General features: G+C 28.3%; 14 protein-coding genes and 1 pseudogene across 18 annotated transcripts in view; 10 read left to right on the forward strand and 5 right to left on the reverse strand.

Moving 5' to 3' along the window:
• The window catches only part of LOC111040720 (mitogen-activated protein kinase-binding protein 1), a 16,434-nt gene extending 9,213 nt beyond the window's left edge, over positions 1–7,221 (forward strand). The window contains exons 9-29 of the mRNA XM_022324726.1: positions 1–172; positions 238–413; positions 803–956; positions 1,048–1,182; positions 1,267–1,473; positions 1,540–1,796; positions 1,910–2,002; positions 2,062–2,341; positions 2,470–2,529; positions 2,986–3,081; positions 3,146–3,264; positions 3,332–3,547; positions 3,607–3,716; positions 3,787–3,923; positions 3,981–4,083; positions 5,349–5,462; positions 5,538–5,632; positions 5,697–5,856; positions 5,914–6,031; positions 6,125–6,276; positions 6,331–7,221. The exon at positions 1–172 is cut by the window's left edge and continues 26 nt beyond it. Of these exons, the coding sequence (XP_022180418.1) occupies positions 1–172; positions 238–413; positions 803–956; positions 1,048–1,182; positions 1,267–1,473; positions 1,540–1,796; positions 1,910–2,002; positions 2,062–2,341; positions 2,470–2,529; positions 2,986–3,081; positions 3,146–3,264; positions 3,332–3,547; positions 3,607–3,716; positions 3,787–3,923; positions 3,981–4,083; positions 5,349–5,462; positions 5,538–5,632; positions 5,697–5,856; positions 5,914–6,031; positions 6,125–6,276; positions 6,331–6,587 (3,211 nt within the window). The 3' untranslated portion in view covers positions 6,588–7,221. The remainder of the gene's footprint in view (positions 173–237; positions 414–802; positions 957–1,047; positions 1,183–1,266; positions 1,474–1,539; positions 1,797–1,909; positions 2,003–2,061; positions 2,342–2,469; positions 2,530–2,985; positions 3,082–3,145; positions 3,265–3,331; positions 3,548–3,606; positions 3,717–3,786; positions 3,924–3,980; positions 4,084–5,348; positions 5,463–5,537; positions 5,633–5,696; positions 5,857–5,913; positions 6,032–6,124; positions 6,277–6,330) is intronic.
• Positions 7,222–11,287: 4,066 nt separating this feature from the next.
• Positions 11,288–16,895, forward strand: LOC111040725 (zinc finger and BTB domain-containing protein 41-like). The gene is made up of 2 exons (XM_022324734.1): positions 11,288–12,644; positions 14,038–16,895. The coding sequence occupies exons 1-2, from the start codon at positions 12,632–12,634 to the stop codon at positions 15,705–15,707; spliced, it is 1,683 nt and encodes a 560-aa protein (XP_022180426.1). The 5' UTR covers positions 11,288–12,631; the 3' UTR covers positions 15,708–16,895.
• A 15,524-nt stretch (positions 16,896–32,419) lies between these two features.
• Positions 32,420–38,034, forward strand: LOC111040738 (zinc finger MYM-type protein 1-like). 3 transcript variants are annotated; one of them, XM_022324745.1, is made up of 6 exons: positions 32,420–33,406; positions 34,307–34,381; positions 34,463–34,537; positions 34,621–34,695; positions 35,051–35,234; positions 35,741–38,034. In XM_022324745.1, exons 1-6 carry the CDS (start codon positions 33,199–33,201, stop codon positions 37,971–37,973), a joined length of 2,850 nt encoding a protein of 949 aa, XP_022180437.1. In that variant the 5' UTR covers positions 32,420–33,198; the 3' UTR covers positions 37,974–38,034. The 3 variants fall into 3 exon arrangements, with proteins under 3 accessions (XP_022180437.1, XP_022180439.1, XP_022180438.1); XM_022324747.1 differs by having other exon boundaries at positions 35,144–35,234; XM_022324746.1 differs by having other exon boundaries at positions 34,466–34,537.
• A 1,629-nt stretch (positions 38,035–39,663) lies between these two features.
• On the forward strand, positions 39,664–41,809 carry LOC111040724. 2 transcript variants are annotated; one of them, XM_022324732.1, is made up of 2 exons: positions 39,664–40,620; positions 41,050–41,809. In XM_022324732.1, the coding sequence occupies exons 1-2, from the start codon at positions 40,309–40,311 to the stop codon at positions 41,377–41,379; spliced, it is 642 nt and encodes a 213-aa protein (XP_022180424.1). In that variant the 5' UTR covers positions 39,664–40,308; the 3' UTR covers positions 41,380–41,809. The 2 variants fall into 2 exon arrangements, with proteins under 2 accessions (XP_022180424.1, XP_022180425.1); XM_022324733.1 differs by having other exon boundaries at positions 39,664–40,542.
• Positions 41,810–49,961: 8,152 nt separating this feature from the next.
• On the forward strand, positions 49,962–65,512 carry LOC111040739 (aromatic-L-amino-acid decarboxylase). Its single transcript, XM_022324749.1, has 10 exons — positions 49,962–50,088; positions 57,203–57,302; positions 58,000–58,120; positions 58,207–58,320; positions 58,872–58,991; positions 60,898–61,288; positions 62,416–62,531; positions 62,868–62,960; positions 63,109–63,309; positions 64,199–65,512. Exons 2-10 carry the CDS (start codon positions 57,223–57,225, stop codon positions 64,391–64,393), a joined length of 1,431 nt encoding a protein of 476 aa, XP_022180441.1. The 5' UTR covers positions 49,962–50,088; positions 57,203–57,222; the 3' UTR covers positions 64,394–65,512.
• Positions 65,513–69,175: 3,663 nt separating this feature from the next.
• On the reverse strand, positions 69,176–73,966 carry LOC111040715. Of its 2 annotated transcripts, none has more exons than XM_022324717.1 (4): positions 73,792–73,966; positions 73,226–73,719; positions 71,530–72,064; positions 69,176–69,839 (listed from the first exon to the last, which is right to left on the reverse strand). In XM_022324717.1, the coding sequence occupies exons 1-4, from the start codon at positions 73,964–73,966 to the stop codon at positions 69,184–69,186; spliced, it is 1,860 nt and encodes a 619-aa protein (XP_022180409.1). In that variant the 3' UTR covers positions 69,176–69,183. The 2 variants fall into 2 exon arrangements, with proteins under 2 accessions (XP_022180409.1, XP_022180410.1); XM_022324718.1 differs by lacking the exon at positions 73,792–73,966 and having other exon boundaries at positions 73,226–73,530; positions 73,614–73,720.
• A 2,558-nt stretch (positions 73,967–76,524) lies between these two features.
• Positions 76,525–85,571, reverse strand: LOC111040714. The gene is made up of 17 exons (XM_022324716.1): positions 84,968–85,571; positions 84,449–84,522; positions 84,238–84,353; positions 83,971–84,178; positions 83,795–83,884; positions 83,561–83,687; positions 83,420–83,499; positions 81,525–81,729; positions 81,202–81,463; positions 80,895–81,134; positions 80,029–80,823; positions 79,780–79,952; positions 78,825–78,959; positions 78,458–78,710; positions 77,615–77,798; positions 77,395–77,538; positions 76,525–76,997 (listed from the first exon to the last, which is right to left on the reverse strand). Exons 1-17 carry the CDS (start codon positions 85,263–85,265, stop codon positions 76,989–76,991), a joined length of 3,393 nt encoding a protein of 1,130 aa, XP_022180408.1. The 5' UTR covers positions 85,266–85,571; the 3' UTR covers positions 76,525–76,988.
• An 11,448-nt stretch (positions 85,572–97,019) lies between these two features.
• Positions 97,020–105,222, reverse strand: LOC111040730 (scm-like with four MBT domains protein 1). The gene is made up of 17 exons (XM_022324737.1): positions 104,867–105,222; positions 104,356–104,429; positions 104,161–104,276; positions 103,899–104,106; positions 103,723–103,812; positions 103,489–103,615; positions 103,348–103,427; positions 102,909–103,113; positions 102,586–102,847; positions 102,279–102,518; positions 101,440–102,207; positions 101,191–101,363; positions 99,943–100,083; positions 99,574–99,826; positions 99,327–99,510; positions 99,107–99,250; positions 97,020–97,160 (listed from the first exon to the last, which is right to left on the reverse strand). Exons 1-17 carry the CDS (start codon positions 104,913–104,915, stop codon positions 97,020–97,022), a joined length of 3,255 nt encoding a protein of 1,084 aa, XP_022180429.1. The 5' UTR covers positions 104,916–105,222.
• Positions 105,223–121,782: 16,560 nt separating this feature from the next.
• LOC111040736 (twist-related protein 2-like) lies at positions 121,783–136,683 on the reverse strand. Its single transcript, XM_022324744.1, has 4 exons — positions 136,351–136,683; positions 130,003–130,342; positions 122,435–122,567; positions 121,783–122,033 (listed from the first exon to the last, which is right to left on the reverse strand). Exons 1-4 carry the CDS (start codon positions 136,402–136,404, stop codon positions 121,841–121,843), a joined length of 720 nt encoding a protein of 239 aa, XP_022180436.1. The 5' UTR covers positions 136,405–136,683; the 3' UTR covers positions 121,783–121,840.
• Positions 136,684–138,891: 2,208 nt separating this feature from the next.
• Positions 138,892–140,522, forward strand: LOC111040723 (52 kDa repressor of the inhibitor of the protein kinase-like). The gene is made up of 5 exons (XM_022324731.1): positions 138,892–139,409; positions 139,472–139,630; positions 139,688–139,880; positions 139,956–140,260; positions 140,344–140,522. Exons 1-5 carry the CDS (start codon positions 139,134–139,136, stop codon positions 140,455–140,457), a joined length of 1,047 nt encoding a protein of 348 aa, XP_022180423.1. The 5' UTR covers positions 138,892–139,133; the 3' UTR covers positions 140,458–140,522.
• A 4,950-nt stretch (positions 140,523–145,472) lies between these two features.
• Positions 145,473–146,153, forward strand: LOC111040731 (putative ATP synthase subunit f, mitochondrial; the record flags this gene model as incomplete). The annotated part of the gene is made up of 1 exon (XM_022324739.1): positions 145,473–146,153. A coding segment is annotated over one exon (453 nt), but the record flags the coding sequence as incomplete, so codon positions are not given.
• A 10,122-nt stretch (positions 146,154–156,275) lies between these two features.
• LOC111040721 (voltage-dependent L-type calcium channel subunit beta-1-like) lies at positions 156,276–221,395 on the reverse strand. The gene is made up of 9 exons (XM_022324728.1): positions 221,093–221,395; positions 177,661–177,777; positions 176,802–176,921; positions 173,051–173,210; positions 166,392–166,629; positions 166,086–166,260; positions 165,927–166,025; positions 164,078–164,381; positions 156,276–159,227 (listed from the first exon to the last, which is right to left on the reverse strand). Exons 1-9 carry the CDS (start codon positions 221,150–221,152, stop codon positions 158,581–158,583), a joined length of 1,920 nt encoding a protein of 639 aa, XP_022180420.1. The 5' UTR covers positions 221,153–221,395; the 3' UTR covers positions 156,276–158,580.
• A 42,636-nt stretch (positions 221,396–264,031) lies between these two features.
• LOC111040732 (craniofacial development protein 2-like) lies at positions 264,032–265,309 on the forward strand. The gene is made up of 2 exons (XM_022324740.1): positions 264,032–264,077; positions 264,591–265,309. The coding sequence occupies exons 1-2, from the start codon at positions 264,032–264,034 to the stop codon at positions 265,307–265,309; spliced, it is 765 nt and encodes a 254-aa protein (XP_022180432.1).
• Positions 265,310–270,281: 4,972 nt separating this feature from the next.
• On the forward strand, positions 270,282–274,648 carry LOC111040741 (annotated as a pseudogene).
• Positions 274,649–278,065: 3,417 nt separating this feature from the next.
• LOC111040729 (chitobiosyldiphosphodolichol beta-mannosyltransferase-like) lies at positions 278,066–280,411 on the forward strand. The gene is made up of 6 exons (XM_022324736.1): positions 278,066–278,511; positions 278,669–279,011; positions 279,089–279,303; positions 279,533–279,694; positions 279,749–279,863; positions 279,966–280,411. Exons 1-6 carry the CDS (start codon positions 278,316–278,318, stop codon positions 280,180–280,182), a joined length of 1,248 nt encoding a protein of 415 aa, XP_022180428.1. The 5' UTR covers positions 278,066–278,315; the 3' UTR covers positions 280,183–280,411.
• The last annotated feature ends 7,947 nt before the right edge of the window (positions 280,412–288,358 follow it).

The following is a 288,358-nucleotide window of genomic DNA, read 5'->3' on the forward strand; positions in this document are numbered from 1 at the left end:
TCATTCGGCGTGTATTTGGGGAGTAGAAATGTATCCTGCATTAGAGCATGATTTACAAATTCCTAAAAACTCATTTATAACCTGCTCAAGTGATGATACCATTAGAGTTTGGAACCTAGACAGAATAGAATATGATAGAAAATCTCTTTATCAAAAGAATATTTACAGTAATGTAAGCATAAATAATTCATTTAACTTTAATGATATAACTAAAATTGTCAATTTTCCTCTTTCTAGGAACTTCTTAAAATAATTTACATTGATCCTGAGCTAAATTTTATCAAGAATACAGAATTAAATTTAGTTGAGAAGAATGATTCATCATCATACGATGGCAGAAATGGGGTTCGAGCTATAAGAATTAGTCCTGATGGTGTACATCTTGCTTCTGGTGATCGTTCTGGTAACATAAGGTAATATTTTGAAAGTTGAAATTCAATTAACTTTATTCAAATATTAAAATTTTTTCTGCCTCCATCATTAATTGTTTCTAATATTAGGTTCATAGGGATGCTGCTAAAGAGGCATTTTCTTGTCTTAAATCACATTTCATTATTGTTTGTTGTATTATAGTATTTACAAACTTACATACAAAAAGTAAATTTACTGTCTCACTAATAAAAAAAAAAATTTATTTGGTTCTGATTTTAACAAAATTCATTTTTTTTTCAATTTAAAAAGGATGTATATTTTACTTGATAATAATGTTATGAAAAGAAATTTCAACTTAAAATGTTTGTACTATATGATTAAATATTTCTTTAACATATGACATCAGTTTTAATTTTTGTACATTTAATAGGGTTCATGATTTGAAGACTTTACGGCAGGATTGTTTAATTGAGGCCCACGATGCTGAAGTATTGTATTTAGATTATACCAAGTACAGTGACAAAATCAAGTTATTTGCTTCAGCTTCAAGAGATAGATTGATACATGTATTTAATGTTAATAAAGTAAGTAATTACTAATGTGTTAAGTAGTTTATTACAACAATGGTTCTTTTGAACAAACTTTATTAATAAAAACAATGTATGTTTTTTGCAGGGATATGATTTTACACAAACACTAGATGATCATTCATCATCAATAACAGCTGTTCGTTTTATAAACTCTCACAATAAACTTCAAATGGTTTCTTGTGGAGCAGACAAATCAATTATATTTCGAAATTACAATGAAGTTAGTTAAACATATAATTGATTATTGTGTACATTACCCTGTTATAATAATTGTAATATGATATGTATTAATCACTTATTTCAGTCAAATGATAATAAAAACCAAGGTAGTTTTGCACATGATCATTATGTATCAGGAAAAACCACATTTTATGATATGGAAGTGGACCCTAAACAGAAACACATTATGACTGCATGTCAAGATCGAAATATTAGAGTGTACAACACAACATCTGGAAAACACACAAAAACATTTAAAGGTTCTGTAGGGGATGAAGGCTCACTTATCAAAGTAATCATTGTATTTTTGTTTCTTAAACTTTAAAAAAATGTTTTATTTAAAATTTGTGTTGAGCAGGTAGTTTTAGACAGAAGTGGATCATTTATTGCTACTAGTTGCACCGACAAAACTCTGTGTGTATATGATTTTGTTGCTGGAGAATGTTTGGCTACTATGTATGGTCATTCAGAACTAGTTACTGGATTAAGATTTACTAATGATAGTAAACATTTAATATCAGCTAGTGGTGATGGTTGTATATTTGTATGGCGAATGCCATCCGACATGATAAAACATGCTAATTCCAATAAAAAACAAATATCTAAAATTGAAAGGTAAATTATGTTAAATTATAATTATGTTAAAAAAGTGCTGTTGAGTTAATTAGTAATAAGAAATAATAATTGACACAAATATTATAATGATTAATTTATTATTTTCATTTTAGACCTGTTCCAGTTTCAATTATTGAAAATGAAACTACATCATTTGCACATAAAATAGTTGAAGAAAATGAAACAAATACGTTTAGTATTCCTGCGTAAGTGGCAATTTTTCATTTAGTGTATTACTTAGTATATAATCATTTTTGTATAATAGAGATGGCCACCAATTACCATTATGGGCCAAGAACCAAGTCTCCGATGATATTCCAACTGATACATTGTTAAGTACTTCTCAAAATCAAATAAACGCCCCTAAAGGACAATGGGCTCAACGAGCAACTAGTTCATCAGAACCTAGTAGTATTTTGCAATTACCTATTAATAAAGATGACTCTGATTGTTTTAAAGATGATAGTTCTGTAGACAGTGGTACTGAAACTAGTAGATCAATTTATCCTGAAAGTCAAAAAGAGTCATTAATAGTACCAAAAAAGGTAAATCAACTATACCAAGTTTTTAATATATTCACTGTAATTTATTTCCCATATTTAAAATACATTCAGTACTCATTTCCATAAAATCAAATGTATTTGTATTTACAAATTCAATATTATTTTTTTAGACAATGCGTATGCCTCCTGTATTTGTTCCACATGATTTTGAAGAAAATACCTTAGCTCATGTAAGTATAAACGAAACAATAATATTGTGAGGATATGTTTTAGGGTTTTAGTGAGAATATATATCTATTAGGAGTTTCAGATAAAATTAATTTTAATTGATAATATTAAGATCTTTCATTGTACCTACCCATTAATGTACCGAAGTAATCAATTTCAAGTATAAATGATTATATTTGACCAATATTCATTTACATTTTTAATACTGTTCATTTAATATATAATATTAAACCAACTTTTTATAGATTTATTTTATTTATTTTTGTACTTAGATTTATACATTAATCACACAATTAATATTTTTTCAACTAGTTCTACTTTTTATTGTTTAAAAAACAAATATTTTAGTCATGTGACAACAATTTTAATATTGATTTTGAAACACTCTTCCCAAAAACATATCCAATAATAAGTATTTTATTTGTTATTATCTTATAATCATTTATACAATTATATAGTTAACATCTGAAAAGACAAATTCTCAAACCATGTCAGATATTCAGCGTATTCGTAATTTAACCGATGACAGTTCATTAGGCAGCTTTAAAAATGAAGTAATTATGAGTTTTATTTAAATGTTAACTGTACAAAAATAACGTGCATGTTAAAAATGTTTAGGAATTGGAAAGTAATGATCACGATGGTGATATTGAAGATTCTGAAGGTGAATGGATTGGTAATGCAAAAATAAAAAATACTGTTTTGTATTACCCATCCAATAATGATGACCTTGTCAAGTAAATTATTAAATAATTTATCTTTACAACAGTTAATAAATAGAAAACCTTTTTTTATTTTATTTAGTGATTATACTATTACAAAATTGGATTCTGATGCTCTTAGAATGTCTCAAAGAAAGTCTAAAGCCATTAAACAAAAAGATCGTTTATTATCATCTGGGCTCACTGATTTATCTAGTCATTCCATGTCTGGCAGCCAGGGAAGTGACGATGATGATGATGATACTTCAACTCCAAGTGTTGACCATTCAGATAAAAATTCAACAATGTTTTCAACTAGGTAAGAAAACTAAAATTGTTTAAATATTATTAGCTTGTTTAATTATTTATTTATTTTAGTACTGAAAGATTAGACATGATTGAAAAACGCGAACAATTCTTAAAGAATACTTTTGAATCACTTGGTGGAACTGAATCTGATTTTCAAGACAATCAATACCATTTCCCTAGTAATTTTTAACTTAAATTATTTAAATAATTACTTGCATAATTATCTAAAATTATTTGTTAAACTTGTAGGTAAGAGAAGTTTATCTTCACAATACAAAGGAAATAATAACGGTTCCACTGTACAACAGAATTCAAACATTGAATCTCATAGTAAAAGAGAAGAACTTCAGCAAAGGATTGAAGAAACTCGAAGAACTTTACAAAACGTCTGTAGAATACATTATTTTGTAACTGAAGGATTATATTTTATTATTTTATTTTAGTTGGGAGCGCATTCCAACTTAAAAGCTAGTCAAAGTATTTGTGATTTAAGTAGAAATTATGGGAAATCTCCATCAAAATTACCAGTTCGCAACCATTTATCAGGTATGAACATTTACTTGTTAAGGATATTTCATCACAGCTGCGTTTTTTTTCTAAATTGATTTTTTTCTAATCTATTTATATTTTACCAATTGTACTGACTATCCTAGGTTTCTTCTGCAGTCAATACAATTGGTAACAAATTTAGGCTTATATTCATAAAAATAATATATGTTATTCATACGACGGCACACCTTACCAACTTGGTGTGCACATGTTGAATTAACCCTCGCTTTTAATTGAACATATAATCACACACACACTAATGATAATTAACTATTCGTCAACACCTATATGTCATGGATGAATTTTACCTAATTGTCTATAGTTATGTCCATAAAAATTAACGGTTTTGAATCATCTTAAGGGGCCACCTTACTAACATTTGTTTTCTGTTTATCTTCGGCACAATAAAGAATATTCTGTACTTTCACGTTTACAATTCTCTAATTCAGTTTAAGGAAAGGGTTATTGTAAATTATAAGTATGGTAACTTTTAACTTAAAAAAATATATTTCTTGTGTTTTGGCCGCATTGTTTTATAATTTTTTCATTTTATAGAAAAAAGAAGTTATTAATGGTTAAAAATAAAATAAATTAAGTTAAAGTAAAACATGCTTATCTAGATAAAAGAAAAAAATATCTGATCAATGCACAATAAATATATATGGCGTTTCATAAAGAACACAGTTTTTTAAATGCTGAATAATTTGTTGCTGTTAGGTTGGTGGCATTTTTCTTATAATTTCTGTTACCTATGGATGTTGAGGTTTTTAGTAATTGTTCAATAAATTATGCATTTTGTTTATTTCTCTTTATGGAGTGGTACATAATCGAGCAACTTGTTCATTAAACTTTGTACCATCCTCTGACACCGTGAAGCACTGACCTCAACAACAATAGCAAAGCTAGTCAGCAAATTTGAAGAGATAGAATCACCTGAAAAATAAAAGAGAAAAATTAAAAATGGTGTTCTCTATGAAACACCCTATACTTAAACAACATATGAAGGAACCTCCTTTTTAACGAAACTAAACCAGATAGTCATAATAGAACAATTTTCTTTGAAGTTTAATAGATCAATAAGGTATTAACAATAACATTTGTTTTGCTAAGCCCAAATTTGCTGTTTTGTATTTTTAAACAGAACATCAGTACAGTACAATATTCAATTTTAGTGTTCTTTTAATAATCCTAAGATTAAATACCTGTATATTATAATATTACAATCTTGATTAATATTTTTTATTTTGTGTTCATATTTTTAGTTGATAAACAAACTAATGGAGTGGGGTCTATACGTAGAGTATGTTCTTTAGTAGATTTGTCTTCGAGTACGCCAATTAAAGACGGTCAACTGTATAATACATTCAATGGAAGTGGTAAGTGTATTCAAACTAGTTTTGACTTTATAATGTATTATTTAACAAAGCTAATTAATATTTTGTTTATACTAGGTTCAGATAATTCAAAAACAAATTCTAAAAGTTTTTCAAAAAAAATAGTTGCCAGCAATATGCATAGAAGTAGTTCTGTCAGCGTTTTGGATCAAGTATATTAATTAAACATGTTATGTCCCAACATAAATATATGAATTTATTAAATATAATATTTAGAGTGATTCTGAGAGTGATGCCAGTCAATCTACCAATGGTGGGAAGAAAAGCACAACAGCTATACGAGTTATGAGACCAACAATATCGTCACAAAATAAAATTATTATGAACAAATCAAATCTTTTACGTAGAAGAAGCACAAATTCTTCACAATCTACAAGTAAAAAAGTACCATATTCTATAAAAACATTATTTATTAATTCTAAATAATTTTCAGCTGCTCTTAATATTATTGGACATAATGAAGATTCTAGTTCAGAAGAATTTTTCACATCTTTACATAATAATAAAACAAATCAAACCATGCATTCCAGAATAAATCCTATTGTACCTAGGTATACATTTACTATCCCTATTTTTTTTATCTATATTGAAAATTATTAATAAATTAGTATTAAACTATTTAATATTTATTTAATTATTTACAGTCGTAACAATTCTTCTTTAACCAGAAGTGTGAGTGAAATGAATCTAAAGAGTCCATCAAGTAAACCATTTGAAAAGTCTAGAATTCGTAGTAATGATTTGACTATGAAAACAAAAAGTAGTGGAACAATAGGCCAACAAAAGAACTTAAAGAGTAAATTTTTAAATACTTTTAGTTTCCATAAAATTATACTTACTGAATTTTTAGATTATTTATCTTTGATGGCTGATCAACTGTTTCAAACAACCGATAAAATTTTGGAACATACAAATTGTGTCAATGTCAATGATAGACGTATAACTAAAGCAGATGTTACCGATGTAATGACAAAACTAGAACAAATTGTTAGTAGTGGCGGTATGTTTGCTCATCAAAATTCAAGAGCAGCACTTAACAGTACTCAACAATATTTAGATGTTCTGATTGATTTGATAAAAAAACGTTTATCACTTGAAGTCATTTAAATCACCAATTGTCAATATTTTTAGCCTTAAATTCTATTATTTGCTATATTTAATTAACCTTTAAGAAAGAATGGCCATCTAATAACTAACATTATATTTACACACAGAATAATTTTAACACTAATTAGATTTTCGGGGTGTAAATGCACATTTTAGAATATGTATTATTATACAAGAATATTGTATGAATTTGTTAGAAATGAAACAATAGCTCTCTAAGTTTTCTTATTGTTTTTTTGTTTCATTTTTTTAAATGATGGAATGATAGACCATTCTTATTTTTATATAATATTAAATAACTAACAATAAATTAGGTCATTTAAAAAAGTTAGTCTTTATTTTTCTTCTGAAAAATTGGAACGTTTTACCAAAGAAAAACATAGAAATGATTTTTCACATTTTATTATTGTTTGACTAGTTTTATTAGCTCGAGTTCCTGATTGTTCTTTATCTGTATCAGTCGATATTTTTGATGTGCATGGGGTTCTGAATACTTTTTTTTGTAGATAACATGTTATTTTAATTGTTTACATCAGAGTCCACAATGTAAATGGTTATATGTCGTCCCAACTAGCTACGATCAAACTGTGTATACATACATTTTTATAATATCATAGTTATTAAACGATGTTGGAACTAATAGACTAATTTATATAATCCGTCCAAATATATGTATATGATATGTCTGTTGAAGGTTTACTAATTTATAGTGGTTTAGTGATGACGCTTACATTACCCCTCACCAATCTTCATGGACACTATATGTAATGAATTATAATCCTGTAATAATTTATTTTATATTAGAGTAATTGTATTGTTGTTAAATAGTTTAGTTAAGCTGAAAGTATACGTTTATTTTAAAAATTATATTCTTGTCTTGTTAATCTTTCTTTCTTATTGTTATTTAGATAATTATATTAGCTTAATAATTGTATGTTTCATTTCTAATTCTGAACGTATTAATTCTACATGTATTACAAACTACAGTATTACAATATATTATGTGCCTTTTATTACAATATATTACTAGTCATGTTAAGTAATAAGGTTTAGTTAAGATAGTTAATGCAATACATGCAAGTACTTACCCTTCCATTATGTATTAGTTATTGTTAAAGGTGGAAAAATAATGAGAAGTTTTGATATATTTTGTTTATTGAAATATTCAATATTTTATATAAAAATATTTAATTATTATTATAGCTATTTTTAACTAATTCCGTCCAAATATCTTTAAATACAATTTTCAAAAAGACGCTCATTATTTTTATTGCATCTTGACTGACCTTATTAGTTATAATCAACAGTATTTATGATATTTATTTATTATTGTCAAATAAAATATTAAAATACATACATTATTAAATTGGTTGTATACGTTATTATATAAATTCTATTAATCTTTTGTTGTATTTATTTAATTTTTCTAAATAACTTTTGTTTTATATTTTTATCCCTGTATTCTTTTATAATCACACATTATTATTGTGCTTGATGAATATGGAAAATCAGTAAAATATTTCACATTTAGTTTGAATAACTGCAGTTAACATAATTTTTTATTTGATTATGTTTCAAGATTATTCATTTCAAACATGCTAACTTTTAATTTAAATTACGATTAATTATGAAATGTTTAAAAAACAGGTATTTTTTTTGATTTAATAACTTCCAAATAGTATATTATAAGAAAATATTATTGTCATTTATAAAAAATTTAAAAAATGTTGTTAACAAAAAAAAAAAATAGTAACAACTAACCGTGATATGAATAAAAAGACTATTAATAAAAAAAGATATTATGTGTTATTTCTTAGGTATTCTATATAATAAGTAAATATATGTAATTTAAATAATATGACATAATGTACTAAAACTCTGAATAAAACTGTAATGCACCTCAAAATGAGTGAATTGTATTTTTTGATGCCTAATTGTGACCTATACATGTGTAATGCTTAGTCCCGATACTCACTACTTCACAATCAGTAGGAAGATTGTAACCAACCAAGTAAGTCTGTCAAGTGTCACTAAATGAGTTGTAATGCTAGAAGAACTATTAATCAACTATAAACTTTTATCGATATTGATATATCCGTTGTATTATTATTTAAAATAAAGACAGTGAATTGAATACACTAAATTACCATGTAACTATACATGCATTTAGGCATTCAAAAATACTAATAAATATGCTGAAAGGTAGTTAATACATTATTATGTACATGGATAATGTGGGTGCTTGAAATAAAAAACTTCAATTTAAATAAAAGTATATAGACTTCATTAAAAAATTTATTTTTTGGAAGAATTTATGTTAAATAAACTTAGTATCTATAAAATATCATACTCAAATACCTACACTTTGTGTATTCAAAATTCTATTTTCATAAAGCTTCATTTGAAATTGTTCTATTACCTAAATAGCACTATTTGAATGTTTAATTAAAAATATTATTCTAACTTATTTTATGTATTTATAAATAACAAAACTCTAAAAATGTTTGTTAAAAAATGAGATTTCTACATGTCTACTTAATGTTACAATTAATTCAGTGAGAAGTGGATAATCAAATGTTAGAAAAGATGGGCAAGTGTGCAGCACTATACTATACAGTTTAGGTCATAAGTGGATCACTGTAATAGATGATGTTAAATTTGAATTTAGTGATTCATCATTGTACAAGAAAAAAATGATTCAGAAAAAAGAACCTGTCAGCTATTATGTCAAGTAAATTTCATAGTATGTTTTTGATATTCCTATTAAAATTAAAGTAACTCAGTAATTATTATTATTTAGGTAAGTTGATTTAATATTTGACAAAAATGGTATAAATTATAATTATCTAATCATATACTGTATATTTATAGTATATTATAATATTATTGTTATTAACTTTTGAGTAATTACCACCTTTAGATTAGTGTGAATAGGTTCATGGTAGTTATGGATTATAGATACGTAATAGCAAATAGCTAAAAACTAATCTAAATACTGGAAAATGTCATCGCGTAGTTAAAGTGAAATGTAAATTATATGTAAAACTGTAAAAGTTTTAAATACCATTAATAATATTTTTGAATAACAACAAAATAATTTTTCAAATTTTAGAGATTTGGAAGAATTTTGTCAACATTTTAACTTAAAATGCTTTTATAAAAAGAAAAATTGTACCTATATGCATCTTTAATATTTTTAAGCTACTGTCAGAACAACTAGAACAAGTAACAATTTATGAGGAACATTGTATTTTATATTTTAGCTTTTTTTTTATTGATATTTATAGAAAAAAAAATTAAACTCATTAGAAAATTTAATCGTGTATACCTATAAGTGATAAAATAAATTGTCGGTGATCATTTCAAGTATCTACGGATTTCAGTATTTGAATTATAACGAAATAGTAACATCGCTCGATAAGAATTCATTAATTTATGCGTAAATATGCAATTTCAAAAAAATTTGACTTTATGTGCTTATTAAAATTAATATAACTTTCCAATAAACATTTTTTTTTTGTTATTGGTAGAAATAAGACTTAAGAGGAATCTTGTATTTAATTTTGAAATCTTAGATAGGGGTAAAAAGAAATTTTTTATGAAATTCTACCTAAAAATAATGTGCAACTAATTTATGATTGTGATGAATCTTGTTAACGTTTTAACTTTAAACTCTCATAAAAAATTATTGCGGATATACAGTAATTATTTTATTATTTACACTAAGAACAACTTATGAAAATTCTTATTATCAATTTTCAAATATTTTACCCAAGAAAGATTATTTATAGACACTAAAAAAATTTAAAAAAAACAAAAATTATGTTTTATGAAATCCATGATTACGACTTATAGAAATGATGATATGTTTAGGATTTTGTAAATTGTACCTACCTACCTACAGGGGTCGAAGTAGCTCAAAATAAGTCGAATGATGCTTTTTATAATTTATATACGTAGTTCTTATATACTGCTTAAACAGCCGTACAAAATAGGTGGGATGGAAAATATGAATTATAAAAAGTGGAGGAATTTCTCCACCGTTTGGCTCCATCCCACCTTATCCCCCTCCCCCAATTTAATTTAAAATATTTTTTTCTTTATGTGTATATTGCCAATCAGTGATCGGGATCGAGTATAGAATTATAAAATATAGAAGTCAATGGTAAAATATAAAATTAATTTATACCGTTTAGAAAAAATAATAAATTTAGATGAATAAAAGAAAACAAATATATATTCAATGTTATGTAAAGATTATCTATAAAATTATAGATATAAGTACTTGTGAGTTGTGGGTATGAAAAATAAAAGTTAAGTACCTTAGGGCTTAGTTTAAAAATGAAAAAAAAACATTGATGATTAAATAAGAATTTTCTTTTATTTGTAACTAAAAAAGGAAATCGTTTGTTTTCTAAAGGAACGACAAGGAAAGATTTTTTTTCAAGGAATGAGAAACGAATTCCTTTTTAAAAAGAACTTGCCAAACCCTAATAGTTATCGATACTCCATGCTCGACTGTATTATTACTACCTAATAATAGTTATTAGGTAATAAACTAATAACTAATAAGAGTAATACGTAATATAATTGTTTATGTACCATTATTACGATACAACATTGAACATACACGACACATTATCAGATACATAAAATATATGTACATATAATCAATGTAAAAAATTCATTACTCCCACAAAGAAGTGTTACTCATTAAAAATAAAAACGCATTTACATAAAATAGGTATAGTTATTAAATAATTCATTGAATTGAGTCTTTTATACTGAAATAATTTCAGGATAAAGTGAAATTATCCATTTGTTGGTTTAATGTTTTGATATTTTATTTCTAGGAACAGTCGAATAGGGATTTGTTTTAGCCTATTACTCGTAGAACATCACTATGTTATGATATATTGATTATTGATATCAATATGTCTATGGTTGTCGTCGACAGGTCTCGTGGTGGAGGGGGTAGAGGAGAGGATGTGAGACAATGTGTTGGTAAATGGTAGGTCCTTGTGCCGTTCTTATTTTTTGTGTTCAGATTTTAAAAGCTGTTCGATTCTTTTGCTCGGCGATTTGTGCTGTTGCCGGTTATTCAAAGTAGAACGTCTACAGTAGTCCATAGACGTCTCGTCGTGGCAACGGAGAATGTGCTAGTATCACCCCGACTGTCCCGACTCCCGAGTGCCATCGAGCGGGAAGGAGACGAAAAAAATCTATCTTGAAATTATTGACGACTGGCCGAGTACAGCGAAACAAAATAGCCGCGAGTCGCGCCGATAACGAACAATAGCCGATAAGCGGCGACAGCCGACAAGTGGCGATCAGGCATCAGCTGACAGCCTGCTGCTGCTGCTGCGGACGGAACGTGCGCGCGGTCTCGATCCGAACGTTATCTGCCGATTCGCAGTATGAGTAGAAGAGAGGAAAAAAAATAACGACGGAACAAAACAAAAACAATGCACCACCGCTTGCCGCCGCCGCCGCCGCCGCCGCCGCCGCTGCTGCCTGTTACTCAAGGGCGCATTTGATAACAATGCGAAATCGTCTGTGTTTCTCTCGCACGGTTCCGTCGTCGGCGAATCACACGGTGCCAGTCGGAGAATCGTTTGCCGCGGACCAAAGCCACGACCGTCGCCGCCGACGGCCATCGAGAGGTGCAAACTGAGGTGTCCGAAACGTGAGACAGAAACCGGAGACGGACACGCGGGTGTTACCGGTTGCCGCCGCGGCCACAGCAACAGCAACAACAACTGCTACAGCAGCAACAGACTTACGGCACGGCGCCCGTGTGGTGGTCGCGAGCTCCTCCGCCGCCACACCCGTCCGACGGTGATATCAGGTCACACATTGTTCGTACAACCTAACCTAACCTACCCTCGGTGGTCCGGGTACACGTTTTCCACTCATATCGTTTGATCGCCTGTTGTTCCGATCGCACGGAACCGTTTGGATACCACATCCATCTACACAACGTCCATCGGTCCACAAGCCGACAGGGAAACGCACTGCCAAAACACAAGGAATATGCCTTCGGTATGGGATCCAAAGGTGTGTAGTGCAAGCTTGCCGACCGTTACTTTAAAAATGTTTTGTTTTTGTCACAGTTAGCAAAGTCTGTAATGCTAGTTAACATAGTCACACAAATCGCTATCACTTCTTAAAGTTGTGTTTTATCTTGGATTAAAAGATTAAATGCTTTACATAGCCAGTGACATAGTTATAGTCGAATCCAATCAAGGCACCTAAATATTTATTATAATGAGATAACATATCATTAGCTATTATATTGATTAAAGCATTTCTTAAATATTGTTAAATTTATTTAAGGACGTATTAACTGGAGATATTTATGACCTAATTATTATTATGATATATTTTCTATATTATGCGTCCAAAGTTTTGATCATTTTATTGTTTTATTGTGTTGAAGGTAAATCCAATAACTTTTGAAAGATATCTAATTATCCACGATAGTTTGAATATGGATTAAACATGTTTTTATAAATAAAGCATTGAATAAACACGATTTTACCATCCTAAATTTCTATGAAATAACTTAGTATTATGGTAATAATTATATGAATGCACTAAAAATTGATCTTTTATAAGTCACAAACATACGATTTTCCATATTACCTACTTAACCTATTTTCTGTTGATTATTAAGCTTGTGAATTTATGCTTAAATGTTTTTGATTGTTGGACGTACATTATGTCTTACCAGAGATATAATTAAGTATCCCTACAGAGCATGTTTTGTTTGTTGTTTGATTTTTAAATTTAGATAGGCACTGTGAGGTATGTAAATGAGCTTTGTACATTTACCAAAATGTCATTGGTTTCTTATTTAATTTCTATTAAATAGAATTAGAATAATTGACTTTATTTTGAATACAGTTTTGTTATGAGCAACTTATTATTTCTTTATGAAAATAAAGTAAATTTTTCGTGTAATAATATAAAATAAATTGATATAAATCTATTATTCCGACTAATATGTACTAGAATGAAACATTTGTTTGTAATATTAATAATCTGAATTTGTATTCTGTCTAAACATTATAGAGGTTTTTATTTTTAAAATGACCTAATAACTGCTAATTAATATGAAGAAGTGTTCTTAACGACAGTCATAAAAAGAGATTACAATCAAAAATAATTAGTATTTAACCATGATAAAAATTGTTAGTGTTATTTAAATTATGATGGCTGAAGATTTTTGGGTTATGTTCTTTATTTTTTAATAATTGTATATGTGAATAACTTTTATATTTTCCTAGTAAACAATTATAAAATAGTAAAGCATAAGTAATAAACTTATCTTTTTTTTTTACAGATTGTAAAGTTGAAACTGTAATAAATTAGTCTGTAACATATTTAAGATTATTTCATTCGTTTATAGAGGACCACATAAGTTGACAGTTTATTTTTTTTTTTACAGATTGTCAATGGCCAAAAAATGAATCCAATGTCCAGATATCACCAGGTCGCCAATTGCGATCACATGTTCTTCAATTATGTCCGAATTGTAATCAACCCATTCAAGGTAAGACTGGGCAGCAAAATGTTTGTATGTGTTTGTCTTCCACCCCAGCTACAACTAGCGATCCTACTTTTTCTAACCAATCAAAAAAAAGGAACAGAAAAACTTTACAATTACCAGCCACATGTAAACGTCAGCTGTTCGATGAATGTTATGAACAGCCCGAAAGTACGGTGAGTATATCTGATACTCAAAAACCAACAGTGGCTGAAAGTACAGAAAGTGGTGAAAGTTCAAGTACTTCTATACAACCATCGCAACAACAACAACCTGGAGTCAATCAGATGTTGAGAGGTCGACACATATGTCAAGTGTGTTTTAAGTCGTTTACAAGTCCATGTAAATTGACACAACATTCTTATTCACATACTGGTGAAAAACCATTTGTGTGCAAACATTGTTCAAAAGCATTTTCGTCAAAATTTAAACTAGTTCGTCATGTATTAATACATTCTGACCAACGTCAATATCATTGTACAATTTGTGATCGAACATTTCATAGGAAAGACCATTTAAAAAATCATGCCAAAGTACATAATCCTATTAAACGGACTTTACAATGTGATCGCCCTGGTTGCTCAAAAGAGTACAGTTCAGTGCTTAGTTACCGTAAACACATAGCTGTACATTCTGTAGAAGAAGGATTCCTTGATTGTAAGATTTGTAGTAAAGTATTTGAATCCAAAGATGAACTCATGTACCATTTGAAAATACATTCAGGATCGAGGGTAATTAAGACTCCAGCTGATAAGAAATATCGATGCAACTTTTGCGATCGTAGTTTTTACACTGGTAAGGATGTTCGTCGACATATGGTTGTACACACTGGTCTGCGTGATTTCCTATGTCAATTTTGTCCTCAACGATTTGGTCGTAAAGATCATCTTACTCGACACATAAAAAAAAGTCACAACATCAATGCGAGTAAGAAATCCAAACCAAAAAAACCAACTGAACTGTACAAAAGTAAATCGGTTGAAGCAATTTATCTTGAAACATGTGGTCAGCCATATAAGTTAGAAAGGAATGTAGCAGAAACAGTTACTAGTGGAGATTTCATAAAACAAGAAAATTCTTCTACAATGTCAGAAATAGAAATGTTCCATTCATCTAATATAACTAGTTTTAATTACAGTGAAAATAATAGTGAGACAGTTATTCAAACTGTTGGATCAACCAGTGAAGTCAATTTACCAGTTATAAGCTATGAACCTCAAGCGTCATATCCAGTTGATGAACTGAAAGTATTTGATACAACCTTAACCAATCAGCTAGCAGACAATTACGAAGAGTCAACCAACCCTGAAATGCCTGGATTATCTCAATTAATTACTTTGATACCATCTTCAACCCTAACTAATATAGAGCCTAATCTCTCAGTACTGACAAGTCATGAACCATCTATTTTGCCTACTCAGCATGTAGTTGGACATGAGCCAACACAGCTTCAAGTTGGTGAATACCTTACATCTTCATCAGAAATACTGTCTGCTCTTTTACGACAAACTTCTGAAACAGGCACTACACCTTTACCAGGGTTCAATCAAGTTTTTCATCAACAACAATAATAGTTCCATTAAAAAAACATTATGTATATAAATATACATTTTATCTAGTCAGTCATCCATAGTAGTTCATATATATTTACCTTTTCAGATTATATATTTATTTTAGGTATACAAACCTTACAAAAAATAAATTATTTTTGACTTAATATATAACAATAAAATTGCGCTTTATACCTTTACTGGCTCACTACAGTAACATATATATATATATATTTTTACATTTATATATACTTAACATATATGTATGCATATTATATTCCTTCATGTCAGATATTTTTGTAGATTAAATAATAACACTGTAATTTGTTAATACGCTTTCTACATCCAATACGTAGTGCAAGTCAAAAAATATATATTATATATAATCTAGTCTTCAAACAGTGCATACTATGTTAGTGTTATGTTTCAATAGTTTCAGAGTGTTATTTTTTTTTCAGCAAATTGTTAAAATTATTTTATTACATATTATATATATATATATATATATATATATAAATATTTAAGTGGTTTGTTAAATAATTTTATGTTTATTTTATCTTTTGTAAATCATGTTTATTTTATTTTACGGATATAAGATTAAGATTGCCGTTGTCAATATTACACCAAACCATGTTCTGAAGAAGAATGACCTGGCCAATAAACCATTTTAGTTTTTTAAATATCGCTTTTATGGGCATGTTATTATTATTATTATTTTTTTTTTTTTTTGGGGGATGATAATATTAAAAAGGAAATATTATGTTTTTGTTTTCAGATCGTAAATTTGATTTTATATTTTGTATGTATGTTATAATGGGGACCAAAACCAGTACTCATAAGTTCCTAGTGCTACACATCTAATTGTTGTAAATAACATATAAATAGTAGTGGTATAATGTATGTTATTGCACAATGCTTAAATAAACTTGTTACAACTGTGACTGTAAGTGTTTGTAAACATACAGAATATATAAACATGTATTTTTTTATGTATTAATATTTAATAGTGTACCTGCTATATGTTAATTAAGACAGAACCATAAGATAGTTTTTAATTTAATTTGTTTAATCCGTTTGCTAATATTGATTTAGCCGTATATTTTCTTGCCGTGTTAAGAGATCTAAATCATGTAATTGATATAAGAGTTTCAAAAGTTTTTTTTACTATTTTGTCTAATGTTTTTATACCAAGTTTTTATTAATTTGATACAAAAATAGCAATTTATTTTTATACTATGTATTATAAATCTGTTATTGGAATTTGTCCTACAGATTATTTGACGTTTAAAAACTAATTTGGTATTGCTGTGAAAGAAATGACCTGTAATTTTGAGCTGTGTCAAATTTTTTAATTAATTTCATGTGTTCATTAACGCTTACAAAACAATATATAAACCATTATTATTTATAATATTTAATGTTTACCTAACCTTTATGTTGTTCATAAGAGTACAACCGTTACCGTTGTTACCAAAACTATTTTTATATGTCTACAAATATAATGTTTATGAGTGTTTAATAATAATGTAATAATAATAGTTGGTTAAGAATTGTATTCTCTAATATTTTTCTATGTTTTATTTGTTATTACTTACAAGTTGTGGTAAATCATAGAGCTTATTCATTTTTAAGGCAGTTATTATTATTATTTTTTTGTTATTTATAGATATTATACTATTAGATGTGTCTTTTTGTTTTCAATCATTAGGCGCGGCCTGTATAACAATATTTTTTTGACAATAATCACTTAATATTGAAGTTTTGATTTAGTAATTCTGTTCATAAAATATTTGAATTTTCATTTAAACACTTGTATCAAAGTCTTAATTTTTTAAATAGGTATTGGTACTTACATTGTAATTTAGAACATTGCAAAATTATTACCAAAATTGTGACAATATTTATTATCTTGAAATATTGTAAATTTATATTGTTGAACTATTTGTAACAGTTATTCATTTTTTAAATACATAAAAGACATGTTACCTTATTTTATACATTAATTTGTCTGTAAGATTTATTTAATTAATACAATAAATTTTAATTTGTTTTTTTTTTGTAAGTTTAAGGAAAGCGTTTCTGTGATATTATTGTTACAATAGTTAAGTACAAATATTATAATTTGTTATGTTTAATGGTTAACAGCTTTGGTTAGAGTTTGATGGTTCATTTATTATTATTATTATTATTATTATCATTATTTTATCAATATGTATTTTTATTTGATTTATATACACATATATACTTATGTTTTTTTTGTAAATATAAACAGAAATTGGTTAAACATTTTATTATTCACAGGGAACTTGTGCAATGCAATCAATACTTTAACGTTCTTTACAGAAAATATAGTTGTATAATTCCATTGACTGTCATTGCTTTTTACTTAAATTTAATGTAAATATATTTTTATGTTTATTAAATTTAAATCACTTTTATACACTTTTAAGATGACCCAATTTTTAGATTTACCTTCTCCTAAATTTAAGTATATCACTGACTGTAGGTATAATATATAGGTACAGTACTTACCAAAAATTCAATATCGCTTTAGTTTAAATATTACTTTAACCAAAAGTAAAAAAATGTATATACTATGTACGTTGTATAATTTTTTACCATGTAACTATGTGACTTTTTTCAGTCATTTTAAAATAAAATGCTAATTTACCAGTTTTTAAATTTTTTAAAGTAGCTATTATTTTAATAATAGTTTTAAAACAATAGACATTATTCTTCAAACTTAAAACTGAGTGCAAATTGACCAAGATATTTAGAAAAAAATAGTTTAGTTAGCAATACAATACTAAAATAAATCACGTTTGTGATTTGTCTAAACCTACTAATTAATCTTGATAGTAAGTATTTCGAGTAATTGATGATAGTAAAAAAATACATACCTATTGGTAGAGTTTTTAGTGCTACCTACTTTACCTATAAGTTAATTTTTGTAAACAAATAGTTAGTCAGTAATACACTATTCTACATTTTTCCCTATTTATTAGGTAAAAAAAAGTTTTTAGATTCTAAGTGTAGGTAGCAAAAGACTAGATTTTACAATGATGAGTTTTTTTCTATCCCATAAACTTTTAGGATAGTAAAAATGCTCCAATTTTCTACATCAGCATCTTTTCTAATAGGAATGTTGTTGGTGCATAAAAGAGGACAAAATTGAAAATTGATAGTAGTTTGAACCTCCCCCTAGATACGGCCTTGGTTACTCGTGTGATATTCTGTACCACCAATAGTTACCTATCACCAGTTACTATACAATTAATTGTATGCCAATTATCTTTACCTATTTATTGTTTAAATCATTAAAATTACTTTTTATTAATGTGTATGTATACTTTGAAACAATATACTCAATTTATATTACATTTACAGTTAAAATATTTTTACTAATTATTTTTTTAATTTAATAATACATAATACATAATACATCATACATCTATGAAAAACATAATAAATATTTAAGAAACAACCCAAAAAGTTTAATTTTAAAACACTTCATATTATTATCAACTATTATTTAATAGTAAGGTTAAGACGTATAAAAACAAGGTGAAATAACTTTTTAGATAAAATCTATTGAGATTAAAAAATATATAAATTATAAGGTTCCTTCCTACTTAATGTTTAAGCATCATGTTTAAGTTAAAATTCCATTATTATGAAGATTGGCATAAAAAGTTATCTGATGTCATGGCGGTTAGTCGATTGGGGTACATATTTTGTCACTCAGTCAATTAAGGCACAAATATACTTGGAACCACCTCGGTGCACACAGTAGTGCAGTACTTACTCAACAGACAATTACTCCCAGCACACCTCTGAAACTTGTATATCATGTAAATAATATAGGCAACTGAAATACAGATAAACCTAACTAAAAAAGTGAAAAATTCTTAGTTGTTTGAAAATTTTTAGGGAAAACCAAAAAAAAAATTAAGAAAAACTGATCCAGTTACTAATAATTCAGTTGAATTTTGTGCACAGCCATATATTCATATATCTTATTATCCCCCGCAGTCACTATTAGCATTATAGACTAAAGACTTATATAGACAGGTACATTTATAATATTATTTTAACGTAGAGCCGTTATAATATAATCTCAAAGATTGATTTGAAGATTAACATTAAATAACAAGTTGTGCATAGTTATTAACATATTATATTAAGTAGAGATATAGGACATGGGTAGATATTGTTTCGGAAACAAACTGGATTTTTTTATTATTTATTTAAACTAGAATATTACAATCTATCAAAATATAATTTAAAAAATAAAAATAGAAGTGTTATGGAATTATTCCCATTAATTCAATATTCAAAATACCTAACTTTCGGTCTTTCTGCACTTAAGAAAATAATAAGTATAGGTATAAGTTTACCCGATCATTGTAGATTGGTGTCCTCTACTAACTTAACTGTGGGTAACAATAAATTATAATACATGCACAATGTTGAGTCTCTAGTCCCTACGACCCTACCTACATTTTGTTAATATTATTTATATACGACACTTACACTTTTACCCTGCTATAAAATATATGGATAAGGAACTGACGCTGGCACGCTTCTCTTACCGTCTAGTTTATCGTGTACCCATAATTTATATTGTATCTTAATTTGTTTTAGCCCAATACCTAACTGGAATTTGAAAATAGGTATCTCGTAGGCAATGATAAATTATATACTACTTATTATATCTAACGTTTAAAAAAAACAATGTTTTTATTTACCTGTACGGCTGTACCTAACAATATCTTAAATGAGTTAGTTAGGCGTAACAAGGAATTTATAGTAAACATATTTATTTTATTTATCTCTAGGTACATAAATAAAATAAAATTAGCGGTTTTTTTGTGAACTGCCTATTTGTGATATGAATCGTTTTATAATTTAATAACAACCTGTTTATATAAATTTAAAATTGATATTTTATATAAAACGGTTGTCTAGTGGATACCTACCGTTCTGCTTTACAGTAGGTGTCGAAATGTCTGCGTGGTGGGTCTATTATAATGGATGTTTTAAACTTGAATTTAATGATACATCATTATATACCCAATATGAAAAACGATTCTGAGTGGAGGCAGTCTGTAGTCAGCTTGTTTTTTGTTATTGCTTTAATACTATTAAACATTAAAGTGATTTTTGAAACTAGTATTATTAGGTATTTATTACGTTGGTTGCTTTAACTTTTGCAGATAGTTTTTAGCATTTATTACATTGTAATTATTTAATAACTATAATTGAGTATATTTATATCATATTATATTATTGTTATTCACTTTTAAGGCAATATCACCTTACCGCAGGTCCGTAGAACAGTGTACCTAATAAGTTCATGTCATTAATAGGTAATAGTTTAAAAGTAGGTAAGTAATCTAAATATTTTGAAAATGTAATTTTATACAGTAGAAAAAAAATGTCTTTATAAAAATGTTAAGTAAAAATGTCTATAAAAAGCTCAAAAATAGTGAAAATATTTTAAAAATTATACCATATATAGAAAATGATAGTATACATATTCAGTGGAAACGTCAAGTAGGTAGGTACCTACCTATCTACGGATATTTGTTTTTGAATTACAACAAAGTACAAAAAAATGTAAAAAACATTTACGGAAAAATATTTATGTTTTCAATGGGTGAACACTGAACAATGAGCATCCATTGCAGTTAAAAATTGAACTACAAACGCTTATTAAAATAAATAAATGTGACCGGTGAATCATTTTTTTATTATAAGTAGAAAAACTAGATTGACACAAAAGTGACACAACGCATATTATTCATTGATTAGAATGTTATACTAACGACATAAGTATAAAGTATCTAAAGGTTATTATTTTATTTATAGAACACTTATTTTTTACTATTTTAGAAAAACTATACTTAATTATACATTTACACTTATTTTAACACTACACTTTTTTTTTGGTTAAGTGCAAAATCATGTTTTACTCTACGTCATGCACCTATCACAGATACGTGTTTTCAGTTTTTCACCCGAGAGAAATACAATATATTATATTCTGCTTGAAAAGGGCAGTACAACTCTACAACACCTCAATCATCCAATATTATTGACCAATAGTTAGTTAGGTACTTATAGACTATAGTAGGTACATAAATTCTAAATATATTTATTTTCTTCATTAAGGTGTTGCAGTTATTGATTACAATTTTAAGACCTTATTTTAGTATTTCTCGTATTATATTAAAATTAAAATATTTAGAATTTATAAACACATAAAGCGTTTAAAACTTTAAGCTTGTGAGAATCGTTTTACGCAATTTTAGTGCAACAACAATTTCCACAGTCCATAGGAAAAATTCTCACACTACTTTCAATAGTCAGATTTCGAATTTTTTTATATTTTTAAAACGAAGACACGATGCACGCCACATTGGAATCAGATTTTAAAAACCAAAAATAATACTTAATAAAATATTACTAGCTGTTATTAACTTACAAGAAAATATAGACTTAACACTCGTATGAAACGACGTGAATAGGTCGTATAAGCTTAAAATTAACTTTCATTGCGTTGTGTAGGTAAATAATAACAAACGTAGTTGTGAATAGTTTCAAGTATTTACGAATAATATTCATGAATTTTTTGAAATTATCTTTATAATTTATATTGTATAACCTCGATTGTTGATGAAAAATCGCAATTTTTCGATTTGTATTATATCCAATTTTATCAAAATTTAAATTAAAAATGGCCTACCTATTAAAAAAAAATTTTCACATGATTTTTCAATATTTTTAATTTATTATGGGTGCATTATATATGATGATTACAAAAAAATGATGACTGTTTACTTTCATTATTTTCCAACCGCTGTAAGAACAACTTATTATAGGAACCTTGTATTAAATTATCAAGCTATTGACCTACAAAACAAAATTAAGTCAAAATATATCGAAAAAAACTAAAATCGTGTGGCCTATAACTGGCTATAAGACAGATGGCTAAAAAAGTTCCAAAATATTTTCAAAGTTTTATTATTTATAGAAATTCCTTACAAAAATATTTAGTAAACATCTAATGGTAAAGTTAAGTACCTATAATAGTTATTATATAGTATAGTGGCGTTTTTCTTTTATGATTTACGGCTATAAAACAAAATCGAATCTAGCTGTGAGGACGTATTATCCGAGTTTCTGCTGTTTAATTTTAATTTTTCCCAATTATTTTGAAAACAGTGACATATTGCAGCAGGTAATATACTAATATGTGTCATGTGAATGAAACCATATTATAGATACTCACCTAAATTATAATGAACATACATAAGGCCTTGATCGCTTGGCTCACCAACCCCCCTTCAATTTTTTTTTCGAGCTAAGATCTCATGACTCTTATATGAAACATTTGATTGAAAAATAATGCAACATTATAACTTATTAACATTTTAAATTTATAACTCTTCAAATTTTCCCTCAGTTCTGATACTCCGATAACTTTTATATAAATACAACTTACATAATGTATTATTCTACGTATATAATATATGTATATTCATATGTTGGTTGCCATGGTAAATATTATACGGACAAATTTTTCAAAAATTTTTTTGTTTACCTAATAGGAATATATAATATAATATACCTAAATTAAGCAAAGCTATAACATTTAACTGTGGGTGCCAATTGCCAGTATTATTACAATTTACAATTATATGTAGGTACGTGTACCTAATTTTTGTTTATTGATCTTTCATGTATAATTATACTCTAGCCACTAAGTATAGGCAATTAAAATACTGTTAGTAAGAAGAAATTCCATAAATCAGAAAAATCATTAATTTGTTTTCTTTATAAAAAGTATATTATATCTATTATTTCAATTTCATTTTCAGCGTTTTAAGCTGTATGATATATAAGTGGTTTAATTTCATCAACTGCGCGTGATATCATTATAGAAGTCTGGAAATCATGCCGTTGCCTTGGATACGCGAAAGTATACCGAGTAGGCTGTTACATAATGAAAGAAATGGTTCGTGAAAAATTGTTAAGTAAATGAAAAATAAACCCAAGTCAACCTACGCTAAAACATTCATTGAATAATGTATGAGTTGGGTAAAATAAATGTAGAATATTTTATTCATTCTGCAAAAGGAGTATAATATATGTAATAAACAGCTGAAGTGTATACATATAAATATAGAATATATAGGATTCCATTAGCTCTATCGTATACTATAACAATTGATACTCAATGTATACTCAATGCTCAGTTTTTAGATCAAAATCCATTGACATATATTAAATGTTTTATAATTTTATTCGGTAGTTCGATATAAGTGTATCCATTATATTATGTGTAATCTAAATATTTATAATATAATCATGTTAACCTGAATTTAACCCTTCCATATCCCTTCAAAAATTATTTACAAAATGATCCTCTAAGGGATGATGTCACTCGCCAACGAGGACCCCTCATTTGATGATAATTGGTTTTAGTGTACCTACTGTTTAAAATACTGTTAAAATAAACTATTTATAATATTAATAATAATAATAATAATAATAATAATAATTTATAATAGATATAACTGTAATAACTTTAAACTGCTTTATTATTTTACTTCTGTTATTATTGTATTACATATTTACGTGTAATATTTAAGTTATATAATACCTTACTATTATTTTTATTGTTGTCCTGTAACTTTAATGCAAACGGGAAGCCCGTATATTTCTAATAAATAAATAAATAAAATATTTTATTACAACAAATCAGTGACATTTATAAATATAATGTAGAAACAAAAATGTAATTCTTATCCATCGAATTTTTCATTTTTGTAATGTAAGACTTACGAATACATTTTCCGATCATTTAATCAATGATGAAATGTTACATTACTTGACATTTTAGACGCTCATCATAGTTCAAGTCCCAAATATCACGTGAGCTATAAGTTTTTAATATTTATTATTATTTAAAGGTAGATAGGTATTACGTTGGTCATTTTATTGGTGCCAAACAATATTGCCTTTGTTAGTATAGGTAGGTAATCAATTTTTTTTTTATTTAAACTTTGTTATTTACAAAGGTCATCAATTAAAATGTGAATTTAATTTATAACAGTTTGTGCTTTATATACTTAAACTTTTTGAATTATAAATTACTAATTAGTTATTAGCTATAATAAATTAATAGCCTACTGCTTGTTTTTCAAGGCCAATTATTAATACATATTATGAAATGTGTGGGTATTTAACGAATGTCCGGATTTAAATGTATTCAGATTACCATACCTTGAGGCATGTATGATATAATGTAAACACGTATTTGGTATGTAAGTGATATAATTGAAATTAATATACCTACCAATTAATTATGTCCTCTGATAAAAATTGCTATTAAAAACCAAAAAAAAACTTTGCTATTAAATTTCGGAAGCAGCCCTAGGTAGGTACAATATGCACATTAATTAATATCGATTACTTATATTGTGCAATATTTAATACCTATTTTGTGTGCATTTATCTTTACTGAATGTGGCATAGCATAGAATAGCATAGGATATTGACAATGCATACAGTTTATAAAAGATGAAATAAAAACATTTTCTTTCGTTTGCCAGATTTTTGAAACGATTAAAACGTTTGGTAAACGATATGTTTTAAATATTTATTGTGTCAACTATAAATTATTTTATTATTGACAAGTTTTTTCAAAAATTAGATTGTGCCTATAAATTAGTCAAGGTTGTTTTTCATAAATAAAACAATATCTGAGTTTTGGCAAGCAACATGTTTTACTGTGTATTGTGTAAAATGATTGATACCAGTGTATCTATGTGTAAAATCAACCATTTTACATATAGGTACACAATGGGACATCATTATTTTATTATCAAACGAACATACTAATGTTACTTTCTTAATTTTCATTTTGTGATTACTGATTACACATTTATCATTATCTATGCCTGAGGTTACACGTCACGTCTCATATTCTATAAAAGGCGTGGATTCGTAATGAAACAAATAAAAGCTTTCATGCCTATTACTGTTAATATTGTTTTTAAGTGTTTCATATGTTGGTGAATGTATAGTAAAATTAATTGTTAGAAAGATTAATGTATAAAAATGTGAAGTTTTTTCTTTTCATGATAGATGATCTTTTCTTAAAATAATTATTAAGCCATACGCATATATATATTAATTTTACTGTTTAAAAGATTTTTAAAAATAAAACATAATTTTACTTGAAAAATCAATAAATACCTGGGTAGGTATTTGTGATACTTTATGTGAGAATTGATATTTCGATTAATTATTTTTAAAAATAATAGTATTACGAGTTCACTTTCTCATATAATTTAATTATTAATTTAGTCGAGTTTGATAAAAAATTAAAAAGAATAAAAAATAAATGAATCCATTATTTTTCTGTTGAACGTTCGTCAATATTTTTAATTATATTTTCTGAAATTAAAAAAATATTCCGATTATTAATATATGTTTGTATTCTATTAAATTCATAGAATGATTTTTAATAATTTACTGTTAGTTTCAGTTTATTACTTATAAAATATAACATAATATAATTAGTTTATTATAGGACCAAATTGTGTTTTGAATAGTACCTACATTATAAAATATTGTCAAGGTATTTTCATTTTCATTTATATGCATTAAACTTGTTGGTTTATCACTACTACATTTCTAGTTTAAATCACGTTATCTCGGAGTGCCCTTTATGAAATGCTAATTTTCCGACCCGTTTATTCCTGTCTCTTGCCTCAATGGTTTAAAGTAAGGGATGACTTCCACTCCCGGATTGAGCTTGTTAACCTTATTTACCCGTCTCGTAATTTATATGCATCGCCTCATATCTACTCGTATAAATGGATTCTAAACTCAATTAATATTGTAAACCCTTTTATGTACAAAATTGATTTTGAATACGATAACAATTGCACACAATTATGTGTTTATTAACTGTGACATGATAGGAGCCAATACATATATTTTTTTTGAAGAGATATTTTATTTTAAAATATTCAAATATTTCAAATACCTATTCGATATTGTTACTTTGAATATTTTCTTGAGAATTAAATTAAAATTATTACAAGATATAATATAAAATAAGAACCGTGGGAACCTAACATAAACATTAATAATAGTACCTGCCTACATAATATAACCTTTATACTGAAAAAATGTACTTTAATAACTATTTTAAACTGAAATATAATATATTATATATTTTATATGTATTATAATAATAAACTGTACGTTATTAATTTAAGTCAATTATTACTATTAAAGACTATAATGTGTGATAGGTACGGATTTGGTAAATAAATACTATAAATGTACCAGCTATTGAAAATAATTAACATTTTGTGTAAAAATTACTTAATGTAGTAAGATATTGTATTTAATTTTTTTTCATTAAAATCCACAATATGTATGAAAAATAAAAAATAATATTCGTTTGTCCATTTTATAAACTGCCAACTGCATTATTAATTGGTCATTTAATCATTGGTACCTATATGTTGTATTAAATACGATTTTATTATTTTAATATTATTTAACGAAGTTAATATTTTGAAGTTAATCTTACATACGTCATAATGTATACCATTATGTACATCGTGTTATTGTACCATAATTACTAATTATTGATTATAATTTAAAATTAACAATATTATTGTTACCATATTATGTTTATATGGCATGTAGGTACCTACAAGCTACAGTAGGTTCATATAATATACTAAAAACTTGTAGCAAAGTAAGTAAGCTAAAAAGTTATTGTTTTCGCTAAACTAAGTAGGTAAGTACATAAACATTTAGTGAAAACAAATAAAAACTATTATGACATCATGCATCAATCATTTTATACGTATGAATTTTAATAATTGAATCGTTTTTAATATTTAGACCTTTAGGGATTTCTGAATATCTCTCATATTTTACTGATTTTTTATGTGCCAAAAATTAAACCATGCAGTCTGAGATTTATGGTGGCAAGGTGTAGGTACACTGTAATTTTGTTCTTCTTGTAATAACTAATAATACATTTAATCCTGATCACGTCTAAGTGTCGTATGACACAACTATATAATGATTAACAACACATACAACTAAACAACTTAGAAGAAAAACTATAAATCCAATAGTTATTATGTTTTTAATGCAAAATTTAAACTCATTATAGTGATAATAACAATCGTAGAATATTTTAATTACAATAATTAAGAAGATACGATCAAAAACTACAGTGATTATAATTTGTATTTAATATAATAATTATGTGATGCGAGAAAAAGGATGACACTATATAGTTAACATAGTGCTTTTAAGACAATACGAGGTCTAATTATTCATTGTAACCTTGAAATATTCTTTTAAAAATTAGATTACATGAGATAAGACTTTGACTCCATATGAGAATATATAAATACTCTTTGGTTACATTTTTCAAATTTTAAAACTAAATAAAAAATATCTACGATATTAGTCTGATTCTAAATTAGTTATTCAGGCATTGATAAAAATATATTTAAAAATTAAATATTATTTTTACTGTACTATTATAGTATTATACTATTATATACCTATATTTGTGTAATTTATATAGGTACCTATACTAAGCTTCTTTCTGTTGGTCGAATGCATTTTAAATGGCACACATCTTGTGATGTTATTCCCCTACGCTTTAGATTGGAAATGATACTAGATATATAGAATATACATTTATTTAGATTTAAAAAGTTGACTCTTATTAAAAGTTTGAGAAAGTAGTCGGTTTATACTATTATATCTTATTAACGATCATCGATTTTTAAAATATATTTTAAATAATTTATATCTGTACTATTGGTGTTATTGTGTTAAGTAGTAAAAAATATTTAAATATGTAGGGCGTATAGGTGTTAATAAAGCTATTGTAGCATAAGATTTACGATTTAAGTATTTACGATTTCTTCCAATTTAAAGACGGATCGATATTCTGGGATAAAGTAACTGCACAAAATTATATATTTTTTATATTATCAAGTAAAAATATATTTATATTAAATCTTAGTTCTAGGGCCCAGTCCGTAGCCTAAATTTTCCTCTCAAATAATATGTAGTTACTGATAGTTTGTGGATCATAATGTCGCAACCTGCAGTCGCGGTATAATTAAGTATAACATCTCATCTTCTTAACTACGTACACACAATGGACTTGCTTTTAACACTTCCTATATACCTCAACATTTATTCCTCTAACTATTTTTACTCAGTTTGAGCTATTTTTAGACATCAGAAATGTTTGATTTTTACTAGTTTTTTAAAATAATAATGAGATAAAAAAATTGTTGATCGGTCATAAACTTTTTTTTTACTTTTACAAGTACGCAGTACTCCCTCGTTAACACGAACTCGGTTAACACAAATTATTGGATAATGTGAACCGGTTTTTCAGTCCCAAGAAAGGCTCTATATTATAAGAAAGGGTTTTTTTTTATTTCCTCGGTTTAAACGAATTATTTTGGCTGACAAGAAACTCGAACAAATTTTAGGTACCATATTGTCGTTTTGTTGATTAACACGAATAGAAAAATATCAATATGTACATATGTATCTATTTTTTATACAAATGGATAATGATCTCGAGGTCTGCGATGAAAATGCTGGAGAAGATGAAAACCCCGAAATCTCAGATCAAGAAATTGAACCTACCGAACATACAGTGAATAAACCCTCTCGGGCTGATGCGTTGGCAGCCTTTGATACCCTCGTCAAATTTTTCCAAACTAGTACAGAGTTAGATTGAAAATTTGATGACCAGTTGAACAGCATCAGAAAACAGTGCCTAGAAAACTATGAAGTTACATTCACCCAGAAACCTATCACTGACTTTTGTAAACCTACGTGAGTTTTAAATTAATTTTTTTTGAAAAAAATGTATTAAAAATATTTCTTTATATATGATGTAGCGTTGTAATTAATTAATTAAAAATATTTGTTTATATGTAGTATGTATGTACCAAAGTAATGTACATTTATATTTTGAAGATTACATAAAAAAAAATTTATTTGAATGTAAAATAACCTATCGGCTTACACAAATTTTTTTAACACGAACAGGTTATTTTGTGGTCCCGTCGTGTTCGTGTTAACGAGGGAGTACTGTAATATACAATCTGTATCATTGATACAATAAGAATATATGCTAAAAGTACATTCACAGGAAAATAATTTGATAAAAGGAGCCACCCATTGATGACACTTTTTATGGTTATTAATTATTTACTTTAATTATTTATTTATTTATTTAATCTTTTTATATTTTATTGTAACAAATCACGACACCACTTGCGATTTAGGCGTCTTGGGGGATTACCTGGTATGGTAGCGGAGCTCAATTTTTTGATAAGTGGATTCGAATGAGTGCTTAGAAGATGGTTGTAGAATCTTTTATAGAAACATTTGGATTCCTCAGCTATTGTTTTTAATTTTAGATCTGAATGAAGGGAACAATTTGAGACGTAAGGAGGTGCATTTGTTAATTTCCTTAGAGCAATGTTTTGGAATCCTTGAATTTTGTTAAGGTTTGTCTTTTTTGCGCTACCCCATAACTGCAAACCGTACGTCCACATTGGTTTGAGTAGACTTTTATATATAATAAGTTTGGTGTGCGTGGAGGTATATTTATTATTGCATAATACCGTTTTTAGCATGCGTAGGCGATTATTTAGAGCTAGTCTTTAGGTTCTCATATGGCGGGCCCAAGTAAGTCTTTGATCAAGTGTTAGATCAAGATATTTAATAGTAGGGGTCATAAGCTTAAAAATCTAATACAAGATTCCTCAAAGTTCGTCTTTCTTTAACAAACAAAAAATGTGTACCCGAAAGTTAAATTAAATTAAACAATTTTACGACATTAGATACTCACTCGATTTCTCATATAACGATTTTCTTAACTTGTTGTAATTTAAAAACGAATAACGGTATGTATACTTGAAATTAACACTAAATGTTTATTTTATCATTTTCTATATTTGATAATATGTTCAAAATATGTTGACTCGTTTTGAGCTAATTATAGACATTTGAATTGCTCTGAGTACTCGGAATATAGGTAGGTACTATGATATTTCAACATAAATTGTTTTAAACACTGATTAGCAACAATTATAACATATTATAAAAAGTTGTTTTATTATAACTCTATTAGGTTTAGTTGTAAGCATTAAATTAGTTATTTATTTAAAAGTCAAAAACATTCAATTTGGTTATCTATTTTTTTTTTTTACTAATATTTTACCTACATTTCTTTATTTGTATACGCTGTTTAATGTTTTATTTTATGAAATAAATCTAAATTACTAAAATAATATACTCCAATACTACAGACTAATTCTAAACAAATAAGCTTTTCATTTGTTCCAAGTGCTGTTGAAATATTGTCCCTGTTCTTGGGGTAGGTACAATGAAGTAATAATTTTTTCTGATTTCATTCAATTAGGTATTTGCGACAGTTGAGATTCGATAAACAGTAAGCAGTAAGCACAATATTATATTATATCAGTACTGTAATACGTCTATATAGGTAGGTAGGTACTATTGTGGTACTTTAGTCTGTAGACTGTATTGATTAAAAGTATGATATAATTAAACAGTTTAAATTTGGTCAGAAATGAATTGCAAAATGAAAAATGTTACCACCGTGCCATAGTTTAGAAATATATAATCATACTTATAAGTTATAGGTAGGTGGATTGTTAAGTTTTTTCACACATATATACTATGTGTCTATGTAGTGCAACTTGTGCTAGTTTACAGTAGATACCTACCTGGCTTCTTATTATTTTATAGTATACAAATAGTATATAATATCTAATGATGCGAGAGCATAATACATAAATATGTGCCACGCTATACTTAACTGCATAAATATGCGAGTGTAAATAGTTGGGGTATTAGATTGCATTTTTATTATTTTTCCATTACAATTAGTTGGAAATAGACCACGCATATAATAGTTCGACCTTCGTCTCATTATCGAACACGATAATCACCATCACGAATATTACGATAGTTGCGTGTGATATACCTTCTCGTGTAATAAAACGAATATTATAGGTCTGTAGCAATTTTCATCCGCGCAGCACCTAGTATTTTAGTATATGTCGAGCCTAAACAAATTATATAGGTACATGATAATATTATAGATAATAATACTTATTAATACCTATTTTCGAACACACAAAAAATTGTTATTACTTATTACATCTGAAAGGTAATATTATAATGATATATAAAGAAAAAATGGGACTTGATTATCACCCACTGAGAAGTTCATGTTGTTGTTAGTGGATCGCTATTATAATTGCTGAAATTTCAGTAACTACCGCTATACGTCACATTAATGGTTATTTAATTTTCAAATATGCTAAAAGCATTTCGCATTAATGAACTGTCTCCGCAATGAAAGCAATGATTAAATTCGATATACAAAGGTTATATCTTGTTTACACAAGACGTTACCAAAATCATTATGGATAAATTGTTATATAATTATTTGTTGTTAATTCCTTTAGAATGTGGTTAGACAGGAATAGATATCGTACTTTATCTTTGAATAACACCGTAATGCATATTAAACTCGATTATACGTAGGCATGTATATCAGCTTACAATTTTATTAATTCAAATGATTTATTTAAGGCCATATACCAGTGGCGCCGAACTAGGGGTTCAAGTCTGGTCATGACCAGACCAAATTTTTAGGGGTGGTGGGTCGTGGGTGTGGACGTATGGTATACCAATATACTGTATACAAGTAATGAAGAGAAATATTAAGGAAATATAGACGAAATAATATTATACTGTATATTTCATTGGCATACTAGGCGTATATAGGTTTACCGTATACACGCAAATATGTAACTGTGTAACAAATAATACTGTGTATGCTACCATACTGACGCAGTAAGCAGAACGCTGTACGCGATTGCCATTAGGTACCTACTAGGAACTACACTGTCACTGTGTAGTGACTATAGCATGCGCAGTGCGGGCCGCGGGGTGCCGTGCTATTTTTAAATATGTACATTCTATTATACGAAATTAGGAAAATACTTATTTTTAGAATACTGATAAGTGATAATGTTAAATTGTAAAAATGAAAACATCATGTCGTCAATAATCTATATTATTATTAATTATTATTACAACTTTTCATTATTACAATTTGCCTAGTGCCTACAACAGTCTACACAGAACTACAGAAGTGACTAGTTGTTGTTGTTGACTACATAGTGTGATAGTATACCGTATAATGTGTTCATTTTAATGTTTTTAAACTGCCTATGCTCTAACAGTCTAACGTGTATGATATTTTATCAATTCATTTTAGTCTTAACTGTATGGACAAATATAAACTGCTGCAGTAATTTGTGAATTACTAATTAGTGTTTCATATTTGGTAAATTGTTCATAAATTTCATAGGTTGTTTATATCATGAATTTTGCCAACTCTAAAATTATTTGTGCTGTGTGTGGTAGAAAAAAAGAAAAACTAAATAGCACTAATTGGTCTAGGCACATAGAAAAATGTAAAAACAAAAAAATAAAGTTAACACCAAGTTGCTCCAAATTTGCGAGTAACAATTCATTTATTTCCAAATTTTTTAAAACTACTTCAACAGAACTTTCAGTTGGAAGTACAGGTAACTATATTAAATATTAATTTTTACTTAATTTTACTAACCAAAAAATATGTCCAATGAATTGAATTCTTATAATTCTATATGGAACTGTTTAAATGTTTAATTGAAAAACTTACTTAGTTATTATTATGTTTGTTAGTTTTTATTTTTGTTATTTAATGTTGAAGCAACTAAGTGCAAAAGAAAATTTAATTTATGTTTCTATTTAAATATTTATAATTGTTTTATTTTAAAATAGCTCTTTATTAATTAATGTTAAATTGAAATTCATACATTCATATAAACATATAGGATATAATTATATAGGCAATTATATAAGCATATAGGATATTATATAGATACCTTATAGCCTATAGGTTAAGTGTGATTTTATAAGCATGCTCATCCCACCATGCGTAGAATTTTAATTTTATCTTGTACAATTTAAAGCACTAAAATCCCTACATTTTTATGATATAAATATTTTTTGTCTGGTTGATTTCTTTAGCTTTCTTAAAAGAAAACCACTACTTACAACTTAATATTATGAGAAAAAAACATTAATTATTCTTAAAATGTAGTATTATTTGTGATTTAAATTATTCATGAAATAAATTACAAATTTGAACATTATTCAGGGTTAAAAGTGGGATGAGTATGTTACACAATCACTGTTTATAAATTACATGTACCTAGTACCTACTATATGTCTATATGCATTAGACATTATACATATAACGATATATGGAACGCTTAAAACTATATGGAGACGTTAGTCCCCCCCAGGAATTTTTTCCCACTTAAAGCCCTGTCTATAATTAATATAGAACTGGAAGCTGTTAAAAATAAATATAATAATATAATTTGCATTTTATTTGTTATTTATTGAAAAACATCATTAATTTTTTTTAAATGGAATAGCAGATAATCAATTGAATGAAGTAGCTACAGTGGAAACACATAAAGAACCTGTAGAAAAGTTAAAGTTTGATATAGGTAGATACTTTATAATTATATATTTTTACATTTTATTTGTTATTTATTGAAAAACATAATTAATTTTTTTTTATGGAATAGCAGATAATCAATTGAATGAAGTAGCTACAGTGGAAACACATCAAGAACCTGTAGAAAAGTTAAAGTTTGATATAGGTAGATATAGATACTTTATAATTATATATTTTTACATTTTATTTGTTATTTATTGAAAAAAATCATTATTTTTTTTTTTAAAGAAATAGCAGATGAAGAATTGAATGAAGTAGGTATAGTGGGAATACAGCAAGAACCGGTGGAACAGTTACACATAGGTAGGTACTTGGTAGTACTAGGTACTTAATAATTATTTATATTTTTATTATACTCAGTGAGAATAATTTATAAATTTTCAAAAAGCTTAGTTTGGTGAAGAATTTATTAAAGCTTTGAAATATAATATTGTTTTCTAAAATCACTAATCAGAGAAACTTTTACATATTAATTTATTAGACTTTTAGTAGGATTTTAATTGATTTGCAATCAAAAAATAACAAAATTATTTTATATTAATTTTTCTCTATAATTTTGCCTTATTTAAAATTTCTAATTTTAAGATAACATATTATTATGATATATTTTTATTTATTTCATTTAATAGAAATACGTGTTTTTTTTTTTAATTTACAGTAAGAAATCTGAATAATAGAGTCTATGAGTTAAGTACTAATTCAAAATGGAAAAATGATCCAGCAATATTTAAAGCTATTCATTTTACTCCAGATATGATTAATTTAGTACTGAGTTGGGGACCATGTCAGCCGAATCATAACGAAATGCCTGATAGAGAATTTCCAAAAAATGAAATGAAGAAGTTAGTATGATTTTAATTAATTAGTCACTTTTTTGTGTTGTACTTAGAATTTATATAATTATCAAGTTCTTTCATATTTTAATTTAGTTGTTTTTATAGTAATTTTTGTTGAAAGGCTTATAAAATGTTACTCAAAATATTTTGAGTGTAGATCATTATGTATTATTAAATAATTGATTGAAATACCTACTTTATAACTTAATTGGATAACTAATTTTAAATTTATAAAATAAGATTCCTATTTCATAGACGTAGCATAATAGGACAAGTGTCAACCAATATAAATTGATATTTAATAATATAATAAAACCAAATTATATTAAATTATAAATTGATCAAATTAGCATTTCTATAAATCACCTATTCAATTTACAATTTTCCGTATAAATTTAAAAGTAATGAGTATGTAAAAAAAACATAACATATACAACCTCTTAAAGTGGTATTTGATGTTTAAGAAATTGTATTAATATACTAATGTACCTAATTAAAAATGTCAATTTTAGGAGTTTTCATGAAAATTGGTTTCATAAAAAACTTGGTGATGGAACAATGGTACACAGAGACTGGTTAACATACTCTCCATCAGAAAACAGGGTATATTGTTTACACTGCATGTTATTTGGCAAACACCCTCAAAAAGCATGGGTACATGATGGATTCCAGCAATTTAAAAATGGAACAATAGCCTTGTTGGCACATGAAACTAGTTCAGTTCACGTGGATGCCACTCTTCAAGTCAAATTGAAAAAATCTGTTTTGCCATTAATACCTTCTATAATAGAAGAACAAAGAAAGCAAGTAGCTTTTAATAGAGAAATTGTGAGTCAACTAGTAGAAGTCACAAAGTTCCTTGGACAACATTCGCTTGCATTTAGAGGTCATCGAGAAAATTGGTCAAGAATCATCAAAGGCAATTTTAAAGACTTGCTATTGCTTCTGAGCAATCATTCTCCTGCGATTTCGGTCCACATTGCTAATATCAAAACACATTCGAGAAAAGAATTATCTTTCATTAGTTGGGATCGTCAAAATTTGTTAATTAATGCAATATCTCAAGAAATAGTTTCTTTTATTAAATCAGAATTGAATAATGCACGATTTTTTAGCATAAGTATTGATTCAACATTTGATATCTCTAGACGAGAACAAGTATCGTTCATTGTACGTTATGTTGAAGACTCAGGAAAAATAAATGAACGATTACTTGCAATGAAGGATTCAGCAGAAACCACTGGACAAGCTCTATTCAATTTATTTTCAAAAGTAATGGATAGTCACAATATTGATTGGAAATCATATCTTATCGGACAATCATATGATGGTGCAGCAAGCATGCAGGGGAAATATAATGGGTTACAAACAAAAGTTAAAGAATTATGTCCTCAAGCTACTTTTGTGTGGTGTCATGCTCATCGTCTTGATTTGATTGTGGTTTCAAGTGTCGGATCTTGTTTAGCTGCTATGAATCTATTTGGTAATCTTGAAAAGGTGTTTGTGTTTATTAGCTGTAGTAAAAAGCGAAACTTTCTATACCGCGAAAAACAAAAAATCTTGTACCCCAAAGCAAGAATACGAGCAATAAAAAAAGTAGAAACTACGAGATGGATGTCACAGTCATATGCACTTACCACTGTCCTTAAGACACTTGATGCCATTTTAGATACATTAGATGAAATAAAAAATGTAGAAGGTCAAGTTGATTTCAAAACTGGTGCTGAATGCAATGGCTTAACTGAATATTTACAGTCTTTTAATTTTTTGCTTACTGCAAATATCTTTAGTAAAATTTTTGATTATATAGAACCTGTGAGTAGAGCACTTCAAGCCCACAGTATTGATATAATCATGGCCATGGATATGTTAGCAAAAGCACAAAAAAATATTGAATCACTTCGAAATGATGATACATTCCAAAATATTTATGATTCTACTAAAAAAAATGGAAAGGTATTTAACTTTGATTTACAACTAACTACTAATTCCAATAGACGAAGACGAGTCCCTTGCCAATATGATGAAAAATCAAGAGATCAAGCATTAGAAGACCCTGTAGTATCCTACAAAGTAAATACATACTTTGTGATTTTGGATATTATCTCTGCAGATTTGAAAAAAAGATTTAATGATAATTACATTGAAGTAGCAAAAGATTTATACTTGTTAACCCCAAAATGTGTTTCAAATATAATGGAAAAATCAAGTTTTCCATTAGATGCTTTTGTTTCAATCTGTAAAGTTTACAGCAAATATTTAGTCCGAGAAGATGTTATTCGAGAATATAGTCAATTTATTAAATCTAAAATTAATTTAAATTCTGGGATTGTACCTGATTTTGTACATCCTATACCCGAAGAAAACTCTGATTTCTCTGATAATGAATCTAATGATGAATCTGAATATATTTCTGAAATTATTAATAGTGATAACCACGAGAGTATGAGCATTATAAAGATGTACGCATTATTTGTAAACACTGGACTTATTACAGTATTTCCAAATTTGTTTACAATATTAAAAATAGGAGTAACACTGCCAATTTCCAGTGCTTCTCATGAACGTTCCTTCTCAAAACTTAAAATCGTCAAAACCAGACTTAGATCAACTATGTCACAAAATCGACTTGAAGACCTTATGTTGATTTCCTGTGAGACTGATGTTGTAATTAACACTGAAAATGTCATTAACAATTTTGCAAGAAGATCATCCATTTTAACTAAATCATTAATGTATCGGTAGGTATTAATTTCTATGACTTTTTATATAAAATAAATTTAGTGATGGAAATATTTATAACTGAGTATTGTGTCCTTTAAGTAATATAATAAATACTAATAATATATATTTTTGTATAGTTTTATTTACTATGAGTCATGACAAGTGAAATCATTTAATATATTATATAATATTAAGTATAGTTTTACTGCTCATTTGAAGTATAAATATTTTTAAAGTCAATATGATACTAATGGAAAAAAAAAATAATAGTATTTATATTTTATGTATATACAAATAGAGTAATATAGAGTGATAAAATAAATTGCATACAAGTTGTGACACAGAATGACAAAATTAAATAATTTATATTAAAAAAAGTAATTTTTGTAAAATAATTAGTGGTTGTGACTTATAAAGGATTACTAATATTGGGGTGGGGTGGGGTGGGTGGTAAAATTTTAATAGGGTGGTTGTTGACCAGACCATTCAAAATGTGGTTCGGCGCCACTGCCATATACAATATAAGTTCGTGCTCTATTTTTACTTTATAGTTTTTACCTTTTATTCTATATTTGATACAAATATAATAGAACCAATACCTATTTTTTTCGTGGTATCGAGAACCAGAGGGGGGACTGCGTTAGCATTACTTCTCCTCAATACCTATCACTCAGTATATATGTAGGTAATCCAGTAATCGTTATTTTTTTACTTTAACTCTCACGAAAGGAGTTCGCGCATAATAGTCCATGTTAATTTACATAGTCAATAATATATTAATAGTTTTGAGTTATAACTTATAACAACGAAGCTGTGAAACTGCAGTATAAAATGGACCCAGGTCCCAGGATACCGCTGATATATAATCTCGTATACCTCTAACTTGGAAACATAGTTTAGTTTACACAAAACTAACCTTTGATTGTGGGAACGAAAACTTTTTATTTTGCAATTTGTAGAACATGGTATTATTTTAATATCACTGATCACCTCCAAAATTTCGTTGTAAATTCTTAAATAAATGTAATAGAAAACTATCATAGAATCAATTTATAATGCAAAATACCTAATACATTTATAAGAATATAATATTTTGTAATGTTGTAGATAAAACTTATCAAACTTGATCGAAGAATTTGGTTTAAGAGTATGTAAAATAACCATTTTAATCGTATTATTTTTTTTTTAAATGTATCAAACCCATATCATTAAATATGTAGGCTTGTATAAAAATTGTTGAATTGAATGTATTTTATTGTGCAGTAGAATATTTTTCCTACGACCCTGAATAAAACGTAAACCTGTATAAAATTGAAAAAATACCAAGTTATAATCGTTACACATTATACAGGTTTCATTGTACCTACCCACATAAAATATAACTCAAGGAGGTTATCCAGTCACCCAAAACACTCACCCTGATTGCGCTATACTGAATTACAATCTTAAATTTCTAACAAATATATAGTGGCTACATGTATCTTTTAAGAATATTTAATAGTAAAAAGTGTTTTCTCAGAGTGAAAGAATCACTTTGATTGTAAGAAAGAGAATGTTCTGCCATTTTTTGACAAATAACTACTGAACTAATTTTGATACTTTATTATTCCTATATATATGTACATGAAAATATTGTATCATAATATTGTACAACCAACAACTTTATATTAATATACAGTGTGTCCCGTTTTAAATGTACCACTAAATATCTCAGCCCGATAATCTTAGATTGAAATACGGTTTGCTACAATAGCTAAGGGGTACTGAAGTACACATTTAAGGACAAATTTCAAATTTTTAACTCTTGTAGTATGCGCATGCGCAATACAAATTTTTTTTTTTAAATTGCAACACCTATTTTTCTCACCGGATATGGATAGATTATTTTATTCTAAGTAATTTTGATCCATTGACCATAGTTCTAAACCTAAAATTGAATGTGTTACAGCTTTTTGAAATTTTAAAATAATTAAATTTTTTCGATTTTACCAAAAACATTACACGCTTGAATTTGATACAAAAGTAAATCATTTTTGAACTAAAATGAAATGCATTTAAATAATTGAATACAAAATCACCTAAAACAAAATGCCTAGCTAATTTAAATTTAATTAATTTAAAAATAAATGTACCAATTAAATTGACACTGACGTTGTAATTTGCGTTATTATTGTGCGATAAAAGTTATTGAATTATTTCCAGTTTTATTATTAGTACTTCGATAATATTATTGTAGATATTGTTTGATTATCAAAAATGAACTAATGCACGTTCCCTCAGTATTGTACGTTCATCGATGACACTTATAACTTTTAACATAATACTTTGAAAGATTTTTCTTTTTTTCTTCTTTAAAATGTTAAACAATAGTGAAAAAGTTGATATGATTTTAATTTATGGTGAGTGTAATAAACATTGTCGGGAGGCTGCAAGGGTTTATGCAAATCGATATCCCGAAAGATATCATCCACCGCATAATTTTTTTTTAAGATTAGTTAATAATTTACGAACTTACGGGACTTTTTCGATAAGAGATTCACAGAGACAACCACTACGCAATATGGAACCAAATGATGATCAGGAAAATGAAGTAATTGCGTACATTCAATTAAATCCTCACTCATCTTTAAGACATGTTGCTAGAGAATTTGGCTTTTCAAAAACAAAGGTACACAAAATATTCAAAAAATACAAGTTACATCCTTATAGGGCTGATCTAGTTCAGCATTTACGCCAAGGTGATGACGAACGTAGATTAACATTTATTGCATGGATAACAACATGTATAAATAACGACCCATTATTTTTAAATTACATTTTGTGGACCGACGAATCAAAGTTTACCAATAATGGTGTTTTAAATAAGCAGAATAACCGTTATTGGTCAAACGGAAATCCACATTGGGCAGTTGATACAAATTATCAAACAGTATGGGGCACAAATGTGTGGTGCGGATTATTAGGAGGACATTTAATAGGTCCACATTTTTATGACGGTACTCTTAATGGAAGACGTTATTCAGATTTCTTAACTTTGCTACCGATCATGTTGGAAGATGTCCCTTTATTACTTCGTCAAAACTTATTTTTTCAACAGGATGGAGCACCCGCTCATAATGCCATTATTGTAAGACAACAATTAAATGAAATGTTTGGAAATCGATGGATGGGAACTCACGGGCCAGTGGAATGGCCCCCACGGTCACCTGATCTAACACCATTAGACTTTTTTTTATGGGGCCATTTAAAGACTGTTATTTATGCAGATCCACCAGCAAACTTACAGGATTTAAAAAATAAAATAACGGTAGCGTGCAGACAATTAACAAAAGAACAAATTTTGGCAGCACCCTATAGAGAAGTGAGTCGTCGACTGGAATTGTGTTTAGAAAAAAATGGAGGAAATTTTGAACATTTTATTAGATAAAAAAAATAAACATAAGTCAAATCAATGTAACGGAGTAATTTTAATTTAATTCCTACTTCACATTCTTAATTAAAATCTATGAAAAAATCACTCAATTCAAGCGTGTAATGTTTTTGGTAAAATCGAAAAAATTTAATTATTTTAAAATTTCAAAAAGCTGTAACACATTCAATTTTAGGTTTAGAACTATGGTCAATGGATCAAAATTACTTAGAATAAAATAATCTATCCATATCCGGTGAGAAAAATAGGTGTTGCAATTTAAAAAAAAAAAATTTGTATTGCGCATGCGCATACTACAAGAGTTAAAAATTTGAAATTTGTCCTTAAATGTGTACTTCAGTACCCCTTAGCTATTGCAGCAAATCGTATTTCAATCTAAGATTATCGGGCTGAGATATTTAGTGGTACATTTAAAACGGGACACACTGTATACTTGTCACTTGAAATAAAAATTGATCAAATCCAAGAAAGTAGAAATTATAAGTACTGCCGTTAGTATACTATTTATTTTCTATTGTCAAAAATTATCTTCTTAAATTAAAAACATGTATACGGGTAAATTTAGGCTTTAGAAAATAAAAGGCATAAATTGTATGACAATAGCAGTATAGCACAAGCTATATTACACATGATATATTATATTTTTAATTAGGTTTAGCCGATTTTATAAGGTCTTTATGTACTCTAAAAAATCTCTAAATAATATGTAAAATGTATTAATGCACTATTTTTTTAAATTTTATTAAATACTAGTTGACCCGGCAATGCTTCGCTTTTACAAGATTTCTCAGATATTAATTTGCTATTTATTTTCTGGATGTTAAATAATTATTTTTATTTTAGACCACTTTGAGTCACTTCTCCGTATTAATATGTAGTCGTATAAATTTGGCGTCACCACCGCGGATTCTTCATAATGTTGAAAAAAAAATGATATCGCCTGTGTCACCTGCATCGCCTATTTTTTACTTATATTAGTACCTACCATACATTTATTGATTATTCATATAAATTACTAATAAATTAACTATGTTGAATTTTTATTAAATTGAAATTTATTCTATAGAAGTTCTTTTGCCGAAAATAATTATTCTGTTGTATCAGAAAAAATAAGGTCTTTTTTTAATTATTAGATTAAAAATGTGTATTATTACTATTTCAAAATGATCTTATCGAAAAATAAATGTTAACAGCTTAAATAATAATTTATTATAATTATCGTTAATTGCGCTTTGAATAAAAAATGAGTCAAGTTCCTATATAATTATTACAAAGTGGAACTCTAAATAAATATGACATAAAAACATTTATTGTAGTCTTATCAATTATGATAAATTATGTTAACAACTATTATATAAAAATAGTATGCTATCTTCCAGAAGTCCATATTTCTAATCATAGTTTACGAATTTCAATATCTTTACTAAATATTTTAAAAAAATACGTTGTTCAAACCAATCATAAATATACGGTTTATTCAAGCAATGAATGTGAACAATATTAATTATACTTCGTAAAGCTGGTTATAAATATGAATTGAATGTCAGCTGTCAAAAACAATGTCTGTCAGATTAAATAAGGTACTTACCCCGGTTTATTATGAAATTCAATCACAACCTTTTGTTTAAAACATCATGTTTTTCATTTGCTATATAAAGGTTATACTGATTATTATAATACGACTTTTATGTTATAAATTTACCTATATGAATGAACGATTTAATATTTTGTACTGTCCTACGTTTTTACCGATTTATATAGAAAGAAAAATAATTTTAGAAACTATAGTTGGTATGGCTACAATATTCATAAAAAAAAATTGAAAATTTAGTTTGTTGATATTAAATGAACTACCAAATCAGTACCAATTTAATGAAATTATAAGTGTGTATAATTGAATTTATTTATATATTTAAAAAAAATATTGGATATGCAAATAGAATATTTATCATACAATTTTAATTTACCTATACCTATACATCCTACACACTATTATTTTACTCGAATCCAGCCTGGGCGTACAGTGTATAGAATTATTATCTTTCAGTGGGTATTTGTGTTAACGGTATACTTAAAGTATTGAAAAACAAATTCTGAAATAAAAATTATTTATCCATCATTGATGAAAAGTTGTTTACACAATATGTATTCATTAGTACCTACGTATGTAATTGAATCCACACAAAATGTAAGTTAATTACGTTTTCGTTTATAATTAATAATAATCTTGTATTATAAAGTATGAATAAGAGTATTAATTACTATATATTTGCGGTTTTTATTCAAATATGTTGCTAAAGCAGTTAATTAAATTCATATACAGACAATTTACATAGTATGTATTTAATTTGAATGTTATGGACTATAAATCAGTTCAATAATATTTTAAAGTATTAAAATAAATTTAATTTTTAATACTTAATCTTGAGTTGTTTTAAAAAAAGGTTAAATAAATAACATATTATATTTCAACAAACAAATTCAATTGATGTATAATAAATACATAATGGCTATACCTATGTAATATGTATAGACAGCCCAAGCTATACAATAATATCTATAACAGACTTATAAATTATAATTAACAGTCTAGTATTTTACTTGACATAATGTGTTATTTTATTATATAATATGAATTGAAATAATTATGTGACTAATTGGTAGAAATATATTAAGACATAAAAATATATTTTACGAAGTTTGTTATGTGCTATATTAGATAACACGCTTTTTGTCGCTTGTCCCATAAACGTGATACATAAAATAGACTTTCAAATAAGATTATAACCTTCATAATCATAGGAAGTAAAACCTATATGTTATCATCAGTAATCACTAATCACATTATTTTTTTGTTACTACATAGGTAGTAGGTAGGTACTCAATATAGACAGCATCATTTTTTTTTATAGGTACATCTATATTTACCTATATTTACAAGTGTATATCTACGTAGATCTATCTTTAGTAGATTTATACAAAATGACCTTTTACTTTCTAAAGATATCATGTGAGTAGGTAACAATAGTATAATTGTTTTATAAGTATATAAGTTACCTCCCTTTCACTATTACAGTACCTACCTGTCCTACCAACAATGTCAGTCTTTAAACAACAATAATATGAAGAACAAATTACTGCACAAATAAATGATTCAATTATTGATTTAAACATGTGTTTTTAATTTTAATTTGTTGATCTTGAACAAGATTTCATTATTTGAAATATAATATTACGAAATTACCAACTACCAATTTGTTTTTGACGTTGCTATAATGAAATTATTACGATACGAAGGAGCTTAAACTTTTAATCAAAATACTTGTTCTCTATAGTTCATTCGTATATTCGTTGAAAATAATAAAATATTTTTGAAACTGCATGTTAATTAATCTTTATTAATTTATTATTAACAACATTATCATACTAAATGACTGTGATTATACTTTCTTCCCATACTTCAATTTTTAGCACAGACTGGAGAGAGACCAAATATATACCATTTATATTTTACTATTTGGAAGAAACAATAATAATGGTGTAAATTAAATACCATTTATGCAGAATCTTCGTTTCAACTATTCCGTGATCGTCGTCGCTCCCGTAAATACCTAATATTTGTACTACATACTTACAACAATAAACCTCGAACAAAAAAAAAAATAGATTTAAAAAATAATCTGAAAATAGGTAAAATGGAATCTAATTTATTTAAATGTTGACCAAATAAACAAAAATGACTTGCTTGTATATGTGCTTAAAAGCTTGCGGTACTCGTTTGCGCACAGTGCACAATTTTTTACCCTGAAACTGACAACTCGTTTGCGTACAACGAAAAACTTGAAAACCCGCTAATGCAAATTTGACCTGAAAATAACTTTCGGTACTTAATAATGATACTATTTATTTTAAGAAGACACTACAACCTAAATTAATCATATATAATCAAAATAAAACTTGTATTTTATCGAAATATTTAAGAGGACGCTACACTCGCATGTGTCGTTTCCGTCTCATAAATGTATAACATAGCAAAAACTGTTAAAAATAAAAACAACGTTGCACAGTAAATGTTTTCATATTTATAGTTTATATAGTACATTTTGTTACCTCATCTTGGTAGGTACAGCCTGAGACCTGAGTGGTTCTATCCCGTGCAAAACACTTTTTGATAGCTTTACATTTGTAAGATGGAGAAAATAAATTTGGGTGTAGAGTTTAGCGTTCTCTTAAACATTTCGATAAGATACACGAAATCCCTAGTTTTATTTTGATTAAATATGATTAACTGGTGTGTGCTTCTAAACTTCTAGCCAGCGAACCTTTTTATACCAGCGTGTCAAATAAAAATGTTGGTTAGATTTTGTTTTCCCTGCGTGTCAACTAGTTCGATAACCGTTCAATTTTTTTTTCAAAATTTTTACACATTCGTATGTATCACTAAAATAGTGCACGCGTGTCACTCTGACACTCTGTGACACGCGTGTCGTAGGTTCGCCATCTCTGTTCTAAGCGATAATGCGTTTTTAGATAAATGTGTGGGTTATTGACGACCACCGGATAATTTAGCTACGTTTTGAGTCATATACGTGTAGTTCACTACTGTCTATTTGCCTATGGTTTAGTTGAACCACACGTATAAAGCATTTAAACATTGTTTTTGTAAGTTCTTTTGAGTTTTGGTAGACGTTGGCTATAGTTTATGTACTCAAACGTCAAACGAGTCTTACGTTTGGGTCATTTATCGCAGGTATTAAAAATGCGTGAATGTAATTGAGTCGCGCATCATTTGTATTCAAACGAATCGCAAAAAAGCGTAAATGTACACAACGGATATCGCCCTTGGCTTTAGCCTTCCACCAAAACCACTAACTTCAAATATCTTATAGGGGGCCATCCCACCCCCTACATACAATCACAACATATTTTAGATTCTGAACCAAGAGAAGAACATGTTGAATTTATAACAATTTGTTTTATTTTATGTTTATAAGTTTATAATACTATCATGAGTAATATAAGCCACTCATGAAAATAGTTTACTCTATAATATTTTAATATCTTAACGGTATTTTTCTATCTTTAGCACTTGCAAACTTATTTAAAATATTGTAAATATGTACACTTTTCTTGAATCACAGTTGACCGTAACCATGTTTCATCGCAGAAAATGACCTTCCACTGCAAGTTCCACTACTTATTGGCAAAGTAAATGCAAGTATGTAACACACAGGAGCTTGTATAAATTTGGAAAAGTAACCTCAATTGTTATACTCGTAGTATATTTATCTACTCTATATTTATTTATTTTTTCCAAGAGAAAATATACAATTTGACATGTATTATTTTAAATCAATAAAGGATATTTTTTTGAGGGGGAGGTAAATCTTAGTCAAGGGGGCTAAGCCCCCCCCTCCATAGTTACGCCACTGATAAAGACAGGGGTGTAGCTAGAATAATAACGGATGACACGCATATTAAATACTATACCTAATCATAGTTGATCGCGTTCATAATAATTAATATTAAAATAATTACCTATGTAATTACTAATTTGTTTTATATTTTATAAAGCTTATACAATGTTTAAACATAACAAATGACAATACTATTTATTAACAGCATTTATTCAACTTACTCAATTTTTATCTGAAGTGGCTACTTTTAACAAGTCTATCACGCCTGAAAATTCATAGATACAATATTCTTATTGTACATGTAGACACATATTTTCATGATAAAACAAAAAGTTACTAAATTTGAACGAGTATGATGATCGATTTAGAGTGATACAAAAGCGTTTTCAGTTTTTATGCTCGAGCTCATTTGCTTGAAAATATCATCGCCGTATTTTGCAGTTTATCACCTATCTAAACAATTTTAAATTTTAAAAACTTCTAAAAATAATGTCCAATGTGAATTGGTGTAGGCACAAGTCTAGTAGGCAATTTTTAGAATTTGTTCATACCTCAGGAAAGTGATATGTACCTATATATATATATACATAAATTATTATCCTTAACCGAAAAAAGAAATCAGACTGGTAGGTATGTTTATATAATAATCAATCATGTTTTTCCTACTTATTAGATAATAGAAAATCAAAACATTTACATTTTTAAAGTGTATAATTGTCAATAAATAAAGGAGGGAAGTAGGTAACTATGCTCTATTGTACATTAGGTGTCGAATGATTCTTGTCATTGAGTAGGTCACTGTTATAGATGTATTAAATTTGAATTCAATAATAAATCATTGCATACGAATAACGATTCTGAGAAAAGATGGTTAATATATTGAGATTGAAGTCTACTAGATTATATTCAAATATCATCATGTATTTTCGTCAAAAATATAAGTACCTATAGGTACGACGACGGTAAATAATATAATAATAATAGTAATTAATAGTAATACCTACCTATAATAGTAGTATAATAATATTGGATCATCATAGAGTAGGTTGTACTCTTCGATGGTCTACGAATCTAATGTTATTGTTCCTAACACCTGACGAAAACATTGTTTTATTCTAAAATTAATGACGATGGGTAAAGAACCCAGTAATATAACTTATATAACATAACTAAGTAATGAACTACCCGTTCACAAAAATATTCTGTTTTAGCATTTAAAAAATAATGTACGAGTATAATATGCTTCACTGCTTCATCCAAAAAATTAAAAACTTAAAATAATAAAGACGATAAAAACATAATTTTTTTTCGAAAATGTATTTTGTTATACATTTAGTTGAAGTAGGTTTTTCAGATAAGTTTAAAAAATATTTACAATATTTAAATGGCACTTTTTTGTTAATGCTCTTTGAGAAAATGTGCTTACTATTAAAAGAATCACCTTGAATAATATAATAATTTTATATGCTATACCTTACGATTGTACGAATGAAAACACAGATATGTACTTTAGGGACTTTTCTTCGTGTTTTCGAGAAATCGATTACGAAGACTGATTCTCTGTGACGTAAAAGCCAAAAGGACTAATGTCAGAAGTAGGTACCTACTAAACAATAGTAATAATAATAAAAGTGTTTGCACTTTGCAATGGGTATACAAAACCGTTATTGACATAATACCGCAAGTACTTTTATTGTTTATCCGTTATCGCGATGAATTGTGTCTGGAAATAAATTCTTCTATTTCTAATTGAACGTGTGCGTCAAAGTTTCGCTTAGCGTAGTTTAGTACAATAGTACCTATATATTATTTTATAAAAGTTATTTTCAGTGAGGCTCTTGGGCGGTCCGTGGGTGTTTCACCATATCCCTGTAGGATGTAATGGAGATGTCAAATGTAGTGTTAAGTCTACATTTTGTAATTTTAAATACCTATTCGGTTTCTTGTGGGCTGTTTTGTCCAAAATCCAATGAATATTTTCAATGATATAAGGTGAGAACATGAGCCTATTATTGTGTCTGAGTATACATTTATTTTGTAGTACATCTGAAATTTGAATGGTGTACACTGACGTTTACCATAGATGATAGTTTTTTTTTTATTAATTGTTTAATTTTTTTTTTTAACTACATTTTATAAACAGTTTTTTGACCAATAACAGTTGGTGATTTCTTGGTATTATCTTCATAATATGTTTAATGTAATATATTATATATTTATATTCATTGAACAATTTTCTATATTTTATTGTATTATCGATGTTTCTGTGTTTACTGTTGTGATAAATTTCACTGATATTATTCATAATGTTTAAGATAAGAAGGTATTAAATATATATATTAATATATTGCAGGTATAAAGAGTAGGATTTTGTTTTTATGCACCTCTCTCCACCCCATAAAATAGAGTAATTATAGGATGGTAAAAGCTTAAACGCTATAGGCACTTTAAAACATTATTTTGCGATTTTCAATGTTGTAATTTTTTTTGTTCCGTTCTTTGTACGAAAACTGAAATTATTTACTATATAATATTGTTCAGTGGGACGAGCTCGGTCTCGGAGGAATCACTGCAGACCCAGTACCCACAGACAGGGAGTGAGAATGAGAATAATTATTGTTGATATACGAATTATAGTCATATTCTACCCATTAAACCTATACATATATACTTGTATTGTATATAAGTGAGTACTCTGATGGAAAGACGAGCGAAAAAAAATCGCTGTGTAACACACAGAAATCTGTACGAGCGGGAGTCCCGAATCGATATCGGCCGATTACCACGGATCCGACAGAGAAAGGGTCGACGGAGACTGCAGGCAGTTAATAATCACAGTAAAAGGCTCTCCGGCCGGTAAAAGACGCGTATACTTCATACAGACGCACACACACACACACGCACACACACACACACACACACACACACACACACACACACACACACACTCACGCACATATAATATATATGAAGAAGGCCGTTCGGCGACATATATATCATTATTATACATTTATACGAATAAGACCCACATTACGCGCTCGCTTCTCCCTACCACGGCGGCGCAGACACACGGCCGCCACCCCGTCCACGGTCAAATCGTCAAATCGTGTCGGTCGCGCCCGACTGGAGTGCACACGGCGGCGCGCGTATTATTATAATATATATATGCAGTTACGCACTTGTAGCTTTAAGCCCGCCGCCGAACTCGACGCTCACTTCTGTCCAAGTCGCTAACCCGCAATCACGGTCCGTCGCAGCAGTGTTTCGCCCGGAGTACCTACCCATATAAGTAAGTAATTAATAATGATAATAATAACAACAACAACAACAATAATATTGTGCCAATAATATATTATTATATCGCGTCCGTCGTTATTGTATATTATTTTATTTTCACTCGTTGGCAAATTGTTTTTCCGACGCCTTTCTCCTCTATTTTTGTATTTGAAATAACAATTTACATTTTTTTCCGGACATTTCATAAGTAGGTACCTATAGGCCATAGGTAGTATATTTATATTTTTGTATTTTTTTTTTAAATCGGTTTACACATCTCGAGGCACTTAAAAAAATAATTTATAATAATATTATATAGGCGGTAGGAACAGTATGTACCTACTCTCCGATCTGCAATTTTGCATCAGCGTGATTGATAAATAAATATCATTTTTTTCTTTTATTCGTTATACTAAATAGTATATTTTGTAAAAATATATAAGATAGATTTAAAACAATTGTGTTTCTTATAAAACTGCATTTCGTTGGGGGATTGTACATTTTTGAAATTATATTTAGAAATTAATTTGTTTTATCTTTTTTTTTTTAAATAAATACATAATTTATTAAATGTATTATGTTAACACATAGCTTATAATTTTTAATAGAAACAAATAACCAGTGCTAAATTTCGAGTTTCAGCTGAAAATAAAATGCTACACTATTTTAAAAGTTAATTTTAATAATAATAAAATATAGAATTCATAAATCATTATAATATACCGAAATATAGTATATATTACCTTCTTAAAACTAACCAATCTTGTTGATAAAATATAATTGTAATTGTAACTGTTAAGATAATGTAAACTACACAAAAATTGTAAAAACTGTGATTAGCATTTAAGAAATTCACTAATGGCCTTTGCTGCTGTGTTATAAAAAAAGATCAATAAAAAAAAATTATATTTTATATAATTCAGAACGGTTATTTAAGAATACCTATTTATCTGACATGGAAATATACCTGCGTGAGATCAAGATCATTTTCGACTTTTTGATTCTTCTCATTTGTGTTAAAATATTTTCTTGTATTAATCAATTATGTACTTTTTTCCTTTACTACCTTTATCTTATTAATGTGACCACAATTATTACGAATTACGAACATGTACAAAATGGCATTTGGATCAATTAAAATGTTCTACTCACATAGTTGTAGGTAATTGTTAGGCACTATGTACTACCTAATAGTCTGTGTACTAATGCGATTATAACCTGGTTTGTGTAACAGACATTTTAACAATATTTAATTGGTTCTAATAGTCTTATGTTCTTATAGGCGATCGTAGATGAACAAAACAATGCGAATAGTGTTATATCATATATTATGTATTACATTATTACTTAAATAAATGTTAAAATGTATAATATAATCGACAGTCTAACGGAGAAAACAATTTAATGTTGTCAAAAGCTTCGCATGTCTTATAAATTATCGTTAAATGATTATTGGCATAGTACATACTGCTACATAATAGTAAATAAAAATTGTTCATCAATTTCGGTCATTCACGTTCGTCATAATTTTGTTTTAAGTGGACGTCGCACATCGTTGTATAATGAATTATAATATATGCCCAAGAGAAGCATAAAAATAAAATATCAGATTTTGTATTTAAAATATTGTGGATTATTTGGGGGACTTTTTTGTATATGATACCTTTGATAGAAATTAACAAGAATATAGCGCACATTGTGTTTCTATGGAATTAATTTTCTTCTCATTACAATTGAAAAAGCATTCTATTATATCTATGTTTATAATAAAATATTACGATATATGTAGGTAATTATTAAATTGTACGTACATTGCTTAAAGAATATAATTCCTAGAAAACATTAGCTATATTATTACGTTGTCCGCATTAATGATTATAATTTATAATACCTTACATCCAAACATCTATGAACTAAAACTTTAAATATATTTTTTTAATTGTTGTCGCGTAGAAATTTATTTTTAATGCTACATGGCCTACATGCGAAAAGCATAAACATAAATATATAGGTACATAAGTTTAACTAAGATTTATAATTTAGGATTTGTAGTTACAGCCTTAGAAGAGCTAGAGTCCTAGTAATCAAACTTCAAAATAAGCTGTACAGTTAAAATGAAATTAAAAAAAAATTTCGATAATCAAATTTATGTAAAATACCTTATTTAGATACCTAAAAATTAATACAAGAAAAAGAACCAATCCTATTCTATATTTTCGTGCATTAGGTACTTCGATTTTTTCTGTACAGACTGGAATAACCAATGACTAAACATTAAAAACATTTATATTTCATATATAGTATACTATTAATATAATTATTAATTATTATACACAATGAACGTGTTACACCATTTTTTTGGCAATGACTTGGCTTATATGTCAAAAGGGGGATAAAAACGCATATTGGTGGGCACTCTCCTTCCCTAGATACACCGACGTGTATGTACATAGTATATTATGGTGCATACAGTTAAAAGTTTATAAAATGCGTCATATACAAATAAAATCTAATTAAAGTAATAACCGATGTAAATATACTTTTATCAAAAATCAATTGCATCGGGTAGGTATGTCATTCGTTGAATTTAGCATAAAAGTTATTTTTGTTATATGGTTAATTTTTAAAACATATTGTAAATGACCTAAAAGTATGTATAACTAACGAAATAGTAATTAATTATTACGATGGAGTACCTAGCTATGTTATATTTTCTATATTAAAATGTGTTTGAAACTAAAAAATGTTTCTTTGATACAAGAAAAATATAATTTTCGTTCTGTATCATAAATTTGGTTGTGAAATTCGATAACACCATGATGCAGATTGGGATACCGATTATGAATATTGTAGTTTGAAGTTAGTGAGGCAGCCAAATTACGAAATAAATTTCCTTGTAAAACGATGAAAAAAATGTCCTTAACCCGTTTATAAGAAGGTATACTTACTCGATCCAGTTGAGTACAATTGTGTTCTATAGAGATAATGGTATTATTTAACCATTTAGTGAAAGGACTTAAGCATAGTTCATTTTTTAAATGGGTGAAAATTCCGTAAATTAAACCCTATAGCGAATGATTGTTTGGACAAGTTTTTTTATTTTCTTAAGTCAGCCTTCGTGTATTTCCCCAGTGTTTCATATTATGCATAATAACGTCATCCAGGGAAGTACACTCCTATGCCATAAAATATATTATAAATATACCAAGGCCATTTACGGATGTAAATCGGTATTAAGGTACTGCACTTATACTTAGGTACTCTGCACTGTCTTATTACGATAAAATAATTGCGAAAATACAATTCAAAATATTTTTAATACCTTTCAAAGGTGGGTTACGAAAAAAAAATTAAAAGCGTGATTTGAAACTTAATTAAAAACTGTCTTACCTTAATCGGTTATCAACTAGACTTCTGAGTATTGTTTAACTGTAAAATTAATTACCTACGAGTTTAGTTTACTGCTTCGATATAATGCAATCAATTAGATAATTGTTATGAATCGTCCATATAAGCTATACAGGTTGAACCACCTAGGTACCTACTATTTACTATCTACAAATTTAAATCGATCTCGGTTTATAGGTAAGTACTTACCTAAAATTATGTCCTGATGTAAAAATTATTAATAGGTACTTATTACAATATCGTTTAATGTTAATCAGACACCACTTTTATATGCATATAAAATATAAATGCATGCAATCTTTATATTATCTAACTAACAATTATCATTATATTACATATTACTTAAATCGATTCCACATATTTACTGTCGTTTAATATAATACAATATTTTATTATTATTATTATTATTATTAGATATCAAAAGATGTTATTTTGCCGGGTCAACTATAGTGTGTTATTTCATAAAGTTATGAATTGATTGGTATTTACAGTATTATACCTGTGTAATAATTAATATTTACGTTAAACAGTTATTGTGAGTTATGTTTGTTTTATTTTCGATTGAATGTCATGATAACAAATACGTAGAAAATATTCATTTGTTTATACGAATGGACCCTGACACAGAGGCTGTTCACTTCCGGGGCACAGGTGAAGGGGTCTTGCAATTGCTTATGATTTAGGCATAAAAAATAAAGATATTTTGATCAAGCGATTGTATTTTCGATTGTGATAACTCTTGGTGCACATACGACCTCACTTGCCCAGTAAATGTAGTCCAAGGCATTCGGAACTGGTTTTAAGATCTACTTTGGTTTTTCTTACTTACTAATAATATAAATTATCTATAATTCAAATACTTCGATATTCATAATATTGAATTTTTTTTTTGTGAAATAATAGGCAGTTGAGTTGTGTTCAATTATATAATTCACAATCAACCAATAATCATATAATAAAGTATTCATTGGATTTAGACACATTCCAATATTTCAATTATAATTTATAACATTTTTAATTTTATACCATCCGATTTCTACTAAGTTATAATATTTTTTTTATTACTTACGTTTCTTATGTTTACTTGGATTATGATTTATTATATTACATGATTCAACTATGGTGTAATTGTTGTGTGTAAGGTGTAATACATAATATCTCCTTCGAGGCTTAACCACTCCGATTAAAGACGACAGAGTTATTCTAAATTTTTTTATTCGTTAATTTATTTCGTGAAGAGCTGATCGCAGTAAATTATTGATTAGAAAATTATAATGATAATTAACCCAATTAATAAATTTATTATGATTACAAAACATTGAAATATAATAATATGCTTATCATTATACTAATATGTAAAATCAAATATTCATAAAAACAACGTTCAATATAAGTTTTTAATTTTCAGGATTGATATACACTATACAGTGTGTTCACGCTAAGAGCTAGGTATCACTAAATATTTCAGTTCGATGAACTTGTACTGAAATGGGGTTTACGTTGAATGACGGATAGTACTTAAATACACATTTTTAGATAAATTTTAAATTTTTAACACTTTCAATACGCGCATGCGCGATACAACTTACTTTTTTTTAAACGGTAACCAAATTTTTTTACATATTTGGATAGAGTATTTTTTTCTTAACAATTTATGTATAAAAAGTTTTGTTCTAATTACTAAATTGGCATATGAAATTTAATATTTACGATTAATTTGTTTTTGACGAAATTTAAAACTAAATTCAACTTATTGTTACTTATTAGGTACTAGTTATTACTTATTAGTATCCAATATTGTTAAATACCTTTTTGCACACAGATAAGATGGAATCATTTTTGGAACATCAAGGTGGAAACTTCGAACAATTTATCAGATAGAACTATAGAACTTAATTGCAAATAAATAAACCTTGATTTCAAATTCAAAATGTGTACAATTTTATAGTTTTCATTACCTTCAATAGCTATCTTATTTCAGAAGAATGAATGAAAAAAATGAGAGTAAATTATTTTTTTTTTAATCTAGAGAAATTGTACAATCTGTAAAATAATCTTTTACAATAAGAACAAATGGTTTAAGAATTTTAGAAAAGATAAAATAACAAAACAACAAACAATAGGTTAATTAAATTAAATTATTTACATCAGTTCAGACAGCGGGCTTGGTGAAGAGGGCAAGCGGCCATCCGTTGATGGAACTTCTTGAGTAAATTAAGATAAAAAAGTGTTTATTTATATCTTATCTGTGTGCAAATAGGTATTTAATAATATTGGATACTAATAACTAGTAATAAGTAACAATAAGTTGAATTTAGTTTTAAATTTCGTCAAAAACAAATTAATCGTAAATATTAAATTTCATATGCCAATTTAGTAATTAGAACAAAACTTTTTATACATAAATTGTTAAGAACAAAATACTCTATCCAAATATGTGAAAAAAATTGGTTACCGTTTTAAAAAAAAGTAAGTTGTATTGCGCATGCGCGTATTAAAAGTGTTAAAAATTTAAAATTTATCTAAAAATGTGTATTTAAGTACTATCCGTCATTCAACGTAAACCCCATTTCAGTACAAGTTCATCGAACTGTAATATTTAGTGGTACCTCTTAGCGTGAACACACTGTATTGTAGTGAATTTGAAATTATGTGTTTTTGTTTAAACTAGGATTACCACAAATACAAATAATTAAAATGTATCTATATGTTATTACTTGTTTGTAGTTATTACATTATTAGATAGACTTTACATCATGCCAAAAATATAAAAGTTAATAGTTATGATTTATATTGGCTCATAGTACCTATATATTATGTGTGACGTGTGTATGCATAATATTATTAATATATACCTATACATTGGCCAATCATCAATTGACCACAACTCAGTAGCACAATAGACATACGCATAACATTTGGATATAATATGTTTATATAAATCCTATGATGTTATAAAGTTGTATAATGTTTTTTAGTATTTATAAATTATAAGAGAATGTGTCGTAGATTATTAAATTGTATTATTGTCTATACGAGAGTGACAAGCATGAAGCAATATAGCAGTACGCCGTGCCTTCAATTAATTCGAAAACAAAGATAATTGTTTCCATTAATATTTTCAACAGTTCAAATTTATGCGTGTAATAGTAGTAATTACATTATATTGTGCTCATTATTTTACTGAACTCGTTTGATTCATATTTGTAGTATCCCTATGTATAAAATACTTGGATATCTATACCTAGGTATAAATGTTTAATCTTTTATAAAAACTTATTACCTATTACTTTAAGTTTATACAATATTGGTATTATAAATTATAATTACCTTTTTTTTATGGTTAAAAGAACACCTTTTACTATAGGTATATTGAACTATATCTATTTAAAATGCAATGATTGCCATTTGCCACCATCAAATTTGATGTGAATTATGTTAATCGATAGCCGATAGGTAAGGTAATAGGGATATACATTAATATAATAAATATATATGCGTTTTGTGGGCTGTAGCAGTGTGGCCTACCCAATCCCAATATGCTAATAATATCAGCTTTTTAACTATCTATGTTGGGTCTTGTAGATATTACAAGTTATACCATTTTTAAGTAAAAACGGTTCAATTATAGTTGTATATTTTCATATTTAACATACTGAGTGTAAGTTTACTTCTAAATGCTTATAGATAGCTCTAATTAAAGGATTTTTTATTTTCAGATAAAAAAAAAGCATTTACAATGGAGTTCAAACAGTTTAAAGAATTTTCGACTGACATGATCGATTACGTGGGAAATTATTTAGAAAACATTCGAGATCGGTAAGCAATAGTAACAGATATTATATAAAGTACTTCTTAAGTAATATATTCACAACAATATATATTTTTTTAATTTTTCTTGTGTGAAAAATAAATAAATTTACAATAAAATACAATTATTAAGCCTATTGTTATTGTTATTTGTGTTATTAATTATTATTATTCATTATAAGAGTGTGTTTAATTTGGGCAAAACTAGGTGTGTAGGCAAATAGAAAAATATAATTATTATTATAATTTACATTCGATTTAGACAGGGTTATTTAATTACTTATATAGTATTGTATATATTTTGTATGTAACTAAACAATATTTTAATATTAATTTAATTTGCTCGTTAAAAATATTAACATAATATTAAATATATTATAATGATGGTAAGTATACCTACGTATTTGGTTTTCTACATATATTATTAGATATCTATTTTAAGAAAACATACATACTAAAATACTAAATGGACTTCGTGGAATTTATTAGCACATTATAATGTTATGTTAAATATTATCAAACAACAATAGTTGGTGGTTTCACATTTATACCAATAAAATACTTGTCTTAAATTTTAATACGTTCAGTACCATAGAATAGGTACGAGTAGTGTTTCAGTGTTTTTAATATTAGGGAATTGTATGATGACTAATTCTTGTCGACATAATACTACAATATTATTTTATTGAATTAATTAATATTACAGGAAAGTATTGTCATCGGTAAAACCTGGTTACTTAAGACCACTTTTACCGACCGAGGCGCCTAATGATCCCGAAAACTGGAAAGATGTGATGTCTGACGTCGAAAAGCTGATTATGCCTGGGGTAAACCATATATATTTATCAATAATTCATATTATTGCGATAATTAGATTTATATTAATTAAATTGTATGTTGTCTGTTTTTATAGGTTACTCATTGGCATTCTCCAAGATTTCACGCTTATTTCCCTACGGCAAACAGCTACCCGGCCATTGTAGCTGACATACTGAGCGATTCAATTGCTTGCATAGGATTTTCATGGGTAAATCATTAATTAAACGTTGACAATTAACCAGCATTATTAATAATTTTTGTAAAAAAAAAAATTATTGCGAGTATACAGTGACATCATCATTTTAAATTAATAATTGATGAGAGCTATTATGGACTGTAAGTGTTAAATAAACCCACTATCAGTGTAGGTATTCAAAATGAAATCCATTCAATTTTCAATAGATTTGCATTCAATTTGCATTCACATTCATGAAAAATTGAATGAAGTTTTACAATCAAACTGATAGTTTTTAAATAATAGACAACAGTAGGTTCCTATGTAAATATGACCTCGGCCACATTATTATTAGGTATTTAAATCTCTAATAGTACTGTCATCACTGTAATAGTTATCTAAACAGTATACATATCATTAAATTCGTATAAACACGCATATTATGAGGTTTTTAATACAATTTGAGTATTTTTGAATAAAACATGAGAGTAAATTCTTGTTTTTAGAATTAAAATTTCAAACACTGTTTATTAGCTTGTAACTAAATTAATTCATATTATATACATTTATACTATGTGTTTCAGATATCAAGCCCCGCGTGTACTGAATTGGAAGTGGTCATGATGGATTGGTTGGCTAAAATGATAGGCTTACCAGAAGTCTTTTTAGCCTCTGCTGGTCAGGGAGGAGGCGGAGTAATTCAGGTGAGCATGTTGTGATGTATTAGTTTATTTCAAAACGGGCAGTTTCCTTCAAACTGAAATTTTAAATCCTATAAATATATACCCACTGTCTTATAAATATTATACTATTATATACTTTCCCAGTTACTCTTATATGTGTTAAAAAATAACTAGTGGTATTATTCTGAGTAAAAATAAATTAATATTTTTTGTCTTTAGTTTTTTTATAATTTCCAAAATGTGTTACTTATATCAATACTAAATACAGATGGTATTTTATTTAAAAAATGCAAATGCAAATTTTAATCCAAAAATGTTTAGGCTAGTACCTAATTGCCGAGCCTTGAAAATTATACTGTGGAATTTAAACATTATTTCATAAATTTCAAAATATGCTGTTCTAAAAACCTGTTTAGTTAGAATCTTCACACTTTTACTGAATAAGCTACTACTTCTTATACCTATCAATGCAACTATAATAATAATAATAATAATACAATTAGGTATTTTATTTTATTGATGTCATGATGGACATTAATTATTCAGGTATCAGCTGATTAAAAATTTTAATGAATACCCAATATATTAGGTAGGTACATAATGTTCGACAAAGGGAAAGTGATTATTGACATTTTAAAAACTAAATATATAGTAAACACTTAATGTATTATATTTTCAAATTTTCTTTTTTTGATTTTGGTGTTTATTTAAATGGTACAGTAGGGTGTTTCGTGATAATGATCTTGACCTGGAGACCCACCAAATATAATAAATAGTCGTACTTAGGTAAAATAATATTAAATGTTTATTAAAATGAATATTCGAATACTTGTCTGAATGATTATAAAATATGTTTTTCCTAAATGCATTCTGAATACTTTTAATATACATTACCTAATTCAATATAAAAATAATTATGGGCTCTCAAATAATATCCAATATAATATATTCATTTGTTTTGATGGAAATTGGAATATACCTTTGGTGGAAAACGGTGATGCCCCGCAAGGTAGAAAGCGCATACCTCGCGATTTGCACAACTATGATATCCTAAGAAATATTGGCTGACCCGCCATCCTCATTCAAAATCGTTTATCGTTTTTTATATTGAATTATTATTGAATTCTGATTTAAGTGATTTAACACATTCGTTGCGTAACTGAGCGCCATAGGTAGGTACTCAATGATAAAGTATTTACACTCAAAACCTATATACCTACTAATTACTATAAGACGATACAAAGCAATTTTCCCGTTTTTTACTTTTCAATCTTATAAAGTTTTTAATATACAGGCACTTCAAATTCCGCGGTTGCATTTATCCACGTTTGGTTTATGATGCAGTAACTGTTGTTACTCGAAATTGTTCTTTAAATATTTAGCCATTCAAGCGTTACACTGCTATATGAAGTTCAAATACATCATGATCTTATGGAAACTAATAAAAATGAATGAATATTTTAAACAATATTGATGATGAATTAATTTTGTTCAGTACTTGTGAGTTGTGATTGTGTCGGTCAAACTATATAGTCATAACGCAGTTATTACAAAAAGATAATCCGAATCAATATTCTGTTGCAATTCCTAATCACCGATAGTATCAAAAGTCAGTCGATTTTACTAGTTAACCTTTACCACGAACTTCAGTATAAAAAAATCTAATTATAATTTTTTTTAATACATAACGCATATTATACTTTTAATGATAAATAGCTGGTATTACATCCAATCGAATATTCTGTCCATAAATTTGTCTCGTTAGGTCTGCATTATCTAGTCCGTTATATACTGCACAGTGTATACATTTATATTTGTCTTCGTGCAATTTTTTTTTTTTTTTTTTGGTGAACGCTCCAATCCCAATCTCAATTCAAACACCAATAACCTTGCAGTTAAATAATCATAAAATGTATGACGAATATAGGGCACTGCTAGCGAAGCCACTTTGGTGGCGTTGCTGGGCGCTAAGGCGCGGATGCTGCAGATAATGAAACAGGCGGACCCAACAGTCGTGGACGCGGACATCGTTCCCAAGCTGGTCGCGTACTCGTCCGCGCTGTCCCACTCGTCCGTGGAGCGCGCTGGTCTGCTGGGCGGCGTGTTGCTCCGCGCCCTGGACACGGATGGCGAGCACAAACTCCGCGGCGACACCCTGCGAGATGCCATCGCCAAGGACCGCGCGGACGGCCTGATCCCGTTCTTTGTGGTGGCGACGCTGGGCACCACCAGCTGCTGTTCGTTCGACCGCCTGGACGAGATCGCCGAGGTGGGCAGCGCCGAGAGCATTTGGGTGCACGTGGACGCTGCGTACGCTGGTAATGATGATATTATATTGTTGTTGTTGTTGTTGTTGTTGCTGTAAGCATAGCAGAGAGGAAGTCCCGTGTATATTGTTTTTCTAGGGGGGGGGGGGGAGGGGTTACAACTCACCGGGTCGTGTCGTGTCCTTATATTAAATACATAATTAACGTGTGGGTGCGTGACCAACATTTTGTTACCTATATGTATTAAATAGACGGAACACGACACGATACGGTGAGTCGTAAACTCCGCTTTAGCCTGTGCGTCCATCCCCATAGGTGGACTGGCCAAGGGAGTTAGAGAGATATAGCCGTCCTATATAGGTATCTCATCCCTGCAGAGCTGGCTCATTTTTTGAGTGACATTTAACTAGTAGTTACCTACAGCAAGTTAAGTTTTTCATCATTAATCTTAAAACTAAAAATTTGTCTACAAGGCGATCTATTTATGTGCCCACACTCATTGCGTTGACAAATATTTTTATTTTAAATAATTTTGTGTAATCAAAAGCAACATTTCTGAAAGAAACTCTATATTTTTACTTTTTGTTGTCCATGTTATTATTTTTATTATTTTTACTTTTTTGTATGACGCCTTACACTTTTGTTTTTATATTTTGAACTTTTGAAGCAGTATATTTTTTGAGTAATTCGATGTATTATAATCAAATTTCGAAAGAGTAGTTATTTAGTTATAAATAATTTATAGTGACGTGGTTTTTTTAGGAGGCCTGCTGAACTTTTGAAAGACTAAAGTCTAAAATTATCCCCGATTCACACTAGTCGTTAATGATCAAATACAGTTATTGTTGGGTCTCTATTTTTAAAAAATGTTGTGAGACTTTCAAGTCTGCGTTTCAAATTAAAGCATAAATACGAATACGTATATTAAAAAAATACTTGAGCTGCTAGATTTTTCGAATTTCCCCACATGGCCGATCCGTCTTCGGTCCGCCTTTGATCATCCCCCAATTGTTACATGGTAAGTTATTAAACGTTATTATCGAGATCTACCTGCCTAGTTCATACAGAAAAACAGCACGCGAATCAATAAGTTAAAAATAATTATGAATTATAAAAGTTATATACTTATATACGTTTTAATATGATAAATTAATTATTTATTGTCTTTAATATTGCAGGATCTTCATTTGTTTGCCCGGAATATCGTCATTATATGAAAGGAGTAGAATCAGTCGATTCATTCAATTTCAATCCTCATAAGTGGCTTCAAGTTACTTTTGATTGTTCAGCAATGGTAATTAAAAATTAAAATTAAAAAAAATTCTGTACCTATGGCTAATGAATAGGATATTATTATAAAAAATTTTCTTTATTCTATTTAGGCTTTAATGATAATACAACTGATATAAATATTCTACAATTTTTTTTTTAATACGATAGAGCATGTAAGGTAGGTACAGCCGTATATTGGCATAGGTAGGTACCTATACTCCATTATTCCTAAAAAATGATGTAATGTCTAATATTTCTGTTATGAACAATTATTTGTATGTCATAGAATATTGGTCGTCAACTATAATATTATAAGTTATATATTATTAATAGCTATTAATTATTATTTTTTATATAGTGGCTAAGAAATCCAAATTACGTGATAAATGCTTTCAACGTAGATCCACTCTATTTGAAACATGAACTTGAAGGACAAATGCCGGATTACAGAGTAAGTAGTATTCCAACAAATCGCTGTGGTCTTGTAATAAAAATCAAGAGGACATAGGACACATAATTATTTGATAACTTTATTATACATGTGTAGTTTAGATAATTTGTATGAATACATAACATTATAATTTTTTAACTTTGATTAGCATTGGCAAATACCGTTGGGCCGCCGTTTTCGTTCATTAAAAATGTGGTTCGTATTCCGTTTGATTGGTGTTGCAAACCTCCAAAAGTCCATCAGAAAAGATATAAATCTCGCCCTTGAATTTGCCAAACGATTGGAAAACGACCCAAAGTATGAACTTTTCAATGAAGTCACCATGGGGTTGGTGTGTTTTAGACTTAAGGTGAGTACTTAAGGGCTAAAACATATAAATTAAAATGAATATGGCTGGATGAAAATGATCTAACTATGATTTTTAAATTATCCTATATTTTAAATAATATTCATGAGTACCCATTGACTATTGTACATTTTTAATTAAAGACCTATAAAGTTAAAATGCATAAATATGTAGTACGTACATTGTATACTACTACCGTTATGGCCTTGTACAAAATCAAACTATAATTTTTATTCGTAGGTATAACACCGTGTTATACATTAACACCTATTATTTTTATTCTTTAAGAAAATAATTGGTCCAACTGTTCATGTTTATGTGGGGTCCATATAATACCCACCTATATAATTATACCATAGAAATTAAGTAACAAAAGTCACAAAAATCAAATTTTACAGGAGACGCTAATCAAAGTTTTTGTCACAAACGGACTTACGATTGTATATATAATACTGAAATAATAATATTATTTTGTATTATTATTCTAAATTATCAGTTATTTAATTTTCTGAACATATGTTTCATTACTCCCAATATAGTTTAGGACTTACGACTGCATAATATACTCCTTACAATCTATGGATTTATTGTGACTTGTGAGTTAGATGTACGTTTAAATATCTTTAAATAGATCACAAAAAGGATATTCTATTATAGAACTAATTCCATTATATATCAAAGAAATTTACTTGCGTTACTTGACTTCTGTGGCATTATAATGTCTTTAAAAATATTTTATACTATATACATACCTCGAACAAATACTTGAATAATTAGATTTAAAGATGAGATAAAAATATCAATGTGTCATGTACTCATTTGTCCAGCCCATATAATAATTAATATGTATAAGCACAACTAAATTTATTTTATACAAAATATAATTGTGCAGGGATCCAACGAACTCAATGAAGTGTTGTTGAAAGAGATAAATGAACGAGGCACCGTGTATATGGTCCCATCGAAAGTCAAAGGAACCTTTTTCTTGCGTATGGCTATTTGCTCGAGGTACACACAGATTGAAGATATTGACGTTACATGGAACGAAGTGAATGAAGCCGGTAAAACCGTATTGAGTAAACAATGAAATCGGAATATTATAGACCAAGATTAAAGTTTGCAGCTAAAATGAGCTCTGTTCAATATTAAGCGTTGAACATGAATGATTCTTAAAACTATAGTATCGGAAAATATAAAATAATTATCAATAAAATGAACACTAATAATACAAAATCAAATATAATTGTACTCGTACAAAGGAAAACTAGATTTTACTCTATCGTTATAGAGACTTTATTAACAAAACGTATTAATCAATAATGTTACAATACTTTTTTTGAGGTCATAATATTACGTAGTTCTCTTATTTTTATTAATTTAATAACTACTTATCTATATCTTTATCCCTTGAAGTGTAGAAAGATAAAACTATTGTATTATTCTAGCATATATAACGAATACAATTTTAGGTTAGGTATTATTTATTTATTACGAGAAATATTCCACTTAGGCAGGTAGTAGGTACATATTATATTACAATAAAAAATACATTGTAAACTTTTAAGATTCATCTCTCCGGTTTACTTTTTAAGATATATGTATTTCATACAGTAAGATTGTTACATTTATATTATTATTTATTTGTTTTAGAGTTATACTTCAGAACAAAATTATAATATTTATACTATTGTTATTAATTATTATTATTCCATATCTATATATTTAGGACGGCAATAGTTTAAAAAACATCCGAACTTAGACCATAATAATATGATGGTACAAAATAATTATATCTCTAATGTATGTTAAACGTGTTTGTAAACACTATTCAGTGTTATAACTTATTTAATTAACTAATTTTAGTGCTTTTATATACTGTAATGAAATTACCTTATAACTATTATAAATTCCAATAGATTTCAATATTATCCATTAGATTAAATCATATTCTTAGTTAAACATAATCAAATATGTATTATAATTTAGATATAACATATATATTTAAATAATTTAGTGTTATTAAAAATTATCAGTATTATCACTTCACTTGTTTATTATTCACCAATATATTTAAATATAAAGGCTGTGTAGCTATGTGACATAAGTCCCAAAGATCCCCACAGAAATATAATTCACACCAATATTAATATTTTTTATGTATTTCAAATTATTCAAAATCGTCAATAAACCATTATGTGTAATCGTACAAATCTATGTTTTTGTTCATTAAATAAAATGGACGAAACGCCTTTATTCGTAATAATAATTATAGATAAGTAGGTATAGATTATGATTTATGGGAATGTTTACTTCGTAGGTACCTAAGTATGGACACTTACAATTTAATGTTATAACACTAAAATAACTCAGACGCTCGTCGTAATCTGATGATACATTATATTTTATCGATAATGAGAAAGTTTAGAGTTTTTGAACTTTACAGATGACAGGTAGAATTCAATACCTATCTAGAATGAAGGCATGAAGCATACTGTAGATACTTATCTGGGATTTCGGCACCTAGGTCTTCCACCGCCTTATAAGGTACATTAGGTGAGTTAGGTGTTTATAATTAGAATATTACCTAGGTACTTAATGTGATTTATTTCAATATACTATAGAAAAATAACTATAGAATTAAATAATAAAGTAAAAAATAATAAGTATAATATAAGTAAATAATGGAAATATTAATATTAAGTTTAGTGAAAAGAACGAGATTTTACTATTATAGGCAATTAAAGTTTAGTGTATAAGGTACCAACAAAACAAAGAATAAAAATGAATTAGCTAGGTATAGGTAGGTATCTGAAATGACTCAGTACAATAATAATGAGCGTAAAAACTAAGTTCATTCTGGGAGTGACAGCACTGTGCACTGAAAATCTAAAGAAGATCTAAAGAAGTCTGAAAAAAGGTAATTAAAAGGTATTCTTATTTGGATACTAGGTAGTAGGTAGTATGGTACGCGCCACATCCGCATGTGTTATCTCCGTCTTACAAACGTACAACATAGCAAAAACTGTTTTGCGCGAAATAAAATCACTCGAGCTATAGTTAAAACTAAGCGCCGAAATGTTCATACTATTAAGAAGAGAACATTTACTGTGCAACATTGTTTTTATTTTTTCGATATCACAAATACAAAAACAAGTTATTTAAGTTTGAAATAATGAATTATTAAACAATAAGAACTTTTCTTGTATTTGTGATATGTAGGCAAAATTAGCCATAGGTAATTATGGAACGGATTTGAACCACTTATTTGAGAAACGACTCAAGCCCATAAAAGGTAATTATTCTGAGAAAACAAGAAAAAACTGCGAAATATGATTATTTCTCTTTCATACTGATTATTTACAGTGGTAAAAGAAAATATTTTTTTTTTGCAAATGTTTATTCATGATTCGTCTATCGTTTGATAGCACATTACACTCAATATCTCAATTAGTGATATTTTGTGACCTACGTCATTTTTCAAATAGGTGGTTCATTTTATTGTAAATACATACTGAGTTATTTCTAATCTGCGAAAAAAATGTAAATTTATTTGTTATATTTTTGTAAAAATACATATTTTTACGTATTTGGTAAATAAGTGCATAATTTTTGATTTTTTCATTGAATTTTGACTAACATTAGGTATTTTAGTATTTAGGTATCTGCTTTATCTACATTACATCCACTATGAAAAACTCCGTAAATAAGATGTTTAATAAGTAATAGGTAATGACAGACTAAAATAACAAAATAATTAGTAAACCTATTATATACCCTAATCAGGCAGTTAGGCACTATTCAATTTAAATACCGAATTATTAGGTTCTTAAAAGTTTATATGATTTTAAAATGCTCAAAAAAAAGTAAAAACCTTAAAATATTCTTTTAATAATCCCCAAACTGGTAAAATATGCTTTTTTGCTTTAAGTTGGTATCTAGGTGGATAAGAATTAGAAAATCCATAGTAGGAACTATTTAAAATAATACTAAAATTGATATTTTTTGTTTAAATTTTATTCAAATTTGAATTTCAAATGTCAATAAAAACAAATAATGTATACCTATATATTTTTCAGATTTTTTGATTTCAGTATCAACTACTTATGAGGCACAACGCATTACATTTTTAAACCCAAGTTATAAATAATTAACAAATTAATTTATAAAATATGTTCGTCATTTTGAGCTACAAGCTATTATAATAAAAAAGAGTGAATGTGTATTTGCAATATTTTATTTTAAATTAAAATTACTTACTTCAAATTGTGAAAAGAGTAACTCATAACTAATACAAGGTATTGTAATATATTTTTTTATTTTTCGACAGGGCTAACATTTTTATCAACACCATAAAAATAAAAATCAAACATTTTAAACGTCTATATTAAATAGGTAGTGTTAATTGGGTAAAATAGTAAGTATTATGATAATTTTATTGAGCATAGAAAGTTATAATTTTTCAGGTTTATTTCATTTTTATAGTTTTTATATGTAATTTCCTCAAAATTTGTACTTGAAATAATACTCTTAAAAATAACCGTGTTTACATATATATATTTTTGGGTACAGAATGAACTACTTACTTGAAATCTTGTTCAAATTTTTTAATTCTCAGCTACAAAAATTGAACATCTCATAAATTGTTGACTACAAAATAATTTGTATATTTTCAATTTAAGAAATTTTGTCAAAATTTGAACTTTAAATGCTTATAAATTTATTTTTTTAACTGATATTGAAACAACGTGTGAGTCAGGGGCGTCATTTCAACTTTTCAATAGGGATGCAAACATTTGAATCAGGCCAATTGTTCCCTCCACCAGGCCATTTATATATCCTGTTTATTTAGCGGAACTTAAAAAAATTTCCAATCGCTTCGCTCACTCATATCCCCACATTTTAATATTCAAATACTCATTAATACTTTTTTTTCAAACATATTTAACCAATTTCATATATATAAAAAAAGATATATTTAATAATATTCATTGCCTAATCATTGTCACCAACATAAAAATAAAAATAATAGATAATATTAATAACTATTAAGTATACACCAGATTCAACGACGCGAAGCGAGACGGCGCAATAATAACATTTCATACGGGCCAACCAAACATTTAAAAAAATAGGGCTGCCAATGTATAGTCTGAATCCCCCAAATGACGCCCCTGGTGTGAGTTGTATTAAATTTTCAAGCTTCTAGAGCTAGACTCAACAAATAAAATATTAAAAATATATAATATGTATGACTTAATTTGTTAAATTAAATTTTTTTTTAACACTTGTGTACTAAAAATTTTTTTAAGACTTTTTCTTACACAAAAAACTATTATTAACTATAAAATTAAAGTAGAATACAAAATTATTGCAGAAAAGTTACAATAGTAAAATTATTTTATTTCATTAGTAAATGAATAATTAAAAATTAAAATAAGAAATATTTTAAGATTTAAACATGTATAAAGCACAAATATACGATTAACATGTATTTTAAATTATAATATCAAGTCTTGGAATACTTAAATTTAACAATTTATGAAAATCTCTAGCCTAATAATATTAAGTATAATAGTTCAAAAGTTATAAGATATTACCAAAAGATTTTCTTAATAAGGAAATGAAACTTTTGCATAATAAAGTACATTTTTTGTAGTCATGTATATTATGTTCATGAACAAACACTGGATAAATTAATAATTTCATTAAATTTAATTTAATTTAAAAAATATACATAATCTTATCTTAGCACAAAATTAAATTTGTATTTAATTTGTGTTTCTTACCCATTAATCTGTATTCAAAACTTAATTCTAAAAAAACTATCATAAGTTTTTATAAAAATGAATAGTAGATATAAGTTTATTGGATTGTATTCTATAGTATTGCCGGGTATGGGGGTGGCGTGCTTGAAGACGCCAAAAAATATGGATCAGTAGGTGCCCATTTTTTATTATATCGAGTCAATACTGGTGTTAACACATCTTTACGTAATTTCCGCATGCCATTTATGGTTGCAATTTTAATAATGTTGGCCAACTCACTATAATATTTCACAAAGTTTTTATCTGTTTCGATTAAATCATCAACATCAATATTCAAGTAATTATCGCTATTTTCATCATCATAAACAGAACGTAATGATACAACAGGAACGGATTCTTTAACTGTAGATTGATTAGTGTTTTCTAAATCTGTTGAAGTTTGTAATTTTTCATAGAGTTTCTTGTTATACTCAATAGTTAATATGTATTTAAGTTGTGTAGTTTCAGTGACTATGTCATCATCAATCAACAAAAAACGAAAATAACTTGTGGTTTTCTTAGTAGATGTTTCATTATTGTTTATTTGATAATCTAATAGGCAATTATCATTAGAAGAATTATCACAAAACGCTTCATGAAGTGCTTCAAGTAGTAATTTAATTGAATTGTTATCACTAACATCAGATGATGGTTTATCTTCTTGGCTATTACTGGCGTCATAGTTATAAGCTTGAACTGCGGCCAGCTGCACTCGACGTACATATGTTACTGTATAATAACAAAGAATTCATATTTATACAATTTTCAAAACTTAAATGTTAAAAATTAAGAAGACGCCACACCCGCATGTGTTGTCTCCATCTTACAAACGCTTAACATACCAAATTTACGCTCAGCAGTTCACGTTTTATGCCGTTAGCTTAAAAATTAGAGTAAATCAATAATATGAAACTTGATGATAAGAACTTTATCTGTGTTTTGTTGGAAGTTTTTTTACGACAATTCAGTTTTTAAGAGAGTTATGCTTGTATAATAAATGTAAATTAAAAATGCTCATAACTCACTTAAAAACTGAATTATTGTAAAAAAACTTCCAACAAAATATAGATAAAGTTCTTAACATAAAGTTTCATAATAGGTCGATTCACTCTAATTTTTAAGCTAACGGCATAAAACTTGAACTGCTGAGAGTAAATTTGGTTTGTTACTCGTTTGTAAGACTGCGAAAACACATGCAGGTGTGGCGTCCTCTTATGAATTTGTGTTGGATGACAACTAAAATAATAGTTAGTAAAAATTAAATCAAGATTGAAACTTAATTTAAAAAATAAGTTGTTAGTTAAATATAATTACAATTTTAATCAATGATGTATAATATACTACAGTTACTCTTATTGTCGGTAATTCTGACAACGACTCTAATAGCTAGGTAATGTCACTAATGCCGGTACAGAACAGTTATTGCGGAGAATGGATGTATAATTTTTGTACTTGGCTGCTAAGTTTAGTTAATGTAATTTATCGATATTTCCTAAGCTGGTTATCAATTATTAATTATCTTGATTTATCAAATTACCCTTTCTCTTTAACACAATATTTGTTTACTATTTAGCTTTCTACACACTTTGAGCCATGTTGCAGTATCGATGTGAAGTATGTGATCTTTACAGTTATTAATAATGGAATATGGGTAAAAAGTTAAGTAAATCCATTCATTTTTTATTGCTTAAAAAACATGGAGACAAATCATTTTGCAAAGACAGCTAGTAGAAGTAAAAAATTCAAAGATTATTTTAAATACAACAGGTTAATAGTAAATTCCTAAAAATTATAAAACCGTTTATAAGTATGATATAATAACAATAATTGGGAAAGATCACCTTATTAAAAGCTTAAAAGTTTATGCATGAAATGTCCTTTACTATGTAACTAACAGGGATTTGAATAAGGAAGAAAAGGAAACTATTATAAACGGTCAAATAATTCTGACAATGACATAGACCTAGGTATATTTTTAATTAATAGTATTATTAAAAAAATTGAATCCTTTTTAGTAATTATGTCTTGTACTCAATAAATCAATAACAAGAAAAAAATGATAAAAACATCGAATAAGAAACTAAAAGTTACAAATGTTGGAACTACTGTTCGAATACTGATCTAAGATGTTGACAAGGCTAGAAGATCACCTAGGAATTTATTGGCTGTTGTCACCGATGTTTAAGATGGCACATACAAATGATGTAAGTGATTAAATTTAAAAATGAGAAAATGTATACATTTTTTAAGTTGTATAGATAAGACCCACGAGTTTGTTTGGGATACAAAAATCTATCAGTTCTAAGAATTGAGCTAAAAAGTGTGTATCCTAATCACTAATCATATATATTTTAGACCCTATACTATAATATAATATGTATAAAAGTAAATAATTATAGTAATACTCTTAATTGCTCACCATAATCCATCATTGTCGTGTCAAAACATTGATCTGTTATAGCATTTAACATCATTGCCATCATAGCTCCTTGTGGTGTGGTACGGCTTAATTTTGAACTTAGAATTCTTACTACAAACTTTTTGTTTAAAGCAACATTGGTATCACTTGGTTTGGTGGTATTTTTATTACCAGTTGGGAGGAAGATTCCAGTTACTGAAGCCAGTTGTGACAATATTTTGGTGTCATCCTTACAGTCAGTTGACTCAGTAGTTATTGATGCTGTTTGTTCAGATGAAATTAAACTGATTATAGCACGCATGCGCACTGTAGCAGATGAAGTTATTTGATTACGGCGATCATCATAATTATTAATGCCATTTTCCAAATCGATAAAAAGCTCAACACTGATATCGTTAGTCACATTACCAACTTCTGCCATGTTTAATTTTGACAGTTTAGTTAGTTGCTTGTATTGAGTATATGCTAGGACCAGATGTGGAGGTGGGTGTAACATTGTTGGCGTAGATTTCAACGAAATCTTGAGTTTGTAAAGCTAGATAAATAAAAAATTTATTTAAAAAAAATTAGAAAAAAAAAATTAAAAAAAAATTAGAGTTTATAGCTAAGGGCTTATTCTAAAGCGCATTTGGGAATATTTTGCACAAGTAGTTGAAAAAATTAGACACATACTTGAAAAATATGTTTTGTATATTTTATATTTTCATCATTTATGAATTATTTTCAAAATAATGGATAAAAGTAGTATTATAATGAATTGCTATTATTTTGTATTATGCATGCAGATTAAAATGATTTTTCGCAGCCAAATACTCTACAGGTTGGAATTAATCAACCATAATGTATGAATTATTATAATATTTTTAGTGCCATATTAAGACTTGACTATGTCACACCCACATGTGTTATCTCGGCTTACAAACATACAACATAGCAAATTTGCATTTAATAGAAGTAACTCTGTGACCTTTGATAAACGAGTGAACCAGTTATCAAACTTATAGGTAAGAATATAATTTGAGTTATCTCGTGGATTGTTTGAAATATTTAAGTTTACAAGCAAGTTATGAGCATTTTTAAATTGTTATATTTTTCTTTTCATTCATTTTTAAATTATGTATTATTTTTTCTCCATGTTATACACATTTAATATAGTTGAAACCATTCAACACAATTAATGAAAATACCTACTTAAATATTATGCGGCTGTTTATTGGTTTATAATTTATTTTTATCATTTATATTTATTTTGTGGGCCACAATCATGTAAACAATTTAAAATACGTCCAGAATCACTGATTTGCGTTAATTCAGCCAGAATTAATTTTTATTGAGAGAATTTGATAATGACCATTTTTTTAATTTGTCCGCCGCATCAATAAAACTATTAATGCAATGAGAAATTTGAAAATATATTTAGTTTCTTATAAAGTTATACTGAGATCAATCATCCCACTTTATCATTTTGACTCTCTCAGATTCAATTTAAAATTTGAAGAATGTTAAAACAGTGATTGACAAAAAGTATATACGTTTTAGTGAAACATTCTAGTTGTTGTTTTTCATATTATTGGTGAGCATGAGGGTGTGCTCCGCGATCTCATTAACATTACATTCACTTAACTGTCATTTACTTATCTTGTGCAGTTGAAAAAAATGCTAAGAATAAACCCTAGCTATTCTATATATACCATACCTGAAAGTTAACATAACATTCATATAATTGATCTGCTAACAAACAGTATTGCAATATAGATGAACTGTTATTATTAATTTTATCCCACTTAGTTAAACATTGTATGTAAAATGCATCACTGGCCACATATTGTTGCCAATAACGTTCTTGAATAATTTGATTGGTTTGATACTGACGACGTTGTAATTGTTGAGGGCGTTGTTGTGTCCTACGTAATGTTGTTTCACCGTATCCTGAATTCATGGATGAATTATCTTGTTCCAGTAAAATAACTTCGGGTGCTTTATCTGGACGGCTACACTGTGCTATTATTGACCACCGAACCATAAAATTATTTCTAGACACTGGTAAATTGTCTTCATATAAATATGGTAAGGCGAGGACAAACTTGTCATTCCGAGGAAGCTGTACATTTGAACTCAAATCATCAGTGGGTAAAGAAGTTAAGGTAGAACTCTGAAAGTCTGATAGTTGCACGCGTTGTTGTAATGGACCTTAGAAAAAATAATGAAACAATATTAAAGAATGATACTTAACTACCTAAATAAAATTGTAGCCCAACACACCAACTGTATGACGTGAAAGAGAGCTTATGGCTTGTCGCAGTCGAGGACAAAAGTTTGCTATAGCTAAATCGTTAACGGCGTCTTGATCTGGCAATAATTGCTGACTTATATCATCATTCTGGTCGTAGTCATTACGACTGATGCGATCGTGGCTTGAGTAGTCAACCACCACCATTATTACACTGGTGAGTGGTGAATTCGTAGTATGACTATAACAAATTACAATATTGGTACGGGAACCCACTCATATGGTTGTCGAACTTTCAATAACTGAGGAAATTGACAGTTGATAAATTATTAAAAACGTACATTGTTCGTAGACTGTAGAGAAATAGAAATATAAAAAATCACGTTATGCGCATATTACAATGGTTTTTATCAGTATAAATAACTAATAACCCATTATCAATAAACATGCCTCGAAATTGATAAAAACTGTTATCAATAATCTGACACCAGACGACCGAACACGATCATTTAATATTAAATTTTGGCTTCGGGCATCGAACATATTAAATTACATACAGTACAACTTGCCTTCAAAACACAAAACCAACGAACTGAGCATAAATGTTTGAAATTCAAAGATTCAAATTTTTTTGATCCATCAACTAGATTCTATTAAATAATAATGTATTATAGACTATTGTCTATACTTTTATAGTGTACGGTACACTGTGTACCTACTCATAGACTACCCATAGTGATTAAAGTCCAAAACGGAAATAATATTTGAACGTCGTTGATAAAAATACTAATTTAATACTATTTATTCTAATACATACTATTTTGATTTTAATTTAAAATATTTTTTGAATTGAATACAATATGCATATTTTTATGAAGTATAATTATTATAATTTTTATTGCGAATAATCCTTACATAAAATGACTGATTAAAACTGTTGAAACAAAATAAGGGTTCTAATTGTCAAGCTGTAATAACTCATTGTTGAAAGTTAAAGAACAAAGTTAAGAAGCTAAAAAAAAGTAGGGGATCCACGATAAAAGTAGATATAAAACAGGATTGCAAGGATGAAAAAAGTATAAGAAACACTGAACTATAACAATATGGTACATGCTTCACAAATTCTTAAGCATTAAAGTTTTGTTGAAAATGTTATTTTATCGTTGTCAGTTTTGAGATCTCCAAAGCAGGACATGATATTGAATGACCTATTTCTTTAATATTTTTAAATTTTGATTGTATTTATTTTTAACGCTTATAGAAATACTTAAATTAAAAAATGTTCTTATTATGTATTGATTTTTTACTTACTATATTATATACTATACCTACTTTTCACTTGAATGCATTTTCTTCAATATAATTTTATCAGCATTATTAATTTTTTGTAAATGTTTTAATATTAAATAATACAATATTAAATGTTATTTTCTTTCAGTTTCCATTGGCCGTGAGCGATATAAGAAGCCCTTAGATCATATACTAGTATTTGTATTTCCATACTTATTAAATATTATATAAATGTTAACAAATACAGAGTTTTTTTATACCTACTTTTGCAATATTATTTTGTCTAACTTTTATATAACAAAATTATGGATGGGAGAATAAAATAATATTAATACCTTAAGTAATACCATTGATTTTATAATGTACTACTACTGTGATGGTATTTACTAAGACATTTAACTGTTGATAATATGTACCATGTTTGATTATTGTATTACAGGAGATATTATTATTATTATTATTATTATTATTATTATTATTATATGGTATATTATATGATTTTGGGATTGTACTTTTTGATAATGGTTGATTTATAACAATAAATAATAAAATAATAATAAATAATACAAATAATTATAAACAAACCCATGTACAATTATTTCTTTCATCCACACAAGTTTGAAAGCCATAGCATTAGAATATAATTAAATTTTATTTATGAATTAAAAAAATAAATTAATATTATCTTTTTTACATTTACTAGTTTTTATTGTATAATTAAAGGTTTTTAGTGTATATTTGAAAATTTTTAAGCCAATATAAAGCAAACTGTGTAAGCCCAAACGTTTTTAAATGTTCCAAAAACCCATTCAAATTGTTTTTTTTTTGTCAATGGTCTAATAATTTGATACACTTGTGTTTTAGGAATTCTTGATAAAATAATAAAATTCATATTTGAACACTTTTTTTAGTTTGAGTAATTACTAATTAGTATAATTCAGATTTTAAGGCAAATACGTTTTTGGTCTTGGATAGATATAAAAACAATAATTCTACATAATAAGACATGAAGCAGTTTGCCTACACTTAAACGTAACACAGCAACAAGCCTGAGACGTATTAGTCAACTACAATAATATGGCCTGAGTCCTGAATGATAATGTACAAAATTCTGTTATAGACGACTTATTAATAAATAATCATTATTTTTTTATTTCAACAGATTTCATAAGAAAAAAGTTATAATTAGAAAAAAATATTTGACCCTGACATTATATTTTTCGGACATTCTCATATTTCAAAAATTATATTTTATATTTTAACAGATAATTTTTATTCTTCAAAACTGCATTTAATTTGAAAATAATCCATGGTTCAGTTGGTAGGGCATTCACTAAACTATCCAAGTTATTGATTATAAAGGGTTTGATTCCTCTCAAATAATATTCGTTTATTCTGTTTACTTAATTTTTATTTCTAGTTATATAAAAATGACAAAAAAGAAAAAAAAGAATCTATAAATGTAATCTTTTTTTTTTAAATAAGTAAATTAAAATATACAGTTTCTGCAGTTATTTGATTTTATGATAACATAGTTTGACTTAATTTATGCAATACTAATAAATAAATAATAAGTTACATTTTAACATTTTGAGTTCAATATTAGTGTATATTAAAATGGTTGATTTGATTTAAAAACTATTTAAAACTAAATTCTAATGTTATACAATTGTGCAATTTTAAGTAATGAGCTAATTAATTAAATGTATAAAAAGCATTAAATATTAAAACAATTAGCGTAAAAAAAAATACAATGAATTATAATTTATATAATAAATTTATCAGTCTAATAATGAACATAATAATTATTATTTATCTCAAAAAACTGTATACAAAAAGAAACATTAATAATTATTATCAATAAGTCTTAATTTAGATAAAACACATTTAATGAACACAAAATAAAAGATGGTAAGACTGGAAAATGTTTGAAGAGAATTTAATCAACCTGTAAAAAAATCAAATATATATATATATATTAGTACATGAGTATATGTTTTCTGATTTTCATATCCAACAAAAGAAATAACAACATAACATAAAATATTTTATTTTATGAATAAATATGAAATATAGAAAATCATATGTAGTCATACAACTACATTATAATCACATCTGTTTTCTTACTTTTTAGTTTTTATATATTCATGTCTCATTATTAATTATAAAATAAATAAGTTATTAAGATATTTGAACAGGAAGTATAAATAAATAAACATTGCAACCTCATGTATGTGACCTATCATTGGAGTATTTTTTAAATTAAATACATTTATTTAGGAAATTATATTATTTAAGATTGGTATTGATACATCTAAACATTTAAACACAATTTAAATACTTACTGGTACATTACAATATTTTGTTAAACAAACATATTTCACTTCAGCTACATGACACATGATTCTTATTGCTAAATTTATTGTACATCGTAACCGCAATAAAAGTTGTTCTTCATTTAATAGCATAAATGCTACACCATCCACTTCCTGATATATTGATTAAATATTACATTTTATAAGGTTCAATGATGACTGTTGATAGATTTAATTCAATATTATTTACCTCAGCAAATAGCTTCAGTCCAACATCTTTACAAAACAAATCATTAGTCAAATATTTATAAACATCCTCAGGAGACCAATATTTTGGATTTGACGTGACCTTTATATATTCTATTTGTCCAATATCAATTTTAAATTTCTTAAATCGTGGATTTTGGCGATAATAGTTTTCAAAAGTTTTTTTCCTAGAAATAAATTTCAAATCGTTGTTACTATTGTTTGGGACTTGTTACATTTGCATATTGTTTAATAATGATTGCAGAATAGTCTAAATGAGATATAAATTTGTTTTAAGTTGTAAAGGATTAACATATTACAATTTTAATTGTATATTTTCATATATTTTACTGTATTCCAAGCAAAAACATATATTTAACACATTTTGGCAATTCAATTGTTATTTGTGGCATATTAACGTTTTCGTTCTATATTTTTTTTTACTTTCATGCGTTGGTCAATATAACTTATCATAGAACCTGGAAGGGCAGGGCAACTACGGAAATACCTAATTGTTCCTCCGTTTAACAAGGTTTATTAATGAAGATGAGATAATAATATTAATAGCTGGATTTGGTAACATGAGAAATACTTAATTATTCCTCCGTATCCTATAAGTTATCGACTTAGCGTTTATAGTATTGTTGTTGTCAAAAATTTTTCTAAATTAAAATGAATAATCAAATTTTTTAATTGCCATTAAAAAATATTCAGTTGCATATTTCGGTTATTTCAAGAGCATTTGTGCATGCATATTTTGTATAATGTATGTGCAATAAGTCCCAAACTACTACAAAACTATTACCATGTTGAATATATTAAAGTATGTTAATAATAAACAATATACCAATCCTCTAAAACGACGAATCGTTTTTCTTCAATGGTTTCAACTTCAGATTTAGTATTGCTAAAAATCTCCATACTATCCATCCTCCTAAGATTATTTTTTCTTGCTATAATTTCAGTTACAAGTGCTGATTCCAGTTCAGTAGGACATTGGTTCAATCGAAATATGTGTGCATCTAAATCCAATATACTTCCCATATAATGCTTATACCTTGCAACTAAAGGTTTATTTGACCAATCTAATACTTTGTTAGCTATAAATAGATTATAAAAGAACAATTTTAAATACTTCCTTTATTTAATATTGATTAGTTTAAGTTGAAAAAAAAAGTTATTTGTGACAGAAACAACAATGATCTAATACTTACCAACTCTAGCAATTTCTGAGTGTGTAATTTTACGGCGCACAATATTACATCTTAAGTTACCATCAATTTGATGCTTTTTTGTTTTTGATTTTGACCTAATGGGCACAGTATTCATTTTGAGTTTTGAGGGCGGTACTGTTAACACGTAGAAAAAAATTATTTTTTTAATATACCAAAAAACTATAAAAATATATTTATATCTAATAGATTCTCAATAACTCAAAGTTTATTAGGATACATACAACAACCATACACCATAACAAATTTGTTCAGTAACACCGATTTTGTGATGTTAGCTTTAATTTTAGAGTGAACTGTTTTATTAATAAACTTCAAGGCAAGAACATTATCTTTGCATTAGGTTTGTATAAAGATTGTTTGTATATATCTTTAATATTTATGAAATCCATGAGTATGTTGAGTATTAAAATGTATTAATGCTCATAACTGCACAATACAATAATACTGCATAATAACGTTAACAGATAATAATCATAAATAATCATAATTACTAATGGCCTAGTAGGTAATGTTGAAAAGATCAACAGCACAAAAAAAAAATAAGAAGTCTATAGTAGGTGTGTATCCATACCCCATGTATTAAACTTGAGGGACATATTAAAGGTACTACCACATGTATTCTATTGATTTTTATAGAACTATTTTTATAGTTGTGTAATTTTTGTATACAATAAGTAGTATTATACCCATGGCTGATGTCTTTTGACTGTAGATTCTATATAAACAAATAATAGCCATGGTTTGCTAAAAACATTCAAAATTTGAATTATTGAGATATTTATTCGTTTTACTGTAAAGTTTTTTTTAATTGCTTTATACTTTATTATAAAGTTAGGCATTTGAAAAATTTAACAATGACTATTATAAAATATCAATATAAATATGTTTTTAAATGTAAAATATACACTAACTATTACAAATAATATACACTCACTTTTATCTTGTGTTATATTACAACCATGAGGACACTCTGTATCTTCAGTGGTCATAAAGAATTCACACATGCCAGATAGATTACAAAGAGCAGAACAATATGTTTTAGCCATCTTCTTAGATTCAGGAAGAAGAAGACACTCGGTGGAACTACTGCGAGTTTTTTTCATTACACTTAAATAAAATAGGTTCATATAATTTCATTCTATTTTGTTCTTATCATAATGTGATCAAAAATTGAAATACTTACGAGGTGGTAATCCACATTTCAACACCGCCAGGCCCGTTGAATAACATGTTTTGAATTTTTTTTATTTTTTTTAATGCACTACAAGGAAAATAATCTAAATCAACAAATAGGGTTAATGCTTCCCGTAGTATTGAGGATACAGGACCAGGACCAATACTATCTGGTAATTGTGGAATTTTCTTCTTTACTACATGTCCGCCAGGATAACAATCTTTGTTAAAGTAAATACACATTTTATAGGAATTTTTAGAAAACATATTCGAAGAATTTCTAACTACATTTTCTATTGTTTTTTCAATATGATTAACTTTTTTATTTTTTTTTGGGTTAACCACTTTTGCACTTTTCATTTTTTCTGGTTTATTATGAACTTCTCCTAGTTGAATATCAGCTTCTTCTGTTTTAAAATCAACTTCTTCTGGTTTAATATCATCTTCTTCTGGTTTAATATCAACTTCTTCTGGTTTAATCTCAACTTCTTCTGGTTTAACATCAACTTCTTCTGGTTTAATATCAACTTCTTCTGGTTTAATATCATTTTTTTCATCAATGAATAATGCATCATGAAATTCTTCATCTAATTCAGGTTCACTTTTAGTGTCTAAAATTAAACCATCATCACATTCATCATCACTATCTTGTTTAATCTCTATTTCTGAAGTTGTAGGTACATAATTATCGGAATCAGAATTAGAACCAGGATCAGAATTAGAAGCAGAATCTTCAGACTTAATATCATCTTCATTAATTTCTTCTTCTTTTTCTTCAAAACCATCATCAAAACTTTTTTTCTCTCTAAAACAATATTAAAATTAATAAAATAGACAAAATCAACAAAAAATATAAGCACCTTCTAAAATTTTTACCTTTTGCTGAAGTGATAAAAGATTTCTCCTTTTAAATAATCTGGATATTTTGTTAAATTATCTTGGTCTGACTGACTGAAGTCTATATCAATATCCGATGAATAATAACAATGTTCAAAATCTTTAGAATTATTGTACGGAAGCTTTGGAACGCTCAAAGAATAATTGTGTTTGTTACACCAACCAGCTGGAAAAACTTCATCTGAATAAACTGAACGTAGATGGAGTAATTCTTGACAACTAATTTCATAGAACATATAATTCATCAGTTAATTTCTACTAAATTTTTATTTTTCAAATGCATTACCAACTCGTCCGATCAAAAGACAACAACATCCAATGGTCAGCAAATCCTTTAACTGTAGCGACACGAATACAATCAGTATTCAAAGGATCAACAGCTTCTAATTTCATACCCATATGAACATTGGTAATCTTTTTTCTGCATAAATTATTTACAGCAGCAAAGTTGGCTTTTTTTCTTAACAAATATTTTGACCAAGAAAATTTGTACGGCTTATTCCAATCTGTCGGAGTTTTTAACAAAAATTTGTGTTTGCTTGCCCAACCTGAAATTATATTATGACAAATATGCATAAAGCTAACTACAAAGAAATCTATTTTTCAAACCGGCATGAAATAAATAAGGATTTTCTTTTGTAGCCACAAAACTGATACGTTTGTTTTCATCAATTTCATTATCCACTTCAACTTTAAAATAACGGTTATCATAAATCTTAACAATTGTAGCAACATAAAATACCATCATTGAATAAGGATTTATTACTTCCAACATTTCTCCAACCTTATAACTGTGCTGTTCAGGTGTTTTTGGCTAAAACAGAAAAATAAATCTAAACATTGTTCCTCAAATATATATTATGACAAATAGAAGGCGCGAGAGGAATGATACATAGAACCAAATAAAAAGGCTTTTTTTTTCTAAAAACATTACCTACTGGCTTAGGAAAACAATGGGGGACAGAATGGACAAGTGTACTAAGGCGTCGGTTGCAACTTGTACCGTCGCCGGTTCGAATCTCAGTAACTGGCGGTATTTTTCTCCGAGCAGACACCTCTGTCTGGAGGGAGTGGCACCGCCATCCCATAACCGGGCATGGCAGAAACCTACGGGTGCCTAATCAAAATTCTGCCAAATGGGCGTCCGAACTAGATCTTCGGGCTTACGAAAAATAAATAAAAATAAATGAAAACAATTTAATATAGCTGACAGGAGAAAGAAGATTAATATCCATAAAAATACGTAATCTTAAGAAATATGAATTTTTTAAATTAAAAGGATGCCAGAAGGACTTACACCTGTTGATTTAATTAATTTTTTTTGGTGGTGGGTGTTGAGTGGTTGTTGCCATGGATACATGATGTATGGGTACTAAGTTGTACAATACTTTTGGGAATTGGGTATTTACCTACCTATAATATGTTATCAATTTTAGCATGAATAAACACTACACTTGAGTTCACTATACTTCAAATAAGATAGTATAGAACTGTACTTAAATTAAATGCTTTAAGAAATTTTCTGATTGCAATTTACATTTATATACAATGCCATGTTAATACTCTATATTGATAAATGATATTAAAACCCGTCAGCTGTCAGCAGTCTACTCGGAGAGCAGATGAATTTTTTCAATATATTTTTAAGTTGGTTTTAGATTTAATAATTATTCAGATAAATAAATGTATAGACAATAGTTTAGAAGTTATGAAATATTTAGCTTTCCTTTTTATTGAAATAATCAATGAAATAAAAATAAAACCTAACAGCATTTCAAAGAATGCCCAAAGCATTAACAATCATATATTTATTCTTTATTTAAATATTTAATGTCGTCTAAATTTGAACTTTAAATAGCAATAAAAAAAAACTATGTTTATACATTTTTTGATGACAGTATGAACTATTGATGAGATACCTTGTTTTACATTTAGTATCCTTACTTAAAAAAAATCGATAAATTTGTATCTACAAAATAATTTACATGTTTTCAAGTTTTTGAAGAATTTAGTAACTTTTAACTTCAAAAGCTTAAAAAAATTACAGTGAAATTTTTATCTTATCTTCTATTTATAGATAATTTTAACTATCAATATTTTTTGTTTTTTTGTATGAATATCTATAAAAAATGAGTACTGAATCAAAATGATTGAAAATTAAATATAAGGTTTCTCATAAGTTGTTATGATAACAGCTCAAAAATATTGATAACAACAACTCTTTTTATAATCATTAGGAGTTCAAATTTTCACAAAATCATCAATTCATCAAATTCGTGAAAATCTTCAAATTATTTTCTCTGTATAATATATAGATTTTTTAGAGGTATGTGGTGCCATATGTATGTTTTTACCTAGTTTGGCCAAGTATTTGTAAGTTACATTGGTGCCACTGCTTTTGAAGTATAATTTATGTTAAATTTATTGCGATTTAATATTAAAAGTATTACTAGGAATATTTTTATTAATATAAAGATAGTTAACTTAAATATATAATTTAATACCTTTAACACATTCAGTAATACACAAGAATCGATAGAATTTTCTAAACTAGCATCGAAATTCATTACTCTCCATGGAAGTCCTAAACATAAATCAATACCGATTATTCAATAAAGTACGAACACTGTATTTTAGTGAAATACCTTTTTGTTCTGCCCATCCGAATGGAAAAACACGTTCATTTAAATAAAATAACCAAAATGGTTTCTCTTCAGGGCTATTTATTCCTTGCATTTGTAAAAATAACCTTCCTCCCACATTTCTAAGCACCTAAATATTAATAAATATTCAATTAAAAATAATAAATTACTCAATATTGGCAATGTTTAGTGCCATAGAAGGCGGTAATAATATTAATATTATGGAATGAATTGTACTTTTGAAATCCAAACACGATAAGGGTATTCTCTATCTTGAACTTCTACAAACATGCCACACTTGAATATATTATGAATTGGAGCACCTCCCTGAAATATAAATATTTGTTATTTTGGTATTGACATTTTGAAAGCTGTTTTGAACGTTATACAATTAATAAAATATAAAAATATACCATTTGTAATACAGCACTTGATACAACATGCTCACAATCTTGAACTTTTTCTTTAATAACTTCTGGTTTGTAGCGCGAAAATCTATCAGGATAAGGAGGTATCAGTTTTTTATTATTTTCGCTTCCCCAGTTTAAAGAATGAATGCGTGGTGACTTAACTTCTAACCAAAAGGAGTGTTGATCATTGTCATCACCAAAATAATGCAAACTGGAACAAAAGACTGTTAATTATGTATTCAATAAGATGAAAGTTTTTTTTTTACATACTTCAATAAAACGCCCTTTGATGAACATACACTAGCAAACCAATATCCACTTTGATCTTCATGTTCAATTTCCACCACCGAGCCAATTTCTATTCCATTCAGTTCACTTTTACAAATCTGTTGATAAAATTGAATTTGATACGTAAGTAATTTTTGATTACAAAATACCTATACAACTTCCTATTTCTTACATATCATAGATTACAACTTACATGATAAAAAAAATCTTCAGGCACTTCTTCTGAATTTCTGGCAGTGAGATATTTATTCCAATCAAATATTTTTTCTACAAACAATTAATATTTAAATAATGATTTGTAAAGTATAAAAATAAAATTTAAGCTACTTATAAAATGTATATAAAAATACTTTGTTTTTCAATATTATGCGATTTACCTAGAACAAAATTAATTGCAAAATAATGTTATTTTGATGATCGGACTTACACAAAACAGAAAATAGAATGTACCTAGGTAAACATGAAATTAATATTTATTTTTATATTTTGGTTGATTCAATTTTATACTCTTACAGAATAGTATTTAAAAAATGTATATAATAATTTGTTCTAAAGTCCTTAATTGGTTTGAAGTACCTATATAAACATTCAATTTGTTAAGCTCGTTATTTGATACCCAAATTGCACAATTATTCATTGTGTTCCTACTTCTTAAAATCAATAATAGTACAAAAAACGACTGTCATTCAAAGCCAATGCTTGGTATACTCACCCTCGAGCAAATCATCAGGTGAACTTGATGGACGCTCAGGCAAATCTTCAGGTGAAATTGACTGACCCACAGGTGAATCTTTAGGCAAACCTGACTGATTTTCGAGCAAATCATCAGGTGAACTTGACTGAACCTCAGGCAAAACTCCAGGTGAACTTGACTGAACCTCAGGCAAAACTTCAGGTGAACTTGACTGAACCCCAGCCAAAACTTCAGGTGAACTTGACTGATTCTCAGGTAATGCGTTTGGTGAACTTGACTGCTCCTTAATCAAATCGTCTGGTGTAAACCCACTCATGATATTGAGAAAAGAGGATAACTTATAAGATACAATAGAACACAAATCTAACGTTGTTTTGTAGGAACAATAATGGCTACTAACGCTCAAAATTATAGTACATTGTACATTCACACGATAAACTGAATAATTTTTTAATTTATATTTTCAGTGTTCCGCACCGACATGCAGAAAATAAAAACTACGTATTTTGTATCATTTTCATTATTGTTAACACGGATTTCCGAAGTCAAATAAAGTATGCATGCGGATCTAGTATCTATTATCTAAGCGTCGTATCGAGATATCGGGTAATGGAGGGAAGGAAACAACAGACTTCCGACGCTACGCTCTCTTTTCCCTCCCCTCATCAATATCAATAAACTGTTATCATTGTAAAACGTTTATGCAAACGGCTTGCATCGACTCATCGGCGCATCTAGTTAGGTTTTTGTTATCAATATGAAGACTGATAATTAATATTAAATACGCAAACTGAAATAATTAATAAATTAAAAGTAAAAAATATGATAATATTATGTGTAAATGTATAATAACTTTTCGTTAGCGTTTGAAGTTACGTTGTTACGGACATCGTCAAAATCTCCAACATTTGTAAATTATTTTGTAGTTAAAAATTAATGTAAGGTTATTTCTAATATGCATACCTGATGTTGGAACATTTAACGCAAGGTTCCTTACTTCCTGTTATAACCAGTGGCGCCGAACTACTTTTTGGTAGGTGGTGCAAACACAAATTTTAACCACCCACCCACCACTCACTAGACACCCACAAAAATAGGAAATTAGGTTCAAAGTCAACATTTTCAATAAAACTTTAATAAAATATTGTTTTATACATTAATCTATACATCTATGATCGATCTATATAATACATGTATATATAAGTATATAATTATTACATTTTAAGTTTCAACCAATAAGTTTTTTGCTTAGTACTGTACTGCATTTTGCAAATATATCAACCACTTCATCATTATCTATGGGCACATCGGACTCACATGATATTATTAATAATGACTCAAGACGATCTTGTTTCATAGTGCTCCTTAACCGATTTTTGATAATTTTTAATTTAGAAAAAGTTCTTTCAGTGGTTACACTACATACTGGCAATGTACAAGCAATACGAAGGGCCATAAATAATGTAGGGAATAAACTATGAAGTCCAGCTGAATAGCATATTTGTAGTAATGTTAATAAGCTTCCTGTATTCATAATATCTTTTTGTGTTTGATCATTGTTTAATTCTTCATCTGATGTTGAAATCTCCACGTTACATTCAATGTCAGAAGTGTTGATATTGGAAGTAAAGGGATAAATATTTTTTGGCAGTTTAGTTACTTTTTCAAAGTCAGAATACAAGTTTGCAAACTGAATATATTCATTACACAACTCATTCCGATCTATAAACTGTTGATACAAATTACAAAATGTACAGAACACATCTGTCGGTAGTCTTCCATTTTTAACTTGATTTAAACGATTTTTTGAGAAGAATGATATATCCCTTAAAAGATTTTGTGCAGTTGAGTGAAATCGGTTTTCTATAGCCATTATTGCTGCATCAAGTGCGCCAAAATAAGTATCAATTTTAAATTTCAGCTTAGGATCTACTACCGGTTCATCACTAGAATTTTCATCAAATTGTTTTTTTTTAGTTCTACTTCTATTTATGACCAATTGAGTGAATTCAAATTATAACTTATAACTATACTTAAAAAAAAAAGTTGAGTGAAAATCCAAAAAAATATAGTTTATGAACGTCTTAAGTTTAGATTTTGATAAAATTGAATATTTAAGCATAAAAAACTGATTTTCTTATTTTGTTATTATTCAAAAAAAATTAACATAAGTTGGCAGTTGCGTCATAATTTATTTGTTTAGAGTAATTATTCTTGACAATTTTCTGTCTATGACTAATTTTGTTTGGGTGCACAAATGTTTTTATATTAAGCTATAACGGGCCCACTATCAACCAATTGCTGTCACTGTTAGCTGTTGCAGTTGTAACGTTTTTACACAACGTAGACAATTAAATTAATATTATCTACATAGTGACTTTTTACTATTCAACTCTATATGATAACTAGAATGCTCACCAAGCACTGTTGCCCAAGAGAGAATGTTAGAACAAGATGGCCCATACTAATGGTGTTATTTTCTTTGTCTTGCTCATGGTGCTAATATCTTATATTTATTTACCGTGGTATTATTTTAGTTTGGTTCTTAAAATTTTGTATCCCACTATTTTTTTTTAACTTCCACAAAATATTTTTGATTAATTTAATAAAATATAAATAATTTAATGATAAATAAATATTTTACTAGTAAATAATTATAATTTATTATTATTATTATTTCGTATGGCTGACATTTATATAATCCTAAAAATCACAATTTATAATAATATTACAAGTATTGAAATATGCATTACTTGTGGACTTCTACAATTATCATATAAATGTAAAGGAAGTTGTAGGGAAATAGGAAATTGTATGTTGGAAAAAATTAAGTCGTCAATTTAAAGTTAGAAGGCTTTAAAATTAATTAAACTTTTTAATTGAAATTCATCACTGCGAGGGTATAAAATAACAACTTTATTTTTAGTAAAATAATATTTATTAAAATAGAAACATAGTAGGTATATATAATATTATTCATAACACTACTTTCCCGAAACTGCATCTACTACCTACTTACCTAACTTAACTTAATATTGTAGATTTATGATGTAGCAAATATTAATACTGGAAATATCCAATAAACAAAATCTTCAAAACACTTTTGTTATACTTCATGGGGAAAATTTCCCAAAATAAATAATTATTTAAAAATACTATGAGACATTGTAGATACTTTAAATATATTCATAACCTTTGAGTTGACTTCAGCCAGACATTTTTCCTGTAATGACAATAAAGCTAAAAATTAATAAAAAAAGGTATTCCATTTAAAATAAACTATTACAATATTCAACTATAAGAGAAAGCATTGTTAAATATGATATTTGATTTATTACATTTAAAAGCATTCATACTACCCTTCCATCATATTAAAGTATACGTTTTTTAAACTTTTTTGTTTGAAAAAAATAAGTGCATAAATAAGCGGTAGTGTTGAAATAAAAGCATATAATGAAAATATGTATTAATTATAAAATAAATCAAGCTCAATCAAAAGTATTTTACATGTACAACTTTCCATGACAAGAGTGCTAAAGTCCTAGTATTATAAATAAAATATAAATATTTAAAAATTAGTTATAAATGAACAACATATTATTTCAAATTTATTGGTAAGCAATCATAATTCATATAATTATGTGGGATGAAAAAAGATAGCAGCATCATTTTTATCTGCCATCTTTTTCTAACACTCTATTTAGGTTATGTTTACATTGGTCTTAATATGGCTGATGAGTATTCCAGTTTAAATATCGAGTCAATGGTTTTTACAAAGAAATAATAATTGGTTATAACCAAATGGCAAATACTATATATAATGATACAGAACACTGTACTATAGTACATTTTATCGTACAAATTGCTGTCATTGCCCGCCAAGATTGTTATAATAGTTGCCCATTTTACTCCATAACCTAGTATAAGCTACCGTGTTTTTATTATTATTAATTATTACTATATTAAAATATAATATTTTTTATTGTTTATCATAGATATTATTTAGTTTCTTAGTCCATAATATTGGCAATACTTACAGTACCTAGTGTTAATACTAATGTTAGAAATAAAAATTAAAATAGTGAGCTACAGTAATAATGGTATTAAAAAAAGTTTGGGCAGTGACCAACTGCAATAGTTATGGTATATTTATGACTTGTTTGATGTTTTTAATACAACAAAATTAAATTAACCAATTATTCTTAAAAGATCATGACATCAAAATTCTTTACATCTGGATTTTTTTAAAGTAGCTTTCACATTTTTATCAGAACTGAAAATAAACAATAAACCACCTTGTATAATAGGGTGGCAAGAAATTATTATTTGTGTACAAATTTTATTCAAAGTGTTGAATGAAAAGTATGGTATGAATGTTTGTTAATAAGATGCTTGACCTAAGATCGTCTTGAATCTCTATTTCAGTTTTAAAAGCTAGAGGAGGTAGCAACTCAATACCAGATACGGCAGATACATAAAAAATGTAATCAGCAATCCATATGAATATGTGTAGCACCTATGCTTATTAGTCCTGCAAATTATGCAACTGGGAAAAAGATGCTTCTAAAACTTCAATTATTACACTAGACAGCTCAAATAATGAGTCAGAAGAAAATAGAAAATCTTGATGATTATTATAGTTCAATAAATATTGAATATATTTTAATGAAAGATGAAACTGCAAATAGTGTGGCATATGTAACAGGTTGGGTTTGTAGTCAATTGGATCATAAATCATGTATTGAAAAACTGGTCACAAAAAAATAAGGATGATAAAAACAAATTAAATCTTGACAATACACACTTTGATATAAAATAATATGAAGACTGTAGATTAATTAATCCTTTTACCAAAACGTTGGAGTTCACTAAACATGTGTTGGCACTCTTTCATGCAAACATTGAAAACCTTATTCTGAAAAAAAAATGTAATTTTAAAAAAGATTTTAAACAAATAATGAGCCATGTCTGTAAAAGATAGGTAGGTACATTTTTAGATATATTTTTAAACGTCAGTATTGCTATGTCAAAAAGTCAAGAAGTTCAATGATTCATTCAACTAGTAGGTATACATTTTCAAAAGATAAAACGCTTAAAAAAGTAGTTCTTGTTCTGAGTATAATGTTTAATAAAAATGATAAATTATTATTATTATATATTATTATTGTGTTACATTATTATTATGAAAAGTAAAATATATAGGTAATATGTTTTGAATTACAGCTACCTATTTATCAATAGATACCCACTATAAAATGTGCGCATATTGCTTATTACATTTGCCAATAGGATTTAAGATCTTTGTAGGTGTGTGCAAATATCCAATGGGCAATATTACTTAATAATTTGTGATGCTATTTTTAATTCTTATTCACAATTTTTCTATGGGCCCACCCTCTTCAAAAATTTTATATGTAAGGCAGCGGCTGTCATACATAAACGCGAACTTCAGCACCGCTGATTAATTTATTGGTACCTATGTGCCATAAATGAATGTGTTATTCATTAGTTAATTTATAAAAATTAGAAGGAGTAAAATAGGCAACTACTTTGCCAAGTTCGAGAGGCAATGATAAGAAATTCATCAGTTTTTAGATGACATGTCTTACAATTGTCCTATGACCTATATTATCGTATAATATAGTATTTGTTACAGCTTGTAATTGTAATGATCGGCTGGGTTATACCCTATATTAAAGTCACTAGTTAGATAAAATTAGACATAATACCACAGAACAAACAAAAAATAAACACAAAATAAATAAATAAATTTTTTTTAAATAAACTTTTCCAAGTTTATTCCCACATAAATACATACAAAAAAAATCATTTATAACACCTTAGGCTAGGATTTATACGCAATAAAAATTTTTAAAATATGCATTATGTTTACCACAATATGCAAACTTATTCAAAAACCATTTTTTTTTTATTTCTGCATAACATTTAATGTTTTTACATAAAAATCAGTAGCTAATCGAAACAAAACCTACCTACTATTTAGTAACAAGTTATTATTTGATACAATTATTATTGATGTAGAATAATGATTTAGTATAATTAGCTATTAATACATTGACAATTGCTGTAAGTAATGAATAATGATGCCTCCTATCAAATTTCGAAACACGAATAACCGGTGATTAGAATTATTTATATTGACTAAAATTTGTCTTACTAATGAATACTACCTATGTATTATGATTTGGGGGGTTCTGAAACCTCTTCTATCGTTATTCGTATGCCGCCGCCCACTATCTTACGTAATATATACATATTACAATTACATAATATTATATTATATTTACTCCAACCACTACCACATCCACCATCAACCACCGCCGCCGCCCGATCTGCAATAGGTACATTTTTTTTTTGCGCCAGCGCATGGGAAAAAGTATGCACATTGCACGCTGCACGCACAGGCATGCGATAGGTGAGTACCATAGACTGTTAACACAAGCATTATATTGGTTTTTATAAAGCAGACAAAGTGAATGGCGAAACCATTTCATATTTATTAAAAAGTACTTTGCAATCTTTAAACTGAAAACATGGGAGGACAATGATACCATGGAGCTGCCTCAATGCGTGGTTCTTATTTTGGAGTAGCTAAATGAATTCAAGATGAAAATAAACTATAGTTTTGTATGTTGACGGATTTTTATGCCAAATACTTAATTTGTGCGTAGTTAATGTGGGAAAGTAGCTATAATTCAAAATATGTTTGGTACATTAAATACAATTTATACATTTATAGGCGTCTCTTCAAAAAGAAACTAAGTATTTGAGAGAGTTCAAAAAGAGTTAAATGTGTCAAATATCCAGTGTTGGGTAAGTTACGTTGCGAGTTACAAAATAAAATAGGTAACTAGATTACTTGTTAGTTACTCAAGTACAAAAGTAATGAAGAACATTATATTTTTACTCAAAAGTAACTAGTTACAATGACGTTACTCTTATGTTAAATGAGTGATAATATAATTATGAATTGTTGAAAAAAGATCCGGCCTACCAATAGTTATTAGCAGTAATTAGTACGACTGTCTGTCAGTATGTCGATGTACATATTTTATCAGGTGATCAAAAAATAAATAAGTTAATAACTAATAAACTATTAGAGTTGCTGCTTGTATAGGCTGTAATCGATGTTTATAATCAGTTAAATTGAAAATAATATTAACACAAAATTATTAAATTTATATAATTATATTAGATTATACTGGAAAAATGTTGTAATTTGATACTATTTAAAATATTAGTATAATTATAATTAGATTATAGTCAAATTCATGTAGTTAGCACAATGTTATAATCATCAGACCTAGACCTCTTAGCTATCGTATCAATTGTTGAAGCACTAAAGAAATCTTTAACTGACTTAAGAACTGATGAAGAAAACTATTCAACATTATTTGACAAAATTCTGGACATTTGAAGCTTACAAAAAATAAAAAATACCAAACGTAAAACAAAGAAAAGTGTCTAGTCGAATTGACAGCAATAATACTTAAAATTTTACCTCTGAATAAAAAAACTGAAATGAAATGTTATGTGTACTACACATTTTTAGATGACTTTTTAAACGGACTAGAAGAACGTTTTAGTCATGAAGTAAGAAGTTATAAATTAATGAATAATTTTATAATTATTTATAATTATAAATTACACTAAGAAGTGGAATTTTACGTTTATTACAGTTTAGCCTACATAAACATGACTTAAATTTACTTTCCAATAGGTTTAACTTCAGTGACAGTAAACTTCAAGTAGAACTCAGGTTGTTGAAACTGTTACCGGAATTTGAAATTGGTAAAACTAACAAGAATATATATATATTTTATATACTTTATCAGTGGTTAAATAATGTGTCAGTTCAGTAAAATATTCCTTCCATCTTTCGGCTTTTTCTCCAGAAATAATGCACCATGACGATTCTTATGGTTTCGTTGTATAGTGTCGTTGTAGTATGAATAAAATAAAGTACGATGTTAATAATTTTTTTAATTACTTTTTTTATTTTCTTAAAACTTAATAATCGACCATCAAGCAGTTTTTGACTCCTACATTATAATGTATATAAATTTATAGTTTGGTTTGTTAGTTTGTAACTGTTGAATGTCTTAACTGTTTAATGTTTGTTAAGTTTTTACTAGTAAGTAGTTACTAAGGCCACTAATCACTATGAATAATCTGAAGAGAAAAGCACTCACGCAAGAACAAGGACAACCAAAATCTATTTTACAGTTTTTTAAAAAAAAAGTTCCTGAATCATTAGAAAATTTGGCAGAAAAGTATAGTGAAGATCTTCAATGTAGTTCAATTTCAGTAATTGGAGAAGTATTGACATGGACACAAAAGTTTGTTGGAGCAGAGAAACCAAAAAATGCATTAGAAGCTTTTATAGCACGTAACCCACTCATTTTTCCATCTACTTATAAGCTTCTCCAAATACTAGCTACACTTCCCGTGACTACAGCAAGCAGTGAAAGGTCATTTTCTACATTAAAAAAAACTTAAAACATACCTTCAAAATTCTATTGGAGAAAATAGATTAAATAGTTTAGCACTACTAAATATTCATCGCGAAATTATTTTAACAACAGATGAGGTTCTTAATGACTTTGCAAAAGACTCAAGAAAAATAAGATTGCCATAGTTTGTAACTTATAATGTGAAAAAATATATTAAGACTAATATTACAATTTTAAGTTTCTTTTATTTTATATTTTTACTTGTTTATAAAAAGTCAATAAAAGTGTTCTGCGTGTCTGCGTGTTTAATATTAACATTCAAAAATATCATTATTCAGCTAATCAAAAATGTATTATTCAATTAGCGTACAACTCAGTATATTTTAACGCATTTAGTTTTACCACTCCTCAAAAATATATTTTAGAGGTGAACAAAAAAAAGTCATTAACCCCCCCCCCCCTAGCTTCAGCTTAAACTTTTACATTACTAAGAAGTGATCTGTGTCACAGTCAGCTCCTCTGAAGCTTCGTATTTCTTTTATACATGAGTGAAATCTCCTTTGTATAAGTATATGATCTATTTGGTTGGCTGTTGTTCCACCCGGTGACTTCCCTGTGACTTTGTGAATGTACTTGTGTAGGAACGCTGCGCTGTGCTGCTTAAGTCTATTTCCGTTGCATGTCTCATGTTAACTTTCGTTTTCTATAGTTAGTCGAAATTGTGTCCCCCTTACGCATTTGGTATTTAGGTCACCCAACACTAATTTAATTACGTTCCCCGGCAATTTATCATAAGCGTGTGCCATTTCCTCGTAGAACGCATCCTTAATGGCCTCATTCCGTTTCCGTTGGTGCATGTGAATACAATAGTACTATTTTTTTAGGTTTTGTGTCAACTCGTGGTACTGATATTCTTCCTGAGATAGGATTGAACTCTTTTATTTATGGTTCCAGCGTTTCGTGCACAGCAAAACCACTCCCAAAACTATATTTTTCTTCCATCCCAAAGAAACAGATTATATATTTCCCCATTTTAAGCTGTCCATTCCTTGACCATCTTTTCTGAGTGGATTGTTTCCCACGATGGCTTAAGTGACTGAAATGGTCAAGTCAGTATTAAATAGCCTTTATTAGCGGGCATAGAAAAGCCCAATTGTCAGCTGTTAGACTTAGAAATATTACTATTTACTAAATTGTTTTCGTTTCGAATTTTACTTAATTAATTAGTTATTAACTTTATTGTACTCGAATCCAATTTTGTTATACTTGTCGTTTACATTAGGAATAGAATTTTAAAAAAATGATTGGAAACAAATCTAATATATTTTTTACTCGTTGACGAAAACTGGTTAAGTAGAAACATAACTATAGTGGGGCGGAACCAATTACTATCTAACCAAATACTGAACCAAATGCAACGGGGTACGAATCGCCTTCAGATACACTTTTACCATTCAGGATATGTCAGCACCAAGCAATACCTAAATTTACCTTACTGGATACGGCGAATGAGGGGTTGGCTAGGGCCAGATTTTTATATTTTTCAGCTACCTGTTTGGATTGAAATATTACAAAAGGCAGAAAGAAATTGTTAGCTGGGAAATGTTAGAAATATCTTCTGGACCATGGGGCAATACGGATCGTTGAATCTTAACCTGAAAACATTAGAAACCATAAGAATCGTCATGGTGCATTATTTCTGGAGAAAAAGCCGAAAGATGGAAGGAATATTTTACTGAACTGACACATTATTTAACCACTGATAAAGTATATAAAATATATATATATTCTTGTTAGTTTTACCAATTTCAAATTCCGGTAACAGTTTCAACAACCTGAGTTCTACTTGAAGTTTACTGTCACTGAAGTTAAACCTATTGGAAAGTAAATTTAAGTCATGTTTATGTAGGCTAAACTGTAATAAACGTAAAATTCCACTTCTTAGTGTAATTTATAATTATAAATAATTAAAAAATTATTCATTAATTTATAACTTCTTACTTCATGACTAAAACGTTCTTCTAGTCCGTTTAAAAAGTCATCTAAAAATGTGTAGTACACATAACATTTCATTTCAGTTTTTTTATTCAGAGGTAAAATTTTAAGTATTATTGCTGTCAATTCGACTAGACACTTTTCTTTGTTTTACGTTTGGTATTTTTTATTTTTTGTAAGCTTCAAATGTCCAGAATTTTGTCAAATAATGTTGAATAGTTTTCTTCATCAGTTCTTAAGTCAACAGTGCTAATGACGTAATCTACTCTATTTTAGACAGTCATTACTTCGACTGTACTGTGGAAATGCGTCGTTTGTCTTAGCTCGTTGTTATTGAAATAGGTGATAGACACTACATTATTGAATAAGGAGACGACCGTTTGGGCAAGTGTGTATTCCACAAAAAACACCGTTTGAGTGAATAAGTATGAATATTCTTGTTGGTTAATTAGTTTTTTTTTTTATTAAATAAATAATCTTGGCAACTATAGCCATTGACATATACAGGGTAAAGATTCTTAAGATATAGTATTTACATAAACAATTAACAGATTTATACAGTATTTATAAGATTGGTTTTGATTAAAAAATGCATCATGAGATTTGTGTTGTCTGGGCGGAGGGCTTCCAACAGGATATTTGATACCCCAGCTTCTCATTAATTCGTGTATACATTGTAATATTGTGCAGTAATGTACACATAGTAAATTGAAAAACCAGGCTATGTGCAAAATATGTATATAATAAATAATTAATTATAAACACTTGACTTTAAGAAGGGTAAGTAAAGGTGAACAAGTTGATGAAAATAATTAACTCAAGTTAAGTAAAGTTAAATTAATACAAAAGCGATAAGTTAGAAGTTAATTTAGAAAATAATATATACCATAACTCTGTTTAAAAAGAGTTGATCTACTTTTTTCATTAGTATTTGAATCATTTAAAGAGTGACTGCATTCTTTCTAATTTCCTAAATTATAAAACAATTTTATTGAACTTTTTTCATAATGAATAAAAAATGTATTGAGGAATCACATTTTGCAATTGATAGTTTTCAAAAAGCAGAATTTAAAATTTAAAGCTCTTTAGAACATTTTCCTATGTAGACCACAAAACTTTAAGAATATTATGTAAAAGAGATTTAGATTGATAGAGATTTAAAAGTCATTCAGGGATAGGTTGTAACAAGTTAGTCATGCTATAGAAAAATACCAGACAATTTAAAAGCTTATTGGAATGTGTGTAAAATAGGATTTAGTAAAGGGCTGTTGACAATTAAATAGTGGTACCATTATCTTTGTAAAAATAAGTTGTAAATAAAATGTTTTTCAATTACCAAGATACACAAAAGTTTAAATTGAGATCTAGGAGAGCAATGTATTGGTCAATCATAAATAAAGACATTGAGTTAAAGGTGAAAAGTTATGATCTATGTAAAAAATATCAATCCGCAAAGAGTAAAGAGCTAATGACTCCAAGTGAAACCCTAGATGGTAGGCCTAGATATTTTTCATTAATAACTAGAATGCTCTATTGCTGGCAGGCTATTTTTCCAAGTATGTAGATAAAAACTGATTTTAAACACATCATATCAGAATTGGTTAGTATATTTGCAAGATTTGGAATTCCATGTGTTTTGAAATCGGATAACGGCAGACAATTAACATCAATTCAAATAGTTTACTAAAGATATTGAAGTAGAATTGGTCAACGCCTTCTCCAATCTTCTCCGCCTTCTCAATCTAATGGAATGATAGAAAGGTTTCACAATATAAATGGTGAAAAATGTTAAGCAAAGCTTTAGAAGCTGGTACAGGTTGGAGTATAATGTCTGATGGAGTATAGAAACACTCCAATTAGTGAAGTCATTCCTACTTCAGCTAAGTAATCAAGAGAAAAAGTGAGATAATTAATTCTCTACGCTAAAAATTCTTAGATTGAAGATTGAAATCAAGTAAAAAAAGAATTAATTAAGAGGTCAAATAAGTAAAAATAATGGTATGATGGAACAGCCATACAGAGTGAACATTTTGAAGAAGGTAATGAAGTTTGAATTCAAATTAGGAATATAAACAATTTCTAGGTTAATAGTAGAGAAAGGAGCTATGTTACAGAGTTCGAAGGTAAGGCCTATAATGGGGGAACACTGTTAAATGGATGGTTTTTAACATACAGAATGATATTAAATCTTGTAGAAAAAAAGGGAAAATGAGAATCATTTAAAAGAAATGAATATATTGATGAAAAAGTTTGAAAGAATAAAAAAGACCCCTGGTTATCCTAAGGATAATTTTTGGTTTTTGCATCTAGGCAGAAATCTCTAAAATACTTAAATATCTTTAAATGTAAACTAACATTAACAACTAAATTTTAGAGATTTTCTATCAAGTGTGGATTACTCTTGGGGAATAGTTTCTCAGCAGGTCAAAGCCTTGTTCATGCCTCGTATATTATTATTATTTAAATTTGATGTTCTATTTATATCTTATAATATTTAAATAGCGACAAATTTGATTAGAAAATATTATGTATGCAAATTAATTGGTGAACAATATTACACCCCAACCTTATTTTTTTCAATGACATCCCATACTGCATAAAAACAATATATTACATTTTAACAGATAATAATTTATCCAAACTGCATTTAATTTTAAAATAATCTATGGTTCATTTCTTAGGACAGTGAATAAAAAAAAATACACTTCTCACAAATAATATTAATTTTTTCTGTTTATTAACTTAAATTCATTTTAAAGTTACATAAAAATGACAAAAAAAAAAATACAAATTTGATCACCTTTTTTTACTTTAATCCTAGTCTTTAGATGTAACTTAAATATACTGTTTCTAAAACTATTTCAGGAAAACATAGTTTGACTTAATTTATTAATAACAATTATGTGACATTTCAACATTTGTATTAAATAGTTCTAGTATCGAGTTGAGTTCAATACTACTAAGTCTATACTAAAATGGTTGATTTGATTTCAATAGTATTTAAAACTAATGTCTAAAAATAAACAGTTGTGTGTTTTAAAATAATACACTAACTAAATGTATAAAAAAAAGTTAAATATTAATGGAATGATATGTACAAAAAAAATACAATTAATAATAATAATTACAATGAATTTATCAGTAGAATAATAAACTTTATTACTATTATATATCTCAAATATATATACATTTTTTTTTACACAAAACATTCATAATTATTGCCAATAAATCTTAACTGAAATAAACCACATTTTTTCTTATCAAAATAAAAGACGTAAAACTAGAAAATGTTTGTAGAGTATTTAATTAAACTATAAGAAAACACATACATATATATTAATACATTAGTATATATATTTTTAATTTTCATATCCAAAAAAAAAAAATTACCTTATTTAAAATATTTGATTTTATGAATGATATGTGAAATATGGAAGACATTGTCTAGTATATGTATTATTATATATTATTATTATTATTATACTGCATTATTATCATATCCCAATTTATTATAAAAAAGTTGAGTTATTAAGATGTTTGAATAGAAAGTATAAATAAATTAAACATTGCATGTACCTATCATTAGATGATTTTATTAATTAAATAATAAAATTTAGGAAATTATAATTATACCATTTAAGATTGGTTAAAACTAATCTAAACAATGAGACACAATTTAAATATTTACTGTTTCTTTACAATATTCTGTCAAACAAACGTATTTCACCTCAGCTATGTGACACAATACTCTTATTGCTAAATTTATTGTACATCGTAACCGCAATAGAAGTTGTTCTTCATTTAACATCATAAATGCTATACCATCAACTTCCTAATATATTAAATAAAAATTACAGTTAATAAAGTTAAATGATGACTTTAGATAGGTTTAATTCAATATTATTTACCTCAGTATATAGCACTAGTCCAATATCACGACAATACAAATCATTAGACAAATATTTATAAACATCCCTAGGAGACCAAGATTTTGGATTGGACGTGACCTTAATATGTTCTAATCGTCCGATATCAATTTTAAACTTCTTAAATCGTGGATTTTGGCGATAATAGTTTTCAAAACTTGTTTTCCTAGAAATAATTTTTAAATCATTGTTACTTAATATCAAAATATGTTAATAATAAACAATATACCAATCATCTTTAAAGACGAATAGTTTTTCTTCAATGGTTTCAACTTTGGATTTAGTATTGCTGAACACTTCCATTTTATCCATAATCTTAAGCCTATTTTTTTTTGCTATAATTTCAGTTATAATTGATGATTCCAGTTCAGTTGGGCACTTGTTTAATCGTAATACATGTGTTTCTAAATCCATTATACTCCCCATATAATGCTTATACCTTGCAACTAAAGGTTTATTTGACCGATCTAATAGTTTGTTAGCTATAAATATTTAAAAATATATCAATTTAAAATACTACCTTTATTTAATATTGATTGGTAAAAGTTGAAAATAAAAAAGTTATTTACAACGGATACAACAATAATCTAATACTTACCAACTCTAGAAATTTTTGAGTGAGTTGTTTTATCGTGTGAGATATTGTTAGATCTTACAGCACCAACACCAATTCGATGCTTATTTTTTTTTGTTTTCTTACTTAAAGGCACAGTATTGATTTCAAGTTTTGACGGTGGTACTATAAACATGGAAGATTTGATTATTTTTAATAATAACACAATAACAATGTAAATATATTTATATTCTAATAGATAAAATACAAGAAATATACATCATAACAAAGTAGTTCAGTAGAACCTATTTTGTAATTTTAGCTTTAATGTCAGAGCGAAATGTTTTATTATTAAACTTTAAAGCAAGATCTATGCATAAGGTTTGTTTAAAGATATTTTTATTTTATGAAATTCATAAATATTAATGTTTAAAAATGCTCAAAACTAGCTTACAATAAAATACCGCAAATAAAAACCTACAAAAATGTATAGTCAAAGTTTTTACATATATGTTTCATGTTGAACTCTAATATCATTTAAACATGATTGTATTAAAACTAACAACACAAAATTGGTACTGCTGACAAAAAAAACATGTTAAGAAGTAGACAGCATATACGAGGTTGGTGTCTAATTGACCTCTTGAGAAATAAAAATAAATAAAAGATAATTTAGTATGTACTTAATAAAAGAGTGTTACAATTATTAGAATTATAAGAACTCCTAATCACAATGTAAATATTATTCTTATGGAATTAACTAAATTACAGTAGTCAGCACTGTAGTTAATAAACAATTTCTAGTTATTTGTTAGCTAAGACATGCAAAGTTAGAGTTAAACAGAAATGTATTAGTTTTACCTTTATTTTATTTTTATTTATAAAATTTGGAATTTGAAAAATATTAAAGGTACTACCACATGTATTCTATTGATTTTTATAGTTGTGTAATTTTTGTATACAATATGTAGTATTATACCCATGGCTGATGTCTTTTGACTGCAGATTCTACATAAAATTAACTTACTAATGATTCAATATAAATTATAACTTATAAGTAATAACAGTACTGTAGCTTATAAACAAATAATAGCCATGGTTTGCTAAAAACATTCAAAATTTGAATTATTGAGATATTTATTCGTTTTACTGTAAAGTTTTTTTTAATTGCTTTATACTTTATTATAAAGTTAGGCATTTGAAAAATTTAACAATGACTATTATAAAATATCAATATAAATATGTTTTTAAATGTAAAATATACACTAACTATTACAAATAATATACACTCACTTTTATCTTGTGTTATATTACAACCATGAGGACACTCTGTATCTTCAGTGGTCATAAAGAATTCACACATGCCAGATAGATTACAAAGAGCAGAACAATATTTTTTAGCCTTCTTCTTAGATTCAGGAAGAAGAAGACACTCGGTGGAACTACTGCGAGTTTTTTTCATTACACTTAAATAAAATAGGTTCATATAATTTCATTCTATTTTGTTCTTATCATAATGTGATCAAAAATTGAAATACTTACGAGGTGGTAATCCACATTTCAACACCGCCAGGCCCGTTGAATAACATGTTTTGAATTTTTTTTATTTTTTTTAATGCACTACAAGGAAAATAATCTAAATCAACAAATAGGGTTATTGCTTCCCGTAGTATTGAGGATACAGGACCAGGACCAATACTATCTGGTAATTGTGGAATTTTCTTCTTTACTACATGTCCGCCAGAATAACAATCTTTGTTAAAATAAATTTTAATTTCATATTTATTTTTAGAAAACATATTTGAAGAATTTCTAACTACATTTTCTATTGTTTTTTCAATATGATTAACTTTTTTATTTTTTTTTGGGTTAACCACTTTTGCACTTTTCTTTTTTTCAGGTTTATTATGAACTTCTCCTAGTTGAATATCATCTTCTTCTGTTTTAAAATCTACTTCTTCTGGTTTAATATCATCTTCTTCTGGTTTAATATCATCTTTTGGTTTAATCTCAACTTCTTCTGGTTTAATATCAACTTCTTTTGGTTTAATATCAACTTCCTCTGTTTTAGTATTATTTTTTTCATCAATGTATAATGCATCATGAAATTCTTCATCTAATTCAGGTTCACTTTTAGTGTCTAAAATTAAACCATCATCACATTCATCATCACTATCTTGTTTAATCTCTATTTCTGAAGTTATAGGTACATTATCATTGGAATCAAAATCAGAATCTTCAGACTTAATTTCATCTTCATTATTTTCTTCTTCTTTTTCTTCAAAACCATCATCAAAACTTTTTTTCTCTCTAAAACAATATTAAAATTAATAAAATAGACAAAATCAACAAAAAATATAAGCACCTTCTAAAATTTTTACCTTTTGCAGAAGTGATAAAAGATTTCTCCTTTTAAATAATCTGGATATTTTGTTAAATTATCTTGGTCTGACTGACTGAAGTCTATATCAATATCCGATGAATAATAACAATGTTCAAAATCTTTAGAATCATTGTACGGAAGCTTTGGAACGCTCAAAGAATAATTGTGTTTGTTACACCAACCAGCTGGAAAAACTTCATCTGAATAAACTGAACGTAGATGGAGTAATTCTTGACAACTAATTTCATAGAACATATAATTCATCAGTTAATTTCTACTAAATTTTTATTTTTCAAATGCATTACCAACTCGTCCGATCAAAAGACAACAACATCCAATGGTCAGCAAATCCTTTAACTGTAGCGACACGAATACAATCAGTATTCAAAGGATCAACAGCTTCTAATTTCATACCCCTATGAACATTGGTAATCTTTTTCCTGCATAAATTATTTACAGCAGCAAAGTTGGCTTTCTTTTCTATCAAATATTTTGACCAAGAAAATTTGAATGGTTTATTCCAATCAGTCGGAGTTTTTAGCAAAAATTTGTGTTCGCTTGCCCAACCTGAAATCATATTATGATAAATATGCATAAAGCTAACTACAAATAAATCTATTTTTCAAACCTGCATGAAATAAATAAGGATTTCCTTTTGTAGCCACAAAACAGATACGTTTGTCTTTTTCAATTTCATTATCCACTTCAACTTTAAAATAACGGTTATCATAAATTTTAACAATTGTAGCAACATAAAATACCATCATTGAATAAGGGTTTATTACTTCCAACATTTCTCCAACTTTAAAACTGTGTTGTTCTGGTGTCTTTGGCTGATAACAGAAAAATAATTTAAAAAATAATGTAAAAATCAAAACAATAAATCTTACAATTTAATAGAGGTGACATGAGAAAGAAGATTGAAATCTATAAAAATAAATAATTGTTATAAATCTTTAAATAAAGTAATTATAAATTTTACTTTTGTAGTATAATTAATTTTATATTAATTGCACTTGAATATTAAATGTATTTTAATCAAACATTTTATAAATACAATTAAATACCTTTAACACATTCAGTAATACACTAGAATCGATAGAATTTTCTAAACTAGCATCGAAATTCATTACTCTCCATGGAAGTCCTAAACATAAAACAATGTTGATTATGCAATAAATTAAGAACACATTATTTTGGTGAAATACCTTTTTGTTCTGCCCATCCGAATGGAAAAACACGTTCATTTAAATAAAATAACCAAAATGGTTTCTCTTCAGGGCTATTTATTCCTTGCATTTGTAAAAATAACCTTCCTCCCACATTTCTAAGCACCTAAATATTAATAAATATTCAATTAAAAATAATAAATTACTCAATATTGGCAATGTTTAGTGCCATAGAAGGCGGTAATAATATTAATATTATGGAATGAATTGTACTTTTGAAATCCAAACACGATAAGGGTATTCTCTATCTTGAACTTCTACAAACATGCCACACTTGAATATATTATGAATTGGAGCACCTCCCTGAAATATAAATATTTGTTATTTTGGTATTGACATTTTGAAAGCTGTTTTGAACGTTATACAATTAATAAAATATAAAAATATACCATTTGTAATACAGCACTTGATACAACAAGCTCACAATCTTGAACTTTTTCTTTAACAACTTCTGGTTTATAAAGTGAAAATCTATCAGGATAAGGAGGTATCAGTTTTTTATTATTTTCGCTTCCCCAGTTTAACGAATGAATGCGTGGGGACGTTACTTTTAACGAAAAGGAGTGTTGATCATTGTTATCACCAAAATAACGCAAACTGAAACAAAATATTGTTGATTATGTATTCAATTAGATAATGTTTTTTACATACTTTATTGAAATGCCCTCTGTTGAACACACACTAGCAAACCAATATCCACTTTGATCTTCATTTTCAATTTCCACCACCGAGCCAATTTCAATTCCATTCAGTTCACTCTTACAAATCTGTAGATAAAATTTTATTTTTTTTTGATTATAAAATATACAAGTTCCTATTTTGTACATATCATAGATTATAACTTACATGATGAAAAAAATCTTGAGGCACCTCTTTTGCATTTCTTGCAGCAAGATATTTATTCCAATCAAACATGTTTACTAAAAGCAATTTATATTTAAAAATAATAAGTAAATATTGAAAATAACTTTTAAGCTACTTTTACATAAAATACTTTGTTTTCATATATTATGAACTTTATATACAACGTATTGAAATGCAAATTCATGTTATTTTGATGATAGCACCTACACAAATCGGAAAATAGAATGTAACTACGCAAGCATGAAATTAATAGTTATTTTTATATTATGGTTGATTCAATTTTATTCTCCTACAGAAAAGTATCTAAAAAATGCACATAATCATGTGTTATAAACTTCTTAATTGGTTTGACATACCTATTTAAACATTAAATATGTGAATCTAGTTATTTGATACCGAAATTGTACAAACATTCATTGTGTTCCTACTGCTTAAAATCAATAATAGTATAAAAAATCGATTATCATTTAGAGCCAATGCTTGGTATACTTACCATCAATTTTAAGGGACTGGTCGTCCACCAAATCTTCTGGTATTGCCATCTATATTGAGAAAATAGGATAATTTATAAGATAAAATAAAACACAAATCTAATGTAGTTTTGTTGGAACAATATTGCCTATCAAAGCACAAAACTGCTGTAGAAATAACGCGATACGCTGAACAAGTTAATTTTTATTTAAAGTGTTTCACACACGCACGTGGAAACTGGAAAACGACCTTTTTTGTATTATTCCGATTGTTATTTACGCGACTTTCGATGCGAACTTCTCATTCGTGAGTCGTATCGAATAATGGCGGAAAGGAAGAGCCGGAGCGTCGGATCCAGACGTTTTATTGTATTGTTCCGATCCTTGCTTACACGAATTTGGATGCTAACCTCTCATCTATGAGTCGTATGGAGTAATGGCGGCAAGGCGAGGTGCCGGACCCAGACATCCGACACAACGCTTTCTGTTATCTCAATCTCCTCTCCCCTCTCCAAAATAAATAAAATGTCATCATCATTATAAAACACAATATGGCTAAATACTTAGGTATGACAGCAATAATACGAAAATCCATTCTACAAGCGCATTCATGGAATAATGAACAAATCTTAATTTATTCCATGATAAAATGACGTCAGCCGGCAAGAATTTTTATCGACTAAATCTTAAAAATTAAGCGGGAAAATTACCAAACTCCCGACTACCGTAAAGTTTTTTCTGCCAACAATTATTATCTACTTATGAATAATTATGATAATTAATAAAATTTATATTATTTACCGTTATTAAGTTAAATAATTACAGAAATATCATATAGCGAAAATATTATGATAAAAACTTAATATTTCTATAACTCTATGTCTATAATATATATTATTCGTTTATTAAATGTTTGATATACTGCAATAAAAATAATTTTTGTTCAAGTATTCAACTTGTTATTCTTTTTCCTGTGTTCGTCCATCAATCCTAGTGTAAGACTCTTAGTAAAAATGTCGTGGTGTGTTATTAAGAATTGTAAGACAAACAAACATCATTCAAAAGAGGCCTCTGATTTAGGTTCTTAATATAGGTTTCAGAGATTTCCAAGAAGTCCATTTTATTCAAACCTTTGGGTTATAGCTACTGGTAAACATAACATAAACGTACAGTCTGGTAAGTATCCCAACAATATTCAAGTCTGGGAATAATACTGACTGCATAACGCACAGTATAATTATAATAATCAATGAAAAAATCTTAATAATACTAAATACAAAACAATTAATATATTTGTTAAAACTAACGAAAATGTTGATACACAGAAACATAAAATTAAAAACTGTACAAAATGTATTATTAAATCTTATATATATATAACATTTTAGCTAGGATTTGTTCCGCCCACTTTGAAGATGATTTCTATGTAAAGCCTATGATAGAAACTTTTCTAAATTATTCCCCTCGTAATAAAAGGAAGTTAAAAGAAACTGCTATTCCTACTATAAATATATATATAGTCCACCCACAACATTTGAAGAGTTTCAACATGAATTAGAAACATAAGTACCCACTAGTTATTGTTTAGTTTTATTTTGCTCAGCAGTATATAATATATATATATTGTTTTTATAGAGATTGAAGTGATAGAAATATCTTCTAATGACTTCGAAGATATTAGGTAAGAATTAATTAAAAAAATTATTTAGTTTTTTGTTTTTTAATAAGAAAAATTGTTGAAAATTAAATGATATATTAAGTTTTGTTTTTAATAATTTAGGAAGAATGATGCGAAATCTGAAATTGTAAAGTATAATATTATAAACCAAAAACATATTATTTACTCTGTGTGTTTATATAATCATAGTCGGCATTTATAAAATATTTACTGTAGTATACTAGAAGTGTGTGTGTAGTATGTAGTGTATACTAACTAATTAAAACAGTATAATATATATAAATGTATTAGGCTAATTATTATTTACTAATAGGTAAATAGGTATTGTGATACTAATTTAAAATTAAAATTTTATATTAATTATTAATTAATTGGATATTTTATGTAAAGTATTTAATATTTTTTATTGTTTTTCTATTTTAATTAGAATTCATTAAGAAGTAGGTATTTTTATTAATTACAATAATAATAGCTGAAAGTAATTAAATAAAAATAAAAATAATTTCAATTATTAGTATTTAGCCATGATAAAACGTACGTTAACATTTCACATCGACGTAACGAATCACGACCAAACTAATAAACTTACTATCTCGAAGCCCCTCCAAGTACTCTACAAATTGTGTCCATGGTCGGTCTTCAATATAATTGTATTAAATATTTATATAGAATAGGTGATTATATATTATAGCAACTAATTAATTAAGATAGGTGAGACAAGCGGAACAATGTGTGCAGAAGATACATTAAAATTTGCTATAATATAACATCTCTGAATGGGCGCACTTTCGTTACAGTCGTGAAACTCGGCAAGAGCAAATAATGGTAAATTATTTTGTTATACATATATTTTGGAAAAATTTTCAGGGGCATCGAAAATCGGTGATGTTTAGGTATAATTATAGGCTAAAATATTTGTTATCACATACAAATATCGGGAAATATTGTTATATTATTATGATCATTTTATATAAACATCTATCTAAAATCAATGATGATCAGAAAGTTATTCCTATTTAAGCCGTAGTATTAATGCTTCACCCTTAATTTATTGTCATGATTATGTTTTTTTTGGTAACCTTAAATTATGATACCAGGTTTATAACTGATAAGTGATAACACTTACATTGAAACTCATAGATATCAAAGAATAATAATAATATTATGTATGGATGAACACAAACTGTGAAATGGCTGCCACAATTGACTAATTCATGGTGGAAGAAAATACAATCTCTTGGTTTATCAAATTAATACAAAGAAAAATATTCAGAAATCTGCAAGTCCGAAAATGGTTACAATACACATTTGGTCTTTTGTTATTTATTGTTGTGCAGGAAGTATCAGACTGCTTTTCATATGATTTTATGAGCGATCGTTCTGTTAATGAACTATTAACAAAATACTCGACTACTTTTTAGATAACATCCACTGATTTAATAGTTGTAGATTGTTTATAAAATTAAATGGTTTTAAGTAATAAATAAATAACAACCAAGCTACATACACCTTTTTGAAATCAACGTAATAATAGTTCTAATTTTCATTGCATCTTCTATCACTAAGTAAAAAATATTTTTTTTGTAATATTTTAAATTACAAAACGATTATGATAATTGATCCAGAAAATAATACCAAATTTGAACTGCCACTACTAGCCCCTCCCCTGCGTTAGCCTAGTACTTTCTCCATTTTTCCTTTTTTTCCGAATTTATCACTGCGTTAATTATACATCCGTGGGCCATATTTTCTAAAAGATTAGTGTTGAGTAGGTACTGAAAAGACATTTACAAGTTAAAAAGTTAAAGTTAAGTTACTTAACGAGTTACTGTTATTTTCATAATTAACTTCTAACTTAAAGATTTTTTAGTAACTTGAACTTCCCAAGTTAATTAATTTATTTTTCTTAATGTAAATTATATAGGTTTAAAATTATATTTTGATTTTTATACATATAAAAAAAAAATTGTCTGAAAAATCAAATAAGTATTATTTATATATTTTATTCTGTATTCTAAATAAGTTCTAAATTGTAAACTGCCACAAGTTTTTTGTATTATTAATAATTAATTAGTACAACTATCTATCTAAATAATGTATGAAACGATTTAGGAATAAATAACTTGTATCAAAAATTCATGAAAATAATTTATTGGTTTTGTTGAATTTTTTAATTAATTGAAGTATGTACTGTAAGTAAGTACCTACTGTAATTAATACAATTAAATACAATTTTTTAAATAGTAAGACCTCCTATATTATGTTATTTGTTAAGCTTTAATGAAAAGGTATGATCATTAATTTTACATGAAAAAATAACTTTTTTTACTTGTTATGTAAAAAACAAAAATAACTTTTAACTTTAAATTTAACTTCACTTTGTCTATAGTAACTTGACTAAACAAGTTAAGAAAAATAGTTAACTTGCTCAACCTTGGGTACTGCAAGAGTCATAATATGCCCGGGTTGATCTTGCAGTGTTAAGATCACTTCTGTTGGTAAACGTATTGATCCACAAGCAGTGTTAGGATTAGATAAGTACATTTTTATCTAGATAAAAAAAGATAATTTTTTTAACACCTAATTTAAAGTCTAAATTTTGAGAGTACACCTTAGGTACTACTTAGAACTTCAATATTATATGAAACCGACTAGACGTTTAAATTAATGTTAGCAGTACACATTATTATTAATCAATAACTAAGGCATAACTGAAAAAACATTTTCAAAATTAAAGAAAAAACTAATTTACACGACTCGTCACAGTAAATTTCAATTATGTATTATGAACAATTTTAGTATGTATTTAAATTTTTCTTAGTAGATATGCAGTTATTGTTATTACTTATTAGGTAAAATACATCTAATTTAATTTATATTATGCAATAAATAAAAGAACAATTTCTTTGATGTCATGATAATATAATTTATACACAGGTATATTTATAACATTAATGATACAACAAAGATTAATATACATTTTAGAACATTAATGTATTATTTATTCAAACATCTACAACACAACAGCATTTCGAACGTTTTATCATTAACACGGTTTCTCTTTGGAGTCAATATTTGGGAACCGCTACTAAACAATCTTTCAACCGAGGCGGATGAGGGTAGCGTTGTGTTGTATTTAAGGAAAACATTTTTAACAATGGGTAACATATTTAAAATATTTAAATCTTTTTTTTTGTATCAAAATAAGAAAAGGCTTGCACACTTGCTAGATTTGTACTTTTAGCATTACTTTTAAATGGTCTAGCATTTTGAACAAAATAATCTCCACTAAGAATGTCATAAAATTCATGATCACTACATTCATTATCATCAGATTCATTACTCACATCAAAATTATTTTCAGTTATATTTAATAAATTACATTCTGACAAAAATAATATTTTGGACATTTCTAAATGTCTAACTGGTACCACCCAACTAAGTTTAAATTTAGGGAGACTAATGGCCGATAAAACAAATGGTTTGCTTTTAGGAAGCTCTAAATCAAACAAATAGTGGAATCTTTTTTCAAGATTACGGACAATTGAAAATGCTAATGGCTTACAATAAACTAAATGCGTTGACTGAATTAATTTCAATCTTAAAGCAATTATAGTGTGTGCTACATACCCTAAAAAACATGTTTTTTCACCTTGCAGTAGATCAAGTGATGTTGCTAAAGGCTCCATCACAAAACAATATTCTTCAAGAAAACTCCACTCCAAAGTTTTGATGTTTTTTAATTTTAGATTATCAAAAGCAACATCCAATTTGTCCTTATTAGCCACAATTTTTCTGCTTGCATGAAACATTGAGTTCCACCTAGTTATAATTGGTACAGGAAACTTACAATTGCATATCTCATATACTTTATCCGACGCAACTGAGCTTCTACTTAAGAGGTTCCAAAATAAATTTAATTTTGCAAATATAGACTTGGAGATTTTATTATATGACTGTCTCCAATTTTTGCCATATCAGTAGTGGCGATTAAACTTAAAGTATGAGCAGAGCAGGTCAAATGGTTTGGCAAAGTTATGTCATCTTCAAAATCGTTTGAATTGGTCACCATAAAATCAGAAATTAATTCAGTTACATCAACAACTTCAACTTCAGCACTCGTATCATCAACCTCATCATCAGTATCACTTTTTTCGCCACTTGATGATTCATCACTAGTGCCATTAAACCAGTTGCTATTAGTAGTACTATCCTGATTTTTATTTTCAATTATAGGGATGGAAAACATTCTGAATGCATTTCCAAAATTTGTAGAATTGTCAGTCACAGTATGTGAAATTTTAGAATTATTATTTTTATTTGAAATGATTGGGCAATTGTATTAAAAATTTGAAGAGCCCATAGAAGGGCTATGGAAAAAGCGATGGGACACAATAGCAGAAACTCGTAACAAAACCCTTGTTACTGACCCAACTATAAAAGTACCTGGTTGGGATCTTACACGGGCCCAATGGACAACTCTCAACCGCATCAGGGTGGAGCAGGGAAGATGCAATTACTTACTCCATAAATGGGGAATGTCCGACTCTCAACTATGCGAATGCGGCAATATACAAATTATCAATCACATTGTCCAGACATGCCCTAACACGAAGTTTGAAGGAGGATTAGCCAAATTGCACGAGGGCAGCTCGGCAGCCGCCAAATGGTGCGATGGACTCGCTATACGTTTGTAATACCTTCCTACTTGTTACCCATTCACTATAGTTACCATTATTTATGTTGTTACCATTATTATCACCACTATTACTTATTTAACTTTTAATTATTTTGATTATTTTGACTATTGTTTTGTTGTTACATATTTTATTCTTTATACTTTATTTATTTTACTAGCTATTTTATATTGTAATTAACGCTACTATTTGAATTATTGTTAAGCCGAAAGTGTCATATGAATAAATAAATAATTAAAAACTTGAGCTATATTTATATATGTATGACTACCTTTTATTCGCCGACAACCTAGAATGTATGAGTGTCTGCTAAAAGTATACTCATCAAGAAAATGGCAAGTCATTCCTAGTTAGCTTTTGTTGTTACAGGACCATATATCAGCTGTTGTGTATATATATGTTTGTTTTGATATTAAGCCTGTTAACAATGTAACATAAGAATTATACCTTAAATGTAGTTCTTTACTTATAACTTTTGTGCTGGGAAGTAAAGCAGAATCTGTTATTCCAGATAGGCCCATGATAAATGTTCTGAAGGATGGTTTTTGGAAGGTTACACGTGGTCTCATCTCTTGTACTATGTATTCGAAGACTAGATTAGTAATCTACAACCAAAAATTAATTAATATATAACTATATAAGTAATCAACATAAACCAACATTTTATAAATTGAATGTTACAACTAAATTTCTGAAAACAGTAATATAAGAAAAAACACCTTCAAACGTTGTAAATTCTTAAGTTGATAACTTTCAGAAATACAAAATAATTATTTAAAAAAAAATTGTACTCAAAATTGTTTTATTTACTTTTGTAATAACTGTTTCTTAGAGCTTTACTATTTTAATAGTAAGTAACTAATGTATTGCTGAGCTATTAATTATTATTATGTAAGTATTCTCATAATATAGTATACACAACATTAAATCATACCTATTTAATATTTTACTTATATGTATAATGAACCTACACAATACTCATGTTAAATAATAGGTATATCAACTGAACATAATAAATTAAAATACCTATATCCTTGACTTAAATGAAATTAAAGTTTTAAAACAATTTACTAATATTTATTATTAAACGCTCAACACTAATAAACTCACTTTATCTTTAGATATTTGCTTTGACTGGCACAATTGTAATTTAATTTGTGACTGTTGATTTGATGATGCTGATTATGTTATGCCGCTTACATCTACAAATACTAATATGTTATTAATTATTATGTGGCTAATATAAAGATAAATAAATTATTATGGTTAGGATATAGGAAATTTACTCACTTGAATCAGATATGGTAATGTTGGATTTTTTTTTCTTTGTTCTTTTGTAATTTTATCAATAATGATGAATGCTTATACTGAAACAGCCAACAGGTATAATAAGTATTTTATTGAATGAATATTAAGTATTATCTGGTACTACTATCAGTATTCAGTACTAATGAATATAAACTAGGTATTATTTTATGTTTTGTTCAGTTTAAGGTACCTTAATATGACTTAAAAAATTCCCCGTAGAATGTATTTGACCCTGTATGGTTTTGGAACATGCTTGACATTCAGCTGCTAGTCTTTTTTCATCAACTTGTAAAACTTTATAAAACTGTCCATCAAATAAATAATGTTTTGAAAATAATACATCAGCATTAGTTTTCGTTTGATCAATCTTGATGATATCAGTAGTTTTAGACGTTGTAGCTGATGTAGGATCGTCAATAATTTTGTTGTCCGGTACAACAGTGGCACTCGAACTTGATAGATTATAATTTTTCTTTTTTGGATAATTCACTGAACTTATTAGAAATCGTTTCATAATATTGTAACGGACTAACGCGTGATTTACAGACAGTGTAAAAAAAATTACTGGAAATAATAAAAATTTATAAAATGTTAAACTTAAAATGCACAAAGAAAAAGTGTCATTAATTATCGACGGAGTATCTAGATTCTAGAGTTCGGGTTTTTACTGATTCGGCTGTAGGATGTCGACTGCTCTCGCTACAGACTGCGGTTATATTATTATTTATATCTTTGTTTATACACTTAGGTATACGTTAAAGCTATATAAACTCCAATCAATTTTGTAAATAACAACAATATTTTACTATTTATAGATTTTTTATCCCACCTGTTGTGGATAGGTTTGATAAATGACAAAATGTGCAGAATTCCGGGTAAACGATATACATATATACAAACGGTTACAAATAAAATGTTATTAGTTATTAGTTTATCACTGATAAATAATAATTATCTAAAGATTATTATGGCTTCGATTACTTAAAATACCAATCGTACCCAAACCCAATTCAAAATTCAAAACCCATTGCAGTCGGTTGACGCAGTTGACCCGTATTTGTTCAATACGCGTCGGAACTAGACAACACAATTAAATAGGCGGTATATTATAGCTCTGACTAAAAAATAGCTTACTGTTAGTAAAAATAACTTATAATTATTTTCCCATTAATTTACTGTTGACGAGTCCCTAACCAACACAAAATAACAATAAAATGTAGGTATATTTTAACACCGGGTCCGAGCCTCTAACGAAAAGATCAATAGTAAATAATATTATTATGAACATACGATTTTTTTACCTACATCTCTTGACAATTCAAATTTAAAGTATTAATTATCAAAAAAATAAAGTAACAATAATAATGGGTTTTTCATTTTTTGCATAGAGACGAATTTATCTAGATAAATGTATCTAGATGGATGCATTTTTTATCTAAGATAATTATTTAGATAAAATGCAACTATTTATCTAGATAAGATAAAAGATGAATAAATAATTATCTAGATAAGTCTCATCACTGTCCACAAGCACAGATTACAAAGCAATTAGAAAGTGAACAGGCGTGAAGCTACGGTTTTTCGATGTATAGTATCGCATTTGGATGTTATTGGACATATGTATAAACATATTTCAACTTGTCATAATAATGTGTTTTATTTTCCTACTGAGTGCGACCTCTCTTAAACCTTAAAGGATACCGAAATGTGGAGCAGAGATAGCCAGAGTTGGGTTAAAAGGGGAGGGGGACTAAAAAAAGAGGCCTAAAAAAAGAGGTCCTCAAAAAATTGGCCCCCCCACATTAACCAAAAAAGTCATTTGCCCAATTTATTCTTTGTGCAGGTTACTCACTAAGTTTAATTGGCGTCAGTGGACTGAATGTCGAGAAGCAATACATTTTTCTTCATACTTGCAAAATCTAAGAACATTTGCATGACTGTTTTAACAGCAAATTTGTGTCCAAATAATAGTCAAAAACTAGTCGTCTTAAAAGTTTTAGACAAACTACGTGATGTTGTCATTTTGAATCTGCGAGAGCATTATTTATTAATTATGATAATATTCTTAATTGTTTGGAAAACATAAATAATGATACTGAAGAAAAAGTATTAAGTATGTAAGAAGAGAAGCAAAATCAATAATGAAAACATTTCTTAAATTTGAGACGGCTTATATGAGTATCTTATGGCTAACTATTTTAGAAAGATATAATAAAGTTAGTGAAAAGTTACAGAAATCCGGGTTAGATTTATTTTCTGGATATGGCCGAATTCGTTCTTTACGACAATTTATATTTTAAGAAAGAAATAACTATGACAATTATGATAATCTGGCTCAGACCCTATGTAAAAAAGACAAAGACTATTTTTCTACTCGTTGGTAAAAGAAAACAAAGACAATATGAAAATTAAACTATTTTAAGTGGGAAAAAAAGTTTGAAGTTGATACTTCCTTTGTTATTATAGATAAATTGATTAATGAACTTGGCAGAAGACTAAATTCTTATAATATTTGTAATATTATATAACGATCTCGATGATAACTTGAAAATAAGAATATCTCATTTTTATCATTATACCAAAACGGTTTCTTCAGATATTGACAAAATTGTGGTGTTATAGCAAAACTTCTTTATGAACGGAATCTTATTGATGTTTTTCCAAATGTATATATATTGCATTGAGATTATATTTCACAATACCGTTGACAAATTATGAAACAGAACGTCATTTTCAAAGTTGGCTCTAATTAAAATTCGACTAAGATCTACACAGATTGAAAATAGGTTAACCTCATTAACAATTATTATGTCAGTTGAAAATTACATTTGTAAAAAACTCTTATTTGATGACATCTTAGGTTAGGTTAGCAACTAGTAAGTATAGAAAAAATATTTTAAATAATCACTTGTTTGTATTTGTGTATTATTATCATATATATTTTAAATTTTAACACTTTATTAAATTGTACTTATTTTTAATAAATTAACTATGTAATGTATATTTGCTCTCCGAGAGAAAATATTTTTCTTACTTAACTAATAAATATCAATTGATATAATTATAAAATATTTTTTCCAAAATTATTGCCCCCAAAAATAAATCAGCCCAGGGACACTAATTTCATTAATCCGGGTCTGGAGATAGTGTGTAGAAATGCAGTTCCTTAGGTTATTAGTTATTAGTTATTACCTACAAATTATAATACCTGTAGATCATTGGTGCGTATGTCATCTAATAAATTATAATATTTTATTCAGTGTTATTCATAATTTGTTGTAATATTAAGAGTCTATGTATTGTAACTTTTTCTAAAAATTCAACTGGAACATTAAAATGTAACTGAGAATGTGAAGCGGCTGTTTAAATGGTTACAAAAATAAAAAGTAAATAATAACTTTTATTATGGATCAATTGTTGTTTCGTATACATAATTACAGCCACACTTTTTCTCAACTTGTATGTACCGGCTTTTGTTAACTTTGATCCTTTTCCGGAAAAAGTACTCAGGACATGTATTGCAAAACAGGAACAAAGACAGAGATATTAAGAACAACGGTAGAATACAAACGAATTCTCTCCCATCGTCAACGGTATGGGATGAAGGAATTATTCCTATATTGATTTCATGTTTTTGATCCACTGTGTTATCAAACTTGTTCGTTTTATTTCCACTTAATACGCAGTTAACCAACGACTTCGTCAATGAGTTAAATGAGACTTTTGAATCAAAAAATAATTCATTATTAAAGGAAATGTAAAGGATTATGATAATTACAAGTGTTATTATAAAACATAATTTTATAGACGTACAAAAGTTACAGACTAAACACATTTTGACAAAAAAATCTATAACTAGAAAAAAGGTGTGGCGATTTTTAAAGTGATCGTGTACCTATAATAACTTGTAGTAAAAGAATATATATCTATAGCAACGAATATCAAAGTATGAAAAATCATAAGTGCATAATTTTTTTGTTCCAAGATGATTAAAACACTACGTTATGACACATTTATTTGCCAGTTTAGAAACAATAGCGTGTTAGATTAAAAATAATACTGTCGACGTTTGTCTTAAATCTCAAGTTTGATCAAATAAAGTACCTATACTGTTAAAACTTAACCATATTGTCCGTCATACATACTGCAAGCGTTAAATTTATATAATTATTGAAAAACGATTCTCTGCACGATTAAGTGAGTCATATACTTGTAGATATATCTAAACATATACTTTATATTGCTTTATATTGTCCAAAGAGATACCTAATACATTTCTGTAGAACTTGAATATGCATAATATTAATATATTATAATAAATTTATAATATTTTATTTATGGTTATGTTAGGTTCCTACTTTTCTGAACAAAAACAAATTGGAAATCTAGCTCAGCAATCCTGTTAAGTTCTCGGTTTTTACTATGTATAGGTACTATGTCTATAACGGGCAGACACAGCGGGGATATAAGGTATGTTGTAAACTTATGTTTAGACACTTAAACATGTTATTATTTTATTTATTGTAAATAAGTACTGAAAATCAATAAAATTAGTTTATGTAGTTACAGTCTATTGACTGTATGTATGAAGTTGTATCTACTTCCTATTTATTAATTTACGATGTAAATGCAACGAGTAAATCAACTTAAAATATTGTACCTAGGTACCTGTACATGTTCCTTTTTTTATTCAAATACACATATTCCATCTGTTTATAAAATAAAAACAATAAATAATAAGGATAACAGAGAGAAAAGTATATACAAAAACATGAGTCACATGAAAAGAAAATAATTCGTAAACAGAACTTCAGTTGGATTTTTTGTATATAACTGCCAGGCCCGATCGCCGATCATTTATATTTATTATTATTATACTGTAATTTTTCACGTGCGTAAATTTCCGTTGTCTTTATAATTTATTTTACTGTGTGAATCGCCATATTATTAAAAATTAAAATTGGTATTGACATATTGTTTCCGTGTGGGCGCTAAACATCGCCGCGAACGTCGTTGTAAAACAATATCCATCTATAGCCGCAAATCAGCGTTCACATTACTCGTTATTAAATTATCATAATATCGTAGACTCTAATCGCCAGTGTTTTCTTTTTGCATTAATTGCCAGACGCAAATCATTTTTTACATTATTAATTATTATTATACATCGTGGTGTGTCAATTATTATTCATTGTAGCAATAGGTAGCTGGTCAGCAGAGCACCGACGTACTGCGAGTTTTATTTGTTTTTGTTATAATATTTATTATTGTGAGTTGTTGGGATTAGAAGAGTCTTACCATATTATATTATTAATTTCCTGTTGGGCCAGTAGGGTCATAATATTATCATTAACGCTGTTTAGCCATTGGGGCTGTGATTTCTTATATTGTATTTGTATACCTTTTCGTTTCTATGATTTATTATATTCTGTTTTATCAAGTTTTATTCAACCTTATATTATGCAGCAACTCAAAGTTACCAGAAACCGTGTTATTATTGTTTTAGATTTTAAGCTCACACCTATAATAGGTACATATACTGCAGATATACACACCCACACACCCACCGCATACTAGCTCTAGTCTTCCTCGACGACCCCGTCCACTTCTTTAAAATCGCTATACATAATACACACATTACACAGGTCGGTCGATGTAGTGCGTAGAGTCGTACGTAGTATTAGGCAATCGGCACACGGGTATTATTATCATACGCAGCCGGCCCGTGCTGTAGTCTTGGACTACATTTAAAAATTCCAAAAATCATGATTTGAATAAGGTCATTATTAAAGGAAAAACCAGTGGTGAGCATGCTAAGTGAATCACCCTGTATATAGACACGACTTTGAGTTATGATCTTTAATACTGATTTCTTTGAATTTAATAAAAATTCCCGCTTCTGCAGCTAGTAGGTAATTACTAATTATGTAGTTTTTAACGACTTATATTATAAAATAATAAATATACACCACATTAGCACTATTATTTACTACAATTTATACATTTTTTACTTACTTATTTCGTGACTTCATGAGCAACGATTAGCAAATTCAACTCCATGTATTAGGCGATTGAGGTTCTTCGATAATACTAAATCATTTTAATTTAATTTAATATATCATGGCCACCACAATTTCGAGTGCATTTATAATATTCAGTGTTTTCTCATATTCTATCAACCCGACTAATATAGTTATTTACAATCAACAAATCCTGATTCGTTCAGATTTTATATTAGATTATTATAAACACTTAACCTTTTTACCCGCAGGCTGTGCAAGTTTCAAGAGTTATTTTTAAAAATCAAAAAATCAAAATGGTAAAAAAAAAATTGGTGTAAACCAGGGCCGTCCGGTCGATTGGCGGAGTTCATGGCAGAGTACAATAATTGAGTAGCTAAATTGGGTAACGTTAGTGACATCAGTGGCGGCTCGTGGTATATTGATATGGTAGCGCGAGAAATTTTTTTCAAGGGGCAGTAGCCCCACACCCACACCGATCTTAGATGAATACTAAATCTATGATTGACCATACCTGTATAATTTGACTTCAACGCCACTGAGGCACGGACCAATAATAATACTTAAATTACTCATAAAACTATATATTTATTTACAAGATAATAATATCATAAAAATTAAGTAATAATAATGCATTACATTTTTATTTTATTAATACAGATAACAAGTTCTTCACAATCATAGCTGTCGGTCAGAATTTCTTTAGCTATTATTAGAGGTAAGTATCGAACTCGACGACCTGTAAATACAAAATCGCAGGTCGCCGGCGAAAATGTCGCACTATAATTATAACAAGCCTGGGGAAGTTAATGATAATTTTTAACCGAGTTAAGTTGATAGAAAATATTTTCAAAAGTTAAAAGTTAATAGTTATCAAATTTTTTTTTAATTCAGTTACGTTAAAAGTTTTTTGAAAACTTATTGATTTAAGTTAAGTTAAGTTATTTTTTTTTTTTTAATACACAAGCAGCTAGTTATATGGTTTAAAACAATAAAAAATAAATGTTTATGCAATGTATATCATCAATAATAATTGTATTATATTAATTATTTAATTATTTATAAAAGAACGAAATTGGATTTGATTAAGTTTATATCAATAAAAATCTGTTAAATTAAAAATGATACTAGTGAAAATTAAATTGAAAAAAGTAAAGTTAAAAAGTTCAAGTTAACTTCAATTAAACTTTTTAACTCGTTTATGCCCAGGCTTGGATACAATTATTATTGTTTAGTCTCGAAGCGCCACCGCGACCCGAGGTGAACCCGTCGTTGATGTCCACAAATTGCGCTTATGCTCTTCGCGCTGCACAATATGACACAGGTAGCCGTCGGACATGTGCTACTAACGATATCGCACTAAAATAATATTGTAGTCCCGCCGAAGCCTATCTCAATATAATCATAATAATATGATATAAGTGATATAACACACATTTGTGAGCGCCTCTGACCGCCGCATCACACAGTACACGGTGTACTTGACCCACGTTACACTGTTACAGGCTACATGCGATGGTCGCTCAGCTTTCGTTTAATTTTTAGACTATTCTTATCGCATTGGAATAATCTGAACTATATTTTTCTTCAAATATTATTTTGATTACTATTATTAGTTGTTACTTGTTTGAGATACTATTTATTATTATTATTGTTATTATTATTATAAGCTTGGGTATCGTATTTTTAGGGTATAGGAAATTTTTTATGAAATGACAATTTTTAACATAGTATACAATATTTATTTCATTTCTTTTACATCATTTATAAAATAAACTATTTTTATTTAGTCAATCCCCCAGGATAATACTACTTGGGATTTTTTTTCCAACTACCATCGAATTCATCCACCCAAACACCGACACTATCGTATTTCCTGTGACCTTATATATTATAATAATATAATATATAATATGACAACTACCAAATATTATATTGTATTGTATATTTTCCCCGCACACATATATTCATGTTTTCCACTCGTAAATGTATATTATGTTCTATATACCTTTCGTTGGTGGGTTTGTTGTCGGCGGGATGCGCCTCAGACGAATTGTCTCCATGAATTGTGTTGCAATGCGATTGTCGTATAAAATATAATATGGGTTGCCTACGTGCAGAACATTCTGATACAAAAACATGACATATACCTAAAATGGCAAATGTATCTTTTTTTGTGTAAATTCTGTCAGGAAAAAAAACTGAGTTAGTGTGAATTCAGCCAGTGAGAAAATCTAGTAGCAGTATAAAATTAACCATATATTATTTTAAAAATAAAAAACGGGTAACTAAGTGGGTGAAGCTCTGCTGAACAGTTATATTGTAGGTTGAATTAATATTATTTGCTTATTATCATATTTGTTTAGTATTTGTATTTAATAAAATACTTTAGAAGTTTCAAGTACCTTCAAATAATATTTTTAAATTCCGACAATATAGAGTTAAAATCTTTATTCTTGGTTATATAATATGTAATTTTGTCCAAATTTAAACTTAAAATAACTAGACAAGAAAACTGTGTTTATATATAATTAAGATCACTCCACTTAGAATCTAAAATCATAATTTTTATAAAAATAATCGTCCACATCAAATAATAGTAGCATACATAGGTATTATATACATGTATAGGTATGGGGACTGGGGAGCCAGGAGCAGAAGATTTTAAGACTTAAGAGAATGTAATGACCGCACATGGTCTCTCCTTTGTATACAGGCATAATATACCATAAAATGTACGTCCAGTAGTTCCAATTTTGGCTTTTACGAGTATTAAATCGTTTTTTTTTATTGCGTTAATAATAAATGAATACTGGTCAGTTGATAACTACATGCTATGGAGTATAGATATATATTATTTATACCATACGGACAAATATACTTATTTAATTAACAAAACAATATTTTTCTCTAAAATACATCATATTTATTGAAACAAACATATCTACTTAAAATTATATATAAATAACTACAAGTTAATACAATTTTGATTTCGATCAATAGGTACTTTAGTATTTTTACTGGGTATAATATAATTATTTAATTATTAAGAAGTCTAAAAATAATAAAGTAAAAAATTATTAAGAAATAGGAAAAAAATCAACGAGGTAAATCAAACCGCAAAGAATACAACATTATTATTATACACATTGTACAATCTGTTCAGTATTCATATAAATTCTATATATTTATTAATACATAATAATACATACCTATATGATATTATTGTATAGGTTTGTTAAAATTATTATGTAAGATTGTAAGCATAACGCTCTGGAACGTTTTTGTTAATAACTAATATTGGTTGTTTACGTTCGGAGGATAATCACCTGCAGCGTTCCAACATTGACCATATTGGGGCTGGTAACCGTAGTACGTCGGCGGCGGTAGGTATTGGGTACACGATGGTGCAGTGTAGAGTTTTGTCTCGTATTCTGGCCCATACTCCAAGATCGCTTGTAAATGTCGAATGTACCGTATGGCCATCCTGCAGCACACAAATGATTACATCGTAGAGTATTTTTATTTTTTACTATAATATAATAAGTCATCGGGCGATTAAGTACACCAGTTGCGTGGACAGAAATTTTGAAAAGGGGGGAGGGGGTCCCGAAAAAAAAATCGAATTAAATATTAAGTCCATGAAGTTGGCCGTTTAACGTGAATAGTTGTGTAAAAACATTTTTTCAAACATTTGTAAGTGCACACATATTTTTATATCGGAATATGTTTTTTTGGTTTTTTGCACCTGGGCCGAATATTACACCACTACCTATATTATACAAAGTTATACGTTCTTATTAGTTTTTTTTTGCGGCAGTTATAGGTATTCTAGTATTTAAGTCTATAAATTATTTATAAATTGCAATATAATAATATTATACTAACCTCAACGACTCGATTTTAGATAGTTTCTTCCCTGGTGGCTTACTCTTAGGCAAACGGTTTCTTAGCAGGTCGAAAGCTTTATTCATGTCTCGCATTCTGGTCCGTTCTCTGTCACAAGCGGATTTTTTATAGTCTGTGAACAACATTATTAGATGGATTGTGTTTATGTTAAATGTGAGTTACAAATATCCTGATGTTATTTTAGTGCGTCATAATTTGTTTTAGAGTCTGAGTGGAGTGACGAATGCAGTGGTTATTAACATTGACGAGACGTGTGTTTGTTTTGTAATAAAAATACTTCAACAAATTAATGACATTTATAGTTCTATTTACCTATAAAGCTTTTACAGCTTTTGAATTGAGAACAAAATATTCTGTAAGTCTAGATTATAGGAATTAAAAACATAGTTACAAATTGGTCAAAATCACTACAATTTGAAAATTGATAAAACAATTAAAAATGCATACAGCTTTCAACGTTCAACTTTCAACAAAGGCTTGACAATTTAATACAAGTATCATTGTAAGAAGTTCTTATAGAATTGAAATACATCGAAACTACATTGAAATTATTTTGTGTGTAATCATTTTGTGTGTAATCATTTAAAGTTCAAATTTTGGATACTTGAACAAAAAAAGAAAATGATTTTAAATAAAAATCTAATAATAATATCAACATTTTAACAAACGTTTATATATATTTTTTTTATTACTGATTTAAAAAAAATGAGAATCTTCGATTTTGTCTCTCAAAAGTAACAATAAGATTCGATTAACAACTAAAACATCTATTAAATATTATGATCGGAGCCTTTTTCTAATAAGAAAAAGTGTCTTATGCACACATAAAAAAAGATAGGTATAGTAGGTATCTCTCAGCTGTACATTAAAAGTCGAATAGGTCCCTGTAATGATCTTGTGAAATTATAAAATATTTATAATTCATTGCAGACGATAGCAAATTCTGAGCGAAGACCATTTTCCAGCTCAAATATAACTAAACCCGTAATTCATAGTTAAAATATCTTATTTCGTCCAGATCTGAATTAAAAATCACTATGAAAAAGTATTTAAAATTTTTTTTGATTATTCACATTGTCTATAGTATGAATTATTTATGAGGGACCTCGTATTAAACCTTCAGAGCTATAAAAATTGTAAATTTTATAAATTTTAAACTACAAATTAATTTGCAAATATTCTTGATTTGGTCAACATTTTAACTTTGAATGCTTGATAAAAAAAATAGTGCATATGTATTTTAAAAATAGTTGAAATGCTATTGAAAAGCTTTTAAACACAGCGATGATAATTTAAAAAAACAAAAAAAAAATATCGAAAAATTTCTCATGCCAATAAAATAGCTCAAAGACGTGTAACAGTTGGTGCTAATCAAATTTTCCTGCTCAAATATTATGTAACAGCTATGCATTTTTATAAAATAATCTAATGCGAAGTACCAATATTATACTTTGTGAATTTTGATCCAAAATATTTAACGTTTGAACATCCAAATCGCATAATTCTATCTCTCTCGGTTGCCTCGTCTGCTGGTTTCTTTCTCTTTAAGCGCTGTCCATTAGTGTATACTTTGTGGGTGTATGTCGTACCTACTGCAAGCTTGGTAGCTTGACTGGCTATAACTCATTTGGCTCTAGTTTTACAAAAAAGTAAATTTTCAAATGGCTTCCGCTTTTAATAACACATATTCCTTCTCCCTTACATACATACTATTAGTACTTGTTTTTTTAAAAATTGTATATGCAAAGTACACTAAAAAGAATTTTTGTTGTCAATACTGGAGCCGTTTGGGAATTTATGTATTCGTGAAAATTTTTTCGACGGTAGACGTTTGGGAACCGATAAACAATGGTAGCAGCCTTTTGGGTTACACTGTAGTGACTTTGATGCCAATTTACTCACGGTCTCGCTCGCGGTCTCATATTGCACACGCTCTGGACGGCAAGTTGTCGTCCCGGGCAAAATATTTCAGGGTTGGCGAAAACCCGGACCTTATCTGGATATTCATCGGGTTTTTTTCTGAAATACCGATCCAAATAAAAAAACAAATTGTTTTCCATGTATTAGCTGCTCAATTTTTCTCTTATCACTTATCACTGTTGTTAAATTTGAATGATTAATTTATTGTGTCAGCCTCTCTAATCAAATCTACATGCTGATATTATGTTGGATATTGATATTTCGACATTTTCTCATTGTGGTTGATGTTCGTGGTTTTTACCTTAAATTTCTTTGTTAAATTGTTTGTTTGTTGTTAAATAAATATTATACTGTTAAGTTGAATTTTATAATTTACGCCACATTAGTACGCCATTGGTACAGTGGTCATAAAGATGGATGGAAACGTGTCAAATTTTAATCCCTAATTAATGATACTTACATTTTTTTTTAATCAAAGTTAAATTGGAAAAATAAATAGTTCTTATAAGGTAATTTTTACTGAAAAAAAAAATGGTCTTTTTCATGCCAACCCTAAAATATTTACGTGGTCAACATTAATTTCGACTTCGTTACACATTTTGTTAATGATAATATTTTCGTTGGTAAGTAGTTAAAATAATTTGAACGTTTTCGACGTTCATGTGCCTTTAATTTATGATATATGTAACATAGTTTTCCATTGTTTTGGTACAATATTATATTTGGATATTTACTAAATATTAATCTGTAAATTATCTAATTCAGTATTGAGTTAATTTATTGGTATATACCTATTACTACATATTCATAGTTTACATAGTGTAATTCTTTTAACAGTTATCTCAATGGACCATGGATGACAGGAAAATACAATCAATGACTTCATCAGAACACTTGACATTAATAGCAACTCAAAATACTGCAATAACATGAACGAAATAAACGAGTTGCACTAAGATTTACCATTTTTGGTTCAAAATATGATACAGACTGATTGAAAATTGAATAAATTAATGGCAAAATTGTAAGATAAAAAAGTATGTAGTTTAAAACATTATTGTATTTATTTATTTTTAATTAATTGTTTCTGCATATTTTTCATTACCTACTAGATATGTGATCCAATATGGAGGTGTGAAGAAACTTATGAGTATGGATTGGTTCATAAGAAAATTCGTAGATTTTTATAATTTGATCAGTCACCTACATGGATGAGATCGTTTATTGAATTGATTACGATACTACAAAGCGCAGTGAAAACAAATTTAGAGTAACATTTTTGAAAAATTCAACATACGGAGAAAAGAGTAGAAGTAAAAATTGTATCAAATTGGTAAAATATAAAAATAAGATTGATATAGTTAGTGGGTACCTATGTATTTATTTCCAAACCGGAATTTAAAAATTGTTTGATTTTTAATGAATTATTATAGGGATTCAAATGAAAATGACTTTTATAAAATATTAAAATAACTATAATAGACAATCATATGCTACATCTGATTTACGTTTTTAATTTTTTAATTTCTTTATGAATTTTACAATGGTTTTACTAAACAAACTTACAGTGCAAAACTGATAATTGTATGGGGATACTGATAGTTTATCTAATAACATTTTTTTTAAATTTATTACCTAAATTAACAGTTTTTAAAATTATATTTCGTGTTGTAATTAATATAATTATAACAGTATCATATGTACATAGAAATAACAATTATTGTTTATATTTATTTCATAGTATGCTTCCATCAATGAAGTTTTGAAAAACATACAAAATTTCAAAAACAAATCCTAGAAGCCCTGCAGCATGCTAACGTCAGACAATCTCAAGAAGAGGTTTTTTACCTAATGTTAGCTGGTTATGTTTAGTAAATATATCATAGTATTTGTATGTACTTATCAAATTCTATGTATTTTAACTAAACAGGAACAGTGTTAAACCACCGGAATTGCATAAAAACATTATTCCTAGTTCTATAAGAATTATAAATTAATAAACTTTGTAGGTATCTATATGGCCATAATTGAAAAATAACAGTGTGATATAAGGAGAGGAGGGGCTTTTAAGCATATCAATTGTTTTAGTTTTATATTACTTTTGTATTAAATAAAGTTAATGACAAATTTTATAAATTGTCATCTTAATTGCTATATTTTCGTGTTTTTTTTTTACATCATTAATAGGGGGAGGTGCATAAAAATGTATTATTGTTTCGAAATCCGTTATTTAAATAATTGTAGTCAATATGTAGTACCTATTGTGTTTATACATTTTTATAAACAATAAAACATGTATAAACTTTATATTAAGATTACATTTACTTAAGTTATTGATACATTTTAGAAGTATTATAGCGATGTGGTAATATTTTTTTTAAATATAATGTATCATATATTATCAGTTGTTGGGTATTGTTTCAAAACCCACTATTGATATAATTTTAGTCAATATAGTGCCTAATTGTGATAACTGATTTGTTATAAATTATAAAACAAATTGAATTTTATACTCTGTAGAATAAAATAATCAACACTTAGAGATAGGTCTTATTTTAATAAATATTGGCAATAATAGTTATTAGTATTTAACAAACTTCAAAAGTTTACCATGGTTACAGATTGTCATAACTCATTCAATTTTTTTTTTAATAAATAACAATAATTTATAAAAAATTCATTTTTTTTTTATTATACGTTATTAATTTTTTCTGAAAATCCTTTTTAGAATGACGTATTTTCTTTATTTTATCATTTAAACGTATGAATTCATTTGGAATTATCGATATACCGCAAGGTCAAATTAGAGTTGCCAGGAGAAAAAGAATGATCTAGGGATACCAATTGATTTCAGGGATTACCAAAAAGTTCAAAATAAATTTTGAAAATAAAATAAAACAGTGGGAAAGTGGGTTAGCTGTGCTATACATTATTTGCCACGAATTACTATAATGGATGTGTTAAATTTAAATTCATTGATATAAAATTATTGCATACGAAAAAAGATTCTGAGAGAAGAATTTTTTTCAACCTATATTACTAAGTATAGTTTATGATGTTATTGCTATTAAAATAATTTATTTTACTTTTAAGGCCCCTGCAAATATATCATTTTTAAGGAGTTGTGTTTAGGCAATTATTTCGTTCTTGCGATTACTGATCGTCTTTGTGTGTGTAGTAAATGATCATTAGTGTGTGTATACACCCCTACCATCACCCGCGACCCGCATCAATTTACAATACATTGTTATTTCTTATCTGATTTATGGTCGCAAGCACGCACACCCACAAGTCACTCAATGTCTAGATCAAAATATTCAAAACCAATTTATGGACGTGAAATAGCCGTCGCACTGACAAAAATTAAGGTACTTCTAGTGGTTCGATTTACAAAATGCAAAGATTTTTGTGTTGGTAAACAAGTTTACTTTGCATCGGTCGGAGCACTTTTTCAATTTTAGAAAAATTCTTGACGTGAATAAATATTTTACATCTTATAAATTTATACATTTTTAGTATTGAATATCTTCAAAAATATAAAAAATATGGTCCGACCGATGCAAAGTAGACTTGTTGACCAATTAAAACATCTTTACATTTTTTAAATCGAAAAACTAGAAGTACTTAAATTTTTGTCAGTCGCTTAGGTCGATTTGATGAAAAATAAATAGAGTTTGCAGGGGCCTTAAATATTAGTAATATAGTACTATAGTAGGTAGGTTGAAATAATTTTTTCCAAATATTTTTTGTTACTTTTTAGATATAGCTATTTTAAAAGGTAAACCTTGGTTTTTAGTTATTATATCACATTACAGTCACTGTGGTGACTCTTACGAGCGAATACATACGACTTAAATTCACACACACACTAATCCATATAGTGTCCGGAAGTTCATGGCATTTGTATGTATTTACTGAATGGATCAAAAAATTGCTAGGGCAGCTACAAATTGTATTTACACCTATATACACATTTTTTATTTTGGATATTTTGAGGTTTAATTTAATCTATATGCATATTTTTTAAATCGTTCGTTGTTTACGGCGTAGTTAGGAATTGGTTATAGGGTGGGATATACGTTTTTATAATAGTAATAGTGGTGAGCAATACCCCCCTCCCCCCACACATCCCTCGTTGTTCGTTAAAAACCACAGATCTTAATATATTATAATATAAATTAAATGAGGTAAATGGTTGAATAGTGGTTTTCAAAGCAAAAAAGTAAACAATTAAATTAAATTAAATGTATTATTCATATTATCAACTCTATATTTTTATCTTTTTTTTTTGCTAAGGTGTCTTAGTACCTATTCTGCGGAATTCAATTTTGTTTCCTGATGTACTGACAACACTTTTAGACGTTAGTCCGTTCAAGCGTTCCTATTAAGTTAGTAAAAAATCATAATTATTAATAATAATATACTTGGCTGGCATTTCCATGAATGAATTGTTTCCGAATGTAGCCAAGCGATGCTCGTTCTATGACATATACGTTTCTTGTATTTTTGAATTAGAATAAGAAGTATTAATTTTTTTTTACAAATTTTAAATTATTAAGTTATATTTTTCATTTTTAGAGCTTTTTAGGATTTTTGAGGCGGTTAAAAAATAATATCAGAAGTGTCGTTAGTTGCAAGTTATTATCAGTTTTTTTTTCACAGTGATATAATAATGTAACAATTATAAATATGTTTCATGAAATTCATGTATATATAATCTAAACATTATGTATGATCAACATCTGATCGATACAATAATATTAACACACACATAATTATAAGGCCTAAGGCCTACACACGTCTCGTATAAGAAATTTAATTCGGTGTGCTCCTTATGGACTTCAACATACTACGAATACTGAGTCCCGTATAATGGCGATACAGTCAAATAGTATTGTATTAATTATTAGTATGTATACATTGTTACATTATTTTTTTAAATTATTTTTAGAAATAATTTCTGATAATTTGTATAAAAATATCTCATAAACATAATTTATAATAACAATTTATGAATACAATTTATAAAAATAATAATTCAAATAATTTAGTAAAATCTTATTTATATTAGGTTGTACTCAAGATAAGATTAATACAATATAACTTATAAACAGCTCTTCAATGTCACCCAGAAAGTCCGAACATGTTAAGACAATTTTCTACAGTTAGTAAGTGTTTGCAAACCCATTGTCAGTCCAAACCTGTTTCTTTTTCATTTAAATTTCAAGTAAGTTTATTTTTTATTTTTAAGGATAATAAACTAAAAATGTGTGTCCAAAGTTGAATTAACAACAAAATAAAAGCGGTTTTCAAAATTATTATCAATGTGAAACGTAAGTCGTGTATTTTGGAACTCGTTTAGGTCTACAATTGACAACATTTCGCCATAAAATAGTTTGTGGTTTAAGCGTTTTTATGACAAGTTCATGCCAGTTAGAAACATTTAAACCGTTCAGCGGTTCAAAATAGACTTTGTAATAAATTAAGACATGTTTTCAAAACTATTACCGGAGTAAGACTCAAGTCGGTATACGCCGAGACGCTTATGACGAGGGTCTTTTTTGTTCCAAAATAAAGTAGCGTGGAGTCTCCACGATATTATTAGTTAGAGTTTTATTGCTATTTACCTCTCTCGGATTCGTACGAGCGCACCCTCGAGCTGGACTTGACCTCGGTCTGCATGTAACAGTTGGGGCCGACGCCCGTCACCGTGGGCGAGTACTGATGTTCGTCGCGGGGAGTGCCGTACACGGGAGGCTGTGGTATCCCGGGCGCACCGATCTGGACGTTGGTCAAAGGTGGATGGTGTTGGTAGTCGTAAGCCAAGGGCGGCAGCACGTTGCTGAGAGTGCAAATGGTGGTCGAGTCCGACGAACTTTGGTCGTAGTGCACGGATGACGTGTTGATCGCCGAGACTGCCGTGTCCACGTGCGGTTTGTTCACGTACACGCTTCGAGCGACGTTTTCCTAAATTGAAAAAAACAACATTATCACACCAGTGGTGTATTCGGGATTTTCCTAGAGCTCAGGTACAGGTGAATTTTTAAAACATCCTAAACTACTAATTTTCACCTGTCGTCATGCCACAGTTCCATTCCTTAGCTATAATGATCAGTTGAAAAATACATTTGAATTTTACTTAATACACTAAATATTATACATTGTAGTACCTATTATACATAATTATAATTATATTATAGTATTTAATCGTGTACACAATAATACAATATTACACGATCATTCCAAAATCCTGCTATACAAGTAAATAATAATTATTCGATTTATACCTATTTGTTTCACTTGAAGTACTCACTTTTATTTTCAGTTGATTTGAAAAAATATCGTTTAATGAGAATTTGTTAATTTTAGGGTGAATATCCAATGTTTAATTCCAAATATATATATATAACTTTCCAGTAAACTTTATTTTTTATTAACATAAGGAAAAAACTCATGATATTTTATTTTCAAATTTTTGATTTAAATAAAAAATATTTTATGTATTCCTTAATCAAAATAATTTGAAAAATTTCATGATTTTGACAAGCTATGTCAAAATTCTAACTTTAGACACCCATTAAAAATACTGTGGATTTACGATCAACTTTTTTTTTTTAGTTTTTACTAACGAAAGCTTGTGCGGAACCTTGCATTAAATTAAAGTATTGATAAAAAAAAAATTTTATCAACTATAGTTTTTAAAAAAAATTATAAACATTGTTCTGAATGGTGAGATAGTGAATACCCCTTTGCTATGTATTAGATAACGTACGAGTCACTGTAATGAATGTGTTAAATTTGAATTAATTGATATAATATCATTGTATACGAAAAACGTTTCAGGGTGAAAAAAATTCTTCAGCCTATATGAACAAGAAATAAGAATATTTTATGAGTTGATAATACTATTGATATTAAAGTATTGATTTCACTATTAGTAATGCAGTACAGGATGCATTAATTTTTGCATTTGAAAATGTCATTGTGTGTACAAAATATAATATGTAATAAGCTTTAAAAGTTTCGAGTACCCACAAAAAATAACATTTATTATATCATTGTTTTGTTAGCACTGTTGCCTTAATTAACTTGTTTCGTTTACTCTTTTGTAACTGGCGTTTGGTGTATAAGTTGTAAAATGAATAATTATATTATCCATAATTACAAAATAACTATAAATCGTTTATCTTTGTTAAAAATTAAAATATCTTATTTTGTCCAAATTAGAAAAAAATGCTTATAAGAATACTGTCTTATATATTTGTTGAAAATATTATTTAGATTATGAAATACTAGTTTATGAGAAACCGTTTTTTAAATTTTCAATTCTTAGCTATAAAAATTGAACACTTTTTAATTTTTAACTATAATATATTAATTTGAAAATGTCTGAAAAAATGTATAGAAAAAAAACTAAAAAATTGAAAATGGCTATAAAATAAGAAAATTGTCCGATGAGAATTCGTTCATTTACGGGTGAATAACTAATGTCGAAACGCCCATAAAACATTAATTTGAGTTTTTTTTTTTTTGAAGATAAAAAAGTTTGTGGGAAATATTGTATTAAATTTTCAAATCTTAGATAATATATATATTTTTATTAATTAAAAAAAAAAATTTGCCAATTTTAGTGATTTTGACGAATTTTTTCAAAATTTCAACTTCGGATGGTCATACAAAATATCGTTAGTTGACGCTAATTTTTTTTTGATTACAAATAGCAATAACTTATGAGGAACCATGTACTGAATATTGAAGTTACTGTACATACTTTATTTACATACTTTACTGTCTATACTAGTTGTAATATAATTTAAATATAAATATTAAATTATTATTTTGATACTTACAAATATTGATTAGAGATTACTGATTACTTTCAGGAATAATGATAATATATTTTATATTTTTTAAGTACATTTAGTATAAAATGAGAATATGGGCAATAAATTTGTAAATTTCATTATCGATACATAAAATGTCAGTAGATCCTTATTATATTATATCGGAAGTCGATATCTCGAATTTTTCGTAATAATGAACTCAATTAAAATCCCTTTGAGATGATTTCCATTACAATAATACTATGGGTGGGGTTAAATTTTAAACCATTATATATTGTATTTTATATCTGAAAACATAAAATTTGAATTTAAAAGAACATTTTTTTTTTGGGGGGGGGGGGGGAAGTTATATCTTATGAGTTATGACCAATGATTTTGCAACTGATTTACAATATTTTGAAAATTAATAAATTAAATGCCTATATTTAAAACGTGAAATACCTACTACTTACTAGGTAGATAATATGATATATTATTACAAAATTGTTGAACAATAAACAATGTAAAATATATCACGTAATATTATAGGTACGTAATACGCATAAATAAGTGTTGTCGTAATAATATGCAATTTTACTTATTATACAATATCCATAGTTAACTTATAAATTATATTCTACTGAATTTGGTTGGTTGCAGTTTAAAGTACCCTAGATATTTCATGAACACCATTTCACACTTTAACACTAAACTAATACAATATAATGTTAATATATACCTATCCTTGTGTGTGAAATGCGAAAACGTTTGTAATAAATAATAATATATTGTAACTAGTAGTCATTGTAGTAGGTTGAATACAACTCGAGGATAAACTATATAGATATAGCAACAAAAGTCAAACAACGTTACAAATTGGTGATAATAATTATACTTGCTATTAATACCTGTAGGTAAAATAGTTAATGCGGCACACTGTAACGATTAGCGATTTCCTCTGATAATGCGCGCGCAACACGTTCTAATTTAAATGCCTACCTATATAGGCCTTCCTACCTATAGGAGGAAGTGTTGTGAAGTATTCTAGTACTGATATTCAAATACTTTTTTGTGTTTTGAAAGAGTATTTTAAATATCGTCCATCGACAAGTATTCGAGTAAATTTTAAATAGGCAGGTACTATTTTAGGAGGTATTCTATTGTATTGAATAGGTAACTGCTTTCCATTAAAAACTTTTTTCTGACTGTCATTTGTTATAAATGTTTGGAACTATATAGTATATTAAAATATACTATTAACTTTATATTACTGAAAAACAATGCCCATGAAAACCAAAATCTTATCTTTTTAAATAATAAATAATATAATTTGTAGATTATAAATTATAATATATACCTAGTCGATTTTACTAATCAGTTCGGCTCTCTTAATTGATCCATTATAGTTTAATAAAACTTTCAACAGTAAAATGTGTTCAGGTTCTTTTTAAAGAGAATTTTGAATTTTAATATAGATTTGAATATGATAGGTTTTATAACTTATATATGCTGTAGTCAAGTTAGCTATTAGTTAATAATTAATAAATAACAAAGTGTAAAATATAAAAATGTTCAAGATTCTACAGCTTACAATCTATGTTATGTTTATAGTATTAATAAGTATTTATTAATATATCAAGTGCCTATTTCATGAATAATTTAAATTTAACTGTCAAAAACACCTTAAACAGTTTTACTGATTCAAAAATAAGGAAACGTATAGTAAAAAAGTGAGAAACTGGGTAACGCTCTGCTGTTCAATAGGTAGAAACATCACTGAAATGGATGTCTTAAATTTGAATTCAACGATGTAAAATCATTGCATACGAAAAACGATTTTGAGCGAAGGCGGCCTGTCAGCCTATAATATTACTAATTACCTATATTTTATGATAATATTGTGATTAAAGTAATAAGTACTACAGTAGATTGAATTAATTTTTGTAAAACAAATTGCATTTGAAAATGTTATTGTGTGTATAAAATTGTATTACATTTTGAAGCATGTCAACCCAACAAAAAAAGTGCATTTAAAATTTAAAATGTCTATCAAATAGCTTAAAACTAGTAAAAATATTTTGAAAATATTATGGTGTATAGAAAATTCTAATTTATATATAATTTTTTTTGAGTGAAAATTATTTAAAATTATTATAAAATCATTGGGTGGAAATTACATGCATCTACAGTCAATTTTTTTTAGTTACACAAAAAAAACAAAATTGATTTCGTCAAAAACTGGGTTTGCGTAAATTGTTCTGAAATTTTTTTTGTTTTTTCCTGAAACTTTTGAAAACTACTGTATATTTTTATTTTGACTTCTCGAATGCTCCAACTAGATTCACTTTCTCATCAGAAAAGTTACTGATGTTCAAAATAAAAGTATTATTTCGACCATTTGTCCATTTATTGAGTTCATAGACGAAAAGAAAAATAATAAAAAACACACATCGCTGTAAAATCAATACCTACCATTTATCACTCTGATTAGAATCCAAAAAAAACATTATATTTAATATGATTTACTAGTTTATAAAAACATAGTATTTCAAATTTGGCTCTTAAAATTATTTTTTACAACACTGATATAGTGAGGGTGGCCAAACGGTAGATCTTGGAAAATATCAAAGTTGACCCCCCATTGTAAAAACTTATTATTGTACGTCATGTTAGGTGATAGATTTTTAGTAGATATATAATATTTCGAATTAATCGATTTGCATAAAATGGCAATTTCTCAAAGCTAATTGCCAGACTACATTTTCTGATGACCATATCAGCAGCGTTTTCGTTCAGCACTTAACGACTTTATTCTCCAAACTATAATTAACTGGTCCAACAATATGCAATGACACGCTTCTAAGCCAACAGTATAATGTTGATTTTTTTTTAAATTTTTAAGAAATTGAATGTGAAACTAATATTAGTAATAAAGACCAAAAAATAAAACAATATTATTATTATACGTTAGTCGACCCTCAAAGGAAAAATATATTCTCAGTAGATTTTAATCAAAAAAAATTTGGCCATTTATGATATAAGTATAGTATATACTATGCACTATATACAGTACCTAGGTACCTACAGCGGTCCTCAAACATTTAGATTTCCGCAGAGCTCTAAACGAAAGCTTATAATGTATATTGTATATAAATATTATATATATATGTATTTCTTTGGGAAGTCAGATATTATAGGCATAGTGAATAGTGCATTATTTTTATAACTATAAAATGGTTAATAATATTTTTTGAGCTATTGTATAAGAATATATTGGCTAACGAACAAGTCACGCAGCGTTTTATGTTTTCTTAAACTATTATACCACATCTAGTATACCTACACTACCCATATGCAGCTAAACAGCTAAATAAAACCACTCGATTAATAACAATATAATATTATTGTGCTGTTGTTTCCGTCCGACGTATTAATAGTATATTACAGTACAGAGAGCTACGGACTACAATGTCGGGTGGTTAGGACGTAGGTATTAATCTTCAGTATAAAACCGAAAAGCATAGTTTGGTATTCAACGATATTATTATTTAACCTACGATAACTCTGTCGTACTAGTTCGACTGTCTATATAAACATACGTTCAAAATATGTGCAAACGATATATGATTGGCAAAATCGGACGACTGCATACGTCGTATCGTTTATATCCAGTACGAAACACGAATTAATAATAAATAGAGCTGTGAATTAAATGCAATTAAAAATCTTAAAATATGTATTTAAAATCTCAAAACTTGCAGTATGAACACTGCACTTAAAATCTCGAAAGATGCATTAAAAAATTAAAATATAAAGCACGTAGGTAGGTATTCAAATGTATCGAACTGTATTAAGGAGAAAAACGATGTAAAAATATATAAGTTGAAAATTGAAAATAATAATTCATAAAATGTGTGTAGAAAGTTTTAATTAACCGGAATATTAAAAAATAAAAAATAAAAATTGACATATAGGTATTGGTAAAGACTAAAAAATGCAAAAATAAAGATTCAAAATCGAATTCGCTTATGCATAATTCAAAAAATATATTAACAAAGCTATACGTTTCGTACGCTAAAATGAATGCATTTTTCTTCAAAATTTACATTTCACATCCATATAGACAAAATATATTAATAATAAATTACTCACTTGTATAACGGATCTCGTGTCCACTTCGATTCCTCTGGGCGATGGTTCGCTCATGTTTGTCGATTGTTTTTTACTTTTTTCTTGATCGGGAAACGGAAAGACAGTTCTTCGCCCGAGTGAGGCCACTAGATGTCTACACCTATACTACAGTGCTGGTAGGCAACTATTATAATGTAGCTATTATGTGTCGAGCGAAAACGGTTGATGGCTTTTTAATGGTAGCATTCGAATCGTCCGGGAACCAAAACCGTACTAATTTTATAATGGATACCTACATACCGCGTATACAGACGGCGGTGACGATACTTGTCAGAAGCGACTGAATAATATGTTTATAGACGCAAATATGTAGTGGCGCGTTACAAAAAAATTAAAAAACGTTTTAATTACACGGATCTACACTTGTTTAAATAATTGAAAGAACAAACCAACGAAAAAACCATATTACACGTATTACCTATTATTATTATTATTATTATACAAAATGTATACGACTCACGCTCCTCCTCCGCCTTCCCCCTGCTGGCCACCCCCCTCACCCCGTTGGCGCGGCACGAGCGAGCGCCGAAGAGAACGGGACGACAGACGACAACAACTGTGCCAACACGTGTCGCCTTATTGTCACCCAACACCCGAGTACGATATTCGTTATTGTCTCGTTATTAGTATATTATACTAAAATATATTATTGTAAGTCTATTTCGTGATGCCGAACAACGAGAATCTCGCATAATGGAATTAAACGGCCATAGTGTATATCCAACGGTGGAACGCGTTTTTACCGGTTTTTAGGCGTTTGTCGATTATTGTTGCGTATCGTCCGCACGCACGAGTATACACGAACCCATGCACGCTTATAATAATATTACGAATGTATGAATATAGTAATGGACTTAAGGGCAGAGGTTTAAGTGGTTTAAGAACTGTTGAAAAATTGTCTAAAAACAAATGCCTTTTCGACACAACAACGTCCAAATTCTATTGATAGGCACAAGGCACGAAAACGACGTTTTAACTTTCGGAATTTTTATCAGTAACAATAAAACAAACATATAATAGCGAGCTTGCACTCAATAAAATAAACAGGATACTGCCGGAATAAACAGCAATGTAACTCCGACTGACCAATTAGTATATTTAATAAGTGTGTTGTACAGGGATAATAAAACAATTAACTAGATAAAATAATAGATAATATTATTCGACATTCTATCCAAATAAGATAATAGATATATCTTATAGTATTTATCTGAATAATAGCTAACAGAACAAAACCATATTTATTTAGATAAAAATCAAACATAATTTAAAACTCTCATTTGACAGCAAGATATGTTCGCCCGACAAGTATTTCTTCTATAAACATAATAATATCCATACAAAGGTCAATTTTCAAACGCATAAATACATGTGTATTAAATACTAATAGGTTAAGAATTGAGAACACCAGAACAACACATAGTTTTCTGATTCTGATGTCAAAGGAAGATCCATGGATCTTACATCTGTATGCGAAACCTGAGGAGTAACACTATAACGGTGTCATGTTCACTCACGAATGTCACGTGAAATAAGAACTCGAAGAATAAAAAATCCTCAATAATACCTATTAGACGCAGCGTTAGGACCCAAGCCTGAAAACAATTTACTATTATGCTCAAGAAAAAACTTAACTATACAATATAGTAATAAAAAACTTGTTTGAGTTAAGTTAAACAATTGTACATAACCATGCAGCCGGTTTTAGATCAATAAAAAAGCAAATAATATATACATACGATTTCTCAAAGAATGACCTACAAAATAACTACAGTAAAACAAATAAATGTACATACAACTAAAAGAACTTGAAAATAAAATCGAATAAATATGCTCTGTAGACAAAAGCTTGGACTGAATTACATCTTCTCGCAAAAAATATACATATTTATTATAATATATAAAAATTAAATTAAAAATTGTCACCAAAAAAAAATATCTAGATCATTTATTTCGGATAACTATTTTATTTAAATAGATGTTTAAAAAGATACTTTAAATTAGTATTATACTGATAAATTATCTAGATAATGCAAAGCACTACCTAAGTCTTACTCAATAAATATTAATAATAAAAACAATTTTTATATAATGAAATGCATTTTATGTATCCGATATTCGGTGTAAATTGGCAAAGTCATACTTTCATAGATGATAGAACTATTGACATTTGGAACGAATGAAAAGTCTTAAAAACTAATAATGCAAATAATATTATGAAAACCATATTTCCTGATGTAATATTTTGGGTACCCGCCTTTTTTCCCAAATGAACTTTTTCAATGTTCGGGAAAAAAGGTTTCAGGTTCACAGACTTTCGGAAAAAATTTACACTAAAAGATCTTACAATATTTATTAATATGTAATATGACTTCATAAAATAATAAAAATGCTCGAAAAATGGAAAATGGAAAATGAAAAATGAAAATGAAAAATGACAAAAAATACTCTGTCCCAGTGGCGTACTCACGGGGGGGGGTTCATGGGGTTTGAACCCCCCCCATTGGCCGTATTTTTTATATTTCATATGGGTATCACAATACAATATTTTTTATTATTAAGTGATTAAATTAATATATTAAACATCGAGATAGACAGGACACGTCAAAGGAACACAAAAAATTGTGTCTGAAAAGTTCCCTAAGGCTATATATGTTCACTGTGCAGCCCATTCTCTAAATCTGGCTGTATCTGCTGCTTGTGATATACGATCAATTAGGAACTGTTTGGGTATTGTTGAAAAAATGTACTGTTTCTTCAACACACCTAAACGACAAGATATGTTATTAAGTGAAATTGAAGAAAGTGACTTTAATCCTAAATCGAAATCATTAAAACGCCTATGTGCCACAAGATGGGTTGAAAGATATTCGGCAATTCATGACTTTGTGGAATTATATTCCTGTGTGGTCAGTGCGCTCGATAAGATATCTGAGTGGAAAGACTCAACAGCTACAGATGCTAATATCCTGTCAAAATCTATGGATTCTGATTTTTTTGTCTCTTTACAAGTTATTAAGGTGATTAATGAATCAAAAATGTTTTTTTTTTGTTCAACTTCAATTTTTATTTTATTATTTAGGAGTTGTTTGGATATGGTTTGCCTCTATGTAAACTATTACAAAAAGTTGAACTTGATTTAAAAGAAGCTGTAGACTTAGCTGAAGTGACTGTGACAAGTATTCAATGTTTACGTGATAATATAGAACAAGAGTTCAATAAAATGTTCAGAGAAGCTGAGGTAAAGATTTTGATAAAATGCAATTATTTGACAAAACGATTATTATTATTTTTTCAGAAAATGGCTGATGTGGTTGGCGTGAGTATTTCAATTAAACGTCAGAATAAAATTAACAAAAATCGAGCAAACCTCTGCATTGATAATATTACACCAGAAAAATATTATCGTATAACAATAGCCATACCATTTATTGATTCTTTTATAGAACAATTAAATGAAAGGTTTTTGAAGCACAAAAATATATTAAAAGGCTAGTTATACCTATTTTATTTCATTTATAAATTAATTAATTTTTAGTATTTAAAATATATTTTTCTTTTGTTAGGATTTGGGTGTTTATTTTCTAAACCCTTTACTCAAGAGTTTGACGAACTGGTTCAGTATTACCTAGATACCGATCTACAAATTGTTACAGCCGAATTACTACTATGGCACACTAAATTGGAGAGAAATAAAGAAGAACCGAAAAATGCATTAGAGGCGTTAAGACTGTGTAACAATGAAATATTTCCTAATATCCATCGCCTGATTAAAATTCTGTGTACTATACCAGTATCTACAGCAACGCCAGAGAGGACTTTTTCTTGTCTTAAAAGACTTAAAAACTATTTACGTAGTACAATGACAGAGGTATTAACTTTTATTTACAAACATAATGTTTGGTTAAATTTATAAGTATACCTAAACCTAATGTATCTGTTAAAATATTTTAGACTCGTCTTAATGGACTCACAATGTTGGCAATTCATGGGGATGTGCCACTAACAGCTGAGGAAGTGGTGGACGATCTGGCAAAAAAGCCAAGGAAATTAGACTTTATATTATAATGTGTTATTGTGTTAAAATATATATAATTTTTTTAAATAGTGCAAAATTTGTAATTTTTATAACTACGGGGGGTGTGGGGGGGCAGAGCCCCCCACTTTCGTATTCTAGTAAATTTTCAGAGCCCCCCCCATTGAAATTTCCTGAGAACGCCACTGCGAAGACAGTACAGTATAAAAGTTTCACCTTTGAAGTACACATCTGTTATCTACATGAATTATGAATTTGGAATGCATTGTCCTGCATCACTTAAAATATAATGCGCTTTGCACTCAATTATTGGTCATATAGTAATGTAATAATATTATAGTTCGGAAGTTAGAACTTTTACACTTTTATATTTTGAACTGAGTGATACAACCGATATTGGTTTTAAAATAATTTTTTTTTCAGTTCTTCGTTAAGAGGGCTGGGATTTTGAAGTAATATCATTATTCTTCCAGTGATTAAAGTTGAAAATTTGTTCAAGGGGAACCTGTATTTTTTAATAGTATTTTTATTTTGCTTTCCTTGAGTTTATAGAACATTTTTCACAATTTACTTTTAAAACGAATGTAAGTCGTTTTATATGGTATCATATTCTCTGCAAAGAAAACTTACGAGAAATTAAATATTCTATATTATAACTTATAAAATTAATTAAAAACTGTCAACATTTAATTTAATTCAAATCGCTCATTTTTAACGAAATGACAGTTCAAATCAATAATTATCGCATATAAATTATTTCGATTTCCTCCTAAATCCGAATTGATTCAAAATAATTGTTGAAATACAATATATCTAGCTAATAGAAATAAATACCATATTAATATTAAAGATGATTAGAATACATTTTGTAGGTAATGTGTTCCACCCACGAGAATTAAAGTTTCCATTATAGTATCCATACAATTAGTATAAGGCTATTAAGTATTGTTATTTTAAGCATTAAAAAATAAATAATTTGATAGGAAGTCGCTTATAATATTTATTCTTATCCCAATAATAAAAAAGTCATAAGGCACTATTATAAAGATATAAGTAAATAGGGCATAGTCTTGAATCATTTATAACACATATACATGGCTTAAAAGTGTTAAACACAATAAAAATATGTACTCAGAAATTGAGAAAAATATAATAATTAAATAATTAAATTAGTTCTGACTAGAGCTGTAACGCTGCTCGTTAGCGTGCCTGTCACAAATATTATAAAATGTCCATAATCTATTTTACTATTTAGTCCGCAGTATGTTTTTGTTATAAATTCAGAGTATCATTTAAGTGTCTACACAAAATTCCAGTTTTGTCGCGTATGTTGAATGACATGGAAATAAGTCTTCTTTTGAACTGCAGAGAAAACATTTGAGCTATTGTTAAAGTTTCAACTGTCATTGCAGTATTAACATATAATTTAGTTCTATTGAGAGAATTAAGTTTATTAGGTTAATTTTTAAGTTGTATAGTCGTGTCGTCTTTCAGATTAATATTTTTTGTACTTTGGTATGGATCCCTCCAAATTTAAGAGGATTCGATAGTGACCGTTTTTTAGGAGTTTAGTTTACATGCCAATTTTCATATTTTCTACTTGCGGGTCGTTTCTCTGCGTAGTAAGTGATCATTTGAGTATGTGGCTTTGCGTAAAAGAAATATCAGAGCACTCTTATATTTTTCAACTGCTTTTGTAACAATATATCAAAAGTCTTGTATTACATTTTCATGCTTTTGGACCCAAACAATAAAATTGTATTGACATTTATAAAAAAAAAAGTAAACAAATTGAGAATTGAGAATTTCCGTAGAAAGCTCAAAATGAGTCAAAATATTTCGAAAATTTTATCAAGTATATGAATCGATAAAATAAACAAATTTTGTAAATTTCAGTATCTACAGTTAATCGATGTCGAATTACAACAAAATAAGAATATCGCTGCATGAGAAATCTAGTAAATATCTAATGTTGTAAAAATGTCAATTTCAAACGTTTATAAAAATTCAATTTGAATTTCCCGTAGACATTTTTTTTTTTTTTTTTGATAAAGGTTATAATAAAAGACAAACTTATAAGAAATCGTGTATTAAATTTTCAAATCTCAGATATAAAAAAATACATTTTCATGAATTTCTAACAAAAAATAATTTTCAAATTTTCGTTATTTTTAAGTATTGTGTCAAAATTCTATATTGAAACGTGCATAAAAAAATACTGTGGATTTAAGCTCAATTTTTTTTTTTAATTTCTATTTACGAGAACTTACGAGGAAACATGTATTACATTGTTAAGTTTTTTGAAGGAGCTAAAATTTTTTTATCGACATTAGTTTAAAAAAACAAATAATAATCGAAAATTTCATACACCTATAAATAGTTCAACACTAACCAAAATATTTTTAAAATCTTATGGTGTATAGAAAATGTTAACATAAATATTCAGTGAAAATTGCATGTATCTATCACGGTTATTTTTTTTAGAATTACACTAAAACCAAAATCGATTATTTTGAAAACTGGTTTTAATTAAGAGCTCTCGTTTTTCCTTTGATTTTTTGTTTGTTCTTAATGTTGTTTTTGAAAAGCATTGGACATTTTGAATCCTAACCTACTAAATGCCACTAACTAGATTCACTTTTCTACCAGAAAAGTTGCTGTTGAAGAAAATGGGAGCAATTATTACTGTCCCAACCGTGATGACAGACACAAAAAAAAATAAATTCAAAAAAACACACATAATTGCTCCTCTCAGACTCCAAAATATAGTTTTCAGATAAAACTCAAGACTAATTCAAATATGTTTTTAGAAGTTTTATCTTTTGACTAGGATAGTCGGTATTGTTGGACCTGTAGACAGGTCTAATCACCTACAATTATTATTATAACGCATTTTATGATAAATTAAAAACATATAATATTTAAATACTTATTTCAAAGTAACTTACAAATGTTCCCATGTCATTATTATCTATAGTAGTTGAGTACTCTTGAAATTATATGGAGAATTTACAATAGACAAAAGTATTCCAATGTATTTTAAAAAAACCTACTAAATTATGTCTGTAGCCATCTTAAAATAATTAAAAAATTAATATTAGACTAAACCAAATAATTATAAATCAATCAACATCAAAAAAATAATTAATAACAACTTTTTAAACCATAACATTTTTCTGTATTCATATAAACACTACCTATATCCTCCCTATGTTGCATTTTACAGGGATATTATATGAAATATCAATATAAAAATGGTAAATAATTCTTTATACATTTCCCAATGTAATTTTTAACTAAAAATGTAACTTATAGTTACATAACTGTAACTGTTATATAGTTATTAAACATAAAAGTATCTAGTAATATGCCCAACACTGCATCTAGATCTAATGACAAATGCGAGAGTATTATAATATTATAATATTATATTATCATATTATGATAACTGTAAATAAAACGTTTTAAATATAAACCAGCGATGTGAAGTTATTATTGAATTAATTATTATACTTACAATTTGATCATACTAAATTTAAATGTATTTTTAGGCATTATGTTTTAATTATTCTTATTGATTGTTACAGTAAATTCATTAAAAATAAGTACGCATTACTTAAATCTAATACCTTATTTAATAATTTCGTTAATTATTACCAAGGCAATGCCAATATTTTTTACAGGTAGAAAAATTTTCAGTTGCACATGTACATGATACATAGTTTTACTGCTGTTATATTTGAGATATAAATTCCAAATTTTTGGTTACGAATTATTACTAATCGGTTATTAATCATTCGTCTGTGTTTGTCTGTAACGGTACATAAGTTTTTTTTTCGAATTTTGAGTGCTGGAGTTAACTAACACTGGCGCCCGCAAATGGAAACTTGTTTTTGTGGGTGCTATACTTGAGTTGAAAATTCTAAATTTTGGGTTACAAGTTATTGCGAATTGGTTACTAATTTGAGAAAACATTTTTGTACCAACACTTTTACTTTGTAGTACCAGAGTCAGAGCTTAAAATGCTTATAATTTTAAAGTTGATTATTTGTTATTTATTGATTTATTTTAATACTACCTGTAGATCGGTCCATACTGAAACTAGTAGTTTTTTGTTTTCATTCGATAGGTACTATTATTTTAGCAATTGTTAATTCTTATTTTTAAATTATTTATTCACGCATGTTACATACAACAGGCAGTAAGTACCTACTAATAAATAACAAGTGCCTATTAATAAATACTCTCTATAATTTTGTATGAATAATACCTATTTCAAAACATCAAACTATAATATAATTATATAAATTAATATAGTCAACTAATTTATGTATTAGCACTACACTATAGTCTATAATTATATTATTATAAATATTTACTAGGTAGGTAAAAACTTTTGTTTTTTTTAAAATTTAATTGTTTATTGGGACAATAAGTAGGTATGGCCAATTACAATTTAAAATGGATCAAACTCGTCGATATGTAGTATCTAGGTATTAGATATTGTTTACCTTTGTTACGCGTATCTATAACAACATAATGCAGTTGCAATTTGAATTTCATTTATCGGTCGAAAGTCTTAAAAGTTTGTTTGATCCCATTTGTTGTCACAAAAATTGTATAGTTTTAAGGCTTATAATATTGTCCATGCACTTTGTGTAATTCAAATTGCAGTAAACATACATTCATTTGTAAAAGCGTTTAAATAATAAAATAAAATTATAAAATTACATTTCATTTATTCAACGTTTAAGTAAAACCTGTCATTGCATATACATATTTTTTGATTTCCAATATGAATCATTACATTGAGAAGATCGTCTGCTACGGTAAGTTCAATGCACAATGTACAGTCAGGTCTCGATAACTCGAACCTCGATTACTCAAAACCTTTAGAGATAACTAAATTTTGTCCCTTGAAGTGTTTTTAAATTGTGTTTCGAGTATATAATCCCAAAAGTAAATAATTCAAATTTATTTTTCCTTCTCTTAAGATTCGAGCTGACTCGACTGGGTATTGTATACTATTAAATATCGATAACACGCAATACTACATACCTATAATAACGCCGTTTTCAATTATCACTGTTTTCTTCGTCTATCCGCAGTCAAGACCACGGTGAAGACCACGGTGAAGAAAATTCAGGATCATTCTGCTGCAGGATCGTTCAAGGTCGGCGACATCGGTGATTATCCCGCCGAGTACAATCCCAAAGTGCACGGACCCTACGATCCAGCCCGTTTCTATGGCGCTGCCCACACGCCATTTTCAGAGGTGAAACTCTGCGAGATCGACCAATGGATGAAATGCCGAAATAAATCACCAAAAGCATTCGCCGCGTTGATTTCCCGGGCTTATTGGCGATGGTCTCACCAATATGTACAGCCAAAACGTACAACAGCTGCCCCACTTATTCATGGAATCGCTGGAATGATGTTGTTTTTTTATGCAATAAACTACGGGAAAATAATTCGCCATCGCAACTATAAATATCATTAATAAATAATAACTATTAGATTTTCGACGTCATAATTCATTGTACAAGTGTTTAAACCGCCATGCTTACGAAACTAATAATATAAATTCTGCTGTTTAAGGGAAGTATAGACGACTCGTCCGTAGGTACACGATGCATTGTCTCAAACAGCAGAGCTTATATTTTTAGCTTGGTGAACATAGTGGTTTACTATATTTTTTACAATACATAAGATGTGTAAGATTTGTAGCAAAAATAATAAATATGCTTATATTGTCATTAAAATATTGTTTTCTTTTACATTTTTTATATTTGTCCACCATCAATTTATTTTGTAGAAAAATGCTTAAGATTTTAACTTTGAGGGTGGTTTCTGGTAGCAGTTTGAATCTAGTTGGTACTTTTGAGGGTCAAAAAAAATAAAAATAAAAAACAAATATTATTTAATTAAGGAGAATAGAAGAATATTCACTCAAAAACCAGTTTGTGAAAAAATCTTATTTAGGTATTGATGTAATTCAAAAACGAATAACCATAGATATTTTACATTTTCAACAACAACTGTTTATATTAGCATTGCGCATATTACAGCTACGTGCTACAATTTAAAAAATATTTTTACTCTTTTTAAGCTGTAATTATACAGTCATTCGATATTTCGCATATTTTTTAGCATTTATTTCTTTACATTTCGATACTAAAATTTTCACTCGGATAGAAACTTTGTACATTTAATACAGATTCTTCATTGATATTTAAAATATTATGAATGCACAGAAAAAATACTTTTATAGAAACATTTAAAGTTAGAATTTTGAGGAAATTCGTTGTAAGATTCCCCATAAGTTTTCATAATAGCAGCTTAAAAATACTACAGGTACATTTACAGATTGTTTTATTAAGCATTTAAAGTTCAGATTTCGACAAAATTCATTAAAGCACGAACTTTTGCAAATAATTTTGTAGTTAAAAATACATAAGATGTTTAAATTGTATAGATTAGTTTTGGAAATAAAATATAAGGTTCTTCATAAATAGTTAACCATGTATCAAAAACCTCTAATAATAAGTAATCTCGCGTGTTGTTCTGTACATTTTAAGTTCAAATTTAGACAAAATTATAATTATTTAAACAAAGAAAATCGGTTTTAGTTAATTAGTTATAATATTTAAAAATATAAATCGATATAATACTCTTAGGTAGGTACTTGAAACATTTAACGTACACTATTTTATTTTATGCACAGTGCACACAACGACATTTTCAAATGCAATGTTTGTGGCAAATATTAATTTGATTTACTGAATTACAAAAATAAAATACAATACTTTAATAGCAGCATAAATATGATTTAAAATATACTTAATAAAATATAGGCTTATCGCTTACAAACCGTCTTCATTTTTTTTTACAAGTCAAAAATATTGAAAATATAAGACAAGGTTCCACATTTCTATCAGACCTTAAATCAGTTAATCTATTCTGAAAATCCATATGGTCTCAATATTTTTTATAAGCTTTTGAAGTAAAAGTCTTAACGTAATTCGTCTAAATCACTAAAACGTTTACAGAAGCATAACGTTTTAATAATTTAAAAATCTAAAACTTGAATATTTAGTATAAGATTCTTAATCAATTGATCCTGCTATTGATAAAAACGTTTAGCACAAAGACACATACATTTTTTATGAGTGTTTGAATTCTAATTGCACATTCAAACGTTAAATACCGATTTCTCCTCAAACGATTTTTGTTATTTTGTTGCAACTCAAAAGTAATTTCGCTAATAATAACGTAATTCCACACGAATCATAAGTTTCCACGAACAAAGACATTTTCAAATTTCTAGACTAATCCTAATTTATTTAAATTTTAAACCACTAATACCTATTTAGGGTTACATCTACAAACATTAGGATACAAAACATATTTAATTTTATGGATTGTGTCATATTTGAAAGTAGGTATATAATATTTTGGTTTATTTTAAGTAATTATCACACGTATACGATTCATATAAGAATAACTTATATGTTGTACCAGTGTTAGGTACTTCAGTTACTTTGTGTAACCTAACCTATACTCCTGTTTGTAGATTTGTCGAATGGTTATAGCAACAGCTATATAAGTATAAAAAAAGTGGATGTAGCTCTGCTGTATAATAGTTGTCTAGAAGGTTAGTAATGGATGATATTCAATTTGAATTCAATGATATCATATCATTGTGTGTACGAAAAATGGTTCTGAGCGGAGACGATATGTCAGTGTAGAACAGCGGTTCTCATACTTTTTTGATCGTAGAGCCCCAATGTTCCCAAAAAAAGGGGGCCCCAAAATTCAGAAATGTCTATTTGAGGTAACAATAATTCACAAAAAATGATGTTAATTATAAATGATTTGCTTCTTATTTTTTTTCTGTAGAATATGAACGTATACCTACAAATTATTCAATTAATTTAATAGAAAAAAAGAACATAATATTTTAGTAATTTATAAATTACAATTTTTATGACATTAATGTGATCTATGATGTTGGCTTTTTTTATTCACTAGTACTTTAATATTTGGCTTGATGGACGAGAGTTGAATGCACATAACAGAGCCACGGAGCTCCAAGACTACTCTCGCGGAGCACAAATGAGAACCGCTGGTCTAGAATATAGAATATTTTATATTGCTATTACTTATTATTAATACGGTAGCTGCCAGCTGATAAGTTGAATTTCTATTATTCTTAAATTTTAAAATTATCAGTGATTTTGGAAAAATATTAAATATACATATGTAAAATTGGGCTGTTTTGGAACCGAATTACAACAAAATGACAATAAACGTTATACTTTGTGTTAACATGTAATTTTGCCCAAATTTGAACTTAAAATGTCTGTAAAAAAAACTGTATTCATATTTTTAGATTTTTTAGTTACGGAAAAAAATTGCTTAAGTGGAACCTATTGTTTGAAATTGTCAATCCTTAGCTATATAAATTGAACATTTTATACATTTTGCAAGTACTTTATCAATATGCACCAACTAGATTCACTTTCCTACCAAAAAAGCTGCTTTTAAAGAAAATTGAAGCTTTTTTACTGCCCCAAACCGTGATGACAAACATAAAAAAATAAAAAAAAACACACATCGTTGTATAATCAATACATTCATAGCTCCACTCATAATCTAAAAGAATGTAAGTCATCTCCAAGGATTAATAAAACAATTTTAATTTTCATTATATTCATCTTTGATGAAACGATAAGTGCAACAAGATAATTTTATAATATAATATTATAAATGATGCCACTTGAGTATAATTTTTTCAAATTTGTTAAAATATATATTTAGCTGATGAAAAGTAATATATACATATATATATATATATATACCTATCGATTATTAGAAATTTAAGATGATTAAAATATAATTTGGTAAAGTGGCCTTGCCATAACATATTTATAAATCGATTTATAAAGCGAGGTGCAATAAAAAAAAAAATGGTAAAATAATCATTTTATTTTTAAAAATGTTTTAAATTCTTCAAATATTTAACATTTTTTTTATTCAAAAATGTATTGCGAATAATTCAAATAACTAATAGGTAAGTATTTTACCATGAGTTTTGAAAACTTCACTACAATATTCTTCAAATAATTGGCATAATTTAGCATCTTCACTTTATACCTCAGGTATTCTTCGAAATTGTTTATAATATACAGGCCGCTCATAAAAGATAAAACCTTGTATTAGTATCTAATATCTATACATCAAACACACGTCGTAGGAAAAACTATCTGTGAATTAATTCATAGTTCATAAACAACCATATAAGTCCACATGCTAATTAAACAAAAATCTTGTCTTTTACTCGAAATAATACAAATTAGCTTTGAACCCTTCGTTTTGTTCTCTTTAGATCTTATACGAACGACTTTAAAACAAATTTGGACTTAACATTAAAAAAAAAAAATCAAGTATTTATTGAAAGTTCAATGGAAAAAATACATTTTTACATTTTTCTTGTTATACCTAATTTGAAGAATTCAAAATAGCCTTCATAACTAACTTAAATACGTTTTAATATTATCATCTGAGTCAAGTCAGTACTTATGTTGGAATGTCCATAGTCTATTTCGCTCAAAAAATAGTCTGGTGTACTAGTGTAGTGCTCTTAGTAAAATATTACAGTTAATTATAACGAACTACTATTGTATTATAATTTATCATAAAAATAAACTATAATATTTTTTACAAACCAAAATATTTATACGGTTAGATATGACATTACTTTATGTACATAAATACGTACAATATATTCTAGGTGTATTCACTGAACGAAATACATGCGGAATGCGTATTGTGTACCTACTTATAATTCTCATATATTATGAAAAAATTTTTGTAAATAATTAAATAATTTTAATTAGGAAGGTATTAATATATATTTTATTTTTTGTACACAGGTTTATAGATAAAAGTGTAAATTTAACGATTTTTAAGTGCATATTTGGTAATATTTTAGTGCACACACATCCGAGCCCTCGAATTATTATTTGTTATCGCTATGCACACAAATACGCGGGAACCTATTATTATTGCCTATACATATCTCCTTACAAACGATGAGTTTCAAATCCCTTTAAATAAGGTAAATGTTATAATATAACATGTATATTATACAGTAGGTACTACACATACTAGTTGGTTGATAAAAATATATTATAGTCATGCTTTAATGTTCTTTTTTATATATTATATTATATTATATTATGTTACGGTGGAAGAAGACAATTGGTAAATTATACGATTCAATTATGTAGGAAAACGTGGTAAAAAAAAACACTTTTTAAACTCAAATGCACATCTGTCGCCGGTGATACTTTCGTACACTAATTGGTTTTGTAGTTAAGCCAAAGATGGGCAGTAATTAGTTAAAAAGTTAAGTTATAAGTTACTTTTTTTGATAACTTACCTAGTTAAATAAAATAGAATATTATAAAATAACTCAGTTTATAACTAAGTTATTTAATTTCATAAATAATTGTAACTTAACTTAGTTATTTTGTTAAAATTAAAATTATTTAAGACATTTTCTTATTATGAATTGTACATTTTTTCAACGAAAATAACATATTTTTACTTAAATATTATTATAACATAACAAAATGGACATGAGTACCCACATTCGTCTTATATGCGAAATACTGGGGGTTGAGGCCGACAGAGCGATATCTGCGACGAATGTACTAAATACATTTTTATATCGTGGCTGCTTCCTATTTGAAATATGATTAAAAAATGAACCTAGGAAATTATATTTTCTTCGAAATTACGATATCGATTAATTATTAATATTGTTAATTGATAATAATACAATTGTCAGAAAAACGAGCCTAAATTTTTATGTACAGTGTGTTAAGTGTACAGTGTGTCTACATTATTCAACGATACACAATAAAACTTCCTTATAACAGACCCCCTATAAGATGGAAATCTACTTACCACGGAAAATAACAAAATAACCGTAGAACCTAGCGACCTATCGTATATTTTAATCTCCCTATGACGGAAAAGTCATTTAGTACAGAGCGATTCCGTTACATGGGGGTTTTACTATAATATCATACATATAAAAAAAAGAAACATAACTTTTAATATTTTCTTATTTAATACAGTTTAAAATAGTTGCAAATAGTAGTATCTCAGAATTTGTTATGTTGAAGGTTAGGTATCTTTTGTTCTTTTGTCCTTCCAAATCCTTTGATACGTCGTCAAATTTACTCGATTGTGTAGTAAAATAAGTTTTTTATGCTCAATAATGTGATAGCCGGCCCACTACCACAGTACTTAGGTCAGAGATGGCGAACCTATGACACACGTGTCACAGAGTGACACGCGCACACTATTTTAGTGACACACACGAATATGTATACGTTTGATAATATTAAAGTTTTTGAAAAAAAAATTGAAGGGTCATCGAATTAATTGACACGCAGGGTGTGTGAAACAAAATCCAACCAAAATTTTTATTTGACACGCTGGTACAAAAAGGTTTGCCATCCCTGACTTAGGTTAACGAGTGTCAGCTCGATAAGTAACTAAGTGTATAATAACTAATAAAAGTCAAATGTATTCCGTCTCTATATTTTTATTCACGTGTCTATATTATGTATGTGTAGGAACAAGTTTCTTACAACATTTAATTTTGCAAGAACACCTATCACAATATTATTATAATATATATATATATATATATACGTGGAGTTTATTTTTTTAATTATAACATTGTATCTGTAGGTATACGTATTGTTATACTATAATTATGTGTATCTTGTGTTATGATTGTAGTCGTTTTTAGACATTATACAATATTTCATTGTACAGTGTGTGTATGGATTTGCATAATAGTATATTATACCGCCCTAAATGTATCGTAAATGGTTTTCAGATTAATGTTGAAGGAGATTTTCTGTTCTTTTCAGGTTGTGGTGAAGTTTGGCATACATTGTTACATAAAATATGATATTCAATCGTTCACAAGCAAAAAGTATATATAATGTTCAAGACAATAATGTTATTAGTACATAAAAAATGACCTTAAGACATTTGTACAAATTATGTATCTATATGTATATAATATATATATATATAACTTTACATGATAATAAAATCGCGGAAAATCATTATATATAGTGTAATTTTTTATACTGGAATAAATGAAATAAAATTACATAATTTCATACATTCGTTTACAATAATATAGTAATAATAATAGTAATAATAGTAATAATAATAATAATAATAATAAGGTCGACTTTAATAGTGGAGACACATAACAGTAAGAATAATATATTAAACACCTTTATAATTAATATATAATATTATGCATACATTATCCTTCAATCACGTATTTTGTGGAATGTCATAAGTCCCGTAAAAAGGAAAAATGTAGAGTATTTATTGTTTCGGACAGTGCTTTTATTTTATTTTATTAATTATTATTTTTACTACAGAACGCACCTAACCTCGTTTTGAGCATGATCTTGTATATATTATAGTGAAAACTCAAGTTAACATCACTCGTCCTCAGGTACAACCGCATTTCTGTGCAAATCTTCACTCGCTGACATCGCATATTATAAAAAAGAAAAATTCCAAACAAAATACAAGCAATTACAGAACGAACAGATGTTGTAGTACGGACGTAAGGTTAGAAAAAAAACGATTTAAGAATAACAACAAAATTACGAAAAACAATCGCAGACTATGCCTGAGGTTGATCTCTGGCACGTTAAATTGAATCCGATCGATAAACGACGAGAAAAGAAAAGCCCGGAAGAAGAGGAAAACAGGAAACAATTCGCAATTTGCATAATAATATTAATAAAATACGGTAATATTCACAGATTTTTAACGCAGACTTCTTTATACATGTACTATACGTATTGGACAATAGGAACTCGTATCGTCATATTAACTTTTTTTTTGCATTTTCTCGGTTAGAAAATTGACACAGTTATAATGTTAATAATACTTCAACTATGTATGGTAATTTTCGGGGACTGGGACCCAAAAATCCTAAAATATAAGGCACAGAATTTCAAAATTTCAAAATAACCGGAACCATATAAAGTAAAATATCGAATTTTACAATAACTATTGATAGTGACTTGTGATTATTTATTCGGGTACATAGGGACCGACTTTTATTTATTTGTTTTATTAGTGTATAAAAAAATTAAACTGATATATTTCAAAGTTCAAATTTAAAGAAAAAACGGGTTTGGAGTGAACCTTTGATTTATATATTTTATAAACCGGAACCTGACCAAAACCTTTCAATGCAATTTTTGAGTACCGGAAACCTGCGGAATCTGAACTGAAAAGACAAACATCTATGGTTTTAAATTACATACATTTTTCTAATCAGAATCGAAGATGACCTAGGTTAATTAACTTAACTATTCGTTTTATTTTGAGTTCCTAATCTAATTAATATACGCTATAGTATAGAAATTTGCGGTAGTTATATTAGTTCACTATATATTATTATTGTCATGGGAAAAGTAACTGGATTTTAATGTATAGAAGATTCTTGCAATGAACAAAATAAATTAAGTAAATAAAACAGAAAACGAAGAAATCGAACAGCACAAAAATAAAAATAACGAACTCCCGTCTTATACATATATATGTATTCCCCATATTATATTATGATACATGAATATTAGGCGAATTATGTCGAACAACCGAAATCTAATTCTTACACACTAAAACTCTATAATATATAATAATAATAATAATAATACATGAATATTAGGCGAATTATGTCGAACAACCGAAATCTAATTCTTACACACTAAAACTCTATAATATATAATAATAATAATAATAATAATATGTTATACTAATGTAATGACACACCGATGGTCATTTTATATTATTATATTGTTATTATGTCAGCCAGTACAAAACATGATAATAATAATAATCACAACGATCATAATATTATTATGTTATTTCACACTCAATCGGCACGAGCATCCATATAGTAATAATAATAAATGTAGGAAAAATATCAAACCCATTGACAACTACATAATAATAATAATAATAATATAGAAAATATCTCATTCTATATAGGTACGTATTTTGGAAAAAATAAAAACGTCACAGTAAAATAAATGAAGGAGTAGTCGAGTACTTATGCACACACGAGTAGGTTCCTATTATAATAACGTATAATATTATTGGACGTTTCTTGCAATTATTCTAATATAATATCATTATACGATCTTTAGTGATTTTCAGCCAGGTTAATATTATATAATGGATAAATATATATTATTACAAAAGGTGTTTAAAAATTAACAATAAGAGCATACCACTATATAAAATCGAAGGGAACTCTCATCGCGCAACAACATATCAACAAAATCATTAAACATATTACAGGCAAGCATGTGTCAATATAATATATATTCACTACAATAATAATAATATGCAATTATAATAAAACTACGAGTAGTGCAATATATATATATATAATATAGTTAATTTCAAACGTACCGGATTTGTTCGAGAGTCGATGCGACTATTAATAATAATAATAATAATAATAATAATAATAATAATAATAATAATAAACTAATACATTAGTAATATTACACTATTGACATGTATTGTAGAACGGACAAATCAGCAATAATATAATATATTAAAAAAAAAAAAACATCCGTTACAGTCGGACCGGATACGGAATAGATTGAATGCTTATAATATTTTGTAGAGCTACAGGATAGTCAGGCGTCCTTTCTTTTGATCCCATATATTTGTAATATTTATTAAAATGTCGGTGAAATCGTCCGTAGGCGTATTAATTTAATCGTTTTAAACGTTATGTTTCGTTACACATATTGTATTGTATGGTCATCAAATTCTGTGTTCATATATAGTATTAAAGACACGATTAAAAAGCAAAGCGTTTAGAAAAAATTCAAAATAGTAACATTAAAATATTTTGTGTAAAAAGTATACAAAAAATGGCATTTGTATTACCTGCATCTTGCTATGTGTACGCGTCATTGTTAGTGGTCGTTAAAACAAAACTATTTTGTATTTAAAAATGCAATTGTAAATGGAATTACAAAAATTCAATATCATCATAATATACTGGGCGGTATAAGTGCACTTTGCGGTCGAGTTTGCTGATCACCATCCAGATCACGATGTCCTATAATAAGTATCCAGGTGGATAGGTACTTGGGAAAATGTCTTTGATAAACAACAAAAATTGTATCTTTTATTGTTCTTGGAGATACGACGAATATCCTTTAAATGTTTTAAAATGTACCTACTTATAAAAATGTCGGTAGTCGATTGGACTGGATGATCGGAATAATACATTGATGAAACAACGGTAAGCGATAGTCGGTACTCAGTAGATTATAATCATTAATCACTAATAAGTTACAAGTACCTCAAAATAATACTATGATTATGAGTAACGACGTTAAGATATTATTATTATTATGGAAGTCAAACGAAGACAAAAATAATATTACAAAAGCAACTAACACACAACGACAACGACGTCTACATAATAATAATCGTGTACATTAAACAAAATGAATGTTTATCAATAAGCGTTAAGAGCATACGAGTGGACCGCCAATGAAAGATAAAAAAAATTGGTCTATTTAAAGCGGGAAGTCTTCTCAAGAGTAACGATAACAATAGATAACTACTACACCTACTTTTATCATTATAGTAATAATTATTTATCGTTACATTTTATTTTCAAATTGACTTAATAGAAATTATTAATAATTACTTCCAATTGTCCAATTAAAGTATTAGAAAAAAAACGAAAACCAAATGAATGGTACAATAAGATTAATTATTATTACATATTATAGTTTATAATAATATAAGTAAATAAAACCGGATGATAATAATATAATATATATACACAATTAACGTTTAATTTCTACCCCTCCAATCGAAACTTTGAGATATGAAATCATAGGACCGTTAATTAATAATTATATTATTATGGGTAACAAAAGCAATCTAATTCAGTAATTAAATTACATTTATACACAGTGATTTCCAAATTTCAGGTTACAAAAATTGGGGGGATTGCATAATGCTCTATTAAGTAAGCATTACCCGTTGTTTTTTTATAACGTGAAATTCGGAAAGACCCTGTTTACAGTGTGTGTTATAATAAATTTGGAAACATTTTTCAAAAACCACAGTTTTGTACACCTGTAGGATGAAAACCATTGTTTTTGAACACCGTGTACGCATTTGAAAAAAAAACAAACAAAGTCAGCGAAACAACGATAAAAAAATGTAATTCAAGTAACTAAATTAAAAAGAAAATCTTATATTAAAAAGCAATAGGTACTATAATCAAAAAAACATCAACAAAAAGAGAAACACACAAAGGCGATCAGGTAGTATAATAATGATAATTGTATCACGTTTTATTTGAATAAACGAGGACAAGCATTATGAAAATCAATTTTTCTTAAAATTAGTTATTACCCGTTATTATATATTAGCCGTAGGTATACCTACTCTAAGATACCTATACAAACTATTGACAACATTAAACGTTATGTTTTATAAGAGTAATAAACGCTATCTTACAATCAATTTTGAGAGTTTAGTAATAATTAGGATTTAATTCTTTCTACTACACTAATCAACCCAGTGGCGGGCGTTTATTGATTGCATAAAAAATTACACCTAAAAAATAGCAATTCAGTTTAATATTATTTGTATGAATTATGTGCTACAATTTATTATATTTTATAACTAGGTATTGAAATTGTTCAGATAATCATAGGCAGATGTATTCGTTATAAAGTTAATAATATTTATACGAAATACGATTATAAATAATTATAATAAGCACTCAGAAATAATGTTGGTCCAATTAAGGCAATTGAAGTTCAATGTAATATTAATGACGTATTCACTAAGTTATAATAATAATAATATATTTACACATATTATATCATATTATTATTAACTACCGTGCAAGGTATACACCTCCATAGACATGTACATTTCATGAACACATGTACCTATAAGTCTATACATGGGTATTGGGTATACCAGTGCAGCGCCTTGTCTCATAGTCTATATGTCATAGATAATAAAGGAGTGGATAACATTACATAAATTAACTTATTTTCTATGCTTACCACACGATAATTGAGTGATAAGAGTTTAGGGTTTTATCCACAAACAAACATATTTACAAGTGGATAGGACGTTTCCAAATGAGGTGTGAGGTTGTTAGAGCACAAAATAAATAATAGGAATCGTCGAAAGAGGGGGAGGACTTATGGGAAATTACAAAAAGAGTGTCCACCAGTTTAAATGAGTTTATTATTCTTTGTTTTTTTTTTTTTTTAAGGCAACGATGTGTATTCAAATTTATACAAAATATGAAACGATGAGCTGCGTAGCAACATGCTACAGAAAACTTAAAAAAAGGATATAATATGTATCTATTTTCTGGCACCACTGTTAATTTGGATTATTTTTGAAAAAATGTTGTACCCGTAAATGAGATTTCTATCAATTTATTCTATGGTGATTTCCTACTCTTGCGATTAGTAATGCGGACACGTCCTATCCATTTTTACAGCCGAATCTCGATAAATCGAATTTTTTCCTTGCCCCTTGAAGAGTTTTCAGGTTGTGTTTGGGCGTAATATTCGAAAAATACGTAAGCCGACTTTCATTTTTATTCCAATAGAGATTCAAGTTATAGAGACACGACTGTATATTATATTATTTTATGTCTATATCAGTTTCTTTATTATCTACCTTCTACGAGATTTGTTGACTACCTAATACCTTATAGGTATATATAATATCGCAATGATACCCTAACGGGATTTTACATGACATTTGTTTTAGTTACGGCAATATTAATGACAATCACGCTGACGACTGTGTTACAACAAATAACGATCGCAATGACAATAACAACACAACGACAACGACAACGACGGCGACGACGACTAGGTCGTTCAAACGCGAAACATCAACCAAAGAGTACCCACATCGTTATTGTAATAGTTGTTATTGTACCACACGACGAACGCTATCCTGTCACCCTAACGTCACACGTGCTGTTATTAAAATTCCGTCTGTTTGTACTAAATGTTTACGTTGCCACGCCACGTGGACGATGAAGACCTGAGCGTGGGCGACATGTACGACATGAGATGGTCGGACGAGTTCTCGGGCGGGCTGTGCGTCAGCATATCGGTCTGAGAGCTGAGCTGGTACGACAGCTGGTGGTGCACGTTGTGCGAGCTGCTGCCAGGACGGGGCGGTCCGCGTTGCGACTGGCCCCGTTCGAATGACACGCTGTGTTGCCGCCGCATGGGCGGTTGCTGTTGTTGCTGTTGCAGTTGTTGCTGTTGCAGTTGTTGCTGTTGCTGTTGCTGCTGCTGATAGTTCTGCGGATGCTGCTGCTGATGTTTCTGCTGTTGATAGTGCTGCTGAGGGTGGTGCTGCTGCTGCTGCTGCTGCTGTTGATGATGATGCGGCTGTTGCTGCTGTTGCTGATGGTGATGTTGTTGCTGCTGGTGATGATGCTGCTGCTGCTGTTGCTGCTGCTGCTGCTGATGATGATGATGCTGTTGCTTGTGATGCTGTTGCTGCTGCGGTTGTTTCGACTGGTACCCGATGGCAGGCGGCACATACACCATGCTGTCGTGATCACTGAGCTCGTAGTCATCGTATTCTGTGGTGCGCATGCGCTCGAGACGCGGAGGCATGCGATCCATCGATTGGTATTCTGCAAACACATTTCCACGGCAAAAACCGTTCGTTACGAAAAGTTTTTTAAGGGGCACATATTGTTATCATATTATCAAGTCCAGATTAATGGTTGAGGGTACGGGAAGCACATCGTAGAGCTTATTGATTTTAGTAAATAAAATAAATATGTTTAGGAGTAGTAACTCTTTTAAGTGGACCCCTGTGTTTAAGTCCAGGTTTTCTGAGGTCCTATGATGGATCCTTAATCCGGACTTGAATATCATGGTAGTGTAAGGATGGATTTGGATAATACACCGCAAGGGATATTAGCAAACCTCGTTAATTTTTTTCGTTATAATAGGGATTTAGTAAGTGTCAGGCTCCGTGGACGAAAATCGAGCTCCGCACATTCGTGCCATACACATAAGTACATGGATAGTGAGGGAATGCATGATAGGGCATCAAAAAAGCCAAACAAATTAAAAAGAAAAGACTAAAAACTGAATTTGTTCTCTGATCACATGGGAAAAATGGAACAAGCTACCTTAATGTGCACGAGTTCTCCTGTATGTAAAATGAAATTGTATGACGCCCGTGTGTCTTTGACAGTGTGACTACTATAGTATGTGTATACACATGGCCACGGACATGGAATACTATTTTGACGTTTCTCAGTGATTCACGACCTTAACTCGATCGTCGTCCGCGAACAAGCCGTGCTGGCATGCTGCGACCAATGACGATGATATGCGTTTTTTAAAATATCCCGACTAGTTCGGTGATAAACATAAACTTAACGAATGCTTGTGTGAGGATGTTATGAAAAATACCTAACATTAATTTATAAAAATTAAGTGACACAGCAACAACAAATAAAAACATGTGAAAAACTCTACTCATTGGTATTTTGTTGTTTTAGGTTAAATGATATCGAATTGTGTTTTAAGCGTATTGCATTAACGAGTTTGGGTATTTGTATTCTTAGTAAAATCGCTGAGATTGGATTTTGAAAACAAAATATTTGAGTTAGACTTTGAGGTCGGGTAGAGAAGCTCAAAATGGAGAAGTTAATTTTTTATAAAAACAAATATTAGCGAAGGATGCACAGCAATAAATAAATTGTGCGGAGGAATCGGATATAAGTTATATAAACGCTAGTCACAGTTTGGTTATACATGAATAAGTTATATTAGATAGGTAACGAAAACACACACTTTAATACAGGATACACTTAATTTTTTTTTTTTAAATCAATTTGAAAAACAGAAAATAAATGTACGTATTACTTTGGAATTGTATCGAACAAATTCCACACTGAATAAAAGTCTAGTCATTTTAGGCATAATTTTGAAATCAATAATAAAACATTAAAATTTGAGGAAAAATTAAAATGTTGATAAAAACTATTTATAGGTGGTTTGACTTTTGATAACATGAAATACACTGTATAAACTTACACAATTATAGATGATCCCAAGTTTAAGAAAAATATAACAAACACTATCGCGCTATTTTAATATATTATTATCTAAAGTGATGAAGTATTTAAACAATTATTTTAAAGTTGTAGTAATGGGTTGAATTTTCATATGAGTTTGTATGTTAGAGGAAAAACAAAGTCAACATAAAACTTAAAGTTTAGTTAGTACTAAATAGATAATAGAACAAGTGAGGAAAAAAAGAGACGTATTGTACTCTATACACACCGACAACGATCTCAATAAGAAGGGTTTTGGAAATAATAGGTTTTGAAGGAAAATTCAGAAAGAGTTCAATATTAAGTTGTGATCACTGTCGACATGATAGGGTATAAACAGTCCGAAATTTGGACGTACGGGTTTTTGCAGCATTCAACATTTGGATTCATTTCAATCGGACACGTACCTGTCGAATACACCCCTCCAGAAATGGTCGTGGATCATAGTGTAATACTTAAGTTATACTATAATATCGTACTTTGCTCCTTCATAATGCCTTGTTTAGGAACACACCCGGTTTTAACGCCAAAGCACAATATCATCTCGTCATAACATTATAATTATATTATATATTATGCACTCTTCGTCCGCCGAAGATTCGTTAAAGTTTTTCGTGTTCTTTTATTCAATATAATAAACCTACTGTGGTTTGTAGGACATTAGGCGATGCGCTTTACTCCCAATGGTAACAGTTATTATAAAAATATAAAATATTATTAAACATATAAAAACACACACAAGTGTTTCTATATACGATTAGACATAATGACCAGGTACTGTAAGTTTGTGTGAGCAGTATTGTAAAAAAAACATTTAAAAATTATTTGAGTATTATACTATAGAATAGGTATCTAAGTACATCTTAAATAATATATTTTTTTATTATTATTAAATCGTTTATTCTTACAACAGTTTCAAATATTTTAAATTGAAAGTAGAACAAACAATTTCAAAACAACGTAGGTTAGGTTAGGTAAAATAGTATTTAAAATGTAATCAAATGAACGATAATTTTAATACTTATATACTCAAATACTTCACAACACTGGTTAATAGGACCTGTTTACCTGTCTATCTTATTAGCAATATAGAAAAATTATACTAAACAAAATCGAAATTGCGGAGTCAACAACAATATTATGGAGTTCAAACATGTAATGCTAATTTTTAAGAGGAGAATATTTTTGAGATAACTTCATAGTTTGAACTTTTTGTACAAAGTATGAGTTACGAATCTTTTACGAAATTGATATACCTACAGCATTTCGAAAATATTGTGTTCTTTGGATTTGGTTAACTCTAAAGTATTAACTTAGACTTAGTGGTTTCGATTTTATTTTGCTTCGTGGAATTAAGCTATACTTCTATTACTTAATTAATTTGTGCAGTCATTGCATTAGAAGAATGCCTTAGTGAGAATTAAATGAATTTTAATACCGCTACTATACGGAAACAACAATTCGCATAAGGTATTGTTATACTATATCTAATATGTTATTATTCCGGCACAATTGTTCGAATATTTTACAACATGGTAGAAAGAAGGAGCCTATATAATATACAATATTCTAATATTATATAGGTAATATATACAGATGCCAGGCCATATTCGTTAAAAGCGTAAACTGCAGTGAAAAGATAATAAAATATTGTTAGGTACATATTATGATGGAAATTACAATATTCAAATATTATAAAACACACAATTTTTTTTAACTCGAGACACTCATTATTGAACCTTAGGCAATTTTATATTATTGATCATTTTTTGTTTATATAGGTAACTATATATAATTTGAAATGAGTACCAACGTGTGATTTGTCTAAGTAAAATTAATATTCTTCAGCATAACACAGTAAGTCTTAATGTAATATTTTACTTTTGTCAAAAGCAACATAATTATACGTTAAATGTCTATTATTGTTTCTTATATTATTTTATAAACATTGGATACAATGAGATTATGAGTAGATCACTGCATTTCAAGTGATTTAAACCTTATAAAATCATCAAAGTTAACCAAAAATTAAAATAATTAATGTCTCAATTCAAACAAATCATCATGTACATAAGACCATAAAACGTACGTACACGCACACTACGCATTATTACAAGGCTGGGCATTGAAATTAGTTGATGAGTTTTATTTGAAATGATAAACATCAAGTTAATTTTGAATTAAATTGCATTCGAGTCTGCAGATAGTTATGACTTATATAGCAACCCAGAAACAATGTACGAATGCTGTCCACTTCCCGAAAGCATAATTATTATTCAACTTAGTTTTGATAAGTCGATTGACTAGGTGTTGGCTTTTTTCTTACTCAACTCAACTAATCAAACTCATTCATCGAATTGCCCAGTCTTGCGAAATGATGCACGAGGTGGTTTATTTTTATATCTACTCGGGATGAACGACGTTTCAGTAGCTGAATAAATTGTCGTTGAATTGTATCGATGGTATTTTTTCCCTCCAAACCAAAATAAAGCCAATCCATACAATATACAGTAAAACGATAATATAATTTTAATACAACAAAGCGCAATCATATGGGTACATTTTAAACATAGGTAACATATACAATTTGTTCTACGCGTTTGTACACTGCAGTATACCTACGCATCGATGTATCAGTGTTTTAGATGGCCAATACCGAGATTAGGATTTTATAGAAATTTGAAATGTTATTATAAGATGCTTAAAAATAGTAGAGTAAGCTTAAAATTTGTTTTGTGATAGATACAGAGAATCAGAATTAAAAATTTAATTTTGCATATTTTTGCACTATACTTCTTCAAAATTGGTTATATTTTATGAATTAATACAATGTGATTAACTTCTTTGCCAATAATCGTGTTTAGCGTGTATTATCGTGCAGGGGGTAAATTGTAAATTGTAAATAAAATAATTTGTTTTACAAATTTGATCCAATGAGTCCGACGGATACACTCACTTTTACAACCGTATAGGATTGTATTAATATAATTTGTACTTATACCTACTTGTTTGAAATTCGTGTGGAACTTTAAAGCACTATTTTTATTTTATGTTTTTTTTGCATATATATAATATATTTTATGTTATATACACGTAATACAAATTATTAAGAAATAATGATATTTAAATAATAACTATATAATATATATTATTACTCATAATATAACTATTTTTGCTATTTTGTTTGCATATTTATGCAATTTTAAGTGCTATAAAATCCCAGCCCCGGCCATTACCTACGTATAATATACCCACATGTGGATGACAATAATTATTCGATACTATGATATATATTAACAATGAAATAATATATTGATATCGATATAATATTATATATCATTGCAGTCGGATGATGGGACTAGCGAACACGTTGATGCTCGACACCAACGAGTACGACAGTTGCGACTCACCTGTCGGCTGGTAGTTATTCATCATGGACGACATGATGGGCATGTCCATGCTCGGAGAGTTCCTGATCGGCCTGGTCAAGAGCTGCTGTTCGTTGGGGTCGGGCGTGACGGGCGGGTGGGTTGCGCGCCAATACGCCTCCAAGTATTCGGATATGTGTTCGCACGCTTCCTCCAGCTGGTTCTCGTCCAGTATCACGTCGAACATCTCTGGCGGACACTGGGCCAATTTCTCGGACGCCACCATTTGCACGTTCAGGTGTCGGGTCTGTGACTTTCCACAGGACTTGATCAACCGCTGGAGTACCTGTAGCAGTATATGCAATGGCAAATGTAAACTAGGTACCTTTTTGTTGTGAGTTCGACACAGAAATAACAAGAAATAAAAAAGTTAGATAGTTTAACTCGGCCCAATAAAATATAATAAACTTGAAAGTTTGAGAAGATTTGATTAGTTAATAATAACGTACAAAAATATATTATATATAATAATACATTGATGATTTTTTAAAATATAATGTAACTAATACTACCTAAATATAAATACAAATCAATTCATTTTCATATTGGAATTTTTAAACGACGTTTCAATGCTGTTTACATAACCATCACAACTATTGTCGATTTAATGGAATCATTTTTGGAGGATAATGAGAATCTCGCTTCCTCTTGATTATGCTAAATGGTCAAATGGTTCTTAAAAATATTATAAGTTAAAATCTAATTTGATAGATACAAGAAGATCAGAACCATATTTTTCTTCCAGCTGAGTTTAGAATATATCAATCATTTTTACCTGAAAAAAATTGGAGCCGAGTTTATAATCACCAAAACGATATAAACGAACGTTAATTATTATTATTACTGCGAGACTTGTGACGTATTTGTTAAAGTAAAATAATTAAGTAATATTAGTATTCAAAAATTGGGAACACATCACGTGTGCACATATCATTTGATATTGTAATTTGCTATATATTAATATCCTTTCGATTTCCACGTATAATATTATAGGATATTATACGATTAATTGCTACACAGATGGAATGTATAGGCTTAATCTGGTGGTGTTTTCTATTTGACATTTTATGAGCGATATTCGGTTGCGCACATAACACATTTTGTAAACGGAAAACTGACAACTCGTTAAACGACAACTGTTAAAATACAGATTATATTCTGAAAAATTATGTTTTGCCTAACTTTGATTTTCTTCCAGTTATATGGGCAAGTGCACCAAGTATACAATCCAACGACAGCAAATGGCGTATTTATACTCAAGCTTCAATTATAACTATCATTCATCAACATAAATCATATTTTATGAGTTTTAAAATTCGGTCCGAAATGTCCGTTGGTATAGAATAAAAAATAGAATAAAAAGTATTATTTATTCGTTTTACAAATGACAACAATTATTTTTACTCCAGAAAATAACTGTATGTTCACAAATAGTTGATTTATTCACACAGACTACTAAGCAATATCTTATTAGTTTCGCTTGCTATACATTTGTCAATTATTGCAGAAGGTAAAACAGCACTTGAGTAATATATATTTTATTAGTTCGATTTGCTGTACAGTTTTTGTCCATGGTAAGACACATTTATTTCGATTTGTATTGGGAATATATATTTTTGATATCATAGTGTATATTACCTATATTTTTAAAATAACAATTTATAATTATATTTATATTTATAAATAGTTTTATAATGAATAAAATACGATTGTTTGAAATCATGAAAATTATAAAAATCCTCAATTTATTAAAATACGTCAAGGTGTTAAATTGAGATTGCTTTTCCAATATCCATAGCTTGTTTTAGTCAAAGAAATTTAAGATACTTACTTTAGGTGACGAGACTTTCAAGTAAACTATGGTTGGTGCCAAAGAAGTTTTCGCTAATTGCGATGGATGATTGATGGTATCACAATCCAAAACAACAAGCTATAAAAAAAAATTAATATTTAGAAAGTCGAAATTGTATAATAAATTTAATTGTTGGACCTGTAGTGTTCGCGCTAGTTCAAAAATCCGTTCTATTTCCTGTTGTACGTCAGCCATTATATTCGATCTTGAGTTTGAACCCGGTTTACTTTCGATAACTGTTCTTTTTGATGGGTTATTGAGAAGAGATCTTTTGGCCAAGGATATATCGGCCATTACACGTGTAATAATTATACTGGAAAAAATCAATCAACAATGAGAATAGCTGATTTTTCCATATCATTATGGAAGAAAATGGATCAATAAAACTCCGATTCCGTTAAAATATTTTCCTTTAAGTATACAACAAACCATATAACAACGTACCGTCCTTCAAAACGGTGTTTCAAAAAGTCAAACAGAGCTTTTTGCATCATGTCGGTCACCTCGTACCCTTTTAGAGATGGACCAACAAGAACAACTGGTCTCATAGATGGCACAACATCGTAAGGTGGTGTGGTCTCTTGTTTTTTAAAGAAAATTTTACGTTTGTCTTTGGCTGTGGGAGCGGTTAATGTTGTTCTAGCAGATATTCGACCACTTCCAATAGGATCATCATCTTCAGCTATTAAAAACAGAAGTATAGATATAAACAACAGTTTATTTAAATTCTATTAACTACTCAACTACAGATATTATTGAGCATTTAAATAATGATTTGAAACATTTAATAGTTTAGCTTTTAATAACACTATATCTATAGTTAATAGACCTAATGTAGAGGATCTACGAGTGTATACTCAAACATCGTTTGTCTAAAATAGTTGTCTCTTCATAAACATTTTATTCCATATGAACATTACACACATAATACGTTATTAGTGTTAAATATGACTTTTTAATAATTATTTTCGTTCAGAGGACGTTATGTATTGTTTTCGTCTTACAGATGCACAACATATCAAAGTTTACATTCAGAACAATTCTTCTAATTATGTTATTTTTCTATACAATTTAAAAGTAAATAAATTATCCAGGATTTTTCCGATATTTTAATTTTCAAGAAAGTTGTGGTCGTTGTAAATTTCACAAAATAATATGTACAATTACAAAATGTTCATAAGTTGCTTTAAAATTAAAATATCAAAACCTCTATAGGATAAATATTTTTACATTTAAACTTGATGATAGGTCATTTTACTCTCATGTTAAAAATTACAGAGTGAAATTTTATTTAGTTAGTATAAGGCGGAGATAACGCATACGTCTTAACATGCTCATAATTATTATTTAGTATCATATTTTTTTAACCGCTAAACGTTTTTGTTATTTATTTCTTAAATTTTAGGACTGTTTGAGCACAGAAAACGAAAAAAAAAATCTTATGCACATTTTAAACCATTACAAAACAGGTACCTAAATAATAATGCTGAGACAGCGCCGCCCGAAGGATAAGACAAAGCTGCCATTGTGAAATACCAACCTACCACCTATTAACTAGAAATTTTACATACTTAGGCATTTAGCTGCAGTTTATTATAAGATAAGAATTAACACCTATCTTCTACGGATAAAGTATAGTTTACCAATACAAATAAATGTTTGTCCGACATTTTATGAGATCATTTTAACTTTTAAACATTTGAGTTAAAAATGATAAAATCAAAAATTTAGTACCGACCAGATACAAATGATACGGGCTGCCAGTTGCCCATCTCCAATACACAACAGAAGCTAGTCCCCGGTTTCTTTATTAATCATATTTTATAACAATTTTAAAAATAATTAACCATTTTATGAGCAATACGATGTACGTAGGTATACATGATGTTTATTAAATACTTCATTCAATAATAAAAAGTGTGTATAACTTTATATATAAAAAGTAAAATATAAATAAATCAAATACCTACCTAACTATAGAATGATCAGAAACCAAGTAAAGTTAAATCGATTAGTAATACACTAATACTAATATACTACACTGTGTCAGTGTATATTATAAAAAATAAAACCTAATTAAATAAGACAGGGGCGTATCTATTTGTAGGTGTATGTATACTGATATTTAACTTACTTAGACATGGAGTCCCTACTCCACCTCATCTCAGTTTTTCATAATATAAAAACGATTTATCTTTAAATTAAAATTCAACACATCTATTATTACAGTGAACTACCTATCCCAAAGACGAGGTACACTCAAAACACAGCGAAACTGTGTACGGCAAAAGCGAGTTCCCCAGGTTTGTCTCTTTTAAATTAAACTTTTTCAACGAAATTCATTGTAATGTATACGGTTTAATTTCGCTGTGAATACCAGTAGGCACTTCAACTAAACGTTTAATATTCAAATCCGGTGTAGCGGGACAGATATCGACTGAACAGTTTGAAGTTTAATATTATAATTGAACTCGGAGTAAGTAAATAGGAATTTAATTCGACTAATCTACAAAACTGATCCGCATTTTATTAGTTTACTTTCAAGTACCTACTGATAATCATACATACTGTTTTGCGAGGAAAAATTGGTTTTGAAAATTTCAATTTTAACTCCGAAGTAGAGACTTATTATAGAAAAACGGGTTTGGCATTTATTTTACTTTTGACGATACTATTTACAATTATTTATGAAATGTATACACGTTTTATTCTGGAATAAATACATTTATTAAAGCATATTTATTCCAGTATATTTTAATTTTGTCATACGCACTTCACAAATTTAATTCATTTGGCTATAAAATAAATTTCTTATTATGGTTATATGTGATATTTACTATTTAATTAATTTGTAGCTTAGCCGGTGTGACATTTGTTTGAAAAATTGATCTATAACCATGTACGAAATTAGAGGAGACTTAGTCCCTCTAAAAATTTGTATTTTAATTAAAGTATTAAATCCTTCATTAGTTATCTAATCCACATAATTCAGAAACGTTGTTTGAAGAAATTATTTTCTATTGTTAAACAACGATTCGTGTGGTTTCCAAAGTAGATATCTACCCACAGAGCATAGTATTTTTTTAATGATAGTATTACAAATTACTAATTACAATACATTACTGATAACATTTAAATTGGTCTAGAATACAGTCAAATACTCGATAGGTAGAAGGTTTTTTTTTTATAAATTTGTAATTTCGAATTGACGGTGACGATTATAATATATATACTGGTTGATTCTTTTATAATTTAACATAAAATTAATTATTATTTCAAAAAATATAAATGTGTTTTTGATAATACATTTTTAGATGGCGTCTATAGTCGTTAGAAACGACATTAAATATTTTTTATCCTCAACATTATAAGTTTTTTACTTTTTTAAATGACCACATTCAGTTTTAATTTTATACTTCAACCCATAATATATTTCTAAATGTATTGATACATACAATTTGAATTTAGGACGATTCGTTTTTGAGTTATATAAGTATTTAAAGTTTAGATTAGCGATTAAGTAAATGATGGTACACTACCGTGCTCATCAAAACATTAAATACTCATAACTAATAAGTCATGAAGTACTTGTGCTGAATTCGATTTGTATAATGTAGGTATCGAAATATTAAAAATAGTCTGTTTTGAAATATGAATTTAAAACTCTAAGGTGTCATTCAAAAAGTAAAGATTTACAAAATGTTGAGAATAATATATACAAAATAAATATATTTTATACACGAATAATATTTTTAAATAATTGTTTTTAACAACTAGACCCATAAAAATGTTTTTTTCAAAAACATTTAAGCTTTTTAAAATAATAAGTGCTCAATGATAAAATAAACACCAGGATACCTATAAGTACCTAAACTTTATAATTTGTTTTACTATTTTTGATTTTAGTGGTACGTAGAATGTATTATAATATATAGTATATTAGTACATTTTATGTAGGAAAGTGGCTGAAAAAAAAAATAATAAATTTATAATGTTATTTAATGATAGGTATATTATATTACATAAAGTAATATATTTTCATAGTATTTGAACGGGGAGCGTGGGGGACAACACTCTCTGTTTTATTTAATTGAATATATAAAGCCCCCCCCCCCAAGTCAAAAACTAAAATTGCACCTATGTCTATAATATTATATGAACAAATAATAAATGTGGACCGACAAGCTTAAAAAAATCACACTATTTAAAAACTATTTAAAAACTATTTATACTTCAATTAAAAACCACCATAGTGGGGATCTATAATAGGTGGGAATTTATTTAAGTTTTTTAATTTGTTTAAACAATGCATAACAAGTGTTATACATTTTTGTATGTATAGCGTATTAAATACGATATTCAGTTTGTGAATGATCCTCAGTAATTTTAATAAGTCCCTTAATTAATTTTGTCTGTAGATAGTCCTCCAAATACACCAATTAGGTTTTACTTTTTACTATACAATAAGGTAGTATATTAGTGTTATTTGTTTTATAATAATAAAGGCTGAGGCTTAAACATAGATTGATAGGTTCATTTGATATTTACAATAATATCTTAAGAAGAATAAATAATAATAATAATGATAAAAGACCCAGTTGATGAATTATTTAAAGATTACTTAACAACACAAAACGAAAAAGCAAAAATACTGACTAATCACCCAAACTCCCTAATATCAGTACTAAATTCTGACGCCATCCCTAGTAACCCTCCTCAAAGGATAAAGAGAAGATGGTGTCGTGATCTAAACCACAATACAATCAAAAAAAAAATTTAAATAAAGTTCTATTTCAAGTGTTGCCATTGGCTGGCTTTTTTTGTGTAGAAATAAGTGTATATATATATATATCCACACACATACCTATTATAAATTATATATTACAGACTGTTTGTTCTATAATAAAGTTAAAAAAAAGATTCATTAAGATAATTTTCATAAGCAAGACGCATAATACGAGAGAGAGGAGTGTTTAATAGATAATTAGATGAGAAAGTAGAATACAGAAGTCAGGAAACAGGAGTGTATCTACTATCTAGTATGGCGAGATGGGACTTCAAAACTTATTTGTAAAAGGAGGGTAGGACACTCACAATACATCTTCGAATAGCAAAAATGGATAAATTTACAACTTTACGGATAGGGTAGTAATCATGTGGGTGGCAGAGGACCTTAGGAGAAAAAGCAGCAAATGAAAGAAATTCACATTTCAACCACTAGGAAATCCATAGGTATTTGTTAGTTTCAAAGAACAGATCCATACTATAGAGCAGATCAAACTAAGGAGCAATACAGACATTTTTAACAACCTCCAATAAAATCAAATTTGAGAGGATAAGTCGGATGAATTCGAGAATTTTAAATGCTTTACAACAGATATTCTGAATATATTACTGACCTTTTTTTGATTTCTGATCGCTGTAGTCGGTTATGTTTATTTTTATTTTACTTTCTATAATATATATTTTTTTTATGGAGTTTTAATACACGCTATAACACATGTTCAAAATATACACTCAGTATTACGTATATGATTTATTATTTTTGAAAATTGTATCAAATACGATAAATAAAAAAGAAGAAACTAGTTTCTACTGTATAGAATAAAAAAATAGATTCGAGTGTATTTGGTCATTGAGTAGGGTCAATTTAATAATAGATATGTTAAATTTGAATTAAATGAATCATAGTACACGTAAAAACGAGTTTGAGAGCGAAGTATTCGCGAAAGTACTTATTCCTAAGGATAGTTTATGTTACATAATAGATAAAAGGTAAGATCATAAGTATTTTCTCAATTTAGTAGGTTGAACTAATTTTTGCAAAAACATTTCATATAAATTATAAATCATCTATATTCCGCAGAATGGTGTTAATTGGTTTATGGTATCAAAATTAAAATGTGTCAATATTTTATAATTTGCATTTGGTCGGTGTAGCAACAGAAAACAATAATTTATGTTAAGGTAGAATGTTTCAGTAGCTTCTATGATTAATATTTTTTTGAACAATGATCAAATCCCCAAAATGGGTTCATGAAAAATTGTTATCTTTCGTTTAGACATTTTTCGTTTGTACTTCCGATATTTTTATATTGTTATATGAGAAAAATGTATAAAGAACCTCGTACTTACTACATTTTTAAACCTGAAATATTAAATTTGAAGATTTTATGGATATTTAACTGTTCAAAAATTTGAATATTTTTAAACTTTCTAATGTATTTTAACAACATGTAATGTTCTCATATGAAAAATAATAAATTGTCCCTGTGTACTTTCGTGATTTTAAACTGCTTTAGGAATAACGTATATGAACCTTGTATTAATTTATCATGTTTTTTGATTGAAAAATAAAACACTTAGATATCAACATAAATAAAAAAACCACTAAAATATTTTGAAATTTATATCATGTCTAGAAAATGCTAGTATCCACAACTATTTTGTGAAAGTTTCGAGTGCCAAAACCGTAAATGGTAACTTTTTTTTTTAATTACATCAAGACTAAATCGATTTTGTCAAAACTTGTGTTGTCTAAATATTTTTGTTTTCAGCGGTTTTTTTTGTGAATTATGAGATTTTCATATTATTTTTATATTTTTTTACATTCATAGTACCAACTTGATCAAGTACTTGCTTGCAGATAGCACCCTTAGAGATAAACATTGAGGTATTTTTTTATAAAAAAAAAAAAACACAAATCATTGTAAAACCAATACAATTGTCACTCATCTCAGAATCTTGTACAAAAATAAATGAATGTACATTAAATTATTATGTCTGTCAGTCATTAATCACTTTTCTCGGGACACATAATTTGTTTTTAGTATTTCTAAAATTATTCTCTCTATATTGTGAACACAATTTTTTATTTGACGGCACTACAATACTCCATTCTTATATTTTCGTAGAAACTGTTTGAAAAATATGATTGAATATATTTTGATGGTCCGTAAAGTATGCCGAGGTTAAGAAATTAAATTTAAATCATAAATGTATTGTATATTATGATTATTTTTCACAATTGAGGATATTACCGGTGACCCCTGTAGTCAACCCCTTATTTTTAACTATAGACATCAAGTAATTTACTACACCACCTAAGTTTGACGATGATGAGTTTTTGGAAGAATGATTTTTTGAGCTTCGTGACGGGTTCATCTGACGCAGGAGTTCGAGTTTGGCGGGGGATGGTATAAAACCCACATCAGAGCCCTCTTTCACCAGTCGGCCTATCCACCAGTTATTGTCATATTTCTCCTGTAACGATTCAAAAACAAATAATAATAATAATAATAATAGTAATAATAACAATAACATAATAATACAAAAATTAATTTTCCAATAAATATTTAAATGGTTTTTACAAATCTATAAAAAAATTGGCTGTGGAAAACTCTAGGTTAATAACGTTACATGTATTTTAAGACAGTGCACTCTTTTCATGACATTTTATTTGTGAACCATATTATGCAAATTTAAATATATATTTTTATTTTACTAACAACTGTAAGCTATTTGTTGTCCTGTATTTATGTCCACCATAGTTGCAACGATTTCTGTAGTATTAAATGTTTTAACACATGGTGCAGCAACATGTGATTTACTACATCACGAACTAATATAAAATCTCATTTTACAACGTTAAATATTTATTATTGGTTTTTAGTGTACCTAGTTTTATCATTAAAAGAAGTAGAACAATTTAATCTAATAATCCATTAAATCTGCAAATGCTGTTTACTAAAAAAAGTATGCATACAATTAAAATAATAATTATGAGTTACCTAATATTTATTTGTTGAATTAATCATCAATTAAAACAAAACTGTGAAACACTTCAGAGGGTATCATACAACAAATGAAGTATTTTATATGCATCATTAGTTTTCGAAAACATTTTATTATTTCCGCCCTTTTTAACAGAATTTTTTATTGTATTCAATTAAATGGGCATTTTATAAATTGAAACTTGAAAGTACTTTTAAAGTTAATTATATACAACTAGCTTTAAACTATTTTGAAATTCTTCAGTTCATTTTTTAAATGTTGTAATTTATTAATATAAAAAGTTTAAAGTTGTGATACTCATAAATAGTTCATACAACATTCTGTAAATAAGTTTACAGAAAATAAACTTTGTTCAGAATCGTTTATGGAACACGAGTTTCCTAGTTCAAAAATAAATTAAATAGTTTAGTCTTCTTATAGGTAAAAATTTCAGTTTTGTTTAATACCAATTAATTGTTTTTCAGTACTAATTAAATTTCTTTGACGACACGATTAAAAATATGTTATGTAGTCAGGCACGTATACAAGGGGTTTTGACTGTTTATAGCTCCCCAAAGAAGTTAAAAAAACTTTTTTTTGACGTGGCAATGCTATACCTAATGTGTTTAGAATATGCATACACTATTTATAATTTATGAAATGCAATTAATAATAAAAAAAAAAAAATATCGATTAAAATATTTTTTTTGCAATTAACCCAACCATTTATTTTTTGTATATAACATAAAAATGATAATATACAGCAGATTTCATGTTAATTGCGTCCGGTAAGGTTATTAAATAAGAGGCCACGGCCATTTTTCTCAAAAAATAAAATTTACCTTTGAATTATTATCTTCTTATCGTATTATTTTTAGTATAAATTAATAAATACCAAAATTATATTAGTAAACTAATCTTTTTTATGTAAGAAATTGGGAGATAATGAACCTTCTCGATGAGAATTTCTAATATTATGGTGGGTAAGTTGGGTGCCACATTATCGGAGACAACTTACCAATCGTATTTATATTTTATTGACGATTAATTGTTTGCACCTCAAACGATAATTTTGTATCGAAATTAACGAATCAATATATGCTCACATCTAGATTATAATAAATTAAGATAAATAGATTGTTACAACATAGTGGGGATATTTTAATACAACAATTAATACATAATATGCAATATGTTCTTAGTTCTTATGAACAGTTCGATCACTAAACAAAAAACAAATTATAGGAGTAATCGATAAACAAAATGAAATGTATACTGAAACTAAAATTAGAATATATTTTGTCATTTATTTTTAAACAATATTGACTGATCATAATGTTTTATTTATTAATATTCAATATTATTTTAGCTGTAATATTAAATATAACAATATACCTAACAATGTACCTACCTACATATTATTTTCTTCGTACGTACCAAGCTGTCAAATTAAATTGATACGGCTGTAATTTCAATACGAAATTATTAAATTATAGTTTAGGACGCAAATAACCCGTCAATAAATACGACAGGTATAAGTTGCCTGCTCTTATCAATTTGGTACTTTAGTAGTATGCACCGATATATCATTATAATGTTCTATTTGTATTGTTGTATAGACTCTATCCTCTCTAAGCCTTTATTTATGATCAATAAAAATAAAAATAATATTCAGTATGATTATATCATTATATAGGCTGTATCAGGACATTTTTGCAAGTGGACATTTTAAGAGTGGTCTAAGGTGAATGTACAAGTAGTGAAAGCATATTGAGGATACTTGAAAACGTCATACCATTCTCTTCACATTTCAAAAGACATAAATACAGCGTGAACTGTATAGTATCAGAAAATCACAAAGACGAATTTTGTATTTTTGTTTAAGGGAGAATTCCAAGAAACTTTTTGTATAAAAGTAGTTTTAAGAGACTAAGGGTATACAACCCTCTTTTTGGTCGTTTATTATACATTTTTCATACTCATACTTTTCTTAAAAATAAAACACTTTATACTATGTTTAAGATATTATAAATATATAGCTTTTAAGACGCTTTAAATAATTGTATCGAATATTTAAATTAATTTCTTTATTTTTCAAAACTAACTAGGTAACTAGGTATTAATTTGTTCAACATTTTCGAAAACGTTCGTATAATATTATACGATTCCGATGTATATGAAATTAAATTATATCGAATTATGATCAATACTACCATTAGTTTACATAAACTTAATAAGAAAATATATATTTTTTTTTTTTTTAATTTCAAGGAAAGAGCCCTCGGCGACATAGGCCATTGGGTTTACATATGTTTAAATTACATAAGAAAATATTATGTTGATTCACATTTTGAAAAGACGAATAAAAAATGTTCCTTAAATCTTAATATTGTGATTTAAATATAAGCAAAATAAATAATTAAACAAAACAAGGTAGATAATTAATAATTATTTTAATCATTTTACAACAATATTACAATAACTTTTTTTGTAGATAATATGTATAAATAATTCATTTTAATACAAAACTAACTTTTTGTAATTAATCTTACAAAATATATTGTCTTTAATCCTCATTAATATAAATCTACATATACATAATTTTTAATTGAATTCAGCTTTATATGTTTAAGATAAACTTGGTTAATAAACTAGAACTATGCATATTATTCTAAATATTAAAAATAAAAGATTATTGTACTTTGAAAACTAATGTCTACTTATTTAGTATGATGTTGTAAAAAAAAAATTAAAACTATAAATCGTGCCAAGTGTTTTACGGACTAAGCTATGTGTATAAAAAAAACGGACAACTTAAAACACGCTCTGACTGGCTGGTCCATAAGACTTTCTTCAATTTCCTGCCAGTCTAACATGTTATAAGAATAAAAATACAATACCTACGAATAATAATTTTGTAAAAATGTTTCTACAGTGAACTACATGTTAAGTCAAAAATTTAATTGTATGATGTACCTAGAAAAATATTTATGATACAAACGCATTGTTTTATATTAACTAATAGAACCCAAATACTACAATACGATATTTATTTTATTATAAAACATTGAACTACCGTACCTTGATATGCAAAAAATCTTTAATATCAAATGTGATCGCACAGCCTTGTATTGGTGAGTCATCATCCTTTTTACCGTCAAATGCGACATTTGTGCGAACGGCAAACGCCACCGGTTTTGTCTGAAAATCACAAATATATAACTATAACACTGTCATATAAAAATACAACATTTGCACAGCCATTGTGTTGATAAATGTCGAAATCGTACAATTGTATTCAACAAACATGTTTGTGGAACATTTTATATTACTTTATAATTTTATAAATAAAATAATGTTCAGGTACTATTACCAGAATTGTATTGTTCAAATAAAAAAAAAAACAAAAATTAAATTACGTATTTTGTAAATAATTATTAATGTATAGTAAGGTCCAGAAAACTTAAATATTTATTTTGCGTAAGAACAAATTTTTATGAGTCTATATAAATTGATATTAAAACAATTTTCAAAAGTACTCTTAAATGACTAAAAACCTATTAAAGTAGGTAGTTGTTTTGTTAAACTATAAAGCATATTAATATTTCTACTAGTTTCAATGTATAAAAAAGTTAGTCAAAATACATTTTAGACCTTTAGAGTTTAGAGTACTTATATTACAGTCGAAAACGAAATTATGATTTATATTATTTTTAGTTGTTTTGGGAAGAAGTATCTAAAAAAAAAAATCATAATTAAGGATGTTTTTAAAAAAGTAAATACTTCGTCTTATATATTTATACTGTCTAAAAATAGTATTCATCATGTCAATATATAAAATCTATATCATCTATCCAGTATCCGTATTGCCATTTCCAATTAATTTAAGGTTATTAAAATAATAAAATAACAGTTTTCGTTTTTCATATATTATACTTACACGGCTGTTAAGTAATTGAGAACGAGCTCTGTGCTCATTTTCGCGCCGCAGCGCTTCTTTCTCAATGCCCAGAGACAGGTCCGCTGTATTTGTTATAACGTCTGAATCTTCAGATCCCTATAATACAAAATAAATAAATTAGTACATAATCTAATAATAATATGTATTAATATATTATTAACTTTTAACGCAAATACAAGTGCAGAATATTAATTAATTTATGTATGGTAGAGTGTCCTATAGAGTTGTGCGAAACTTATTATTTTTCTATACGCAGATATCACAGTTTAATATTAAAAATATTCTTTTACAAACTAATTTAATTTTTAATGTCAGATTTTGATTGTATTGGGTAAAAATTAATTTATAATATTGTAATGTCAAACATGTAGGTAATTACGTGTGACATTGTAAAAATAACACACGCTTGTACTAATTATTTGATTTAATATTATTTTTTAGTAATTCAAATTTACAAAATAAAAGTCATCTGATATTTTAAATATCAATTCAAAAAAAATAATTATTAATGCCTTTAGTGTAATGTGCATTTGATCCTGACTGACTTCTTAATTTTGAAGTTAAACAATAATTTTGTTTTTTCCATGGGTTGGAGAAACTGCATTAGTACACTTACAACGTACTATTGTTTCCTTATAAATTATAACTGATATGTATTCTAATATTAAATTGAATAAAGCAATTATATTAAATTAATAATGTGTTTCTTTTAATGTGTCTATTTCACTGCATATAGTTCGTTGTTGCTATCGCTATACGTCATATAAATTCTATACATTATTGATCCTATACTAAATATTTAAGGTATATATATATATATATATGTAGGTAGGTATAATGTATTTATGTCGAATAAATATTTAAGACCGTTTTGCCTATCCCCGGCTACGTGCTAGTAACTTGGAAAAGGTCAAATATCTTATTTTTAGTTTTTTGAGTAAAAACAAACCAATTGACAAGTAAGTACTTACTTACAAAACAAATGTATAACACTTATTTAACACTTATTTACTAATTAGTAAGCAATTTCATCATAAAAAATACTTATAAGTAGAGATATTAGTACAGTTTATAATAAAAATGATAATAATCGAAACGAGCATTAAAAATATATTATCATCTATACGGATATTATAGGTAGGTTACCTATTCAAAAGTAGCTTAAAAAAATGAATGTAATATTAATATTACATTACATTTAATTAATGTGTAATATTAAATAAGACCTGACTAAATACAATCAATTCGGTTCTTCATTCGTTTAGTATAATCTACGCCACACCAATAGCATCATATTTACATAAATATCAACGTTCATAAATTAAAAACAATGATGATTTGTGTTTGTTCATCCGTATCATAGGTAATTGATATAAAATTATATGCCAAACACTTAAACACTCCCAAAATATTTTTAATTCGGTTTATGTATATCATATTATTGTTACCTTACAATCTAAATGTATAATATTGATTTATAAATCAATTTTTAATTTTACTAGACACTGCGTAAGAACACTGCAGATAGGTACTTGAAATGCGTCATATGGGAACGCTGTAGTAAATTGATAATAAATACACTTTTTTTCTAACACTTTATTTGCTCTGAAGTATTCAGAGAACGTTATAAGATAATATATGTAATATTTTTCAAACTAAGTTTCGCTGAAAATCATATTTTGAATGCACTTTTATATTTAGAGTATTGAATAATTTAAAATCATAATTAACTGTGTCTCATTTTTTTTATGAAGGTTATTTTTATTTCTATATTAAAGTATAGTTCATTTAAAATAAATATGTTTATCTTATGAAATGGGCGTTACCACTGTGAATCAGACTGTGTAATCAAACGAGAGATAAATCAGAGATAATTTTAGTGTTGGGGTAGCGAAAGTATAATTTTGTAAGTTCGAGAATACAATCATATTTGATTTTATTTTTATATTCAATCTTTGTGGCACTCGTAGCAGATAATTTAGAATTATTCATAAAGTAATATTAAAAAGAATTTCAAACAAGTCTTCCACGTGACAATAATATTAAAACTTTTTTTTTGTTAATCGCAATCGTTTTTCTATTTGTAAAGAATATTATTTCCAAATCAAAATTTATTGTCTATTAATGATTTTAATTAATGATCTTAAACTTAAATACATTCTAAATAAAATGTTTTAACAGTATCAATCAATTCAATTTCACCTTTTGAACTCAGAAAACCGTGTACTTAAACATTTTATAGAATGGTTATTTCAAATTCAAATGAAAACCCACTTATTCCTGTTTGGCAAATAAAGTATAGATAGGTATGGATAAAGAATCGAATTTCATTTCAGTTTATAATTACTTTTGGATTGATCGACGAATCAAGTGTCGGTCATTGATAATATCAAATATGTAATCAAAATATTCTATACCAAACCAATATTAACTATGTATCAAACGCTCGCAGCAATTAACCACGAATAATTAGTCTTGTCTTACACATACTATATATGATCGGTGTTTACTAAAATGCTTGGTCGACCTTCTCACATAAATAATATACTCCAGCTTTAAACGGACCGTTTTGTAAGTTAAACAAAGTCGTGCCACGCACTACGTCACGTATATATTTTGATCCGATAATCTAATTATGATAATCTGTGTACCGTGCATTATGTAATAACAATAACAATCATAATTCATAATACATATAGTATGTCTGGAAAGTTCGAAAATCTTAAATACCTACGTGGTATCAAGAATCAAACCGAACAATAACCTATAGCGGTAGGTAACCACACTGCAAAGAAAACGCTGCATAAATAGCGTACATAATTAATACGTACGTTTAAATTAAACATTAAAGTCGTTACAAGTTATATCCACTTACTATGTACATGTATATAGCACGATACATCTATATTATAATATTACATACAACTTGAGATTTATAAACTTTCTAGATAAGACGCTTATACATGTATAAGGGTATATTATGACGTATAAGAGTTTAATAATGTATATACACCGGTTCGTACCCGTGCACGTGAAAATTAAACGAAAACTTTACAAAGACAATTTTTTTGACAGTCGCACCGAGCAAGACGAGTATTTACTGCAATGCAACTGAGAAAAAAAACCATTATATAATAATATTGTAATAGCTTAACTTTTGTGATATTCGACCTGCTGGCATGAGGTATTTTACATAAAAGTATAAACCGCGTACCGAATGTTGAATCTGCAATGTTGCTCAAAGATTGGTCACCTAAAAATTAAGGGAAGACATACTACAACACATAATGAATGTAAAGTAAACAGAAGAAATTTAAAGAACTTGAAAATAAAGTAAAATCACACATTTTCCAAAAATTGTATCTAGATAATTTATCTTAGATATAATTGTAATTAGTAGATGTGTGTAAATAAATACTTAAAATTATTTTTATCAATAGATAAGATAAGAAATTAAAAAGCGATACATATTTTTATCTAGATAATGTACAATACTGCCTTAACGTATATATCAGACGACCGATAATATCGAAATTGTACCTACATTTTTTAATTACCACTCCAAGGTGCATAACACAATAATATAGATATGTTATTTCATGGCCTTGCGTGCGAACTGGAGGGTAATGAATTTAGAATTGCATGCATAGCAATGCTCATGACGGACAAATTATTCGTTTTATTATACCATACGCAATGTTAAAATGGTCATAAAAGTATAAAACATATTATAGCTGTTATTAAAAGCCACGGAATAAAAATGTACATTGTGTAGTATATTTATTTTCTAATAGTATATTACTTAATTATTTAAATTAACCTCTCTATCTCTAAGCTCAGATTACATTTTGGGGAATTATAGTAGACAGGCTGTATACAATTGAGCAATGTAAAATCGAGTTATGTAAAAAGAACCTAAATAAGTATAAGTAATATTAAATTTTAAAGAAAATTGTTGAAGAAAGTTGTATAAATTCAATTTTTATCTTTTACTTCAAATGTACAGAAAAAAAAATACAAAATTATTAGGTAGGAAATATTATATTATTATAAAAATACTTAAATTAATCCACATCGGGATTTTTTAAAATCGGTTATAATTTCTAGACAAGTATATTCTTCAAGTGTAACAACATTAATAGAAGAAATCCAAAAAATGTATTTGTGATATTATTTTATAATATTATACCATTCAAATTTTCAATTTCAAGTGTTAAGAAAATGAGCTTCTTCATATTTAAAATAATGTAACCCAACCCATCCAACTCAAATTATAAAATAGGTATTTGTATTTAATAAAACTTTTTTAAATTTAAAAAATATTATAGTACATGTATTGAACTCAACATATAAAAAAGTTACGTCTAAACTTCGGAAGTCTGCATAAGTTAGTTTTATAAAACTCAATATTATGGAAATTGATTCATTATCCATTCGGAGAGCTGTTACTAGCAAAAAAATATGATATTTTTTATAGTAATATTGAATATTGAATTTGTAATATATATACTATATTAGACACATAACACTATGTCTGGATTGTATTTGTTTTCTTCAATGAACATTTTTCTATCAACAGTATTTTAAAAAATATTCTGTATATGCATTCAAAGACCTCATTCGTTTTGATTTCAAATATTTTTAGGGTTGCCCTAAACTTAAAATGAAAATATTTGGTTTTGCGTTGCTTATAGTATTAAGATATTAGGTATAATATGTATATTGTATAGGTAAGTATAATATAGGATAATTATTAGATTGTAAGCATTTTAACAGTTACGTTGTTAACTTTCATTACATTGTATTAGTGGTAAAATAGTTGTGCAAGAGTTAAAGTAGTTACTGTTACAATAGTGCAAAAGCGAGAAAGTTGGGTACGTGAATCTTTTGAGATTTTTTGAATTCTTTCACGATATTTGAACTAATTACAGTATATTGGTATACATATATAGGCATACCTACTGAACATTTTGCAGTTTGAAAATTGTCTTTTTATCTAAAATGTAGAAAACTGCATTATCTTCTATAGTTGTATACCTATCTTTTGTTTGTATAATATAATATATACCAAGTGTTTAATTATAAAAAATAAATATACATTGATAAAATTATAGTTATAAAATTAGCGGTAAGTAAAAAAAAGAAATGGTTTATACACATAAATAATATACTTATTTAAAAAACTTAGCTGATTTTATAGTACGAATCTTATACTTAGATAGTTCTATGAGGTTTTTTATCATACATAACTTTATTTATTAAGAAATGTTAATTTTATAATAAATGTATTCAGTAAACAATAAAGTATAATAGATTATATAAGAAATAAGAATCATGTACATTATATTTTATAAAATTATTATGTATAAGGTACTTGATATACTAATTGGTCAAACTAACTAAAAAACATTTTCAGTCCAATTAAATGAGTCTCAACCTACATGGCTACATTGCAGAATATCAGCAACCGTGTCCTCGTGCCCTGTACCCACTTTGATTTTTACAACAATAAAATGTGAATTTAGGGTCCCTAATAATAGACTTAGTTCCGCTGCAGGTTATGATGAAGCGGGGCGTAGAGTAGTGTACGACTACAAACTTCACGCGTGATCAGTATAGTAATATAGGTACTTATATTATATGACAGCTCGGAAGAACAATGATAATATATGATATACATAAAAACTATATTGTGGAACTTATTAGGGTCTTTTTTGGCGCTGAAATGTCGTTTCAGCAAAACAAGAAAAAATATTATATTTAAATAAAATATCTAAATTATAGAAAAATTATAACAAAATTGGATTGTATAATATTATTTAGTAAACTGAGTTAGGTTAGGTTATAACCATAAGCCATAACCTAAATTGGCTAAATTTAATAATTGAACTATAATTTACTTTATTTTGTAGTACATAATTATATATATATATTATATATATTATACTTCCGATTTTCATTAAAATTATGGTGTAAGGTATCACTTATAATTTTACTATGATTTACTTATTTTATTTAAATTATTTTAACATTTATAGCTGAAACGGCTTTTGTCTGAAATAGTGTCACCAAAAAGTCCTATTCCCGACTTATTATCATATAGCAGTGGAGCATATAGAGAATGCATACAACGTGGGTTACCTATTGATTCTTCAATATAAAACAAAGGAGATACAATGAATTTTAAAATTATCATAATATACCTATATAATATTAAAAAATTTAAACGCATACTGCTTATAAGATATGATTGGATCATTTCATTAAATTGTAGTCAACCATTTAATAAATAACTTTTTATTCAACCATAAAATTGTTAAATTTAAGTAGGTACTTATATTACTGATATTTTTTTTTAATGAATAAATGAACAAACATAATATAAACAAGGAAATCAATTATTTTGATTTGACATTATACCAACTTGTTGTTTGATTGAAATTTAATTTGTATACTTTAACTTAAATTGTTATTACACTATTACAGTACACCAATTATACCTACACCGGGCTACATTACAGAATATGTTTATTTATAATTCCACAAGGTATTATATATTTTATTAAACGGTGGTTTATAAATTCGTAATTTTTCCACTGGTTATCGAAACATAGTTTAAAGCGAGGTAAAATTACGAAAAATGACATCGAAATAAGCAGTCTAAAAAATAGTTATTTGTTTGGTGTATTATATTATTGAAATATCTTTTTAGCCAAAAAGCACTGTATCCAAAAAAAAGTTATCAACTTCCGAGCTTTAATCATCAGTGCCTGTTATTAAATTTAAAAAAAATGAATCCATAGAATTTCCTAAGATATTGTTGCCTATTCACAAATAACAATAAAATCACCCTGTACAATGTACTATACAATAAATTAATAAAATTATTATGTGTGTGTGTGTGTGTTTGTGGAAATGTAATCGTATGACATAATAATATAATTTTATAGAGTGGCGGGCGCCACGCGCCACAGCAGGCCTTTCGACGGGATACAATATTATATAATAATAAATAATAATGTCGTAATGACGACAGCGCGGCTATAATACGGTGCAAAATTGGCTTTTATAATTGTAGGCGCCACGCCCGCATGGATACCCGGACGACGACGGTTTACTTTGTGATATTATATATTATACAAACCACGACAATATAGTTGATCTACCCGACCCGAAATACGATCCGAACAAACTCACGGTGTCCTCCTCTCTCGCAATAATAATAATATACTGTTAGGTTTATAGTGGCCGAGAAACCGATTGAAAATATTCAGCATGTGTATTCAGCCGTATTAGATTTCGTCTTTTGCGTGCTTTTGACGGCGCCGCCATGGTCGAGTCGAACAAAAAACCTATACTTTTTTTTAAACACACAACATAGTATACGTATAAAAGTGGGTTAAAATAATGAGTTGTATTAAATTTCATAAATTTTATTTTTGGGGGAATGTCAAAGAGGACATCTCCAAAACATAAATCTAAACGTAGTGTATATTAAAAAAAACTTATAAGTTTTTATAAATATATACCTTCCTGAATTTTATTTTATTTTACTTTTTTAATTTTTTCAATATTATTGTACACTTTATGGTTTGTGTGTAGGATATTGACCCCTTGAGTACCGATAATTACTTGCGTCAAATGAGTAATGACCCTGTATGCCGTATGATGTCTATAATGACAATACGGTCCCACCCTTCTTATTTAACCGCTTACAATTTCATATTATTATGTCAACAACTTTTGTAAACTTTTTCAATTGTAAACTGTTTGGTTTTTGTTGTTATATCATAAAACTTAAAGTTTAATTTTTAATTTTTATTCATCTATGTTTGTAAGTCCTTATTTCTTTTTAGGATGATGTTTTGTAATATACTTTCGTATTACAAATGTTATAACTTTTATATTTTATACTCGTTAATAGTACTAAAAGTGCTCAACCCATATGTTCATAATACAGCAAATAAAAATATCAAACATATAAAAATATGTTTTAATATTTTAGAAAAAAGTATGATTTTTTTCTGGACATTTTTTATTCCTACTATTAGAAATAGTAAAGTACATCACTATAATTGAAATATTTATAAAAATCAGAGACCCAGTGCTGGAAGGAACGCAAGTGTTTAAACTGTGACCGGAAAACGTATTTATAATGGCACATATTATGCATCCTCCCTAAATTTAATTGTTATTAAATAGTGTAATAAGTTTTATTAAATGTATGACGTATAATAATGTATACAATATAAAAAGTAAAAGCCGATTATTTTAAAGGTAAACATTCATTTCCTCAAAAACCTTTAACATTTTTATGAACATTTGTTTTGCATAAATCGAACTCATTACAAAACTATTTTTTTGAAAGAAAATAGTTTTATTGGCATTATAATTTTTTTAATTTTTACATTCTCAGAAATTTCAAGACGTTTTCATTTCTTATATTATATTCCAAAGCAGAATATTTAATACATAAAAATCGAAGTTTAAGCGAGTATTAAATTATACCCAGTTATAAACGTAGATACTATAGGTGTAGGTAACTTATAAAACTTATAAGTATTAACTACTCATTCAAAGTTTAAAGTTATATATTTGATAATTGAAATTCTCAGAAAAATATTCTACTTCAGAATATTAAATTAAAAATGAATGTTGTCATAAAAAGGAGGAAAAACTTTAACAAAGTAAAAAAGAAAAAGCGGATGAGTGAAAATATGCGCTTGGCTGTACATTTAGTGTCTAGAGAAATCACTGTAATGGGTGTGTTAAATTTGAATTTGATGATAGATAAAATCATTGAATACGAAAAACGATTCTGAGCGAAAACCGTCTGTTAGACTATAGTATTACTAAGTGTATTCTTTGATATTATTTTACTGCAATTAATTTTTAAAAAGAGGCAAGTGGATGTCACTTTCCTCTACATTAGGTGTCTAGAAGGTCGCTGTAAAGGATTAAATGTAAAGTATTAAATTTAAATTCAATAATATCATTGTACACGAAAAACGATTCTGAGCGGAAATGGTATGTCAGTCTAGGATATTTTATCTTGTTATTACTTATTATTAATACGGTAGCCGGTAAGTTGAATTAATATTATTCTTAAATTATCAGTGATTTGAAAAATTGGGCTGTTTGGGACCAAATTACAACAAAATGACTAAAATCGTTATTCTTTGTGTTAATATGTAATTTCGTCTAAATTTTAAATTAAAATAACTATAAAAAAGCTGTGTTTATGTTTATTTTTAGGTTTTATGGTTACAGAATTAACTACTTACACGGAACCTTGTTTTAAAATTTCAATCCTCATAGCTATAAAAGTTGAACGTTAAATACATTTTTAACTACAAAATCATTTTTCAATTTCAATTTGAGAAGTTTTGTCAAAATTTAAACTTTAAATGCTTATAAAAAAAATTTTGAGTTTACCAATTTTAATAGTTTTAAACTGATATTGTAACAATGTGTCAAGAGTCTTGTAATACTTTTTCATATTTTTTTACCCAACCAATAACATTTTATTGACATTTATAAAAAAAAACTAAACATATTGAAAATTGAGAATGCCCGTAAAAAGCTCAAAACGAGTTAAAATATTTCAAAAATGTTATCAAACACATACATTTATTAATAAAATACCTATAAACATATTTTGTAAATTTTAGTATCTACGGTCATTCGATTTTGAATTACAACAAAATAAGAAAATAACTACATGAGAAATCTAGGAAGTGAATATTCAATGTTGTAACAATTTCAACTTCAAACACTCATACAAATTTAATTTGAATTTCTAGAAGAAATTTTTTGTTTGATAAAGGTAGACAAAAGTATAAGGAATCGTGTATTAAATTTTCAAATCTCAGATATAAAAAAATACATTTTCATGAATTTCTAACATAAAATAATTTTCAAATTTTTGTTATTTTTACATCGTTTATTGAAATTTGAAATTCAGATGCTCATAAAAAATTACTGTGGACTTACGCTCAACTTTTTTTTTAATTTCCACTAACAAAAACTTATGAGAAATCTTATATTATATTTTTAAGTTAACATTTTTTTATGGACTTTGATGGAAGAAAAACTGATAATAATCGAAAATTGTATATGCCTATAAATAGTTCAACATGACTCAAAATTGTATGGTGTTTAGAAAATGTTAACACAAATATAAAGTGTAAATGTCATGTATATAGGGTCATTTTTTTAGGATTAAACTAAAAACCAAAATAGATTTTTTCGAAAATTTGTTTTCTGTAAAAATTCCTGTTTTCCCTTAATTTTCTGTTTGTTTTTCTTGTCGCTTTTGAAAACTAATGTAAATTTCAAATTTCGACCACTCAAATGCACTAACTAGATTCACTTTCCTACCAGAAAAGTTGCTGTTGAAGAAAATCAAAGCACTTTTAGTGCCAAAAACCATGATGTCGGACATAAAAAAAATAAATGAAAAACACACATCATTGTAAAATCAATACATTCATCACTCCACTCACTACCTAAAATTTATTAAGGTTTCCATTTTTTATGCGGACAAGATTTTCTCAAAACCCCCAAAGATATTATATTCAAAATGATCTATGTCCGACATAAATAATTTATGTTAAATGTACAATCTGTAATAATACATTCACCTGTAATGATATTATACTATTATTTTTCGAGTATTGACCCGAAAGAGAAAAAAAAATATCAATAAAAAGACACATTTAAAAACATCGTCGATGGTGCGCAGTGTTAACACGGTGATACATTTATATCGGCATCCAGCAGGTAAATACCTTCGAAATTGCACAGAAAAACGTTACAGAAATTATTTTATTTTTATACATTTTCCAAGACTTCATTCTGTGTCAGGTCGTACTTGAAATTTAAAAAAAAATATACATTTTTCTTCGTATAATAGATGCCATCTGTTTCACGAACAAAGATTCACCCTGTGGGTCATGATACAGTGTATATTATTATGAAATAATTGTATGTACTTATACGATTTTTGATATAATTTGTAAGCATACGCCTATAATTTATATTATCTCTGCCAGCCATGTATTATTTGACCCGCACCCTACGCACTTTTCGGTAAAAAAAAATGAAAACGAGCGACATACTATAATAGATGATAGATATACTATTATTATACTGCTGTACTCGGAAAAAACATCACAACAAATGATAATAATAAACCGAACACGTATCGTTATTATTTACTCTGCAAGACGCGTATAGCTTGACGTATAACAATTTATACATGATATGCATTTTTTCGTTAAAGTGGCTTATTATTTTATACGATTGGAAATGTAGTGCCCATCCTTATTACTTATTAGGAACGAACATTTTGTGGCATGCATTTATGTTCTGTTATATTATATTTATGTACATGATACGTTGTATCAAAATAACAGTCGTTTTTCTACTGTTTTTTTTCATATAGTATATGATACACATTATACTTAAAGCAATCTGTTTGAAAATTTGAAAATGTGTTCCACGTAAAGCCAGTTAAAATATAACAACAACAGGTTCAGGAATGTAATTTTCATAATAGGTATTAAATTTTTAAGTGTTCAGAACAACAAACATTTTATTTAAGTCATAAATAATCGAAAACTGTTAAGATAATTAAATGAATGTAACGAAAGCAAAAAGCGCAAAGCGATAATATGTCGAAATATAAAACACAACTATCATAATATTAAATATGTGAAAATTAATTAAGAACAAAGGGTCATGTCTTATGTGTATTATGCAGAATACATATTTATGTTTATATTATAAATATTTTAAGCCAGTAGCGTGTCTGAAGCACAATCATAGAGCCCCGGGGTAGTTTAAAAATTGTAATTCACCTCGAATTATCGTGAGGCGTTCCATATATACCTCACCTCACACAAAAATTCAACAGATATTTTTTCTTTTAATAATTTTATCCGAATATATTATTATAATCAAATAAGTAAAAAAAATACAAGAAATGAACATTGATCAACCTATATCCATTAGATATCTTAATTTTTCATTTGTAAAACGATTCCTTTGATTCCCGCTATAATATCTTAAGAATAAATTGAATTAAGCCAAACCAGAAAGTCTGGATAAAAATGTTCTTGTTATTAGAAACTCCGATAGTTATAAATTATTAATACTTTTACCTATATTATCCATGTGAATATATAATTCAAAATAGCACTGTAGCCAATTTTTTTATATTATTTTTACAATGCAATTTATTAAGGCCACGAGTATCACCCCTGCAAAATATCATATGCATATTATTATAATAGGAAATATAGAATTAAATCTAATGATACAGAGCAGCTGAAGTAGTCATATGACTGATGGGTATCGATTTGCTAGGTACTATAAGATAAACAATGTGAATCACTACAACTATACTTTGCTGTTTTTACACTGAGTCTCAGTCCATTTGGGTCAAACAGGCTTCATTGATTCGACGATATCAAATAAAACGGACACAAGACAGATAATCCAACTACAATAATTATTATTATTTCAGTTCTGCAGAGACACCTGCTACGAGTCAGTAGAATAGTTTACAATTTTTATTTTTCAGAAACATTATTGATTATTTTACAGGATGTTTTATTTGGCGTAAATTAAATGTGAATAGAATACATTTTTCAACTCGAAAAAATACCTAAATGTTTTTTAAATTTGTTTAGTTTAAATATTTGCCTCTTAAGCATTAATAAAAACAATAAATGTATGCATTCATATGATATCCAGATTGGATTTACCTGATCGTTTTAAAAAAAAATACTCTTTATAGATTTATATTTTATAGTAATGTGTCTGTATAAAATAAACATTGTCACAAGAAATTTAAAAACTCAATTAACACCGTATCGAATGGAGTTGAACTACCGGTAAGTGGTATTTAGGATACCGTTCGATGGCAAAAATAACTATGACGCATTGATTTGTTTTGTCTTTGATATGGTTTTTATAGTTTTCACATAAATTGAATATAACCATAAATAGCTGCAATTTTCATTGTCATCAGAGGCATTCTTAAAATGCTTATAATGAACGGCCAAAATATAAATATCTCAATATTTTTTTAACTAATAATAATTACATGGTATAGCCCGATGTATATGAAAAGATTGTTTACTGACCTATATCGTTTTATTTGTCCCGAGTCCAATTTGACACAAATTTAAAAAATATTTCGTTACGGTAAAGTATGCATACGTCGGTCGGAATGTAGTCGATCGTTCAGCTTGTACACATAATCGGACATTAAAATATGAAAAGAAGGCATAGGTATATTATATTGTTTTAGTTCACGTATCGCATAAATAGAAGAATATTTGCCCTACCACTCCTGTGAAACAAATAAAATTTAAAAAACCAGAGAAATCGCTTTACCAATATATTTTACCATTGTACCAATATTTTTCGACGGTGCATCATTGAATAAATCACTGCAAAAGGTAAATATAGACTAAAATGGATAAACAATTGCAGCAGAGATATTTATAGTCACTCAGAATCTAAAACAAGTCAAAAATATAAAATATTTAACTGTATTTAATTATTTAAATGATGTGAATAGTGTGTTCATTTTCCACGTATTAAAGCTCAACATTTACAGTGGAATGCACAAATAGTCCAAACATAAGTATACCTATACATTTTTAATCCACGTCATCCCTGACCCCCGTTAAGTGCTGTTTTGGAATCGCTTTTAATACTGGAAAATTTTTACATTTTATACATCACAAATTATACTGTATAATGTTTTGCGATATATGCACTTATTTATTGTTATCGTCGTATTCATTAATTTTTATCTAATTTGTAATTTCGGTCAATAATGTTTGGTACATATATTATTATTGATATTGTTATCATCAAGATATCACTGACAATGGGCAAGGTCTGTGTGACAAATCTAACATTATTCAAGAGATAGGTGTGATTTATGATGGCTTGCAAGTCGAGTAAAATATAACTATGTTCGTCTGATAACTTTTTATAGGTAAATGGAAGACTACTAAACTCTCATATTATAAGCTTTATGCCTGATACCCAACTAAAGTTATGGTGACTACATCATATACAAAATTAAAAATTAAAAACTGTTGAACCAAAAATATCATCAATGGTAACTCGTCTGCCATCATCGCACTCGCCTACACCACATGTATTTATTTATGACATTTTTCTTAAATTTTTTTACATTTATTTATTTACACATAGCTACATGCATTTATTTGCCAATAGGGCAAAATCTAAACTCTTACACGAATAACCTTTTTACCTGAAAATAAAAGATATTATAATCTCGTACACAGACCTTTTTACCTGTCCAAAAATAATGGTATACTTCTAAGAGTACCCTTTTACTTGCATGACTTCACAAGTTTGAAATATCTTAGAAAACTTGGCCTTTGATGGACAAAAATGTAACTCTTATTACATAATGTTCACTTTTGAAGGGATGTAAAAACATCAAATATTCGATAAATGTTAAATAACATGTAGTTAATATAGGTAACAATTTATTTGAGTCGTAGATTTTATATATAATTCAAAAACAAATAACTGTATGTAGTGACTTGAAATGCTCATAATATTTTATTAATATTTTTTATTCTTTTTTTATTACAGACAGCTATGTTGATAAAATATTTTTTTTCATACTCAATAGCTTTAAAATGTAATAAATAAGTTCCTCAAAAGTTGTGCTTACAGCAATGAAAAAATATCGTTCATACGAAAGTTACCCATAATATATATATATCTATGATGTATTTAATTTATTATTATTGTTGTGTGTATTTCATCACCTTTTTAGCAGTAAAAAAGCTTCAATCAATGATTTCAATATACTTTCTGATTAATGAAAATTAATATAGTTGGTACTTAAAAGGGTCAAAAGTAAAAAATTCTCAGTATTTTTCTTACACTAATTTCAAAAAACAAAAAAAAATATAGGAGCTGTACTATCTAATGTATAAGTGAACACTATATCAATGTTAGAGATTACCTACTTTTGTAGGAGTTAATCATTTCCCATCAATAAAGCCCTCTAGGTCCGATAAAACCAATATTATTACCTGCGCATAATAATGTCACGAGGCACCGTCAGATTATATAAAATTATGCAGTGTTCATTTGAATCACGTGTTTAGGCACATTTTGCTTTGTCTGGAAAGCTTCTACATAATAATTTCATGTTTATGCGAGTACGGTAAGTAGGTAGTCAAAAATCAATTTTTGCGTTATAAAACGTTGTATAATATTAATATTTTAGTAATGTAAACCTATACTTTTATAGCGTTTCGTCGTATTTATGATAAGCAATATTTATTAGTTTATACATAGAATTTCAACTATTATTATAAAAAATGAAAAGGATTGATTGATAATTTTCCGTCGACAATAGTGGATAATCGATCGGATCGCAATGATTATTAGATACATAATAAAAATATTCTAATGAGCCACATTCCTATAAGTAGACGTTTCTAGTCCCTATAAACAATATTTTTGATTGAAACAATAGTTTATCAAGATAAATTTTTAATAAATTACCCAATCAGAGAAATAATACCATAGAGGATTAAAAAATCCCGGGTCATCCATTGACATGTGACCTATGATAAAAAAAGTTATGTACATAGGTACACTTGGTCGGTCACCCCTTGTCTTGGTAAATTTAATATTAATTCTTTATAGTTTATATATGGTTATAGTTATTCTACAATTGTATTTAATAAAGACTATTATTAAGTTGTTTTACATATATTTTAGTAAAATAGTACACGTTCATAAAGTTAGATAATAATGTTGAAGCAATTTTTCAGCAAATCAATTAAAAGTCGTTATCAAATAATTTAAGGATTTTTTTTATTTCTTCCGCAGTCTACACAATAGAAAAATGTGCCAAATATATATCCACGCTGCGTTGTTAATAAAATTAATTTAATATAAACGTTTGATTGAGAAGCGGGTGACCCAAGTGGCTTAAAGTTAGAACACAACACTTATTGGGTCGACGCGCCTGCGGGCTTATGGCTGTCAACTCGCATAATAACAAAATATTTTGTTCGAAACGCATTGATTATATTAGTATAATAATTATACTATTCCTTTTTACTACACACTGGTTGTAGTGGTAAAGACAATAATTACACTTTTGTGTCAGTTAAAATATTAAATCCACAAATATTTATTTGTATTTAAAATTCATTATACATGTAGTAGGTATAGAGTATACAAAAATTAATTCATTTGTTTTAACTGCAGCTATAGAATTATGTGTAAGCACATGCTTTTAACTTAACATAAAAGTATACAATGGATTCTTTGACGAATAGTGAAATTAAAAACTAAATAAACTTTTTAACCAAGCTTTAAGTTTTTTACTAGGTACCTATATCAGAATACCCACCTTTGCACACACGATACATTTATACATGGCGTGCGTGACGATCATTACTTTATATATACCTAATATAATATTATAATATACGCATCACGGTCACCGCGAGTATAATATGATGTTTTCTACACTATATTCAGATAATAATATAACATGATAGCATATATTTATGTGTGTGGGTTAGTATAGTGTGTGTTTGGGTGTTCTATAATATTATATATTATGTATACCTCCACGAGAGACATCTGCACATTGGGACATCCACAGAAATGAACTTTTACAGGATACGTCAGGCATGACGAAATTATATTAATATTTACCTATATAATATACTTATAAGTAAAGTCCGATTTAATATGATCAAATAATACAATCTAATAAAATATGTAATAATACTATATATTATGTACCCCCACGAGAGACATCTGCACATTGAAACATCCACAGAAAAGTACCTTCACGGGATACGTCAGGCATGACGAAATTATATTAATATTTACTTGTACTATTAATATTTATCTACCTATAAAATATACTTACAAGTAAAGTCCGATCTAATATGATCAAATACAATCTAATAAAATAGTTATGTAAAATAATAATATGATCCTTTCTATTTTCATCAAATATAAATCACTGCAAGCTGCGTTATATACAAAATTGCTATTTGTTTATGCATTGTGTTGAATATAATAAATAAATAGTACATAAAGGTTCCTTATTCACACTACAAGTACCCGTACGAGAATTAAAAAAAAGTTATAAAATGTAGTTATAGACTAATATTAATTACTATAATTTATAAATCATCCTAGCACCCATATATCCTCAAAACCTATCATCATGGAATAATAATCCTTAGTACCATTTAAATACTTAAGTAACTAAAAATCTATTAGTAAAATTTCAATTTCGATTTTAGATACCTACACCATTATTTTTAAAAAAGTTATCCGATTAATAATTTAAAGAAAAAAACAGGCGATTCACATTTGAAAAAATTAAGTTGTTATCACTACAACCTCACACAACACACATTAAATGGCGAGAAAATATAAATAATTGAAAATATGGTCGTTATTGTGTACCCACATGTGTTGTCTCCGCCCTACAAGTCCGTAACAGAGCAAATTGTAAGCTCAGCAGATCACGTTTAGCTCTGTCAATTATTAGTAATTAGAGTGAATTGACTTCTTATACAAACTAAAGTTAAGATTATCATCTAGGGCATCCCATGAGCTTTTTATTATATTATATTTTATTATGTATTTCATAACTGTAAATTGTTTATACATCTTAAAATACTCATAATTCGCTTTAAAATTAAAATATGATAAAAAGCTTAGATGTCCTAGACAATAATCTTAATTTTAATTTTACAAGAGGTCAATTCACTCTTAATTTTTAAACTAATGCGGCTAAACGTGATCAGCTGATCTTGAAATGTGGTATGTTGTGCAATGTAAGACGGAAACAACACATGTGGGTATAACGTCCTCTAAAATAAACTTAAAAATTCCAAATATCAGTAATTGATTAAATATTAAATTCTTTATAACAAGTTAGGTTAGCTGTATGTAGGAACCAATTGTGACGAAAAGCGCCGCAAACAAAAATCTGACTGTGCAAAAGTCAGGACGAGAGTTGGAGCGGAAGGGATGTCGGATGCAAGTGTAGGGCAATATAGAGGGTGTCGCCGGGAGGTCAAGTGATGATAATAACCGAATGATTCTAATACGAAATGAAAATAAATAATAATATGTAGGAAAGCTCTTAAGCTCGACGGACGACAATCGTGGATTACTCATCCAAAGTCGGATAGTATAAGTACATTAAGTGTAGCATATAATCAGAGCCCGGGGGTGTGTTGTGCAAAGGATTTTCGCGTCCCGACTATACTGCTCGTCACGATTTCGTATACCGCGCCCACTGACCGCCAAGGTATATAGATAAATATATAGGGTGGATCACAAGATGATCAGACACACGTTTAAACGTACAATTTCCACACATTCTCTAGACGGGAAGGTACAATTATTTTTAAAAAATTGTAGTAGGGTGGGCCAGGCCGAGTAATAGTTTATTTTTCACGATTTAAGGGCTGTTTTTAAGTACCGTGGTGTCGTGTATTCTGAAATTTTAATCTAATTAACAATTAAACCAATAATGATTAAAACTATCCCTATTATATGTAATGAGAGATCGATCTAACCAGAATGTAACCAAAGGACATTTTTACAACCACGGTGGCGACCAGAAATTTTTACACAACATGTCGAGTTGTGAATCCAAGGCGCTAAACTTGTATTTGAGTAGTAAGCCACTTCTGTCGTGACTCGTGGTTACAATGTTTACCAAAACCCAACGTCAAACAATACCACACACAATATAGGTAGTATACCAAACCCAAAACTAAAAACGTCGTACCCGACATGGAGATTGTGGAATTATAGAGCCTTAAAAGATTTATTATAATATTACAATTCACTGTGTCGAGTCTAATACGCGCGTACCTGGTACCCGAGGTATGACAAAATGTTGGTAACCATAAATAATTTACCTATTAGTACCTGGGTATACCTATACACAAGTTCAACTGTACTGCGACACGGTGCACTTACCTCGCTGCGGCGATCGGGAACTTTCCTTGACGTACCCGTTTCTATATTGAGCGCATACGCCAACGCGGATGAGCGTCGTTCAGCGGTCGGTCGGCGATGAGCTTTTCCGAAACCGGAAGCGGAAGCGGAAGCGGACGGAGCGGCGGCAGCGACGACAGTTTGGCGCGGAAGAAGAACTCGCGTTTGTACGACAACTTTACAATTTTTATAATAATAATAGGTAATGATAATATCACAAGAGGCACTGCTGCTGCGGCCGGCTCGACGTTGTGTACTGATGCAGCTCCGTGGTCGTTGCCGTGGAGTTTTGATAGCGACGATGATAACGCGACACCGCACCGTGATAGTGCACCTGACTAGACTGGACAATAATATTGTGCGGTAATTGGAGACGCGTCGCGATGTTATAATAATAAACCACCGTGATTTATTATTATAATATTAATTAAAATCGACGGCGATAACGTGTGTGATGCCTACCTACGCGATACCGGTCACCGTAATAACAATAATAATAATAATAACAATACATGCAGCGGCGATGTTATTGTGGGTGCCTTGCATATACACGATGTATACATACACGTATACATATACACGCGTATATATTTGTTATTAACGGACAAATATTATATTATTATATTATAAAATCAACAATAATATATACGCGCGCATATATATACATATACACACACACCTATATACACATATAAATAAACAATACGACGATATATAATATTATTATCGTAAATACGGTATCACGTCGGCAGTCATATGAAAATGTATTGCGCGTGGCGGCGGCGGCGGCGTCGTCGTCGGTCGACGGTGGCGTCAGTGGCGGCGGCGGCAGCGGCGGACGGCCTGGCGAGCGCGTGTGACGGGTCCGCGGGGTGCCCCGAAAAAGCGTGTGGAAACGGCGAACGTAACAAACGGCACGGCAGGGGGGGGGGGCCGTTGAAAAATATATTAATGAAACCCTATTAAATCAATAAAACAGAAATAGTCGGGCGCGGTGCGCGCGTCGACGTCTTTGGCGGCAGGGGCAGAGCGACCGCCGGCGTCCCGCCCGCTGTACGGAGCGGCGTGACGCCATCTACCGGGCAAAGCTCTCGTCGTCGTTAGCCGCCGCTACCGCCACCGAGAGCTTTATTTCATTCGGTCGCCGCGAGCGGACCCGACGCCGGCGCGAAACCTTTTGCTCGCCAACCCCTCCGACCTCTCCCGCTCGTCGGTGTAAAACGTTTTCCCGTCCGCCTTTTCCGCTTATTAGTCGCCGCCGCATTATACGTGTGCCCATTGTCCCATTATCATGCACCAGTAGTTTCTTCCAGCGTCGTCGTCATCGCGTTTTATTATTATTATTATTATTATTATTATTATTATTATTGTTGTTGTTATTGTTGTGTGTACAAACATCGCGTGTACCTTACATTATTATTATACAACCGAAAACGCCGTCGACCGTTTACCCTCCCCATATATGTAATATACCTATAGAAATACTTAGATACACATAACAGCCGACGTTCAGGTGGATACTCGTAGTTGTGGGATTAAAGGGTAGGGAAAACAAGCGATTGCGCCTATATATAGTATGTAATATATATGCCAGAAAAAAATTCGGACCGAATAAAAAAATTAAATTAAATATTCAGTGGATTGTGGAATAAATTAAACAAACTACAAAACTGCAAAATTGTTATTAAACTGCAAATATTCAAATTCAATATAGTTTGTTTAACTATATTATTTGTATAAGACAATATTATGTATTTGAACAATAACAATAAGTATATAAATAGATGTGATTGAGTATAATTTCAAGAGGGACCATTGGACCCATAGTCATAATCTGTGGAGAGGAAAGTGGGCAGTAGCACCCATGATATTTTATAGTGAAGTCAAAGATATCGTTTTAACCCTCTGTTTAAGTTCTAAGTCATTGAATATTACATCACATATTTTATTTTTTTTTAATCAATATTATTGAATGTTATTTTACTGCGTTCGTCTCATGCAATTACTAATTTGTCATTGATATATTTATGTTGTGTTAGTAGGTACACACTACACTTACGTTTTGCTCATTATGATCTGCATAGAACTAACTTAATGACGTGTATTTTCATTAATTTTACAACCCCAGTGCCCCTATAATATGTATGGTCTTAATATTGGTTAGGTTATGATCTTAATAATATGGACTTCATCCTAACCGGCAACACACATTCGTGCCCTAAGTAATAACCTCTGATTTTTCATATATATCACTTAATATTTGTAATTGCGTCGATGAAACTCACACCACCAAACCCCGCTACTCCCCACCCGGCCATCGGATCTGTACCGTGACTTTCTGCATCCAAACACCGCTTTAGAATAAAATTCCACGAGCGCATTTAAATATAAACACTACGCGGCCTTCTCCTCACCGCCGCGCCAGACTGTCTTGGACGTAACGTACAATAGACTAGTCTCGCGTGTAGGTATTTATATTTTCTATTCGATTTATATTTATCACGCGTCGTAATACAATTTATTATAAAATTATTATATTATTTTGACCATTGGCTATAAATGGGATTTCGAAACGGACTGTTTACCATGATAAAATACTTATTTTTATTCCAACATACTATTCGATCTAATTACGCCATATGGATTTTGAAAAAAGATTTGGATTCCTAGTCTTGTCTTCTATAGATTCCACTAACGACTTCTAAGCAAATTTAAGCATCCAGGTACAAATAAAATTTAACCTCTAAAAATGTAAAAATGACCAAACTTTGTTTTTGAAACTCAAAATTCGTATCATTGGATCGATGAAATGAAAATTGATCAGTTTAGCAGTTATATTTTAAGTAACATATTATTGTAAAATTATCGACATGATACCGCAAGTGCGAGAACAAGTTCTCTAAAGCTCTAACACCAAATCACTATACATGAGTTCATGACCATTCGTACGTACAAAGTATACCCTACTACGACCAGTACAAAAAATTATTTTTATTGCCTATACAAAACGCCTTACAAGCGTTTCTTATCTTGTATTACGTATTTTGAGGTAAACGTGTAGGTATCTAGTATCTTGTACCTATATATTAACACTAATTAGTAATTACCTATGTAATAGTGTTGTACTGTTGTAATATTGTATATAAGTATGTTAACACAATTAGTTGTTATATATATAATAGATCAATAATCCAAATTTCATAGTTACTCACCCTGACAATTAACACGTTACAGTTTAAACTACTATAATTTTTTTATTATTATACTACCAACCCGATGTACTGGTAGCAACTAACAATTTACCACAGGAAGAAGAAGAAGTGACCTTGATTAGAATCGATTCAACTCGATCTTTGGATAACATAAAAGTATAGGTGTCTACATTTAGTTGCTTACGCACTTTAACCGCTAACCGGCCGGTGTTACTAGTTCCTAGATGGGTGACCACTGAGATTTTTAGTAACAAATCCTTGCCACACTTACAAGTGTTCCGACCGGCTGATAACCATGCATTTGATGCCATAAAAAAAGTGAAATTTTCAAAATATTTTAATTCATTTTAAGCTGTTTTCTTACGCCACAATTATACCTGTTAACACTATTCTACGGAAATTTGGTACATACTCTTTTAAAAGTGAATAACAATAATATATGTTACAAATATATGCTTTTATAATAAATAATAATATATCTAATATTCCATCAAGAATAGTAAATAATATATTTTTACTTTACATATTTTATACATTATATTATACAGTCGAAGCAATCTTATCAAATATTATACATTTCAAATGAATTACGTAATTATTTATCGTAGTTGTTGTAAAGAAGCCCACGTGTTTAATAATTTAATTTTATATTTATTTTTAAAATATATATAATAATTTCACTTGTATAAATCTATACGTCCAACAAAATATTTAAAATAAATTTCTGTGACCTGAATAGTGGTATTCGTGAACATAGGAATTATTATTTATTATAAAAGTAAACATAATAATCGCGCTTGGCTTTTTTTTTATTACTATATTTATACATTCAAAATTCTTTTGATTAAATATGACAACATATATATGTACCTATATTTTATATTTTTACACTTAAAATAATAAATCGCAACTCTTCGACTAATAACTTTGATTCCAACAGTAACTCACTAAAATTGAATAAGGCTTAGTTTTAGAACGAAGCGCAGGCGGTGAATGCTCAATCAGTGATAACTTCTAAAGATAAAAATGATTAACATAATGATTGATGTGATGTATTGAAGAGATAAAGTATCAGAATAGAAATAACTATCGTCAGAATTAAATTCAAGATGTTAAATACTAAGGTGAAAAGAAATAAAAGAATAATTAATAACTAATAAAATACTTTAAATAAATATACTTGCTATTGTTCTCTTACATTTTACATTGGCGCAATTAGAGCCTAAATATTGAAGCTGCTGAAATTACGTAGTGATAAATTAAAGAGAGAGCAAGTGTTAAACCCAAGTTTGGAAACAAATTTAATTTATTTAAAATCTAATTTTAGATTTATACCTTCGGAAATAATACAGTTGGAGAAGTCCGGGATGTTATTATCAGAGTCAATTAAATGTCTAAAAAAATTGTGTCTTTAATTCAAAAATCCCAAAATAAAATTGGACAAACAATAGCAACCAAAATGGAGAATGTCATTTGAAGAAAAATGGATTTCAAATTGTAACTATAACATCTCTAAAATGTTCGATGGCAAAGGCACAAGGGAGGAGATATTCTAGAAGACCTAATTACTGATAACATGATCTACTTCAAGTATGCACACATAACGTTAGTTGATTTGGAGTTTTGTTATCATTTATTAACTGTTTGACGTCGCTCGTCGTCGTCTTTTGTTTGAAAACATAAGACACATTTTAATTATACAATGCTACAGTGCAATATCAATGAAAATATTTTTGATAAAATTTTTTTAAATTTATACCTTACTTTTTAATTTATTTTTAATCATTTATATAATGCTTACAATTTGAATGTATACTATTGTCTATTAATATTACAATTCTTATTTTAAATTAATCTGACACCCATTATCATACCCATATTTCTAATAAAAGTTATTATTTTTAAATGCAATTTGTTCACTTATTTAAGTAGATTTTTTTTAATTCATTTTTTTAGTTTTTAGGGCATTTTAGCATTTTTCTAGGTCATCAACATCTTAACCCTAGTAATATCTAATAAATACATAATCTTTTCAAAACTGTTTCCGTATAAAATAACAGTACGATCACTTGGCACTTAATTATCGACAGTAAGTTAGGTATAGCAAAAAGACGAGAATCGTGACATTCTATGAATAATTTATTTAAAAGTAAACAATAGGTAAATAAACATATTTAAAATACATTCATCGCTAAGCTCAGAATCTAAAATATATATTTTAATTTTGTATTTTAATCATTGATTAATTGTTATTAAATTATTTTTTTTAATGGAGTGGTTACAATTAATTTATGTTTAGATAATAAATCCATGAGAGTCGTATCTCGTTTCGCCGCCATTTCATTTCGCTACTGTGCCATTTCGCCTTCAAATTAATCCCATTTTGAAAACGACTCATTTCAAAGCATAATTCTCAAATTATTTTTTGTTCGTGAATTTGTGATTTGTAAAGCTATAAATAGACACAGTGAAATATGAAACAATCTTAGTTCTATACCTATACTATCTAAATTCTGAAGGTATTGCTTGATAAATACCCGATAATTATATAAAACAAAAAGAACACGTAAAAATTGAATATGACACGAAACTTCTCCAACGTGGAAATCAAATTAAAATAATTTACAATAAATAAAAATAATGAAAGCTCGAACAAAGAATTTGGTGTCTTAAAGAGAGAGTGACAAGCGATCATCCGCAGATGAAATGGATTGATTATTTAGACAAAATGAATTATTTAATTAAGCACAACGAATAATTTCAACTTATTAAAAAAAAAAACGTTTTAATTTTTTTTATATGATTATTTGTTTTATAATATTATTATCATGCAAATCGAATTTATGACTTTATAAAATGTACCTCATAATGGCGTATGCAAATTTTGTACAAATACAAATATATAACATAATTAATTAATGTAGAATTTGTAATTTATAAGTTATATTAAGTTACTCGAAAAATTAATTCGGTGAAATGCAAAGGGAACAAAATGGGAGCTGACCTCCATGAGCAATCCCCGGAAATAGCACGTATGTTGTTAATATAATTATGTAAAGATACTGGATAAATCGGGGATTATTATTATTCTGTCCACGTGTTATTTCTGAAAATCAGATATAGATAGGTTACCTATTGTATGAGAAATCAAATAAAATCTTTTAATTCACATCTGCTATTTGCTAGGTATATTTTATATATGAATTAAAAATGATTTGATGTTTGTTTCTCACAGTCACAGTTCACATTATATGTCATTTTCCATCTATTAAAATATTTGTCTTTATAAAGACTTATTTCAGACTATCTCTAATTACTATATACTGTCTAAGACTACCAGTGTATAGGTTTTTCTTGTTTACCTAAACATTTTTTTAATGTTTAAAATTTAAGCTAATGTCTACCACAGTGTTAACTGTTAAGTTAATATAGACTATCATAAGATAGAATTATATTTTCTCACGCCAAATAGGCAAATTATTCAGTCCAAGCACATATAAACCGAGCAACTTTACAAATGATAACCAACTATACTGATTACTGATTAGCAACTATTGAACTATTCCAATTCCATATATCTATTTATATCTTCTGCATTTTCTATTTCAATTTTAATCGTAAAATACCATATGAGTATATGACTATTCGAAACAAATCCACAGCGTCATTTTTTGTCAAAGTTGAGTTCCATAAATCCTTAATAATGCGAACGGCATTAAAACATCAACAATATTAACAACAATAAATAACAATTAAATGCTGTTAGAAAATAATCGACAGGTGACAATTTATTATTATCATTAATTATTTATTATAGAAGGTAATATTTCGTACATTATCATACTTTCATACACTACCGATAAGGGTCGTCGGTAATCGTATAGTCGTAAAATATTAATAACAATAGCTAACAAAGCGAGTTGGAGATAACTAATAATAAAAAGTGATTCTGAGTAAGTGCATACATTTTCGTAGTTGTATATGTGTCGAACTGTCAAATAATGAATCACGGTAAAAAAGATAATATTATACAAACATACAGGTGTAATATAAATGTGACGAGTCTCACACGTACCTATAAACTGTATAATCTATATAGTTTATATAATGTGCAAGTATTATACAGTGCGATGGGTAATGATCCATCGGTGTTAAAGTTTATTATGTATTCTCTGTGTTTATAAAGTTTAGAAGCCCCTCCGTAATAGGATTAGGTATTAATATAACGTGTACATATATATATACATTATACATATGGGTAGGTATATGCTCAATAAAGTGTTCACTCGAAAAGCCGGCTGCAGTGTATAAGATAATACATTCTTGAATTCTTCATCAATTATATAGAGTTTAAATGCGGCTGCAATGTCACATATTATACGTTCATACCTATACGTGTTGTATACCATGTAAGTATTGTAAGCACTGTATAAGGGCTACAGTTACGTTCTTACAGCAGGGTTCGGTAGTTTTAGGAGTTGGATACTTTTTCTAAATATTCTCGATTTATATGGCAGTGACTATGCTATAAAATGACAACTGTATATAAGACGATGATGTGAAAAATTCAAATGCATATTGTTTTAGCATACTTTCGTCAATATTTTAATAAAAAATATTGTAATTTCAGCTTATTGTTACTCATCATATTTAATATTTTTTAAACATTTTTCTTTTAATACCTTATTTATTTGATTCTCAATTATTAAACATAGGTTTAACCTTTTATTTTCTAAAGATTCTTTAGTTAAAGTTTTAAGTAGAACTAAAAGCAAATTTTTCCACAATAATAAAGCTTTTGATAATACCGTTTTTTCATTACTATCATGACAACATATTATTATTTCTGACAACCAGTTTTTCATTAATATTATAGTTATTTTTAATGATAATGAAAATAAAAACTACATGTAATATTATCTAGTTTACTATTATGTAACTAATAATTAATAAGTTATCATTTTTCTCCGAATTTGGAATAATTTGTTTTTATATATTATGCCTACATTTTTTTGTACATTTTAGATTTTTTGCACATTTTATTGATTTTAACTTCTATAACTTCCGAGCCCTAGACTTAATAGAATTGAATTTAGTTAAACTATTACCTTAATCTAACGGAGTGGCGAACTATTTCTCTTGATGGGTCCAACAATTGTTTTTATTCGTACGAGACCCAACACCCTAATTTTACTTCTACAATCACATAATACTAAAATCCAATTAGATAATTTATGATTTAATCCTGTTACACTACAAGCTTTATTCATGATTTTTTTTGGGCCCCTAAAAACTACGTTATACTAAGCCTGCATTCATCTATAACGATTGTCCTTGGTATGTTATGTTGGTTCTAATATAATATCACTGTTGTGTAATTTGTTTATTTTATTATTAATGTTTATAGACTACGGGGGACAATTATTAAAGGTTCATCTCAGAAATGCACTAGGTACATATTTTGTTTGCAGTTTCGAATTAATTATAAATGCTTCGATACAATGAATTAAGTTTTTTGGTGTTGATTATTAATTTTTTATTATATTTTTGGCGGCACTGCAGAGTTAGTTGTGTGTTTACAATTATTCATAATATGGCTACAAATGGCTGCATTATTTGGTTTTCTATATGAGCTTTTTATAATGAGAAGGCCTAGGATTCAATACCTTAAAAGTTCTTTAATTTAAAAAATTTAACGAACAATAAAATTGGCTATTATTTGATGAAAAAAATAAAATATTTTCAAAGAAAAAACTACACTCAATTGTTACTGTTTTAATACAATTTCGTCTTAAACTTTTCGCTTAGTCCCAGTGAACAACTGGTATGTCAATATATGAACGTCGTCGGCAATGAGGATTTTGAAATATCAAAAAATTTGATAAACATGATCAAAGTGGAAAACAATGTTGTGTTTTTTGATTATTCATTTTAATTATAAGATTGTTGTAGGTATTTGTAATAATATTTGAAAATCAACTGAATTAGGTGTACTACCGACTACTGGCCAATCACTGCAGAGGTTCTATACTGCTCCGGGCAGCCCAAGGGCTAAGCAGTTTTTATTCACACTTATTTAGAATGGAGTATATTGCAGTAGGTTCAGTTAATTTTTGACGAAATTATATTTTGAAATTTCGTTGTATGCATAAAATATAACAATATCTATTTTAAAAGTTTCAAGTACTTACGAATAATATTTTTAAGTTACAACTAAATAAGTAAAATAGTCGTTATTCTTCATTTGAATATCTAATTTCTTCCAAATTTGAACATAAAATGTTTATAAACAACGCTGTTTCATATTTTATTAAATTGTTTGGTTACAGTATATACTATTAATTATGAGAATCTTTTATTGCATTTTCAATCCCAGGATAAATTGAACATTTTATACATTTTTAACTACAAAATTGAAATTTTGGTCAAAATTTGAACTTTAAATACTTATAAAAAAAATCGTACCTGTGCATTATAAGTATTTCGCAAGAAAATTTCTCAGAAAATTGTTCTATAAGAATTTGTTGATTTACGGGTGAATATCTAATATAGGTATCACTTGAAACTCTAACAGAAAATGTTTGCCGGTAAGCTTGTATTTAGCAAAATGTAGAAAAACATAGGCGAAATCTGGTATTAGATTTTTGAATTGTAGATGTATAAAGTTAAAAAATGTAAGACTTTCTAACTCAAAATATTTTGAAATTCTGTGAGCTTGATGAATTTTGTTAAAATTCTAATTAAAGACGCTCATAAAAAATTTTTATCGAACGTTTCTTCTAATTTCTTATAGCAATGACTTATGAGGAACCATATATTAAATTTTGAAATTGTTTGACCGTGTGAAACATTTTTTTATCGACAATAATTAAACAAAACCTAATGAAAAGTGTAGCAATATTTATTTTATGAAACTTATTATTTAAATAGTTTAATAAAAATGATTATATTAAACTAATACAAATCGAAATTTTCTTATGCATATAAATATTTAAAAAAGAGTCAAGATATTTTGAAAATTGTATGGTGTATAGAACATTGCAATATAAACATTTGATGATAATGTCATGCATCTACAGTCATTTTTGTATAGTTACACACAAAAAAAAAAAATATTTTCTAAAACAATATTTTTTGTGTATAAATAGCAGTTTTACCTTAATTTTTGTTTGTTTTCCCTGACGTCTATGGAAAGTATTAGGAATTTTTACTTTTTACCCCCAAAACAAAACTACCAACTAGATTCACTTTACGACCAGAAAAGATGCTAAAGTAGAAAATCGAAGCATTTTACTGTCTCAAAACGTGATGACAGACACAAAAAAAAATATACAGATTGTAAAATCAATAGGAACATTCTGAGAGGAACGATATAGTGAAACAGAATATTTTACGCAAAACTAGTTTTTGACAAAATCGATTTTGTTATTAGATATTGTAATTCAAAAACTAATACCCGTAGATACTTGACTTGACATTTTCACCACATGTTTATAGTACAAAGACAAACACTATTTTTTGTATTTCTTTACATGATATACTTTTTAATATATATTGACTCTCTCTCAGCTATTTAGTATTTATAGACATTTAACATTTCCTAATCGTAATATCTTTAAATGTTAATAAAATGTATGTTATGTCAAAAAGTTTTAAAATGTATTACATGATGATTACACATATGTTTTTAATTCTGCAATTAAAAAAAAAGTAGAAATAAAAATAAAGATTTTATATTTGTTGTTGTAATTCATAAAAAATCAATCGTAAAAATTTGAAACATTCTACTGTTACTTAAATTATCATTTTCTAGGTTAATAATATTTTTAAAATATTCAAACAATACGTTAGATATTTCTAGCCATTTTAAATTTTTTTTCTATACATTTTGATAACAATAATTGATACATTTTGCCAAAGAGCTTCAAAATGTAATAAAACTATACAAGATATCCCACACACCAAAATTGTTCTTTTAAAAATTTAAAAATATATCAGCAATTTCAATTCAAATTTCTACAAAATGTATAAAAATAAAAATTTCTAAATTATTTTGTAACTATTGTTAAAAAGTTATAAAATGTTGAATTTGTATAGTTTAGGCTTAGAACTGTAATACACTAGGTTCCTCATAAGCAGTTCTAATTGAAACCCAAAAGTCTAATTATATATAATATTGTTGCACATTTTTGTATAGACATTTGAAGTTCAAAATATTTTTAACAAATAACAACTATTTTAATTATTTTTTGTAATTTAAAACATTATTTGAGGGAACTTGAAACTCTTACTTACCAATATTATAATATTTCAGTGTTGGTACATACATATAACATTCTAAGGAACACACTCGCAGTAAAATGAATTACTTGTAAACTAGTAATTATGATAATTTATAAATAATAACCTATAGTTATTAATATGGGATCCCAATAAAATAGTATAGTCTCATTTACAATTTGTAATAATAACTAATAACTTATAAGTTATAAGTATGCAGTTACGATTTCCTACATATCCACTAAATGCCACTTCTATGAATGGTCTTCCACGATCATCGTCATCGGATATCTATGAAAAAAACAGTATAGGTAAAACTATATAGATAGCTTATTAGATTTGATAATTGACGATTGGTTGTTTTTAAAACGTATAAGTGATTTATTGTTTTTGATTTCTGATACTGTAAATATATTATTTTGATGAGAGCATTTTGATTTTTGAATAATATAAACTCAACAATTGTGGGAAAATACCTCAAGTTTTGTTATCTTGATACGGTACGCCGACACTAGGCGACCTATCTTATCTTTTTAAATAATTTATAATGCCAATTTATGGTATCACGTATACTTTATTTTCGATATTACAAATTTGCTTACATGTGTGTAAATTTAATCCGGGCCGTGACTGGCGGTATCGGACCCGTAGAGGTACGACTATGATACAAATATACAATATTTTGGGGGGCACTTATTAGGAAATTTGTACGATAGGGATGAGTCCGCAATACATTTCCGCGGTCAGAAGCGGCCCGGAGCGAACGCCTGAATAGGCGGGCCGGGTGGGCCTTCATTAATAGTCCTGAAAGGGACTTTTTTTATGGTCAATCGCTATGGTAGATGGATTGAGAGAGAGATCGCTGCCACGACCACGAGGAACACTGCATGACCGGTGGCTAAGGTGGATGACGACCGCGTGTAAAGCCGCTGGTAGTCAACCGTTATTTCGGAAGGTGCTAGTGGTGTCGAGGTCCGTAAGCAGTATTTGATATACTTTATCAATTAAACGGCGTCGTTGTCGTTGATCGTCGCCTCGTTCTTGCCTTTACTTCACCGGGTTCGATCGTTGTTACGTTCTTGTGTACCTACGTTTGCCGCCACTGGAATCGTTCTTCGCACAATTTCTTCTAAAAGTCCGCCGCCTCGTGTTCACGAGTGTTACTGCTTTGTGTCTTCGGTTCCGAGTCTTGAAGCTTGATGTGTGTTCAGGTTGGACAATGGATGAAGGGTGATTTAATGTGTCCAAATCCACCGGTATACATTATATTGGTTACCGTACCGAAGAGTAAAGAATAAACATATTATCCGGGCGGCCGATTTGCTGCCCGTACGGTTTCTTGTGTTATTCGCCCGGTATTTGTCCTACAAAGGTCGGATTGGTATCTGTGTGATCTCCTCTATCCGTAGATGTATTTTAATTATTTGTAATTTGAATAGGTGGCCGGCAAATCGACTTTTAAAGTGGTGCCTATTTCTGATTGGTCGATGCGGTGTTTGTGATACATGTTGCCTATACTCACCGTAATACGCAAATTGCATTCAATACTATGTGTTGGAACTCGGAAAGGACCAATTTTCGAGGATGCGTACTCCGTTACAATCTAACAGCAGACCAAGTAGGTACTATTTTTAAAAGTATATAATAACATATGTTTGTACCCACAGCCCTGTAACGATTTACATATTATTATTATTTACAAACAGAAATGCACAACAATCATTGCAGTGGCGAAAATGGACAGTATTATTTGCACGGCCCTGATAAATATTTGTGACATGTTTAATTATTAAACTAAACTGCGTAGGAGTGAAAAGTGCAATGCATAATTATTACAACAATCGTTTTAATTACCTACTTCACACGTGTCAGAATACTGTTAAATGCAATTATTATAATTATAACATTGTACAGTTATTGGAACTGTATCGAGGTTTTCAAATAAGTATGCAACATTATTTCATTATTATTATCATTTGCCCTGTTAGAAACGCAATTTTGTTCAACGAAAAATACAATGCAAGGGTACAATACCAGTATTATATAGGTACAATAACCATTGTATGGGGTACTTCGAATCAGAATATACATAAGACGTAACGAAATTTTAATTCACCCAACTTAGTCGAAATGGACAAGTGGCAACTTAATAAAGTGCGTTTTCTTAAATGAACAAGTAATACTGTGGTATCAAGTATATACCTACTTATTCAACAGTATTATACTTATTACATTATAATATATAATATATAAATGCTTAAGTATTAGATGTATAGGAGCCTTAAGCTTAAATAAGACGATTATTACCCTTTACATTCGTTAACAATCTATGGTATTGAACAATACATAAAAGTTTATAATATCCATCATAATATTATCATATATCAAGAAGCCAAAAGATATCGCATGTAGTTGAGTACAGGTATAACAAAATATAAGGAACCGTTGATAATTTGTATACATATGCTTAACAAACTCGTATAAGAATCATTAATTAATATAGGTAATAAACAAATGTAATAATTGTTGATCAATGTTACACATCTATTTAACAAACTCTTACAAGAATTATTAATTATAATAACTGTTGACTTCTTAACAAAATGCTCGATAAATTGGAATAGTATGCCAATATCTTGCAAATTAATTTACAAATTATTGACATATTTTTCAAATTGAACAAAGTCTTCCCTCCAACACCAGGGACATGCATTTTACCTATATGAAATGGCATCTGTAGGCGTGTATCGACACAAAATATGTGCCCACGTGTTATTTTTGAAGATCATTTAGAAAAATAAATACATTTTTTTTGTAAGGGGGGGATGGTAATTGTATTTAAAAAAATTGATTGATAATCACAGTTGTTGAAGATGATGGTTTATAGAAACAATTTTAATGTCTTTCGTGTAATCTGTTTTTTTCAAAATGATACAACAAAACAAATAAAATGATATAAAAAATGTGACGTTTTTAGTCTTTTAGAAAAAATAAAGTGGTGGATACGGTGTATTCTTTATATCTATCTGGCAGATGGTAATTTTCACCAAAACATTTTATTTGTATTTTTTTTTTTATTCAGTGTATTGCATTAAAAAATTAACAATAATGGATTTTTAAAAAAGAAACAGCTTCCATTTTTAAATAGCTACCAACAAAATAATATCAAATAATTACAATAAGTGACTCGAGTAAGCCACTACACAATCAAGGTAAAATATTAATTGTTGATAATGATATTTCAGATTTCTCATTAAGCAGTGTATTCAGCTGCAGGCAGCTGCCTAGGGCATCAGAATTTAGGGAATGAAAAATATTTTGCAGTGCTTCATTAAAATCATACGTATACAAAAAAAAAAATGGAATTAATAACTTTATATTTATGAGAAATAATATTGTATATATATTAATTCGTATGTGTATTTTACAGAAAATAATTTTTGATAATACTCAGTTTAACACATTGAGCTTCGCTGGTATAGTCGGCGTAAAAGTAAAAACTTGAGTCGGTAATAATTACGAGCGCGGTGTGATAAGTAAAGCCTCTTAACACTTAGTTTTAAAACAATTATATATAGAATACAAAATTTCAAACACATGTGTAATAAATTAGTTTTTATTTATATATTATTATTTTTCAACATAACTACCTTCTAGGGTGATAAATTTTTACCAAAGATTTACTAGTTTAGAAATTCCGTCCAAATAAAATTCTTCAGCTTGAGCATTGAACCATCGTTTAACTTTAGCTTTAACTTTCTCGTCAGTATTACATTTTTACCCTTAAGACGATCTTTAATCTCAGGAAACAGAAAAAATCGTATTATATTATTTTTCATTTATACGGTCTTTGTTTGAGTGATATTGGCGCGTGTCTTGTGTCGGAGAAGTTTACAAATCAACAAGAAATGCCTAGGTTCCTTAGGTAAATCTAAGTACTAAGAAAATATTTTTAAAGCAAGTTCTAAAATTAAAATAGTTAAGTTATGCATTGTTGTTAAAAATATTTATTATAACATCAGCTGCTGTGTATGCCTATTTTTATAAAAACTGTTTTAAATTGTAATTTTTTACTTTATGTTCCAAACAATGGTTTTAATTTTGTTTTATTAATGATGGTTCATAATTCATGAAAATTATCATTATAGGATTTCATTCAAATTTGGCGGACATCCATTGAAATTTTTTTAAAGTAGAATAAATAACTAAAAGCCAGAAAAAAGTAGTCTAAAAATTAAAATGGATTTAAGTACTATTGTATATTATATTTAATATTTAGAGTATTTTGAATGGGATATTAAAATTTTTTACCTATTTGTAATTTATCTATTTGTTATACCCTTGTAGGGTAGCAAATTTCTAGTTAGTGGCTAAAGCCGTAAAAAAGATAAATCCTTTTCTGATAATATTGATAATTTAAATATAAAAAAAAACTAGAGAACAACTCTACATTTATAAACTGTTCGAATATATCTTTGTATAAATATAGATATTTTTTTAGATTAGATACATTTCGTGATTTATACAATTTTTGTCTAGTAACACTTTATAAGTTTATGATTCGAGCTGAGTGGGAATATAACATAAGAATTCGAGTAAGGATTTCAAGGTGCACACTTGCCATTATAAAAATTAAAAAGTAAAAACGGCTGAAACAGTGAACACTAAATGTAATAAAAGTTAATGGAACAAGAGATTAAGTTACGCACGACAACAATATATAAACAGCTTGAAGTTCCGATTTGACAATATTGCAAGTGAATTTTATCGAACTAATAACTACCTACGTAATGGATATCGATGACAACAAATCGTTTTTTTTTTTTTTATGGCACTGCCACATGAGGGCTGAACTGTTTGCACATTGCTTAATCCCCCCCCCCCGTCTGCTTTGTCCTCTCTTCTTCCTCCTCTAGAGACAGGATCTCCTCTACCATTTTATAGAAGATCCTGAACGTCTTCCTGAGTAAGACAGCCTTCTCCTGGCCGGTAATTTGTCGAAGATTGGACCGCATAGGTTGTGGCGTGTTCTCATCGGTTTTCACTTTTGGTTGATTTCTGAATATATTATTACCTTTACTGTGAATACACAAACACTAACTTTTATTGCTCACAGGAATCATAATGGGTAATTAATTGCTATGTCACTCAAAATAGCTATGTTATAATATCGTAATGGACTATGAGAACAAATAATCGAGCACTTCACAATATTCACAGTATATTTTTTTATGTTCACGTCCTTTCGATGGATGTAATAATACATATAATATGGGCATTGGGCGCGGCATCCTATTTATCTACGCCTAAATTCGTCTATGTATTTGATAAATGTAAAATGTAGTAAGTATATAGTAATAATAATAATATTTTTTTTTTTTTTTTACTTAAGAAAAATAATAACCTTCATAGCATTGGGAGTTCATTGTTCTTACAACATATTTTACATTATTAGTGAGGGTGATATTTTTCTTTTTTTTCTATAGTAAAATATTAATACAATAAAATATTAAACTACGAATAATAAATAGTATTAATAATATTAATAGTACCTAGTGATGAATTAAGATAGTTTTACATAATATTAGTTTAGATACCTACCAAATAATTTACTAATCCAATCAGGTTTTGTGAAGGAAGGATAAAATGTTAAGTATTGGAAGTTCCAGTACTATAGTCTTTCGAATACGTCCTCAGAAAATTTATTTCGTTTCCTTGCTAGTGACTTATGGGAATAATATTATTATGTCACGAATAAATATAACAAAATCTTACTAAACACCTTATGGTTAACTAATAAATTATATAAAATGTTATTTGTTAATGATTCACTAAGACCGGAAACTAATAGGTTTAGTATTATTGTAAAACTAGAAGTACAAAGTATACATAGGTAATAGGTATAAATGTATAATATTAGGTAATAATGTAATTATGTTAACTATTCCAATATTCACAATACAAACTACGGTGCACCCCTGTTCTTACGCGTTCAGTATGTATTATATTTTACACGAAGGTGAATCATGTTTATACGAGTGCTTAATGTAAACTTCTGAGTAAATTTCAACCAAATAGTTTTTATGATGTAGGTAGGTACCTACCTAGTATTTTTTTATATTTATTTCTAATGACTCACGGGGAGTCATTTATTTATAAGTCATGATGATTTTACGAGTAATTTATTTAACAGCTATAAACTATTTATACCACGACAGTCGACAATATAAAAGTATAAGAAGTAAAAATTATATATGTACCATGTAAGTAGTTAGGTACGTGATATAATTTTATTTATTATTTTATATCATACAACATACCACTTTTTAATTTATTGATTTACAAAGTTCCTCTATGTAATATGTTGATGATTTCGTTGAAATTTACAATTTTTACACTTCGTGTTTTAATACACTATCGATGTTTGACTTTCAAATGGAAAGTTATATTTTTATTTATTTTGAATTACTCTATGTGTACGACATTATAAAGTTTAATCACCTACTATATATTGTGTCAAACAAGTTATCATATCAATCATTGTCTCTATCAGAAACGTCACAAAAATTATGTCTTCGTGAAATGATATGTGTGGTGAAAATAAAAACTTTATCTAAAAAAAAACTAAATATTTTCCTCAGATACATCAATACATACCTCTTATTGAGTAGATTTTTGTATGGGATAGAAGTAAGTGCACATATTTAGTTTGAGAACTTAATAAAAAGAAAACAATTTAGCTACATAATAATACAACAACTATAATATGAACCATATATTTTTCTAATAATAACTATGAAATATGATATGTAGTGATATTTTGCTATACAATTGGGAATTAGAAAAGCAAGCAATTCAGTATTTAAATTATGTTTTTATGGACTGTTAGTCAAAGAAAAATATTGTTACCACTATTGAATAATAAATACCCATTAAGTATTTGTCTTCTATATTACAGAGATGAAAAGAATACGTAGAATACCTAGAATTTCAAGACAGATTTTTTTTATTAAGACATGCTATTTATTATTGATGATGTAAGAAAGTGAATTATTTCAAATTCAAACAAAAATAGAGGCTCTTAGATATATTTATTGTTACTATATAAAATACAACTGTAGAAGACCTTTGAAAAATTAAATTTAAAGATGCATCTTTGCATCCATCTCTTTACTCCATGGAGTTAAAACAATAAAAAAAGAATTTTTAAAACAACTTACAAGGTAAACGCTTACAACGTAGACAGAGATACTCTGATTTCGAAATATGCAGAGAATCCATGAAGAATTACGAACGAAATACCTCATATTATCATAATATACAGTCCCGAGTTACGTTTAAAGTCTTAACATAACTAATAAGACGCAGACAATTTGCAGTACCTATGAAAAATAAATTAAGAAGGAACGTGAAATTTAAGCTTTATATAGCTAATTTAACGAGCATTATTTAGCGAGGAAATAAATTAAATATTATACACTATACATCGTTTGTGTACTCAACTCATAAAGCGTAATATATATTGATTACGTGGGTACCTGTTGTCGGTAATAAATTAAAAGTATAATATATACTTAAATATCACTACAATTATAACATTTTGTACCACGTATCTAACACTATATTTGTATGATTTAATACCCACTGTTATTATGTTATTTAATATTATTTAATATTCAGGAAATTGTTCTTGCGCGTGTCGTTATTGATATTGCATATTAACAGTCTTAAATTGTATAATGGTGTATAAAACACAGCGATGGTCGTTATATGTTTACCTACCAAAATGAATCTCACTAAAAAAATAGTTTTGAGTACAGTAATTTAGTGCCTACTCTAAAAAATATAATGATAAAGTAACTACATGTGTGTAATATTTAGCACACTCAATACAAATAACTCTTTACAGAATGATTCACCGAACATACTCACCCCCATTTCTTCCTTTAATAATAAATTTATTTAAAATTTGATTTTTGGAATTCTTCAACATATTTTAAGATCATATTTTTAAATTCTTGTGATTTTTTCTCTTTTACTCAATGACAATCTTATGGATAAACAAACTTCTATTTTTTTTTAAATGAATACTTACCACCCTTTTCTACTGTAAATTATTCAGAGGTTAATTTTTCTGAAAATTTTGAAATATCAAAATCATAATTCGTAAGAGTAGTTTTTGAGTTTATTAACTTTGTGTACCTACTAAGAATAATAAGTCCATCATAATTATGGGTTTGGAATTATGGTATTTGAAAATGTTAGTGATTAATATTAATAATTTGTAAAAATGGTTCTAGCATTATGTACATACCTAATAAATAAGTACTAGATTCAATGTTACATCTATTTTATATTATTTTATTACCATTTTTATTTTTAAGGATCATTATTCTTAGTATAATATTTTAATAATATTGAGGAACTAGTAGTTCAAATTTTGAATTAGGTACATCAAAATTATTTTCAAAAAAATTATCCACTTAATAATTATTTAATAATAAAAATATGAGATTACCAAATAGTTTTTGGAATTTATATAATTAGAATCGCCTCCATGGGGTGTTCTCTGAGTAGTCTGAATGGTCCTCAAAAATATTTTAAGATCATTATTAATGCTACTATGTGAAGACCTGGGCATATTCTTTTATCCGAGCCGCGTTTACATATCAATCATTTTTACCTTAAAATAAACAGGACCGAGCATACAATAGACCCAGTATACTAATACAAATATTAATAATATTATACGTCCTACTAAGTAAACATCGTATGTTGCACGAACTGCAGTAATGATGTGCCAGCACATGATTTAAGTGTAGGAATTTTGAAGTGTTGCTATTATTGGAAAAAAAAACACTAAACCACTATATTATAATATAGTTGAAATGGACTAAAACAACGAATTTAAGAGGAATAATATATCAACTATTTGTGTGGTTCAGTATAGTAATACAAAGGCGAAATAAATAAGCCTGATCGCAATAAATTATGGAGTTTAAATGTTAAGAATAAAAATAAGTAGGTAGTATTATAGACGATAGATGAAATCTACACAGATTATTAATGAAAATGTAACATAATAATAATTTAATATAGACGATCGAGAGGAAAATGTATTGAACCGAGATTTTTCGGGTAAATGTCTCTACAAAATCAAGAGCATAATAATCGATACAAGTATTTAATAGAATATTTATTAGAATAATTATAAAATAGATATTTTAGTATTTAGTTTAAGTATCAATATAATAGACGCACAATTAAATTTCAACTATATGTTTTTTTAGATTTTGAACGTTGATGAGTGTATAGGTTTTACAATGATGTAATATGATTTTTATTTTTGCGTCTGAAGATACTATATTTCTAGCAGAAAAAAAAGCTTTGATGATCAACATCTAAAGAATTATCGCAGATTCTAAAATCTTGATTTTGATCTTAATAACTGAATATCAGATATTATATAGGTAGCACATAAAGTTAGTGTTATGTTTGAACTCTGTATTTTTAATAGTCTGTACTTCTGTAAATTTTTTTATTCGAATTTATTTAAAAGATTGTTTTTATTGCTTTTCTTCTTTTTAGTGCATTAAAATCCTACCATTTTAAGTATACTATAATGTATTATATTATTGTATAGCAGTTGACTGCAATAGCTAGCTATTATACATTTTATAAGCGACCCAAAGAATAACGCTTTTTTCAAAGAATGACACAAAAATATAATAGTATTTCAGTATTTGATCAAAAAATAAGTATTTTATAAAAAAATATTCATCGCCCACATGTTATGTTTTCATGTGCTCATATTGGAAAATATTTTATTTTTTATAAAACGAGTATAATGATGTCATTATATTTTGAACATAAACAATTTTCACTTACTTTTCGATATCCTATAAAGGATAATTAATTTTGAAAGACGACATCCAAAATATATTACCATTTCCAATAATAGAAAAATTGTTTTTTTTTTTTTTTGATATAACAATCATATACATAATATCAAACATATTATTAAAAAAATAATACATTTACTAAATTTTAACATGTACATGAATAATGAATATGCAAAATCCAGAAAATGTAAATATAATATTATAGATATTAATATATTATCATAATTTTTGAGGTATCTAAATGTATTATCTGTTTGAAAATTATTTGTTTCTAATAATTATGTTATTTAATATTGGTATTTTATTATTTGATCTTTATACGCATTTATCAAGGAAAACGATGTAAGTTATTAAAGCCTAAAGGTAAAATAATATTTTGTTAAAATTGGTTTTTTGTTATGTATACCAATTTGCCAGTGGCATCGAAGTCGTTTTTAAATTATATTGAAGAATAAAGACTCGACTCATCCTTCTTAGAAATATTTTCTGTAAAATACACATAACAGTATTTTCAACAAAAATAGATTCTTATTTTTGAACTCAAATAGTTCGTCTTCAATATTAATTATTGTAAAAATGTTGAAAGTTCATTTTTTCAAAACCTATGGAATTTGTCTGTATGTAAATTGCATAGGTACATGTATCAAAAATCACAGTCCACAATATAATATATATATGATAGTAAGCCACAAAACAATATCAAAATTTGTGCACAATTCAGCAGCGTATATTAGAGTTTGTTGGCAAATGACAATATTTGATAAAAATAAAATATTTCTATGTTAAAAACTGAATTCGGAATTAAATACGTGTTTTTAACTTCTTGTTTTTTGTTCATTATCATCGATCTAGATTCCGGATGATTTTTCATTGTTAACTATAATAATTTAGGGCTAAACTTTTCGAGGTATTAAAATTTAAAATATTTCAAGAAGAGTAGGTATAGAATTAGTTATATCTTGTCGGTTGACAAGTTATTATAATTTCTTTAACATTTTAATGGTATATTATATAATAATTTATTAAGATAGATTATAAAATAAAGTATTTAAGTTTATTGATAGAAATACACTTTTCTGGTGCGTATTTTTTTTCGTACTTTCAGACATATTTTGTATTTATATTTACTATTAACCTAAGTGTAGGAACCATTAAATTTGATCGAAAGCTACAGAACATTAGAGGAAAAAATACACAGTAAAGAAAACATTCAATTAGAGAGGCTACGGCGGGTCTTAAAATGTATTATAAAATTATTATTTTAAAATTGGCTTAATCATTCGTTGTTATATATAATAGAGTAAGACATAATCATTTAGATTCATGAGATTCAGCAAGATAAAATATTTTTTTGACATATGCATTCATATATTTTTAAGTGTATATAATGTAACATAATTTAAATACATTTCATGGCAGTGCAGAATAGTTTTTGTATTGAAGTGAAAACTGTAAAGGGACTATAACAGTGATATTTTTGTCAAAAAAATATGTATGTATAATTTGTCTAATCAGATTTGACAATAACAATGAGGTTTGATGCATATTTTAATATTATTATTGAATATTAAATAAGTACCTAAAAAATGTTGTAGAAAATCATTTTAACTATTTTTAGTGAAATATTAACCTAAGCCAAGCAAATAAAAATATTAACAATGCCAGTTCAATACAGAGCAGTTTGATTTAATATTAGATAGCGCAAACTATGTAAGTATTAAAAATATTTAAATACTACTTGTACAATGTACATATTGTCCCAAACTATGGGGTTGTGTGCGTGTGAGTACGTTGTATGACTAATTTATATTGCTGTACTAAAAATAAAAACTTATATTATATTAGATTTTAATTTAAAATTTTAACTAGTTATGTTTTAGATGATAAAAATTAATAGCATAAAGAGCATCGGATAACCCCCTACCCTTAGCTAAGGTGATTATATGCTTTCTCAAATATCGTAGTAAAATATGCATGTGTGAATTTTTAGTTATACAATTATATAAATCAATGTACTTTAGTCTATCTTCAAAAATAAAAATACAAACTGATACTTTTTTTACTTATGCTAAAAAATCGACGTGTTATTTAATGTTTGGTATTAAAAATATGAATTTATAATAATAATTTGAGATATTTTCCATTGGTTTTGGAAAAAATGTTTTTCATACTTTCGTAGAAGTACAAAAATAAGTTTGTGTTTTTTTTCATATATTGTGTTTTTTTACGTTAAATATTCTGTAAGTATAAATATTTTATGTATCCATCCATTTTTACATAAAAATGTTGATATTTTCCAACTATTTTCATTTTTCAGTAATAGTTATTAATGTACCATACAAACTAATATATTTTCACAATTACATAGTATAGATAAACATAGTGTGTTAACTGAGTTTTCAGTAAATGTTATTAATTTTTTTCAAAAATAAATCAATATATATATATTTTGTATTAAACAGACATTTTAGGTTACACATCGTTACATCAAATTAATAGCATCACAATAATATATAATATCGTCAATGTTTTCCCTTTAGATTTTATTTTATATTGATTTTAAATTATAGGAATTACATAACATTGTTTATTCGTTAAAAGTAAAAAAAAATAAATAAAGTGAAAAAACCTATTAAGTATGTGTTTACACATGACAACATATTTTATAAAACTCATGTACACTTGGTATTTATCCCAACTATTGGTTGTTAATAATTTATACATTACAACAAGGGAAATGTGAGACTATAATTCGTGATTCGATGGAAAAATCACAATTTATTTCCATGATACGAACTATGCGAGTTAATTAATTATAATATTATAATATTCTGTCTATGAATACTCTATTGAGTATAAAAATTTCACGTCGAGTACTCGATGAAAACGGGAAAAAAATTACACCCATAAAAATGATAAACAACAAACACGAGCGAATTAAAACGCACTTACCTTTCTTAAAATGATGAACGCTTTGTTGTGATCTTTTTTGGTTTTTCGGAAATGAGCCATCTCTCTAGAGAAATGATTAATATTATAAATACTATTGGTCGGAGGGAAAAAATGAGATTCTCGTCACGGCGTTACAGACGATATTATTATAAATATAATATCATTGAAATGTTCGGTGGTAAAAAAAAAAAAAACAAATTTAATAATAATTGATTATGGTAACCAACGATGACCGCCGTGCCTACACACTCCGGTGTGTGTCGTCGGTACGGTACAGTTGTTGGAACAGTCGAAGAAAAGCGAATGCGCGAGACTGAGCGGACACGGACGACTCATCGTCAGCAGGGACGGACGGAGTTTAGGCGAGTGTAAAAATAGATCATCGCATCCGCGATAACGCCGTGCTTATTAGCGAGTGGCGGTGGTGGTGGCGGGGGGGTGGTGCCTTCGTGTGCGGCGGCGGTGGTTGTGGCGGCGGCGGAGGGGCGAGGGGGGTGTGAACACTGTGTACGTATGGACAGACGTTGTAGTGTTGTGATATTTTTTTTCTCCACTAGCAAACTAACCTGTCGTGCGCGCGGTTCCTGCGAAATAATTTGAAAAAAATGCAACACGCTCTAGTGCCCTTAAAAGTTAAAACGTAATAATTAATATAAAATTTAGTATTGTAGAACAGAAAAGTCCCTTTTTAAAAGCACCTCGTTCAGTTCCCCTTTAATTTCTTAACATATGAACTTGTTCCTTATTTAAGGAAAGAACTCGCTCCAAATCCAGTTCCTCTAAAAAAAGAACTCGTTCCTATTTTAACCAAGTCATTTAAGCATTCAAGCATTTGAAAAATGCTGTTTTAGAATAATACCTTTTTTATTTTTAATGTTAAGGAAGAACAACGATCAATGAATTAAACATAAATCAATTAAAAATACTTTCTTAAAGGAGTAGAAACAAAGAAAACTGTAATACAATTAAAAATATGTTTTTAAACATAAAGAAGCTTTGATTTTTGTTCACATTACTCAAAAAAAAGAATTCGTTCATTTTCTTTATTTTTAATTTTTAATGGAAGTAGATCCAAGCTTTTTTCCTTCAAAAATGACTCGTTTTAAGAATCCATTCCTTTTGGAACGAGTTTCTTCTCAACACTAGATAAAATATAGATCAGTGGTGGACGGAGATCAAAAGATTTTGTCATTGAGAGGGATGAGTGGACAACGCTGATTTTTTAACACGCATTTTGACCTTTAAAAACACATAATTTAAACATTACAGATAAATGTATCAGTTAAAAACATAACTAAAAAGTTTAAGTAATAATTACACCTAAATTAGTAAATCATATTTTTAACCCCGAGACGACTCTAGAATAACATAATTAAGCAATTTATAAATATTAAAGTTTTAAATTTACATTTTAATCATATTTTTAATTTACCTGTAAAAGAAATAAGAACAAATCTAAAAAGTTATTTTTTATAATTTATACTTTATGATAAAAATGTTTTGTGTTTGAACTGTTAATTTAATACTTATTAGTTATTTTATATTTATTCAAATATTTTTCTTTTAGCCCAAAGCACATTTAATAAGTAGATAGGTGCAGTATTTATATTTTACATTCGTGGCTTTGATAAAGTTTATTGTTGAAATAGGTGGATATTCATATTTTATCAGATTAAAAAAAAAATGTTGTATTATTCACATTATTTTCTTTATAAAAATATCAATAATATTTAATATTATTTTAAATATTAAAAAAAGGTCACAAGGGGTATATCTACCTTTGTCCCCCGCCATTTGACCACCCCTGATATAGATAGGTATACTATACGATAAACTTATGTTTCACAAAGTATTATAATATGTGGTATCTATTTATTTTCACCACGTACCATGGTATAGATATAATACAATAATAGTTAATATGTGCAACGTGCGTGATCCATTGTTATCCAGAATGTCAGTCACTATAATATAACATAATTATTATTATTGTATTATATCAATTATAAGTTTTAAATTGTAATTCGAAAAACACAATATTTATTATATATCAATACGTTCACAAAATATGTGATTTTCATTAATTTGTCAAGAATAACGAAGACAATAATATTTTAATAGTTGTTTGATACTACCATCAGCGCTTGTAAGTAAATTACTTTTTTGCTTAATTTTTTGTAGTTAGAAAAAAATATTATAATGGATGGAGTTTTGTTAAACGAAGATGAAACACTATCAACATATAAAAATGTCTGCATTTAGAACAATTAACAGCCACTGCCCAGTGTTATTTTAATTGGCGTTTCTTGTAGGTGTGTTATTATAATGTATAATTAGGAAATATTAAATTGTTTAATGCTAATAAAAATTGTTTACACTTTAAAAAAAAAACCAATATAGAGCCGAATTTAAATTTCTTTTTGATATTGAAATTATAATTTTCTGCTTCGACAACTGAGGCCATTAGCATTACATTTATACATACATTAACATTTTAATAATAATACACACACAATTAAAAATTGAGAGAAGAATACAAATAGAAGAAAAAAAATAATTGAATAAATACAGTTTTAAAATACAATTTAGTTATTTATGTACATTACAATTGTTGGTTTTTTTTAATATTAGATTTAAATTTTTTATTGTTTTAAAGAATTCTACTGTTTTGATTTCGTTGTCAGGATTTGGACCTTAAACTTGTTTCAATAAGGTATAGCTTATGTTGAGTTCCTCTTTTTGTTTTTCGTACTGCCTGGAATTGTAAATTTATAGACATGAAAAATGGAATTTATTTTTCCAAATATTTATTATATGTAACAGATTTAATCAAATTAATTTTTATAGTTCTATAACATTTATCTTTTTCAAATTTTATGACTAATAAAAACATTACATTTTTTTATAATATTATTGATTTTTTTTAATTTATTTTATATTGTAGATTTATATTTTATATGCATGTATATAATAATAATAATATTATAAAATATGTATTATATAGTCTGGATAATGAATGAAATCGTCAAGTTATTTCATTTTATACGCTAAAGACGAATCGCTTAAAATGTATTATGTGCGTATTTTACGTTAAGAAACCATTCGGCTGTGTTATTTAATTAAAACATTGATCTAAGGAAAAATACATCAATATTTTCTGTTTGAAACTAAATCTCCATAATATTGTTTGTTTAAAAGAAGACGGCTCATTTAATTGTAAATAAAATATCAAATTTGTGAAGATTAATAATGCGATTTTGACGTTGACCTTGCGATAAAATTGTGTTTGTCTTGAGAAAGTTATGTGATGATTACTTGGCAGGCATCGAATCCAATAACTTCAACTTACTGCCTCGACTGTCAATGTGGTAAATTTACCTCTCCTAGGAGATTTGAGATATTTTGTTTACCTTCAGAATGAAAACGTGTACGCAGTGGCTGCAGATAACATTTACTATAAAGAGGAACGAATAATGTTTACAATCTACTTAAAAACGGTAAATAATTGTTATGAAACATATTTTTCTGAGAAATTATTTCCTTTAATTTTTAATTTTCATAAGATCTCCCGACTTTGCCACTGGAGCAGCGAAGCCCTGTATCAGCCACACCCACGCGTATTAAAAAAATATGTAGACCGAAAGACATATTCCTTGCCTTCGACCAAACCTGCCAGTCCCCAACATAATAGCCTTCCTTCAACAAACTGGACTGCTCAAACTAATTTAAGTAACAAGTACACCATTCTATACATTTTTTTCCTTTTTTGTTTATATTATTTTCTTTATTATATCATTAACATTATTTAACCAATTAAATCTTAACATGTTGTTATACATATCTAACAATGGTCTTGCTGCCAAGGGTTATCTTTATAAATAAAAAAAAAAATGTAACACCGCCTGGAAATGTGCACTTATATTCGATTGCAAACAAAGAAAAAAAGTGTTATTCGTGTTTATACCAATCACTATATACACACAACCAAATAGATCGACTTGAATTATAATTCATGGGCATTGACATTTCCTGCCTAAGGACTCGTACGCGAATACGCGATTGAATGTTTTACAAGCTGCAGAATACATTCCCATTTCCGTCCGGACAGTTGAAAGTAGCCGGCGGCGGTAAAACGTTATCCCGTTGTCACTATAGTGACTTTTCAAGTCGAATTAAACCCCATCCCCCAAGCGACGTTGGCAGTAATATGTGGGATAAAGAATATTGAGTTTTGTATACACGTTCGCTAAATATAATATAGAGGATTTCAGGATTATTCACTAAGCATGCCTCCATTTTTATCCTATTAGTTTAATAGTTAATTTTTATCAAAATATTCTGATTTTCTAATTTTTCAAATATATGCTAAAGGACCATAATACTTTACCATACTCTTTTATGCAACATATAGAAAGAGCATTTTGTGACAAAGTTATATTTTTCAAATTAGAACTACCCTTTTTAGTGTATAAATATGTTAAGGAGAGCATGAAACCACTTTTGATGTATTTGCAATCGCAATTCGAATGATTATTTTTTTAGTAGGTAGGTAAGTTAATTTTATATGACGTACAAAGAATACTGGCTCATGGTAATAAGGTTAAAATATAAAGGAAATGATACCCCACGGGCTATGGCTACTGTTATTTAAAAATTACTAATAAGCAAGGTTCGGGACTTTTAGCATTTACATATCCATCATAGGTGATGCAAACATAGCAGAGTGATATACAAATACGTTTTATAGTACGGAGAAATCAAATATGAAATTTTATTTTGCATATTTTAGAGGTTTTTGCATTTTTTTTTTTTGTTATACAGACGCATATTTTACGATTGATGAATATTATTGTTCAAAATGTATTAATTAAAGCTATCTGTCACAAAAATGTTGGGCATGAACTTGATTTATAAATACTCAATAAATCGAAAACCATATAGTTATCTGAGATAGTTAATTGAAAAACGTCTGATATGCGTACTTATCCACATTCTTACATTCGTATAGATTGGCAAATTATGAAAATAATGTATCTAGTAATCGATATACTGCACCGGTGTACATTTTTTTCAGAACATTCAAAACCCAATTTTTAAAGATTTTATTTTTATTTTTTAAATTTATTAATTAATAGTTATATTTAAATTCCAATTTTTTTTCATATTTATATGAAATAAATCCTTTTTTTAATGACTTTTTAAGTGCTTTTCTTTCATTTTTAGTGCTTATTTTTAAGTTTATCGGGTCATATATAAGCGCATATCTTAGGTCTTTTTAGTGCTATAAGTCCCGAACCCTGCTAATAATAAGTAATAACTTTAATCTATATTAATATAATTCAAAATAATTATTTATGAAAGTTTGAAGTTTAAATTTTCACGAACTTCGTGGCAAACATTCACACCAGGGGCATCATTTAAAGTGTTGCAGGATATGCTTATGCATACCTAAAGTTTATCAAGATTGTATTTTGGCTTGACTTTAATTCAAAAATAATCTTTTTTGTACTATACCGCCAGTGTATATGCGCGTCTTAATAGTATTAGACACTATGGCTATGTGATATAAATATATAATTATTAATGTATTATTTGAATGAAATATAAACATATTTGGCTTATACTCCGGTTTATATTAAATATTTTGTATGTGATTAAGGATTTGAGGATTTATTTTGTACACACTATTTAGTATTTATGTAGGTACCTACTTAAAACATCACTTAATAATATAATTTAGAATTCCTGGTATCCCACACGAGTTCTCTCAGTGCGGCCCAGTATTTTTTTATAAAAAATACAATGTCTTAGGTACAATAGTGTCTATACGACTATAAATATTTAAATTTAAATAATTTAAATACTAATTTAGTATTATTACTTATAAGGTATACAGTATTAATATTATATTAGAATATTTAAATATTAGATAAGATTTTTATATGGAAAATTTAAAGATTCTAAATGTCCAGCTTAGAGAGAAAAAAATTGTTTGTAATAACTGTATAGTAGTATAGTACAATATATAATGCACATGCAAACATTGATAAACATTTTTTTGGCTTTTCTAGTTGTTATCATACCTTTCCAAAAGTTTAGATCACGTATTGAAGATAATATGGTTTATCAAAAAACGATTTTATTTTTTTATCTAATTCAATGAGTATTACCTAATTTTAGAAAATCAAAACACCCTCCAGTGCTACTTTATTTATCATTTTCTAAACTCAATGACATTTTTGAAAACTTAAGAATAGAGAGGTAATTTTAAGCTTTTTATAGATATTTTACATTTTTAAATATACGTCCTACTATAAATATTTTTAATGTTGATAAAAAAATTAGGTCCAGTCAAAATTATAAAAAATCATAATGTGACAATATTGTTACTTTTTAGAGACAAAATGTTTTAAAAATTTGTTAAATTAATATTAAGCTATGACGTATTAAATGTTTATACCGTATAACACCGAATGTATTACTAATAGTTAAACAAATTTCTTTAACCTTAATTTAATTATAGACTCATATACAATGATTTATCACTGAATTCAGATTTAACATATCCATTAATTATAGTGACCTGCCCAATATTGAGGTTAACTATTTCACTACTAGACAACGCGCCTACAATACAGCAGCAGGTACTAAACAGTATTTTGTCACAAATAATTTAACTTCATACTTTTATATATTAGTTGTTTTTGACAAAAATGGTATAATTTAAACACAGATTTTCGTGTTACAATATAAAATAAGTATTAAATAATATTACAATGTCAATGTGTACTATAAAAGTTGATTGATATAAATAATAAACACCGTTATAGTCATAAACTATGGTACCTATAGAATATATATGTACCTCGTCACCAACGGCATTGATACAAGCTACATTATAATAATTGTTTAGTTGTTTAACTTTGTGTGCTAAGAATAATAGGCTTACGATAAAGATGGCTATGGTGATTTAAATTTTTTTAGCAATTAATATTAATCAATCAACATTTTAGTTTGTAAAAATGGTTCAAGTATGTTTTACACTAAACCCAATGATGTTACATTTATTTTATATTTTTATAAAACCATTTTTAAGGAGTCTTATCCTCATTTCTTCGTATAAACATTTGAATAACAGAAAAACTGAAAAATTATTTGTTTGAATTTTTAATTAAGTAGGTACCTATGTATATCAAAATTAAAAAAAATATAATCCACTAAATAGATTACAGTAAAAAAGGGGGGTTTCATAGGAAACCCGGAAGTTAAGTAGAGTAGAAAATCTCAAGAATTTAAATATATGGTCTTTAAGTATAAGTATTAAACATTTAAAGAAATCTTGATTTGAATACATTAATTATTAAATAAAAAAACTTTGGGTGCACGTTCGTTGAATCACCTTTTGGCTTTTACCTATATATTATATTTCAACAATGTAAAATAGGTTATGTAATATGTAGGTGCCTAGTATCTAGGCCAAAGTCGAAGTCAAATACGTAGAACGGAACCATCACCACCTCTCAGTGTTTTTAATCATCGTAGGTATGTACCGATTGCGGAGCCACTAATTTTACGAGTATATGAAACCTACCGGCCAAATGTCTACTAAATTACTATTAAAACAACAGTCGTAAATGCAATACCCAACTATATTGGAGTCAATCGTTGGTTTTATTTTATTTATTTTATCTGCTCCGTGCAAAAGAAGATTTTTTTTAAATTTCATCGTGTGTCCAACTGCCATCATTAGGAACCACAAATAGTACTACGAATCTCTTCCAGCCCACAGCCAAAGAGCAAAATGAAAAATAAACCTTTTTAAATGTGATAGGGCTTTGGACGGTACCTACTTTTATTTATTTTTGTTGTCCTTAATAAATAAGTCGTCTTATTATTATTAGATACTATATTTAGGTAGGTACCATATGAATTATTATTTTATTCGTCTGATAAGATTCTACTCTGATCATAATGATATTGTCATTTTCCTAATATTATTTACTATCGATTGTTTTTACTAATTATTATTATTATTATGATATTGTGATCCGGAGTTTTAGACCCGTAGAATCTTTCTCTTTCCTACGTAATTAAACATCAAAGTTTTGTGTTCTAAGAATGATAGGTATCTATGTATTTTAATTTGTAAAAAATATATTTCTATAATCTTCGGTACTGACTGGTACTACATCCAGACTTTATAGGTTGGCGACAGTTTGCAAAAAACTGTCTTCGTCAACCAAGACCTTACAAGATGATGTTGTAAGAAAAGTTGTCATATATATAATTAATATATCATAGTAAACTAGCAGTATAATCCAACTTCGGTGGAAAAAAAATGAACAAGTATAAAATACAGCGCTAAATTGGTGTATCTCGATTCTAAATTTTAATGTAACTCAGATCACAGGCAAAACAGCGTCGGTGTCTTTTATTTTGTTAACTAATTCGAAAGAGATTATAGCAATCCGGCGGTTCTAGGGCAGTTAAATCTGTGAATGAATATAAGTTATAGGTAACGCTCGCTATATTTTCTAACTCCAAACTTTTCTGTTATCTCTATTGAATCAATCTCTGAACATTTTGTCAAAATTGATAGAGTAGTTTATGGTAGTTTAGTAGTCTACCTACCTATTCATAAGGTACAAACATACTTAAATTAATTTGAATAATATAGGTTACATTAAAGTCCTTTTTACTTATGTAACCAATGATTACTCAGTTATAGTATAAACAAAAATATTTTCCACTTTTGTAAGACAAAATAAAATTCCTGTGTAGCAACTTATTATGTGGTGGTTGAAAAACGAAACTATAAACACTCCTTGAGTCTGGAGGAATATCTGTGCAACATTTGGTGCCAATAATAATTGGTTCAGTAGTTTCAAAGTCTATAAATCACGTCCAAAAGTACATTCATTTTAATATTTATACGACGAAAAACATAAAGGGTAACACTCAGAGTTAGTGTAACATTATATTAGTGAAAGAACCCCTACGCACAGAGGTACAAACAAAATTTACCTCTTTATAATATTATTATAGGTACCCATGCAGATACATATTATTAATTATTTTATAAGATATTGTTCTTTTATGTTGTTTATATGTGTTCGTCTAAAACTGACTCCTACCTATAATAAGGCATTTAATGTTTTCCCCCATCTTTGCCGGTTGCACCTTTGATACAAAGAAACAATATATAACAGGAACGGTATAAAGAATTCTTTTGTTTTATCGTGAGGCAATGAGAACGAAAGTTTTTGTTCTTTTTCTTTTTGAAAACAAAATAACATTTCATAACCCTTCGCATAATATTATGACGTTCCATCTTTATACCTCTACGAATGGAATGTCTCTAACCATGGACCATTTATACCGTACATACCTGTATAATATACCTATATAGTTACTAACAATAAGATTGACGCTACAGAGAACACCGATATAATACTATGACGGTTTGAATTCGATGGTGTATTTCATGTTAGCTTAATTTAATGGAATGAAAGAAAAGAGTAACGTAGGAAGAAACGAATTCCTTTAAAAGAGAAATACCTACCTACTACTACTTTATTTATAAAATTAACATTTCCAAGACTACAGACTACATCGTAGGTATATTATTGTGCATTGTACAAGTTATACATCGTAATTTATTAGTTCAAACGAACATAATATAATTCTATACATTTATTATACGAGTCATAAATTGGATACAAGTGCGCCCATTAGGGGATGCTAGACAAATGTGAAATGATAGTCATTTTTTTAATTGTAAATAATAAACTATTTTTGCTGGTGGTATTATACTACATGGCATATTACATAGGTAGATCGTTTATCTATGTTGTATATTTATTTTTTGTTATTTAATAAAAACTTTCTTAGTTTTTTTTAACGATGTTGTCACAGGTGTTAACGATGTAGGTCATAATTGATGGTCACCCTTGATTGGATAAATGTTTTAAATTACCAAACGCTTGTCTAATTTAGCTTCATATTTTGGACTTAAATGGACCTAAATAATTCTATAGTTGATGTGTTATAGTTTGTTTATTTTCAACATTTGTATTTTTACTTTTGTTAAAAATTTCAAACACGTTTGTTTCAATATAAAAACACTGCAGTATACATTATGGAGCTGAAACTAATAAGGTAACCATTTTATATAATACAAAAAAAACTAATATTGTCATTAAAGTTCTTTGGTTAAGTGTACATTTATGTTATAATACCTATTTAATAATTAAATGTTTTTGTTTCGTTTCAGAATTATAAAATCGTATTGAATAAATGTATAACTAATATTTGCGCAAACTTCAGTATAATACGTGAGTTTATGTTATAACATTGTGTCTACTTTATTGTATACTTCTATGCATACGCGATAAAAGTATAACGTATAAAGTTATAACACGTTATAACTTTTGTATAACATTCTTTTGGGGAATTTTCTGATATAAGCAAAATTTAAATAATTTACTATCCATGTTATTAATATTCATACATTTTTTCATAGTAATATAATGAAATTATTCTTAGGTCTTTCTGTGTATCTACAGGGTTCCACACTTTTCAATTGTAGCAATTATAGTGATTGAAATGACTTAAATAATTTGTAAAAATAAATTACTTAAATTTGTGTAATAAGTAATTTATTAAAAGGTACCAAAATTACTTTTTTTAAGAATGAAATAAGAATTGCAAAAACTGATTTTATGGTCAACTTATACCAATATTTTAATTTCTTATATTTATAATTTAATTTCTTAGCTCTATGTCACAAATTGCATCATAAATTCCAACTCTTTTTAATATTTCACCCGGAGCATATAGATATATGATGCAACCTTAGCTACACCTACACGTTTTTATCCTTTGTTTAAAATGCGTTGGATTCCAGAAAATATTAAGAAGTGAAGTTTATATAAAAGCATAAAATTCTTTGTATAAACTATAAATATAGCTAAAGAAATTGTTATTGCAAAATGTAGTGAAAATTTGAATTCCAGCGTATCAGATTATTACGAGGAAAGTTGTTTAGTATAGGTATGCAAGTACTTGAAATATGGCCAAGCTTTTACTGCAGAAAACGTTCCAAAAACAGTATCAAATTATAGATAATACAGTTTTTGAATTACAAAAATTGAATGCTAAAATACTTAAGTAGTTAAATAGATATTCCATGATACTTACTTAGTATTTATTCAAAATAATGCTCATCTAAAATTTTCAAATTATTTTGTTTTTGAAAAATTATGAAATATTTTTATAACTAATAAGGCTTGTATTTGAATACTTGTTTCTTATAAGTAGTTCTTACTGTAGTTAAATACTAAAACCCAAAAATCAGAAAAACAATATAATTTATTATAAGCAAAATTTTTTTTTATCTTATAAACAATTGAAGTTCAAATTATGACAAAGATGGATATTTCAACAATGAATAATAATTTTAATTTTTTGCCGTAATTCATAAATATGTTTGCAGGAACTTGAAATCATATTTATACATAAAATATTAATTTATTACCATCTTCACCCCTCAAACACCTCAACGTTGACTAACGGGGTCGTCTTCATGATCTATTCTTAGTATGTAACTAAATTAAAATAACACATAGATCCGATAAAACATGTATACATCATTATTATGAATATATTTCTATTATTATTACATTATTAATAATTATCAAACCAACTTATGAATATATTATTGTACTATATTTTTACATGTGTTTCACGGATGTGAGGCACGTTCCGTACATGGGTTGAGTACCCTATATGTGGATATGAAATAACTATTAATACATAGATTCCCATAGGCGGATATTGTGGATGTTTGGTAAAATCTGTGGGAGGACTTGACATTTTTACCTTTATAAGTGTAGTATACATCGGAAGGTTTTGTAACGTTCTTCAAGTCCTGTTCGGACGCGGAACGGGTTGCCGCAAAAAGCACGGACGTTACAAGTTGCGAGCGACGCCGTTCCCCTCTCGTCGCCGCCGGTGCGTTAGCCGTCGTGACTTAGCGCTTTTGTCTTTTTCCGGCGGTCGAGCTTGACACAACGTCGTGTTCGCTCGCCGCCGCCGTCGTGCGAAAATTAAACCTCGTGTGAGCACGAATGGCTGATATTTTGAGTGATCGCGTATCAATTATATTATTATAAGTGCACTTATTGCTGTGAAGATTTGTCCGCCGTCGCTGTTCCGGCGAAGGAACACCATTGGTCGTCACTCGTCGTCCAACATCATCGCCGCATCGTGGGCCACGCCGTCGTCGCATCAGGTTGGATTGTATATTATTCGTCCTCCACGGAGTCAGTTGGGCTGTTTTGTATGTTGTATACTAAAATTATTCGTATTTTTTTTAGATTTAAGTTTATTCTCTGGGCGCCCACTATATGTATATATATATATTATATTATTACTATTTTACAAATCCACACAATATACGTGTTTCCGACCAAATAAAGTGGTTATTACTTATTACTTAGGTTCATTTCGGGTAACCCCTTCCGCTTGCTTGTCCACAATCCATTACGCAAGTCGTTGCCGACAACTGCACTACCCGTAGGATCGGTAGCGGCGTCAACAAGTCCCCCCACCCCAATTACCACGTATGCAGGGCCGGCCGTAGGTCTTTTGCCGCTCTAGGCAAATCTAATTTACGCTACCCTATATGCAATAGTTAATTTTTTTGAGCGGAGGGGGTTGAATAAAATATGGACATTTATTTTTAACTATAAACCCTTGTTTTGTTTAAAAAAAAAAAATGTTTTGACTGACCTCAGTTTTCTTTACAAAATATAAAATAATAATAATAAGATTAATATAAATGTTGGGTATGAAATAGAACAAGTAATATTTTTGACCATTGTCACTCATTCAGTATCATTTTCATAGATCAACAATATGTATTTAATTAAACATTAAAAAATATATAACTACACAATTAAAAATATATTAAATGAAATTAATTTTGCGAGCGTTTTCTTGGGCAAAATCAGTCGGTAAATTTTTAAACTCCAGGTTTTCCATTACTTATTTTAAATAGGAATTGTAGCAAGATTCCTTTCTTGATTCATAGAAGACCTCAAATAGTTTTTAATTATTTTTAATTTGGAAAAGCTCCGTTCACCAGATGCAACCGACAAAAGCATAGTTAAAATAATATGAAGTGCTACAGCTACATTTGGTTACGTTCTCGGTAAACGAAGTATCAATAGTATATTATTATTAGTTATTACACATTTATTTTTGTATATTTTGAACAATGAACATACAATTCAGCATACTACATTATATTATAATAATTAAATCACTTTGGTTCATTCGAAATTTGCCGCCCCCACAATAGTGCAGCCCTAGGCGGCTGCCTATTTTGCTACCACATTGAGCCGGCCCTGCACGTATGTACCAACTAACACGCTAGTACAAAATCTAAAGTTACACCATCGCAGAACGTTTATAAGAAAACATTCAGGCCTGAAAAAGACAGCATGCATTATTAGGTTTACTATCGCATATTTTATAGAAAATACAACACAGAAACCTATAATAATGTTATCACAATATTATTGTATTTTAATAGCACCTCAAAACGTTACAATTGTATGGAACTTAAAAAACTATCGTTTAATTTTTCTTACCAAATTTGTATTGATTTTTTTTTAAATCCGATCTTTCCGAATTCCAACGTCCGAAAACCTTAATGTAATGTTAAAATAATACTTATCAGTTATCACTTACTTATAAGCTCTTTGATAAAATAAATGTGTAATATTCCAGCCATAGTTATTTTTGTTGATAATCAGCAGGACATTAGGTCATCTACTCGTCTATATTTCAGTTAAAAAAATTTGAAGGATACAAATCTGATACAAATCAACTTGTTTAGAATAATAACTAATGGGTATAAACTACCCACAGAATGTAAAAATTATTAAATCCTCGGCATTAATGTTTGATCGCACACGCTATTTGATCAAGAAATGGATTACTACAAAACTGTGTTACAATGTATACATTATATCAAATCCGCATCAGTAGGTATTATGAGCTTCTATAAACATTTCCAAAGTGCACAATACACAACTTGTTTATCGTTTAATAATTTAAATGGACAATATTAAATACCACGACAAGCTGTGTGTGTCACGGATGTGTATGAAAAACCAATCGCAATTTACTATTTAAAAACCATACAAATATACAATACATAAAAAATCATCAACTCGTGAACAACGATAAAACGATCCAAGGACCTGTCTTTACATTTTAGGCAGTAAAAACACTTTGATTTTCTATTCAAGCATCTTTCCTGGTATGAAAGTGAATCTATAGTTGGTAATTTAGGTAATCATAAAAAAAAATTAAGTTCTCACATGATGTTAAACTTATATCATATTAAATTATAAATAAGACAATCACGGGGTTTTTTATTAAACATTATTTAATTATTATAAACTAAAAGAGGTGGGCCAGTCACACGGGAATTTCTTTCGCTAAATATTTGTCGTTGTCAGTAAAAGATCTATCACACGTATCAATTATCACGCCTAATATTAATATACATGGTAAGGGGACAGCTCTGCAAGACTTTGTTATGACATAATGAAATAGGTAATCATATCTGTAGCTTACGCTAATAATAATCACCAATTATAGTTTTACTGCTTGTTTGAGTGTACACAAGTTCAAAGTTTATATATAGTACACTTACCTGAGTAGAATTAGAATAGTGCGGCATATCTCTTAACTTAGAAGTCATAAGTATGTATAGAAGTGTACTGCAGGAGTTTAGAGTGGCATCTCAATCGCTGTGAGGGATCATCTGTTATTTACACGGCGATGAAACAATAATATAGTTTATTGTACTAGTAGTACAGCTAGGTATGGGTAAACTACAAAATATTTTGTTTCCCTCCTCTCAAAGAAACTTAAAACGCATATTAATCAAAACTCAAAGTACTATTTATTTCACAATAATTCACTATGATTGCTAGATTAATTAATAATATAAGTAGGTATACCTATAAAATAATTACTTCTTATGTGTCAACATAATATTTTGTAGAAAAGTAGGTATCCATTCTGTTTCTGAGATTACGAAATAAAAATGCATCCGATCATATTATGCCTACACGTAGGTCATCATTTAATGTTTAATTATTAAATCATAAAAAAAATGATATAAAAATCCAAACCTTTATAAATATTTCAAAAACTATAGTTAAAAATTATATTTTTTTCCAAAAATATAAATTAATTGACATGGCAATTTAGTGTAGTGCAGTTAAACGAACCACTCAGTAAACTTCATATATATTTAACATCAGCATGATGTACAGTTCGTATTAGCTCGAATAGTCGTCTGAATCTTGACATACTAAAGAGTTAGGTTAGGTTTTTTATTTTATACAATAACATTCAAGGTACATCTAGATAATATTTTTTATTTTCATAGTCAATGAAACAGTGTCTAAAAAATTAATATTACTAATTCATATTTAATTATTATAATAAAGACACACTATTTCTTTGGTACCGGGAAAGAACTGAAAAAGAGCGTAAGTCAATTGTTGTCAGTTGTCACCCATTTTTCAATATTTTGGTCTACATTTTTCCTCGGGACCAAAGATTTATGTCACTGAATTACTGTAAGTCAAGTAAGTTTTACCCCTACTAAAACAATTCTGCACACCCTATGAAATATTCCCGCACACGGCTATGAACACGAAATAATATAGCCTACCAGTCAACAATAATTGTATAATAATATGCACACGACTGTAGTAGGTATAATATATTATTCTTCTGCTTATACATAATAAATATGGTATACTGCAGTCTGCAGCCTACGAAACAAATGCGCGACTCGGAATCGAATTAAATAATATAAACTCGACGAGGAGTTGACAGCGCTGATTATGTTCCAGAATTGTTCGATGACTCCATTAAATGCGACTGATTTCGGTAAAACACTATGTTAACGAAAATAATAATTGCTTCATCGCCGGCACCGTCGCGTCACATAGTCGTGCTTGTAGTGTTTGTGCGTATATATTGTATAGGTATAATAATAATATATATATTATTATTATTATTATCATCATATAAATGAGTACCTTATAGTCTATATTATACCTTCATACCTGATGGATGTGATGACTTGAAAGTTTCACGTCATGAACAAATAATTTATTCTAAAAGTATCCACCCCTCTTAACCCTTCGAAATTATACAAGTTTTCCCGTACAATCGTATTTCTAATATTACAATGATATAATATTATACAATATATAAGGAGAAAACTTAGAACAAACTATTCGGTAGGTAGGTAAATTATATAATATAATATATAGTAGATGCGCGTGCACCTATAACTTGTAAGTAATGTTTTGTATTTTATTCGACAAAACTTTTCTCTCCGGCCAAGCAAATTATATTATACTGATTGTTTGAAATCTGTGTGGTGTCAACCATATAACGACAATAATTGCAGTAGGTATAGGTATGTTTGCAGGAAAATCAAATATATACCTACATAATAAATCCCTATTGTTCGATGTGGGTTACCTCTGGTACCTTCAGTTTAAGTGCAAAGATTGCAGGGGGCATTAACTAGTATTTTTCCAAACTTTCTAACATAACCACCTAACTATAGTTACTTTATTTTCTAATCAACTTAAGAACTTAATTAGTTGAATAGACTTAGTAGAAATAATAGAATTTTTTCTGCTTCTTTTTTTTTTTTCTAATTAAATTTAATAATAATCCATAAATAGTTAAATCTGAAAATGTTTGAAATTTTTTTATTGTTTTGTACCTACCTACTCAGGAGCAGACTAGAGGAATAATTCGGCCCGGGAAATCTATATTTTGTAAAAACTTAAATATAGGTATATTACCAAAGTTTTAATAAATGAAGTTGCATCCTTTAAGCATCTTTAATTTTTCAGGAAATAACTTAAGATTCAATGTGTTTAATAATTTGTCTTAAGTACAGAGTATAATGTATTACTTATTTTCTATTACTCCATAGTTGAGTCACCATCGATCATAGGTCGATATTTAAACTGCTCTTGATTATTCTAAAAGTTTCCTTTTACTCTTTCTGATTTTCTCGGCACCCCCTTTCTTATTTAGTTTCTATTTTAAAAACTAATAGAAATTAAACATTACAAAATCACCAAGCAACACACAACAATAAAATTAAAAAAAAAATTTAAAAAAAAAAAAAAATTTAAAAAATTTACTTTAATAAATTGAGAAAGTTACACTGAATGCATGAAACTATATTTATAGTGAACATTCTATTAGCCCATCAATAATATTATATTTTATTTTTGTTTACAATTTATTCATACTGTAGTTTAATATTATGTACAATATATTAATATTAAATGTTTTTATTGTGGACAATATTATGTCAATATATTAGGTAACATTAAATAAATACTAGCTGGCTAGACTAGCATATAGTAATGTATTGGTATAATAAACGTCAGAGTCAGTTATAAATAGAACGTTGTTTTAAATGCAATAAAAAACAAGAAAAATGCATTTAAACAAATTGATTTAATACTAGTACATTTTACAAAGCTTAATAAAATTCCCAGATAAATTGAAAGCATTTAAATTAAATGAATATAAAATAAAATTTAGATAGGTAAATTTTTATTTGTTGTATATTTTGTGTTTCGTTATAGCACTGGAGTCCAGTGACTGGACAATCAGATTCTATTTTATATTTTTATATAAAAAGCTCTGATAGTTATTGGCAAGTGTTGTTTTGTACAACTGCAGAAGTCATAAATCACAGGAGTGAAAATAACACGTAATAAAAATAAAAATATTAGTAAGAAACATAATATTTCAATTTTTATTTTTATTTTAAGGAATTTAAGATAAGCTTTTATAAATTTTTCTTCGTTAAAAACACCAAAAATGTCCTAACGATCAAAAAAGTTTTGAAAAAGCTAAATAAAAATTTCTTTTTTATTTCATTGATGTATGAAACGATTTTTTTACCTGGAAACCAATGTTTCAGAAAATTCAGAAAAAATGCAATTTGTATGTTTGACCTAAATAATAATTTCTGATGATGCATTGATCCCGAGGGGGGTGGACGATCAGCCGAACCAAAATCTAAAATTGTAAACACCTATTATAAGTAATTTTTACACTCATGCGTTGTGATACAAAAATATAAAAAATTTATAATTTATAATTATACTGATTTTATTATAAATTAACATACCTATAATAACAAATTTATTTATTTTTGAGCACCTGCCCGCCATAAAAGTTCCTGGTATCCCGCTGGCCCAGTCCTAGTCCAGTCCTGGTTACCAACCATATACACCGTTTAGGACTAAACTTTAAGTAAATGATAAATTATCTAACATTATAATAATATTTCAAATAAATAATAATACTATAATTTCTGTTAGGTTTCTTAATAAAAATAATATTGTATATAGATAGGCACACAGACACAATATACTTCAGGGTATCTATTAGTTGTAATTTATACTAAATTAAAATATTTTTTACTTTTTATTTCATTATTTTGTAAATTAAGTGATTCCATATTTTGATTTCAAAGCTTTACTCATTTTGCAAAAATATTAAATTGCAAATTTAATTGTTTTAATACTATTTTACTTTAATTTCTCTTTGAGTTTTGATATAAATAATTAGTATGTTAATTAAATTATTATTTAAGATGTTTATAATTGTGTCAACATGTAAACTTAAATAGTTATATGCCTACACTGCATCGTAAATTATGATAAAATATCAACAATATTGTTTGTTATAATTTAAGAAATTTAAAAGAACACAAACACTATTTATGTGATCCTCGTACCTACTAATTTATCAAACAAGAAGATTAACTTGTTTTAAACCAAGTTGTAAGTTAATATATTTGTCAATATTAATTTTAAACTATTATAGCAAGTTAAATGAATTATTTGTTAACTTTTAGCTTTATTAATTATTCCTTCAAAATGAACGATCTTGTTTTCAATTAATTATTTTCACTATCTTGCCCGCCTTTGATAAAATGTATATATAGAGAGTCAAAGAGATACGTCGCTATACGGTGTTACCGCAGGTATTATGATTATACGAACGGCTCTAGCACTCAGTCATAACGTCTCGCACGATGCCTGTCCAGATTCGACGTGGAGCGTACATTTACGAAACTGGATTTTGAAGGTCGCCAACCCACAGCCGAGATTCGGAAATCGGAGCATGTGGGATTTAAAAAAAAAACAGGGAAGAATAATCAACACTCAGTTGTTGGGTGAATTGTTATACAAAAATAAAAATTGTATATTTAATTTAAATGTAGAAAAAAAGAATAATGGTTAATTTATAGGCAAGAAAAGCTCACACGGCATAAAATCTTTGCACCAAAAGAGGGTCACCAAAAAAAAAAAAACAAAAAAACCAAAAGAGAACCACACACAATAATAATATATAAATGTATTATTGCCGTGTATCGTGGCGCGGCTCCACTGGGGTTACGGTCGTACATTATATTAATAAGTAATAGTATATTAAGGAATATAATAATAATAATAGGTGTTCATACACATGACACATAGTATAGTTTTTCATACCCCTACATGATGATAATAATAATAAATAAAGAATACCGGTCAAGGTGTAGTTACGGATATCTAAATCATAATAAAAATGTGTATTACCATTTCGCGTGTGGTGCTGGGCATCGTCACCAGGACGGCAGGACGCCCTCGGTGAAAGTGAAACGGTGGTTTTCACTCGCTCATGGTGTTGACCGGTGACGAGGCAAAAGGAAAAGAAAATATATCTGTGCCAGCGTCGGACGTGTCGTGCATCGCACGCGAAATACGACATTGTTATATAATTGTTAACTTTGCTAGAATATCCTTTATGTAAAATGGTAATGACAAGGTCTAATCTATGTATTATAGACTTCGCCAGTTTTATTTTTTTCCTGTAGGAAATGGATGAATTCACTTACGTAAAACTTAGTAGTATATCCCAATCAAATAAACTCAAAAAAATTTAAAATGAAAAAAAAATGATAGAGTTGAGTCTAAAGAACGCTATAAATAGTTTTAAATTATAATAATATTAAACTTAAAATCTCGAATACCTATTTAAAAATTGTATCACGTAATTTTAGTTCACATAACATAATAAACCAGGTACCTATACATATTTTATGATAATTACAATATTTGTATACGGTTTTTTATCGGACAATTATTATTTTAGTTTCTGAGCGGAGGGATGAATGTATTGATTTTACAATGTTACTATTGTGTTTTTTTTTTGTCTGCCATCACCTTGTGGGGCAGTAAAAATGCTTCAATTTTCTTTAACGGACTGTTTTCTGGTGAATGAAAGTGAATATAGACGGTAATTTGGGGTCAGAAGTAAAAATTTCCCAGGTTACGTAGTTTTCAAAAGCGGCAGGTAAAACAAGCAAAAAAAAATCAAACAAAAACTTAAGAGTTTTACGTAAAACTAGTTTTCGAAAAAATTGATTTTATTTTTAGTGTAACTCTATAAAAATAGATGTATGTAGATGACATTTTCACTGAATTTTAATATTAGCGATTTCAATGCACTATAACATTTTCGAAATATTCATAAGCATAAGACAATTTCGATTTTTATTCGTTTTCTTTGAAATTTTGTCGATAACATGTTATATGTTGGGTCAAAAAGAGTGTGAGTGGTGCCATGTATTTTAAATATTTTTCAACTGCTATTGTAAAAATAAATCAAGAGTCTTTTATTAAATTGTTATATGCTTTTTGACCCAACCAATACAATTTGATTGAAATTTATAGAAAATAAAATGAAAATTGAAAATGTCCGTCAACAGCTTAAAACGAGTCAAAATATTTTGAAAATTATATCAAGGATATGAATTGATGAAATAAACATTTGGTGTGAATTTCAAGTGTCTTCAGTAATATCGTTTTTGAATTACAACAAAATAAGATCATTACTACAAAAAGGAATCGAGTGAATATCCAATGTTGTGAAATGTTAACATAAATCGCTCATAAAAATTTAATTTGACTTTCCGGTAGAAATTTTTTTTTCTATTAAGGTAGACAAACGTATAAGGATTTCTGTATTAAATTTTCAAATCTCAGATAAGAAAAAAAAATATTTTTATGAATTTCTAACTTAAATAATTTTCAAATTTTCGTGACTTTTACATCGTTCATTGAAATTTGAAATTCAGATGCTCATAAAAAATTACTGTAGACTTACGCTCAACGTTTTTTTTTAATTTTCACTAACAAAAGCTTATGAGAAACCTTGTATTATATTTTTAAGTTAACATTTTTTTATAGACATTGATCGAAGAAAAACTTATAATAATCGAAAATGTCATATGCCTATAAATAGTTCAACATGAGTCAACGTTTTTTAGTGTATCAAAAATGCTAACACAAACATTAAGTGAAAAATTCACGTATCTGAGGTCACATTTTTTAAAGTTACACTAAAAACCAAAATCGATTTTTTCGAAAATTTGGTTTGCGTAAAATTTCCGTTTTTCCTTAATTGTCTGTTTGTTTTTCCTGTCGCTTTTGAAAAATATTGGAAATTTTAAATTTTGACCTACTGAATGCACAACCTAGATTCAGTTTCCTACCAGAAAAGTTGGTGTAGAAGAAAACTGAAGCACTTTTAATGCCCCAAATCGCGAGGACAGACACAAAAAATAAATAATAAACAATATTATTGTAAAATGAATTGCTCCGCTCAGAATCCAAAATATATAAGCACAGTTTTAAAGTTGTTTTACATCCAAATTAGGATGTAATTACATATTTAAACCAAGAATAACCATTTTAGTTATTTTGTTGTTATTTAATAATATTATTCGTACTTGAAACTTTATAATAATATCATCCAATATACTATGTTATACTATAGGCTGACAGACCTTCTTCGATAAAAATCGTTTTATGTACAATGATTTGATATCAATGAATTCAAATTTAACACCATCTATTACAGTAACCTATACTTGCAACCTACTCTACAGCAGAGCGACATCCACTTACCCGCTTTTTTTATTTTGGTATAAAAATCAAAAAATTATTAAAAAAATTAAACTTATTTATTTAACTCATATTTTATTAATTTAAGGGCATATTTTGACATTTTTTTCTAGCATATTTGCATGACTTTTTCATGTTTTTATGATCATAAATATCCTAAGTCCTAACCCTAAACATAACCTTTATTCAACCTTTTCTAAAAATGTTCAAAAACAAAGACAGGTGGTTTTTTTGTCTCCTGAAAAAATTGACTATGAAGACGTAGGTCACCTAGGACCTGGTTATAGCACCTGTGTCATTTTACAAGTGAAGACGGGCGGCCACAGATCAAAAAACGGTGGCCACCGACGTGCGCATGTAGGCGGCGATTTCAAAGGTGTTAATTATCAGTAAACAATTTTAAATAGTAAAACGAAAGACACTCATTATGGTGACGAATAATATATTGAAACATGAGGTGGCGTATGACTAAATTTATCCATGGTGGCCATCCTTGCTATTATTTTTATATAAAAAAATCAATATGTTAGGCTTAAGCTGGATTCAAAGAAACATCGTGATTCGAGTCGTGCGAGGGTGTGGTAACTATGGTTACAGCTATAGTAACCATATTGGTTTAAAGGATGAGCTGTAGTCAATTCTTGGTATTCAATGTTAAGACTTGGTTATTACAAAAAAAGTAACTTCCAATCACAATGCAATTTGATCAACATACGGCACGACACAAGACATAGCTGTGAAAGCGCCTTTATAGCATTGAATGGTGTTATTTCATGAAGTACGACCTGGTATGTCATATTAGGCATATTCAGACTAAATAAAATGAATTCAACATTTAATATACAATTTTATAGGGTACTTTATAAATTCCTTGTACCTAATTTGTTTAGTTTCAGTGTATTCATGATGTTGTTTAAGTAATATTGGTATTGATTTGTTTAAGCTAGATTTTTACGTCTATGTAGTCTTTTGTGTTTCTCCAAAACGCAAAAGTTGAGTAGCTTTCTTACGTTGTTTGCTCCTTTAATTAATTAGTTTGTTTTAATGCTTTGATAACCGTTATTAGATCTAATATTCATTTTGTAATTTGTGTTTCAACTTTCAAGTAATAATAATTTTTCATCTACCAACTAGCCTCCTTCCATTTATTAATAATGTAAATACATTAACAACCCACAATCTAGAATTGTACATAATATGTCACTAGTTAAATTACACATTTTGTTAATAAAGTATTTATTTAATTTTAATGTTAATACTTTTATGACACTTTCACTTTAAATTATAGAACATATTATACATTGTATATCTGTTCTATATTATAAATTATGGTATTAATATACATAAACACATAGTTCTTATAAGTATCACAAATTGTAACATTGTAAACACGTATAAATTGTTTAAGCAACGACAAAATAATCATAGGAACCATAAATTCTTAATTATTATAATTTTATACTGAGTATTAAATGATAAAACAATATAAAATGATAAATTAAACACTAGAAAGTCATTAAATATTTTAAAAAAACTTTCAGAATCAAATCTATACAACAAAATATGGTCTCCTTTCGGAAAAATAAAAAAACAAATATAAGTATTTAATAATGTAGAAATATAATAATTTGTGTATCGCAGTTACATTAAAATTAACAGGAATTTATAGAAATTGAATTTAATATGCTGGTTTGCATCAAAAATTAATTAATTAAATGGTTTCATAAAATTTAATGGGCCACTAAATCATGTCTGAGCAACCATTGGCTCACTATTGATTTAATAAAACGTTCAATGATTGTTCATGCAACCAAGTAATATAGTATTATATTTTATACAATGTTAATGCATACCAATTCAGTATTATATTTTATTAAATAAGATATAATAGATGCTTATTAATGTTATGTTTATGTTAATTTAAACATTTTTCTGTGTTATCATAGAATGATTTCATTGATTGAATTTAAATGTTTAAATTTGATATGCATCATTTGGATATGCTATTAAAATTGATGTTCATTTTTAAATTTTTAATAATTGAAATTATTTCACAGGTAAAACGTACCTAGGTTGGATTTTATGATTATAATTTATATGATCAAAACGAACCTAGGACGTCCCCCCCCCCGGGGGGAGGGGGCGTTTCACCACCGATACAATAAACGTTTCCCCCGGACAAAAATAAAAATAAAAATATTAAACAATAATAATAATATACAATGCAAATAAATTTGTTCAATATATTTCTATGAAATGAATACACAAATATATTTCCAAATATAACACTTTTGCTATTTGCCAAATGCCAATACAAATTCACTAATATAAATATAAATAATTAATCGTAAAATAAAAACCGGCTAAGTGCGAATCGGACTCGCGCACGAAGGGTTCCGGTACCATTATCTATAAGAACGGCAACAAAATCATGTATGTTGTTTGGGAGCCCTCTTAAATATTAATTTTATTATTAGTATTTGTTGTTGTAATGGCAATAGAAATACGTCTTCTGTGGACATTTGAACCGTCTAAGTATCACGGTTCATAAGATACAGCCTGGCGACAGACGGATGGACGGCGAATTCTTAGTAATATGGTCCCGTTTTACCTTTTGGATAAAAAATATTAAACACTATACAAACACAAGTTATAAATACTTATATAAATATGATATAACTAAATAATACAAGTAAAAAAAACGTAACTTATATTTTTTATTCTGGTAATATAGCTCAAGGAAATTAAAAATTAAAAATATAATCATTTGAAAAACGTTCACATAACTTTTTTAACCTGACGTCTTTAGCTAAATTATTACAAAAAGCTCCTACTCTATAATTTAAAATGTATATTGATGTACTTGAGTTGCTCATCTGTAGAGCTTCAATGAATGATGATAGTTAATAGATGCCGATATGATTGTATACTTCGAGAAAAAACCAAAGAACCTATTTTCCAAAATATTATAAAGTGTAAAAAAATATACATTGACTCAGGTGGGAAATGGCTGTGTCCGGCGGGGAAGCTTCCAGTACCGTTATAATTGACAGGGGGGACGTCCAAATACCGACCAAAATGGTGTTACCAGAGCTGACCCAAGATATTTCAACTAATTTTTGCTGCTGGTTTAGTGGATATGGTATGTAATATAACCATTACAATTTAATTCCTACAATTTAATTAATTTATATTTATTAATATAAGGTATACAACAAGCACCAGCTATTTGCCGAGCTCAAATTGAAACGATTACTGTAAAGTGTATATAACACAATAGATCTTTTTTAATTAGGATTAAGACTAGATTAATAATTGCTGATTAGCTATTATACAGATAGAACATTGTCTAGCAGCTTAAAAAATAAATTATAGCATACTAATTATTTGATTTTTTACATTTGATTAAATCGGTGACGATATAAAAATATATCAAAATAGTTATTTAGTAAAAAATTATAATTATTTGTTCTTGGGGCATATGCCAGGTTTCAATGGAATAATTATTCATCGTATATAATGCCTGAAAAAGACAAATGTTTCATATTATTAGTAAATAAAAGGAATCATAAAATAGCAGTTAGTATAGTTAATTTCATTACATATATTTTATCATAACTCCCATTATACTTACAAGCATATAAGTTGGATTAAATATATGCCTCAAGTTTAATGAAAATATGCTGAATTCATGAACTCCATTTGTATGTTTAATATGGCAACTGTGATGAGTATGATCGCCAAACACTAGATGAGACTACGTCACTTTAAATACCTAACTAAATAAATAGAAATAAAAATTATTTTAATCTAAAAAATAATGTTGTGTATAAATATTACGATTATTACCAACATTACATAATTTTATGTAACAAACATAATTTACAACGTTTATTAAACAATGTCATCAAAATCAATTCAAGTTTTTAGTAGAAAAATGTACACAGTAAACTGTAAAACTATCTCTTAATTGGTCATTTCTACATTTATTTCCTATTTATTTTAAAACGACCATCGATAGGTTTACACTGAAGCTTATACTAATATAATATTATGTGTGTGAAATTAGGATCTCAAATTATCTGTTTATTGCCCACAACAACACAGAAATGTATACAAAGATACCATACAGTAAAAATCATTACAATGCCTTTCAAGGGCCACCAAATTGTTCTCATTGTAACCGGTAGTTTGTTATAATGTAAGGATGGAACGAGCATTCAAACTGTATTTTAATTTTTAATCACACTAAAATAGTCAGGATTTATATTATTTATTTATGTTATAGGAAAATAAAATATTAACTTACTTTAAATGTTGTTCAGTTTTGATTTAGCAGTGTCATAAAAGAAACCATCTATGGTTAACAAAAACAAAACCTATTGATTAGTTTGAACTTAAGTTAATACATTAAATACTTGAAGTTATAAAATTAACTTGCTAGTTGATATTTTTTTTGAAAATGTTTCCTAAATTTGGCATACCTCTACTTATTTAAAATGCTAATAATACAACATAAAAAAATGTTAACTCTACTATTTTCAGAATTATTGTTAGCACATTTTAAATCACCGTAACAATGTATCATTTTATCAAGTCAATGTCCTTTCCTTGTACCAAGTACCAACTATATGTGTGTCAGCTAAAAACATTACTTTAACAGGTTGCTCTGATGTCATGTTACTGTCTGAAGGTCATTTGCACTAGAACCTCAAAGTATACTTTGAGCTATGTACATGTGTAAAATAAATAAAATTGAATTTCTTACTTGTGATAAGGTGGATAATAAATGCCATATTCACAACAAAATAAAACACAAATGGAAAAAATTAAAAATAATGGGTATTTCACCATGTTTTCCTTATAATGTAACTAACCAATTAAATTATCATTATGGACTTCCTGAATTTTTCTAGCTGAAATGTAAAATTTCAGTATCAACTGTTAATAAATAATGTACCTACACAGGACCTAAAATAATTTGAGATTCGTACAATTCACATAATTCTAATAGTTTGGGAGTTTCCAAGAATCTAACAACACCAAGGAAGCTTATACAATTCTAAACGAGACATAATTATTTACCTACTGGCTACTAATATAAATAAAAAAAAGTTAACATTTATTAACGTGGAAAATAATTATAATTCTAAATACTAACTAAGAACTCCGGCAAAGTAGTTAGTAATAAGTCAGTCACTTGTGGATACAACCATAAATTGATATTATAAGCAGCAAGATTCTACTTGAATGCTTGATAGCCAAGCGCTGGGGGTTTGGGGTTGAAGTTATAAACGATTACCTACCTGAAGGTTTGAGTGCGTTTTTTTGTGCAATAAACAATTGACAACATTTAGGAATTGTTATAGATATCTTATAAAACTACTAGTTAACTACTCATCTAGCTACTAAATCTATGTGAACTGTGAATTAAACCATGATCTAAGATAGTATGGACTGGACACAGTGTCTAAAATCGTGTGCGAAAATACCGCGGTATATATTGTATTAGTGGGAGGGAGTACTTCGCGCGGCTATAACATCGCCAAGATCATTGACCACCAGGGTTAGTATAACAAATTATCGATTAGTTCCGCCCACATTACTGAATTGTCTTGACAACAAAGGAATGCACACCACCTACCCGCCTGTCATGTCGTGTCCAATAATGTAATTGATCAAAAAGTCAGGGACAAAAAGTCGGACAACAAGTCCAGATTCATTTTCTTATTGTCACACTAAAAGCCCGAGCACATTTTTATTGTTTGCCCAAAACGTCCGTTAAAAAAGAATAAAATATTCTAATAGATTTTCATTTATAATTAAATTATATTACACATAGGTACCTATTTCATATTTCTTATTATTTCTTAATTAATATTCACTTAAAATGTGTTATTAACAATTATTATTTACTATATTAATAGAAAATATTCAATACATACATCCGATTACTCCACATTAATAATAATAATTTAATATAAATTACGTTTTCTATGCGATTTAAAAATTCTTCTATTGTCAACTCTTTAGTAGAGCTGTGAATTTGTAGGAAAGTGCATTTTTTTGTGATTGTGAAACGTAACTTTGTAAGTATATAATTTGAATTATGTATCTACGAATCCATTTATGCAACTTTTATTTTGCATTTTTTGACATTTTTAATTGTTTAGGTCATTTCGGTACATTTTTAGGTCATGTTTTCCTTTGTCGATAAAATTAGGCAATTGCTAGATAACTACATAAGTCATTTGTGAGTTATTAATTTCTAAAATGTTTAAAAAAAATGTTTCAGGTGAAGAGCATTAAGTATAGACACTCTAAATTCAATCAACATTTTTATTATTATATTTTGTATTAAATAAACACTTTTTTGGGCAAGTAATGTATTAATGTATAATATCCTGTACCTAATATTAATGTAAATACAAAAATTAAATAAAAAACCATTTTAAATGAATTTTATACTATTATTTTTGGCATTCTATAATGCATTTGTTGTGCATATTTTATTGCATTTTTTTGACATTTTTAATGCATTTTTTAAGGTTCTTTAGTGCATTCAATTCACAGCCCTACTCATTAGGTACTTATTACGAATCATTAAAATGTATTAGTATACCCAATAGTCCACTACTATATACTAAATGAAAATTTAATAGAATATTTTATAATTTCGGTCTTTTTGTCTCACGATAAAAAAACGAATTCGGACTTTTTGTGAAACTTTTTTAAAAATGTACTTTTTCTCCTCTAACTTTTCGTCCGGGATTCCTCTAACCATACTATTTCATTCCATGGTTAGAAATTATAATATGAAATATAAAATTACGTACAACTGGATTGACTTGCATAAATTCCTCTTCTACTTATAGTGTGGGTAATGAATTAGCCAATCTATTGCAGAAATCAGTTCATAGTCACCATCACTGGTAATTTTCGAAAATAAATCTTGGACATTAGTCACATTGATGAAACGTTTTCTATAATTTTGAAACTTATTAGTTATTACATTATATAGATAACTAGCTGATCCCGTGCACTTCGTGTCCCGTTGAAAATACCAAATCTCTACCTGAGACTCGCTTGTTATAATGCAAGCAATATATTTTCAGGTAGGATATTTTATTATATTATATTATACGGTACTTATCGGTTATCGCGACTACCTAGCGAGACGTATTGAATGGTGGTTATTATTAGCATTGCTGTGGGGATTTCTCGTAGACAAGTAATATGACCTTTTACTTGATATTTTCCAACGCAATTAGTGTTAGACCATTTTCGTGTGTCGTGTCATATAATTACAATGCAAATTTAGGATTTACCATGGAACGAAAAAGATGCTGTGGCTTTTTTACAAGAACATGGTGCTTTACTACTAGTATTATACTATTATTATCGTACCCCACGCTCAGGGCCGTATTAGCCAATAGGCACTATAGGCACTGTGCCTAGGGCCTACGAACATTTTAGGGCCTACGAAAATGAAAACCTTGACGGAAAAAAAGCTTATTTAAAATTAGACGAAAGATTTAATTTTTTAACTAACGAGAGTTTAAAAGGTGAAGAAATAAAAATAAAGGCAAATAATTTAGTTGAAGCCTATAAAACCGATTTAGAATCTTCATTTGTTAATGAGTTTTTGATTTTTAAGAGCTTTCGAGAAACTGGGATGTCTGTTAATGAAATGCTAATTAAACAAATAAATAAAAAAATGGTAACAAGTTTTCCAAATGTAAACATTGCTTTTAGAATATATTTATCAATTTTTGGAACTTCGTGCGAAGGTGAAAGATCATTTTCAATTCTAAAGAGGGTTAAGAACTATCAGCGGTCAACTATTAGACAAGATAAATTATCATCATTATCGATACTTGCAATTGAACACGAATTAATCCAAGACATCGATACCGAAAAAGTTATAGAATCATTTGCAAACAAAAAATATCGTAAAAAACATTTGTAACTATAAATTTATATTAAGAGATATTCTACATAATACTGTTATTTTTAATTTGTTACAATAAATTATCTTTTGTTTTATATTTAAATACAAAGAACAAAATGAAAAATGGTATAAAATAAGTTGTTTTGTATGGTTCCTGCAGTTTCATTTTAAATAATATATTTTGAGTAAAATAAAATGTATTTTTAGATGTGTTAAAATTGTCATTAGATAAAGTTATGATTATAAAGATTATATTTGATTTTCAGGTTGTAAATATTTTTGATTTTAAAGGCTTAAAACACTGCGAAAAACACTACCTCTCCCAAAAATTAGGTTTCTTAATCATTTAAATACTGAACACTACAGAACCGTATTAGTACATGATGGGTAATAAAGAACTGTGCCTAGGGCCTACGATAGTGTTAATCCGGGTCTGCCCACGCTAGGTATATACTCTATAAGTGCAACTTAACCATCTTAGTAGGCACTTTGTGAAAGTACGATTAATTATTAGTTATATTTTACCAATAACTAATGTAACACCATTGATTATAAATACGAATAATAGATATTCTCAGATAAAACTAATTGTTGTTTTTTTTTGCTAAACTAAATAATTATAATAACTGTTTATTATTCCACGTCGATACTGACCCGCCTAGAAGCATCTGTGGCTGTCGAGTTTGATTGTTATTTATTTTCAGCCAGCGACTATTTCCTATTAAAAAAGGTATACGTATACAATTTACACGTATATTTCAATTAATAATAACTAATTATTTACTAACTTTATCGGACTAAATTTATGCCTAAAACCTTTAATGTGATGTCCTCTTTAATTTAAAAAAAAACTGCACGACGATTGAATAAGTAGTTTGGGAGTTTATCCCGAACAAAAGAATGCGACTTCATTATATATAGTAGTATAGATATATAGATATAAATATATATATGTATATATATATGCACACATATGTATATGTATATTATATAATTTAACACTCTCATCATTTATCAAGATTGATTTAAGATCAACGTCATAAGATCTGTCAACTTATGATTTTTAAAACAACTTCATATTCGTAGGCGTCATAACTATTTGATGTATAGCGACAAAGATAAATATCCTCCAATGCCAAATGTGTTAAATATAATGATGTATTTACGATTTACATCAAGTGTATTGCATAGAAAATTCAATAGTTAACGGCTATCGAAACTATCCGTTAGATTTTCCACTAAACTCAATTCTGTTATTCCTACTGCAAAGTTTAACTTATGTCATATTATTTTAAGACAGTTTTGTAATCTACAAAACAAAATAATTTATGTAGGTTTACCCAACAAAACTTAAAATGTCAAGCATATAAATGCAATATGTGACTGCTAACAAATCAATTCCTTACACTTATACTGCGCCTAGGATTTACCATAAAAATAAAAATGTCTGTGACTTTTCTATAAAGTAATAATAACTTAAAAACACTGACGAAAAAAATAATAATTAAAAAAAATTTATTGAAATTACATTTTTAATTAAAAAATCGATAGATATATTATTGATGAAAAATTGGCTGTGTCGTAACCAGTTTGGCTGTTAAATCAATTGTGTGTGTTGAGCTAATGGAAGAATAAAATATTAAAACGTGGTCTGTGGCTTAACCTAAACTCTAGTGTAGACTTTACTAAAATTCTAAACCATGAAAAACTAATTGCAATCACATATATAATAGTATAAAATGGCTTATAACATTATAGGTTAACATCTAATAAATGCTATAGGAACAAAATGAACACGACGGCGCGTGCGCGAGAGGGATAGAGAAATAGAGAGAGGCACACATTCAAGGTTAGGTTAAGTTAGTCTTAAACTTGGGAGTACGGCAATTGCCGAATTCCGTCCCGGGTTGCTGAAAATGACCGAATTCCGTCCTGTAGGCGGATAAACTATGTCCGAATTCCGTCCCGACTAGTTTTAGAAGGTATTAATATATCGTTTTTATCGCAATTATTCGCAATAAAAACGTAAATGATTTAATGATCGAAAAGTTCCCACAGCTATCTTTCATATCTTTATAGCTTTTTATACTTCAAAACCAAACATATTTCAATTCACAGAAGCTGTAAAAGCAGTGCAAACTGAAATTTATATCTAAATGCGGAGTACATTGCCAAAATAAAAAATTACACTGGAGAGAGAACAGTTTTTAAATGATAAAATTATGCTTTGGAAAAGTCGAAACAGATCGACACCAGTTTGTGTGTCAGGTGTCGTCTAAGTTTTTACCAGACTATTTCAAATCTAAAATATAATAATTAAAAAAAAAGAAAATAATTTAAATACTAATTACACATAACATATATCATACTTATACTCTTAAATTTATTAAAATACTTATTAGGTGGCATATTTATACATAAATGGCATATACTGTAATATAAATAAATAATGCTGTATTGCCGGTTTTTACATTTTTAAACATGCCAGTCCTAATCCTGGAGAAAATGCAAAGGGAAATGTTACTGCCACCTATATCATAGTTACAGGTAGGTAGTAGGAAGGAATTCAGACATAATTGCTCCGCCTCCGGGACGGAATTTGGGCTTCAGTTATAGAACCATAGGGGGCCCGGGACGGAATTCGGTACCAGCCGGGAGTGCTAAAATGTTTTATCCCAATGTGACCCGTGGGCATAAATATCGTGCAGCTATACGGTAATACACGCCAGGATAAATTAATATAATTTCAGATAAAATTATGAATTGAAGTAGTAAAAAAAATTGAAGTAATGAACCTGATTTTCAATAAAGAATCTTTTTTTGACGATACTTCAAAAGCTTATAAAATTTTTAATTAACTTTTCTGTAGAATATTTTTTGATAAAAGTAGACAAATTTCTAAGGAATATTGTATTTAATTTCAAAACCTTAGACATAAAAAGAAAATTTAATTGGGAGATAATTACCTGTCCCCCGGCTAACCCAAAAACTTGTATGTCTCTATTAGTCCCTACGTCAGCCGCATCGTATAGTGCAGATCGACAAAAGAAAAACGCTGGTCGCCTTGGTATTGTGTAATAAATACCATATGTACCATAATGTGTTAGACCTATTAGATTTTATTACTTTTTTTAATTTTTAAATATTATTACTAAACATCAAATATCAATAGTTATTGTCGTCGAGTCGTTGTAAAGCCTTCGTTGGAAATTTACCACTGATAAATTAAATAGTAGATTTTCATTATTATCATACAATTTTTTTATTACGTAAGAACGTTTTTTGTCCAAAAATGGCAAAATCCAATGGAGACAGTTAACACATTTTTGATGACTTTAATGAGCGTTATTGTTGGCTAGCATTTGCGACAATTGTACGCCTTATGACTTTAGTATGAGTGGCATAACACAAAGTGTCTATAGTATAGGTTCCCAACCTATGGTCCGCGGACCACTAGTGGTCCGCGAGACATTGTCATGTGGTCCGCGAGCCATACTTACAAAATGTAAAAATATTTTAATAATTTCATTTTCCTTTGAGGCATAACACTAACTATTGATAATCGTGTATAGTAGGTCGTTTCTTTATAAATTTATATTACATAGTGAAACCCATGTTATTAAAAGCCTTTATTCATGTAATAATAATCAAAATTCTAAAATATGTGAAAAAAAATTGATTCTTATTTATAAGAAAAATAAGGTATAATTGAGGTGGTCCGTGACGTATAGAAAGTTCTCATAGTGGTCCGTAGTACCAAAAAGGTTGGGAACCACTGGTCTATACTAACACGACGGCTAAACATAATAAAAAGTGGTTATGCCATGAATATATACTAACAGAGCGCACCGCAGTGATATAATCATATCATCATACTACTATATGAAATAGAACACCCTTTTTTGTATGTACGCGCATAACTCAAAAGGTACCCAACGGATTTTAGTACAGTTTTCCCTAATCAATTGTTCTAGATTTGGGGAAGGTTTTAATACACAATTTATTCGTATAACTTGATTAATAAAATTAAAAAATGATTAGTGCCATACATCCGTATCCGTATATACTTTAATAGCATAAAATTATCGCCCCGTGCATAGATTTTTCTTGCGCTATGGCACTTATATAAGATTTCAAAGACAGTGTCTCAAGTTCGACCCACGGTATCAGACACTTATTTTTTCAATTGTTTTTCTGCTTTTCACTTAACTATTAGTTTTCACTCAACCATTATTATATCGGTTATATGGCGTAATCAACTCCCAACCAAAAAAGCCCCTGGGCACGACCTAATAAGCAACTTAATTGTCAAACACCTCCCTGAAAAATCTATCATTCTTTTAGCACTAATTTTCAACTCTATGTTTCGTTTATCCTACTTTCCTACAGCCTAGAAACATTCAAACATAATCCTAATTCCAAAACCGGACAAACCGCCTGATATCCCGTCTTCTTTTAGACCAATCTCTCTCCTTCCCACATTCGCAAAAATTTTTGAAAAAATACTCCTCAAAAGGCTACTTCCACTATCGGACAAATTCAACATCATCCCAAACCACCAATTTGGATTCAGGTCCAAGCACTCCACCATCCACCAACTCCATCACACTGTCGACTTAATCTCTACCAGCATGGAATCAAATCTTTACTGTGCGGCTGTACTCCTTGACGTGGCTCAGGCCTTCGACAAGGTGTGGCATGAAGGACTTCTCTTATAACTCAAAAAATTCCTCCCTGCCCCCTACTACCTTCTCTTAAAATCATACCTTGAAAATCGCACCTTCTGTGTTCGCGTTAACAACAGCTACTCGTCAAACTTCCAAATACTAGCTGGAGTCCCTCAAGGAAGTGACATAGCTCCCTTCTTATACTAAATATTCGCCCACGACACTCCGACCTCTCCTCATACATCACTGGGTACATAAGCGACGACACGATAATCCTAGCTTCAAACCATGACCCCCAGGTAGTATCCTTCCGGCTACAAAAACATCTCAACTCGATTCAACTATGGTCAAACCGTTGGAAGATCAAAATTAACGAAGCTAAATCATCTTTTATCACTTTCTCTCTTACACCAGGTGACTGTCCCTCTGTATCATTTAATAATAACCAAATCCCAGTCATCCCGACAATAAGATACCTAGGTTTGATCTTTGACAGGCGCCTCACATGGGCAAAACACCTTAAAATAAAAAGAAAAACAGTCAACTCCAGACTCCATTTACTCCGCCCACTTCTTAGATCCAAGACATCATTAAAAAATAAACTATTAATATACAAAACCATCATCAGACCTGTTTGGTCCTATGGCATCCAGATTTGGTGCTCTGCCAAACCCTCCAACACGAGAACAATCCAGGCATTCCAGTCTATCTGTCTGAGGCAAATTGTCTCTGCTCCATGATTTATCACAAATAATAATCTCCACAAAGATCTAAATATTCCATCGCTCTCTCAATTATCAAAGTCTCACTACGTCTCCTTTCATTCCAAGTTAATCCAACACTACAATCCACTAATAAAACGCATATCTTCTCTAACAATCCCTGATAACCCCCAGAGACGTTTAAAATGCTCCTGCCCTTCAAATTTAATTTATCGGGTGGCACTACTGAATGCTCTCCCCCATCTGTTATTCTCGATATGTAAATACTATATCCAAATTACTTATTGTACTAAATTTTTGTATAGATTGTAATTATATTTTTTAAATAAAAAAAAAGAAATATGGCGTAATCTTAGTTTTTGAGTTATTTCAGTACACAGATAACACATTAATTATCGTTGTCGATGCGCATGGTGTGGGGGAACTGCTGTGTTTTTATGTCAAATTTGCTGGACCTAATTGAAAATGTTTACCCAGATTTACTTATATTTCGACTAAAACGTCAAGTTGGTTTCAAGAAAGGGCAATATTGTCATCAACTAACGATCAAGTCAATAAAATAAATGACATGATACTGTTAAAATTCAATGCATCAACAAAAGTGTACTATTCCGTTCACACTGTTTTAGATACAGAGGAGGCGATAAATTATCCAACTGAATTTTTAAATTCTTTATCTCCTCCAGGGACTCCACCACACAAATTAATTCTAAAGGTAGGTTCTCTTATAATTTTACTTCGTAACTTAAAGTTCACCAAAATTATGCAACGGTACAAGATTACAAATAAAATCTTTAAAAAACTGTCTGGGGAAATGGTCTTGGTTCCTAGAATACCAATGATACAGACCAATTTGCTATTCCAGTTCAAACGGTTCTAATTTTCCGTGAAATTAAGCTTTACAATGACTATTAATAAGGCACAAGGTCAAACATCAAATTTTGCAGGTTAAGACTTAACCGTCTAGTGTTTTTCCAATGATCAATTGTACGTAGCTCTGTCACGTGTCCCATGCAAACAAAATTTATTTGTGCTGGCCCTAGAACACTTAAAGTGGTGTATCCAGAATTATTTAATGCTTAAGACAAATTGATATAATTGACCAAAAAATAAAAACCATACATCATAACGAAACAAATATATCCCACACTTATATATAAAATTACACTAAAAAAATTAATCTAATTAAATATCTGATATAATTCTTATCAAACTTTTCACATATTCCTAAACATATATAAATGTACTGAAATCTAGCAATAGCAAAGCATTGCCGGGTCGCGTATTTACGTTCTGTACATGAATCTAGCACTCGGTGCCAAATCAACGTATAATCCGGAGTTGTAATTTCTGTTCCGTTTTATACACGAGTTTGGCACTTTTACGCAATCGTCATATAAATATTATAAAATAAGTATTTGTAAATATAATTTGTGTATGACGGCGTAAGTACATCAACATAATAATAAAATAATGTTAGTGTTTGTAATTAAGTATTATTAATATATTATTTTTTTTAATTTTGTATATTATTATAGCTAAAGAAGAATTATATTCATATACATTTCTTACGTCATTTAATATTTATTAAAACTTGTCACACATTTTTACACACTTGTTACACATTATATTATATTACATTTTTTACCTCATTTATTATTAAATAGTTCAATTTATGTACCTATGGTATTTAACCATTAATTTGTTATAACTTGTCATCACATTTTATAACTTTCGACCTGTGGCTTGTGGGTACATAATATTATGTTGTAGATTGTAGGTAATGTAATAATAATTACGTTTGATAATGCGAAGCGATAGAGCGATAGCAAAAATCAAACAATTGGGAATTTTTATACATTTATATATTTTATACACTGAGTTCGTACTTATCTCAAATAAGTAACTCTTATACTAATTGGTGCATAGGTGCATTACTATTTAGGTGCTATGTAAGATTCAACATTACATATCCGTCGTTCTACGTGTGGTTAGGTTAGTTATTTAAACGCCTATACTAAACTGAGTTAATCTTTATTTGTAATTTTAATAAGAAATGACTATGATTTCAAATCTTTTCGATTTTGATTCATATTGTGAGATAATTAAGAGCAACGTCGAAGATTTAGAAAAATTTGAAATTGTTTTAAGGACCAAATTTAACACAATTGATGAATCGTACCATAAAACATGTGATGAATGGGTTAAATTATTTTCTAAGTCATCAAAAACTAATTGGATTGTCAGAAATACATTTCCAAACATGAAATTGTTTGAATATCGAAAGGATTATGTTTGCCAACATTCTTCGTGGAATAAAGTACTTGTAAATAATAGTGCTAGAAATCGCAATAAAAGTTGTAACAATGCATTGATTAAAATTCATGTCAAAAAAGATACAAAAGACACGCGAAAAAAGGATGTATTGATACGCAGAGGACTGAATGCAGAAATAAAAGTAAGTAAAAGTAAATTATGTCAATGAAAGTAGTTAAGTTCGAAAAGAGTATGATAAATTGTAAAAATATTTTAATTTGTTTTGAACTGTTTCCAAATATTTTAAGTTAAACATTTTTAACTACTTACAGAATAATTTTAAATTTTAAATTTGATAAATGTGTTCAACATTTGAACTTAAAACATTAATAAGAAATTTGGGACTACGTGTTTTTCTAATATTTTGTTACAATGGTAGTTTTAAATATTAAAAACACGTAGTCACAATTTTTTTTTATAAGTATTTAAAGTTCAAATATTAACAAAATTTAAATGTATTTTTACGTAAATAGGTTATAATATATACACAATGATATGATTTTTAATTTTTTTTTCCAGATAAATTTCCATCACACACATAAAATAAATAATGCTGAGGCTTATAGTTACTTAAGAGTAGCAAAACATATTCAAGACGAATTTATAGAAATGTTTTCAAACGGAATGACTCCTTCAGCAGCTAAAGCTTACCACGAAATTAAAATAACGGCCAACATTGACGACGATATGCAAGTTATTAAACTATTAGCAGATGCACAAACAAATCCTACGGACCGACAAGTGTATCAAATGTTTGATTATTGGAGGTAAGTTATTTTAATGTTTTCATTACATTTTATACGTAAATAAAATAAAATGTCCTTTTAGGACAAAACATTTTGGTGATCGTAAAGAAAATAGCATTGCACAAGTTGTGAGGGAAATGCAAAATACATTTCCCGATTATATTATTGAAGTGCAGGAGAATCCATTTTGTATTTGTATTGTAACGCCCATAATGCGCAGAGCTCATGGATTACCACTTTCTAGAGATATTGTTTTTGTTGATTCCAGTGGTTCATGTGACCAAGGTGGCTCATGTGTTACATTTTTCTTTGGGGTTACAAAGGTTGGTGGCATACCATTAGCGGTATTGATTCATAAATTCACTACTAAAGATGATTATGCTAGTGCATTCAAATTTTTAAGAAAATCATTGGGAAATTTTGCTTTTTATGGACAAATGGAGCCATCGATTTTTATGACAGATGATAGTAAATCAGAACGCCAAGCCCTTAATGAAATTTTTCCAAATTCTACACTATTGTTGTGTACATTTCATGTTCTACAGGCATTATGGCGTTGGCTATGCGAAAGTAAACATGGTGTTAGTAAATTTGAAAGGCAATTATACATGCAAAGATTTCGAAAAGTTATGTATTCGCCCAATGAAATCGAAGCTAAAGTAATGATGGATGAACTATGCAACGATAAATCAACTCTTTTTTCAAAACATATGATGACTTATCGAAATAGAATGTTAGAGTGGTGTAAATGTTATAGAAATCAATTTCCAACTCATGGCCATAATACCAATAATATTGTAGAAGCATCCATAAGAGTTTTTAAAGACATTGTACTTGAACGTTGTAAAGCTTTTAATTCGGCAGCTTTAGTCGACTATATTTGCAAAATTTTAGAGGATTATCATAAGAGGCGTCTGATAAAATTTTCGTCTTTTCGTGTTACAAAATTTGAAATTATTTTCCAAAATTTTTGTAATAAAGCTAAATTACTGGAAGTAAACCAAAAAAATGATACAACTTATGAAATTAATTCATCATCTGGAAATAATTTTTATACAGTTATAAAAAACGATAAATTAAATTTTTTTTGTGATTGTGCATTCGGCCAAGGTGGTCGATTTTGCAAGCATATATGTGCAGTACACTTATTTGGAGACACTGTTAGTAATCTTCCTAACTTGACAGACAGTGATCGAATTCAAATAGGGACTTTGGCTGTAGGAAATAATTTTGACCATACGTTTCTACATAAAATGGATATGGACACAATGGAGACGGAGACTGAATGTGCAACGTTAAATAATAAAGAAAATAACTCGGATAATTTTAATTTTCATAGTAGTATGCAAAAATGTAATATGGAAATTGTAGTAGAAAATGATTCTAATATTAACAATGACAATGCTTTAACTAACAGTGAAATGGATATTGAATTGGAATTACTAACTAAAAATATAAATAATATAAAACAAATAGCAAAAAATAACAACAACAAATTTGTTTTAAACAAAATAAAACTATTAAACAAGCAACTTAGTGAAATTACTACAGTTTCAGAATTATCTGAAATTTCTGCTAGCGTATTACGCCGAGGCAAAGTAATAGGAATCCAACCAACGTCGCGGTCAAGAAGGATAAGTCAGATAACAACAGGTGCCAAACGAATTCAAGCAGGTCGACCATCAAATAGTGAAATGCCATCTAAGAAAAGACGTACCAAAAAAAGATGTTTAGGAGAAAATATAAAAAACAATACGCCAAATGCAAAATCACATTGACATAGGTAGGTACTCAGTACAGTAAACAAACACTATTTAATATAGTATATATTTTATAATTTAATAATTGTGATAAAAAACAACTTAATTAATAGGACTAACATTATTTAATTATTATATATTTAAGCTGATTAAAAAAAATGTGTAAAAAATGTATTATATACTTAAGCTGATTTATAAAATGTGTGACAAGTTTTAATAAATATTAAATGACGTAAGAAATGTATATGAATATAATTCTTCTTTAGCTATAATAATATACAAAATTAAAAAAAAAAATATATTAATAATACTTAATTACAAACACTAACATTATTTTATTATTATGTTGATGTACTTACGCCGTCATACACAAATTATATTTACAAATACTTATTTTATAATATTTATATGACGATTGCGTAAAAGTGCCAAACTCGTGTATAAAACAGAACAGAAATTACAACTCCGGATTATACGTTGATTTGGCACCGAGTGCTAGATTCATGTACAGAACGTAAATACGCTGCCGGGTCAGCTAGTAATAGTATATATTAATATTAGCAGTGAGTTTAGGTCCCTTATGGACCAGGGTAGTTGCTTCTCGGTATACCTTAATTTGTTAGTTTTCACGTCGTGAAGGGCGGCGAGTATCAACGGCGACACCTCACTGGACATCACGATCACAGCATAAGTCCCTGTTACAAATATTCTGATGACTGTGGATGTTAGATGGTTTTTATTTTTTACAGTTTTCCACTCCTCACATTCCACGCTACTCACATGTGATGTCCCTGAGTGTCCCTTACAAATGTAAAACAGAGCTAAAACTGTTTTGCGCGGGATAGAACCAAACAAGCTGTAGTACAAACTAAGCAAAACCATTTTCATATTGTTTCTTATTGTTTAAAAATGCATTATTTCAAGCTCAAATAACTTTTTTTGTAATAGTGATATCAAAAAGATAAAAATGATGTTGCACAGTAAATATTCTCCTCTAAACAGTATGAAAATTTGATCGTTATAAAAAAAATCGGGTTTGATATCAGAATATTTGTAACAGGAACTTATGCTGTGGTCGTGATGTCCAGTGAACCGCCGTTACCGACAACTTGGAAACTGACGAACGCAGGTATATCGAGTAGCAACTCATCCGTGCATACGACCCTGGTCCTACGGAACCTAAGCTTACTGCTGATGTTAATATATTATTAAATCAATATATATTATTATTATATCACTGTGGCGTGCTCTATCAGTACATGTTCATGGCCTGACCACTTATTAATATGTGTAGGCGTCGTGTTAATAGACACCTTGTTTATGTGGCAATTGTGTTATGCCATTTATACTAAAGCCATATAGCGTACAATGGTCATAAATGCGCGTATAATATATTTTGATTTAAATCAAAGCAATACAATTGGTGTAACAATAAAAGACGATAAAAGACAATCATGATTATTATATTACAAATGTATCTTAATTTAGGTGGGTAACTATTAATTAGTACTGTGACATTCCTTATCAACTTAGTTGTCATGGGGTTTAGTTTTTACGAGGGTTTATATAATATATATATATATTATATATATATATTTATGTGTGTGCTAATCGTATAATTTGGTAATTTTTTCTATAACATAAAATTAAATTAATTATTATGCATACGAGTACAAAAAAAAACATCATTGTAAAAACGCTAATTTGTTCGTTCCACTCGGATTCCGATTTTTTACATCAATGATTTTTGTTTTAATTTTTCCTCTCTAGTATTATTATATAAACGTCTTTACCGCCAAAAGGTCATCTCCCTTCATTAATACTGAGGTAATTAGTAATTACACCGATGTTTGTCTGATTATTTCAAATTTGTTAGGTATTATTCAGTAGGTAATTAGTTAAGTCCAGTTAAAAAACCCTAACATTTACACTGCTTCAATGGGCAACTCCTGATTCGAGATAATATACACTGTCGTGCCATCACTAAAATTGTTTACTTAGAGCGAATGGGAAGCTGGATTTATTAGATCTCGAAAATAGGTTTGAACATAAAAATGATATTTTATCGTCAATAGAAATATTGTTACCAAAATTAACTTTAGAAAAACTACTAAAAAATCTCGCATTTATTTTAAAGATAAAATTATTGAAAAAAATATAAAGAGTGATTAATTACTTAGTATTAAAATTAGAAAAATATTGAAGAAACCCCAACAGATATAATGGCTATTTTAGGCTCGTATGATTCGACTTTTATTCAAACATAAACCATTTGTTACGAGTTTTGTCAACTCTCCCAGTATCAACAATTGAAGTGGAACGAGCTTTTTCAATTTTAAAAAGAGTAAAAACACTACTAAGAAATCAAATTGGAAACAACCGTTTAATATTGCTGACTTTTATATCCGTTCACTGGGAAATATCAGTTTCACCAAAAGACGTGTTGAATACTTGAATATAGTGCCGAAATTGGAAGGAAATTATTATTTCTATATTATAGCCCTACCCTGACCTTAATTGGTTGGGGTAGTCTGGTCCGGTGATACACGACTGCGGACGGTTTTTATCGGGGCGACCTTTTTATTGACACGATTGCGAACGATTATAGTTTATCAGCGGACCCCCGAATATTACACTATTGCGGACACATGTTGCCCAATTTATAAATAATACTTCGATAATGTGGGTATGTGGAAATTCTGAGAGTGATCAGAACGTGGTAAAGAGTTAGTTCTACACAAAACGAATAAATATGGATTTAGGCGACTGCGGAAAGATGGAATTTTGAAATGGTTATGTACAAATTAATAAAGTCTGTAGTGCAAGTATTTTGACGGCATCGGTGGCAAAAAAAGATTTAGATAGAATCAACCTAACTATTCAGAGCTATAATGATAACAAAAATCACCAAAACGTGATACAATATTTAAAAAAAATTAGTTGTCATTACAGGGGGAAAAAATATAAATTTAATTAATTTATTATTATATTGAGCTCTTGACTTTAAATGTGTATATTATATTATTATATTGAGCTCTTGTTTTTTACTTTTTTTGATTTTCAATTTTTAACTGTGTTATTAAGAACTTTTATAAAATTGATAATATTTGGGCTTGGTAGACCGCGTCGCACAACTTGGCAACGTTTCATTAAATTTCGACCGCAGTCGTGTCATTTTTCGGATGCAACATAAGACCTTTTGTTCTATAATGATCGTCCGCAATCGTGTTGCAAAAAAGGTAAAGCGTCCGCAATCGTGTTTCACCCGTCTGGTCCTCCAGGTTGGGGGTTAAGCGAAGGGCCAACGACCCTTCCTTGTAAAAAAAATACCATTAAGAAACCAAAAACCATTAAGCCTCGGAAATCGTTTGATAATTTGGATAACAGACTTGGAAACCGGACCGGAAATGCTGGAATTTTGAGATTTGGAACATGGAATATCAGAACTCTGTATAAACCAGGTTCTTTACAATGCGTATTAAAGGAAATCAACCGATACAATGTTACAGTGGGATTGCAGGAGATTAGTTGGCCAGGATCGGGCAATCTCAAATCCGAAAATATGACAGTGTTCTTTAGCGGAAAGAACAATGGAAAACACGAGAACGGGGTTGGTTTCGTAATCAAGTCATCCGTGTCGAGATTAGTAAAGAAATTTGAACCGATCAATGACCGAATATGCTACATAGTATTAACTGGGAAAACATTTGATACAGTGATCGTCAATTGTTATGCCCCAACGGAAACAGCAGATTGTGAACTAAAGGATCTTTTTTACGATGACCTTGATAGAGTACTTGACAATATCCCTAGAGAAAGCATAAAAATAGTAGTAGGAGATTTTAATGCTCAAGTAGGGCGGGAGAATATCTTCAAACCAATTGTAGGCAAAGAAAGTTTGCACCAAGAAAGCAACAATAATGGTATGAGATTAATTGCACAGATAAAGGGTTGGTAATAAGCAGTACGCAGTTCCAACGAAAAGATATATATAAACATACTTGAATTGCCCCAGGTGGCCAATACAAAAGACAGATAGATCATGTAGTGATTGAAAAAAGATTTAAATCTAGTATAAATTCCGTAAGAAGCTATAGAGGAGCGGATGGCGACACTGACCATTACCTGGTTAGCTAACCTAACCATGGTTTGATGACGAATGTAGAGACGTTACAGAAAAGCGAAGTAAAGCTAGACAGGAAATGATCCAGGACCCAACGCCGGAGATTGTGGAAAGATATCAGGATCTCAGAAAAATTGCAAGTAAGAAAATAAGAAACGTAAAGAGAGAGTATGAAAAACAAAAAATAAGAAACATAGAAGAACACAGAAGGAATCCACGGCTATTTTTCGGAAAATGCAGATCTATCAAGGAGGGTTTTAAAGCCAAAACCAACATAGTTAAAGATGCTCATGGCTGTTTGATTACAGAGGAATCAAATATAGTTGAAGAATTCCGGAAACATTTCAAAGAATTACTGAGTACTACTAACGAGGATGTACACCCAGAGGAATATCAAGAACATCAAGAACATACCACTAACTACTCGGTACAGCCAGAATTACCAGAACCAGAATATGAAGAAATAACACAGATATGAAATCTCTAAAAAACAATAAGGCACCGGGGGAGGACAATATCAATGCGGAATTAATTAAAACAGCTAACCCAAAATTAATATCAAAGATTTGGCTATTGATCAAAGAAATATGGGTAAGTGGAAAAGTCCCGAACGACTGGAAAACAGCGATCATTTGCCCGATATATAAAAAAGGAGACCCGATGGAAACATCAAACTATAGAGGAATCTCACTTTTAGACACTTGCTATAAAGTTCTGTCGATAGCAATCCTGCGAAGGCTTGAAGTCTATACTAACGATATAATTGGAGACTACCAAAGCGGCTTTATGAGAGGGAAATCTACAACATATCCCATTTTTAGTATCAGACAATTGTTAGAAAGGTACTATGAGTATGGTAGAGAAGTACATCTTTGCTTCGTGGACTTCAAACAGGCGTACGACAGTATTATAAGGAGAAAACTATGGGAAGCACTGGAGGAATTTGGTATACCAACCAAACTAATCCAGCTGATAAAAGAGTGCAATACCGAAACAAAATGTAGAGTAAAATTTGCAAATACACTGTCAGAAAGTTTTGATGTCAGGGCTGGCCTAAGACAGGGAGATGCGCTTTCTCCAATACTTTTCAATTTGGCTTTAGAAAAAGTAATTAGATCTCTCCCTGCTAGACAAAATATGGAAATTCTGGAACAGAACACTATTTTAGCATACGCAGATGATATCGTAATAATTGGTAGCTCCCGAATTGATGTGGAAATGACAACTGCAGACCTAATCAAAGCAGCAGAACCTATAGGATTAAAAGTTAATCAAGAAAAGAGCAAATACCTAGTAGTATCAAGAGAAGAGAGGGCTCTGGATGATATGCTAGTGGATGGATATGTATTCCAACAAGTAACAGATTTCAAGTATCTAGGAACTAATAAAAACAACCGTAACAATATGCACAACGAAATCAAATTGAGAATTACATCAGAAAACAAGGGATATTATGCTCTTGCGAAATTGTTTAAGTCGAAACTTTTGTCCAGGAAGTCAAAAGAATATTTATATTCCAGCTTTTTACGACCGGTCTTGACGTATGGCTGTGAAACCTGGTCGGTAACTAAGGGAGATGAGGAGAAGTTAAACATATTTGAAAGAAAAGTACTACGTCGAATATATGGCCCTGTAGTTGAGAATGGGGAATATAGAAGAAGAACTAACCAAGAAATATACCAAATGTTTAATAAACCCATTATAAGTTCGTATCTAAAAATTAGATAAAACCTTAAAACCTTAGAATGGGCGGGTCATATTTGGAGATCGGACGGTATTGCAAAAAATATTTTCACTGGAAGATTAAACGGTAAAAGACCTAGGGGCCGACCAAGACAAAGATGGGAGGACAGAGTGAAAACGGATCTCACAGAAGTCTCAGAAGAATTAATAAGGATTGAAGATAGCGAAGACAGAGTTAGGTGGAAAGATGTGGTTGAGGCAGCGAAGGTCCTAAACGGACTGTAAAAGCTTAAAAAAAAAAAAAAAATATTATATTTATACCTAAATTTGTTTTTATTTATACGATATTTATATTTATTATAATACAATAATCATTACTTTATATTTCACGTCATATTGAATAACAACAATAATTTTTTTTTAAATATACATATTATAGCGTATTCTGTACGTCATTATAAATTTAATTTTTGATTAAATAATAAGAATGGTTAAAATTATTTATTATTATTATTAATTTGTTTTTGTAAGTTGGTAAGTTGAACTTAATTGAAAAAATAAATAAAATTTTCTGAAAAGTAACAGTTATTTTAATTTAGCAATTACAGTCAAGACTGATACAGAAAAAATTAGAGATGTTAAATCAGCAATGCACACCGCTGCAAATTCTGTCATTTAAACAATCAATCATCTCGGTGAACTTAAAACATTTGGGTTTACCATTTAATACACCTGAACTACATCAAACTAAATGTTCAAAATGTTATAGCCCCAGCATATTTAAAAGAACTTGTCGACGATATAGGTTTAAAACAATATTCTATAACCGTTGATGAATCAATGGATATTGGCATAGGCGCAATTTGGGGGGTGCTTGGGGTGCTTAGCACCCCCAATATTTTTCATATCTATTTTCATTTTAATAATCATTATGCAGGCATCCACAACCATAAGATAATATGCAAAAAAATAAAGGGGCTTCAGCACCCCCACCTTTTTAATTGAAATTGTGAACCTGGATATTGGTACATACAAGAATATTAGAACTGTTTGTGTCAGATATTAAAGTGTTGCTCTAAGTAATATGACCAATGATTTTCTTTGATCTTTGGGTTTGGAGATTGAAAAAGCTACTGTGGAAGTATTACAAGATGTATTTGTAGACTTCAATTCAATCTAAATTAGAAGTAAAAAATTGAATTGGAATTGGCACAGATGGCTCAAGTAATCTTTGTGGTAAAAACAAATCACTGTTCAAATTATTAAAAAAAAATAGTACCAGATATTTAGCTTATTAAATGTGTTTGCCATTCGCTCAACATTTGATCAGCCCATGCATGTGAAGAACTACCTAGTAGTTTGGAATTTCCGGTTCAAGAGAAACGAAATTAGTTTTTACACCGTTCCTTGAGATGATTGATTTATAAAAGTTAATTTGAAGCTTTATATGATGGAAAGACTCCACCTAAGTTGTTTCAACTATCAACCACTCGTTGGTTAGCCTGTTATGATTACATCAAAAGTTTACTAGAACAGTTTTTGGCTGTAAAAACTCACTACAATATTATAGCTCATAGAAAAGAAAGTTGTTATATGACTAGAACATTAAATGACATGCTTAAAGATGATATTCATTAGTTATATTTAATGTTTATAAAACCAATTTTATTTGAACTAACACAAGTAAATATAGTTGTTCAAACAAGTACAAATTTAGATATGTCAAAAGCATATAGTGACATTCAAAAACTATTAATTTCCACGATCAACAAAATTTTAAACCAAATAATATAACCAATATAATTCCAAAACAGGCAGATAGGCATTAATATAAGCTTAATGTCATACAACTATACAAGTGAAATTACCTAAAAATTCTTGAAGGTTTCCTGATTGCCATTTACCTTTCAACTGTTTAGATTTTGGTTATCAATTTGAAGAGCAAACAAAATTAAGTATTGAGACTGGAAATTTAAAAAAAGTTCAATTGGAATTATAGTTCAACAAAGACAGTCCAATTTTTTATTTAATTTATGCCATGGAATGTGTAATCTAATGAAAGATAACTTACAAGTAATTGAAAAAATTAAATACCCATTTCCAGCTGAATGTTTCAATCAATTTTCTAGACCAAAATTCTCTGAGCTTCCTATTAAATTGGTTGGTAAGAATACTAGATAAAAAATACAAATAATTATTAAATAATGTATATATCATGAGCTCTTATTTAATTGCAGGGCGCATAGATAGAGATGTTATAGAAAGTCAATGGGGACAACTTGGTTTGTTTAAATACAATGAATTTATTACTGATACATCAATCAATATTCAATGATATATTTATGGTAAAGTTTTGGATACAACTAAGCCAAATTACAACAGCATCTTGAGATCATAAACTTTATGAATTGTGTCAATTTGTATGAAAAATAATTTTTTAGCCAATATCAAATGCTGTGATTGAACGGGTTTTTAGTATCATAAATGTGTTTTACCTAATTTACTCCGACACTTTGCCGTTGAAGGAATTCAATACATAAATGTATGACAGTGATGTTAAAATTACCAAAATGTATAATGAAGAAAAAGAAATGTTTAATTCAATTTAATTAGGAGGTGAATGTATTATCTGAAAAGTTTTTTAATTGTTACTTTGTTAAGTCGTTATTTGTTTTAAAATTGTAATCATAATTAAATTATTACAGTATTTACTTTTTTGTTCATTTAGTTTTAAACTAAATAGAGATACCTCTATACTTATGAGTCAAACATGTTTTCAGTTATTAGTTGTAATAACTTATTAGTATTTTTTAAAGTTGGTGATTAATTATTTTTTAGTAAATGTATGCTTAAAAAGTTAGTTGAATACAATATTTGTCTATATATTTCTTATGCTTAATAAAACAGGTCAAACATTATTATTAAATTAAATTTACAATATGGTACCCATAGTATTTATAAAATCCAGTTTAAATATTCAACGAACAACTATGTTAAATTGGTAAACACATCAAGAAGCATAGATTCTAAAAACATATATTATAGTATTTTATTATGTAAAAAAAAACATTTTTTATCAATATTCCACCAAGGTGAACTGATATCATGATAAGACGATTTATCCCCAGACTATTAGAATGAAAAAGAAAAGAATTAAAAATATGTTGCCAATTTTGGGCGATGGCAGCGATCTCTATTGGTGATTTAACTTTAAAGTCACTTGGCAACCTTGCAGACTACGCGTAATATCTCTAGCCGGTGTCAGGTTGTAGATTAGAAGATCTTCGTCTGTGACTCCGCGTTTTATACCGAATATGGCTTCGTAAAACCTGTGAACCCAGTCCGCACTTGTCTCTTGTACAAATATTCGTGGCAACTGAACAGCTGCTCGTTTCCAGTTCGTTTTATCCGCGGATGCGCCGAAACTCCGTATCAGGTATCTACATATTTCTACGGTGGAATGTGAATGAGTCGAGCTCTTGTTTGGCCGCCATTGTTGTGAGCCTTGCGTATTGTACTGTACAGTCGCATGTTATTTTGTCTTCGTATTGTTGTGGCCGATCGTGTTAGTACGTAATTCGTAAAGCTAGTTTACCCGCGTTGTAGTCGTTTGCGCGTGTGCCGAAACGTTACCCCGATTGTTCGGCAGGTTGGATACGCTTGTAAGACGGCCAGAAGATTAGTCCAGTGATCGCTTAACCCAACGTGTTTGTTGTTGTCGATTTTCGTCGTGATAAATATACCTACCGGTTGTATCATAGAATATTATTATTTATTTAATAGGTAATTATTTATAAATGTAAGATACTTTATTAAAATACTTATTACCTATTGTGTAATAACACTGATTAATTATAAAATCGTGTAACATGTGAATTTTTTTGTACATCTTTTTTAATTGTATTTTTTATTTTACAGCCGTGCAGAGCCCAATTCAGATTCATTCTATAATATAATATAGTGTATCCTGACTGTGACATACGACAGTATTTAAGTATTTAAAACGAAATTATCAACTCACCGTAAGTATCTAACGACCACCTTTTGCAGTAGTACTAACCTATCCTCTGTACATTTAGGTCCAAAATATTAGGGGGGTTGAAGCCCCGTAGATAAATTTATCCAATACATGAGGCAATTGTTTTTAAGGTTTTGTGCAACCATCATTTCTGCCTTCAAAGTTTCCATATCAATGTTCAATAAATTCTATACAAAAATAAATTAGTATTACTTTTCTTTTTTCATTAATGTTTCATTTAAAAACAATTAAATATCTTACTTTATAATAGTTAAAAAATGTAATGCTTTTTAAATAGTCAAACATTAAAAATCCATCAACACTATTAGCAACGTTCATGCTTCCTTTTGAAAATCTTTTTTTAGGATACATTATTAGTGTCAAAAATCATAAAATACTTGTCATGATAGTATGTATCATACCACCTATACTCTATACTTTCACCAGTATTTACTTCAGTAATATAATTGCTTACTTTATTTGGCTATGATATTTTTCTCTTGGATCCTAATAAAATAAAATGCAATTTAATTTAAAATCATATATTTTAACACCTAAAAACTATTTGTTTAATAATCTATCATTCATGGAAATCTCCAAAAGTATGTTGTTTTTTTATAGAAAAATCAGTTATTTTAGTTCAAATTGTGAAATAATATTCTTCACGGCGATGACCTTATATAACAGAATGTACTACTTGTGATGTTTTACCTAAAGTTGCAATATTTTTCTGGAGTTTGTTACTTAGTATATTAATTATCGGTAAAATCTCGTAATGAAAACAAATACTCAAGGAATGAAGTTTATTTCAACTGTGTACGGGATTCTTAAAAAAAATATAATGCAATTTTATATTAATTAAAAATCTATGTGTAAGTAATTAGCCCAGCTCCAATGTGGCTACCCGACCTCTCACTTCCTTTTTCAGTAAAAAAAAAAAATTGTTACATAATGTTATAAAATTTTTTCTCTGTTGTTAGTGTTTGTACACTACGATAAAATTAGACAAATACAGTAATCCTTCATTAGCCGCTGTTGAGTCCACAATAAAATGTTATTAATACGATAAAGTTTTATCGTTATTATTTGAACACTGTAGATAATTTTTATTTTAGACAGTTGTAGATAATACAACTATGTATGTACTTTTGTACTTACTATAGATAAATATCATACATAAAGTACCTACAGTTTTTCCATTCTTCCTAATACCTATGTATGTACAGTATGTTTATAAATAATTAATAAAATAGATTAATTAAAAAATATGTATTAATATTATTATATTGTGATTTTTAAAATTAAGAATATAAAACCTGACCTCCTTATTTACATAGATTTATGGTTTTGTTATCCGCACAACTTTTCTGGAACACAACCTCCGTGGAAAACAAGGAATTAATGTACATCAGTAAAACTTATTAATAAAAAAAATAAACCTATTTGCTTTCATTTTACATTTTTACTCCAAAACTTATCATTTGTTTCTATGTAGAAAGTTCTTGGCGATCAGAGTAACCCATTTTCTTCTTTTAAAATTTCCTACAGTAAATTGATGACATTTGTAAATAAAGTTATACCCTGAAATTTGGAATCAAATGTTTATACGAAGAGAAACTCTATACAATTTACCAGTTATTGTCGGGTAGTACGTACAGTCAGCTTATACCTATCTGTCCCACCACAAAGTCAACCATCTGTATAGTAAAGTCACAACTAATGCCTATGAACAGAAGTTGACAGCCGAGGTTAATTAGTATGCTGAACAGGGTATAGTTGTATTATAAAAAAAATATCTAAAACTAATGACCTGGCTTGGATTATAGTCAATGGAATTATCAGTATAGTAAATAGTTAGGCAATACAAATGTAGTTTTTTATCACTTCAAAAATTTATTGGTTTAAATCTGTTTTTACAGGTTAGCAGAATGTGGATAGAAATGAAAACATATTCCATACAAAATGGAGAAGATATTGATACAATATTATTGAATAATATAAATGAATTAAACAATGCTTTTGAGTTATGTGCAAAAGATATTCAAGAATCTATGAAGGAAACTGTAGATGATATGGATTTCATTTTGCTCAAAACAATCCTAACTCCACTACAAATTCAAAAAATAAATTCTTCAAAATTCCTATTAAAAAAGAACAGTGAAATGTATTTCGTAAGTTGTACAAATATCAAAAACCAAAACGGTGAATATTTTAGTTCAATAATAGGTAATTTAGATGAAAACGATAGAATTATTATATATAACGGTGTTGTACTTAAACAGTTTACTATTGTCAATCCTAAATTATTAACTGTTTTAGTTCGACCTCAAAACAACTCTTCAGTCATTTTGTTTAAACATAAAATTTCATTAGAAAAATCATTACTTGGAGAAAATCTTTCCCTATTAACTGGCTCTGGTATTTATAGGATTTCTGGAATTATAAAAAAAGTTGTCCTATATGATGAGTTGATGGTATTAAAATAACAATGTCGCGATGAATCAAAATTAAAAACTCTCCAATATTATCATTTTTTTAAATTATTTAAAAATGTTGCGAACAATCTATCAAAGTCTTTGGTAAAATATAATATTTTTTCAAACGAAGTAGATGTATTAGTTATAACCCCAAGTAATGATTTTACTTCATTGTTATCTACCCAAAAAATATGTTTAAGCAATTTAGAAGTTAAAAATATAAACGATTCAGACATATTTTTATTATTTATTAAGGGATTTAGCCAAAATATAAAAGCTGTTACAATAGAAAGTGGTATAGTAAATTTTCTTAGACCGCCCACAAGACATTTTTCAATACCAGTAGAATTAAAGGCAGAAATTGATTACTGTAATTTCAAAAAATTAACAACTGATGTACAATTGGTAGTGAACAACAGTGTTGTGCAGCTAAATACAAATACAAGGAAGATATATACTAAAAGACAAATTTCATATGGCACACATTTATTTAGTTTCTTTAACTCTCAGTCAAACATTTTTTTATTTAATTTTGAAAACCAATCTAGACAGTGTCTAGGTCTTGGTAGACTTATTTCTATTGAACCAAACAAATTCGATAAATATGAAATGGTAAGTGGATACTGCTTTAAATGTTCAGCATTTATTCAAAAACGTTTCCTTCATTGTACAACTCAATCTTCTAATTTTGTGTATACTTGTCCTAAATGTTTTGAAATTGTACGTCTCACATTTTTTTTCATAATGTATTTTTTGTATGGAAATAATGAATCACAAGCTATTAAATTATACTGTTATGGCCAAATAGCTGAAAGCGTTATCAGAGAAATTTCGATTACAACAATTACACTTAATGACTATTTATCAAACCCATTTAAAAATAAAAAAGTTAAAAAAACCATAAGTCTACTTATACGCAAGAAAACTAAATTAAAAATAGTTTCTTCTCTTGTCGATAACAAAAACATACTTCTGTCATTATATTAAATAGGATAAATTGTTACAACCATAATAAACAAAATTATTATTATACATTTGTACTTGTTTATTTTATAATACTATTGTAAATAAGATTTATATATTAGTCTTTATTATATTTTTATATATATTGCATTATTATTTTATAATTGTATTATATGTCTATTCTTGTAAAAGCCGATTGGTATTAATTTTAAAATATTATATAATTTTAAACTGGGTTAAGTAAATTTATTATTTTTCTTTATCCTGTAATTGTTGTTAAGTACTTTATTATTAAATATTAATATTTAGGTGATTTCAATCAATAATTATTATTTTAATTTTGTCTTGTATACTATATTAATCATTAAATAATTTGTACCATATTATTCAATAATTATTTTGGACATGAAGAATATGATATAATTTCAGAAGTACTAACTGTACCTATGAATACCGGTAATTTAGAACTCAACAGGTAGTTGTTTCTCTTGAAGCCAAGTCCTTTTTGAAAATTGAAACCTATATTAACAGATCACTTAATAACTACACTGGTACAGCAGTACAGGGTCTTACTAAAAAAGTTATTTGTGTGCAAGTGAGGAAAAAAATAAATGGGGGTACTCCAGATATATTTTGATTCCACTGACTGTATGAATTGTTCGGTTTTCATGGTACTACAGAGAGTTCTGCTTAATGTGATCGCTAACTTATAGAATAAACTGTTTATTGGAATCAAAAAAGATAAGCCCTAACTTATTCTTATGTTAAAGATGTTGAGTTTACTTTTTACTTGTATCACTATATACTGTTTAATTAAACTTTATACACATTTGAATTGATTCTATGACTTAAAACTGATTTTGTTAAAATCAATAATTGGTATGAGGTATACAATTGTATTTTCAAACTAATCAGTGTATTGATATACATAGTTATCATTGTACATCTAATTGTTTTAATTTTTGTTTAAATATTTTTCTTACATTACGTCGAGCAAACGGAAATATTTATCAACAAAAGAAAAAAAGTTAACTATTTTGATGAGTTGGAAAGATACTTGCGAAGAGAAGCTGTATTAATTTTAAAAACTTCCCAGCTTATAATAAATACAATTTCAGACATCGTAAGCAAATTAACAAAAATGAAGTAAATAATTTTCCCGAAAACCTAAACAATTTTACATTTTAATGTCAGGTTAATATGAAAATCAAATTTAACCTAAAATAAAATTGAGTTGGTTTTCTTTATTTTAAATTTTATTTGAAGTTTAAGTTCAAATATAGAATGATAAATAACAAAAAATAGATGTTTTGTATAGTCAATAGTTGATAGAATCAAAATGACCAGCACCAATTATGTCACGAAACTGTATTAATTACTACCGTCTGCTAAATACTAAAAATTTAATTTTTACTCATACAATTAAATTATATGTAACTTAGCTCAATTGATTTTGTATATCATTAAAAACCACCTTACCAAAAAATGAAGTAGTTATAATATATCATGCATATTATGCTAAATTGCTAACATTATAATTGTTAATCATATAATTTATATATAGCATGGCAGTAAGACGTCAGTGAAATAGAAACACAGATTGCCTTTGGCCCACCTATGTGCACATATATAAAGATTTATCTAACACCATAATTATTATGTATGGTTACCTAACTAATTATAAAAATTAATTTATACCAATTTACATGAAGTACAAATATGAGAATTCCATACATAAGGAAATAACTATATGAGGTGAGATATCACATATACTAGGACTCTACTATGTTAAAATTCATAAAAAAGTGTAAACAGTACATTTGTGTAAGGTCATAAAGATATATATTATTGAAAATATTTGATTTATATACCCACTTAAATAAAATTAAATAAAAATAAATTATTTAAAATTACATTTTTATTTATAATTATACCTACATTCAATAACTGTACAATACAAATGTATGAAAGCAGTTTTAAAATAATAGGACAATTATTTATTATACTATGTGTCTATATTGACTATTGTATTGCTTCAAAAACAGTGAGTGAATAGTTACAGAACTATTAAATTTAATCAGGCAACAGGCAATATCTATAATATTAATCTGTTTTACTTAAAAACGAACTAAACATTTTGGTTAACAATATTCAATATATTATTATTTATCATTATCTAGTAGTTTAATTGTGAATTAAATTGTTGTGTCTTTCATACACCTTTTATGATCTGCGAATTGATTAAAAGTGTTGTTCACTATTTTTTTATTTTTACTAATTGTTAATTTACTTTTTTAATAATATAAAGACAAAGGAGTTGTGATCTAAATGTAATATTTAAAAAGAAGTGTGTAATCTAATTTAAATATATATATGATGTATAAATGTACAATGTATTAGGTACTATTTCACATGAAAGTACCTCCGCTGGATAGTGGGAGGTCTCTTACTTTTTTCACTAGGTACCTCTGAATATCTTGTCATTATTGTTTATAATATTATCAATTAATTTTAATAAATATTAATATTATTGTAGAACACATATAATAGAAGCTATTTTCTTGTCTAAATAAAAATTATATCAATATCAATGCATTTGTTTTTAGAAAAATACAATACACATTTTAACGCTTTAATATGTAAGTCTCAAAGACTAATGTTTATACTGTTGAAAAAAACTATAAACGAACAATTTTAATTCTTATAGGTATAATTGTCAATGCAAGGGAATTGAATGGCTAGATTCATATGATATTACACTTAGGTAATGAAGAAAAAATTTAAGGGGGAGTCTAATTTTTTATTTTTTTAGTTATGAGCATTTCAACTTTTATTTAAACAAAACACGGTTTACTGTAGTTTGTATTTTTATTTTATTATTCTACAGAATGATAACAAAGATACCTTAAATATTTGTTCTCGTAAACTTTATCTCTTTGTTTGTATATACCTGTGGCTCACCTGAGCTTTATGTGCGGTAATTTATTATTGTCCATTGACCATCATTACAAACACGAAAGTCGTGTCCGTTTTGCGGCATTATAGATGATATGAAAACAAAATGTAGTATTCTATGTATTAAAAACCTGTAGAATTATAAAATAAAAATAAAATATGCAGTAAGTAAGGCGTTATTTGGAGTTACAATCGATAATAAAACGAGATAAATGTCTCTGTAAAGACACCGCAGATCACCCATAGATAATCAAGATTTTCAAAGAAGAATTTGAAGTGTATCGATAAGTATCGGGTCAATTATGAGCGTTCAAGATATTACACGACCAATTTAATTGTGTATATTATACGTATTGAATTTTTTTTCTTGAAAATCTTGAAGTTCTTATATTTTCTAAGGGCTCATCAAATACATTGGGCTCCGGTTATCTAAATTATATTTGAGTGATAACAGCACGTTAACATTGTTAACGTGTGTGCGTGAACGTGAAACGATAAGTGATAACAAAAGATCGCTCATCTAGTGAGAGTCATATTAATTATTCGCTGCGAGTTCAGCTGCCTGGTCCCGGCTGTGTATTGTGTAACGACGTTAGATCCTATCGCATTCGACAAAGCTGATCACGATTTTATTAATAGGGCTTCTAAAATCCTTCAGCTTTGAACATCTATCTTGTCCCATCGGCCTTTGTGCGTGGACATGCAACCGTCGTAATCGTTTACGATTTCGCCGGATACAGTGAAAATGGGAAAGAAAAACGTCTGCGTGGTGGTCTTGGGCGATATAGGTCGGAGCCCTAGGATGCAGTATCATGCACAGTCTTTGATCCACCAAGGTTTTGACGTTGACATCGTCGGATACACAGACAGCCCCGTGCTGGACGACCTGAAGGAGAATGCCACAATTATCAGTGTCCGAAAACCGTTTCCGTTCGACGAATGTGAGTAACGTCTTTACTTGATGTTTGTCCTGTCTGATACCAGTACAACATATATCCCAATTATCTATAAGATTTAATTTCGTACATTTTTGTGTGAGTCGCATATGATTAAAGCATGGTGTCATAGTGACTGTACACGACTGTTTGTATTCCACAGATGTGCCGCGGATAATAGCATTCCTGTTAAAAGTTGTATGGCAAACACTGACACTGTTTTGGGCCATATTAGTGAAGCGCAAATCCGATATTGTTCTAGTTCAAAACCCACCTGCAATTCCAACACTTGCTGTTTGCTGGTTTTATTGTCTGCTCGTCAATGCAAAATTTATAATTGACTGGCATAATTATGCATACTCAATACTTGCTCTGACATTAGGTTCCAATGCACCTCTGGTAAAAGTTTCCCTTTTCTATGAACACTTTTTCGGAAGACTATCTGATTTTAATCTATGTGTTACTGAAGCAATGAGAGAAGACCTGCATGAAAAATGGAATATTAAGCAAGTTTTTTATCAGTTACAATATTTTCACTTTTGAATTTGTCAAGAAAATATCTATATTATTTGTCTTTTTGTAGAGCTACAACACTGTATGATCGTCCAGGACCACAGTTTAAGACAATAACATTAACTGAAAAACATAATTTACTAAAAAAAATGAATTTAAATGATTTCACTGAAGTATCAGAATCTGGAGAGGTGCGATTAAAATCTGACAGGCCTAGTCTACTTGTGTCCAGTACTAGCTGGACCCCAGACGAAGATTTTTCAATTCTATTGAAAGCTCTACAAAGTATACACACAATTACCTACATATATTACTGATTTATTATAATCAATTGAACGGTTTAAATGTACCTATTTGTTATTCTTAACAAATAAAAATTTGTTTATCTTGTTATTATTCTATGGAAATGTTTCTAGGTAATTGTTGAGGAATATTTTACGGTGTACGTTTAAATCTCTATTTAGTTTATGAGATAACTGGGTCACCATAATACAATGTACATATTATGTTTCAGAATACGATGAAAGTGATGATATATATCCAAAACTCATTTGTGTTATCACTGGGCGAGGCCCATTAAAGCATCACTATCAACATATGATTTTCAAATTGAAATGGAAGAAAGTTTCAATCATTACACCTTGGCTTGAGAATAATGACTATCCACTTCTTTTAGGTAAAATTGAAAATAAATTATTTTTCGTGTAATATATTACCTGAATAATTTTAGCGTGTGCTGATCTTGGTGTGTGTTTACATGCCTCCTCTAGTGGTTTAGACTTGCCTATGAAAGTGATTGATATGTATGGCGTTGGCTTACCTGTTTGTGCATATGATTTTAAATGGTAATATAATTATTTCATTTATAGAAAATTCTAAGGTTGCTGCAATAAAATTTAATGTAACCAATTTATTTTAAAATTTTAACACATATTTATTTGTTTTAGCTTAAAAGAATTGGTTCGACATAACGAAAATGGTCTTGTATTCTCTAATGAAAATCAGCTTGCATTGCACATAATGACATGGTTTGAAAACTTCCCTTTTCAGATTTGTGAGAAACAAACTAGATTTCGCAAAGAAATTGATAATTTTCGGGCAGTTGATTGGCATACAAACTGGATGAATAATGCATATCCAATTTTTTCTAACGACAATGAATAGTGGATATCTATGTTTAAAAATTGTAGTGCATATTAATAACTTTATATAATGTAATACTGCAGGGATAAGTAATTTCAATTGTACAATGAATTTGTTAAAAAATTGAATTCCACTCTCAGATAACATATCTGAGAATATTATCATTTTCAAAATCTCTCTGGGAATATAGGGTAAAAAAATATAAACAAGAAATTGAACATTAATATAAATTTATTCTTTTGTATTCCAAGTATTTTTTTTTTTTTTATCGTTTAAATAGAAATGTCCAGTTTCATGGTATTACTAAATACTTCTAGCCTTTTCCCGTGTTATTTTATAAATAATATTTAATTATAATGGTAAAATGCGTACTTCATAATATCTTTAATTTGTATACCAAAAATAATTTATTGTTTTAAAGGAAACTAGCTATCCCGTCACGGCGTTGTCTGTGTATTATATAGAGCTAAAAAAAAACCCTTTTACCCCCTTAGAGGTCTAATTTTGAAAAATCCTTTCAAATATTTTAATATTTACAAATGATTATAATGATTCTATACACATATTATTATTAAAAAAAGATTCTATAGTTATGATTATAATTTGTTTAGTTAACACGTTTATCGCATATCAATAAATAAAGTATTATAATTTTTCGACAACGTAATTTGTATAATTGAGCTATTCGGTGTTTATCATACAACTCTGGACTTAATAAAAATATTATGTTAGTTTGTAGTTTAAAATGTTGTCAAGTATTCCTACGTCATAAATATAGCAGTTGCAGCCATTGCTACGTATGATCGTCAGTAGACAAATTAACTGGCGTAGTTTTGTGTCAAAACAAAGATCTATTATTTCAATATTATATCTTTTCTAGCTGATCCTAGGCTCTATATAAGACTCGCATGTGATAATGTGAGCAGTTTTTATCAGGTAGGCTATCAAAATGCACTCTGCAGTGGATTACGGACCCCTCTAGGTGCACACTATATGAATAATATGTTTAATTTTAATTTTATTAACTATTTTGAATGTATACATGCTGATGAGCGGCCGTAACTCAGCCAACAGCCACATTTTAACGATTAATTATGTTATATGGACAATTTTATAAGCTAATGCTTTCTGTAGCTTTTTCAAAATGTTTTCATAAAAACCTTCTCCTGACAATTAAGAACAATTGAAAAAAAATTGAGCCAAATAAGCCCAGCCGTTTTCAATTGATGAATTGTTATACATTTTTGGCTCCATTTATATATATATAGATATCAAATTATTTAATTGAGTATTTAAAATAAAAATAATATAAATATTCAATACAAATATTCAATACAAATTTGTTTCATGATCATCCTACACATCTATAATTTGAGAATACTGTTTTCAAACGTATGTTATCATTCTTTTATGGTAGTTTTAATTTTAATGTCTCGAATTAGTCAAATTCTAAGTTCATATGTCTAATGACAGTTAATTTTAACAATATTTTATTTATAAATCAATAAAAACAATGAAAATCCCAACATAGTAAAGTTTGGTAAAGAAACAAATTTGATACAGTTGTATTAGTGGGGGTTGGAAGAATGATAAACCTATAGCAAACCTAGTATAAAAATGTAAGTAAGTTCAAATTTTAATAAAAATATTAAACATATCCCGAAAAATTGTATCTAAATTGTTTTATGTATTCAATGATTAATATTTACATTTCACTTATATTAATCATTGAATACATAAAACAATTTAAATACAATTTTTCAGGATATGTTTAATATTTTTATTAAAATTTGAACTTACTTACATTTTTACACTAGGTTTACTAAAGGTTTATCATTCTTCCCACCCCCACTAATACAGAAAAAAATATTAGAGTTAAGTATTATTAAAATTCACATTTTAATCAAAAGAAATGGCTTGATTTCTTATGTAGTTTACCAAAAAGCAAAAAAAATAATATGTAAATGAGAAATTAAAAAGGTGGGCAAGTGAGTACCGCTTTGTTGTACATTAGAAGTCTTGTGGATGCAGTGACCATTACAGTAAATATAAAGTGTCAGGTTTGAACTCAATGATATAATTGTGTACAAAAATGATTCTCAATTGAGACGGTCTGTCAGTCAGTCTATATTTTAATAATATTTTTAAATTACAACAAAATAACTAAAACCGTTTTTCTTTGTTTTTAAACATCATTAATCTTATTTATTATGTATAAATAATAATTGTTGATAACTATTAAATTATACATTTTGAAAGTTATTGTGTAAAGTAATTCAGTAGTATAATAATAATCTCTCAACAAAATAACATTTAAATATTAATTAAATATATTATTTAGTCCAAATTGGAACTACACATATCTATATAAAAAAAAATGCCTATGTATTTTTTATATACCTATTTTAACGGTGTGTATATAACTTATTAGTTATAAGGAACCTTGTAATACATTTTCAAGCTTTGGACCAAACAAATAAAATTTTATCAACATTTATAAAAAAAAAAACTAAAAATTATTGAAAATTTCAAATGTTCATAAACATATATAGCTCAAAACAAGTCATCATATTTTGAACATTTTATCATGTATAGAAAAAGATAAACATTTGGTGAAACTTTCAGTTTGTTTTTTAATTACAATAAAATGTGATTGATATTCCATGAGAATTTGTTATTTACTAGTAAATATCCAATATCGAAAACATTTAAACAAGGAACCCTCATAAAAAATTAGTTTAATTTTCCGATAAACTTTTTTTCCTAAAGGTAAGAAAACTTGTTGGGAATCTTGTATTACCTTTTCAAGGTTTTTGACTGAAAAAAAAATAACCCTTTTTTCAATTGAAAAATAATGGTATTAACTATTTAAATGGGGTTTGTCTAATTGCACTCATTGTTTATTTATTGAAGTATTAAACGGGATTGAACTCAATTCCAAGAATTTATAATTAGACATAGCATTCGAAAAGATTTTCAACAATAAAAATAATTAATTTTACCCCCAAAAAAAAACAAAATACAATTAATATTATATGTATTATTCTATAAGTATAGGTATAAGTTAGCGGAAACATAAATTTTAAACGCGTAAAAGGAATTAGTTTTAATTGTGACACAAATTGTATGTGTACACTGTACATTTATTAATTTTTTATAGTAATAGGTAAAATAACCAGTGAATAACGTTAATACGCTACTACACGACGCACTTAACTAATTTATAAATGAAACGTAGTTAAATACATATTTGTATATTATCATTTTTAAATTGTAGGTATATGTAATTAATAATTATGATAATGAAAACCACTACAAAATAAATATGAGATATTATTATTATTTATTTTATTAAAAATACAAATTATGCTTTCAACCATCGTCGTGTCGACTTATATCGATCGTTTTGAAGGAGTAATATAGGCAATTTTCTTAGTGAACGCCGTGTAAAAGTGTACTTCTAGCTACCACACATTCCTCTTTTTTCTTTATTATTAATTATCTCATCTACTTAAGTGATCAGCCATAAATGTTTTCCTATACAAAATATTGGATATTTTGGGAGTGATTTAAAATTAATTAACTAAATTTTATTATATAATATAACATATTTATACATAACCCCCCCCCCTAAATATTTTTCTGGCTACCGTCTAGCTGTTGCCTAAGTTTGTGTTGTAATCTATAAATAAAATATCATACCATATTAAAAAACATTAAACAAGGTTAAAAACATATTACAAGAACTACAGAAGTAATAGAAGTTAGAACTGTGTATGTAAGTTATAAATTCATACTGGCAACTCCTATTTATTTATTTTTTTGGTTCAATAAACAAATTTTAAATTTATAACATTTACAATAATAATTTTACTTATTCAAATTACTAACATTATACTTTTATTTCTATAGTTCTAATTTTTAATACTTCTGAAGTTATTTAGGTAATATGTTTGTTTAATATTTTATTTACATTACAGCACGCACGTATACAACAGAATTATACAATGTTTAGTCATGACATTTAACAAGTCATAATGTAAAGCAATTTCATGCACTTCTGACTTCTGAGTTTTGAAATTTACATTAACATAGGTAACAAGTAATAATTAGTTGTACTCCAACATAAATAAAAACAAAATATATAAATTAATATCAACTTGATAACATAATATGTATATTTAAAAATCATAATAGTATTAATTATTATAACTTATAAGTTATAACAATTTAAACTTTTAAGTATAGAGAATAATTTAGAAGATTTCTCGATACCTAACTGGTTTCTTAGTTTTGAACATTTGTATGAACATATCATAACAAATCTTGTAAACAATATACAATTACACTTCAATAAATAACACAACGGCTAATAATTAGTTTTACTCTAACATTAATAAATATTTTTGTTTTTAAATATTAGTAGGTACATTCAGTATTTCATATTAGTAGATCTATTCATCGCAAAATAAATATTGGCGAAATGATCGTGGTGAAATGTGCGTGACACTACTACAAACTACAGTAATTTATACTATTTTGTAGTAACATGACCAAATTAAAGTGTTTAGTATTTTTTAGTCTGAATTTATCTTGATTCTTATAGTCATATTAGAGTATACAAGAAATAGCATATTGCTCACGTACGACGGCGAAGCCCTCGCGTGTTAATTTGTATGTTTCACGAGTAGCCAGTAGGCAGTCTTGTTAAGAATACTTTTCAAATGTATTCAGAATACGTATTTAAATACTTGGTGTCAATTGTATTTAAAATACGTATTCGAATACTTCCTTTTAAAAGTATTTGAATATAAATACAAATACTTTTTAAAAGTATTCAAAATACTTCCACAAATACTTTTTTTTTAGTAAATTATAAATTTTATATTAAAATATTTATGGAATTTATCAAAAAAATATTTAAAAAAAATAAAATAAATAATTATAATAATAAAACACACAATTATTCTAATAGTAGACAGTAATACAGTATATTGTATATTTTAATAGATATGAATTACATATTTGAATTGTATTTTAAAAAAATTGTTTTTTCAAATGTGTTGTCGTCCATCTTTCCTCGACGTTTTGTTAGTATGGCATTGCTAATACTAAATACGCGTTCAATGGGAGCACTGCTAGGCAATGGAGTATTATGACAAATAAAAACTTTTTTTATATTAGGATATTCATTAAGTGATGTCAGTTTTTTTGTAGGGCTTCTACTCAGATATTGAGTTACTTCATTTTCCACAGAGATAGTTGATGTTCCTTGAAGTTTGTCATTAGACCATGAAAAAAAAGAAGAATCCTCAACTTCATCTTCACTATTTTCAACTAATTGTTTATGTGTTGAAGCCTCATTTTCTTTTGAATTAAAGACATTTAAAACTGTTTTTTTAAAATCCGAAATAGCCAAATCCTTTTTTACTTGGTTTTTTATCCAAACAGTTTTAAAATACGGATGTGAAATAGCTGCTGTTGTCAAAAATTGGTCACTTAATATTTTTTCAAATCGTTTCTCAATGCTTTTTATTATTACTGCTACCAATGGAGAACAGATTTTTAATTGATTTTTATTAAGTATTTGTTCATACTTGTAAATTAACTCTGTAATTGAAGGTATTAGAAAACCAAAAAACATATTTTTTTCACCTTGTAAAAGGTCTAAAACAATAGCTAATGGTTCCATCATCTGAGAATATTCTTCAAGGAATTCCATATCATTTTTATTAAATCGTACAATATCAATCTGGGAGTGAGTGGCTGACGGGGGTTTCAGTCATTCTGTTATCAGCTTGTATTTTGGAGAAATCTAAAATCTTATTTATAAATTCTCAGAAGTTAGAACCATTATAAAATAATATTTTAAAAACAAAATCTAAAACAGTACATTACAAAATATTGGAAATTTAAATTGGAGTAGAACATAGCCCATAGGAATGTAAAAAAGTATTTAGTATTCTAGAATATAAATACAAATAAAAAGTATTTTTTATGTATTTAAAATACATTGGTTAAAAAGTATTTAAATAGTATTTGAAATACAAAAAAAGTATTTAAATACTAGTATTTAAATACAAGTATTCGAATACTTAACAAGACTGCCAGTAGGTATTAATAATTTTGTTTTTTTTTGCCAAAAAAGGTATCAATTGTTTCCTAATATACATAACTAACGTCTAACGTATTATTTATCCCCTAAAATTTCCGATCTTGAGGTTTTACAGAATTGAAATCAGACCCAACCAAATCTAACAATTTTGTCACAACGAATGGTCCAAAAACGATATTTTTTTAACGGACATGATAAATTGCATATAATAAAAACTCTGACACTCTAAAATCGTAAACATATAATACATATTTTGTAGATTTAAATTATAAGTTGGGTGTATATAGTTCTAAACTTGCAGTGAAGGCGTTAACTGGCCGTAGGCACACAAGTGCCTACCTGGGATTTTGTAAATCACGATTAATTTTTTTCCTATCTCGTAATGACTTTTATATATTTTGCCGATAATGTAATATATGTATTGTGGTAATGGTAAATCTACCATTTCAAGTTGTATTTCAGTTATTACCGGTTTACCGAAATAACAGTAAAACCCCTAGTCATTAATGGTGATGCGTGTAGCTGTTTATTTTTTCTGTGCTGAAATATTCCGCCGTAACTAGTGCGATAATATTAAATACAATAATTCAAATCATGAATATCGATATTGTGGAAATTCCGCGTTGGATTTTCCCCAAGTGTCACATCGGCTTTAGCTCTATTAATATCGGCTCACGACGCGTCATGTAGATATTTTAAATAATAATATAAATATATAATAGACATCAGACAAGGCATGCGGCGACTACTCTACGTCTATGTGACATGACATGTGTACGTACAAGTTCAAATATCACCGCTTAAAATATATTGGAATATTTATTACAGTTCAACTCGTTATCTTATAATTTGACAAATTGCTTTGGTTAACTCTTAATGTTTGTGCCTGGATGTATAATACAAATTATTGCTTTACGTCGTAGAGTTCATCGCCACCACCGGCCGGCTTACACACAAACACAACACATTATTTTACCATATTTTACGTCTATGTTCATTTTGTCCACTGGGCATAATTATTTTATAATATGTAGATACAAAGCGCGCTATCGTATGCCGCCGCATCGGCTGCGTAATTATTAATTGATACGGACGATGCAATCCAGTTAGTTCGCGCACAGGTGTCATCGAGAACCGAAAATATTGTTACGAGGACGTCACACCCGCATGTGTTGTCTCCGTCTTAGAAATGTACAACATACCAAAAACTGTCTTGCTCGGCACAAATTTTCTCGCATCATATTTGTTGTAGAATTACCAAATTTTCACAACACGTCAAGAAGAACTTTATCTGTGGAACAGCGTGTTTTTTTTAATTACACTATCCAATAATTTTTTATAAGCAAATGAAAAAAATAAAACGTTTAGAAGCAAATAACTTTTATTGTATTAATGTTATATAAAATATAGGCACGCTTTTGCACAGATAACTTTCTACACAATATGTTCAGAAATTTTGGAGCCACTACTACAAACACGGAAAGATAAAAGTTGACAATAATGTGAAATAAAATAATAAAATTGTCAATATTGTGCATGGGCCGCGCTATTAATTTTATCAAAAGAATACAATTATAATATTATTGTAAGGCGCGAATCGCCACTGTTTTTTATGTCATTGTATCGCAACTGGATGCGCTTATCGCCGTGTTTTTATATTATTGTTCGTGGTCTCGGATCGCCACTTATATTATTATTATTGCCCGGCGCATATCGTCAGTGTTTTTATATTATTATTATTATATTATTAAATTGCCATAATTATAATATTGTATTACTCAACGGGTGTATTGTGTGTTATGACCTTTATATATATATGTTACCGTCAATGTCGTAAATTCAGGTAATGATGATATTGACTAGCCAATTAATATAATGCCTGGGTAACTTGGTCATTATCTATAATCAACATATATTTGTAACATTGACTTGGTAAATCAGACGATGTTATAATTTGATAAATTCACTAGTTATTATAACATATCCTATCGTCGTGTAGTCAATGTTATCTTTTATCGTTTTAACTTTAAAAACCCACGTTAAGATTAGGTATCTGTTTTATAACGAATAATAATAGGTATC

The sequence above is a fragment of the Myzus persicae genome, unplaced genomic scaffold, assembly GCF_001856785.1.
Source record: "Myzus persicae strain clone G006 unplaced genomic scaffold, MPER_G0061.0, whole genome shotgun sequence".
NCBI lineage: Eukaryota > Metazoa > Arthropoda > Insecta > Hemiptera > Aphididae > Myzus > Myzus persicae.

Coding starts and splice junctions, on each gene's coding strand:
- LOC111040724 (XM_022324732.1), top strand. CDS start 40,309: ATGTTAAACAATAGTGAAAAAGTTGATATGATTTTAATTTATGGTGAG. Junction 40,621..41,049: donor TTGGCTTTTCAAAAACAAAG/GTACACAAAATA, acceptor TTTTTTCAACAG/GATGGAGCACCCGCTCATAA.
- LOC111040730 (XM_022324737.1), bottom strand. CDS start 104,915: ATGGCAATACCAGAAGATTTGGTGGACGACCAGTCCCTTAAAATTGAT. Junction 104,430..104,866: donor CCAGTCCCTTAAAATTGATG/GTAAGTATACCA, acceptor AATTGCTTTTAG/TAAACATGTTTGATTGGAAT. Junction 99,511..99,573: donor TTCGTCTTTAAAGATGATTG/GTATATTGTTTA, acceptor AATTATTTCTAG/GAAAACAAGTTTTGAAAACT.
- LOC111040714 (XM_022324716.1), bottom strand. CDS start 85,265: ATGAGTGGGTTTACACCAGACGATTTGATTAAGGAGCAGTCAAGTTCA. Junction 78,960..79,779: donor TAATATAACACAAGATAAAA/GTGAGTGTATAT, acceptor ACGTGTTAACAG/TACCGCCCTCAAAACTCAAA. Junction 77,539..77,614: donor GACTGAAGCTATTTGCTGAG/GTAAATAATATT, acceptor TCAATATATCAG/GAAGTGGATGGTGTAGCATT.
- LOC111040738 (XM_022324745.1), top strand. CDS start 33,199: ATGAATTTTGCCAACTCTAAAATTATTTGTGCTGTGTGTGGTAGAAAA. Junction 34,382..34,462: donor AAAGTTAAAGTTTGATATAG/GTAGATACTTTA, acceptor TTTATGGAATAG/CAGATAATCAATTGAATGAA. Junction 34,538..34,620: donor AAAGTTAAAGTTTGATATAG/GTAGATATAGAT, acceptor TTTTTTTTAAAG/AAATAGCAGATGAAGAATTG.
- LOC111040739 (XM_022324749.1), top strand. CDS start 57,223: ATGGAGTTCAAACAGTTTAAAGAATTTTCGACTGACATGATCGATTAC. Junction 58,321..58,871: donor CTTGCATAGGATTTTCATGG/GTAAATCATTAA, acceptor TATGTGTTTCAG/ATATCAAGCCCCGCGTGTAC. Junction 62,532..62,867: donor CTTTTGATTGTTCAGCAATG/GTAATTAAAAAT, acceptor TTTTTTATATAG/TGGCTAAGAAATCCAAATTA.
- LOC111040715 (XM_022324717.1), bottom strand. CDS start 73,966: ATGGTGGTGGTTGACTACTCAAGCCACGATCGCATCAGTCGTAATGAC. Junction 72,065..73,225: donor AATGTTATGTTAACTTTCAG/GTATGGTATATA, acceptor TTATTTATCTAG/CTTTACAAACTCAAGATTTC. Junction 69,840..71,529: donor CACGACAATGATGGATTATG/GTGAGCAATTAA, acceptor GTTATTATACAG/TAACATATGTACGTCGAGTG.
- LOC111040729 (XM_022324736.1), top strand. CDS start 278,316: ATGGGAAAGAAAAACGTCTGCGTGGTGGTCTTGGGCGATATAGGTCGG. Junction 278,512..278,668: donor ACCGTTTCCGTTCGACGAAT/GTGAGTAACGTC, acceptor TGTATTCCACAG/ATGTGCCGCGGATAATAGCA. Junction 279,695..279,748: donor TGACTATCCACTTCTTTTAG/GTAAAATTGAAA, acceptor GAATAATTTTAG/CGTGTGCTGATCTTGGTGTG.
- LOC111040721 (XM_022324728.1), bottom strand. CDS start 221,152: ATGGCTCATTTCCGAAAAACCAAAAAAGATCACAACAAAGCGTTCATC. Junction 176,922..177,660: donor CTCAATTACTTAACAGCCGT/GTAAGTATAATA, acceptor TGTGATTTTCAG/ACAAAACCGGTGGCGTTTGC. Junction 166,630..173,050: donor CTCATCATCGTCAAACTTAG/GTGGTGTAGTAA, acceptor TGTTTTTAATAG/CTGAAGATGATGATCCTATT.
- LOC111040732 (XM_022324740.1), top strand. CDS start 264,032: ATGTGGGTATGTGGAAATTCTGAGAGTGATCAGAACGTGGTAAAGA. Junction 264,078..264,590: donor TGATCAGAACGTGGTAAAGA/GTTAGTTCTACA, acceptor GTTGCAAAAAAG/GTAAAGCGTCCGCAATCGTG.
- LOC111040723 (XM_022324731.1), top strand. CDS start 139,134: ATGTACTGTTTCTTCAACACACCTAAACGACAAGATATGTTATTAAGT. Junction 139,631..139,687: donor AAATGTTCAGAGAAGCTGAG/GTAAAGATTTTG, acceptor TTATTTTTTCAG/AAAATGGCTGATGTGGTTGG. Junction 140,261..140,343: donor TACGTAGTACAATGACAGAG/GTATTAACTTTT, acceptor AAAATATTTTAG/ACTCGTCTTAATGGACTCAC.
- LOC111040736 (XM_022324744.1), bottom strand. CDS start 136,404: ATGAGCGAACCATCGCCCAGAGGAATCGAAGTGGACACGAGATCCGTT. Junction 130,343..136,350: donor ACACGAGATCCGTTATACAA/GTGAGTAATTTA, acceptor TTTTCAATTTAG/GAAAACGTCGCTCGAAGCGT. Junction 122,034..122,434: donor TCTAAAATCGAGTCGTTGAG/GTTAGTATAATA, acceptor TGTGTGCTGCAG/GATGGCCATACGGTACATTC.